This window comes from Oxyura jamaicensis, chromosome 2, assembly GCF_011077185.1.
Source record: "Oxyura jamaicensis isolate SHBP4307 breed ruddy duck chromosome 2, BPBGC_Ojam_1.0, whole genome shotgun sequence".
Taxonomy (NCBI): domain Eukaryota; kingdom Metazoa; phylum Chordata; class Aves; order Anseriformes; family Anatidae; genus Oxyura; species Oxyura jamaicensis.
The window spans coordinates 123,290,920-123,574,264 of NC_048894.1; the positions used below are offsets into that span (position 1 = coordinate 123,290,920).

The 283,345-nt window shown below is 37.7% G+C and overlaps 2 protein-coding genes across 4 annotated transcripts in view; both read left to right on the plus strand.

The window, feature by feature from the left end:
• The first annotated feature begins 5,927 nt into the window (after positions 1-5,927).
• Positions 5,928-182,158, plus strand: PREX2 (phosphatidylinositol-3,4,5-trisphosphate dependent Rac exchange factor 2). Of its 3 annotated transcripts, XM_035317544.1 has the most exons (41): positions 5,928-6,051; positions 6,148-6,346; positions 51,960-52,031; positions 52,106-52,228; positions 53,627-53,731; positions 56,112-56,213; positions 57,967-58,128; positions 67,419-67,552; positions 69,173-69,276; positions 76,357-76,506; positions 79,935-80,079; positions 81,635-81,735; positions 86,305-86,408; positions 87,411-87,460; positions 88,072-88,147; positions 88,738-88,810; positions 89,978-90,120; positions 90,274-90,366; positions 91,725-91,873; positions 94,212-94,297; positions 96,087-96,223; positions 98,895-99,012; positions 99,909-100,093; positions 101,239-101,400; positions 104,334-104,556; positions 104,860-105,067; positions 110,775-110,954; positions 113,739-113,833; positions 115,843-115,925; positions 116,270-116,360; positions 117,852-117,980; positions 128,455-128,496; positions 131,180-131,397; positions 134,642-134,744; positions 137,035-137,178; positions 141,875-141,989; positions 154,298-154,364; positions 156,382-156,572; positions 168,594-168,696; positions 174,748-174,815; positions 180,365-182,158. In XM_035317544.1, the coding sequence occupies exons 2-41, from the start codon at positions 6,206-6,208 to the stop codon at positions 180,408-180,410; spliced, it is 4,821 nt and encodes a 1,606-aa protein (XP_035173435.1). In that variant the 5' UTR covers positions 5,928-6,051; positions 6,148-6,205; the 3' UTR covers positions 180,411-182,158. The 3 variants fall into 3 exon arrangements, with proteins under 3 accessions (XP_035173435.1, XP_035173434.1, XP_035173436.1); XM_035317543.1 differs by having other exon boundaries at positions 5,932-6,346; XM_035317545.1 differs by lacking the exons at positions 5,928-6,051; positions 6,148-6,346 and adding an exon at positions 6,614-7,123.
• A 35,100-nt stretch (positions 182,159-217,258) lies between these two features.
• Positions 217,259-283,345, plus strand: part of C2H8orf34 (chromosome 2 C8orf34 homolog) — a gene marked incomplete at its 3' end in the record, with an annotated part of 188,417 nt that continues 122,330 nt past the window's right edge. The window contains exons 1-6 of the mRNA XM_035317217.1: positions 217,259-217,814; positions 253,233-253,380; positions 254,251-254,382; positions 263,633-263,761; positions 276,536-276,564; positions 283,111-283,280. Coding sequence (XP_035173108.1) covers positions 217,746-217,814; positions 253,233-253,380; positions 254,251-254,382; positions 263,633-263,761; positions 276,536-276,564; positions 283,111-283,280 — 677 coding nt within the window. The remainder of the gene's footprint in view (positions 217,815-253,232; positions 253,381-254,250; positions 254,383-263,632; positions 263,762-276,535; positions 276,565-283,110; positions 283,281-283,345) is intronic.

The following is a 283,345-nucleotide window of genomic DNA, read 5'->3' on the forward strand; positions in this document are numbered from 1 at the left end:
TTTTTTTTTTTTTTTTTTTTTTTTTTTTTTTTTTTTTTTGTCATGGGCCTTCAACTGATTGATGTTTGAGTCTCTGGTATTATGTATTATTATGACAAAGAGTATCACTTCACCCAGCAAGATACAAAAATTTTAAGACATTTTAAGGATATTTTAAGCTGAGTGAAAGAGGGCCTTCAATTGGTCTGCAAGCCATACGTACATATACATACTAGTGCTTAAGGCATAAAGGAATCCTGTGAAAGTCAGATACAGATGCATCGACCTATCTTATAGCTTGTACCAGCTGATGAATGTAATCTTGTTTCCATCTCCTACATGTTGCAGAATGCTTGGGCATATTCAGAATGGTGCCACCCCTAGTGCTGGAAACTTACGCATTACTTACTGTTCTCTGGTTAACTTTAAACAAAGAAACATATTATTGTACCTGGAGAACTCACTCTATCATCAGCTCCACTCTCACTTTGGTGGGAAGTTTTTAAGCACTACTTCTGTAAACAATAGTTCAAGGCTGTATTTCTGCCATGAGCAGCCCAACAAGGAGGAATTTTAAAATGTCTGTGATGCTTTGCTGTAACTGAAAAAAAAGGCTAACTTTTTTTTTTCTCATGAAAGCTCTTAATTACCTTTTTATTATTAGATTAGTTTTTTATTTATACCATAGAGTAAATCAAATATAAATTCGTTACTTTCCTTCGTATCAAGTTTTGCTTTACTGTCCATTTTCCCGAAATCCAAGAAGTGATTGAGTTATTTTTCTGTCAATTTCCATATGAAGCCTTGTTCCTCAGTCTCTGGTTGTTCTGTAGAGCTCCCATGACACAGAAAAGATCAAAAAGGTGTTTTAATCGATCAGTTATGGTTTATTTCCCATGAAGAATCCAGACTGATAAAAATCTGGCTAGCAACATAAAAGATCTTCTATACTCTTCAGTTTATTTATTCTCTTTCTCATTAAGGTTTGGATTTTTTTTTGAGATTGAGTAAACTGTATTCAGTTTATTTCAGCTTGCATGGTTTATAATTAATATTCTTTCAGTTTTATATTTATATTTCAGTTTTATATATATATTATATCTTTCAGTTTCAGCGTTAGAAGAGGTTGTTAAATGTCTAGTGTGACGAAGCTGTAATCAGATGTCCTCTTGAAACTTTTTGTCCCTAGCTGTCCATTCTGTCCTTCTGTGCAGGTACAACATACAGCGAGGTTTCAGTTAAAACAGCTTTCACCAGGGTGCACTAGGCTGGAGTTGAACTTAGTGGAGACCATCTTTGATTTGGCATTCTGGCTTCACCTAACATCAGATTCTTCCTGAACTAATGAGTTCCTTGAGGAGATCTTGCCGTGTTAGTTCACAATTCCATGATTCTATGTTCTTTTTTTAGTACCAATTTAAATTCAAAGGTGAATTTTGCGTCACTCCTACCTTGAGGTCCTGGAGACGTGCTGGCTTATGCTACATCTTCTTCTCAAGAAAAAGCATCTGTAGCGATCAGTTGCCATTATAAGATTTATGCAGTTTCTTGCTGCAGTATTTCTTAAAGGTACAATTGATTCACATAGGGAAAATCAAATACACCCCTTCAAGTGGATTGCCAGCACAAGTTTCCTTAAGAGTTAAGAGTTAAAAATCAGATTTGAATTATGCAGCAGTTCGTTATACGCTCAGGAAAACTGAATGTTAAGCTTGTGTTTGTTATGGATGTTTTCTGCGTCCCCTGTGCTGGATGGAATAAAATGGTTGAAAGCCTTGCATACAAATACGTACCATTAGTAGCAACTTGTGGAAAATCTGTGTGGTGAAGACCAGTGTATTTGTGCTTGGATTGTAGCAGTTTGGAGCTAAAAAGTCTGGTTTTGGGGGAGGACTAGCTGGTAGTCAGAATACTTGAAGAAATCTTTTGATTATATATATGAGCTCACGGTAAGCAAACTTACGGTGCTTGGGTTCATTTAAATACCCTTGTGGTTAAAGTACCTACATCGTCCTTCAAAAATACCATAAAGGAAGATTACAAAACTGATTATTTTGGTCCAGTATGTACAAATAATGACTTAATTTCAAAACCTGTGGCTGCAAAGATGCATTAGTATAAACTCTGTGGTGAATGAGAAGACAGCAGTGTGTCAAACTCAGTTCATAACAGTTTACAGCTAGTCTCTTAGACATTAACCTTTTCATTGCTTAGCACAGCATTAGAGCCACCTGTAAACAAACTTTTTATTCAGATGAACTTTTAAAATATTGCTTGTTAAGAGACCCATCCAAGAAATGCAATTAATTTGTGTGTATTTTTAATTCTGGTAAATTCTGGTAGTGTTAGGGGAAAATGGCTAATTTTAGCTTCAATGGCAATTGCTGCATTGCATGGACAGTTCAAGCAGGTTATAGTGGGAGAAGTTGCTACATTATCAAGATTACCAGGAGAAAAATAACCCCTTGTCTTCTACAAGGGGTGTAGAAATGGCTGGCTTGTATTAGACTGCCCCTCTTTTTCTGTTCTTCAGGAAAGCTAAGCTTGGAAAGAAAAGCCTTCTGTGCTGGTGAGCAGCCTGAAAAATAAGCAATCCCACCTATTGATACAGCTTCAGAAAGTTATTTCAGCTTTCTCTGAAGAGAAGACAATTTGAAGTTTCCAGCTGGAGTGGAGAATCCTTCTTTACAGCGCAGTGCTACAAGATAGGATACCCTGAAGAATGATTGATTTTATTCACCTGGGATCCTGCAACAGTCTTGCACTGATAGTCATAATTCAGTAGCAATACAGAACAAATACATGTGGCTTTCCCATGAAGAACACAAGTGCCATGGCTGATCATTGATGTTTAAGTATTGCAGTCTCTCGGGAACAAGGCTTTTATTATCTGGAAGCTTGTTCCTAGTCATCAGATACGACTGTGAAGGTGATTAAGGAACTGGAGCATCTTACATATGAGGAGAGGCTGAGAGATCTGGTACTGTTCAGCCTGGAGAAGAGCTTATGGACAATCTTATCAATGTATAGAAACATTTGATGAGATGGAATGAAGAAGGAGCCAGACTGTTCTCAGTAGTGCCTGCTGACAGGATGAGAGGTAATGAGCACAAATTAAAAAATGTGAAATTCTATTTGAATGCAAGAGGAGACGCTGTAGAACATTGGTCACACACTGGCACAGGGTGCCCAGAGTGGAGTCTCCATCTGTGGGGATACAAAAAACCAGGCTGGACAACTTGCCCTGGTGTAGGGGATGCTGCCTGAGCCGGGGGATTGGACTAGATGGTCTTGAGAGGTCCTGTCCACCCTCATTGAGTATGTGATTTTGTGAATAGGTCAAAAGTTGTATGGTGCCATATTTTTTCAAAAGGACTCTTTAAATAAATTAGAACTTGGGCCTCAAGTACCATTGGACCAAAATAATTCTTGTTGCATTCTGAAGAGATTGCAGTGTAGCATTGTCCAATGGGAAGAATCTGGCTTTGGCACTTTCTCCAAACCTGTGTCTTTCCCTGGGTCTTTGAATTGTACCTGTATTTAAGACAGGTAGTGCTAGCTGTTAGTCAGGTTCCCTGATAGATCACATAATATAATCATATAAACTTTTATTGCTGTTGTTGCTCAAGTACCTTTCTTTATTTTTTTATTTTTTATTTTTTATTTTTTTTTTCCTTCAGTTTTGGCATAGTAAAAATTACAATTGGAGCAATTCATCTTTTTCCTGAAACTAGGAGGAAAAGAGTAATTTGTCCTTGTCTTTAGTACTTCAGGCAAGTTGTCAGGAAAATTGGCTAAGCTTGCACGCATGTATGTTTTCCATAGATTGCATCTGGTACTTAAAACTACTTTCCCTGTCATTGCACACCTGTTGTGGGCTTTGCTGTGTTCAGTGGCTTTAAATGAGTCATAAAACTCTCTTCTGTATTGTCAGCAGTGCTTTTGCTGGCCCACATAGCTGGAGCTGCCTGCCTGAATTGTGAGGATTGCAGGAATGTAAATTGGGACAAGGATCACTTAGGCTTAACTGATCCTGGGAATGCGATGACAAATATTTGAAGGAAAGGAATTCTTACTGCTATGAGTGATGGAGAAGGAAAAGACACTATGCTGCTGCTCTGGTCTTTGCACGGAATGTCCAAAATCAGAAACTGTACTCCCAATGGAAAGAGATGGTGCTTGGTGATAGGAGATTAAATGAGTTTGAGGCATCTGGCTAGGATTGCCTGAGAAAGGGCACCTGCATGTGTTGAGGAGTGATAAAGTGGTGGCTTAGTGTCCTCCAGTAGTTTCAGATCTCTCTGATGGCTATCACTTGAGAAAACTGGCACCCATCATGGGGCTCAGTAGACACTTTTTTTTTTTTTTTTTTTTTTTTTTTTTGCATAGCCAGTATAGCATCAGCCTTTGTGGTGCTAGTGCAAGAAAGCCTGAAGCACTTCATCTTCTCCACATGTCCAGGGCATGTGAGACAGATGATTGGGACTTCAATTCGGCACCTCAGTGGTGGAGTCCGCCTGAGAAAGTGAGAAAGATCATCACCAGACAGGTTATCTGTTCTCCTGAGGAAAAAAACTTAAATATTTAGTGTGTTGGCTTTTTTGCCCCAGTCTGTTTTGAACCCATTAGTCCAGTTAAACCAGATTTGGCAGGGGACCAAGCTCCTCAACACCACAAAGATGTGATTTTCATGAAAATCAGTGGCTGGTTTTGGAATGAGAGTCCCACACTTGTGTCCCACTGAAGGAAGAGCTGCGCTCTGCTGTCAGTAGGCAAGCTTGCATGCGCATGATGGTTGAATAGGGTACATGTGGCAGTCACAGCAACTAGTGCTTCTTGCCTAGGTATCACGGGAAGGTGCTGTATGTGTTCGGAAAGGGGTACAGAACATAGGGAAATTGTACACACTGAAAGAAACAGGGTTTTTCATTTCAACTCTCAGAGGAACATCTTGTGAAAACTGTATTTACTATTTTCCAACAGAAGCATGAGGCAGACTGCTAGGGGATTTCTCATCATCAGAATACGAATGCCTTTCCCTACTCCGTCCCAGTAAGAACTCTTCCTGCTGCCTCAGCTTGCACCGTAGCAGCAGAAGAGTTTTACATTGCGTGGTTTCTATGTCATTCCTTCCCTTTAGGATGTTACAGTATAGAAGGATTACTTTGATATCAATCTTGAGCTTGAGCACCTGGGTTTTCTTTCCAGTCACAGAGCAAAGAGCTAGCCAGAGAAACCTTCAGCTTTCATCAGTGCTCTCAAAATTCACACGATAGCGTCCTGACATATTTCAGTATTCAAGAAAGCATTTCCTCTTGTACGGGGAAGCTATATACTTATCACTGACTGAAAAGGTTACTGCATTTCTGCTACTCTTTTAACGTGCAAATCTTCCAACGCAGACAGGGAAACCTTATAACCTAGGGATTTTAAAGGACTGTGTTCTAGTAAAGAAAACCAAACCAAAATGTACCACAGAGGAACTTTTCTGTACCTGTTGTAGAATATGCTGGTTGTATGGGCTCAGCACACAGACGTGCTTACTTCGGTCCTTGTTCAGATGAGTATCACAGCCTGTATTTGTGATACCCAGTTGCACATCGGTGTGTGTGTGACATACATCTCACGGGAAGGTGTGCAAGGGGAAGCTGCACTGGCTCTTTTGCTGGTGATCAGCACAAAACAACCCGCCAGCCGATTCCCTGGCCAGCTCGCCGGGACATTTTTATAATTCTTGCGCTGTGTTGTTGGAGATCTCCAATTAGCCTCCAACCGGAGCTCGCAGCTTGTGTGCGAAACAGGCAGCTGCTGGCACGCAATCTTCCCTGAAGTTGTTTCCTTTCCTTTTTCCTGAGATTTAGCGAAGGGGGGGAAGGGGTTGGAGTCACATGGATACAAAGCTTTTGATTAATGTCCAAGTCTGTGCTGCGGCGGCGGCTTTCCAACCTCCCAGCTCACAGGGCGAGCTGGGAACCAGTGACCGCTCGCTTCCTCAGGGCCGCGTCCCCTTCCTGACGGGAAAGCGGAGCCCGCTGGGGGGGCCGCTCGCCTCCGGACCTCGGCTGGAGCCGGGTGAGCCGGGGCAGAGGCTGCTCGGCGGCAGGGCACCCCTGCGGCTCCGGGCCCGCTATGTAACCCAGCGGGCTCTTTTGTTGTCCTTGTCCGCAGCGCCGGGCCGCTCACTCCTCAGCGGGGCCGCGGGCAGCGCTCCGCCGCGCCGCGCACCATGACGGAGGAGAGCAGAGGGGAAGGCAAGGGGGAGAGCGGGAAGGACTTGGAGAAGCAGCTTCGCCTCCGCGTCTGCGTCCTCAACGAGCTGCTCAAGACCGAGCGGGACTACGTGGGCACGCTGGAGTTCCTGGTGTCGGTGAGCGGCTCGGCACGGACCCCACCGAGCCGGGATACGAGGCTGGGGAAGGGGCGCCCTGCCCGGGGAGCCCGCCCGCAGAGTCCTGCTGGAGCAGGACGGGCAGCGGCCCCTCGGGCTGTTGGGATGGGCGGCACCCCCTGAAGGGCAGCGGGCTGGGGATGAGGAGCACTGAGGGGGGCTGGTGTGGGGGGACTGGGGCCACCTGCGGAAGTTGGGGCCACCTGGGAGGGCTGGGCTCAGCTGTGGGTGCTGGGGTCACCTGGGGAGGCTGACCCTGGCCGGAGCTCTGCTGCAGCGGGCGAGCTTCCATCCACACCTGACTGACACTGCGGGTGGGATTACCTGTGCCAGGTAACACCCTAATCCCTAATAAAAAAGGCAGGTGTGTGTGCTCTTTGGGAAAGCCAGAGGAATAGTTATGACTTAACACAGCTGTGCCGTGCTTTGTTTGCACAAGGTGTTGGTAGCATCACTCTAGGACCCTGATACGTGTGTCCAGCTCATCTGCTTGATTTTGCTGAGGATCTTTCACAGTAGCCCCCACGTATTTTTCTCTCCTCCCCTGTGCCATTGAAGAGGGGAAATCCTTCAAACTGCAAACTTCCTGCTTTGCTGCTTTGAGATCTGTGAACTTTCTGCTTATTATCATGAAAGAGGAAATTCTCAACTTGGCTGTGACAGGGAGAATAAAAACACAGAGACAGGAGTGAAATAAGATCTACAGAGTAGCTTATTTTCTCCATATGTTTATCCTCAGCAGAACCTTGAAAAATGGTAAATGGTCCAATGTGTTTTCTGTTTCTAAAATATATTTGATGTATACTTGAGAAGGTGGCTGCGCGATTGCCTTTTACTTTGTTCCTATTTAACAATCAAATTTTACTTACTGTAAAAGAAAATCTTAAGGGAATATGCTTCAATATTTCATCTTAAGCCCTGAATTTGGTGTATTTCAGATTCTTAGGTCTCTTCAGCAAGTTTAAAGAATTTGTAGTATCTTTAATTATGGACCCCACAGTTCCAGACATAACGGGTACTGATGTTCAAGCAGTAAGTGCACCTTCTGAAGAGCAGACTCTGTAAAGACTTCAAGTTGCATACAAGTAATGAATTCAGTAATTAGTCTTGCAGAATTTGGATTGAGATGATCTAAATAAATCACATGGAGAAAGGGAGGAGTGCTGGAGTTAAATGCCTGGTTCAAGGTCAAATTTTACATATTCATTAATGTTTGTGAACAATGTTCAAGTGATAGCTCAGAGATCTAAACCCTTTGCAGGGAAATGTCATGCTTTTTAACTGTGCCTTGTCGTTGGTTTGAGGAGACAACTTGGGAGCTTTCCCTTGGCCTGTCGCTAGGACTGCTGTTGAGAGTGGCTGTGGTGGTGGATTTTATGAGGGGGATGGCTCTGGGCTAGCGCCAGTGTGGAGACCCATCACATTTATTACATATCGTCATTGTGCTCGTTCCTGTGGCTACTTCTTGATCTGGAGGCTTCATCTTCTCATGGTGAGGTTGTCTTAGGGCATACTTAAGGCCCTACTTAGGGCTGGCTTCGTTTTGGATGAAAGGGAACTGGAAGATTTTCTCTTGAAACACATCTGTGTGGGGCAACAGTGTGGGGTCCCAGCACCGACCTTCTCTGTCCAAACCCCACCCTGTTTTGCAGGATTCCTTGTTAAACTAGAGACAGCCCAAGATGCTGAAGTTCCAATGAAAGTTAAGAATTTGGCTTCCAGGTCTCCCTGACACTGCCAGTCATTTTGGTAGAAACTGGGTTTCCTTTATGAATGGAAAGCTGAAGCCATTTGTAGTCTTTTTAACAGTTTACATGGAGTACATGCAATTTTCACTAAAGTTTATAGGAACAGGGTATTGACTTAGATGAATGAAACAAACTCTGGTTTCAGGATTAGAGCTTACATCTTTAGTGGAGTTACGGAATGCCGTATTTTATGATGTATGGTTCATTTGGAAAGGTACATTAGCATTTGTGTAGACAAGAGCTAACGTTTCACCAGTTTGGACTGAACCTTTCATCTTGTGTTCATGCCCCATTGTGGAAGCAGTTATATTAAGAGACAAAAATTCACGTTTCTTCCATCAGTCGTTCTTGTGTAGGACAGGGACAGTACCTAAGTGGGATTTGTGTGGAAGTACGATGTTCATTATATCATACCTACCTCTTTTTCTTGAGTACTTGGTGCACCTTGTGGAGTGAATTGATAGCATTCCCTACCCCTCTGGCTGAGGCAAAACTAAGTTATCGCAATGGGCAGTATGTAACATAAACAGGAGTGGAAGTGAAGTTCAAGCCTGATTTAACTGAGTGGTGGGAGGAGGAGACCCCTGTTGCTAATGTGATCATGTTAGGGAAATGGTGTTTTACCTGCTACAGCCTGTGGCTGGCTGGAGAATGAGATTATAAGGAGGATGTGACTTTGCCAGTGTGTATCTACACGGGAAATGCTTTGCTGGTTTTCCTGCATGGGAGCCATGCCTATTATGTGTTAGAATTATTTAGGTTCTTCACTTTATGTTGGAATTAAAGAGCAGCTCACCAAGGACAAATTTCTCACTAGTTATTTAAAGTGTTTTTGTTGTCCTGCTCCTCTGTGGCTCCTCTTTCTCCAATTATCATCAATGCGATGAGAAGTGGTTTGTGTATTCTGTCATAGCTCTACAAGGCTACTAAGTACAAAGCAGAATACTTAGTATGTTCATTATTTGATTAAATAGATGTACCTGAGTAGTCCTTCCCATGTGATTTCACTCCCCTCTTCTTCTTGCCTTTACACTGTATAAATTCAGTATATTGTTTTTAATCTGCTCTCATCACAGATCAAATCTGTGTGGAAAGGTCTGGTTGTGTTAATATTACTCTTTTGGATCTCCTGAATCTTCCAGTAATAAGCTATGGGAGCACGGTATGCTGAGACATTAATAACACAGAACAATAAAAATTTTGTGCCCATCTCAGTGAGGTGTGTAAATGTACAGGAGGTGGATAAACTTAAGTCCACCCGTAGTTGCAGCAATGTCAGAGGGAGTAGGCACAGGAAATTATGAAGAAAGGCTTGAACTTTTCCTTCTAACATTTCATTACAGCATTTGAAGTGTCATTGCAATACTAGAGTTTTTGTTCTTGTTGGCATTTAGCGTTTCTTAAAAGAATTAAATCTGCTGATAGAACTTGCCTAAGGAACTAAAATATTTCTGAAAATCATATCCACAGATGGAGTTCACTATGAGCTACAAAGTGACTTGAGGTTACTTTTACAAACTTGGTTCTTTTCTGGCTAAATTAGCTGTTGGGACTTTTCTGCTGCTGGGCCATACTTCTTGGGCGATCATGTCATCTTACAAGAAAGAAAGCTGTGTTTTCCAGTGGAATAGAAGCTGTATTTGCAGGGATAGAGGAGAATCTTTTTTCACCAAAATGTTCTTGCTAGAAGGAAGTGAAAGCAACAGTTGGTGAATATTTGATTTCTCTCTAAAATAATTATATGTTAACCAACCGAGTAACTGAAGAATTAATATTATGTTGAGTGTTCATGGTAAAGATTATATATATATATATATTTCTTTTGTGATTTATCAGTATATACCTTATTTATTTCATTCTTTCCAGGAAATGAAGAAGTGTATATATTTGATGTGTGCTGTGTAAACATAGTGAAAATTTCTTGTTTTGCTCTAGAAGTAGCATGATTAGCTAGTTAGGATAAAACTGAGTTAACTTTTCCAAGATTCTCATTGGTCCTGTATTTTACGCTGAGGAATACACTTGACTTTTTAATGAATGTTTAATTTTTCTTTTTTAATTAGCTTAATGTTTGCTTGCAAGGCTTCATTTGCTGGATAAATCAGGGTACTCATCTGAACTCTCAACGTACCAGTAGCAAAGAGACCAGTAAAACTGGGGGTAGTTAATAGTAAAGAGTTGTTAGAAGTTGGCTGGCTTAATTTGTCAATTTCTGACTTGGTTTAAGGCTTAGTTATGTTTGTGCTTCATGCCATTGGCCAGAAAAGGCAAGCCAAGCCATGAAGAGCTTTAGGAGGCAGGTACACTGCAGTGATACAGGCTAGATACAATAGTAGGTAAAAAAAAAAAAAAAAAAAAAAAAAAAAAAAAGTATTTAAGGAAAGAAATTTTATTTTGGTATAGAAATTGGACATGTAATAGATCTGCTGCATTTGGTACTTCAGGGGATAGCTGTGGAAGTAGAGTTTATTTTTATTTGACAGAGATTGTTTTTCTGCTGCAGTTTTGTGTTCTGACAAATTTGACATTGATGGGAATAGAAGCAGATGTTAGCACTCGCCTGAGCCTTCCAAAACCCCATGGCCGAAGCCGGGGCGAATTGTTAGATCCTGAGGCAGCTGGAAGGAAAAGACAGCCAGTTTATTATGTAGAATATAGTATGGTTTATATCTTCTGTGAATAAACATACATTTCTGCCGGTTAACTCTCAAATCCAAGTTCAGTTCCATTAGATTCTACTGTACCATCTTCTCCACTTGACTAAAGTAAAAAAAAAAGGGGGTTAGTTTGCTGTAAATGGGTGCTCTGTTAAGGGAAGCAGAATCCTTGCTTTTCAATGGACATAAAGAAATGTTTATAAGGTTTATCGCCCAACCTTCTCAGTGGCTGTGTGACTCCTCGGGTCCTGTATTTCCCTGCAACCCTGTGCCCTTCCTTTCTTTTGGCTCATTGTGATTGTTGAGCAGACTAATTAGTTGGACAAGTGATTAATTGAGACTCCAGGTAAATTGAGACTCCAGTCAAATTCAGTGTTACCGCTCCAGATCAGCAATAGATGATTTGTGTCCTAGATTGAAACTGCTCAAATGGTTATTCTGGATGATCCAATTAGATGTTGGACCTTTCATAGAAGAACTGTTTTTAAGCGAACTTTTATGGCTGTAGTCTGATACAGAAACGTGTGTGTCACTGTGTATGAATATATGTTACATAGGTTATTTATGTTATATATATCTCAATTACAGTCATGATTAGTGACTTCTTAATGGTTTGCATAATTACATTTGTAAAAGGGATTTAAATGAATGGAAGGGAAGGGTTTCAGCTGGCTGCATTTTTTGATAAGCTCCTGTGATTTCCTTTCTCTTCAGGAAGAGAAAAGCAACATTCTATGGCAACTTCATCATAAAAAGTCAAAAGGAAGTGCAAACACAATTACCATAGAAAGCCAATATCTTTTCCATTCACTTCCAATTTCTGCTGTTTTTAACTTGCTTAAGCATTACAAGAAAAAAAAAAAAAAAAGAATATGGTATTCTATTCTTATTTGGCTTGGTTGGCTATATCAATGGCACCACCTGTGGTCTTTATCAGAGTAAGGGTAACTGCTTAAAAGCTGTTTATTTCTTTGTAAACCCCATCCCCAACATCAAATGCTTGCTTTGTAGAGTGTGTTTGCAAGAAAAGATTATTTACATCTCTACTAGCTGAGCACAGGACCTTGCGCAGGCAAAATGGCAAAAGCCAGACATTTTAAAGAAAGATTTTCAAGCATGTGTCTTATCTTGTTCGGAAGTGTAGGGAATTATACAGCATTATCGATGGATATTTCATAGTTTTCAATGAATTTCCCCTTACTGCTCTCAGATATACTTAGACTGTATTTTGAAAAGCTGCTTTTTAAGGAAAAGTATATATTTATTTTTAATCTGTTTAGTGCAAAATGTAAATACAGGAAAGAGAAATCTTTGTTTCATAGCATTTAATAAACTCTTTTCTTTGTAAGACTTATTGTAAGATGTAGCATGCTGAAGAGGACAATATTTACACAATAAATATTTATAGTTACATATATCTGTATTTATAAATATCATTGTATTTGTAGTGTCCCATTTATTCCTTTGCTCTGTGTTGTATCTTAGTCCTTTTTCTCAATAAATGGCCCATGTATTTCACAAGATTGCAATGGGAGCTACTGAATTAGAAGAGACTGGAGGGACCATCCATTGATACATCCAGACTATGTTACTGTATGCTGCCTAATCCTTTTGAATGGTATCCTGTTTGGGGTGATTTCAAATATTTATGGAGACATATTTTTCAAACCTCTTCAGTAGCATTTTTTGTCACCATTTTAAAACAGCAAGTGCTTTGAAACTATGCATTCCAGAGTTAGTATTTTTTGGTAGGGTTAGCATGAAGAACAATTTTGTCAAAGCAGAGGGATTCCAAGTTAGTAACAGTATTACTGTTAGGATGGAGGAACTGAGAAGTTCTTCACATTGGAAACCAAAAGGAACTGTATTTTGGCCAAAATAAACAAATCCAAACTGGCTATAGTTGACCTAAGATACAGGTGGGGGCAGCTTGCCAGTCTGTGGAAGGCTATTAACCATATATATGACTGTATGTTAAGTATATGTCCCTGTTTGGAAGGGAATTGGGCTACCCATGAATGAGGTATAGATCTGAACAAGATAATTTAAATTAATAATTAGAATAATTTAGACTTTACCTTTGGATTTAAGGATATTAAATGAGTCTGCATACATATGTACTCATGGAAATTCTTTTTCAGGATTTTTGTTTAGCTATTTTTCTGGCTTTACTTTAATTCTAAAGTACATTAATATTTGTCCAGTTTTCTCTTTTGGACTGAGCAGGATTGTCACTGTCTTTGCTGAATAGATGGCTTGCATTGGTGTGAGACCCAAGAGAGTGCTCAGTGACAGGCTGCTCAGGAGGAATATAAAGCCATGCAGAAATGGAGACAGCAAAGTATGAGCTCAGCTGGTACTGAAATGAGAAGTGCGAAAGGATGCAGAAAGGACTTCAATGTACGTTGGTAGGAAAAGGAAGGCTAAGAAAATGTGTGACTACTGCTCACTGGGGAGAGAACTTTGTGAAAAGTGGACACAGAAAAGGCTGAGGTTGTCTGTGGTCTTTCTCCTGGAGTTTTCACTGATAAGGGTTTCCTGTATTTTTCTTGAAGCCCACTTGCAGATTTTGTGGGAATGTGCCGTTGCCTTCAGCAGAAGAAGGCACGGTTACAAAGTACTTAAGGAAAATGGATATACAGGAGACGAGACGGGATGCATCTGGGGGAGCTGGCTGATGTTATTGTGAGACCTTTTTTTCGTCTTTGAATCTCATCTTCAGTAATGTCCTGGTTGGTGTGATGGGAAGGCACACTTTTAGCAGTCAGAGGGACCTCAACAGGTTAGAGTAATGCAGTGGTAGGAGCTTCATGAAGTTCACTGAAAGCAAACGTAGAGCTCCTACAGCTGGAGTTGAATAACTCTATGAATCAGTATAGTCTGTGGGTTAGGAAGCAGCTTTAAAGAAGGGGCTCATGGAGTGCTTGTACAGAAGAACTTGAGCATGAGTACATCCTTGCAGTGCAGAAAGCAGTCAGCATCCTGGGTTGTTGCAGCAAAGTTGTTGCCATCAGGTCAAGTGAAGTGATTCTTTCTCCTGTATTCTGCAGTTGTGAGAACTTGGTGAGTCCAGTTTTGGTCTCCCTAGCTCCAGAAAGAATTGTGTCTACTGGAGCAAGTGCTGTGGAAGGCCAGCAAGGTGGTGAGGGGCCTGAGGCATACTGACTGCAAAGGGAGGCTGAGAGAATAAGGTTTCTTCTACCTTAGGAAGAGAAGTCACAGAGAATTTTTATTGCTGTCTGCAGCTCCCTGATGGGAGGATGTGGAGAAGACAGAGCCAAACTCCTCTCAGGGGTGCACAGTGGACAAAGGAGAGGCAATGGAAAATGTGAAATTCCAACCCAATGTGTGGAGAAAAATATCTTTTAATGTGAGGATAGTAAAACAGAGGAACAGGTTGCCCACAGCCTGCGGAATGTCTGTATTTTCTTCAAAGCTCATCTGGGCAAGACTGAGCAACCTGTCCTAGCTGACACTGCTTTGATAAGTGGTTGGGCTACATGACCTCTGGACATCTCTTCCAACTTACATGAATCCTTAATTTTGGATTATATTGGTGTGACAGGGAAAAAGACAGACTGTCCTGAAGTTTCAACTCTTCAGAAAATACATATATATATATTTTTTCTGGTTGGCACCTCTACTTTGTTTCCTCTGTCATCTGAAATTGCAGTGCAAATGGCCAGGCTACGCTGTTCAGCAAATATTCAAAATCAAAGAGAAAACTCAGATAATTTTCCCACTGTATTATGTATGTTCAGGGGACAGATAACCTGGCACTTCTGTAATATTTTCTGTTCGGAGATCTCTCAGTGCATTACTGTCATGCATAAATCAAATCTGAGTAGTTCTACAAATGGGAAACTTAGAGACAGAACCTGATTTTAGGTCCCAGAGGAAGTTTGTGGCAGAGCCAGAAATATAATCCGATGTCTTGATTCCCATTTCAGTACTCTGACTTCAAAACAGTCTTTTCCCTTTATATATAACTGAGGGTAGAATGGATGTCTGCTTAAAATGTCTGTGAAACTGCAAGGATAACTCCACAAAGTTAGCTTTAGTTTGTGCAAGCTTTACTGCTCCTGTAATTCTCTCATAGACTGTTCACAGCTCAAGTTATCCTCTTGTAGGGGCAGAACTGAGGTATTAGGGGTTGATGCTTATTTTCTCAATAAATAATTCTGGATCCTATGAAACCTCCTGATTCTCCCTTGTGCTTTTGGCAGCCCGGCTGCCAAGTCATCTGGCATGCATCATGAGCTTTCTGTGGTTTTCAAGTCTGAAGAACATGAGTGTAGTGTGTCAGAATGGGTAGAAGAAGCAGTAGTGGACAGAAGAGTAATAAGATACAGTAATGTGGCTTGCTTTATTTCCATGCCTGTGATACAGGCTCCCTGACAAACTGATAGTATCTTATATCTTGCTGGATGCAGCAGAGTAAATCATCCACCCCTTGACCCTCCAAGGGAAGTTTTATATGCATTCTCACTTCAAAACGAAATTTGGTTGTAGCTGATGCAATTTGCACCTGAAGTTCAAATTCATTATATGTATTGATGCATTTGCAATAAGGTTTTGACTGTTATAACAGCTAGAGAAAGTGACCAGTATCAATTGACAAGTGAATTTACATTAAATACAGCTTTTATATATATTACCCTATGAAATATACTGGTAGTTTTTCAGGCTCTCAAAACAGAATTCTTCCTAGAGAGAGGGATGGATATGTTCCTGCAAGTTGACTCAACAGTCCCAGTCTCCTTATGCCTAAATGAAACAGGATATGAGGTGCATATGATGGAGGAGCATTGGTGGAATGAGAGTGCTCTTAGACAAGTGTTGGAAAATAGCTTGTTGCCCCCCCAGGTAGCCACGTAATTAACGTGTTCTAGGTGATCTCAACAGGAATGTGGTAATGTACTGGGCAGCTGAGTTGCTAGGAGTGCATTTGGTGTCTTCTGTATATTTAAATATGGGTTTTTAAGAGCTCCATCAGGGATATAAATCAATATGAATAGTGTAGATTGGGCAAGAGCCATCGGTTGGCAGGCTGAATAGGAAAGGAGAAATAGGCTGCAAACGTGGAGAACATTTAGGGCAGGAAGAATTACACATTGCGTTTACGCAGTTAATCCATGCCATAACTGGTTAGGTGCGAGCTGGACCACTGGAAGCTTGCTGCACTTGGGCCTTCAGCTTTTTGATAGATACTAAGGATACTTTATTTGTATCGCTAAAAGCAATCAATAAGATATAACTGGGTAGCAGCTATTCAGAGCCTAAAGGTTGGCCAGGTCTAGCTGGCTGATGGGCAACAACTAGTGTCATACACTCCACAGTCTGAGAAACAGCTCTGAAGGTGACACTTGGATTATACACGTGGCTGTGACCTCCAGGTCCCCAGCTGAAATGGCTGAGGCATAATTTCAAGAACTGTAAGTCAAAAAGTTTAAACTTTCAGAGTTCTCTCAGTTGGGCTAGCATTGTGTTTACAGTTGTTATCCTTGTTGGAAATGTAAATATGTCTAGTTCTTTGAGAAGCTGAATTCTTCGCTGTACTAATTTCATGAAGTTGTGCTTTCAGAAAGCCTTCAGTGACCTGTATCTTGGGGCTTGTTCAGGAAGTTTGCTGGTAAGCAGCAAAGGGTGAGTTTGGAAGCCAAGTGTCTGTTTTCGAGTATCTTGTAATGGGCCCAAACTGGTGAAGTGGATGAGATGGCTGTATTTGTGTCCTCACTACTCCTCACCCCAAATCATGGCAGTTTAAAACATGATGAATGTGTATCAGAAACAAAGCTGTTTTTATACCATTACAAGCTAAAAATTCCAGATTGGGAAAAAAACATGATGAAAGTGGTGCAACCCCTGAAATAATTCATTAGTTTGTATGTTCTTCAAAAAAAGGTAGCATAGGATTTAGGAACTTCTATTTTATAGTATTGAAATAAGCTGGAAAGTACTAGATACAAAATGGGAGAATGGAAAGTACGATGTCTCTTCTTTGTCCTGTAATACACCTTTTCAGGATGTTCTCAGGTTCTTCTATAAACTTAATTGGCCGTGTGTTTACTTATTTATCCCTACTGTGACATTTTGGAAAGAACTGGGCACTAAAAGCCCAAAGCTATAAAGTTGAAATGATATACTGTATAACCAAGTGATTGATCTCTGGGATGCTATAAATTTCTGTAACAAGACTGGAAAATCACTTCATTTTATTGCTTAGTATGTGGTAAGTTACCTTACCCAAGGAATTTAAGCATATGGTGTATCCAGATGCCTACAAGAAATAATGTGTGATATGATGCTTTGAGATGTCCTTGGGCTCTGTAGCATGAGTGTGGTGACGGGGCTTTGTTTTAAAAGTCACAGAGCCACAGAGGCATTTGAGACTTAGATGAGAAAACAACTGAAGCTCTGCACTGTACAAGCGGTGCTTTCATTACAAAGATGCCAAAACCTTACATGGTAGAGGGTAGGGAAATAGTGGCACATACCTGTAGAGGTTTTTGTCATTTTAATAGTGACTTGTAAAATGGTCCTTGCTGATTAGTGCCTGTTTATTCTTCTGTTGCCTGTGGGAGAAATATATTTGCAGAAGCCATATAAAGCGTGAAGATGGTAAATACGTCCTGTTTCATAAAATGCCTTTGTAAAAATGGCCAGTCTAGTTTTTTGACACCGGTAACTTCTGACTATGATTCCCACAAAATAATTCCTTTTGCTCATATTAATTGTCTTACCTGAAAAATTCACTAACTTCTGTCAGCATTTATCTTGTTGAAAATCCAAGTGTGATAAATCCTCCTATACTTTTGATCATCTGTCAAAATCCTTTGGGATGAATTTCTTTGGTGTCAGTATCATTGATCTTCACCCTGGTTTTGTTCTTAATCTTTTGTGCAACAGTTTTGGGAGGGTAAGAATAAAATAGCCAAATGTGTGTAATAGATGATCAAGGTACTGAATTATCATTTGTCATGTACTGCAACATATTGAAGAATTCTAATTATCCTTTTTTTTTTTTTTTTTTTTTTTTTTTTTTTTTTCCAAAGTGTAGTTAGCACCTTACTTAGGCCCTGCTTTCCTCTCCTTATTTACGTTAAAGTATCAAAAGTAGTATTTTTAGAGACTGGGGATGATGCTTGAGGTATAGAAAAACACCTTTGAAACAAGTCAAGTATGTGATGAGATTTCCTCATAATGTAGTATTTGTGTTAGTAGAACAGATGTGACTGGCTTTTGCAGTGTTAAGATAGGTGCCACTCATGGTTCCATGAATTACCTGTGTTGCTGGATGGTTGAAGTGGCTAGCAGTAATACAGAAATGCAGCTGCTTGGACATCTTCATATACTGTTGTCAGCCTGAGGTGTGAAAACATTATCTCTGCATTTGGTTCTAGTGTGTTTATTTTCATTTATTTTATGTTGAAATACGGAGTTTCAATAATTATCAAGAGATAAGCGAGCATTTTGTAATTAAAAGGGGGTGAAGTGTGAGCTGTCTTTAGATAATCTCAAGTTGACAAGTAAAAGGTGTTTTCAAGATGATGTGACTGATTTAACAGTTTGAAAGTTACAATTCGTATATTCACAATGCTGCAAATAGTTCCCAGAAGTATCCATAGAAGGGTTGTATCTGCTGTTTTCTCTAAGTAGAACGATTCTTTTTCTAGTAAGATGTTGATCTTGTAGTTCAGTTGTACAATACAACAGGTAACTACCACTAAAAATAATACTAATGGATGGAAATTACAGAACAAATTGGATGTGATTGCCACATTTAAATGCATTGTAATACACCTAGAACGTTCTTTATGTGGGCAGAAGTAGGAGAGTTGAAGTCCTGATACGGATAACTTTATTTTTCGTTTACTTTAAGGTTATTCTTCATTCATTTATCTCTTTGACACTGCGTGAGATCCTGTTTATTAAGAATAATGCCTGGAAGTTGGCAGTTATATTCCGTATGAGTGTGTTAATTTCTTCCCATATGCTGTGAGGTTGCCCTCACAGGAAATAAAGGGACTTTTTCCCATGTTTAGTTATTCCAAACTGTTACAATAGTCAGACCGGACAGGAACAAAGGGAAGGAAAGTTTCCTGTTTTGTGGCTGTGCAGATATTGAAGAGTTCTTCAGTCCTGAGGAAGGTAAAGCTTTCTTCTTTCTGAGGATGAATGCAAAAAGAACTGTTTTTTGTTAGTTTATGAAGTTGCTGTGGTCTCTGTCAAAAAGCACTGGTACACCTTCTTAAATGTTTAACAGGCAATTTACTGCCCATTCTACCGCCCTGTTTATGTTTCAGCATTTATTTGCAATTAGAAATAGTAAATTTCAGAACAGATAGCTTCCAGTTCCCTTTGTATAAATGCTCAAGTAGATTGTGCTGTGGTTAAAATGCTTTTGCATAGTTGATGAAATAGTTATATTAAATAATCGTCATGCTTGTGTGACTACTATGAGCATGACTGACATCCTCAAAAGGGAAGCAGAGGAGACTATATAGGAGGCTTGGAATCTTTTCAGAATAGTAAAAAGAATTTGAACTGGAAAAAAAAAAAAAAAAAGGAAAAAAAAGCCTTGTTATTGTGTTCTTGGTGTGCTATGCCAGGACAAAAATCGGAAAGCTAGTGAATCCGTGACACAGCAAGTACAACAAAGACAATTTCATGTGAAAGTGAGGGTGAAGCACTGATACTGCTGTGTTTTTCCAAAGGTAGTGAAAGACAAATGATCTGATTACCAAAGAGCAGTGCAAAAGCCCTTGAAGTCAAGATTCAGCCTGATGAATAAGAATATGATATAAGAATATATACTAATGAATAAGTTTATAAGAGATTGCTTATCCTTAAATTTCCTATATGAATATTATGAAACACTACTGTAAGTTTGTATAAATGACCTTCAACCATGATTAAAGGTTTTTCTTTCTAGTTGGAATACATGAAAGAAAAGTTTGACAGGAGCTGTAATACCGGTACAATTAATCATTTTGTTCAATAGACCGAGTGAAGAAACCTTTCTAAGTTAAAAACATTTAAAAGTACAATTCTTTTTCATAGTAGTTTATAACCTGCTACAATATCATTTTTTATGTCAATAAGTTGACTAGTTAGTATTCAATCTTTGCAAATTCTTAACTTAGATTTTGTAATGCAGTTGTCAAATTAGGATATGTACAATCCAGTGAAATATAGGCTGTCCAGATTCATTTGTAGGACACTTCTTCACTGAGATGTGTTTTTGGTAGTAGAATCCCTTCAGACACTTTATTGGGTCTGAGTCAAAATTTTCAGGTGTATCATTAAAAAGGAATCATCTTTTATCTTCTGAAGCTTCTCCAGTTCTCTGTCAAACCTATTTTATATACAAATGCCACTTTACAACAGCTATCAACAGTGGTGTTACATAAAATACTCTTGTTTTCCTGCCCCTGACATTTAAGCTAATTTTATGTAGGTTACTGTACAGGATGCGTGAGTGAGCGTTGTTTCTCCTGGCAACTGCTGTATCATGAAAAATGAGGTTAATTTGTGCATCTTGTGAAAAATGTGTGCTGGAAATATACTGGATGAATTGGTTTTCATCTGTATTACCTTGAGTGCTGAAAACAAGGAATTTTTGCACTTGTAACTTTTACTAATAAAAAGGTGAATATCTAGACTTGGACAAAATGGTATTACAATATATATAAAAAAAGAAATATGACAGCCACTGCTAATACTATGCATTTTCATGTTATGCATCTTTGTACTGAAAAAAAATTGCCATACTACTTGTCAAGTATAATTTGATTTTTGACTGCAAGAATTGTTGGACGTAAAACAGGATTTTGGGAAAATGTTATTTTGTATCTAGACCATTCTTTGTATACAGTATTGCACATTTGCCTTAATGTCCAATAAAGGCCCTAAATGGGTATTCCATTCTGCTTCCTCTTCCTTTGCAGCCACCAAATAGCTCTGGGCTAATATAGTGCATCACCCTCTGACTAACCCTTTTAATTCTAACCCTTTTAATTCCTAATGGGATGAAACATTCATTGGACTCCATGGACTTCCAAAAGGAACTTACCAGTACATCACAGCACTGGTTATTGACCCTTTCTGGTTATTGACCCTTTTTCTGGTTATTGACCCTATATTCTTCCATCTATTCAAATTTTGTTATTTTTCTCTTGCAGAAGATGGTGTTGTTCTTAACAGATAACTGGACTTTAGAGATAGGTGCATCAAGTTTTATTTACCTATTTTTCTTTTGGAGGAGACAATATTGTTTTTGATAGACTTAACCGAGAGGTGCACTGCTCAGTGGCAGGAGGGCAGCAGTATGGATGAGGAGCAAGTTTTTGCATATCAAGTATTTCTATTGCAATACGAAATCTTTTAGAATTATTATTATTTTTTTTTTTTTCTGGTTAATGAAAAATGTAAATGCATGGCAAGCTTGCCACCAAATTCTAAACTTAATTCACTTCTAGGGTTTTGAGAGAAAATGAAGTATGAGAAGTTATATGAAGTTGCAGAGACAATCTTAGAATATTTTGGTCTCTATAAAGCCCCAGCTAGTACAATAAAAGCCAAGATTTTAGGACACTACTCTCTTCCTGAATTTTCGCAGAGATGTCTAACATGACTTGACCAAACTTCAGGTATTAAATTCTAAGCAGGGAATTTCTCAAGTGGAGATTTTTATCTGGGGCTAAGGCCATCCCACTGTGGAAATCATTCGGATTTTCTCAGCCTAGAAAAAAATAGAAATGTGAAAGAATGGAAAAATGGGAAGCAGGAAACAAACATTCATGCAGGTGATGGGACAGTGCCAGAAATCCATCTCCTCATGTAACGGGATCTTGTTTTTTTTAATGGGTCTGCACATCTGGCTCAGGAGCAGCTTTGTTGGCGCTGTTGCTTCTACATCTTGAGGGCAAAAGCCCTTTCAGTTGTACTTAGTATGTTTGAGTCTTCCTATGAATCTTCTACTGCTTTCCTAAAGATTAGAATATTTCAGGTTCTTACCAAAACGTGTTGATCCTGGCTTCCCCTTACAGTATTGCTGATTTAAAATGATAATGATCTCAAATAAGAGCATATTTTTATTTACAGAGCATAACAGTGAAAAAATAGAGTGCATACAGAATCAACAATCTTGCTTTTTTGGTATTAGAGAAATATCTGGATAGGCACACCTGTTTGTATTGCACAGGAAAACAAACTTTTCCCCAAATATTATGTGGGTTGGAAAGCTATGATGATTCATGATCAGAACTCACATATGATATATTAGTTTATCACTTTTTAAGTGTTACAGAAACAGACCACTAAGTCAAATTTTAAGTCTTCCATTTTATCCCTTGAAGCTGTCTATTATTTTATAATGCTGCTGGTTTGTATTCCTCTGACCTGCTATAAGTGACTGCTGTGCCTGTCAGGGTTTGCATGGGCTGCGTCCAGGTACAGAGAAAAAGTTAGTAGCCCATGTGAATTTTCTAGGTGATGATTAATATCATAGTAAAAATGGATAATTAACATAAAGTATTGCATAGCCTGGGGCTATGCCGAGGCTAAGACAAAGACCCAAGGAACCAGCTTGCTGGTTAATTTTCAGATTCTCTTCAGGTCCCCAGTGCTTCTGGGGGAAAATGAAAGCGGTTCATCTGACAGCACTCGTGCTACTCCCGGCTACTCACATGGGGACAGGACTTTTGCAGAACATTTCATCTGAAGCTTTGTGTGTAATTACACTAGATCATTTTCTTTCTCTTTTTTTTTTTTTTTTTTTTAAATGCTATTTTAATAACTACCATTCAGCACTTTGTCATTTTGCCTCAGGGAGATAGATACTGCTGCTCTTGCCCCACAGAGGCTCAGTTTTTCTTTTAATTAAAAAGTCTGTATCCAGTTTTTCCCTTAATGAGAAATAATGGCCTGAGTGATCAGTACTCTGATTCTGCAAGGCTGAAAATAAGTTTAGATTGCTCCTAATTTTTTGTAAGCAAACTGCTACACAATTAACTTATGAATTTGTACACTTGTACTTAGAAATGTCCCATTGACTGGAAATCACAAGAAAATAGTTACCTTGGATTTTGGGTTGGGGAAGGGTAACAGGTTGCTACCTAGGTGGCTAATGGGGGAAGACAAATTGCCTCAAAGACAAATTGAGAGCACCTTGAGGTGCATTTGGAGCACTTCAGAGGCCTTCTGTCTCTTTTTGTCATTCAGTTACCATACTGAGTTAAATACCCTTCCTATTGCTGACCAATAGGTTTTTCCTTTGTACGATCCATTGTTCTTTATTGGTGTTACTTCAGCAGCCAAGATTTCCATCAGATTTGTCTATAATTTTTTCATACTTCTATTTCCCTTGAAAATTGTTATTATGGTTAAGAATTCATTTATTCATATACCTTTTTTTCTTTCATCCTTTTCTGTGTCTCTAGTATGGATAAAAGATGACAGCTTTTATCACCTCTCTTTGGTAACCACAAAAGTGAATTCATTAAGTGAATAAAATACTTAAGTTCCCAGAAGAATATTTAATGTCTGTGTTTCCAAAGGCTTTCACAGGAGCTACTGTACGTACTTCTGCCTCAAACAAGGAGAAAGAAGTTAACATTATTCTGGAACTCTAATGTTATAATGGAAGCGCTTTGTCTTAGATTAAATAAATATTTACTTTGAAAGTCCAAATTTACAGTAGCCAAAAAGACTGTTAATGTGTATTGTAGATGTGTATTCTGATAATAGTGCTGGATAACATACTGAGGAAGCGTTCTCAAAATGCCACAGGTAGAAATTCTGAGATTTGCATCTTATTCCTGCTACATTCAGGCTTTGATCATTTGCAATGAGGAGAACTGAAACCATGCTGTTCCTGTCAGTGGTGCCACTTCTTTCTGTGGGTAGGTATTCTGATGACTGGCATCTGACATTGCTGCTCTATGAACCATAGGAAGAACCAGAGAAAGAGGCTGGTGAATGCTCTGGCAGCTGCCAGCGCTGCTGGTAACAAGTTGCAAAAGAAGAGACTTGAATGTCTGGGTTTTTATTTTCTTAGCTTGACCATTATAATTACGGGTAACTTTAAGTTTGAAGGTGCACATATGGACTACGAAGGTTTTCTACAATTTCCTGAATTTGTTTAGGAAAATAGCAGGAAGAGTGAATTTAGCTGTCTCCTGCAGATATGTCTGAAATATTGAATCTGTAGCTACTTCTAAGGTAGATTGGCTTGCCATAGTGCAAGAAAATATAAATGCGAAAAGCTGATTTGCCATCCTGTTGAGCAGGATAACTAGTTTGAGGGAATCTAACTGTTGATACTGCTAGGGAAAAGAGCAGCAGGCTTTGGAAACCTGACTGAGATGCTGTCGGCAACAGAAAAAGGAGAGGGCTGGTTAATTTGAAGGTACTATAGAGAAAACAGTGGGGAAATAGAAAACAGTGCTTCAGGGGTTCATAGTTTAAATACAAACCGATGCCGTATGCATGCTAGCAAAAGGTAGCTAGGTAGTGCTTCAGTAATTTTCAGTTTAAATAAGCAACTCTCATTTGAGACCTCGTGACATAGTATTTAAAGTTTTTAAAGTGAAAAGAGGTATTTAAAGATTTATACTTTATTAATTTATACTAGAGAGAAAACATGATGATGATGACGTTGTACAGCACACTGAGTGGTAACTTCATTCTGCGTGTTTTTAAGCACTTGGCACAAACGAGCTTATCTTTGTAGTTTCATGGCCAACTCAGTAAAGCACACAACGTTTGCTTTTAATCAACAGATTAGATGTAAGAATCGAGTTCAGTATGTGTCTGGTCAGGAAACTGGCACCTTCATATTTCATAAACCTTTATTAAACTTGAGGAGAGGGAGGCAAAGTGGCTGGGTTATTATCCTAACGTCAGAGACGTTTTCCCGTTGAGTGCAAATGCAGTCAGTTCGACCAAGTGAAAAGCTTGGAAGCACTTGGTGGAGGCTTGCTGGATGCCTGCGCTGTCGCTGCCCATAGTCTCCGTTTGCACTCGGTGTTCTTGGCACCCTGCACGCCGCTGCACTGATCCCGCTGTTTGTCTGCCATCTCTGTACAGCCGCAGAGCCTATTCCAGCCCACAGCCACCGTCCTCAGTGGGATTGTCCCAGCAGTTGCATCTCTGACAGCCCGGACCCCTCTGGTACCAAACCCGAAAGCAGGGTGGAGAAAGACTTTGTCCTGTACTTTCAGTGCCTCTTTTCCTACTCTCCAGAATGTGGGGTAGAGGAAAGGGATGCATCGCACTGGCTCAGAAGGGTGATTTAACTGCTCGGATGAAGCATTGTCAGGAGGAATAAACAGCATAAAGCAGACGGGTGATTTAAAGCAGGCTGGCTGGAGTGCGTGTTGGTAAATGCAGAGTCAGGGAAAAGAGTGAGAGCAGAAATCATCAGAACTAGGAGACCAGGATGGGTGATGGGTGTGGAAGCAGCGAGCAAGGGCAGGGGGATAGGTGAGAAATGCCAATAAACTGCAAGCAGAAATCGGTGTGTAAGAACACTTGACCGCACTCTGCTTAAAAAACTCAGACTGAAATTCCAGGTTCCTATGTTTTTTGCTCTTTGGCTATTTGGAAATAGTTGTGAAACACCAGGCAAGTGCAATTTCTTGCTCTGGTAAGCTCTGAGGACTACTTAATCTGCTATTATTACCAGCTAGTAGAGATTTCTGCTCTGAATGTGAAGACTAATGACTTATGCAGAGGAGAGTATTGGTTTACATGGCAGAATGTACGTTTTACAGTTTAAAAATATTTTAGAGCAGTTACTAGAAGTTAGCATACTTCTCTGCTCATGTACAGCGAGTTGGGCCGAGGCGGCAGAGCAAGATCAGTCTCTGTTGCAATGCCAGTTGCTTGTTTTTGCTGAAGTTCTGCTAACCCTGTTGCTCTTCCTCTTAGCTATTGTTCTCATCCTAGGAACAAGATTTTGTCTTCCCAGGATCTACTTGGTATTGTAGAAAAAGACATAGCCTGTGTAACAGTGTTGTGACACTGGAGAAATAAGGCCAGTCCTGCTCTCTCCTGTCAGCTGGCTGTGATGCTAATCCTCAGTCTGCCTCCTGCCACGACCAGCCCAGTTTTTGCAGCCACAAGGGAACAGCTGTTTTATTGAGGATCTGTTGTGTGACGAGGAATGGGAGAGATCACAGTAAAAGTCCATTGCTTTTACAATGCATCCTCTGATGTGAAACCTTCCTCTAAATACAGCTTTGAGTCCAGTTTTTGACAAAGCACCTCACCCTTGCTCTCCCATTTTTCCCATCGTTAGCTACGAGACGAAGAGGTACCTGGCTGGATGGAGAGACATGACTAGGGAAGCTACCTCTGGACTTGTACTGTACTGGTCCTGTGCTTGGAAGAGGTTTTTCGCATGTTGTGGAGAGCAGTAACCTTCCTTGTACCAGAAGGCAGAATATTTATTGACATTTTGGATTTATCTGTTGTGGTCTTCATATGCTACAGTTAAGTTAGTGTGGGGTTACTTGGTTCCACTAGAGTAAACTTTCTTAGGAAACGGGGATGCTTTTTTGAGTAGTTGAGCAAAGTAGTTTTTTATTGAAAATGACAAAAGCCCAGGGATTTAGTGTTATTAAGTGAAAGGATAATTGTGTAAATTCTTTGGGTAGATACATAAAAAGAACTGTTCTTCTGGAACAGGAAAACTTGGATGTTATACCAAGTAGTTTTTGAAAACTGAAGTGATAAACTTGAAGTGCAGGCTAGGAAGTTTAGTAAATCCATGTTTTAAATGAGAGAAAATAATGAATATGGTATTCTGTGCAACATGGAGATACTTCATAGTTGTACCGCTTTAAGTATGTCAATTCAAAATTGTTTTCAGGAGCCCCTTACTGAATTTGTTCTAAGTAGGAGTATTTTAGCATAGCTAAAGACTATAGGAGAGCTAAGCAAATACATGTCTGAAACAGACGTTGTGTGTGCTCTTTGAAATTTTTAATAGCCTCTTCTTGGAGCCTGGCTCGGCTCTTAAGTTAATTAAATGAATTACATGACATCAGCTGGTTCTTTTTCCAGATGCAGCAGTATCTTATATCTAAAATTTAGCTGGTTATGAACTTGGTTGTTTAAGTAGGGACTACATCTATTGCTAATTTTGAAACAAATGTAAATGCCATTAGCCTAAGTAAATTTTATATTATGTTGTATTGTCTGAATACTCAGATGGCTGTAGTGTTTTACTCAGAAACATGTGGTAGTTCTTACAGGTGAAGAGAAAAATAATGACTTTGCTGGTAGAGTAATTGTGCAGCAATAAAAGTTTCATGTTTGGTTGGTTTTTCTCCTCAATCAGTATGTCCTTGTACAAAGTGAAGGAAAACCTGTATGGGCAGCAGGGTACGGAGTCTCTGGGGTCAGCAGTAACTTAGGAAAAGTATGCAGCAAGGTCAAAGATCAGTTTAGGGGCCTATTTATCAAGTGAATGAGCCACAGGGGCTGCCTCACCATTGGTTCACAAGTTGATTTAGAAAACAGGAGTGAAAGCAGCAGGATGGAAAGCACAGCTGAGATCTCTCAAGCGAGCGCATTGATCGCCCTGAATGCCTTTCTGGGTCATGTTCGTTTCACGAGCAAACAGTTGATTCCCCAGTCTCCGTCGCAAAGGAAATGGTGATGGCCCCGGCCGGGGGGTGGAGGAGACATGGGGGAGGAGGGCATGTGGCTCATGCCGCTTCATTCACAAGCGCAAGGATGGCACCGGGCCCAGACTCTTCATAGAAGTCCTGCACAGCAGCTTTCAGTCGAAATTCATGCCGCTGATGAGATGCAAAAGTTTCTTTTCATTCATAGCAGCCAATTCGTTCCAGTGAGCAGCGAAACATAACATAAAGTATAGAAAACACGTCGAGCGGTTGCCAATTTCTAGGCAGATTAAAACCTTTTTTTTTTCTTTTTTCTTTTTTTTTTTTTTCTGTAGCTGAAGTATGCTTACCATGTAGATTTCCCTGATCATGCCTTGTTTTCAAAGTTAGACACAATAGCATAGTGAGCTCTAGTAAGCAGTTGGTATGCTTTGAAACTTTGCTGCCTAGCTAATTAATGGGATTTCGGTTTGGAGGATGGGCGGTGATGCTTGTGTTGTTGTCCTTGTTTTTGTGGAGACAAAAACTCCGTGGAGAATTCTGAATAAAGCCGTAATGATTGGTGTGATTGTGATCAGCTTGTGTTGTTTTTAACCTTGAAAACTATCCATACCTGTTTTCACGTGTAACGTTTTTGTGTGTCTCTAATTAGAATTGTATGATTCTTAATTTGTGGTGTTTTTTTTTTCTTTTCCAAGTTATGTTAATGGTTGAAAACTGCTAATTGGAACACTAAACTGTTTCCTGTAAGGACAATGAATGCTGTGGGGAGTTGAAAAATATCACAAGAAGCAGTACTACTTACTAGCTACTAAGGCTCTGAAGATGAAAGTAGTCTGTATGACTTAGAAAATGAATCTGCTTACCAGATCTTGAAATATGTGGAGCAAATCGTCTTCTCTGGTAATTTAACACTTGGGGTAGGGTTGAATAGGTCTGCAGCGCGATAAATGTAAGCAGAATTTTTCCCTATCGTTACTCAAATGCCTGAGTAACAGGCATTGTTTAGAGACTCTGCCTTTTTAGAGTTCTGTGGCTTGTTTAGCGTGGTCAGTGTGATGTATACAGTCAGGTTTTGGGTTAGTTTAGGTCTTAGCTGTTTTGTAAAATGAAATTACACAATTTAGAGTAGATGCATTTTTGTGTATGGAATGACCCTAGACCACAGCTTTGAGTATTTCTGTCCTGGCTGGTAGGCGAAGATCCTAAACTTCTTCCAAACAGCATGGTCAGAAACATCCAAGTAATACTGCAGCTATGAGTTTGGTGCATGAGAAAAAATTAAGTATTTCAAGGAATTAAGGATGATGATGAATCAGAATAAAAGATCTTAGTGATCTAAATTCATAGGATGAGCTGAGTACTGTGGTGCCCAATCGTTACTAGGTCTGAGCAGAACAAAAGGGCATTTGTTTGTTATTGCCATCTGAGGACATGCTTCTCTCCCTCTATTGCACGAAGCTGTCTGCAGTTTCTTATGATGGTTAAAAATGGAAGTCTTCAGAAATGAAATGTTTGTGGAGCTGTTTTGTTTAGTATTTAAATGAAGGCCACTGTGCTGAAGCACAATCGAATGGTATTTATATTATATTCACTCTATAGAAAAGACATTTGGGAAAAAAGGACCCCAAAATGTGTATGAAAACAAAATAGTGTCTGCAACAGTGCCCTGGATGATGATATTTCTGCCTTATTTTTCCAGTAGTAAGAAGTGTTCTTATTGTTGGTGGGACCCAATTAAAAATAATTACGCTCTGTCATTTTCCTTTCTGAGACACAATTTGGGCTGCAGTGTTTCTCCAGTCCCTCCACTGAAATTTAGGATATGAATTGGACAGGAGTTCTTGTTTTTCAGGTGTGATGCATTAAAGATGCCTCCAACACATTAACGTACTTGAAATGCAGTTCATTATACCTCACGTTCCATCAATCTTGAATTGAAGGTCAGAGATTTCAGCAATCACATACATTGTCTTGTGAAGCTCAGTGTGTCAGGAAAACTACTTGAATTCTTTATCCCTCTAAAGTCCAACAGGCAGCTGCAGAATGTCACCATTATTTGTACTTTCAAAAAATCCTGTCTCATAAAACCAGAGTTGAGGATTTTTTTTCTATTGCTTTCTTATGCATGGAGAATATTTTGTTCTTTTTCATTTATGTATACACGTGCAATGCAAAATAAAATTTACATATACAAATGTGAAGTAAAAGAAAACAGATTCTGATGCTACATTATTTTAGTGATGCTCCAAAAAGAAAAAAGAAAAAAAAAAAACAAACATTCTTAGAGCAGTGCACAGAGTAACTGGCCTCTTACCTGTACATTAGGAACAAACTTGACTATTCTCAGTATTTGTAAATATTTTCAATCTCTGAAATATCCATTCAGTGGAGCATCCAAGAAGTTGAGGGACAGAATATTTACTCTTGACATTGATATTGTGTTTCTTATTTTATAAAAGGAATACTGTAATTCACAAAATTCACCTTCAGTGCTTCTGCATGAAGCCTAGAGCTTTTCAAGGGTGCTCAAGAGCCTGAAGACAGTGTCCCACTGAAATTTAGTCTGCAGTAGAGATAAGATCCAATTAGGTGTCTGACATTCCAGCAGAAAGACTTTCAAGCATTTGTGGGCTATCTAAACAAAATTGTTAACAGATGACTCCAGTACAGAGGTCCCATGATCTTCGAGTAGGTGTAATTAGGAGTGCAGTCTGCTCCTGATCTTCGTGCTCTTTACATGCATCAAACTCAGTGGTCTGAGATACAGCCTTCATTGTAATGCTATTTCTAGGTAAACCGAAACACCAAAAGTCCCAACTATTTCTCTGTCGTCCTACTCCACAGCCCGAAAAATGCATGTGGAAACGGATACTACAGAATACTGTAATACTTCAACACTGAACATTTGTTTTGCTTCTGCAATGATTTCTAAAAAAGCCTCACGCAAGAAGTCATACTTCAAATGTTACACTTAAGTTATACTAAAATGCAATTCACTTGTGGAAGTCTATACTAAGATAGAGTCAGGATACCCAGATGAGCTTACATTTAGCATTTATTGTCCAGAACAAGGAGAGGATGATCACAGCTGAACTATTCAGTTCTTTCTGCTGGAAGTTGTTTTGAAACAAAAAATTTGGATACTTGCAATAATACTGACATCATAATTTTTAGCACTACATGTGCTTTCCTTGGGTTTATGTTGTCACAACAATCTTCTTTTTTTGTGTGTGTTAGGTGACACTTAAATCAGAGAGGTAAAACCTGGGAAAAGTTTTGAATCTTCAAATTCTAGCTATTTAAAGCAATGCACACAGGAAAATGTATTTCCAAAATAAAATGTTGGAATCAATTCAGCTAATTGAAAAAGACCTTGGAGAGAGGGATTTGTATTTTTATTTCAGGGATCAGTTCATGCTATAGTAAACGAAGGGAGTCCAAATTTATGGTTGAACTTAATCATCTTTGGAATTTGTTCCGTAGGCAGAATATTAACGTTTGTAAGTATTTATTTCCTGTGCTAATCTTTCTGTAACTTCTCTTACAGTTTTTTTTTTTTTTTTTTTTCTTGACTGAAAGTGCTTTTAAATACATGGCTCAGTGGATAAATTCCATCACATAGCTCCTTCAGTGATTCGTTTACTGTTCCGGGCTGGTGCAGCGTGCTTCCAGCTCTGAAATGTCTTGGTTTGTCTGTGCTTACTAATAGTCCGATGTTCATAAACAATTAACCGTACATACTGCAAATGTTGGCGATATTAGGAAGCAAGACGTTCACTGAGTAGACATTGATAAAAATGCTATTTAAAAATATGCAATTATAAATTCCTTTAGGTTTGAGGTGGTAACAATTTATGATGTTTTCTTTCCTTAGCTTGCAAGGCAGTATAAGTATGATAGTAATGAAAATTACTGTAATTACTAGCAAGCAGCAGTAACATGCCTTCAGCTCCTGTTCTGATTATGGCAATCACCCTGCTTGCTACCAAAAGATGTGGCAGGCAGAGATCAGTCTCTTCACAAAGAGGTCTTGCCAGCATTGGCCTCCTGTGTCAGCCAGTGGGCTCTACTGTAAAGGAGTACATGTGAGATCATGGCATATAGCAAAAGATTTCATTAGTATTGGAAGAAACTGGGACTATTAGTACTTGATAATGCTGGATGTGCTGCTCTGGGGAAAACCCAAAGCAGCTGCTGGTAGCTTCAGACTTTTAAGATCATCTCTGGTAAACTAACTACCATTTTAGTCAGGTTCTGGCTGGTTCTGGTCATCCCCGTTGACTGGTTTACAAGGGTCAGACGTCTTGCTTCTGTGAGGCAGACAGGCAGAATTCTCAAACACTGACCTTTTATAATGCAGATGAGGATGCAGCCATCATTTGACATTGCTCTGGGAAGTTCAGCTTTACACAGGTAAGAAGGCCGTTGGAAGCAAGTCCTTACCTTTGAGGAAATCCAATTTCATGCATTATTGATGTTTTGGAAGTGAAGCAGGAAAATGAAAAGTGAAAATCCACCATAGAGTTCCCCTGATCTTTACATAAAGGGTGGGACTGATATGATGCCTGGCTTCCAAGGCATCAAGTACATTATACCTGGGAGAAAAATTATTATCCTGGTTGCTTTCCTTTAGATTTACAGAATGTTTCTCTCTCCTATATCCATGTGTTGTACATAATCCACAGTGGTCTGTTGTCTGTATGACTGTGTCAGCACAAATTCGTGAAGGGCACACCATTCTGTGCACAGCTACCACGATTCGATGAAAGCAAGTAACTGCTAGTGTGGGTAGTGTTCATGACTATGACACCTCCTTTTCATAACTTTTTTTTTTTTTTTTTTTAATTGCAACTTCTTAGTAGTTATTGGTGGGAAAAAAGAAATCTATCCAAGTCAATGACAGGAGAATTGTCATGAGTCAAAAACTCCTAATTTCTAAAACAAAAAACTAAATATAAGAATTGATTTTAAAACTTTTGAGAAATACCTGTCTGAAATCTGTGATATTAATTTTCTGTCTCTTACACAGTTTAAAAAAGGATGAAGTAAGCAATTGCTAAGAAGTGGACTGACAAGTTTGGCATTTCAGACTTAATGTGGATTTTGTAATAACCACATACATAGAGAAAAGATACAACCGACTTAATTCTGATGCAAGAATTCAAGGATTTCCAAAATGGACTTCTTCCAACTTTTAATGTGTGTACACTTAAAGAAGTTTTAGAAGAAAGCTTCAAAGCTGTATGCTTCTAAAAAACTTGGGCACCAGTAGAAGTTCAACGTGTGCATCTGTTGTGGAATGCATTTGCTAAAAATACCCATCAAGGGTAGTAGGAGCGCTCTCAAGTTTTTAGCCCGATGTAAATTCCTGCACTGTGCACATTGTGATGAGTGTCTTCCATGTATGCACTAAGTGATGTGACTAGCATCTGTCATATGGTCTTTGCTCTTTCATCTTTCCTGCAGGGGAAAAAGCATGTGCAGCTGAGCATTTTGTTGCAGGAGGGTGGCTATGATTTTCTTGTTTAAATATTCTTGGTGCTATGTTTTCATTAAAGGAAGATGAAATCAGAGGGATGTGTTCCGCACTTGAAGCGGAAGGTGACCGAAACAGCGATGGGCCCTATTTCCTGTGGGAACATCAGGAAATGCTTCTTGTACAATCATTGCCTATGCTCTGACATACCTTTTTTTTCTTTTTAATGTATCTTTTTTTTTTTTTTAATGACCTAATTAGATGACTCTTACTCACAGGGAGCCGACTGGTGCTTAGGGAGCAGAAGTGGCCATCTTCACCCTTACACCAAAGTGTGCCAGTCTGCTGTACAGCCAGGTCCCAGTCTGTGTTTTCTCGAAGTTATGTTAAACTTGTGTGGGAAGGTGAATAGGCGTGGTGTTTCTAGTTTATTTTGCTGAAGAGTCGTGCCCGTGTTCTGCCCCACTTGAGTTATTAGGCTCTGAAGACTTCCTGTTGGGGTCCACTTACAGTTACGTAGGTCTGTTACGGGAATGCAGGCCTTAATAAGTATTCCAGTTAAACATAAGTGGACTTACTGAATTATGTGACTTTATTGCCCTCAACTTCAATTATCCTTTATGGAAATTAAGCCTTTATAATTGTATCTTTTCAGAACTCACTTTTCTTTACCAGAATGCCAACTGGTTATATATATGGAAGTTGTGCTTTGTTGCGCATGTGAGATAGCATCCCTTTTCTCTTCTAGTTTCTGCAGCTATGATGTGCAGAAGTTGTTATTTAATGCTGCAAGTGTTTGTGGCGTGCTTCTGTACCCCTGGATGAATGTGCCTTGGTACAGAGGCAAAATTATTGTTCTCCAACTATTGAGAAGCTTCCCCCTGCCCCCCCCTTTTTTTTTTAAAAAAAATAAAATAAAAGGAAAAGGAGGAGTGGGAGGAAGGGGAAAAAAAAAAAAAAAAGCCAGCAGTAACCACTGGGTAAGTACAATGTGCGAATCTACATTGTAGCACTTACTGAACACTTCCTGGGGTCCATTCAAAATGGAAACCACAGAGCTCTTTTCTGTTTGATGGACACCTTAGAACAGCTCCCCGAGCCCCCCTCTGGGCACTGCAGTATAGCAGAGCCCAGGAAAAGCATCTTGCAGCAAGCAGAACCTCAAGCTTAGCTCTCTGGGTTGTCAGCATGTTTCTGAAAGCGCCGTTTGTAACTGCTATGTGATTTAAGGATTTTTTTTTTTTTCCCCCACAGGAAATTCTCTTTTCCTTTTAAGATGTAACTTGGATATTTTGTAAGACTTAGTCCACAAGATTTAAGATTTAGACTTGAGATTTTTGTAAGACTTAGTCCACAACTCTACAGAACTGCAAAAATAATTGACTAATGCATTGAAGGAGATATGGGCACTAAAGCCCTGATGTTGCACCAGTGGCATTGATGGTGCTCTAGTTTAGCAGGGAGAGATTGTCCTTGACTTTGTCTCAGCCAGGGGTTAGCTACCAGCCTCTTACCTTTGAGGTCTCTGACCTAAGGCCTCTTTCAGAGGGGTGTTCCTCCAACATGCAAAAGAAGGTTGGAGTTCCTGCTTGCATCAGCACATCCTTACTGTTCTGGCTGCTTTCTCCTGCCTTTTTTATTTTTTTTCTCCTTTCTGAAGGAAGTTGAGTGAAATGCTCTTCAGGGCTTTGTTTTCACAGATCTTAGAAGAAAGTGATGGATGTTGTAAGTTCCTACAACCTGACTGTGTTGTGGTGGAGGAAAAAAGAGGCAAGAAGCAGCCAGTTGTTTCAAGTTAAATTAATACATTTAATCACGAATTACTCCTTTCCAAATTGCCACATTAAATTCTGTGGAAAAACAGTTATTATTGCCTCCCATTTATCTAACCAGCACATTTGCAAGCTTTGGAGACTTGAATCTGGTATGTTCAGCCCACAATAGTATAAACTAAAAAACTAAAACATTGCTGCTGGATTTTGCCCTGCCTAGGCTTTGACTGAAAGTTCATGTTTAAAGAATAAGTTTCAACAAGAGTGTCAATTGTTCCAAAAAAAATGCACAATAGTATACCCAATTAGCAAAATAGCTTGATCCTGAAGTTCTAACCCAGCACATACCTATCCAAATGTGTGGAATCGTATGAAAAGACTTTAAAACGTGCTATAAAATTTCTGTGGCCATCTAAAACAAATGAAAAAGCATTACCATTCTGTCCATACTTGATGGAGTACTGCAAGTAACAATATCCTGACAAAATCCAGCACTGACTTCATTTTTTGCCTAGAATAGCCTAGTTTAATATCATACATTTTGATGGAAAATACGTGCCTGAATTCTCTTTTTTATTTTTTTCCCTGAGGTCCGTCACATAGCATGAGAACTACAGAACTATACAGGTAGAAGATGTCATTCATTAGCAAGGCCAAACAAAGGAAGAAACCTTGTATCTGCAGTGTCAGCAATACCACTAAAATAAAATAAAATAATAATAATGTGCCAGGCTAGCCACTGTGTAAGGTGGCTTTGCTGGTGAGAAGTTACTCCACTTTGTAACCAATCTGATACTTCAGACTACGTAACAGAGGGTTTTATATTCGGATCCTAATGTCCCATGCATCAGCCTTTGCTTGTGCTCTCTGGACTATTTACTTCTTTAGAGAGCTCATTGAAACTGATTGTTTAGGTAGTGTTTATGCATTATACAGACTTAAAGGAATTCTAAGAAAGTGCTTAATCCTGAAACCAGTAATTCTTAACCCAGATAGTTGCTTTTCTGACATAGCCCAGGTCACTTTTAAATTGCTAGAAAGACTGTTGTTATTTCATACATAGAATGTGTTGATTTTATTCACCATGGCGGTGGATCTGATAGCAGCTGATGTATTTGACTTTGTATCTGTGAGTGTGATGACTCTTTGTAAAGCACTGTGGAGTGAGTCTTGTACTCATAATCTGAGGCATAATGAAAAGTCATCTTTTAGCAAAATCTGATTTTAGTTATTCATAAAGTGGTCGATAAATGAAACCTGTCAACTCGAGATAAACTTTGAAAATAGGTGACAAAATGTTGATCTTTTCTCAGTCATTTTTTCACTGAGATCAGTGACTTGGCATGTAGTACTTGTTGAAAAGCAGGAGATGGTTCATGGAAGAGAGGCAAAAGTGGATGGCCGTTGCTTCTCTGTCCTATCAAAGTTGTTGCAGTTTCTCACTCAATCCAATCAGAGGCAAGCAGCAAACCTGGAGAATTTTTCCCATGGTTGAAAATTAATCCATTGGCATTCGTGGAGATTGCAAAGCGCATGTATAGTATATACATAAGAGCTGGGAGGGTTGTGTCTGCTTGGCTTGTCTCCAGTGCCCAGGACACTCCAGAACAAGATACAAAATACATTGGTGCAGATTCTTACAGTATTGGGAATCATGAGATTGAGTGACCTGAAGAAACTGCTGGTGGTTTTCTTCTGGTGCCTGTGGGAGCTTTCACAGGAACATAACTCCCATTGGTGTAGTATGATGGGCTAAGTTCCTTCAGACTCGGTTACTTTAAATCATATGAATTCTACTACCTAATCTAAAAAAGTTTTAAATAATCCAGGACTTGGCAACCTACTTGCCTACACATCGCAGCAGATTCCCAGAGTGCTGAAATCCAGATCTTGGCTTCTGGAATTTTTCATGTGAAGAGGAGATATGACACAAACCCACACGTGCTGTGGGAGAAGCTGGCTGTGCTATTATGATATTCTTACCCATTTGAGGAATGGGGGCATGTTATGAAGTCTTTTCAGATCAATGCCCTGCTTTGGAAGAGAAAATAAATATACCGAGTGTTGTGAGGTATTTGCAGAATGGCTTAGTCCTGTTTTCTGGAACATAAATCATGTAGGTAGATACTTCTGTAAAGCAGTGCTAGTCACTGGTACCTGTGTACCCTCCAGCTGTGTGAAAGGCAGGTGCGTACCTTTGCTTGACTTCTTACTCAGATCTAGCCACTGATTTCACTTTAGCCCCTAAATCCTCTCTGCGTTTGCCTTGCAAGGTGTGCTGAGGTATTGAGCTGCTGGGGCACAGCTCAGCCAAGAGCAGCTCTGTCTTCACTGGGGCTTTGGCATCATCTTGGTCCACCTTTTCTGCACATGGAGACATCTCTTTTCTTTTTAATTTTTCTGTTAAGCTTGTTTATTGGACGGTGATCTGGTTGCTGTAAGTCAGCACGCCCTGAGTGTTGCCTGTTTCCGAGCACTTACCCTGTTTCAGAAGGATTAGGTGGTGGTGGGGCCTCCACCCTCTTTTGTTCCTTAGGTGAACTCTGATTTTTTCAAAATAGGCAGGAAATTATGCTCTTTTCCTCTGGTCTGTTTCTTTGGATGACAACGAAAAAGAAGTGTGATTGCTGTCTAAAAGGATAGTTGAAAAAACAATATCTGGATGTCACCCATCCCTTTGGAAAGCGAGACGGGCCTTGTGGTGCTTCCAGGAGGAGCTCTGTGTCTGTGAACTCCCTGCAGCTCACTGCATCTGGAAATTTCCACCCTGATGTATGACAGCTCTGTGCATGAAACCTTGCCAGATGGTCCTTAATACTGAAAGGAGGCATCTCTCAAAGTGTTTTCTGTTACAGTCAATGTTGTTTCTCTGCATTTCTCTATTATATGTGACCAGTATTCCTGTCCACTCAGGGTTTGGTAGGAGAGCTTGAGGATCATTGCCATGTTACCAAACTCCATTGGAATTTGATTTCTGTTCAGTCTTCTTAGACCTGAATGCCAAGTTTCTTTAGACAGGGTAAAATGTGATGTGCACTTACTTTTTAGATAGTGGCAGAGAGCACAGAAGGAACAAGGAAATGCTCCCTAAAATGAAATCACTTTTTCTGTCATGCTAGTTTGTGAGTTTGTGTTGTTTAGCTGATTTATCTTATTAATAAGGGAGCTCTGTTTTTTGCGATTACTGTGGTATATTGAAAATTGTTGCTTTTGACTTCATCATTGAGAGAAGGCTTACAGAATCACTGATAAGGATTTAATTTTTCTGTTTAGCTCTTGTGTGGTAGAGTTAGTGCCATTATACCAGACATCGCACAGAAGTTGTAGAAAACCATGTAACAGTTCCAGTTGTGTAGTGACCAGCACCCCGTGTTGGTCATCAAAGAGTTATCTTGCGGCAGAATAAGTTGAAATGATAGTGGCGATATGAGGGCTGAGTCTGTTCTGTGTTTGTGATTTTCTTGTGCAGATGATTTGTTGATGGTAATTCTGGAGAAGTACTGTATTAATACAAAGGAAATTCCATTAAAATAGTGTTAAAATAGAGCAAAAATACAAGACATCCATCAAATAGAGGCCTAATTGTGAACTTTAAATCTTTTTATTTGCGAGACCTGCAGTGGTTTTCTCTTTAAATGACACAGGAACAGATGAGCATCCTGTTATCTATATATTTGCACCGTATTTAATCAGTAAATATCCAGTATTTTTAGGATGCTTTTCACACAGGTGCTTTTTAGTTACCTTTCTCTAGCTAAACGTGCTCTTTCCCTCAGATTTGAGGGAAGATCTGAAGCTGTTTCTGCCCTACAGCACTTTGCAGCATCATTGGTGTGAGAAAGTTTATGGGCTGGGTAAGTTCTGGTGTACAGGCAGCGAAACACCAGGCCTTGCCTTGCTTGGAGGACATGAGTAGAAGGAATAGGAACGTGATATCAAAACACAACAACCAGCTTATAGTCAGCAAACAGGATGATAAACTTCCTGGAAGCTTGTAGTTTACCACTCCAGTTGATGTAACGATAACATGGTTTGTGCATTTTTGATCTCTATTTTTTAACAAGGACAACAAATACAACAGTAAATACCACTGAATGACCATTTACTCGCTGGAATTTATTTCATGACTAGTATACTTGTTTATTTTAGAGGTATATTTTTCTAGTTAGTTTAAGTCTCTAGCAAGCTTGAGAAGTCTAGACTAGCACGTAGTACATAATTCAGTTAAAAATATTTTAAGGATGTGAGCTGCTGTTGCTATGTAATTGGCAATACTATTTTAGGATGGAAGGTGAAGGTCAAATCTCTTGGGAGTGATGTTTTTTTCTTTTGTCTATAGAGATAGCATCCATTCTGTAAATCATTGCACTGCAGTCTTCACAGCAGAAGAGGCCAGAAAAATATTTTAAAACGAAACTCCAACACTTGCAAAAAAAACAACAACGATGACAAAAAACACAACACAAAAACACCATGGAAAGTTTCTAACTGTGGATTTGGCATCTTTTCCTCTGTACTTATCCCACTTTCTTTCAAATGCCACTGGAAAAATCAAAGTCTAGCAATTAGTAACTTTTTAACGGGCCGTTTGATGAAAGGAAGATTAAGCCTGAAAACCAAGCAATCTACTTTTATTTTTGCTTCCTTCTGGTGGGGTTTCAGCTTGTTAGGGTAGTGCCTGCTTCATTTGCGTGTGAAGTATTAATTCTTCCTCTGTGCTTGTGCTTCCTAATTCAAAGTGAACCTGTCTTTCCAGAAGTTTTGTTTCATTTTGCCTTCACTTTTGGTAAACTGGGAACGCTGCACGCCTGGATTCATGGAGAACATCCGGCCCTGGCCTCCCTGCTTCACTTGCCTGCCAGCCGCCTGTCCTTCCTCCAGGCAGGGCCGAAGGAAAGATGGAAAATGAAGAGCTCTCAAAGAGGGTCATGTATAGACCTGAAGGTGTTCAGATTTGCTCTTGGTGTCAGCTCTCCTCCCAAAGCTGTGTCCTATCTTTGGCTGTATTGCTCCTGTATTGCTCCTGAGGCTACTTCGCTTGTATTTTCAAAGCTGTCTCTGCCAGTACATTCATGCAGTGCCATGCCACGGATGGATCAGTTGTGTCTGAGATAGCCTTACCCTGCTCCTTAACAGGGGAAAATCGGTAGAGCAGCACCTTGCATGAGTCAAAAAATGTCCCCGTGGTCAGAGTGGCTTTTATTGCTCAGCAGACAGGCCTACACGTGGCTCGCTGGCTGGATTTTCAATGCCTTCAGACCCAGGGAAACCTAACTATAGTGGTCTGTTACGGATGTGGGGGAAACTTAAAGTGGCGTCATTTCCTCCCCCGCAGAGGAAGGAATGCAGGATTCAAAAGTATTGAAGATGCTGGAAAACAATGCTTCATATTTATTTACGGTTTCTTGATTTCCTCATCCCACTAGCACCATTGTTCCTTTGTGGTGTTCCTAGAAGTCTGATGTCTGAGGTTTTGAATATTTTAGACTCATTTCTTTATTTAGAGAATAGGCATTAAAAGCACCTTCCTCCCAAACTGATGAATGAAAGAAAAAAATAAAATCCCCATGTAGCTTTCCATATCCTTGGGTAACCTTGTGTGGAAAGACTCTGGGAGGCTCCAGTTTGTTTGTGTAATCGATGTGGGTGTCTTGGTAAGCTGCAGCGTGTCCCGGTATGAACAGCATGCAGCGCTGTCAAGCTCCGGCTGAGCGTTACCAGATGGCACTTGCCACCAGCATGCTCTGCCTTAACACTGCAGGTAGCTGGGTGAGGAGGGTGGTTTGTGTGATGCTGCAAAGCTGACGCCTTTTTCAAGCGAAGTAGCACTCTTACTGTCCCCGTGGACTGACTGGGAGTGGCAGTTTTTCTTCTACTTTTTGCAGACTTAATATCTAAAAAAATCCCCAAATCTTCCCTGCTTCAAGCGGAGGATGGTTGTAAGTCTTTGGATTATAGCCTAAAAAAATGAGGCTTTATTTCAGGAAAAGTTAATAACAAGCTCTCTCGTCTTAAGATCCCAGCATTCGAACAAACAATTGCATTAAAACAACTAAAATTATGCTGCAATCAGGTTTCTGTCTTCTGTTCCTTCATGAAAAATTAATGAAAGGGGAAAAAAAAGTCATGCATTCTTTGTGCTCCTGAAGAACACATGCTTCACAGACGGCTCAATGAAATTGTGCAATTACACTGGGAACTCGTCAAAACTGAAGACAGGCTGGAGACCTACATAAGACCTACAAAAGAGTCTGCACTTGAATAGGGAAAGGGGAAAAGAAACAGTGAGAGAAGGAAATCTGTGAGTAGGGAGGGGGGTATTTCTCCCCAGCATGCATGTAGAAGCATTATTTGACTCTAGAGCAATCCAGCTAATGTGGACAAATTCAAATGGGATGGCTTTATTCCTGAAGCTCTGTTTGAGACGTACCTTTTATTGATTCTCCTTTTTTTTTGTTGTAAAATTGTGTCTTTGGTGATCATTGTAACCTTCAAGAAATGAAACCTTTTTAATGGATGTAAACTGAGATTAGCATGTAAATATCCTGTGGTACAGTTAATGTTCAGCAGATGTTTAGATAGTAGCATAAAGAAAATAAGCCAGAGCTAAGCATTTTTTATCATGTTATTCTTTCAGATACTTATCAAGTCAATAAAGTAATAAAGGATGAAATATTTTCTGCATTTGCACAGTTGAAGCAATTCGTGAATCAAATATAAGCCAGAAAAGTATTAGTGATTGCATTTCCATGGAAATTACCTTATAACCATGCAAGCAAATGGAAATTGACAAGGCCAGTTCATTACAGGCAATAAGGGCATGTAACTATCATGTGTTTTTTTTGAAGCTGTGTGTAAAATGATAGTAATTTAAATTTTGGTATGGTTGTATTCTTGTTGGAATGGAGTTAAGACAACTAATGTTAACATCTAATCTTCAGAAGCCAGTAGTTTCCTCATTTATTGATTTTATTCTTTAAGTCCTGATATGAAGTTAAAAATTTGTCTTTGAAGACAGGTTGCAAGACTCCCATAGGTAGAATTGTGCTTTTTTCCTTGGATGATACAAGAATTGGTTTCGTTAAACGCTTGAAAATATTTGTTCAGAAATGTGAGTTTAAAGTCACAAATCGTGTAAGTATATGTGTACCACTGCTGTGTTTATTAAATAACTTTTTTTTTTTTTTTTCGTTTTCAGTAAAAGTAATTAAAATACTTCAAGTTTTTTAAAGTGAATGGAAAGCCCATTTCTTGCCACCAGGATATATTTGATGGAGCACCAATACTGGTTTTAATTTTATCTTTTAACTCTGCAGTTATATCCAGTGGATCAGAGTCCTGTTCTTTCACTGAATGTCATTGATTCCGGTGGGACCCCGATTCAGAAGTGCTGGGGATCTGTCCCTGCAAATCTGAGAGCTGGATCTGTGCCAGTATATAAAAATTAAAAAAACTCAGTTTACTGCTGCAGCCAGTTTACATATTTCAGAGTAGGCCAGTTGTTTGGTTTACTTTGTTCAGTCCGTGTCTACTCATGACCAAGAAAAAGAGGGTGAAATTGAGGCAAAATATTCAAAGAGGAGTAGAGTTTGCCAGCTTCTTACAGAAAAAAAGTACTGTGTTTCAGCCTTTTAAACTATTTTTTTTTTTCAGACCTTCATGCCTTAAGTAATTACCATAAGGAAATAATTGCTTTGGTCAGCCTTGCTGGAAATAATTGCTCTGGTCAGCCTTGTTTACCAGCTATTGTGAGTTCAGTGTTTGCTGCCCTGGGAAGAGTTCGTGTACCAGTGGGCAAGAAGATTCCACTGCCAATGAGAAATCCTTTCATTTGGTTTCATTTCCTGCATCTCACAAAAATGGTAAAGGTGCAAGTGCTGCATAAGCAGCAGAAGCAGTTAATGTAGCTTGCCTTTTGTAGACGAGGCATTTCCTCATTTGGGATGGAGGGACATTCATATGACAGTACTCCATTTTATTTAAAAATTTAAAGTGTTAAAACTAGAAGAGACAGCAGGAGCTTTGAGTTTAAACATATAGTAAAGATTTGAAGTTTTTTTTAATGTGTACAATAGGACTGTATTTGTCTAACAGTGACGTTTTCTACTGCGTGATCGTACAGCAAAAATAAGTATAATTCTCTCTCTCTATTTAATGTGTCAGTAGGCGTGAGTTGCTGTGCTCATTCAAATACCCACCATCGTCACATTAGTATCTTCAAAAGTAGCCTGTTTGTAAATTTACTGCAGGATACATTGTGGCTGAAACTGCTTTCTGACCTATTTACAAAGAGATCCTGCTGTCTGTTTAAATTCTCTTGTGAAGAAGTTTTCCACTGAAATTTGAAGAAGTTCTCCGTTTTATAAAAGGAAGGAAAAAATGGTTTAAAAGTGCAAAACCCTTTAATTTTACCAGGGTGGGCGTACAGGGCTTCTGCTTTCTTTATCTGCATGAATTCAAATATGCCCTTGAATATTTCCATCACAAATTAACTGCTTTACCTGTCTGCATAGAAGGAAGATTGCTGCTAAGATAATCTGCTCTCAGAATCATTCTGATCCAAAGTGTGGAGTATATAATCTCGGATGTCATATGGAGGATCACGTTCACTGAGATGCTTCAGCCACTTTGCTCATAGGGCCTATCATTGAAGCCTGCTTTAATGATGATTCTGGCTGCTTTGGCTTTTCTGATATATCACTTCTGTAATTCAAGTGATTTATAGTTAATGCTATGCATCTAAAGTCAGTGGAGAGGTTTGCAGGTTAGTATTTTCTTGGAGTTCCAATACACCTGTTTATTCTACATGTAGTTGTAAGGCTTTTTTTCATGATTTGCAGACAATTAAACACATGAATGAAGATACTTGAACATTGCTAGTGAAATAATTTCAAATGAATCTGGAAATACTAATGTTAATGTTCTTAAATAGTAACATTATTAGACTCGCATATTGTCATTAGTGAGCAGAGGTGTATTTGGGATGATTAAGTGTGAAATGACTTTAATTTTGTGTTGTATTTCTTGGGGGCTCACTCTCCACGATGCTTTTTTGTTTTGTTTTTTTTTTTCCCTAGATTTGTTGACAATAGTAAAGCCTTGCTTTTGGTCTGGGATTATTTGCTGTGCTTTCAAGGACTTTATGTGACTTACAGTTTGTATTATGCACTATTGTGTATGTTGCTAAGCTAACGGCTGAAATCTGTTCAGAAGCCAAAAGCATCTTAATTCTCTGTGCAATTGGTAATTTAAATGAATTCTGTTTTCTTATTGCTTCTTTTTTTTCTGTTTTTGTCTTGCCTTAAAGACAGAAGTGGTTTCACAATGCATTTAATTACCAGCCTCATCATAGGTCATACAGTCTTTGATTATGCCAGTTCGGAGTTTGTTATGTTTTTAGGAGAGGCCGGAGTACATACCATTATTGGGGAGTTTTTTGAAAATAAGACTATTGCCTTTCTAAGACTTGGAAGTACTACAAAGGATGGTTGCATGAAATAAGGCATTGTTGCATACGATCCTGTTAATTTTGTACCATTTGACCATGCTGGCACATATATGTGAATGATAAATGATAGGAGTTAGGGGTCTGTATCCCACATATAAGATGGGTTTCATTATGCAGGGAAGTGTTCTGATTTCCTCTGGTTAGAAAAAAAGTTTAAACTGGATGTATCTCCTCTTTCTTCTGTAGTCAGGAAGGTGCTTTTTATAAATACTGTCCTGAAGCTTCCCTGTAGGCTTTATGAAGAACTGAAATTGTTGTAGAAAACTGCTGTTTCACACTCTTCCTTGCATTGCATGTTTCTTGACCTAAGTCTGCAAACAGGGACTTGCAGCCAGACTTGACAATGAATATTGTTTGAGAAGACCGCTTTATTTATACAATGTTGGCAATAAAAGAATTGTAGAATTCTTCTAGAACTGTAGAATTTCCGCACACTCTAATTCCTAACTGGCATCTAACAACATTAAACAAATTCACAATTAAGGACTCAGCAATCCAGAATTAGAAGAAGTGTGTTATGTGTTGAAAGATGAGCATGTAATGGGTTTGGTGGGCTTCCATTATGATTGCCTGTCGTTAGTTTCAAGTCTTCTCAGTTTCTAGGTTAAAACGCTGCTTTTTAATTTAGCTGCTTGTCTTAATTATTACGGACTTAATAGTTGCTTTTTCTTGGTGCTGAATCTGTTCCTCTCCCTCATTCAGAGGCATTCAGAACTAAGCTTTAATTTTTAATTCTGAAAGCTGCTTCTGGTTTCTTTGTCATAATTTTTGATAAAGATTATGTTGTCAATTCTGGAGGTTATTTTTGAGTCAGAAAAGACTCAAACTAGTTTTCAAACATCTTTATGAACTTTGGAAAGATAAAGAAGGGAGAAGATTAGCAAAAAATGGCTTTTATGTCTTGTAGTATTTCATAATTTCTAACAATTCTACCTCAGATAGAAAATCTTAAAGACTCTTCCAAACGGATCATTTGTGACAAATGGATTTCTCATCTTGACCATTTTACACTTTCTGCAAGTAGTGAGTTGCTTTAAGCTAAAAGAAATATAATTCAATGTCTAGAATTTAGAAGTTGTCTCCAAAATATTGCTGGAATTGTTGACCTCTTCCTAACTGGTGTTCACCTACCAAAAAAAAATAAAAATTAAAAGAATCATAATTTTGGGATTAGAAGTTAAATTCACAATTAATTTTTTAGTTGATTATAATAAACAGACACGACTGCATAAACGGAGTAGGAAACAGATCTGTGAAGTATAAAGGTTTAAAATTTACAGATTCTTTTCTAATTATGATTGCAATTTAATAGGAACATACTGTTACTTTGAGACCTACAATTCTCTGGGGTTTCCTAGTTTTTTGTTTTGATTTGCTGGAAATGAACACAGCTGAATTCACAGAGATTTACCAATAAGAACTGAGTGTTCTGTAAATTCAGGAAACTACTAACTTTTATGAGAGGTAAACTTTGTAGACGTCATTTCTTTTCCATTCCTACTTGAGTATCACAAGATCAGTTGTATGATTATCAGTATGTTAGCCCCTTTGTAAAATCCACCAACAGGACAGTATAATGTATATCAAAGGGAATTCCTCACATGTGAACATTTTTCAATCCAGAATATCTTTTTTTTTTTTTTTTTTTTTCATCAGGAAATCTGCAAAATAAAGTAAAGATTAATCATATACTTCTCAAACACGCTGGAAACTATCATATACTTCTCAAACATGCTGGAAACTTTCTCTCTCTCTCTCTCTCTCTTTTTTTTTTTTCCCCTTCTCTTATTTAATGATGTCTCATCACTGCTTGACAAAGGTCCATTTGAATGACAGAGCCAAACTGTGAAGTCTCTGTCCATATGGACCCAGTGAAGTCTTTATCCATATGGACCCCTCTTGTTTAGTTATCTGTTGCAATACCAACAGTCTGCCCTCCCAAAAACTCAGTGATGCTAAGGCTGGAATCTAACCTATTTGCGTTTTTACTGGGATAAAGGCCCAGTTACCAAATACCCACATTGCATACATTTGCCAAAAATATTAGACTCTGCCTTATGCTCGGCTTGCAGATTGGGCATTCATCCTGTCTGCCAGTGTATGGCCTTTCTCTAAAGTTGTAGTTAAGCTGTGCTTTAATCAAGAAGAAAAATCAGATGATCTTCTAGCAGCTTTTTACATGTGGCTTCAGTTCATAACAGCATGTGTGAGCCAGCCTGATGTCCAGCCTCTGATCTGGCGATTCCCGTAGGCGTGTTCTGAGCTGCAAACATGTGAGTAACTCTATCACTATACATCAGACAAACTTGTACTGAACAGCGTGACCATAGCTAGTTCTCAGAAGACCACTTTCGAAAGATGAAGTTATTAGATTTCAGACGGGATTCTTGACATCTGGGAAGAAAAGGGAGCAGATATCTTTTGATTTGGTCCAGGAAAATGCTGCACTAAATCTTGTTGAGATTCAGTACAAGGAAGAGGGTGGAGATATCTGATGTCCGGGTTAGCTGAGGAGAACTGGACATGGACTGTAAATCTCATGTGTTCATCTGCTCTAGGGCTGAAGGGAAGGAGGGGATCAAAGCTGAATGCACGGTCATAGCTTGGAGAGGTGATTTTAAAGGTGAGGGAGATCAGCTGAGGGGGCATTTCCTTGTCAAGGGAGGAAACTGAGTTAGGAGTCTCAGTGGGTGTGAAAGGATGAAGAAGATGGGCAGCAAAAAGAAGTTGAAAAACGTCAGTGACAAGGGAGATACAGAAAAGGTGATCGAGATACAGGACAAGGTGAGGAAAGCTTTTCTTGCTCTTGGAAGAAATTTTCTGATGTGACAGAGAGCAACTTTAGCAGAAAGTCAAAAATTATATGTGAAAGAGAAAGATTACCTCAAAATGTGGCAGCGTATTCATCATGTATGACCTAGTTAGGAAGATCTGTGTTTCTTCAGTGCAATCACATTTGTGTGTGCGTATGTGCATATTTCTAAGAATTCGTGTTTACTTAAGGAAACAAGCCAGGGTTGCTCTTTCAGGCAGATTGATGCCCCTTTGGGTTGTATGAGTGGAGAAGGGAATAGTTTGGTCAGCTGTGGAAAGGAAATTAGCACTAGAGTGGGAAGTACTGCAGATGTGGTCCATCTATTCCTCTGTCTTTATAGGATCTGAAGCCAGCTTTGAAAGTAGCTGTAGGTACAAGGGGGAGAAACAGTTTATCTGACCTTGGCTGATGTTCCCTGCACTGCTTGTGATTCATCCAGTCCTGCAGGCAAGTTGGGAGAAACAGGTGGTGCCTCAGCTGGTGAATTACTGGAGAGAGAAGAAGAGTCTTTTGTTCGGCGGCCGCAGCCAGCCTGATGAGCTGTTGCCACTGTTTCTGGCACAGGTTAATGGGGAGAGGAGGGGAAATGCACATGGCGCTTGCCACAGCTGCTATTACTGCTGGAGTCTTCTCTACTGATTTTTTTTTGCTTGTTTTAAATTAATTAACTTATATATTTTTGTGGCAAAATCAAGCAAAAGTGCTTCAACAAAACCAGCGTGGTGTTCTTCTGGGGCCAGGAATCTGACACTCGAAGTGATGGGGCAAATACCACCTTGGTGTTTGTGAACTGAGTGAAGCATGATACGAAAATGCATTTGGCTGGTCAGCTATAATTACGTGCATTTCTCGTCCCAAGTATGGGTGTCAATGTTCTGCCTAGGATCACTCTGAATATTGTGAAAAAAGCAAAATATTTCCCACCATCCAGCATGCTTATAGGTATGTTAAGAACATAAAGATAAAACACAAGTATTTCAGCCTTGCGTTCCTGAATTTATGATGGGAAGCCAATTATCACAGACATGGCTAAATTGTAATATATGAACAGTTTCCTTGTTGTGGCTTTCTTTTAGGGCTTCTTCTTTGACAGTATGAAAAATAAAGTTTTATTCAGCTTCAGTGTACAAAACATCTTGCTAGCTTTATTCAGCAGGCTTCGATGTGGTAGATTGGGTGCTTCAGTTGGGCTGCTTTTCGTAAAGTAAAAATATGCAGGAAATGACCTTACTGAAAATATTTGTATATTTTTGCTGTCTGCCTTGTTTTATTTTTATGACAATATAAATTTAAGAATTATAACAATATTAAAAACAGTTTGAGGGAAAAGTGACTTTTTCTTTAATTCTTCCTCCATGTGGAAAAGAATATTTCTTCCTAGCCTGACAAAAGAAGAATGATTGCTCTTAGAAAAATAGTTTTATATTTTGTGACCCAGGTGCTCTGACATAATTTCAGGACTTAGTTTCTTATCTTTCAGGAAGGCAAAACCTCTTCATGCCCTGGGAATCTTATGCAAGCAGACTTCTTTGTCTTCCCTGATTCCATTCCAGATGTCAGGGAAGTCATTTGTGCTGTTGGCAGCTTCTTGCGCAAGCCGTAGCGGTGGTGCTTTTCATTTCTTTCAACAACACAGAGAGCAGCTATGGAGGAAAACAAAACAACGAAAAAACAACCACCCTAGTCTTATTTTGATAGGGCTAGAAACGAAATCCCCATAACAGGAACTCATTGTGCGGTCTGTATGCAACATGCTTCTTCACAAAATGGCAGCAGATCAATAGGCAGGCAAACACATCAGTGGTTGCTTGGTACAACGAAGAAATTCTTTTCTAATTTTTTGAGTTTGGGTTTTCAGTCTTTATGTGCTCTTACGTGTTATTCTCTCTGCTTGGTGTTGGGCTGAGACCTACACTAATGTTGACGAGTGTTGAAGTAAGCTCAGCAAGCTGTGCAGCGTGCTCCAGGAAACAAAGATGAGTCATGAGTTACTGGCGTGTGCATGATAAATGAAACTGCATTGTTTGAGATGATTTTTTTTCATAAGCATAGGGATCAAGTATTCCAGTTGCTACAGTTGTTGGGTCAGTCCAGGAGCTGTTTAGCTGTGTCCTTGCGATTTGTAATGCTTTGCTCCTTCATGTAACGTGGTGCTCAGTAATGAGTCTGGACATTGAGCAGCAGCTCCTGAGTGATGGCAGAACTTTAATGCTATCTCACAGGAGTTTCCGACTTTTTTCCATTTGTGCTTGATTCTTTAGTGAGTCATAAATTGGGTAAAATCTCCATTTTACTCTGCTTTATTTTTTTTTAACTGTGCTGTTTCAGTGCTTGCTACTGCATTATATAGAGCATCTTCAAAAGCTTCTATAATTTTATTTCTTCTCTGTTAGCTCAACAGCTGTCAACTCCTTAGTAGTTTCTGGGCATCACTGTATCTTTTCTTTTCATGTCTGTTATTTCTGTGCCGGGTTCCTCCTTTAAGCTGTGTCTGCAAATGGCCTGCTTTTTATTTGTTTACTGATCTCGAAGAACTGTTCCTGGCTGTCCTCGCTTAATGTTCAAATAATGCTGGAGTCCTTTGAGTAGTCATCTCTCTCTCAGACCCACTGTGTGTTCATGCAAGTTCAGAGGCACTTATTTTTCCATGGTCAGAGTGGACTGACTAACTTCCACTGACACAGTGGGCTTAAGGTTATTTTATACTGTAACAAAAGCAATTACTTCTCCATCCTCCTGCCTGATGAGAGCTGTCTGTGCTCCCTAGCAGAGTCCCAAAGCAGAGGTGCTGTGTGTCAGTGGTGTCTCTGCATTACAGGCACGGGGTTGGTATGGGCATTTGGCATCCAGGAAACATGGAGCAAAGCCAGAGGTTCAACAAGGCGTTGCATTACGGTTGATGACCGATGGATGGATGGATGGATGGATGGAGGTCTCCCTACCTGAACTGCCCTGAATTCTCTCTCACCACTGTTCTGGGAAAGGTGCAATAATGCACACAGCTTTGAGATCTGTGTGGTTTCCTAGTAGTTTCATGTAAGTGCTTGGAGAGATTCAGTGCTTTGTGAGACATAGTGTTAAAACTTTTTCAAGAAGCAAATATGCATTGATGGGAACAAGAGCTGGCAAATCTTTAGGAAAAACTAGCGTCGTGGCTATGCTACCCCTGCCATGTGAGGACAGCAACATAACATGTCAGCTTGCGACAAGTTGCTGGAAGGGCTAAAGTCCCCCTAGCCCTGCCTGCCCTGACCTGTGGCTGGGTTCTGCGAGAGCTTGGATTTTCCTGGATGCAGTTTCTGATAACCTCTGCAGATGAGAGGTCTGGGACAGTTCTGCTTGGACGAGTGAGGAATCTGTTTATTGCAGCTGATGTATACTCTTGTTGACCTCATGACTCTCAGCAAGTATCTTGAATCACTCAAGACTGCCTAATGCCCCAGCTCCCAGCTCGTTTTGTGTTTCACCTTCTTCAGCCAGCTGAATGCTCACCTTCCTTCAGGGTTATGGGAAATGAAGATCTTCTGGGATAACATAGGCTTTCACTATATGTGGGATTGTTTATGCGCTGTACAGGCAATACACGCAACAAATTTACCGTAACCATAGTGGGTATTCATAGCAAGGAAGGATATAAAGGGCTGTTGTCCACTAACAGTTAACGAATTAATGGCCTTTTTTAATATCAATAAAACATTAGAAAGAAAGCACAAATAGGAGAAAGAAGGATTTAATAAAGCTGAAGGTCTACATCACTGTAGAAAGTGATATGAAACATGCAATACGCTGGCAATAATCCAAACTTAATTCTGTTTATGTCTTGGATAACTAGATTTGTTTCGTCAGTAATAAAAATGTTCCCAGTTACATAGTCCTCTTCAGCAGAGAAAGGATCCCTGCTTGGGAATGAAAATATTTAAGTCCCAGAAGAGAGAAAAAAAGGCATGCTGTGATGGCTATCCTTCCACACAGGGGTTATTTATTGCCTCTTTTATGGAATTTGCACCATGCCAGAATTTAGATGAGTTCGTGTACAGTGTACAATGCACAGAGACTTGGAGCTAAACAGTTGTGAAAGACATGACATTTGTGCTCTCGAGGTGCCAATTTTTAATGACTGAAGAATATGTGTGCCTGTATGAAGGATTATCAGTGTAAGATTTTAGTCTGCAGTATGCACATATTTTCAGAATGTGCCTAAGTCTTTGCAATGGAATGAATTCATAAAAATTATTGATAGCTTTTGGACCTAGAATGTGATTTTTTTTCTTTTGGGATTGACTTACTGTACATCTTTTCTCGTTTCCAGTTCTTGAATGTGAAATATAACAGAACTTACTCTTCTTTAAAATTTCATTAGTGATATTACTTACTTCTTATTTGATCCCCAAGGGTGATTTTCTTGAGGAGGGGAGAGTGAACACTGTCATTAAGCAAAACCAGGTGCAGCTGACTGTGTTGTTTAAACCAATTTACTTTACAATAGATTTGATTATTAATGCATCAGAAATCTTACTTGTCATTACTATGGTAAAAGTTGCACTTCATAATTGTGTCTCCAGACTAATTTTAATTTTGAAATTAGAGGCTCATTTTGGCTTTTCTTGTAGTAAATTTGTAAAGTGCTAGGACTAGATTTTGAAAGTGACTCATTTTGCTCTTGCTTGATTGCAATATGAGTGCAGGGTGGAAGCTGTATTTGAGAGAACATTCAGTTTCTCAGCTTCATCAAGATTTCACTGTTTAACTCTTTCTGTACTCCATGTAGATAGGCTTTCTTTATCATGGTAGGATAACAGAGCTCCTAAATGCTTTATAAATAAAATACTTATTTCAGTTGCAGAGTTTAGTTGTGACTCTGTGTCCAAAGCGTAAGAAACAAGTTGTTTTGGGAAACAAGTTATAAGCATAAAATGCCAAAAGTTATTCAAGTATTCCTGAAATAACTGTTCCCCTATTTGTCTTGTTTTGTGCAGGCTTTCCTTCACCGAATGATCCAATGTGCTACAGCGAAAGTGGATAAAAATGTCACAGAAGAGACAGTTAAGGTTAGTCTCCTAATTGCAAATGTGTCTTATTTTGTATCTGTTGTTTTATTTATCTGTGTTTTATTCTTTTGCAGATGTTGTTTTCAAATATTGAAGATATTCTTGCAGTTCACAAAAACTTCCTGTCCCTCGTGGAGGAGTGCTTGCAGCCAGAACCGAGTGCGCAGCATGAAATTGGAACTTGCTTTCTTCATTATGTATGCTATCTTCTTTTACAGTCTTATTTCACTTTCACTTTTTTTTCTTCCTTTTCTGATTGTCTCTATTAATTACTATCATGATGATGAGGGTACATAGGTTTCATATAAACCTATCTTTAGGACCCTTGCGGCCAAGGAGTCAAAAGTATATTCTTAAAAGTAAGCTTGGCCTTAAATGTTTTGCCTGCCAGAAACTTGAACATTTCCTATGACTGCTTTTGGACAGTGAAAAGAATGACAAAGGTCTTGCACTTGCTGGGGCCTGCTCGATGAGAAACCACCTGAGAGCTGAGTGGTGCTGGCATGTGGGGCCATGGGAGAGGAAGGGGCCCGGTACTGGGGCACCGGTGTCTGGTGGTGGCCTGCAGGCGTGCTGCTGAGTTCTACAGCACCGTAACTGGCTGTGAGCGCCTGGTACCTGTGGGTGCCAAGGGCTGTCTCTTTCACCAGAGCTCTGCTTGGCATAAATTCCCAAGGGGTGATGGGTTCTAGAAGGAAACCTTGGCCTGGGCTGCCATGAAGCCCTGCAGTGTGGGTGAGGCCTGCTGCTGCCAGTATGTGAGATGCAGGTACCAGGAATTGGGGGATATGAAAAATGGAAGGAACTCATAGGCTTTTCTTACCTTCCAATTTGATTCAAAGTAAAAATGTGAATAATTAGCAAATAATTGCTTACATTGAGTAAAATATCTCCATAATTCTTAGCTGTCCAGTACCTTTCCAAGTATGTTTGCAAGTCCTTCAGTATAAAATACTACTTTTCCCTAGGGAGCAAAACAAGGTTGTCAATGTTTCAAAGCTCTGCAAAATCAGTGCAAGTTAGTTTGTTTTCACTGGTAGGCCTAACAAGAAGTTTGGATTTTCTTGTTACCTTGCTTAGAGTGTCCTTTGTTTGCTAAGTCTTTGTTTATTCATTGTGGAAGAAGAAAGTTATTAATAGTTAATGGTAACATTTTACAGAAATAGTTACATTTGTTCTTCACTCTGCAGAAGCATGGATGACATTTGCAAACAGGTGTTAGCCAGTAAAATAGGTAATGATGTCAGCAAATAAGATACTAATTGTGAATATTCTTCCTGTTCTATTTTTTTTCATCCCATGTTTTGGTAAACTCCAACCTCTGAAATTTTTCAAGAAATTCTCAATTGATGCTTCCAGACTGTTCAACTTCATAATTTTAATTAAAAACAGAAATGGAAAGTAGAAGAAAGGCTGGAGCTCAAATAATAAATGTAGGAGGAATAGCTGGCCTTCCAAAACGAAGATGATATTAGCTGTTCAGTTTCAAAAGTGTGCTTTCCATGTTTTTTTTTTTTTTTTTTTTTTTTTTTCTTTCTTTAATTAAAAAAATCCAAATGGCAACTGAAGAACAATCTATTTCTTTGTTTCTGCAGAAAGAGAAATTTCGTATCTATGATGAATACTGCAGTAACCACGAGAAGGCACAGAAAGTTCTGCTTGACCTTAACAAAATAAGAACAGTACGGACATTTCTTCTGGTAAATAAACTTTGGTATTTTTTGATTGGGCAGTGAATAGTTAGCAGTGTTGTCTCCACCATGTAACAACTATGAGCACACCTGCTTGTAGTGGGCAGTGGGAGTTTCAGCTGGGGGTGATGTTTTCAGAGGAGGGTTTATATACATCGAATTTTCACTGCTGCCCTTGGATCCATGCAGGTAGGTACCCTCAGATATGATATTGAAGTTCTGAATGATCAGATCTGATTATTGCATTTTGGGACTAAGAATGAACTTAAGCAAATGTCACTATCAGCAAAACATCACAAATATGGTTTAAAACATCACAAGCTTTATTTATTAATTTATTATTTTTCAGTGCACAGTAGGCTTTCACTACCATTGTTGACCGAGTTCTTGGTGAAATTGTCCTACTGCAGCTTACTACATTTTGGAAAGATACTGGTTCTGACTCCTTATCTGCATTAACTTGCAGCCAAATTAATGACGGTTGTGGGAATTTCCTCATTGTAGGGTTGTACTGGGTGACAAGGTGAAGCTCCACCTGCTTTTTTTTTACTGTCTCTTGTTAAGCAGTGTTCCATTCATAGTGAAAAACAGCTTCAAAGTTGTTCTTTCCTCAGCAGTTGACAAAATATCCCTCAATTTGCCCCAGACTTGAGGATGGGCACACACATTGTTCTTATTTTGGGAGCTTTGGGAGCAGTATGGCTGGACTTAAGAGAAAGGAATGAATGCTGACTACAGAGACAAAAAGCAAAATATTCTGGAGAAAGATTGCAAAGAGCTTGTTTTGTGATAAAGGAAGCCAATTATGCAGCTGTGGCAGTTCATGATACGTTGGTGTCATGTATTCCCAGGAGCAGGTATAGGGCTTCCATATCAGCTTTGTGTTCCTCATAGATTTGGGATGTGTCTGTAGAATAAGTGGCAGCAGTCTAACCTAGAGAACAGGAAGTTCTCTAGGTTGACTGTTCAATTTGAAAGCAAAATTGAAGCCTTCTAGCCAGACAGAACAGTCAAGGTCATTAGAGATGTGGTTATCTATAAATAGCTGGGAGTTGAAAGCAGACTTTTGAGCCTTTAAGTATAAAGACAAATATTACATAAACCTATAGCCCACATTGCCATTATCTTGTTCAAGTTAGTCATTTTTTAGTAAAGCTTTTGATTTGCAGGTGAAATGAGATCTTTTAGAATAAAGTATCCTTTAGGATAGGACAGAAAGTGATTGACTAGGAAGACAGAGCAGACATTGAAAGGTGAGAGTACAGACCCCCACAGCAGCACTGTGTATCGGGCATGTGCATTGTGCATTACATACTGAGCAGAGTGGCCAGGCACTTTTGTAGCCTCTGTTCCATCAACAACGTGTCTGCATCCAGATTTGTGGCCCGTGTCAAGATACCATCTGGCTGTGTTAAAATACTTTTGTTTATTGTTCTTGGTTTAGATGTCTTGATCTATGAAGCCTAATTCTATCTCATGCCATTGCATCACAATTCCTTCTCATCTCTTGATAAAATAGTTTCCATCATTACCATAGGTCTTTATGTACTTACACTTTAATTCCAGCAATTCCAAATATTTGCTGCGATGTCCCTTGCATACTTGGTTATCTCAAATAGCCCTTATTCTTTTATCTCTCTCAGCTGCTTTTTCATGGATGCTTCCACCCAGTATTTAATGTATTACTTGCTTTGATGGTTGGAAGTCTTGTCTAAACTCACATATTCTTTATTCCATGATTAAGTATATTTTATTCATTGCACAATATGTTTAAATATAGAAGTATGTAAACAGAAGACCTTTATTGTATTCAAATGACCTTGTTGAAACCAAGGTCAAACCATTTTTAATACCACTTTCTATCTCAAACAACATATGTAATGATCACTCTGAGTTCTTTGATGTTGTTGTTGTTATTGAAGTGTGAAAGTGTATTTTTAGCATTTATTTTATTGCCTTTTATTGTCAGCATTTAAATAAAAGGCAACTGTTAGTTGGATTGGATGAAGAAGGGGTACCTGCATCATGATGCCTGCATAATATTGTTGCAGTTTTCTTGTCATGGATGATCGTCAACATACCTGTCTGTGCATGTGTTCAAGTCTGTTCTTGTGAGAGTCTTGCAAACCTCTGTCATCACCTAGTTAACATAGATGCATGTAATCCATACGTAGGTTAGCTGTTTTTGCTGTGTGTGTATGCCCTTATCTTTATTTCTGGTAATTTTCAATGGCAACTGCTTATGTTATAGAAACTTGGTATCTGATGGGGATTAAAACCAGTAACAGACTCCTCTCTTGAACTCTTGCATAACTCATGATTTGAGAAAATGTAATTTTCTCAGTTTTTTTTTTTTTTTTAAATAATTTGTTGAACTTTTGCACTCTAGAATTGCATGCTCCTTGGAGGACGTAAGAACACAGATGTGCCATTGGAGGGTTATCTAGTAACGCCAATACAAAGAATATGCAAGTATCCTCTTCTTTTGAAGGTACTTAAGAGTTTTTTATCCAGGATTTCATAATCTCTATATACAACTGGTTACTAAGAATATTTCAGAACAGCTGGAGCAATCTCCCTATGTAATGAATAATCTCTATTGGATACTGGACCCAGACTTGCTCTCATTAAAGCTAGTGGCAACTCTTCTGACATCAGTATTAGAAGGACTAAGGTGTCTGGCTCAATTAAGATTATTAGCTCCCTTCTGCATCTAGTGGTGAGGTTGCCTCCAGATTGTTGAATGGAAGTGAGCCATTTAAGTGAGTTTAATGAGACTAGGTTTGACCATGTCCTTGCTTAAAATGCTTGGGATAGCAGTGCTTGTTGCCAACATGCTTTGCTGAATCTAATCTGCCATCAGCAAAGTGTAAATGAAAAATATTTATGAAGATGTTTTTAAAGAAACACTTCAGAGTAACAGTAAGATGCTGTATGCGGTTTAATGCATGTTTGCACGTTTATGCTTATCTTACTGTTATGGCATAAATAATGAAATATGTTAAATGTGCTAATAAGCATTACATATTCAAATCTCCAAGCTACTGAAATTTTCTAATGTTAGGAAATAAAATAATACAATAATCAGGAAAGTAAATATTTAAAATACATTTATGTGTAACAAATTTGAGTTTAATCTTGTTTATTGTTTCAAACAGAAACAAAAGCAAGAGCAGATTCTGCTTTAGAAGCTACTTGAAATATGATTGTTAGACTACATTTTTCACAGTGCATGCATGAGTTTAGATCAGAAACAATGCCAGTTATGAGGCATATGCATTTTATTGCACTGACATAAAAACATAAAAGTAAACATTTTAAAATAAAGTTTTTTTTTAAAAACAATCTAAAGGATACACTTGCAATGAGGTTTGAGTCATCCCACATACCTGTGGTTTTACAATCCACTTGGCCAATTAATTTTTTTTTAATATCCTATTTTTTGAATGGAGTATCTACAGACAAAGCAGGGGAAATTGACTAATGAATTACACTAGGGACAAATTGAAATGAAGATATTTTTGTACAAAAAAAATCAATACAGGGTGTAGTGGCAGTAGGGTTAAGGCTTCTTGCTAAGCCTCCAGAAAGAGTGTACCCTAGCCTGCATCGGGATATGCACTGAATGCTGCACTTAGTCAGTCCAGCTGTAAAAGTGGAGTTGGTAGTTTGAGATGGGAAATCTCCAGTGAATACTGGCAACTCTGCTTTTGGTTTTTGTTATCGGTGCTGTTACCAATAACTATCCAAAATCCAAAATCAGTGAGTCACCTAAGCTATTGTTCACTTCTATGGTGTATTGCAGTAGATTAAACAATAGACTGGGCTAAAGAAACTTTTTTACTTTTTTTTTTTTTGGTCCTAAGTTGCAGGAAAGGCAGGTGTTGATTTTGACGTCAGTAAACTAACATTTTTAATCAGAGTTGTTATCTTTGTTGTTGAACAATTCCATCCCATGGAGTATTAAAAACAATGAAGGTGAATATGAAGAAACATTGTTGGGGAAAGAAAAGTAGCAGAAATGCCAACTTTTTCCTAAGTAGTGATAATTTTTATTAATAGCAATTTATTTCTCTGAGTTTTAGTGTCGTAGTAGAACACAACACTGGAGGGTTTATTTACTTTTCCACATGGTAAAAGAGGTCTGTCCATGTTTTGATTTTGTATTCTAGTCAATTTAAGCCTCTTGTAATGTTCATTTAGAGATCAAAGACAAGTTGTTTTTTCTTTTAATGTCTAAACAGGAGTTACTGAAGCGGACTCCAAAGAAGCACAGTGACTATGCAGCACTAATGGAAGCCCTCCAGGCCATGAAAGCTGTCTGTTCCAACATAAATGAGGCCAAGAGACAAATGGAAAAATTGGAGTTTCTGGAAGAATGGCAGTCTCATGTTGAAGGATGGGAGGTAATGTCACAAGATGTGTTGCTTTGTATGAAGGAGGAAGTAACAATTTTCAACAAGCCTGCATTGCACTGTTTTTGTGATCCTGAGGTACTGTGAAATCCCCTCTTCTGTGAAATCACAGCTTTTATTTAGTATCTGTTCTCTAAATTAAGTGTTGCTCCATGACTGAGCACTGCTCTATTGCAGGCTTCCAGGAAAGATGGCAAATGTTCGTTTTTTTATTTGAAGTCTTGGTCGTTTACATCAACATATATACGTGCACATGTATACATTATATAAATCCCAATCTTAACTGCTGCTCTGATTCTACTGCTGTCAATACCTGCTTAAGAACATTTGTCTGGTAGAAAAATGTTTTGATTGTTGATCATTCTGTAAGAATCCCTATCTTTTGTCAGCTTGTACATAGACACTGTCAGCTTGTAGCTAGTCTCCATAGCTGAGCTAAGGTAAGATAAATGTGTTAAGCAGACTCTATGTAAGAGGTCTTGTTTTGTTTGGTTTTGTTTATTTTTAAATGGTTAGCAAATATTATGGCTTTAATATTTTATTTTTGCAAAGAGACAGTAAGTCTGCTCCTGAGTTAGACATCTTAATAGTAAAAAGAAGAGCCAGTCTTTCCCTTAAATATCAATGTGATCAAGTAGTTGTGGTGCCAAAATCTTCCTTTTGCATTATATTGAGTGCTATGATTATTTTCTGCAGAAATATAGATGCAGATACAGGTATTTCTTCAAGTTGCTTTGGGTGTTTTGTATCCAAAGTCTGACGTGCACAGATGGAGGTAAACACAAGTGAAGTGCCAGTAAAATAAATGCAGTGCTAACATTTTTTTTTTGGTCCTTTTTGAATAATATACTGTTGTGGTTTAACCCGGCTGGCAGCTAAACACCACACAGCCGTTCGTTCACCCTCCCCCCTCCCTCTCTGGGATGGGGGAGAGAAACGGGAAAGTGAAGCCTGTGGGTTGAGATAAAGACGGTTTATTAAGATAGAAAATAATAATGACAATAATAATAATATGTACAAACAAGTGATGCACAATGCAATTGCTCGTCACCCTCTGACCGATGCCCAGCCCAACCCTGAGCAGCCAGCCCCCCACCCCGGCTAGCCACCCCTAGATATTGTTCAGCATGACGTCAGATGGTATGGAATACCCCTTTGGCCAGTTTGGGTCAGCTGTCCTGGGTCTGTCCCCTCCCAGCTCTTGCTGCACCCCCAGCCTGCCCACTGGCAGGACAGAGCGAGAAGCTGAAAAGTCCTTGACTACTAGTGTAAGCATTGCTCTGCTGCAATTAAAACATCAGCATGTTATCAGCACTCTTCTCATCCTAATCCAAAACATAGCACCCCACCAGCTACTAGGAGGAAAAATAACTCTGTCCTAACTGAAGCCAGGACATATATGCAGGTTTTTTTTAGACTAATTTCAACATGGAAGTAGTTCTTTGCTTTTCTGAAAACTGTGCTCAGATGTTCTACTCCTTTTCCCAGGAGAGCTGCTTAACAAATAGGGGAAAGATTTTATCTTAGTAGTACCAAACACCAGGGGTGAGTTTTATCTTGCCTGAATTTGAGGCCTTTTCAAACAATAGAGAGGAACAGGCTATTTGGTGATAAGATCTACCTGACATACTTCTGAGCTGTACTTAGGCTGAGATGAGTTTCATCCTGGATGTCCCTCCACTGATAATGAGAGAACCTTATTGATTGGCATCTACATTTAGTCCAGTGAGTAACTCCATCTCCTAATGCCTCTGTATCTCTGTCCAGTCTGATAATCAACCTTCAGTTAATCACCCACACTGGTTACCTGCCAATCTTTAATAACTTGACTGCTGACTTCAAGACTGGTGACCAGTCTGAAGGCTGGCAAACTTTATAGTGAGAGGATCATGTGCTTCTCGTTGTAAAGTGAGGATTAATGCAATCTCCAAGGCTCTCCCCTCCAGTCCTGTGCAAATTCTGATGTGTATAGGCAATGACTCTGCTTTGTTGAAGGTTTGCTGTCTGGAAAAGATAGAAAAACTTATTGTTATTTTTTTAGCATGCTAGTCATATAGACTTAGATCTGATTTTTTGGCTATGTAGTGGGAAATGGCTTCATACATTGCAGAGGAAAGAAAGAGTTAGTGACACTGGTGGGACCCTGAATCAGAGGAGACTTTGAGATGGACCTGCCTGAACTTTAACTGACAGAGTTCCACAGGAAGTATAACAACAGAAAATAGAATATAGGCAAGAACAGTCAGCTGTTAATTAAGCATTCATAGTAATAGCGACAGCAGAGAGGAAAAAGAGTTTATACATAGCTCTGTTCCCTGCCTGCTGTTGCTAAAACTGTGGGTTTATGATGCTAAACTGTTTTCTCAGTGGCAGTAAACTTTGTACAGGACCTGCTGATCCCCCCTCAGAAACTTACTCTTCTGTTTCCCTGTTCTCTATCCTTGCACTCGAGGTTCCCAGTTTTACATTGTACACCTGCTTACACTTGCAGCTTCTTGAACTTACTCTGCCTAAGGTTGCCCTCTGCTTGTCCAGCAGAGGATTCAGTCTCCCCCTGCCTTCCAGAAGGGTTCAATGAAAAGCCACTATCTGAAAGGAGAATGAAAATTACTGTGAACAAAGAACTCCCTAAATACTGTCCATGATGCTTTCCTATCTGCTCCCTGTGTAATCTGATGATCTGTGGAACAAACCTTTCATTTATTGTTAATCGAGTAGTATGGGAAGATCTGATTCATTCTAAATATGGATTAAACAACTAATTTTACTTTAATCATTTTTTTTTTCGTGCTTCTTCAGTCCACTGTAGGATTTGAAATACATCTTATCCATCTTATGAAATCTTACAGTATTTTTCCTTTTCCTGTATGACAACATTTTCAAGAACTGCTCTTCCATTTCTGTAATTGGGGTAGGTATAATTTAGAGCAGAGAAATCTGCTTATGCCAGAACTCAGAGCATGGTAGTCTTGTTCTAGGACTGTTGATACAATACATTTCATGAAAATTTACTGTGCCTCAAGATAAGGAATCTTAGCAAGAACAAAACCTATAATTGCTGGTCTCTATTCAGGCAAACCTTTCTGCCTTTAGTTATAATCCTCAGTCTCAAAACAAGCCATTAAAGACAAATAATAAATGACACAGAGTGTATAGTCATGCCAAGATATTGTTTGCAGAATTTTTAAAAAGAAAGAACTCGGATAAAATAAAGCTTTAAATGTTATCATTGAGAAGTCTACTTGACCTAACACCTTCCAAAAGAAGCAAATATCTTAACAGCTGCTTGTTTAGACTACATAAAAATAAGTTTCTTTTATATAATTACATTGACCTTGCGGTCGTCAGCTATATCTTGGAAAGATTAGGGCATGTAAACATTAAAATGCATGTTGTTGCTTGTGCAACACCTTCATAGAGGAAGCAATAGCAAGTTAAATCCCTATGTTACTAATATTTTAAGGCAAGGGAAACTTGTTAAATAATCCTTATTGCCTATCAGGGATTTTATTCCTTCTGTTATTTTCAGATTTTCAATTAAGTCTTCTGCAGTGCTGCAGTGATTAAATTTTTCTACTCGCTTTCAGTGCCTTGAGTTTTATACATATGTCAAATACATCTTAATGAACACGCTCTAGTATAAAGTTACAGTATGATTAACCCAGTGCGTTATTAGTCATGTAACTTGGTTAAGAACTGACTGTTCTCAAAGTTCTAACCCTGAAAAGGGGATCCACTTTACTGCATTAGGCTTCTTCTAACTCCTTAAGAAGACATGCACTAGTAAACATGTATGCTGTTGAAGATATATTAACGGGCAAAGGAAGCAATATGGACAGAAGCATGCAAGACATAGACTTATTCTCTCTGCTCTGACTGTGTTCTGTGAACCATAACATAGTAATTTCCTTCCAGCATTGATTTTTTTCCCTACATTTTATTTTAGGATTTCACTTGTGCTTGAACTCTGAAATAGTGCCATTGTCTTAAAATAGTCTGTTTTCAGTAGAGTTATGTGGTGTTTATTGTAGCTGAGCTGATCAGGTTTGATGTTATCATATGGCAACCACAGGGTACCCAATCTGGCAAAATTGCCCTGATCTTAATATACGCATCTTTGAAATGGTAAGAATTCCAGAGCATTTGTGAGAGCTGACAATATTTTGAATGAATCCCAACAACAACTACAAAAAATCTCTGAAAGTGATGCATGAGAGTGGATTTAATTAAATAAACATCTGGTTTTCTGCATAGCCTAAAAATAAAGAGGCAAACTTGTTGGAGATTTCCTTCCAGAAGGAAATGCTTAGCACATTGCTTGGCCCCAACTAGAAGGAGGAAAGGGGGGGAAAGAAAAGACTATTTTTAGAATCTGATCAAAGCATGACTTGAATTCCTATACATAAGTGTCATAAAATGAAGCTTGCATTTGTTATGATAAAAATACAGATTCATGGAAAAATGGAACATCTGCTTCAAGTAAGAACATTTTGAGTATAATGACTTTCTTATTTAATTTCCTAAGTGGTTAAATTTATTGGCCTGAATTCAGAACTTGTGTAGGTGGCTGTCTCAGCTGGAGAATGGCGCAGCAGCTGAAGGAGCCTGTCAGTAAAATTTGCGTGGATGTTTCAGTGAGAGAAGAAAAAATAAAATTATTGCATTTGTTGTAAGCTGAAAACAGAACAACCCAGTTTGAGTCACAGGCCAACTTAATAACTGTAGCATCAAGTATTCCATCTCTTTCTATTCCACCATATCATCAAATGGTATTTTAATAGAGATTTCTGTTTTAAACTCCGGAATTTTCCCCTGTTTAGTTCTATGTCTCAAGCACACATTAAGGTACTGAAAAGTAAGTTAATATCTGAAGTTTATGACCTTTATCACTGTTAGAGTGGTGGCCACTGAATCAGTACACTCAGACCTCCATGTTTGACTGAAGTTTGCCCAAAATATGTGTAAGAGTAGTTTTTCTTACAACTGAAGTGAACAAATAACTGCTTTTGACTGCATGGTAATAAAGGACATTTTTTACTGTCTAAGATGGGTATTTAATGACATAAGGATGAAGGGGATTTTGTTTTCTCCCTCCAATGCATTTTAAATGTATTTATTTCGTGATAAGGACTGCTCTAAAGTTAGACATTTGGAGTCTTCAGTGACTCAGTAGGAAAGATGGAGGACAAACAAGACTAGATTCATGGTAGAAGTCTGCTTTTCAGGTCTTCTTTTTTTTTTTCAACTGAATTCATATGTTTTGTTGGAACATTTTTAGAAAAGGTTTGTTTCTACAGTAATATAATTATTGATTATTGTTGATTTTTTAAATTAACATATTACAAAAATGCTGGTTTCACTGAAAATATCCCATCAGCTATAATTGCAGGTACTTTAATTGTATAGAAACACGAGTTACAGTCTGGTAGCACTGACTTTTACATTTAGGTTAAGCAACTATATTGTCTTCACCTGCAAGCAGTGAGTATAAACGTATGTATTCATGAAAAGTTTAAAAAAGCAAATTACGTTTCAGATTCAAATGGCTTACGTTTGAGATTTCATGGTAGTTTGAGTTTAAGCGTTTAATGAAAACTCATTTGTCTCAGAAGGGTTTGGTAATATTTGTTCTAAAATATTGCTTGTAGGTATTGTAGTTCATTTTTAGCTGTGGAGTCAGTAGCCTCTCCTGCTTTTGGGACAAGAGTATTATCCTCTCATTTGTTATTGCAGCCTTGAACCTTCCCCATGATAAAGTCCTCATGCTGCTGGATTGATGAGTTATCCTAATGCTCTGGGTATAAACTGTAGCTTGGGCGTTCCTGCTGTAAACCCACGTTCAAAATGTGGATACATCCTCCATGAAAAAGTTCATATAGTTTTCATTCCTTCTTTGAACTGTATGGGATATGGTGGTCCTTCGTCCTGTCTGCTTCATCCTTCTTTGGGCTTTTTTTTGTCTCTTGGGGATCCAGTGGAGAGGGGTGCTTACCCCTCTTCCTCTTTTGACCCTTTCAGCTCCATGCCCATCCAAACTGTAGGAGCAAGTTGACCCTCACAGTGTTAAATACATAAGGCATGGTGGGGGGAGAAGAAGAAAAGATTTTTCGGCACTGGCAGTGTTATGTAGGACAGCCAGATGTGACTTCTGATCCTGTTATCTTACTCCCTTGGACTTCAGTAAATACAACAGCAATAACAAAATTCATTGGCCTGGGGCCATACCACCATGGGTTGTGATCTTGTCAGAAGGTATAGGATAAGTGAAGTTAACATTGTTGAGCGTTTGGAAGGGAGGTCTCCGAGGGAAAAAAAGTATCACTAGAATGATTTTTTCATCATCTAGCAGTTTGCTTTAGAAAAGGAGGAAAATGAAGAGGAAAACAATAGTAAAGGGTAGTAATGTGATACAGGTAATACTTGCTGTCATATGGCAATGTTGAACTTAAATAACAACTTAGGTAAATCTTAGGAATGTGAGTAACCTGAATTACATACATTTAACATATGTATAGAACATGGTATTTTAAGACATGATTCTGGCATGCTAGCAGAACTCGGTAGGACTGTTGGGAAAAGGTTATATTTTTCTACAGTGAAAATGATTTTTTTTTCAATAAAAAGAGATGAAATGATTTCATGAAATGCTTTCTATGAAAAAATACACCCTTTTGTTGAAAACTGAAACTGCTGAAACAATTTTGAAGCCTTAGGCTGAAATATTTGGTGTCCATAGAAAAATTTTAATTTTCCAGCAAAGCTGATTTTCTCTGTAAAAACAAGGAAACAAACAAAATCTTTTAAAAATCCAGCCTTTTAAAAATAAATGTCAACAAATTTTAAAAGCAGCATAACATTGATTACTCTTTTAATGTACAAAAGCTATGAAATGTAATGGAAAGAAACAACTTGTTTTTCTGTATTTGTCAGCAAGAATTAAGTTCAGTTCTAATTTATCCTTAATTTATATTATGGAGGTAAGGTGTTATATATATTACTGTATATTGCAGTGCTACAGTGTTTCAGTGTTTGGTTTCAAATAATACTGTAAATTAATATGCCAGCTTCTGGTGTTTATTCTGTCTTAGGAAGGGAAGTATGGCCTAGTGGCTATAGGTGACATTCATTTTTGCCTCATTTGATCCTAAATGGATACAGGAATGGTTAGTTAGCACTGATACTGAAGTTGTTTGATTTAGAGACCCGAAATACGTTCCACTGATATAGTTGTGCAATTTCTCTTATCATCTCTGTAAACAACCTGCTTTCCCCTTAGAGCAGAGTCTGAGCTATTGCTCAATATTGAGGACTGTGACATACAAAGGATGCATGGTAGGATGAAGAGCTGAGAGCAGAACCCATGATTGCTTCTTGGCTCTTAATTGAATACATTTTTCTTTGGGCTGCTGTGATTAGATCAAGAAGAGGAAGTAACTACAGCTATTGCAAGTAAAAGTTCTTCAGAATGTGTAGATGAAAGGAGAGCCCTGGCTTTTGCAGGTTTTGCAGGGTGAATGTTGACTGGCTGAAATTAGGATGCTCCTTAAGCCAGGGGTGTATGCATAATTATCAATAGGATCGCATGGCCTGACGTGTATAGAACAAGTACAGGTCTGTCCTACAGGACCATGGACTTGTATGGCATGCAACATGGATAAAAGCTGGGTGCTGCACTTGGGTGGTAACAACCTCTGCTGTGATACAGGCTTGGGGAAGGGTGGCTGGAAAGTTGCCTGGCAGAAAAGGACCAGGAACATGAACCAGCAGTGTGCTCAGGTGGCCAAGAAGGCCAATGGCATCCTGGCTCGTTCGAGAAATAGTGTGGCCAGCAGGACCAGGGAGGTGATTGTCCTCTGGCGTTCAAGTACTGTGTTCAGCTTTGAGCCCCTCACTACAGGAAAGATATTGAGTTGCTGCAGCGTGTTCGAAGAACAAAGCTGGTGAAGGGACTGGAAAATAAGACATATGAGGGTTGGCTGAGGGAACTAGGGATGTTCATCCTGGAGAAAAGGAGGCTGAGGATGGACCTCATAGCTTCCTACAACTACCTGAAAGGACGTTGCAGTGAGGTAGGTGTCAATCTATTTTCTCAGATGACAAGTGATAGGACACGAGGAAACGGCCTCAGGTTGCACCAGGGGAGTTTTAAATGGGGTATCAGGAAGAATTTCTTTACGAAAAGGGTGAAGAAACGCTTTGAACAGTCATTGGAACAGGCTGCCCAGGGAAGTGGTTGAGTTACTATCCCTGGGGGTATTTAAGAGATGTCTTGATGTGGTGCTTAGGGACATGGCTTAATTATGGACTTGATAGTGCAAGGTTGACAGTTGGACTTGCTGATCTTAATCAAGTCTTAATGGTCTTTTCCAACCTAAATGATTCAACGATTCTATCATTTTCAGAAATAGCAAAGTGCGCCTTGATTTCAAGGCAGGCTTCTTTGAGAGGTTCATTTGTCTTTATAAGGCATTGAAACGCTAGGAATTTGTCATAGAAATATTTTTGGGAAAATGTTATTCTTTGTTAAAGTTGCTTCTTTTTGATTAAGCTTGTTTGAAAATGCCTGCCTTGTTTTCACAATTAAAAAAACAAAACAAAACAAAAAAAAACACGATCTGCCTCAAGCAATAATGAGGCATGGGAAATTTCATTCCAAACATATGAAGATTAACAAAATTCTGATGTCTTCAGAGTATGTTAAGAAGTATGCTAGTCTTACTTGTAGATGCTGCTATTAACTTTTCCTGAATTTTAAACCTTACCTTTTTTTTTTTTTTTTTTTTTTGCTTGGATTCTGTCTAGCTCAATTTAGTATGGAAGTATACATACACTTAATGACATTCAAGTTTAGGGTTACCTCAGCTTCCAAATAAATCTTGACATAGATTATGTGTTTCAAAGCCTCATTTGCAGACTTTTCTTACTAAATATTAAAGTCACAAAGGATAAGACTTGTTTTATAAAGTTGGCCTGATTTATCATGATCTAGTGTACAGAAGTGACATAATTTGGAAACTTTAATGAGGAATCTTAAACACCCAATAAAGCAACAAACCCTTCTCCTAGTTAATTATGATACTAGGTGAATACAAAGCTGGTATTAAATGTTATTAAGTAAACATTCAAAATTATTATTTAGTTACAATATAAGAAATAACCATAAGTTTTAGTCTTGGTGTTTTCAGAGAATTGTGAGTTTGCGAAGAAATTTTGTCCTTTCTTGAAGAATCCTTCAGTTAACACAAAATAAAAATGATTGATCTTTTTCCCATTAATTTTAGGGGTCCAACATCACTGACACATGCACAGAAATGCTGCGAAGTGGACTACTTCTGAAAATCTCAGCAGGAAACATTCAAGAGCGGATATTTTTTCTGTTTGATAACCTTTTGGTCTACTGCAAAAAAAAGCATAGGTAAATGGTCTTTTTCTTAACAATATTTGAACAATACCAAAGTGTTTACTGTAGTTAATTGCAATATAAACTTAAGTATTTTCAGAGGAAACCCATCATCCAGTAAGTATTGCATTTAATTCAAACATTGGAAAAAATTGTAGGAATGCAGAAACCAAATGGTGAAATAGAGGGAGAAGGAATCTGTTTCATCAGACTTCCACAACAGGTACCATGTGGTGGTCTCACTCTCTTCTAGGAAGGGTAAACAGACTAAATTTTTAGTCAAACACATTAGGATGTGTTCCAGATTAGGAATAGTTTATGCTATTAAATCAGTCTCTAAAGTTTCAAGTGTTTCAAGCCTTTGTATTTCTAATCAGGGAGAAGAGCCAGAATGCTGCTTCTTTCTGCATTGCAGGGAGTAATTCTGTAGGTCAGCATCAACTTTCTGCAGTTAATGTTCATTCAGTGCTCTTATGCTTCTGAGGAATAAGGATTCTGTGTACAGGTGTCCCTTTTTAAACTGCTTGAGTTTCTTTCTTTCATCCAGAAACTGCTTTCAATAGCCACTGAATACACATATTGATAGATAGATCCTTAGATTCCTGGAAACATGATAGACCTTGGAAATGCTCTCTAATACTCCTGCCAAAATCAAATACATTTTCTGTAATTTTTAAACATCCTTTTGCTGCACAGTTGTATAAACATGGATCACTAAGCTTTGGTTTCATGGATACAAAGGTCTCTGGGATTATTGGATTTAACTCACTTTGGAGAGAAAAAATATACTGAACCTTTATACTTGCAATTTTTTAACATATTTTTCAGTTTTTGAATAAGAAGCTTATAATGTAATAGAGTTACTCATTAGACAGTAATGATTGAGAGGCAGGTCATTTTCTGAAGATTAGTATCTCTCTGGAGTGAGTAAAGGTCAGAACTCAGATGATCATTAATTCTCAGGAACTGACTTTTGTTTGAAATACGGTATTAATTATCATTATGGGCTGAAATGGACAGAAGATCATCTCTGGTTTATCTTACGTGAGAAAAGCTGCATAGGACTGGAAGTCTCAAAAGACCTTGACTGCCTCCAAAGATATCAGAAATTCATAAGTATAATTCTTGGTTAACTTTTATGTGCGGAAGGAAAAATGTGTTTATAGTTCTTCCTTGCATAAGTGCCACGTATGAGGCTAACATACATACATGTGTGGGGCAAGATTTACATCCAAAAGTGTTATTTCATTTTTTCAGTCATGCTAACCTTGTATTGAATTTCTTGATAAATATAAGGAGGCTAAACCAGCTAGGAGGACACGTCCTCCCACTGCATTATTTTGTCTTCAATGACAGAGTGTGGCATGTAAGTATCAAAGTGTTGGAACAGGACATTAAGAGTGAGGCTTTGCTGATAAACTCTTGTCATCTACCAGTTTGAAGCTTAGTCTTGCCAGAGTTGGGATGTTTGCTTTAGCATCAGCAGTGTCCCATTCGGGAATGGGACAATTCGATTAGACTTCTTATGAGTTGTGACCTTTACAGTTTCCTTTAGATGCTACATGTACAAGTAGCAATATGGAAACGTAACACAAAGTTGTGGGTGACTTGCTCATCTTCTCTTTCTCTTATCAGGCGATTGAAGAACAGCAAAGCATCTACTGACGGCCATCGTTACCTTTTTCGGGGCAGAATAAACACAGAAGTGATGGAAGTGGAGAATGTAGATGATGGAACAGGTGAGTGTATTTCTGCTGCTAATTTGCTAAAATAGTCTTTCAAGGTGATGAAATCAAATGAAGCTTCATGATTTCTTTGAGAAAGATCTTTTGAGAAAGAAAGGCTTCTAGTACTTAGAAATTATAAGATGCTACTTTAAAAGTGCAGTCTGCTGTTATCAAAACTCTGCTTCTGTGACACTTCAGTGCTTTCATACTTTACTAGCTGGACAGTCATAGATGACTGTTTTACACTAACATAAACAGAGTAATAAAATAAGGTGACATTTATTGCTCAACTGAAATTGTATATTTAACTTCACTTTACAGCATTACAGCACTGCTAGATAGGTTATCCCTAGGAATGTGATGTATTTGTACAAGCGGATGGGAAAGTTACCTCTGTTGGAATGAAACCTCAAACACTACAAATGCTGAAATTGTAGTAAAAATATTTAAGAAAAAGGAAGTTTTTCAAAATACCTGTAGGGATATAATCCATATGATTACTTGAAATTTTATTGACAAACATTAGAGAAATGAAAACCCCAAATACTTCTATAAATGTTACTTTTTATTTTATAAACTTGAGTTTTCTGAAACTTTTATTCCCCTGATTATTATTTCCTCATAATTAATAAAGAAAGCCTGAAATATTTGGGGCTGTTTAATGTAAAACAAAATGAAAAACAGTAAACTTGCGATGGTATTGCAAATATATGTCTGAAGGAAATTTCAGCAAGGTATCTATTACTTCTCCTGATTTTAAAACAGCATTAGATTTTCCCCATGTGTGGATCCCAAGCATTTTCCCTACTGTGGATCCCATGCATTTATGAATGTAACTTCTATTTAAAAATGAACCAAAATAACAAGTATTGTACAGCTTAAATAAGCTGTTTCAGTTCTTCACAGAAGTTAAATATTTCTTAAAAGTGAGGATTTTTTTTGGTAATTTTGTGTTTTTTTGTTTTCAAAATAGTTCACTTACTCTACTGTATAGAGAACAGTTTGAATATCATTCTTATTGCAACACTTATTTATTGGAAAGCTCTAATGTCTGTCTTCCATCTCTCCTTTGTCTTTCAACCTTTTGTCATGTTTTCTATGTTTTTATTATTTTTTGTATCTTTTGGTGATTTTTTCCCCTCTTTTGTTTATTTGCCTCTTTTCTCTTAATTGATGTCCAGAGCTGAAACTTTGTTGGTGCCAAGCAGAACAGAATAATTACAGAATAATTGGTGCTACACACAGATTGTCTATTAGTAATCCCACAATGGCTTAGTTTGGCTTTTTTTAAAAAAAAATACTTTGTGATCTAGTGTACCACCAGATACTTTTGTGCAGTACTGCTATCTATCCCATTATAGCCTATACTGTATTAGTATATATGGGTAGTTACTATTAATTACTTTCTTACCTCTTCTAAATTTTATTTTACTGAAGACCAACTCTTTCTGCAATTTCTTAAGAATTCAGAATTCATACTTTGTTCCCCAGAGTTCTTGCAACTCTCCTTGCTTTGGTTCCATAAACAAACCATTTGGTTTCTGGATAAAGCTACTGGAAAATGGTAAATATAAGGTATAGCAATTTGGGTCACACTTGATAGGTTTTCTTTGTTTTATAGAACAAATTTCACAGTAACTCTTTGACATCTGCTTGGACTATGTCCTTCAGCAGGCCAAATGGTTAGTAGAAATTTCTGTAAATGCACTATGTTGAATTTCATCAGGCCTCATTGACTTGAATATAATTTAGCCTGCTATTTCCATTTCCTAGTTTGTATTCCCTTCTAGTTGTTAGTCTTATTTGTGAGAAATATGAAACCTCAGTTAGCATTTTGCTTATGCAAAAAAGACAATTGAATATTTTGGCCTTTTATATCACCTATTATTTACTACCATCCATTTATTTTCCTTCATCGTCCTTGTATGCATATTAGAAATACAAGATAGTTTTCATGTTTCCATTATCTCATGACTTAGGTTTTCTGATTTTGATGCTATATGCGTATGGTCTTCTCTTAGACTTGGCAATAAGTATGTATTTCCACTTTTTGTATGTATTTGAATAAGTATAGTGTAGTATATATGTATAAGTATGTATTTTCCACTTTTTTCCATTCATGTTTGATTTCCAGATATCTTTTCTGGAAAAGAGATTTTCTTTGCAGTTTTCTATGGCTTTGAAAGTTCTTTTTCATAGGAAACCAATCAGCTGTCTCTTTACTTAAAATCTTGATGTTACTGTGGCCACAGAAGCTTATAGCAACCATCTTACTGATGAATATTCCAAGAACTTTATAGCATTTTCTTTTATTGTTTCCAATTCCACATATTGGCATGCCTTAAGTATTGTCTTTAGCAAATATTGCTTCCATCCTCCAAGCTTCACCTGTATTTCTCAAGTCTGCCGTAACTTTCTTCATTTGGTTGTTCTAGCTTTCCATTCCTTGATCTTGTTTATGTTGTCCATTTTTATTCCTGCCCATTCATCTTCATTCTCAATGAATCTCCAAGTAAAATTTAGCTGAACACAAATTATCTCCTTCTTTACTCTACACCAGTAGTCTAATTTCCTCCAGCAAAATGATATTTAGCAACCCTTCCCATTTCCTATAGCCTTGCAAACAATACTGAAGGCCTTCTTCCTTCCTTCCCACTTCCTCTCCTGCACCATATCAAATCTTGTCACTTTGATCTTTGCAACATTTCTAAAATCCACACTTTCCACACTTAAAAGACATGAATTCAATTTTTTATTATTATTTTGTTTTGTGTATTGTTCTCACCTCTTCTTCTTCCCCATCCCCAGGTTTCCTGCCTTCTCCTTTTCTGTTTGTGCAATATTCTAAAATAATATTTTATTGTAATTACTGCTGCTGCTTCTCTGCTTTCTGTGGTTCTTCTTGAAATATGGAAATATTTGAGTCATTTCACTGGTATGTGGCAGCCTTCTTTGCTTTTCTGGCATATGCCCATTTTTTTTAACCTGTTTTCCTTCCTTTTAGCCAGGAGTTCACTCTTCATACTTATATGCTGATACTTCTTTCACTCATATCATGATGCTCTTTTTTAACTTCTTTTGTCTTGGTTTCTGTACTGTTCTCATTTGGGGCACCCAGATGTCGTTTCTCATCCCCTGTAATCATTCACATTTGAACTGTAACCCAGTAATACTCTGCTGCATTCTTTTTGCCTTATTTCATTCCCAAGTGTAGCAAGCTGTTCTGAGCTTCATTCATGTTAGCTTTGCATGTGCTTTTTTGGTATTTTCCTCTCCTTAATTATCTATCATTTTCCGTAATTCTTAATTTAGAGTGCAAGCTCTTAGGGGCATAGTGCTTATATTTTCATAGCTATGTATGACCCTTTCTCATGTATTATTCATGGCGCTTTTGTAAGCATTAAAGTTGTTTACTGTAACTTTTGGGATCATCTGCTCTTTGGGTATAAGGAACCTTAGAGCTTCAGGGGTCTGGGTGACTGAGTATGTTTGCTGTCAGCATTGATAGATCTAGGAATGTAATCTTTGCAGTTAGTAAGTAAATGGGTAGAGATAGAAAAACAGATTTCCAGTGAGGTTTATTGTCCTGCTAATGACATGCATACAAAAATTAACAAAACTTTTTCTAAAAAGAAATATTTCTGCGATAGTATTAAGCTTTGGCTGAGCAGTAAAATTGGTGGAAACTTTTTTTTTTTTTTTTTTTTTTTCCAACATCATGAAGCATTCTGCTTTCCAATTGTATTGACTAAAGTGAATTGCATATTAATTACCAGGGCAGACTTTTTGTGTTCTTAAGCCAATGCAGCTATATTTTGCAATTATTAGAAAGGTGTATATGTTCTGGTATTGTTTGGTATTTTTTTCTTTATTCAGTTTTTTAAATTCAACTTTGAGAGAAAAATATATTTCTGAAGGCATTAACCAGCCATTAAATGAGTGTTATTTAGTTTATGAAGGCAAGCACTTGAGACTTAGGAAATACCAGGTTTATTGTATTTTCTACTATTTTAATTCTGTCCCCTGTTGTCTTGAAATGAAGCATGAAACAGAAAAAAAAAAACACAAAATAATAGTAACAACCACAGACTGCATTAAAAGATGTAAGGAAGAGGAAGGGAACTCAGATTATGCAGCAGTTATGTGCTTAATGTTCATGAGCATCAGTGCTCCTAAGAACGTAAAGTCTCTGAAACTTAGAAGTCCATCAATATGGAATTTTCTTTTTTCTTTTTTTCCTTTTTTTTTTTTTTTTTTTTTTTTTAAGGGAAGAAAAATATTCTATTTCATATGTCTGTAACAAATTGCTTGGTATGCATCCCTCAAAGCTTTGAGTCTTGAATTTTGAACATAGTGCAGTTCAAATTGCAAGCTTTAATGCATTACGGAATATCATTAGAAGATGATGTCATCTTTCGTCACCTCTTCTTGGGAAGTTAGAAGTTTGATGATCTGTTAAGCATGCTTGTTTAGGCTTTACATGGAACATAACGAAGTCTCATGCTCTTCTTTCTGCTCTAACCATCATGTCAGCTTTGCAAATCGTTCCCTTAGCCTGACTGGCAGATGTGATCGCCTTTTTGTGAAGAGTGTGTGTGTTTCCTGTGCAGCTGGCCCCTCAGAACATGCACACCTCCTGGCTGGCCGGCCAGCCAACACATGTGCACCTCTTGATCAGATTTTGTCCAATAGCCAGTCCAAAAACGGTATGAGTTTATATGGGATGGTAGCAGAATGCTGAAATGCTTAGCAGAAGATGACTGTGCCAGCAGTATCGGGGAGGATAAAATTTGCTGGCAGCTACCAGTTTTCATCCACCTTAACTCACTGCCATCTGTATAACATTCGGCAGTCTTAGCACCCAGCTAGGTGATCGGGCTTTTCAGAGAATTCAGAGTTGGTAACGGCACGAGAGAAACGTGTTATCACACTGTCAGTGCTCAGGGTCCTGCAGTTACAGAACTTTGGCAGCCAAGCGAGCTGCGTGTTTGAAACGTCATCTGTACACTGGGATATTTAAGTGGCTGGATGAATCGATTTTGCGGAAAACACTAAGTTAGCACCAAAATTCTGTCTAGAGTGAATTATCCATGTCTAAAGCCATGTGTGAGTCTGAGCTGTACTTTTTGACATGCTTCTTTTGCCACAATTTTAACTGCCACAGTTCTCCGCATTAGAGATCATAATATTTCCCTGCCAAACAAGGGTATTGTGGTGACAGATGCAGGGAAACAAAGACCACAGGAATTTTTTTTTATACATATTAACCTGCAACTTAAAAATGAGTAAACAAAAAGGCACAGCTAGTGCTTTATTGCCAGGTTTTTAAGTCCATGCATAAATAACACAGAGGGACCTTAATTTTCCTTCCTCCAGCAGCCCTCCTGCCTCTGATCTCCAGAAGGCTGCAGTCTGTCAGCTGACAGATTCTGTCTGAGGCTTCTTTCTTTTCACTGACTTTTTTGGTTTTCTGAGGGTGCATGAAGGATACGGTGGATAGTTTACACTTGCTTGCACTTATATTCTTGTGAGTATGAGAAAATTTTGTTGGTTTAGAAATCAGCCATCAGTCTCATGATTTTCTAGTAGTTCCTGACATTTCCCAGCTCACTGTAAAAAACTTGGCTGCTTTCCATCTAATTAAAATGCAGAGTTATTGAAAGGATACTAGCATGTCTGCTGAGATTTATGATAAATTGTAGCAGGCATTTTAGCAAGGGCTTCAGTTTCAGAAAATCCCATCTCATTATACAAAACAGGGCTGACTTATGAAGCTGTATTTACAAAGTAAAGAGGTCTGCAGCTATTACAGTAGTTCAGGGCTGGCCCCAGGACTTTCTTGCCTCATAATGAAAGTTTTTGGTGAGAGAATGCTGACCTTTTGATTTTTGTAATAATTTGTACAATAGTTGCTAGTTCTAGTTTTAATCTGTCTTTTATGCAAAAAAATGTATTTGCTTCATAGGCCATTTATGCCTCATGAATTTTCCCCCAGGAGTTGCATCTAATCCTATTGAAGGATATTCACACAGAGGTGTCAGTTTCAGAGAGGAAGTCTGCTTAGCTAATTTCTGAATAAGATTTACAGACTAGCATGTTAAATGTCATGTAAGTCAAGAAGGAGTAAAAAGCAGTAAATTGTCTGCTTTTTATAGCATAGCAGTTGACATACTAAGAGGTAGAAGTTCAAGATATTTTGTTTAAAGAAGTTTAAGTACATCAGCAGCAATTGTTACCTCTCTCCCACTATATGCACACTGAAATTAGGGTTGTTAGGAACATATTTCAAAAATTACACATTTGGTTATGCATATTTTTGAAGTCATAGTGTTTTTTTTTAAAATATTTCAGCTTGTGTAATCAGTAAGTGTATATATATTTCTTTGTTCATTCTTCGTTCAGAAAGCAAGTAAAAATACATCAAATATCAGTGAAAATATATCAAGTATTTATGACTTGCTTACTCTTCAAACCAAAATTGCATTTCCCCAACTGTATATTTAGTCCATTTATAAACTTAGTAGTAAATCATTCAATCAGCAGAGCAGCTCTGAATAATTTTTTGTACAAAAACCACAATGCTGTTTTTTATGGAATTCTTTATTTAGCACAAACAAAAGTGCTCTAAATACAGTGATCTGTTCTTTTAGGAGGACTCAGCTTGTTTTAGTACTGAATTTATACCTTCTTCCATAGAATCACTTAGGTTGGAAAAGACCTCTAAGATCATCAGGTTCAACCATGAACCTAGAACTGCTGAGTCTATCACTAAACCATGTCACTAAGCAGCACATCTACACATCTTATGAATACCTTCAGGGTGGATGGCTCCCATATGCCAGGCAATTCTCTTTCACATTATAAAAAACACATTAAGTTTACTAGAAGTAAAAAATACAGCTCATTAAGTTATAACAGTTCACAATCAGCACAGATAATTTTGCATTCTTTATATTTGTTCTGTTTTTCTTTCTGTTTTATTCTGTATTTCATGAGTTTTATGCATAATAGTAGAAGGAGTTCTTAAAAAAATATACTACCTATTTCTTTTTTAAGAGTTTTAGTTCTTTAAACCAATTTATCTATTCCCAGCTGACTATCACAGCAGTGGCCACACTGTCATTAATGGCTGGAAGATCCACAACACAGCAAAGAACAAATGGTTTGTGTGCATGGCAAAAACACCTGAAGAGAAGCAAGAATGGCTGGAAGCTATTTTGAAAGAGCGAGAGAGACGAAAAGGTAGGTTAATAAACTTCCTTGTGTTGCTGTGCCAGAAAGCCATGCTGTATTTTTATGTTGAGATATAAAGCAAAACAGCTGCTAGGCAAACTTGTGGTATCAGGTTCAGCTGAAGGTTTATGGATAACAGCTTGGAAAAAAATAAATCAAACTAGTACTGGGAAGGACATAATGACTTGAATTATGTGTGTTGGTAGTGAGTGTCATTTTGTAAATGGGAAGATGATTTCATCTACGATTTTGCAGCTTATCCTCAACCAGAAAATATTATCACAATTTTATTGAGGCCTGTGAAATGTTGTGGTTTGTGGTATATGAGGGTCTATCCTAAATGCCTTTTGGGGTCTGTATACGTTTTGTGAATGGAAAATTGAAGCACTGAAATAAACAGATTTTCTAAGTTTCTTCATGCAGATGAATCAACATGAAATGATACAGAATACACCCACAACCCCATCTTTGATCCATTCTTCCCTATTCAAGAAAGTAACAAATCACCATTGCAAAGAACGGTATTTTGAATCACTGAATTCAAGGAAGAATACTTGGCTGAAATATAATCCTGATCTCTAATGTGACCACAAATAACCTTGTGTATTGAAGGTGAACCCAGCACAAAATAGATGACGCATCATCATCTTCTGGAGCTAATTTCATTTGCAAGCTAAAATATCCTAATCAGTAAGGATGTATGGAGCCTCAGTATTGAAAGAAAATATGACCTTGTAGTCAGATCTGGGTTTCTGTTCCTGGTTTGTGTAGATTTCCTGTGTCCTGTTTCAGTAGCCATCGTATCATGCCTCTGTTGTAAATGGAGGATAACAATACTTTATTTGGTCTTTTAAAGTTGAATACTGGTTGTTTGTATAGCATCTGCTGTAGGACCAGAGTTTCAACCAGAATGTCTGAGCCCTGACTTATTAAGAGTGCCATCAAGAATTAATAGTGGAAAAGCTAAAATGATATCTTAGAGGTCTAAAAGCCCAACATTTTAGAATAAAAAATGAAAAACAATGTGCTAGAGATGATGTCAAACACAACAACAACAACAAACAGATTTCTCTGCTTCTGTTTAGGGCCTTGTCTGAGTCTGACTAAATAGATTTTTAACAAATCCCACTTCTCTTTGTTTAAGTTTTTTGATTTCCTTAGACACTTTGTATTTCTTACCTGAAGGTACCAAGAGTAAATAGGAGTCTTTGATGTTGCTGTATTCTTACTATTTCACACTCTACTGGTAGCAGAATTGTCTCTGACCTAAACCTTACCAAGCCTGAGGTCTGAGGTATCTTCTCATAGGCAAGCAATATCCTAGGATTTTGCATCTTATAATTTAGGGAATTTTTTAGCTCTTGGCGGTCACAAGGGATTTGCCACTGAGGAGACAACCATGAAAGAAACAGGAACAGGATAGAACAGAAGATTTGGTACACACTTAGACTCAGTTTGCAACACAGGATCTTAAAAAATATTTCTTTAATATCTCCATTACTGCATCAACTTATAATTTTATCCATCTCCTCCAGTACAGTGATTTTTTTCAAAACATCGTTATAAACAAAGCAGGATACATCAACTTAATTACAGGCAAGTTGCCAAATTACTCAGGAACCAAACAGATAACCTTTTTAGAATTCAAATATTGTATCTAAATGTAGCTATAAACAATTTCCTATTCACTGTGAACATAAAAATGCTTAAATTGTCTATTTACTTAATAAGATGTGGAGCCTGTTCATGCGTGCATTTATAGACAACTACACTGAAGTCTAAGTGACTGCACATGCGAGAACAGTGTTTTGTCTCCTTTTCAAGTGAGACACCAGCTAAATCAAAGGTACACACTTGCCAAATCTCCAGGGCTGTGAGTGAGTCTTGTTTGAGTGACTGCCCCCTTACTGCACGGTGTGGTAGGACTTGCCCACGCATTCCTTCACAGCGGTGCTGTGGACCCTACATCTCATGCAGAACCATGGATAGCAGTGATCACCAGACTAGATAAATAAAGAATGTGGATCATGGAAATGCAGCTTGAGTATGCCATGTAGCTAGGGCTTTCTGGACCATTCGTACTGGGATATTTGGAGATTCAACCTACCTAGGGAAGCTCAATCTATGCTGTTATTTGGAGTCCATAAAGCAGAAGCTGAACAGAAGGGAGAGGATGCCCCAGGTGAAATACTTTAACAGAAATTTCAGTGGTTATCAAGCCAAATTGGAAACTTTTTGCTAGGAAGTATTTCTTTCAGTCTAGGGGATTTCATGTAACCATCTGAGGCATTCAGAAGGTTAGAAATGTATTTAATTGGTGAACATTTTCAAGGCTGATGGTGCTGTGATGCTGATGCAAACAGTCAGTACAAATAAAAATATCAATGTCCTATAAGCTCCAAAAGAAGTATACTGGCTAGATTTTCTTTTCCTGGGAATAAGTCAGGTTTTATGTTTGTGTGGCATTACCACTAACCAGTTCCTGGGTAATGAAAGACACTTCTGTATCTGTGACCAATACCTTTGTTATCTTTTTCTTCTGCCATGTTACATTTTTTTTCTGGCTAATTTCTCAGAATTATAGAAATGGCAGACTACTACTACAGTTAAAATTTTAGAAATGTGCAAATCTAGAGAGAGAAGCTGAGAACATGTATATAAGACATTCCTGAAATGTGTGGTTCTATCCTGAATTAAGATGGTTTATAGAGAAAATACATGGCTTATGAAAGTCTGTGGTGTTCCCTGGGAGAACAAGCTTCTGTGAGTGGCCAGTATGATACATAATTCAACAAGAACTGGTTTTGATCATCTGTTATTCAGAAAATGTAATGATTTTCTTGAGAAGAGAAACAGGAAAAAATAAGAAAAAATGTTGAACCAACCCTCTCAATAGCTTTTGGTTGTTGAGAAAGTTCCAAAACAAATAAAAATCAAGTTGTGCATGGGATTTTGTGGAAAAGGCCTAAATCAGTCTTCTATGAAACTAAAAAATATGTAACACATAATTAGTTACAGTAAATTGAAAAACTGAAAAATGTTTGTGAAAAACACTTTTATCATCAGGTGATAAGAGTGAAAATATGGACCTTTTCTTTTAAATTTGTGAAGACAAGACTCCTCCTTTCTGAATGTTCATATACTGAAGTAATTGAAAATCCCAGCATTAGTATTTATTACTGCAGTATCAATGGTGATGTTGGTATAGGTGTACATTTTCAGTAACGACTTGACTTCACTGTGAGGAATTTATAGATATCGTTTGATTATGCCTTATGAAGGTTAGATGTTCATAGTTCTCGATTCTGAGCAAAATAATGGAAAAATCTCCTTTTACTTTTTTATATGTAGAATATTAGCATTACCTGTCCATTTTGGTGAAGATTTTGAACTATAATGACAGTATCACTTCATGAAATTTATTGTACTTTTGACAGGTTTAAAATTGGGCATGGAACAAGACACTTGGGTGATGATCTCTGAGCAAGGAGAAAGGCTATACAAAATGATGTGCAAACAAGGGAATCTCATCAAAGACAGGAAGAGGAAATTAACCACTTTCCCCAAGTGCTTTCTTGGAAGGTATTACATGCATTTTATAGCATGATTTTTAAGCAGCTAAAACACATTTTATATCTTCTTTGGGATCTTATGAAAACCACACTTTACGTGTAATGTCTGTTAGGATTATTTGCCTCCCAGAATTTAGCCAAAATGTAAATTGGTCTGCCTGAGATTTATGGTTATGTACTCAAATCCCAAACTAGCTTTTTAAAGGGCCAAGTCTGCAAAGGCATATTGAACATAGAAAAGGCAGCAAATAAAGTAGTTGAGATAAATAATTCCCAACTGTTTTGATGTATTTTAGAGTGCCAAATTTGCTTTAATCCATTTTAAAAATCTGTCTCTAAAACTGTTTCCTTTCTCCTCTTGTGTGAATATCAGGTATGGAGTTACGAAAGGCAGCTTATATGTTTAAAAATTAAACCCTATTATGAGGAGGATTTTTAAAATGTGAGGAGGAATTTTTAAAATTATGAGGAGGATTTTTAGAATGTTTTAAAAGCCACATACCTGTGGCTTAAGGAGACTGCATGCATGAGGAGAAAGCAATAGGTACCCTAATATTACATATGTTACAGAAAAGCAGTTTTGGGGGCAGAATATTTATCCCTTATTTCATCTGACTGTAAGGCAGCTTAGCATGGAGTATTTTCCTATAGTACAGTGACTGTTTTACACAAGCACATTGTGATGAATATCCTCACTGCTGTGTTCAAAAGAGGAAATGAAATAAGAGATATTCATGTACTGTCCAAAGTCATGTAGATGGTGATAGTTGATACGAGGATTAAGATTAATTAGTAAATTGTTGTTGAATCATCTCCTCAGAGGGGCTGTTGGAAGGAGGTAAAGAATACACTCATGGTATGGAGTTCTGTAAAACATTTAAACCGACTGTCAGAAGTTTGCTTTTCAGTGCTATCTTTGAAGTGGATCCTTCCAAAGAATGCTTTTGCTTGTCTCTGGGTCAACAGTTGAAACCAATTAATGTGGATGTTGCACTGCCTCACTACACTGCTATTTTGATTTGTAACAGACATGCAAATATTTTATGTACCATAAAATTGATGTCTCTGAACTGCATCAGATTTACTGTGAAATAAACTTGGTATTTCTTGGATGTGCGCTGTATGCTTTGTTTATGTGCTCAGGATGTCTCAGAAATAATAGGGCTACTGTTCTATCATGCTGCAATTACGGTCTGCCTTCAGAGCATATCTGCCCTGTGTAGGTGCAGTAGGTGTGCCTGGAATTTTCTTATATTTGACAGTCTGGTCAAATTTGTCTATTCTACTTTAGAAAATCATGGAAAACAAAGGAATATTCATCATGTGCCTAGATAAAACTTCTGAATAGAAAAGACATGTCAAGGGAAACCTCTATGTATTATATCTAAATAATAAAAAGTGGAGGTTATTTTTTTTAAAGATGATATGAAATTCTAAAGGTCATTTGGCTTAAGAAGCACTTACTAAGTAAGGAACCCTGCTAGGCTTGCTACTAAGAAGAAAATGTAGTAGATGTAGTGGCATGACATTTCAATTTTTCTTTTTCTGTATCTGTTTTAATTCAGTGAATTTGTGTCCTGGTTATTGGAAATTGGAGAGATACACAAATCCGAAGAAGGCGTTCATCTTGGCCAAGCTTTATTAGAGAATGGCATTATCCATCATGGTAAATATAATTAGTTTTAACTTACTTGTTTTCAAGGTAATTGTTGTAATTAGAGTGGACTTAATTTTGTTTGATAGAATGATGGTCTCATTAATGCAAGGCAGCTTGTTGAATCTGCATTATATTCTTACAGGGACCTTATGGGGCCCTTGCCCAAGCCTAGAAGATACTGGATAACCTCCATTGATATAACTAGATTAGATCTGTGCTGTTGGGATCACAACATTGCAAACAGGGACCTACAGAAACATTGCTAATCTGTCATGACTAAAAATGTATTTGAGGCGAAGAAAGGAGGGCAGATTTTTTTAAGGATTTAAGCCTTTTATTTAACCTAGGCCTTTTAGGGACACATGTTTGAATAAGAATTGTAGTTAGCGAAAAACTTTACAGCTGGCTGCTGATAAATATGCCTGATCCTCTGTTAGGAATTACAAGTTTAGCAGGTAAAACCAACCCAGAACACAGAAGTTTAAACATTTGAATTTTCAGGCCCTGTTTATCCCTGGTTTGTAGAGTTGCTAAAATTCAAATTTTTATGCTTAAATTTTCAGTCAACTGTCTATGCAAAGCTTATTCTGGAGAGAAGCGTCACTGAAATGGTTTAGTTTTTGAGCCAAAATTGTTTGATTTCTTGAAGTAATTTGAATTGGCAGCATTTTTCATTTCAAACCTTCTTACCACAACAGGTTCTTGTCTCCGTTCCTTTTAGAAGTTATAATCCAGCAGGACCATATAAGCAAACTGAAGAAGTTTCCACTTTGGAAGTCATGTTTGACTTAAATTATGTTCAGTAACTTTAAAAACAGTTAGTGAAAATGTTGTGAAGTTAGGTGCTGTTTACACCAGATCCAGGGTGAAAATTTAGATGGAATCATTGATAATTTACATTTTAACAGATAAATACTTCAACCAGTAATTAATTTAATACTTACTTTGTAAGTTCTTTGCCACCGTGTTTTCAGTGTCCTTGGCTGGAAAGAAGGTGGGAGTAACAGAGTGCCACTTGGCTGTGTGCATTTTGAACATACACAGAGTAGGAGGAAAAACATTAAAGTTATTCATCAGTAGTCATGTAGTCTTTAATGCTTTAATGTCAGAGTTTTCTTCAACCATCATTCAAATGTCAGATGCTATTATGTTTACTACACACACAGAATTGTTTTCAATGGAATGATTCTGTTGCCAAAGATTTTTCTCCTGATCTTGTAATTTACATCCCAAATACACTGATAAACTTTCTCAATACAGAGTTAAATGAATATTGTGTAATTTCATGAGATAAAAGGGTAATTATATTAGAGCATAGAAATTTGAGCCAGACATGCTACTTTGAATAGTGGATCCAGCTGTGGTTCAGTGAAAATAGAACTCTTAAAATAAAGTTGAATGAACCATCTGTTTTCATAGAGGGAGCAAGGGAGAAAGAAAGTTTGGCTGTTACTCACATTGCATATGCTGTAGGGGGCTTTGTTAGATTTAACATATTCTAGCATATGCTTCATTCTAGCCACGCCAGACCCACACTGTGATGGACATTGTTTTACTTCCTGGTGTGTGAACTCTTGAAAGTTTTTTTCTTTCCTTTTTTTTTGTTTCCTTGTTTTTTTCTTTTTCCAGTTTTGCAAAAGGAAAAAAACAGTTTATATGTTGCTATTGTAAAAAAAAATGGTGGCATTCTCTTATATCTGCAACAACTTACAATTGATCAGCCAATGTACTGAGATACTTTGTCTGGTCAATTGCTGATGACGGTTAGAGTTGGAAGCTTCCTCTCAAGGCAATAAGGAACTTTGTAGTTACAAAAATCAGGTGAATATCTGTTTATTTTAAATATCAGATGATTTTAAATAAATAGGTATTTATATGTTTGCGCAGTTTCCTGGATTGGTGTACCGATCTGAGTAAAAATTACCATGGCAGAAAAGTAAAAGTAAAGACCAGTTTTAACCTGATCAGTTCCCTTTTCTTAGTACGTGCCATATAAAATATTTATCTCCAAACAAAGTACAGTTAGATGGTTGGTAAACCATCTACAAACAAAACAAACACAAAACAACTTGGCGTTCCTTATTTTAGTAGTAATGAGCATTTTATCATATTTAAGTGTTTGAAACTATGGACTTGCAAATGTACTGCTCATACTAGCTGATACTAGTAGCTGATAGATGATCTACCCTTCCTCTTGAGCCAAATCACATCTGTATCATGGAACACTAGAACAACCCACCCCACCTTGTGCCCAATGAATAGTGATTTACAGCTTCCCTCGATATATTTAGTAGGTAACACAATGCAGTTGAGTCAGGAGCATCCTTGTTTGGTTTCCTTGCTTTCCAGAGTGCAGGATGTGCCAAGTCTGTGGGCCTGCTCCCACAGGTTTTGGAGTACTGTGTGTAAATAGGGGCTACAAAGAACACTACAAATGACTACAAACACTACAAAGTAATGTTCTTCAGAGTGCAGAGCCTGTTCTGTTCTTCATGGACATGCAAGAATGGAAAGGTGCTTTGAAGTCATGATTCCTTCCCTGTGCATCTCTGTAACAGTAAGGAACAGTTTGACCTTAAGCAATATGATCCTGGCAGTGTTTTTTTTTTTTTTTTTTTTTAATCTTCAATAGTTGCTATTTTTAAAAACTCTTAATGTACTTAATGTACATTGCTCTACTGGAATATATCTTTTCTCCAACAGTAACAAATTATTTTTAATTACAGAACTAGAAGGTATCTTTTATTCCTGAGTTAAATGGTCACAGTCCAGTAAAATCAATTTCAATACTTATGCTAGGCATTATATATGAGAATTTTGTAGTCTGTATCTGATGTACTGGGAGCTAATGATATGTAAAAGAGCTAAGGGGTCATTGTGGATAATCACCTCAGCACATACCATGAGTTCAAGGCAATCAGAGTAATGTCCTGGGCTTTACAATCAGTAGATATATCAAGTGCAGGTAGAGAAGTTATTTTCTTTTGCATGACACTGGTGAAAACACTGTATATATAATGTCCTGATTTTATGTCCATGTGTCAGATAATTGGTGGATATACTGAAGAGACTGACAGTGTGTGAAAAATGATGCAGTGATTAGAAAAGACACCTTACTACGCAAAGTTTGTGGTGCTCAACTACATTTTTGAAGAGAATAATGGATTGATATTGTAGGTATAGGAATAGATATATCCCTTCCTTGGTATAGGAGGGAATGAAGAATTACCTAACACTATCAGGCTTGTTACTCTGATGAACAAAGACATTAAAGAATCATAGAATCATTAGGGTTGGAAAAGATCTCTAAGGTCATCTAGTCCAACTGTCTACCTACCACCAATATTACCCACTAAACCATATCCCCACATCTACCCTTTTCTTAAACACCTCCAGGGATGGTGACTTCCCTGGGCAACCTGTTCCGATGCCTAACCACTCTTTCTGAGAAGGAATTTTTTCCTAATACCCAGCCTGAACCTCCCCTGGCACAACTTGAGGCCATTCCCTTTTGTCCTATCACTAGTTATATGCGAGAAGAGTCCAACCCCCAGCTCCCCATACCTTCCTTTCAGGTAGTTGTAGAGAGCAATAAGGTCTCCCCTGAGCCTCCTCTTCTCCAGGCTAAACCATCCCAGTTCCCTCAGCTGCTCCTCATAAGACTCGACTTATGATAGCCTCCTTTAATAGTAGATGCCATGCAAATTTCCTTTCAAATTAAAGCTTATGTTTTCAAGCAAAGCAATAATAAATACACCATCCCAGGATGGTGCCAGTGCTTCCTGCTGTCCTCAGCCATCAATTGAATCAGCTATTTTTCAGAAGGCCTTACTGTAGTCCTGTTTCCAGGAGAAGTTTTGTATCATATGATGTGACTTCTGATGAAATATTTGAAGTTGTGAGGTTGGTTGTTGAAATCTTTTGAAACTGCTGAATGGAAATCCACCTGCTAAGATCCTTTTTCATGGACCTTTGGTGACATGGATCGTGTATATTGACTTAACAGCCTCATGATGATTGCAAGTCTCTTGCACTGAAGACCTTCAGCTGGCTATATATAGAGGAAGACAGGCCTTCTTTGCTCTCAAGTGCAGGACTGTTAAGATGTGTTATGGGGGGTTCTTTATTGACTCATCTGAGATTGGCCTTAGCAAGAATTAAGACGGAATAATGTGGAACAATACATTGGTAATTGCAAAAGAAGCTGTCTTTTTGGCTATTTGATTGATAAACGTTGGAAACACACTGAGGATAAGAACACACCAGAATGCTCTAGGCTGTTCCAGGCTGTTTGTCATTCTTATTCTTTGCCCCATTACTTAAAATTTGTTGGTTTTCTGTGGGCTACTCATATGTTGTGAGAAATATTATCACCAGTGACATAAAGGAACTTAGGGCAGATGATTTAATCATGCTTTCTACCCTCCCTGTCTGAAATTTATCATGTAATGGACTGTTATTTGAAGGAATGACTTTGCAGTTATTTTTTGTCTATTTCTGTAGAAAGTGACCTGGCTATACTTGTGTTTTCTTTTTTTTTTTTCTTTTTTTTTTCTTTTCTTTTATTTTTTAATTTAGTTACAGATAAGCATCAATTCAAACCTGAACACATGCTGTACAGATTCCGATATGATGATGGAACATACTATCCAAGAAACGAGATGCAGGAAGTGATTTCTAAGGTACATAATGGAGCAGTTGCTATTATTAGGAAGAATGCACCAAAAATGGAGATCCTGCTTGAGAAATAAAGTAAAATATTGTGCTAGAACACGTAATACTCCCTCATGCTTGCCTGCCTCTATATTTATGTGACTCAAATTTAATTTTCCATTAGTAAGGGAAGATCTTGGCTTGTTGTTACATATTTTAAATATGGAATTAAAAAATGTATTTTAATTACTTAATGATTTCATATGTGGGATGCATTGCCTGTGTTTCTGGGTAATTCTGAAGCTGGCATTTCAATCCATTGCATTTTTCAATCCATTTTAATAAATTTGAACTTACATACAGATTTTTAAAAAAATCTACAAAATCAGAGTGTCTTGTATTAGTGACTTAACAAGGCAGTACATCAAGAGTCACATAGATATTTAAACATGGATGGTAGTATCCATCTATACTTCTAGGTGTAACACTCCTATTGAACAATATTGCCTTTAAACTCATCTCATGATTTTGACATAGAGAACTGCAGTATCTTGGATACAAAAAAAAAGTACTTATGCGTGTAATATTTATTTTTATTTTTTTTTTACTTTAATTGCTTGCTTTGTGTGTAGAGCACCAATCATTGATTCGGAAAACCTTAATGCATGGAAACATTACTTTATCTTTCAAGTTTGGGGTACTTTTTTTTTTTTCAAAATACTTATTATTTATTATTATTTTTTTATTTATAATAATAATAATTATTTTTAATTCTACCTTAAAGCTGATCCTTTTTGCATGTGTATCAGTTAAGATTGGTTAGAAATGGTTTATGTCTCATGATTTTTTTTGTCAATATGGTTACCTGGAAATAGTAAGTTTTGGCACATAAAGAAATTTGAATAGTTGTTTTGCTAGCTAAGTGAAACATCTAGCTTTTTTACTGTGTCCATTCCTCTCATGTTCTCTGGGGTGGGAATGTGTAACAACATTATAATCCACATAAGTAACCTCATCTTTCTCTTTTACAGGGTGTACGACTGTACTGTCGCCTTCACAGTCTCTTCACCCCAGTAATTAGGTGAGTCTAGTTGGGAATCTTGATAGACTCATTCAAGAGAAGTTACATTCTGAAGATACTGTTTGAATGTAGGAACCTAACCCACCTTTCTAAGATTGGTCTTGGGGGAGAAATCAAAAAAGATTGAAGGGCTATAAAGACAAAAAGTGTAACTGCATCATAAAATGAGTGCAAACTCAGTCCAAGATTATCTTTTTTTCCCAGACTTTTAGAGCCTTCTAGGTCCTGATAGATGTGCTTATATGCTTACTGTAGATATTAATATACTCTCTTCTTTACTAACTCAGTACTTACTGAGAGTAATCCATTACTCATTTGTAGAATCTCAGCTGCAAGAAGACAACTGTCTTTATGTTGCAGTGACAAAGTAAGATACGGTCAGCCTTCGCCTTTCAATCTACACTGGAAGGTTTGACTTGGCTTTACTCCAGAGGCAATTTCTGAACCATTACAAAATGCTCAATTCATGCTTGTACTAACTTGTATAGAAAATAAGTTTTTGTTGTTGTTGTTGTTTTGTTTGTTTTTTTTTTTTTGTTTATTTTTAATTTAGGCTCTTTTGACATTTTGCTTTATATATATATATACATATATATTTTTGTTTTGGACAGGGATAAAGATTATCACCTGAGAACCTACAAATCTGTAGTCATGGCTAACAAACTCATAGACTGGTTGATTGCACAGGCAAGTGTATACCTTTGGATTTATGTACTTTTCTAAATATTGCATTTAAATTATTATTTGAAAGGTAGTGATATTAGTGAGGTAGTGATATTAAGTGGAATAACATCCACTTTGTGTAAGAACACTGTGTGTGTGTGTGTATGCGCGTGCATGCATATTTGTGTGTAATCCTCTTAAACCAGTAAAGTAACAGAAATCAACTGTTAACAGCCATACTATTCATCCCTTTTGTGCTTATCTTCCTTATTTGCAATTGAACTTTAAATGTTTTAATGAGACTTAGCTTTGTAATTCAGCATGTAATATTGTTCAAGGCTTAAAATGAAATGGATAGGCTCTGAAAACTCTAAATTACTAACTAGAAGGATAAAAGTCAGTAACAATTTGCTGTTATAATTCGGTTTTATTTTAACCAAACCAGGAACAAGAACAGGGTAACTTGTTCATTCAGTCAACATGTACTAGCTTTATAAAACAGAAGTGAAAAATCTCAATACTTTTATACTTGCCCTGTGAGGTTACACCATTGTGAACAGAATCCATTTTACTTACATATTAACATATAAAGAAAATATGCTATGGTTTAACAGGGGGATTGCCGGACCAGAGAGGAAGCTATGATCTTCGGTGTAGCTCTTTGTGATAATGGGTTTATGCACCATGGTAAGTAAATACGTTATATACAAGGTATACATATCTTCTGTTTAATGCCATCTACATAGTAGGAAGGAAATACAGGCACTGTTAAAGATATTACAGAAGGTATAGGAAATTGGTTCATTATATCATTGGAGAAACCTATGCTACAATCTTGAAAAAGAAGAAGAAAAATATCTATTGTATACTCTGAAAAATATTTTCAGTCAATTTTAAAGTGTATACTGAGGGTTTCATCTTTTGAAGGATTTAGGGGTGGAATTTTGGTGAGCCACATTAAAAGAAAATTCTTAAGCAGGTAATAAATACATGCTTGCACAGGTGAGACTGAAGGTAGACCTTGAGGAAATATGTAGGAAAAAAAGGAATCATTTTTGGAGGAATGAATCAAGCATGACTTTAAATATGTGAAGTGGTAACAGCCAGAGAAAATGGACTAGAAAAATGAGAAAATAATAAAGACAGCAGAAAACAAAGAAGGGAGAGGACAGCAGAGATATGTGAAGTACCAAAAATGATGAGAACACAGTTGTATTTAATACCATCAGAGGGAAGATTTCAATGAAACGATTGAAGCAGTAGGTCATTTACTGAAATAAAGAAGAAATTATTTTCTCACAGCTTGTTTAGATAAGGAGGAAGAATTAACTTCTTCTCAGACAGTGTTCACTTTTGCCTTTGATTTTTGAACATACAAACTGGATCTGTCTGCTGTTCTAGTTGCTTCCACATCCCCAGCAAACCCATTTCTAATACTGAATGTGTCATACTTCGTTCATGCACTTGAAGAGTGCCAGAACTTGGTGGTGAGCATTTCCAGCAGCTGTCCAACAGAACTTTTCAAAATCATATTCTTAAATCAATTTTAGGAAGAAACCTTGTGCTTGGCATTTTCACTAATGCCAAGCACATTTCAGGCTAAGCTAGTCTTCCTAACCTTGGTGAAATCTAAATACTGTAGCTGAAAATAAACTTAGTGATACCTACCTATAATGGATCCAGAAAAAAGACAGTTGTTTATGTTAAAAATTAAGATTTCCCTAGCTTCACACACAAAGTAGTTTGCTAGCATTTAATTTGTACATGTTCAGTATTTTATGGTTCATTAAAAACTTGCTATTCAAGAATTCAATAGAAGAACAGGATTAATGTTTGTGTTTCTGTGTCATACAGTGTTAGAGAAAAGTGAATTTAAAGATGAACCACTGTTGTTCCGTTTTTATGCGGATGAAGAAATGGAAGGGTCAAATATGAAGCACAGACTGATGAAGCATGATTTGAAAGTAGTGGAAAATGTCATAGCTAAGTCATTATTGGTGAGTTAAACCAATATGTTTTGATGAGTAAAAACCAAATTGGTTGTAGTGACAGTAAATTGGCACTGTGTATTGTTTTTTTAATGGAGCTATATTTACTAAATGCCTTTCTGCACAGTCTTTTGAACAATTTTGAACAATTCTATTTTTCAGATTAAATCTAATGAAGGCACCTATGGTTTTGGTTTAGAAGATAGAAATAAGGTGCCAATTATTAAAGTGGTGGAGAAAGGATCAAATGCTGAGGTATTAAATATTATAAATTATATTCCTTCTTTTATTGACTTACTTGCAGGTGTATGATTTGTATATCAATTAAGAAAATGTATGATAGTAGGTGATAATACAATGATTTGAGAACTTTTCAAGTAAGCTGTGATTATTTTGCTGTTCTGTTTTGTTTTGTTTGTTTAAAATAGAGCTGTGACCATTAGCAACATTTATTTTCAGCAGAGGCAATTTGTTATGAGTTTTGAAAAAGTAGTGATTTTATTTTTATGCTTTTAAAAATATTCCAGTGATTAAGTTATTCGTGAATGGAATAAACATCCTTCAGTAGAATATGAAATGAATATAGAACAGTACTCTAGTCTGTAGGTTGCACTTGATATATTTCATAAGAAAGGATGTACCAAGCAATTCCAGAATTTAAAAATCTGAATAAATAAATCATAGCCTTTCAGTTTGTTAATATTGCTTTAGTTGCTCTTTGGGTAATTTAATATCGTTCTAGTGAACTGTATGGGAATATCTATACATGTAAATATACAGAAATAATCTCTTCTATGAGGGAGAAAAAATTGACCTGGATTTCAAGCCCATCAACATCTCCTTGTGGGATAAAAATTGTGATAAAAATATATATGACAGATCAGTAATACAATACAGCCACAGAACTATATCCAGTGCTATTTATCTATTGGCTTTGCATAATTCCATATGGTCTTTTTCAGCAGTCAGGTTCTGTCACGATTTCAGGTGGCACTAAGACTTAGCGTGTGCCCTGAGCAGTTCTGTGCACTCCTGCCATCCTAGCTGGGAATGGTTTCTTGTTACACCATAGTTTAAAGATTGTATTTAATTTGGTTGCCATACTCTTGGCTTGAAAGTATGGCCATAAAACTTTCAAGGATACTATTCGGTTTTGGAACTTAATAGCTATTCTATTACTAAAATACTCATCAGGTCCTTCCTTTTTCAAAAGAAGCATTAGCTCCTTTGGAAAATGACATGGGCAAATCAGGTAACATCACCATAATAATAATAATAATAATAATAAACCAACAACTGGATCAACAAAGGCTATTGTGTTAATAATTACAAGTGTTAACTAATATTGTAATACTTTCATGAAATCTTGACTGACACTAGGACTTGTCATTGGGTCTCTTCAGAATGAGAGTTTACACTACACTTGAGGTCACTATAGCCAATTCCAGAACCAATTTTTTGTGTCTTTTGAGTGTAGTTTGTGAAGGAAGCAGAAAGAATTTTCTGCAAGTGTGTGTGTCATTATTCCTATTGGGGTTGCATGCAAGCAGAAGAAAACATAATGTTGGTGGTTATAAAAGGCAAACATCTACACAACTGTTATTGTTTTCTAGATGGCAGGCTTGGAGGTTGGGAAAAAAATCTTTGCCATTAACGGTGACCTGGTTTTTCTGCGACCCTTTAGTGAAGTGGATTGCTTCCTGAAAACATGTTTAAACAGCAGAAAGCCCCTGCGGGTTCTTGTGAGCACTAAACCACGGGAGTAAGTTGTCATTCCTTTGGGGGAATTTTTAGAAACTACAATTGAAGCGAATTTAAAAAGACAAGTGGAACTTCAAACAGCACTACTGTAAAGTTATTTTAAATGCTTTGCCGAATCTCAATTTGTAATGTCAAGCAATTTGATCTGCTTTGATTTTGTTTTATTAAATTTGCCAGTCAGCAAAAACAAAACACAAGTGTTTTAGATCATCAGGTCTGCCATGTTAAGTACATGAAGAAACCGCAAGTGTAAATGAGGTTTCTTTGAATACATGGACAGTTTTGATCACTTATCTCTTACTTATGTTTATTAAACAAGTTCCTCTGTCTGGGGATTAGTTCCTGGTTTGGCAGAATTTGGACTTTGTGATCTAATGGGCCTCTTTGGTATGTGTGCTGGTTGTGTAAACAACAGTAGCAAGTAAACAACTCCAGATCTTTGTGTAACAGCTGTATTTCTACACAAAGTTTTGACCCCTGCAATCTGAGTAGAATTTTTGTTACGTAAAAGAAATACAAAGTGAGGCCTAATGCCTGGGTTCAGTAGATATCTTAACAAACATTGGTCTATCAGTAAAGTTGTTAATGGTTTCTGTGTAACAAAGAAAGAGAATAAGAAACAGCAGTCGGTAGAAATTCTGATCAAATTTAGCAGAGAAAGGAGGAACCCATCCTGTTGCCAGATAACAGAGAGAGAGAGAATCTTGGAAATGGTTCCACTTAAGCAGCAGAATAGAGATGTATTTCTCCTGTTAATAAGCAAAGATGACTTGAGAAATACAGTGGCAACCAGAATAGAGAAAAGAGCAAAGAAAGAAACGCGGCATAAAGTTGATCAACTGGACTGATAATACAAAAAAAAGAACAGCAACCAATCCAAACAGCAGCAAGAACACAGTAGGTGATAGTATTGTAGCAAACAGAAAAATAATATCCTAGCATTTCTTTAATGCAGATCTTGGATCAATTTCTGATCACTTTTTCTTCACAACTCACCAGTGAAGACGTGGGTGAATTTCAAGGATGACAGAGATTATCTAATGAACGAGAAGTTCAGAGGAGTTTAAGAACTTCTTTCCTGTACTGCCTGCATTTTCTCAGAAGCTGCTACTAGCACAACTGTGTTGGCTGAAGAGACAACTATTTTCTCATAAATTCTTAGCTGAAACTGCCAGTGATGTTCTGTTATAGTTTATTCATTAAGATGTTCACAATGCATTTTTGTACAAATCTGTACAAATTTATAGGCCGCAATGGGATTTGGGTCTCGTGTGCTTCTAGTTATCTCCAAATGCTAAACATTCTGTGTACCAGAAAAAAACTGAAAGTACAAGAAATGAAGCAATGATACTGTTCCAATCTATCTGTAAATTGAAATTATTACAGTTCAAATGTATTTTAAATTCACTTTTCACCATCAATTTGGATTTGTCTGCTTTTACACTAGCACATAGAGTCCAGTGCAAAGGTCCCTTAAATAATAATGGAACTGGCTCTGGAAGTAAAGACAGCAAAGTTAGGTCAGTGCAGTGTTATGCATGACCTAACCAGCTTTGAGAAGGGCTAATGCAGCTGTGTTGCTTTTTCTGGAACCTGACCTGACATCATGTTAGCTTACTTTGGGCAAGATCAGGGCTTCATTTTAAGGAGTAGATGTGAATTTGGATACCCAGAGCAGTGGTTTTGTTGGTTATGGTTGTCAGTATTTCATATTACTGTTGCACTTAGACCAAGCAAGAGCGTAACACAATGGGCTTAAAAGTTACATAAACAGTAGTATGCAAGTCTTTACAAAACTCACTGCTTTTCATAGCTGCTTAGAAAAGCTGCAGCCAAATATATATATATATATTTAAATAAAAATTAGCAAATTCTAACACAGATCTAGTCTCCACAGTGTTCTGCAGCTTGTGTGACAAGGCCTGTCACGATCTGTGATCCGCAGACTCTGTGCTCTTGCCTGATAGACTGTCTGCCTTCCCAGAGCTTTCAGCGTTGCTATTTTGTGACAACTTACCTGAATTGCAGTCTCTTCGGGAGGAATTTGAAAAATGCAGTGCTGCTTTGGTCTTAATTGGCATGCTGAAATTCCATGTGAAATAGTACTGCCTTCTTCTGGTTAGTTTCAGTATCTCCACTTGGTCTTAATTCTGATGTTCTGATGTAAGCTGTTCAAAGTATTGGGAATATGATGCTGAATCTCAAATTGTGAATTGACTGACAGTGTGAAGTTTTACACCCTGGTGTAACAAACACACTACTTATTGCTGTTCAATTTTATGCTAAATAACAATATGCTACCTTTTGCTGTGTTCATATTGGGTTTTTGCATTTACCAGGACAGTGAAGATTCCTGACTCTGCAGACGGACTTGGATTCCAAATTCGGGGCTTTGGCCCATCAGTTGTCCATGCTGTTGGTAGAGGTAAGTCAACACTAGTGGTCATTATACATTTCATATGTAAATGGCCTGGCTGAGCTCTAGTTAGCACGTAAGGTAAGTTAAGGCTGTGACTTCCTCACAGATCGAGGAATAGCTGACAGATGCAAAATTCCTTTCTCCAGTGAATGGGTGTTGGGAATTTCTTCCTGAAGGGTGATTTGTTAGGTCACCATGTAGTTCTGCAGTGTTCTGAAAACATTTGTCAGAAAGTATAGTTTTCACAGACCTTTTCAGTGGTGCTGGTGACATACTTTGTCACAGTAATTTCAGATCTCTCCTCTAAATACGGTTTTGTTTGTTTGTTTATTTTGTTTTTCTACTTCGTGATATCTTATTCAAATGCTTGCCATCCCTAACTTGATAAATTCTGGGTTGCTGCACTGGCGACAAAACTAGTTAAAACATTTTTGTTGCTGTTGCATGCAGTTAACGGTGAAGCCAGATACCACCATATTTCAGCTGTTGTGGGGCAGTTGTGTCCTGTCCCCTCCTCCTACCTTTGTAATTGAAGAATTTAAAATGAACTGATCTGCAAAGCAGACAGATTTGAACAGAGCTTGATAACTTTTTTTTTTTTGTTTTTTTCTTGGCTGTGGTGCCAGAAATTAGATTTTCGAGAGAAAGTCTAATAAACTAGACTGTTGAACTGATGTGATAATTATTTCTGCACCTGGATCTCAATTCAACTGCCTATCCTTATTCATTAAGCACATGCTTTATTCCAATTAGCTTCAATAATACGTAAATCTTGCTTGTGTGGCTTGCTAAACCTGAAAGATTGTAGGCATATGCTTAAATACTCTGCCAAATTGGAACCTTTTATTTTTTTATGAAGTGTAAAATTTCTGCCTTTTTTTTTTATTATTTTTTTTAGGTATTTAATAAGGCTTATTTTTGTTTTTAAATACACACTGTGGATTGCAATAGCTGGCAATGGTATCATTTACAAAGACTTTCTTTGGTTTTAGATTTAAAATGCAACTATTGTCTATTGTTTCAGTTTTTACATATTTTAAGCAAAACCAAAACCTGATAGTGCCTAAAATCAGGGAAACTTATTTTATATTGTTTAATACTGAAAAAATATATTGTTTGTTATTTCCTTGTCAGATATGCTCATCTGGAAGTCGTAACATGGTTTTCTTTTTGTAAGCCCTGCAAATTCAGTTTAGACTTTTCTAACAGTTGGCTTCTTCACCTCAGTGTTGCATTCTCTAAGCAATAGATTTTGACTTCACCAGTACCTCTGTAGCAATAGCCAAAGAGATATAAGGAGGTGAGTGTTCAGGTTATAGTCTAGCAGGCTGTCTTTCAGAAGAAGGCTTGAATCATACTGAAAAGACCTGGAGACAGCTGGTATTTTTATAGTAGCTTTTCAGTGGATAGAGGATTTTCTCAAGGTGGTTATTCTATTGTGGAAAGAAATTGCTGAAGCATGTATTTTATGTTGCATGTACAATATACATATATATTACTCAAGATTATTGTTGTTATTATTATTGTTCAAGGTGCTTAGATCTTCTACTCTGTTATCTTTGAATATTTAAATTAAAACTGTAAGGCACTCTGTTATAAATTAATTGGAAAAAGGATGAAAAAGATGTCCTTCGAAATGTCTTTGGAACTCTATTTTCTCGGAGTCCATCTGGCTTCAGAAGCACTCTGTGGTCAGAGGCTTTTGGGTTTTTGGACTGTAAGCTTTAAAGGAAGTGGTTAGGAAAGGAAGTCTGTCAACTATGTGATTTTTTTTTTTTTTTTTTTTTTTTAATAGGAACAGTGGCAGCTGCAGCTGGTCTCCACCCTGGCCAATGCATAATCAAAGTAAATGGAATTAATGTCAGCAAAGAGACTCATGCAAGTGTTATTGCTCATGTCACGGCATGCAGGAAGTATAGGCGTCCAATGCAGGTACATTTAACATCTCTTGCAGATTTTCTGCCTAAATATTTTTTTTTTTTTTTGGTAAAATGTTCTCTGCAACCAAAGTAAACAGTGTGGTGTGTATCTCTGTCCATGCACCTGTTGAGATTGAGTGTGATGAAGGGATAGGAATGGTGAATAAATGTGGAAGGAAGCCAGTTGATTTATAAAAGGCAAACATTCCTCAATATATTGCTGACGTTCAAGTTCTCTTTAATTTCTGCATTAGAAAAATCTAAGCTTATGGCTAAGTTCTTAATTTGGTATTTTTGAAGTCTTATTTCAAGTTTTTCTGCAGTTCTATGCAGAAAGCATTAAGAGGTATATTCTTATCATGATGGAGAGGGATTTACCCAGTTCACTGCCTGCTCATCAGCATGAGAATGTAATGCAAAAAGCTGATCCTCTTCCAGAATTTTGTAACACTTCAGCAAATAGAAAGCAGAGTGCACATATTTTGCCTATAAAAGTCTCTTCATGTTTCCATTGCATTCCGATCTTGGAAATCAACAAAAATTTAAGGGCTCAAAATTTCCCTTTTTTTTAATACAAGCATCCAAGTTTTGTTATCTTTCTCACTTTAGTTTAGGAGAAAATCTAAGGGCTTGCAAGATATAAATTGTAGGGCAGAAAACCAAAACCAGCTGGATTGTATAATGTAATCCTTCCAAGTTCCTGCAGATTTTTCATAAACTGTGAACTGGTATCATTAATTAACTTCACAGACTCTTCCAGTGCATGTTAATTGAGAAGAAAAATCCAATTAAAATCAGGAGTGAAATCCTTCTCTCATACCTACTGCATAGATATGAGATAAGAATTATAAGTAAGAATTAAAACTGTTATGCAAATACTGTCTTCATGAAAATGTCTGGATTTTTTTATTATTATTATTTATTTTAACTGTATTATGGAGTTGAAGTTGTTACATAATGTATCAAGATAGAGCTCACCTATTCTTTAAAGGAATACGGGCTCTGGTAAAGAAAGGGTACTCTATGTGCAAGTAATGGATGGAGTAAAAGATTAATTGTACATTATTATTTTTGAATTGTACCAGGCATGTTTTCTCTCTTTTCTAAGCATGGAGTTCTGTAGATGTAATCGACAACCAAAGAGGATTGATTGATGTTGGCTGGCATGAATGCCTTCACATGCAAATTTACTATTTCGGTTTTATTTCCATCCACTTGTGTAATATCTTGGAATACCTACCTGTTTTTCTTATACAGATTATTTATTTCAGTCTAAAAAATTAGCTAATCATGTTCAGCGAATCCCATATAACTAAATCCCCAGGTTGACAAGAATCTCTTAGAAAACCTACATTTAGGATGTAGTGCTATCAAATTGTGTGAGATAACTGTCTAGACTGATGGCAGTATTCCTACTGGTGTCAAGACAGCTAAAATTTCACTTCCTATTCAGAAATGTGGGTTTTTAATTATTTGTAAGATGACTATGGATTTCTCCTATTTTGTAAGTAATTAGCCTATCATTTAATTAACACAGATATTGCAGTCAGTCTCTCCTGTGGTTGACAATTGCATAATTGAAAGGGGATCTTTTTCTGTGTTCTGAATATTCCACTTCTCAGTGTGAGGAGTCTTCCTGTTTGCCTGGAGTATGAAGCTTAATTTCAGTTTGTTGCAATGGGAAGAACTGTGCAACTTCTGTTGGACCATGTCTGTATTCGTTGTCTTGTCTGGAAAAAAGAAAATTGAAAGCAGGTTTTGCTTTCTGATATTCCATGTAATTTCTTTGCAGTGATACTAATCATGATGTGACAGATTTATGCTTAGCGTGTCCCCTTGTAATGCATTTGGAGAATAGGGTTCCAAATCATATAGCATTATATCTTATGTTAGCTTTTGAATAAGTGACTTCCAGTTGAAGAAAGTGGTCTGTCTATTAGGCCATCTTAAGTTCAAATCATGAAGTAAGAGAGGATATGATGGATATATGTCTAAACAAGTGAGGGGGGAAAATGAGGTGTAAGGCTTACAGGTGGCTCCTTCATAGGCTGTATGACCAAGCCACCATGTCTGTCAGTCACATAAAATGCTGGACTTGCCTGAGATTCTGTCCTTTTGGCATGTTTTGCTAATCTGGGGGAAAATAAAGCAGATCTAATACAATAACTATCAAAAAGGCAAATACAAGTAATGAAGTCTGTAGTATATAAATTTGTTGCCAGTGACACATGGGTGATAGATTAGGTGGACATACTACATGTTCAGTTAGCATTGCATAATCTTTCCAGTCTTGTGGATACATAGCAGATTTAGCAAGACAAGAACTGTTGTCTTGATTTTTTCACAATTTCTTGTCTCAAATATTCTTCAATCTGCAGTTTGATTTGAAATGTCTTAGATTATTTTTGACAGAGACACAAAACTGATGGATGTCATACTGCCACAGATTTCCTACTGTCTCATGACAGTATACACTAAAAAAAAAAAAAGCTTCAGATGGTTTTAGCCAAAGCCAAAATTCTCTGTAATTTTAAAAATATTATTTTGAACTCAAAGCTCAGAAGGCTATAGATATGATATTCAGAGAATTAAAGCAACTATTGTGTGTTTGAGAGCAGTGAGATAAGTTGCTATCAATTGCACTTGTAAAAATTTTCTTATGTCTTTTTTTTTTTTTTTTTTAGCAAGATTCTATACAGTGGATTTACAACAGCATTGAAAGCGCACAGGAAGATCTTCAGAAAACAAATGCCAAGCCCTCTGGAGATGATGGAGGAGATGCCTTTGACTGCAAAGTAGAAGGTATGTGATGGCTTGTTTTGATTTGGTTGTTGCTCAGAATGTTGGTGTAAGTAGCAAGGAAAATATAGGCAGTGGTTTTGTTTTCAGAGATGAAATTGCAGACAGATAGGAGGTTGTGCTTTATGTAAGGATTTGTTTTTTATGTATTCTAAGGAGGTAATTTAAAATGCTGTTTCTTGAAAATTGTTACATTTCTCATTTCAAGAAAAAGCTTCTGTGAACACTTCAGGGAAAATGTTTTCAATTTTCATTCATACGATATGAAATCCTAGGAATTACCTGAATTATTTTCACCACTAGTAATCGTTTAAGGTTAAATTAGATGAGTTAGTGACTACTGCACGAGAAATACCAAATCAACTATCCTTCAGATTATTTTCAGGCAATTGACGTTTGGATAAATCTGGATTCATGTGCTTGTACAAAGATAATAATTAAAGAGGTGGTTAGCATGTGAACTGTATTTGTGTTCTCTGGGTAAATGGTGACATGGTGGTTTCATTTCTGACAATTTTCTTCTGGTTTATTTAGAATTTCTCATTTTTTGTATTTTTGTTGATACTGTATTTTACCTGTCTAGATTTTAAATGAAATTGAATTAGTCCCATTCAACAGCAACTGTTTCTAAAGAGAGACTGTTGTGACTTATCTGTTGATGCTTCTTAAGCAATTTTGTATTTTAGCATTCATAAATCCACTGGTGTTCTGATTTTAAATCACTCACCTGGTAGCTGGGTTTCGTGCTGTACATTTTCAAGTAGAATGGTTAGACCATACGTATTTCTAGTATGCTTGACTATGCCCCCCCCCCTTTTTAAAAAAAAAAAAAATAAAAAAAAATCAGTTTTCAGTGGCCAACCCTCCTCAACTGATTTGTATTACTTTCTTAATTCTAGAGGTGATTGACAAGTTTAATACTATGGCAATAATTGATGGGAAGAAAGATCACGTAAGCCTGACTGTTGACAATGTTCACCTGGAGTATGGAGTGGTTTACGAGTACGACAGCACAGCTGGAATAAAGTGCCATGTGTTAGAAAAAATGATTGAACCAAAGGGATTTTTCAGCTTGACTGCAAAGGTACTAAACAATCATATGTGTTAATTTTTACTTGGCTGAATACCAATGTAGCAACATCTTTCTTCTGCTTATTCTTGGGATTATATGTATTTCATTTAATATCTTGTAATTGGTCATCTTTATCCCTCTGACATTTTGAAGGATGATTGTGTACTCAGGAAGCAAAGTAAATTATGGTGTAGTTATAAATTGAGCTTCTAAACTGAACAAACATTACAGAAATTTAGTCTTCCATTCTTCCTACCTCTCCCCCTTTTTTCTTAATTATCAAATAAAGTTTCAAAGAAAGGCAAAGATTCAATGAAATGTCAAAACTTTGAAGGCAGGCTGTAGTTTCCAGATGTTATTTTATCCCATCAAAATTGTCTATGCAACATTTATTTTTTTTTTTTTTTTTTTTTAATTGTGGTTAATGGAATTAGCATCAATTTTTTTTTTTTTTTTTTTTTTTCTTGGTGTGCGTGTAGGTTTTAAAGTAAAATAAAGCTCTTCATGTATGGGAGGCAAACACTGGCAAAATCACAGATGAAGAAAAAAGCAAGTGCAACTTTAGAGTTTAAGTTTTTTTCTTGGTGAATATTTCCAAATGGTAAAACCTGGAGTTGTCATGAAAGTGCCATAGGCAGGGATGCCACCTACTAGATTGGGTTGCTCAAAGCCCCATCAAACCTGATCTTGAATACCTCCAGGGATCTTCAGTCTTTGCTGGCTGGTATAGCTTATTCTCTTCACTATTTCCTGTTTTATATATAAAGAATACGCAAAAGAGTAACACTCAGTTTTCTTGCATGCTTTTTCATATTTTTTTTTCAGTCTTTCTTTTCATCATATGTGTTGTTGTAAATACAGCAGATAATGAATTCCAGGTGAGCCATGTTGGTTACATGAGTAGGACATTAGTAGTGAATCCATTATCCAAGTGAAGGTACTTGTTATGGATATAACTTATGCCAGGGATAAATTTAAAGAAACCATCTTCAGGTTTCTTCCCAGGTTTCATTAATTTTTGTGAAGGAGCATTGCCTGTAATGTTAAAAAGCAACTGATTATCTGACTCTTCAGCTTTAATTATAGGAGATGATAAGTAAGGGATTATTTTAGTTATCTCATTTTGTAAAGTAATTATCTTGTTTTTGTTGTCTTAGATTCTGGAAGCACTGGCAAAAAGTGATGAGCATTTTGTGCAGAACTGCAACAGCCTCAATTCCTTAAATGAAGTGATCCCCACTGAGCTTCAAAGTAAATTCAGTGTCATTTGCAGTGAGAAAATTGAGCATATCTACCGAAGAATCTCTAGTTATAAAAAGGTATGACCAGCATGTCTTAAGCTGTGTGGTATTTGTCTTTTAAGGGAAAAATAGGCAAAAATGGTATAGTTTGAATCATTCAAAATGTTTATTGCTGTGGCAAAAATATGGCTGAAAGATTAGCTATGGTGAGGTGTGAATGCCCAAGCTAAGTAATTGCATAAATAGTTTTTAAACTGTGCTTTCTATCATCCCATTTTTAGATCCTGGGTAAATCATATCCTTTCTCATTTGCGATGTTCAGTTGTAGATACAAGCAGCTATGTATTTCCTGCAAAAGGTCTAGCATTCTTTTAAATGCTTTAGACCAATACTGTGAATTTGCTGATGTTAATCAAAAATGAAGCAATAACATCAAAATTAATTTTTCCTTCTTAATTCTATCTGAATTTTAAATACCAAATTGTTATCCTTTTATTCATCTTGTTTGCCCTTCAATTTGGTATGAGGTTTTCCAGCATGCCTATTAAAAGCTCTGTGACTTGTTACATTAACTTGTGTTAATAAAACTTTATAGCACAAAATAAGCAGAAAATTTTTGAGAAAATTTCTGAGATCCAAATTAAGGAGATAGAAATAAACAAATAACCTGAAGTATGGTCTCTAGTTACCCCCAGGGTATTTCCCTATAGTCGTTTAGCTAAGCAGGGCATAAATTAAACAAGAGAGGTTTAATGTAGAAGCTTCACACTGTCCTAAATGGGAAAGAGCAAATGATATGTATTTTTTTGTTTTCCGAAGGAAAAGGAAGGAAACCTGTAAGGATAATTCAGTAAGGCGTGAAAGCCAAAAAGCTGGTTTCCAGATACTTTACAGAGTGGTCTCTGCTAAGAAATGGAATAAACTCAGGAGCTGGGTCACAGAAGAAGACATTAATAGGACTCTGATAGTGCATTATTTAACATTCATGCTTTCAGTTGTTTGTGTGAACTGTAGACTTCTATGTTTACAAAACTGATTCAAAATCAACATGTCATTTTGAAAGCAAATTCCTTGGTTATAACATTAATAATAGCATATTTAGAGTTTGAGAAGTGTGAGGTATTTTATACCTTTCCTGTAAAAAAAAAAAAAAAAAAAAAAAAAAAAGAGAGAGAGAGAGAATAATGTACAGTCCCTTTACAGGGGACTAAGAGAGTAAATGAAATTTTATTGTGTTATTCTGGATATGAATTAAACAGCCACAGGGAAGTTTTCATTGTGTTTATGCTGTCTAGAAGCAGACATTGCTGATACAAACTGCACTTTTAAGCTTATTCGTTCAAAAATTAATAGTTTCACAGTTAGAGCTTCTAATGTCAATCAATAATGCAATGAATTGCAGGGATAGATACATTGTTTTCTTGGCAAGGTGAAGGTAACCATGGTTACGGAAGACTTTCAGAATGCCTGAGCCTGGTTTGGCTCCTGGTTTCACTGTGGAAGTTCGATTTCTATAAATAGAAACCCCATAGATTTATGCAGTTCCTACTATTAATATTATCAGAACATTTTTCTCATAATAAACTTGGAGTCCAGTGCCATGAGTCCCAGATGTTTCTCAACACATGTATGAAAAAAAAAAAATTTGGGCCTGACTTATGATCTGATTAAATCTTAGCCAGGCATTTGGTCTCTCTGGAGCAGGATGTGTGGGAGATTGAGATGTGAAATATGTACTGCTTGCAGGAACATTTTCATCGTTGAGTGTCCTTAGTGCCCTTCTTAACTATTTGTACATTCTTCAGCCTTTCAACAGTTCCATAATTGGATTTCTTCTAACCTTCCAGATCGTGTTCTAATATGAAGATTTGAATGTAATTTATCAATAAAGTGTTCATCAGACTAAAGTAATAGGACACCAAAATAAACAGAAATTTAAATCCCAGCAGAAAAATAATGTTATTACACAGGGGACATACCTTTGTTCAGCTGAAGTGTTAGCCAAAGCCTGACTAATTGAATTGATACTGCTATTTAGTAGGGAAGGGCCCTCTACAAGTTAACTTTGAAAAAAAAAAAAATGCATGAGCTATGCTTCATAACTGAGGTAGCATCAAAGATCTATGTGATATTCTGGTTTTTCTTTTTTTTTTTTTTCTCCTTGCCCTGTCACTGGGCACCGCTGAAAAGTGCCTGGCACTGTGCCCTCCCTTGGAGTAAATTGATGAGATCCCCCCTGATCCTTCTCTAGGCTGAGCAGTCCCAGATCTCTCAGCCTTTGCTCACAGCAGATTATGCAGTCCCTTCATTATCTTTGTGGTCCTTTGCTGGACTCTCTCCATTATGTCCAGGTCTTTCCTGTACTGGGAAGCCCAGAACTGGACGCAGTACTTCTCAGTGCCCACCAGTGCAGAGCAAGGGGGAAGGGCCACGTCCCTGAACCTGCTGGCAGTGCTCCTAGTGCAGCCCAGGATACCATCGGGGTACTTCACCCTTTCTGTATATGAAATTCATAATTTATAGCTTACAATTGCTGTAAGACATGTTGTAAGACAATATCTGTTTCTATTATAGTTTCAAGCTAAAATTTTAGAAATCCTTGCAAGACATTCACTTGAATTTGTCTGTGGCAGCAGATGTTTATAAATGTTACGTGAAGTGCAGCACTGGATCAGAGCAGTTCTAGACTTCCTCCCCAGGAACACTGTTAATATTTTATTATGTTCCAAGGAAAATAAATTCTATCTCCTTGTAACAAGGCTATTTACATTCATAAAAGGTACCATTTACTTAAATAAATAAAATTAAAAAAATCAACCCCCCCGAAATATAAAATGAAAAATATTTTATATTTTCTACATAGAAAAAGATGGAAATTATGATTTGGTCTTGACAGGATGACTGAAGTATTCTAAACATTTGTTTTCTAGTCACATACTCAAGTTTTGACAGGTAAGTGCTGATATATCAAAAGCTGCTAATCAAAATTTTATTTTCTTTCTCACATCTAGTTTTCAAGAGTATTAAAAAACAGAGCTTGGCCTACCTTCAAGCAAGCTAAGTCAAAGATTTCACCACTTCACAGCAGTGATTTCTGTCCGACCAATTGCCATATCAATGTGATGGAAGTGTCTTACCCTAAAACCTCAACTTCTGTTGGGAGTGCCTTTGGTGTACAGCTAGACAGCAGAAAACATTCTTCTCATGAAAAAGAAAATAAAAATACTGATCAAGGTAAGCCAGTTGAGAATAAAGGAACTAATTCTAGTACTTCTAGTACTATCCTCCTGTTTTCAAGACTTAGATTTGTTTTGAAACATAATAAGGGCTAGTCATAATTTCATACCAACTTTATATAGCTTGACTTAAATAGCTTGACTTTCATATGCAAAATAAAATGCAAAAATAAGTAATTACATGAATTTTCAAGCAGGAGTATTTCAAATTTTATTACATATTTGTAATACATATTACATAAACTTCAAAATTTATGTTTTAAGAAAAGGTATAAATGTAACTTCTTTATATTATTCCCAGGTAAACTGAATCCCATGGTTTATGTTCAACATACCATTACTACTATGGCTGCCCCTTCAGGACAGTCTCTTGGCCAGCAAGAAGGCCATGGTCTGAGGTACCTCTTAAAAGAAGAAGATTTAGAAACACAAGATGTCTATCAGAAATTGCTGTTCAAATTACAGACTGCACTGAAAGAGGTGGAAACATGTGTCTGTCAAATAGATGAGTAAGTGAATGTTACCATCTGGACTTGCCTTTAATTTTTCCATTGAAGATACAGATAAATCTGGGTTTTAATTTTTTTTTTTTAGTATGGGATTAATATTGACTACAGACAGAATTGTGATATAGCAAAATATTTAAGCGTAGCTAATTTTATATATTTTTTTCTTTGCTTTTTTCCAGTGTACCTGATTTTTTTTCCACATTAGTTATTAGTCCATTCTATAGAAAAGCTATTAATTTTGAGGTGAGAGAAATATCAGGTCCGTGTCATCTAAAATTTCACTAGGAATGGAAACAAAGGCCAGAGGTACAAAAATAGCTCCTACGTAACTCATCAGATACTGTTAAATAGTCCTGAAGATGAATTTATAGGCAAAGTATTTTTCATCCTTAGGAAGATTATTAATTTAACAGACATTTTTCAAAAACAAATGAAGGACTCTATGTCTAGAGGAAGCCACTCTTGAGTGATTAGGACACTTGGCTTGAATGTGGGACACCCAGAGTCACATCACAGTTTGTTCTAATTCAGGAGAAGGATTTTAAACTTACTTCTCCAGTTTTGAGCTAAGTGAGTTGACTGCTTGGGATGAGGATGAAGGAGGATAATAGGTGTTTCAGTTCTGAAAGATCCCTTATGTAAATGTCAGAAATTATTTCTTTTGAAAATATACATTACATACATTTTTGAGTTTAAAAGCTCATCTTTCATGACCTTTCATGAGTTTAGTCAAGTGGTATGTCATTGCTTCTGTTGTTTTGAGGACTGGTAAACAATTAGTCCTTTCATAGTTATTTCTGAGTAGGTGTTTTTATATATATATATATATATATTACTGTAGTAGTAATGTAATCGTTACACAGTAATAAGTAAGTATAATGTATTGCTATACTTTAATAGGAATGAAAGTAAGTATAGCCTGATTATTATTATTATTTTTAAGGAAAGAGTTGCTTTCTGTGCCTTTAAGTAGTTCTGCTAACTATCATGATGAAGTCAGTTAATTAAATTTAATGTGATTTCAGTGTTTGGGCGTACTGAAAAAATGACTGTCTACAAAACCTGTATTGTCACTGCTCCTCAGGGAAGTCAGTAGATATATATGGAAGTTCAGTCAGTATTTCAGGAAGCTCCAGTAACCAGTCCGTCACGCCTTTCCTTTCCACTCCCTTGAGCTAGTGATGTGAAAGCACATGAACTTATTAGCCTTTCCGTTGTACACATGTATATCTACAGACATACATATGTCTACAGACACTCATACATATTGTGTATACATGTATATCATGTATCTATATATATCCATTCTGTGAGTCACACAGTTGTGAAAGTAAACACAAGATTTCACGTTTTCTTCTTTCATAAAGTTCCAATACAGTGACCTTACAGTGAATGGAGCACGAATAAGGCACACAAAGTTATTTAGCAAATGTTACTTTTTACTATTTGTAAGATTAGCCTTTTCACGCTTTATTCCTCACAGACTTTGAGTGGACTGCTAGCATATAATTATTGTGGAGGAAAGCAGTTCCATACAGGCAACGGGATAGCCAAGGGACCTGCTTAAAAGTTCTGAACAGGAAAAAGGGAAGCCAGGACTATGGGTGTGAGCAGTTAAGCAGTACATAGTGTATTGTATCAGAATACACAGTTACAGCTAATAATTAACTTCTGAGAGAACTGTTGGGATTACTAACAACAAAAGATAGAGTAAGAGGGTAGAATAATGGAATAGCTGTGGTTTTAACTAGAAATATTAATACTTCAACAGCTAAGAGCATATGCTTAAACATACTGATCTGTGAACTTTACAAAGACTATAGAACATCTGTTTTCTCTTGCAACATGGACAACAATGAAATTAATGTCTTTATTTCCTGAATTGCCTATTATAAGCAATGCTCATTCCTATAGCTTTCTCAGAAAAGGAAATATGAATACGGTAGCACAAATCTAAATTTAAGTGATACAAATTGGGCTACTAACTGACTATTTTGTACCTTTCATAATAGTAGCATTGAGAAACTATTGCTCCTTCATGATACTAGATGTCTCTGCTCTGTGCTGAGGTCAGCAATGGGCTGTTTCTCAGCCCCCAAAATCTAGGTGTTTATTAGTGTTATCTGTCCAACCTCTCCTATATGTTAGTGAATGAAAGAGAACTGAAAAAGAAGTGTTTCACCCGAAGAGCAGGTCTGTAAGGGCTTGTGGATTATGGGAAGAGGATACGTAACAGAAGATTGCATACTGCTAGCATTATCTTCATAATAAAATCCATCATGGCTCCTTGAATAAGTACCGATGGAGAGAGAAAGAGAGGTACACACAAAAAGACATTTGTTCCCTTCCCACAGCCTCTCAAAGCTCTACTGACTCTTCATTCAAGCAGTTTAATAATATCACAGTATTTCTTTAGTACTGTTGCCAGATGCCCACCATTAACAGGAGGTGTTATGCAGGAATCAGTGCTTCTTCCGGTTGCTCTCTTATATGGTGACTTTGTTGTGTTGTTGGTTCACATGGACCTAGCATGCTCCCACAATCCCAGGTGTTTTTTTGAAAGATGTCCATTGGGAATACAAAATATGCTTGAACATTTTCCAATGTTTCCTCATTTTCCACTCAGGAAAGGTTGCATAGTTTTTTGTTACTGCATGTGGATATCTATTTTTAATGCATAGACAGTCCATAATGGGATTTAGTTTTTTTTCTGACATACTTTCAGAATTGTGTTGATTTGAGTTCCATACAAGATTACTTCCACATATGAAGATATTTTGGTGAAGTTTTAAATTTCTCCTTTTAATGGAAATTTTCTTCATTGTTAAAGGGGCTTTCTGGCTATTAGTTACTGCTCTTACACATGCTTCTCCTCTAAGATGTGTCTAAGATAATTTTGCTTGGGGTAGACCACCTCCAAAGAAAGTATGAAGTTCATATTTTATATTTAAAGAGAAGAAACACTCAGAAAATGAAAGTCTATTTAAGCATGATTAATCTGTTGGTTTTTTTGAGACTGGGTTTGGGTTTGTGTGTTTTAGGCTCCCTGAACTGGGTTTCTAAAAGCACTTCATTGACCTCAGGAACTACCAGCCCCAGAACTCTGTTATCCAGAGTTCCAGCTTTTGGTCATGGTAGTTCAGCAAAAAAAAAAAAAAAAAAAAAAATCCTCAGAAAAAGAGCTTGCCTGCTGGGAGAAAGTGAAAAGCTCCCTTAGGAAAAGCTCCAGCTACTTTCATCAGTCTTTTACTGAGATCTTGGCAGCAGTGACTAAACAGTCACATAAAAGAACAGGATATAATAGTCTGTCTGTGTCTTGACAAATAATTACTCAGGGAAAGATATTTTCACGAGCTGAAATTGCAATTCATAATGCTTGTTGTTTGTTTCTTACTCTCGATTACTTTCTTGCAACAACAAAATCCACAAGAAGTTACTAGAATGTATCTGCCCAAAGACCATTTTTGTTTTCCTAGAAGTGGATGATAAGGGGAACACAAGAAAAAAAGAGAAGCATATATTAATCCTTGTTCTTATCTCACCTCATCTTCCAATAGACAGTGCTACATGTTCTTCCTGGAATTGACCTTTTATTTTAAGGGCATGGCTAGAATGATCCACCATGAATTTATTTAATCCCTTTTTGAACCCTTGTTGTATTTTCATATTCAGAAAATTCTGTACTATTCAGTCTTACAACTATGAAGAACTGACACAAAATAGATCTCTCTAGTGGATGGGTAAATTTAAAATCCAGTAGAATTATGGGGTTTGTGTAGATAATCCATCTATGTTTTAGTTACAGTTCAGATCAGTACCTTTTGCTATATGTATTACAGAATGATAGAATGGCTTGGGTTGGAAGGGACCTCAAAGATCATCTACTTCCAGCCCCCCTGCCATAGGCAGGGATGCCACCCACTAGATCAGGGTGCCCAGGGCCCCATCCAGCCTGGCCTTGAACACCTCCAGGGATGGGGCATCCACAGCTTCTCTGGGCAACCTGTGCCAGTGCCTCACCACCCTCTGAGTGAAGAATTTCGTCCTAAGAAAGGAGATAATTTATCCTATGCAGGATAAATTGTTTGTTGTTAACTTGTAGCAAAAGCAAGCTATATAAGAGATTCTGTGATTCTGTTTCCCATCCTTGTTTCCTTCAAGTTAATGTCAAACTCTATGTTAACATCTATCATGCCATGATTTCAGTGAGACAGAGCTTGATATGCTGTTTGAGCTGTGTTCATTGCTACACATTAAACAAACAGCACTGTGGGGATAGTCTACCCTGCTGCATTTCCAAGGTGTATGATTTCTTAATTGCTTGCCCTGGCTTTGTGGGTAAGGAAACTGTCAAAACTGTTGTGGTTGAACACCATAGAAAATGTCCATGTTTGGAATGCAAAAAGTCACTGCTCTGAGTCCAGAAACTGAAGCTTTCAAGAACAGCTTAGAATCATGTTGTTTTCTGGTAGATTCTTTGTGAAAGTAGTGGAGAAAACAATAGCTTGTTAACTGGTGTAACTGTAGCTGAACAAAGTTAAGTAAATTGTCATTTTGTTAGGATTAAGAATAGGTGAGTTCCCCACCTTCCATAATGGATTGTGAGAAATTAGTGTAGAGGAAGGAACTCTGAATGCTACCTTTTAATAAAAATAAAGCAGCATTTTTATTCACAAAAATATGCATCTCCTGTAGTTTCAGAAGTAAAAATTTGTAACAAGATCAATGGTCTGAGTTTGCCAGTGTTGATCATTCTCACAACTCCTAAGTTAAAACCCTGCTACTGTGTTTAAGTACTTAACAGAAAAAAAAGCTTAAATCAATGTCTTCTGATTCCAGCAAAAATAATAATAAAATCAGAAAGTAGTTTTAGCAAGAAAAATGTTGCCATACAAATACTAGTTTGAAAATGTTATTCTAACAGTGTTGGAGTGATAGAAATTAAAGCAGAACTGTCTGTATTAGCTGTTATGAACTTGAAAGTAAATTAGAGCATCTCATTATCAGTATTAATTAGTCACTCAAGAATATGAACCTTTTGATTCCAATGTTTGTGCATATTCCAAATGTAGCAGTTTGTAATGTTCTCTCTTCTTGACTGGATGTCATTTTTGTGCTCTTCACATAAGCTTGTAGATTAATCATCAGTTTTACTAGGGAGAGTGGCTTAGACACTTTGAATGTGAGAAAATATACAGGTATGTTAGTAATGATTCTTAAAATGCCATAGTAAAATAGCTTGTGATGTAGGCTGTCTTATCTGCTACAGTATTAATTAAGAAAATAAATGTTTTTCACAGAGAAATATTTTCTTTGGCTTGTTTTCTTGATTTATGCTGACAAGTACATGGTTCACGCTTAAAAATAGTTCCTTTAATATAAAAATGTGACTCTAAGTATTCAAGACTAGGCTGTATTTCTTCCCCAGGTGGAATCTTGCCTTCATACAGGATTGAATATTTAGTAATGCTGATAGGTTTCATTGATTAAACTGTGATTGAATAAGCTGTTACAGTTTTCAGTAACAGAATGTTCTACTTTCTTTCCTCGTTTCAAATAGATATGGACTGAATTAAGGTACTCCCTTCACATATCTTAGAATAACATTTGAAGGATGTTGATGAGAAATAGCCTGTTGGTAGCTCACTTTTGAAAAATATTAAAATATCTTGATTTTTTTTTTTTTTTGTGTGTGTGTGTCTCACAGCCTTCTTTCTTCAATAACATATTCTCCCAAATCAGAACGTAAAACACCTGAGCCTTTAATACCAGCAGACAGTGATAATGAAAAGGGAGAAAGGAATGGGAAGAAAGTCTGTTTCAGTGTGACAGGTGATGAACAAGAAGATTCTGGTCATGATACCATCAGCAACAGGGATTCTTACAGGTAACTTTACTAATAATGTTTTTGTTCATCTGTCAACCAAGTCAAGCCTGTGGGTTTGTATACTGTCAAGTGACAATGAAGAATATCAGAATATAATGATTCTGACATTTCTAACAGAGGAATAACTGTTGTTATGTTGTAAGGTGTGTAAAATAAACTATTTTTTTGATCACAGTTTAGTTATTAGATCTCAGTATCCTTCACCTTAATAGGATATTGCAGCCACAGCTGTAAGGCTTTTCTTTAGATTACTCATTTTATAACATACAGAAATGGTTTCTGTTATGATGCTCCGCAACAATAAACCAAATACCTGCCATGGAAAGGTAGTTGCCTCAGCCACCGCTCTTGCTGATCTTAAGAAAAAAGAAAATTAATCTAATTCTCAACGTTTATTCATTATCTTCTTCCACTCAATATTGTAGCATCATCCCACGTCTAGAATTCATAATACATCACCTTTACTGTGAATTAAAATACAAAGAATTCTGAAAAGGAAGGAGTAATTATAGCAAGCATAGGTCTTTATAAACACCACCTTCTGATACTTAGAGAGAATTGGTTAATTACACTTGATATAAAATCTAAATTAAAATTTTAGCTGCAAGTAAAATAAGGCTTTATTATGTGTTTGTTATCATGGTTCATTATTATGCTTGGGAAGCAGAATCTCACTAGGGTCATAGTTTTTCTACAGAAGGCTGTGTTGCTGAGATCTTCTCTGTGTTGCTCTTTCATAAGCTAATATTTGATTACTGCAGCGTGGTTGATAGGAACTCTTTGTTAGAGTAGAAATAGAAATATAGATATAAATTCAAACAGAAATAAATGTAGAGGTAATTTGCACAGCTCAAGTCCATCTTATTCTAAGGATGGGGAAACCACAAGCAAAGTACAGTTGCATCTGAAGTATTCTTAGGGGTTTCTGCATGTCCAGGATACGTCTAACTCTAGTCTCCTGCACTTGCTTGAGTGGGCAGTACCACAGTTGGCAGTGAGTTTACATCTAGAGAAAGAAAGTGTGTGTTAGGATATGATAGCTATTTGTTTAGAATATTTTCTTTATCCTGATAGTAGTCACTTGTAGTCTACTCTGGCTATTTAGGAATGATAAAATCTATGAATTTGTGTGGAGAATAATTGCAAAACCTGTGAGTTTAGAACATTTGATAGAAAGAGATTGGATTTGTTTATTTGTTTAGGAACCACATCAGACAATACCTAAAATTTAGAGATCCCATTATGCCATTGTAACATTGTAAGAACTTGTAAGCTAATTTCAACTGTTAGAACGCCCTAATTCTGTGTTGTAGGGCCTCATTCTAAACCTTGCAGTACAACACAGTAAAAATGCAAAATGATGTAGCTAAGTAGTTACGTCTAATCTGTTTCTAATTTTCATGTGTTTTATTTTCTCATGCTTGGTACAATCCATTTTTAAATAACCTTCATCATCCCTTTGGAGACTTTAATATGTGAATAGACTTAGTTAGAAAACATTCTTAATATCCAGCCAGAAATTCTTAATACTCCTTGGGACTGTACACCCTCTGTTAGGAACATGCTGTTACTGATGTCTTTTCACCTATTTATTGGATCTGATTGTAATAATGTCATATTGCTTCAATTAAGCATTTTCTCCACTCACTTACCTAGCTGGCTACAAGGCCAAAATGTAAGTCAGTATGCCAAAACTAGTAAAAGATAACTTCTATTTTTTTTTTTTTTTAAAAAAAAAGTAGGGAATTAATGGATGCATGAATTACTGCAGCAATATATATATGTATACAGCTTGGTGTATAGTACACCCGATTGATAAAACCAGAAACAGATACGTAAATAATGCTTTAGGTACATTTATACATTATATTATGTTCACTAAGGTTTTAAAGACTCCCTCTGCTGGATAATTACCCTATAATTTCCTGCAGTGAAACTAAATGGTCTTCATGAATTGAATATATCATTCACTGTTGAAGAATTTGATTTCAAATGAAGGCCTCAGGGCCTCATTCAACCTGGTCTTGAACACCTCCAGGGATGGGGCATCCACTACCCCTCTGGGCATTTTTGAGAGGATTAGGTGAATGAATGTAATATCTACATCAGAGAAAATAGCAGAGAAACACATGAGTTTTAATCCCTGTATATACTTACTAGAGCAATATGAGTGAAATTTTGTATGCCTAAAAATTTGCACTGAAGTCACAGATGTAAATGTCTACACATCTTTCATAGAATGAACAGTTGTAAAAGATGGGATTATAGACTATATTTTGGCTGGCAGGGAAAAAGTAGTTTGTAGTTTGAGTTTGACGGATTTGAAATTGATTAAATCTGTTCTAAATCTGTTATGGATTGTAGTTTGCAAGTCATAAACCAGAGTACTTCATCATGTTGTATTAGTTATGGACTAGGAGTACAGTTTTTAAATGTGGAGTTACTAAACGGTTGGAGGCCACAGTTTTAAAAACTGTCACTCATGAAAGAAAATTTGGTTGTTTGAATTGAAAGTGTATATTTTCAGTCTGCAAGTACTTGTTCACATGCAAAGTGAAGGGAGGCAACTGAATCATCTGTTATGGAAACCTTACCCTCTGAGTCCTACCAGGATTGCAAATTATATGATAGCCTAAGTATAGGGATCTTTATTGTTGATAAACAATTGTAAAGACCATCTAATCATTAAAGTAAAAATTAGAAAAGGGAGAGAATGTCCATAACTTTGATATAAAGTCTGTGTAAAAGGACATGACTTTGTTTTGTTTTGTTTTGTTTTCCAAGTGATTGCAACAGCAACAGGAACTCCATTGCTTCCTTCACCAGCATTTGTAGCAGTCAATGCAGTTCTTACTTTCACAGTGATGAAATGGATTCAGGTATGTCTAGAAAAGTCAGCTATGAACCTGTCATCAGTTCCTTTAACTCAGTTTTATTCTTTTCATTTGCCTGGCAGTATTGTTGCTGCTTTTGTTTTAAAAATTGCTTCGTCCTTGGTAATAGAAGTGTATCATTTTGTTTCTGCCTAGCTAGTGCTGCACTTAAGAGTCCTTCTGTGAAAGACAGCCAACATTCCAGCATCTCTGTAAATAGACTGAATTAGTTAGAGCTCTTAGAGTGGCTGCTTTTAACCACTTTCATGCCCTGACCTTGACAGCGCGTTATGTTGCACAGAGTAAGGAGCATTTTAGGTGAGTCCAGAATGCTCTCCCAGCCTGTGTCAGTGCCCAGAATGCAGGATATGGCTGTGTATGTTTGTAGGAAGGAATGTGAGACCACATAGAAGCACATTCTTGTTTATGCCATGACAAATTTAATTTAAATAAATGCAGCTGCTAATAGGACTGAGATGGGATTTAACTGCATGGAGTACAAGGTAATATACTCAGGGACTAATAATAAAAATATTTGCTCCATGCTGGGAGTTTATCATTTGGGAATGATTTAGGAACAGAGAGAATAGGGCATATTAGCTGAATTTGAGCCACCACTGGGACTCGGCCATAAAGAAGGCTAATTTTTTTGCTGGTCACATCAATTTTCAATTGGGGTAGGAAAATATTAAGGACATTATCCAAGGTATCTGAGATACCTTTTGAATAATGTAGTTCTAGTCAGCTACTTCAAAGAATTGGAAAGAGTGGAGCAGACGCAGAGGAAAAGGATGAAGGACATAAAACAACTGTTAATAAAAGAGGAAACGCAAGGTCTTTAACTTAGGATATGAATGAGTTAATATGCAGTAATGCAACAAAAAGCTGAGGTACTGGGGTGCCTAAAAGAATATCTCTGTTAGCCAAGTCCAGATAACAGCGTTCACATTGATTAATTGTGCCACTCAGGGAAACTCCCACTGTCCCGATGACTGAATTTTCTCCTAGTTCCAAAGCTAGCCTGGCTAACTCCAGATCAGGGCTCTTTGGCACTGTGCTCCATCTGTTACAATTAAAATCCTGTGTATGGTTATAACTGCTGTCTGTAAGGACATCTAAAGGAGCTAAAAACAAACAAACAAACAAAAACCAAGGAGACAAAAGTGCTATTTAAGTGTTTCAGTGACATAAGAAAAATGAGTCTAGGCTGACCATGAATAAATTTGGGTTATAAATTATCAAGTGGCTATTTCTTATCTGTCACTGCAACAGCAAGGAGGAAAACCAGTTTTAAGCTCAATTTTTCACTGTTTTTGAAAAAGTTCAACTTGCATCACCTGTTGTCTGAGAGCGCAAGTGACTGAGGGCAGTGACCTAGGAGAGTCCTTCTCCTTTGTATTGTCTTGGGAAATAGTTTCCTCTGTACCACTTGTATCTAATACAAGATTTGGATACCGTGCTGTTGTTTTAATACCAAAATATCAGAGTGATTTCAATAGTAAGAACATTAAGATTGTGAAGTGTCGGTACAATCCCTATAAAAATTTCATGGTGAATGCATTTCAGGGACTTTGTGGTCTCATGTATTATTACAGTTTCACACTCCTCAGTTGTTCAGTCTGGTGGTTAGGGTGTTGTCCAGCACAGAAGAATCCTTGTTGTAGAATTGCTGAGGATGGAAGGGACCTCTTGAGAACATCAAATCTAATCCCCTGCTCAAGCAATAATCCAGAGCATGTTCCCCAGATCCATGTCCAGTTGGGTTTTGAATAAGAATTCTAAGAGCTACTTCTGTATTACCCATTGACTGCTTAATGCAAAATACATAGGGAGAACAGTTGTATGCTGTAGGATTCTGAATCTGTAGACTGTAGACTTGTGTTTCTGTCCCTAGAACCATGGTGGGTATAATCCTGAGTAAAAGTGTGTGTGCAAAGCAGATTATCCAAGCTATAAAGATTTTGGAAAATGTGCTGAGACTTCTAAACAATTTTTAATTTTAAAATATTTTTCAGGCGATGAGCTTCCCATAAGTGTTCGAATCTCTCATGATAAACAAGACAAGCTCCATAGCTGTTTGGAGCATCTTTTTGGTCAAGTATGAGAAGATTTTTCTTGGCTTTAATACTAATGTCCATGTTTGAGCTAAGATGTCTTTAGCAAATACTTTTTTTTTTTTTTTTTTTTTTTTTTTACTTTTGCTTTCCACTGTTTCTTGGGATGGTATGTATTTACTCCTTCTATTTCTGTTTTCTGTAAATTGTTCAAAATTTAAAATTAAATAGGCCCTTAGATTTATTAACATTATCTAGCCTTGAGCTTTAACTATAGCTATTAGGTAAGAAAGCATCCAAAATTGCTTTTTTCTAGTTCATGTTTCTTAAAGAATTGCAAAATTTTGCTGTAGAAAATATTTTTCTCACAGAACTTTAATCCCAACAGGTCGATTCAATTGTCAATCTTCTGAAAGGACCAGCTGTGGTGAGGGCCTTTGAACAGACAAAATACTTTACGCCAGGCCGAGGCCTACAAGGTAAAATTAATTCTATCATCAGAATCAAAAGGAAGCTTTAACAGTATACGGGTATGGCTATATGTTCCTTGAGCTGGGTGTTAAAAACTTGATTTTGCTTATTCATGCCATATTCTACAATAATCGTTTTTGATTTTTTTTGTCAAGTAGGTTGTATCCTTAGTGGAAAACTTGCACAACATATAAAAGAATGTCAGGTTTCTTGGAAAGTCAGCTTTAAACTGTAGACTCTGAACTGACTATAGAATTGCTGAGATTTTTGAAATAAGAAGCAGGATTTTTTTTTTCTTTGAAGGTGTTTTATTACATTTTTGTCTCAACTTATCAAGCAATTTACAATCTATTTTAATATTAATGCCTGTGTTTTAGTATTTTTGTAGGTATTTTATTTTTGAAGCTGATATATAAATAATTTGAAGATGTAAATGTATAGTCACAGTCATATTTATATCAAATATGTACTTATTAAGCATTACTGATTATTTAAGGAACTTTTGTATGTAATTTCAGATACTCTGCTAACACTTACATAGTTGCTAAGTCTAAGTGTATAAGTAAACAAATGGTGATAGCCGTAAAATCGTGATGAAAAATGCAAAGGACTTCTAGTGAACTGAGTTTTTTTAATATATAAAAAAAAGGTCAACAGGAGACAGACTGTATTAGTATACATAATTGTGTAGTAGGTTTTATTACAATTTTATTGAGTCTGCATATATATCTTTTGGCAAAGAAAACTAATTGTAGATGGCCAGAGGGTGGATCTTTGACTTTTACAGATCACCTAAATCCTGCTAAAGTCAACAGAACATAATTAGTGTACACAAATTACCTGGTTTTATGAAGCCTCAAGCCTCAGTGAGTTTGTGTGGAAGTCACTTCCTCTTCCTCTTTCCTCTTCTTCTCCCTCTTCTTTTCATTTTTTCATTTCCAATTTTGGGACCAATGAGAATGAACCTAGAACATTTGTGCTTGCTTACTTAAGTTTCTCATTTTTTCAGGTTAAGTACATGAAAAACTTACAGAATAAAATCTTAACCTTTCAGTGATTTAATAAATAATCAATTAGACACAAGCTATGGACAAGCTAAATGTTTTACTCCTGGTCTTTGCAATACGAGGAACACTTTGAGAGATTTGAGAGACTAGGTTAAGGAATAGTTAAATTTGTCTTAAGCAAAGTTTAATTTTCTGATTGGATTAATTTTGCTGACATTTGCCTCTAAAAGTTCTAGGCTCTCGCTTACTCCATGGAGACAGGCACCTTCTATCCTACGTACTTCTTTCAGAAAGAATCATGTTTGGGAACACTGCTCTCTCTCTCTCCTTTGATAAATTAGGGAGCTTAGACAATTGTTACACTTGTAACCCTACCTTTTAGAGTTAAAAAAGATGAAACCTATATGAGGTGTGAAAACATTTAGAAAGAGTCTTCCTGTGACTTCCTCAGGAAGTTTAAACAGAAAAAATATTATTTTTATCTTTGCATAGAGTTTCAGCAGGAAATGGAACCGAAGCTCAGTTGTCCAAAGAGGCTACGACTCCACATCAAACAAGACCCTTGGAACCTTCCCAGCAGTGTCCGCAGTCTTGCCCAGAATATCAGAAAATTTGTTGAAGGTTAGTAGGTACAACATGGCTGTAAACAAACAGTTTATGATAGAAAACCTGGGAAGAGGAAGGGGAAAGATAAAACTGCTTCATGTTGCTGCTAGGCAAGGTTTGCAGAACACAGTTCTGTCAATGGGAAACACCTGAATTTGAGGACTTACTTGTGTTCGTAGTAACGAGGTTAGTGGAGTACAGCTAAGCTGCTTGATGCTTACTCTGTAGACTTCAGATACTGAAGAGAAAATAGTCTCTCCTGACAAGTTAAACCAGATGAACCATATGTTGCATGTGCTGGGTTATTTCAGGTGCTGCTGAAATGTAGTGAGCTTGATTTATTTATCACAGAACCTCACAGAACAGATACACCAAAATGTGTCTTTCTTTCTTGAAGTTAAACACCTTTTTTTTTTGGTACTATCTTTAATGGAAAGATGAAGACTCTGCAGGACAACTTCTGTCCCATTTCCTGTTCTTATGTGTCATTGATCTGGAATCGTTATCCTTCTGAAATCATTCTCCTGCTGCCATGAAGACAAATCTCTTCCACTGATTTTCAGTCACTCATTCCATCACAACTGATGCCATATCTCTCTTCGTCCTCTAGCTCCTTCTCATCATTGTTTAATAGTTACTTAGTACTGTGCTTTTCCTCACCACCAAGTGACAGGGTGGGCTGGTGTTTCTGCTTTGTTCCTTGGCTTCATAAGAAAGTCTTCCTCCCCCCTTCCCCCCCCCCCCCCCCCCCGAATCTGTCTCACTCTTTCTCTCATGCTCTCTTGCTCTCGCACTCTCTTTCTCTTCCCCTTTCTTCCATAAGAAAGCTTTACTTCTTGTACTGTTTGATAGTGAAACAGAAATAATGAGCAAAATAATCTTTACAGAACTATTTGTACTAGGAGTCTATGTGGGAACAAAAACTTTAGCCTGTCAGGTTTAGTTTTAAATTGTTTCTCTATGGTTAGCTTTTTTCATTTGGCATTAATTTCATTTTAGCTTCATTCAAAGGCAGGACTTGCCTTTCATGAACCCATGCTGACTGGGCCTGGTCCCCCAGTGGTCCCGCATACATTGTGTGATTGCATTCAAGATGACCTGTTTCATCAACTTTCCTGACACCGAGGTCAGGCTGACAGGCCTGTGGTTCCCTGGGTCCTCCTTACGACCCTTCTTGTAGATGGGCATCATATTAGCAAGTCTCCAGTCATCCAGGAGCTCTCTGAATGACCATGACCGCTGATAGATGATGGAAAGCAGCACAGCAATCACATCCGCTAACTCCCTCAGCACCCTTGGGTGGATCCCATCTGGCCCCATGGACTTCTGACAGTCCAGGTGGAGCAGCAGGTCTCTAACTGTTTTTACTTGAACTGGGGGGTGGGGGGGGATGTTCTTCTGCACCCTGTCCCCGACTTCCAGGTCGGGAGGATGAGCACCCCAAGGATAAGTGGTCTGACTATTAAAGACAGATGCAAAGAAGGCATTAAGAAACTCAGCCTTTTCCTTATCCTCAATAGTCATGTTTCCCCCTGCATCCAGTGTAGTTAAGTTCCTACTGACTGGGAAAGGGGAAACATAAGCCCATTTCTTAAAAGAGAAAAAAAGGAAGAGCCAAGGAACTAAAGGTCAATCAGCCTTACCTCTGTGTCCAGCTAGATCATGGAGCAGATCCTTCTGGAAACTATGCTAAGGCACGTGGAATGGCTTTAAACTAAAAGAGGGTGGATATAGATTAGATATAAGGAAGAAATCAGAGGATGGTAAGGCACTGGCGCAGGTTGTCCAGAAAAGCTGTGGATGCCCATCCCTAGAGGTGTTCAAGGCCATAGAATCATAGAATCATAGAATATCCTGAGTTGGAAGGGACCCTTAAGGATCATCAAGTCCAACTCTTGACACCGCACAGGTCTACCCAAAAGTTCAGACCATGTGACTAAGTGCACAGTCCAATCTCTTCTTAAATTCAGACAGGCTCGGTGCAGTGACCACTTCCCTGGGGAGCCTGTTCCAGTGTGCAACCACCCTCTCTGTGAAGAACCCCCTCCTGACGTCCAGCCTAAATTTCCCCTGCCTCAGCTTAACCCCGTTCCCGCGGGTCCTGTCACTGGTGTTAATGGAGAAAAGGTCTCCTGCCTCTTGACAACCCCTTACGAGGAAGTTGTAGACTGCGATGAGGTCTCCCCTCAGCCTCCTCTTCTCCAGGCTGAACAGGCCCAGTGACCTCAGCCGTTCCTCGTACGTCTTCCCCTCCAGGCCTTTCACCATCTTCGTAGCCCTCCTCTGGACACTCTCCAACAGTTTCATGTCCTTTTTATACTGTGGTGCCCAGAACTGCACACAGTACTCGAGGTGAGGCCGCACCAGCGCAGAGTAGAGCGGGACAATCACCTCCCTTGACCTACTAGCGATGCCGTTCTTGATGCACCCCAGGATACGATTGGCCCTCCTGGCTGCCAGGGCACACTGCTGGCTCATATTCAACTTGCTGTCTACCACGACCCCCAGATCCCTCTCTTCTAGGCTGCTCTCCAGCGTCTCATCGCCCAGTCTGTACATGCAGCCAGGGTTTCCCCGTCCCAGGTGCAGGACCCGGCACTTGCTCTTATTGAACTTCATGCGGTTGGTGATCGCCCAGCTCTCCAACCTGTCCAGATCCCTCTGCAAGGCCTTTACGCCCTCATTTGAGTCCACAACTCCTCCAAGTTTGGTGTCATCAGCAAACTTGCTCAAAATACCCTCTATTCCTACATCCAGATCATTTATAAAAATATTGAAAAGTACCGGCCCTAAAATGGAGCCTTGAGGGACCCCACTGGTGACCGCCCGCCAGCCTGACGCAGCTCCATTTACCATAACCCTTTGGGCCCTGCCCGTTAGCCAATTGCTCACCCATCGTATGATGTTTTTATTTAGCTGTATGGTGGACATTTTGTCCAGTAGGATCCTATGGGAAACCATGTCAAAAGCCTTGCTGAAGTCCAAAAAAATCACATCAGCTGGTTTCCCTTGGTCCACCATACGGGTGATCTTATCATAAAAGGAAATCAGGTTAGTTAGGCAGGACCTACCCTTCACAAACCCATGCTGGCTGGGACCAATGACTGCTTTGTCCCCCAGGTGCGCCTCAATAAGTCCGAGAACCAACTTCTCCATGATTTTACCAGGCACTGACGTGAGACTGACAGGCCTGTAATTGCTAGGGTCTTCTTTCTGACCCTTCTTGAAAATTGGCACAACATTTGCCAGCTTCCAGTCTACTGGGACCTCTCCAAATTCCCAGGATCGTTGAAAAATAATTGATAGAGGTTCCGCGATGACATCCGCCAGCTCTTTCAGCACCCGGGGATGAATCCCATCCGGACCCATGGACTTGTAGGGATCCAGGTGGAGTAGCAAATCCCGCACACGTTCAGGGTCAGTTGGGAGTTTGTCATCCCCACCGTCCCGGTCCTCCAGCTCAGGGCACCCTGGGTCCCGAAGCCCATCATCGGCATTGAAGACAGAGGCAAAGAAGGCGTTAAGCGTCTCTGCTTTGCCTACGTCATCGTCTGTGAGGAGACCTTCCCTATCAAGGAGCGGCCCTATGTTTTCTTTAGTTCTCCTTTTTCCATTTACATATCTAAAAAAACCCTTTTTATTTTCTCTCACAGACACAGCCAGCTTCAACTCTAGCTGTGCTTTGGCCACTCGAACTTTCTCCCTACAAACACGAACAGCATCCCTGTATTCTTTCCATGACGCCTGGCCCTCCTTCCAGCAGCGAAACACTCTCTGTTTCCGCCTAATCTCCATTAGAATGTTCCTGGTCAGCCACGCCGGCTTCCTGCCCCGCCTGCCTGACTTGCGATATTGTGGAATTGCCTTATCTTGTGCTTCTAGGAGGCATCGCTTAAAGAGTGACCAGCACTAGTGGACATCGAGGCCTTCAAGAGCAGTTTCCCAGGGGACCTTACTGACTAGTTCCCTGAGCAGCCTGAAGTCCGCTTTCCCCATATCTAGGGATGAGGTTTTGGTGGCACTTTTCCTTCTGTCACCATAAATGTTGAACTCAACCACTTCATGGTCGCTATGACCGAGGCGGCCACCAATCACCACATCTCCCACCAGACCCTCTCTGTTTTCTAGCAACAGGTCTAGGAGGGCACCTTTCCTAGTTGGCTCCGTTAGCACCTGTACCAAGAAGTTATCATCTAGGTGCTTCATGAACCTCCTGGACTTGCTCGTGTCAGCCGTGTGGCACTCCCAGTTAACATCCGGCAAGTTGAAGTCCCCCATAAGGACAAGGGGAGTTAATCTCGAGGCCTCTCTTAGTTCTGTAAAGAATAATTTATCGGCGCTATCATCCTGGCCAGGCGGTCTGTAATAGACTCCCACAACTACATCCCCTTTATTCGTTCGTCCCTTGATCCTTACCCAGAGGCTCTCAACTTTGCCATCGCCAACCTGAAGTTCCACACAGTCCAGCCCCTGCTTCACATACATCGCCACCCCACCACCTCGCCTACCCTGCCTGTCCCTCCTGAAGAGCCTGTAACCATCTATCGCAACACCCCAGTCACAGGACTCATCCCACCAGGTTTCGCTTATGCCGATGATGTCGTAGTTGCGGGACTGGGCCAGGACTTCTAGCTCATCTATTTTATTCCTCATACTGCGTGCGTTTGTGTAAAAGCACTTCAGGTGCGTCTCCTTACACTCAGCACCTTGTGGATCTGACCAAAGGACCCCACTGGCACACAGCCCCTCTGATTCTAGCGTACCATCCCTTAGGTCTTCACCGGCTCGCCTGGTTTTAGCCCCTTCCCCCTTCGACTCTAGTTTAAAGCCCTATCTATCAGCCCTGCCAACTCCTGACCTAAGATCCTTACCCCTCTCCGAGAGAGGCGCATCCCATCCGGTGCCATCAGGCCCGGTGTAGCATAGACCTTCCCATGATCAAAGAAACCAAAATTCTGCTGGTCACACCAGTCTCGAAGCCACGAGTTTATGTGAACAGTACGTCTTTCAGCTTCGATCCCCCCTATCGGAAGGACAGAGGCAAACACCACCTGCGCCCCTGATCCTCTAAGTAGTCGCCCCAAATCCCTAAAGTCTCTTTTGATCGCCTTCGGACTTCTCGTTGCTACTTCATCGCTACCAGCCTGAAAGACCAGTAGCGGGTAGTAGTCAGTGGGCCGTACCAGGCGCTTGACTTTCTTGGCAAAGTCTCTCACCCGAGCCCCAGGGAGGCAACAGACTTCTCTGCGGGTTGGGTCCGGTCGGCATATCGGTCCCTCTGTCCCTTTCAGGAGGGAGCCCCCCATAACAATAGCCCTTCTTTCTTTTTTGAAGGATGATGTGGCAATGCGACGTGTAGGTCGCATTGTCTTAGGCGCCCCCTCCAACTGGGACGGGTGTTTGTCTACTTTGTCATTTAGATTGTCTTGCTCTAGTCCTTCATATCGATTATTTAAGGGTAGATGAGAAGGTGAGGTGGGCAGAGAGAGGGCTCGCCTACCACCCCGAATAGGCACCCGCCTCCATTCCCCCCCTTGATCTAGGTCTCCTCCCGCTGCCTGGCTGGGGGAGCGAACCTCCGTCTTCTGCGTAACAGGAGACGCCTGTGCCGTGGCAGTCTCGTGAGCCTGCCTCAGAGAGGGTAGAGCGCACCTCCACCAGTCAATTTCCCTCTCTGATTCCTTGATGCTCCTGAGCCTGTTCACCTCCTCCCAGAGCTCCGCTACCTGGCTGAGCAGTTCTTCAACCTGGGCACACCTCCCACAGGCATACCCACCACTGCTGTCAGAGACCGACAGAAGGCTGGGGCACACTCTGCAGCCCAGGACCTGGACGGCTGCGTGTTTCCCCGAGCCCTCCGTCTGAGTAGCCACACTGGTGACCGTGGCTGGAGATGCCTCACGAGATGCGGAGGCCACGGTTTTCTGCCTGGTCGATACCATGGTCAGGTTCCACGCAAGCAGGTTACAAGCACCGAAGGGAGAGGCAGCTGCAAAAGAGCGACGATGAGCCCCCCGCTTGCCCTGCCCGCGCGAACTGCCACGCCCTTCGACGTGCCACGCCCTGTTTGCCCGTCCTGTTCGCCGCCAGATTGGATGTTTGCCCGTCCTGTTCGCCAGGCCAGATTGGATGGAGCTTTGAGCAACCTGATCTAGTGGCAGGTGTCCCTGTCCCTGCCCTCCCCCTATCCCCCCCCCCCCTTTCTTTTTTTCTGTTAATAAATTACAGTAGCTAACTCTATTTGAACTGTTCTGCTTGTAAGTGATGGTGGTTCAGAGACCTGAACAGTAAAAGGCATTATTCATGTGCTGTTCAATGAGAACATGCAATCTGACTTACCTTCACTCATCACTGTGTCTTGGAATTTATCTGCCAATTTTAAATATTCTTGGCTCTCCCTTTCCATTCATGGCATCTAAGCATTTGTCAGAGATTTCCAACAACTGGCTTCTGTGCCATCTTCTTAACCAAATAAGCAGTTTTACATCTAAAGTTATCATCTGAAGCTGTTTATTCACCATTAAGTCTTCACAGTTTTTTGTTCTATTTTAGGTGTTGTGTTTTTTTCTTTGATTCCTATTCTACCCCCAAAGTGACATCACTAATAATTGTTCCTGAGAATCTAGAGGAATGTGGTACGCATCTTCACTATCATTTTGATCTACCTGTGGGACCAAGACTTGTGACAGAGAGAGATGTGATGGAGAGATACCTGAAAGCCAAGGTTCTTGTGGTTTCCCTGGCACAAATAGTGTGAAGGAGAAATAGGACAGTGGAAGTGAATAATTGCTTCTCAAGCCTTAGTTTACAAGGCATGTCTGGACAGGTATATTTAATTCAGTGTTGAAAAGATTCAGAGCAGAAACGCATCCCTCAGGCAGTTTTGGGAGACTTCTGTTATTTAAACAGGCTTCGGCTTGTATAAATTAAACTTGAGACAAAACCAGCAGCTGGATCTAACTAAAATCAGATGAGCACAAAGCATGATTAAAATGCTATAACAGCTAAGTTTTCCCTACATATCTGCACTTCTTGTTTTCTTCTTTTTACTTTTGCCGTTTTGTATTGTCCTCACATATGGTGAGGATACCTAGAAGAACCATGAGTACTGCCCTGAGCTGTTTCTAGCTGAAAGCCTAACACATGGTACAATGACTTACCTTCCTGTTTTCCTCCTTATTTGCCTGATGCAGAGAAAACAAAATATGTGCCCTAATTTGCTTGGTTGGGCTTATGACTCTCTTAGCAAGTTGATCAAAGTCTTGGAATATACAAAGCTGTTAGAAGAATTCTCATGATTTTTTTAATTATTATTTTTTATTTGTCCTAAGCAAAAGGCAATGTTTTAATAGTTGAGCAGATATATTTGTCTTTTACATCAGGTTCTATAGGAAGTAGGCAAATGAAACCACAGATGGAAATATGTTCACCATGGGAAAAAAATGTTGTGAATAAAATTTCCAGTATTTATATAAGTATTTACCCATTATTGATGAATGCTAAAATAAAGATGAATGCTCTCAATGAATGCATATCCTTATTGAAAACTGGACATTTTTATTTTCAAAAATATACTGCAGGCTATTGTAATTTTTTATTTACTCCTCTGTTGTCTTGCAGAATGGGTTGTATTAGATCAGACTGATTAGCAATTTAATGAAGAGGGAGACCTGGGAGCCCCGCAAAAATGAAATGTTTAATTCCTAGATTCTTAGATTCTTTTTATTTTCTTTGTTTAATAAGTATGAAGAAATGCAAAAACACAGAATGCCTGGAGGATGAGAGGATGATTGTTCTGAACTATCAGTTTTCTTTTTATTAGTATTGGAATTGTGAGAACAACAACAAAAAGCTATGAAGGTTTGTTTGCGCAATTAAAAAAAAAAAAAAAAAAGCCTTCCTTGGCAGTAGTTTAAAACATATGTGGAGATTGCTTTGTCTCATTTCATTTGTTCTACCATATCATTAGATAAAGAGAAGTTTACCATGGTTACAGTGAAAGTGAGCCCTAGAAGGCTAATCAAGATGATGGACTTGAAGAGTTCTCTGATGAAATAGTATACAGATTCTGGGAGGATTTATCTTCAGCTAAGTAGCTAAAGAAAAGATGAAAGTTATTTCTTGGTGTGAGTGGGCCTACTAGATTTTCAGACCAATAAAGATGAAGACAAGTTCTTGGCAGAGGCAGATGTTCAAGGATAGAGTGTTTGATTTTCTTGCAGGAGAAAGCAGTAGCCAGAGCAGGAATTCAGAACAGCTGATGAATAGAGAATAATGAATAGAGAATAAATAGATAATAAAGAATGATGTAGCTACAGGATTTTGAATGTATGTGAGATGTGTGATGAGAAACAGAAAGCACAGGAAGAAAAAATGAATGATGACTAAAGTAGGAACCAGGAAAATTAGCCAGACACGTGAAAAGAAAGAAAACCATCATAAAGAAAGCAAAATCACAATACGACGGTATAACAGCAGAAAGATGTAAGGAGAGCGAAGAGAAGGATAAATCTCTCTTGTTCCTTCTCCTTACTTCCCCTCCCCACCTTCCTAATATATATATATGGAGAGAAAATAATATTTTAGAGCAAGTCAAATTTATAGGCAGCAAACTTGATGAGGAAGTGCATTTGTTTTTCTAACACAATAATTTTAAGTTTCAACAGGAAATACTATGCATTTGAGAAATTCCACACTTATTTTAATTTAAATTATGAGTAAGGAGTGAAAGAGCCTTCAGTCATCAAAAACATCAGAAATGTATTTCAACTTAAATAATAAAATATGCAGTACAAATCTTAGTCTTTAGTCTTATTTCAAAAGTATCTTCAGATGTGAGAAACATAATAAAACTAAAATCTGTCCTTAGAGTGAAAAGTGTTACTGGGAAAAAACAGAGTATTGTGCTGGGGAAAAAAAAAGTACAAAAGAATACTTACGAATAAAAAAAGTTGAAAGCATTTTATAAAGCATATGATCTAAGGAGAAATTGCTAGAGAGTTATTTCCTTCCATATGCCATGTAGCAAGATGGGGTGAAAACTTCGGTAGCATTTGGAATTTATTTAAAAACAGATGATTGGCATCCAAGGTTCTCTTCTAACCCCAGGTATGTCTCTACTTATACAAAACCTAAAAATACTCTCTTGCCTGGGGGTATATTTTGAAATGGAGAAGACTTCTAGCAATGACAAAGGCAAGTTGCTGTGTCCTGTAATTTTCCCATAAGCAGGAAATCATTATTTATAGATACCTCAAATGCTTTTGAATTCAGAGATCTGACAAATCTCATATAAAACAAGCTGCAAGTAATAGCCTCAATGTGTCTAAATTCTTCAGATAGAAAATATATTTCCCTTTATTATATTTGGTTACTAAGCCAAATGTTTAGTCTCCAAGATCCCAAGTTATTAATCTCTAAGTTTTTCTCAAATGACAGAAGGCAAAGGCAAAGACTTTTCACCAGGCAATTTTAAAGAGTAACCATTAATTTTGGTTCTTGTATTCCATCATCTGAGACGTATGTAATGTTTCAAATTTTGAACCTAGTAGGTTAGTTTCAGTAGGAGACAAGACATTCCTAAACTGTCCTTTGGCCCACATACTCCACAACTCTTATATTCTTGGAATAGGACTATACAAAAAATTGGATGTGTGAAAGAAAGGCTGTCATGATGTGAAAGCATGAGAAGTAGTGGTGTGTTCCTACAAGCAGCTGCTGTAGAACAACTGATGTGCTGGAAGTTTGACACACTCTGAGGTTATGGCGGTTTTTTTATCTGCCTGTTCCTTACCGTGATGGTTTATACATTTGAATTTGTCCTCTGGTACCAGGCAGAGGGGAAGAATCACTTCATTCATCATGAAAACTTTGAGAAGGCAAAAGAAAAAAAAAAAAGAGGAGGGGGATATTTTACATATAATATGCTTTTTGTTTGTTTGTTTTTGTTTTGTTTTGTTCTCCTTTATTAAAACAGTGTAAAGACATATAAAGGCAATTTTTTAAAGCATAAATTAAAATGCGTGTTAAATCTGTACTTTTATTTTTTTCCCTGGATACTTTGGTATGCATGAACATGAGGATAACTGGACATTTTTAAGTATGGGACAAGGGTGGGGGGGAGGAAAGAATTGGGGTGATGTAGGAGTTGGTGAAAACAGGTCTTGTTTTACAAGGCTTTAAGGCTGGAGTTCTTCATATGTAGACATGCATTGGCCAGCTGGTATACATGTACTCTGAGGCAGCTGCTGCCTCTTCGTGGGTTTTTCTTACTGCTGGTGCTTTTGATAATTATAAATTTTATCAAGTCAAATGTAAAATCTAGTGAAGCTGAGATTCAATACTGTTTTGAAGGTATAAGTCAGGATGGCATACACAAAAACTTAGTGTGAAGCTGATTTTATACAAAAGAACTGCTAATGCATTATTATGTTGGTAAAAAACACTTTTAACCATGGTGACCTCAATATATTTTCTTTTTTTCTTTAAGAGGTGAAGGCACGGATACTCTTGGCACTTCTTGAGTATACAGGTAATTTTGCTTATTTTGGGAAGTGGGATTGAATTTTTGTTTTCTTTTATTCTGCTTTTTGTTTTAATTTGGCCAGAATAGAGAAAGGAGTAAAAACTCAAACATGATTATCCGATAATCAACAACTTTACCTCTGTATTGACAGTGAGGATTCCTGAAGGACACAACAATTCCAAAGACATTTACATTTAAAGCAAATGTTGTACTTTTTTAATGCAAAATGCCTTCTCTGGTTATTTACTTTGGATGATGGCAGATGAAGTAGCTGCCAAATCTCTGAATTTGTGCGGAGTACTTCTTCTGTCCTCCTTCTTCTGTAATCTTCCGTAATTACAATCTTTTCTTCCCATCTTCATACCCATCTATTTATTGCCTTGCCTTGCTTTTCTAACCCATTGCTTTCCTTTTATCCTTCTTGTGTTACCTAAAACAGCATAATTTAGTGCTAAATACTTTATTTAAATCCTATTTATTTATTTAAGTCCTATTTATTTTTAAGTCCTTGTTTTTTGGAAGGGGTCTGAGTATTCTGTGTATCACTTTACCATCACCTCATACAGCCTCAAATGCACAGAATATGCATGTGTCTGTAAAATAAATGTCACTAAATCTGTATTTAGAAAATAATATGTAATGTTATAGTTGAAGATTCTGTACATGTTTTTTAGATGGACGAATGACCAAGTAAGCAGTCATATTTCGCTGTAAAAGCTGGTTATTGTAACCATCTGACAGCACCATATGAATGTTATTTCGTGATTTTGTTATGACGCATAGCAACAATTTTATAAAAGAGAGAGTAATGTTTCTTTGTTGTCAAATTTCGTCCAGATTTTAAAAATATTTTAATAATTCCTCAGGATAGTTAATAAGTGGCATCACAAAATATCCCAGGCTTGATTTTTTTTTTTTTTCCCTTTAGGCTGTTTTCCCTATTTACATGATTTCTTAAGTTCTGTAATTTATTTTGTATAAAAATCTTTTTGTGAAAAAAGCCCAGAGTGCTCTTGTATGCAGTATCTGATGTTCAAGTAGTATTAGATGAGATTTGGAAATGAGGTGTCAGTGACAAAAGAGAACTGCCTCAGAAGCAGGCAATACAGAGGAAAGTACTGAAATCAGCTGCTGTTGGACAAACAGAGATAAAATTGAGCAAGGAAAGACAAAAGAATGCATTTTGGGCCCAAATCCCTGAGCACTGCTATGATATTGGAAAGATTGTGACCATGGGCCAGTGGGATTTCTGAAGCGGAAGGTGGGTGGAGTTTGTCAAGTGAAAATTCTGTCTGCACTGGATTCTGCATAACTTGAGAGACTGGAGACAGAGTGAAATTTTAATAATCAAAATAACAAGGAATGAATCACAGTATAGAGGCAGTAGCGATTAGACCATTTAAGAAAAATATTCTTGAGGTCGTGAGAGGCTGTCAAATGGAATAGCAAAAGAGTAATCAAAGTTATGAATAGTTTGAGAAAAGGTTTGAAGATCTCAGAAGGAAAATGAACAGAATAACTTTCAGAAATAATTGGTGTCCAAGAAAAACATAGTTTTAAAGTCATTATTAATTTTGTAAGTACAGGATTATTTTTACAGATTTACGCATCTAAAGTCTTCCTAGCCCCATATAAATGCGGTAAAGGAGCTAATCCTAGAGGCAAATAAATCTAAATTGAGGACAAAGGGACAAAGAGCTTAGGTTTTCAAAAGACCTCAATGTCATCCAGTCATGGATGACGTGACTGAGAAATGTTGTCTACCTGTACCATCTGTGATTGACATTTGCCTAACAGTTCATAATGATAAAAAAAAAACTTGGAGACCTTCAGAAATGGGGAGAAGTAGGAAGCACTGAATACTTTACACCAGGATTTTGTGCTTTATTGAGAACACGTTTCCTTTTCGAACTGTTTTGACCTTTAGCTAATCGGATGTCTATGCCCTCCAGAATAAATTGATAGGTTAGCTAGTCCCTATTTTAAATCTGTTGCTAATGGTTCCATAGACTTCTAGCTAGGGACCTGTCTTGGGCTTTCCTGACTCCATAAATCTGTACTGCTTCCTGGATATGTGTTGCTGCTCTGAGCTTACTCTGTAGATTTCATATTCATATATATGGTCTTTGGATAGATTGTGTTCTGCTAGCAACACTTCTACGTCCCTTGTCTGCAGTTTGTAGCAGGCAATCTTCATCTGCCCTACCCAGCTGGTAGCTGTAAAATTGGCCAGATGACAGAGTCATATTAAGAGATTCTGCCTGTCCTTGCTTTCTCGTCGGAGGTAAATGTTTTTGTGCCCAGCTCATTCTCACATTGCAGCAAAGAAATCTGAATCATATCTATCACCTTTTAATATCAAAAGTACATGGAATTGATGGCATATACGTTAAAATCTGAAGTATAAATATACATTGTTTATGAAGAAGTACTTTAAATTCCAGATTTTTAACCCATTTCTATATAATTTTAGAATTATAAAATAATTTTTGAAGTGGAAAATGGCAGTTTGGGTTGTAGAGTGCTATGTACTTGAATAACATTAAGCTGTAAACTTGTGATTTAGTTGGACTAAGAAACAAGTTATTTTAAAGTAAAGAAAAAATAATATCCCAGTTACTGTACTGTTAATTAATCTCCTGCTCCATCTCTGCTTTGCTTCTCCTCTTTTGGCTTTTACCCATCACAGATAGCGAGATACAACTGAGGCGAGACATGGTCTTCTGTCAAAGTCTAGTGGCCACAGTCTGTGCTTTTTCAGAGCAGCTAATGGTGGCCTTAAATGACATGTTTGACAACAACAAAGAATATGAAATGGAGACAATGGAAGCCAGCAGAAGGTGGTTGGAACAGATAGCTAGTGCGGGTGTTCTCCTTCATTTCCAGTCACTGCTGTCACCTAACCTGGTAAGAACCTTCACATAACATAACCCCCAGGCTGTTCATGGGGGAACAGCCCCTGTTTGTTCCCCAAACCAGGAGCGTGGTTAAACAGTCTTTGCTATAAATATGATTTTCTATGTCCTTTGTGCTTAGCTTGTTACTTAATTAGCTGCTATTTGGGAAGTTTGCAGTTCAGGTAATTACAGATATGGGAAATGTTTGTTTGTGGTATGGGAAATAAGTTATCCACAAATAGAGTATTGTATTTGTTCTTAGTTAGCAGATACTGATTCCCTACCATTATCATAGTTGTTCCCTAGGAGTGAATGTAGTATTAGGTGATAACCACAGTTTGACTCAGCAATAAGTAGCAATGCAGATAAAATAAAATACCTGATTTGGATACTTTTTCTATCACCCCTTCCCTCCAAAACAATCAGTCTGTAGTAAATGGAGGACTAGATATGCTAGTCTGCTTTTTTTATAGTCCACTAATCCCCAGCTATCCAAAGTGCCTCTTCAGCTGTTTAAGCAGCTTCTCACACTAGACTTGTTCCTGCCAACCTGAAGAACTGTAAAGCACTTTGCACGGTCTGCTCTGTGGCAATCTTCTCAAACTCTAGATTTGCTCAGTGAAATTAACTGACTTGTTATAATAGGCACAAGGTTTTCTTGTGCTAGTGTTCTTACTGCTGAGCTTTAAGACCATTTAATACCATGTTTGTGAACATTTCGTTTACTTGACTAAGCTTGGGAATGGGATCAAACATCACAAACAGGTGTCAGAATTTTGCATCTTACTGAACAGAAGCCCACTCAAATGACAAATTAAGTTCCTGCTATCAAAAGTTACCCTTCCTTGACTGTCTCAGCACGAAGTTGCTGATGAGTTGTCCTGATCAAATTTTAAAGCAGAAGAGATCAATAAAAATAAAGATATTTCTAAATCATTATCATAAAGTGTGTGGTATTGTTGGAGACCATTGTCATGAGATAGTGTGAACAGCAACCTCACCAGCAGTTGAGCTGCTAGCATGGGCCTGTGTGGGACAGGGTATGTCAGGACAAGGTGTGCAGCTTTAGAACAGCTCAAGTCAGGGCCTGTGAGAAACATGAGGGCTGTTTATCCACATGAGATGCATGTGAAGAAAGCACGGTCAGGGGATCTCCTACTCAGGTTGTCTCTTGCGTACTTAGTTGCACAATTCAGCACCAGACTGCTCTGGCTCTGGTGCTGGAGTCCTCAGAGTACAAGAGCAAATTAAATTGGTGCTCGTCTTATGTTTTAACATGCACTTAATTGTATTATCACGAGATAACTTTAGTGTTTACAACACTAAATACTTCTGTTTTTTTCTTTCAAAATTGTGGAGCCTTCCTTTGTAATGAAAACTCATGCTACTTAGCATGAATTGTAGGCTGAAACCAGCACTATCCATTGCTGGGTTAAAACAAACAAAACCCGCTAAGTTTAGTCTCTTCTGTATATGTATTTGCACAAGAATTCTGAATTAGTTCAGTGATAACTGTTCTTAATTAAGTGAAAAGTATTTAAAAGTGACTTTCTCAATACCTTCTCAGGACCATTTTGCTTACAAATGATCCACGTTATGTTAAACAAGGGCATTTGAAGGAAATCATAGAATCATAGAATATCCTGAGTTGGAAGGGACCCTTAAGGATCATCAAGTCCAACTCTTGACACCGCACAGGTCTACCCAAAAGTTCAGACCATGTGACTAAGTGCACAGTCCAATCTCTTCTTAAATTCAGACAGGCTCGGTGCAGTGACCACTTCCCTGGGGAGCCTGTTCCAGTGTGCAACCACCCTCTCTGTGAAGAACCCCCTCCTGATGTCAAGCCTAAATTTCCCCTGCCTCAGCTTAACCCCGTTCCCGCGGGTCCTGTCACTGGTGTTAATGGAGAAAAGGTCTCCTGTCTCTCGACACCCCCTTACGAGGAAGTTGTAGACTGTGATGAGGTCTCCTCTCAGCCTCCTCTTCTCCAGGCTGAACAGGCCCAGTGACCTCAGCCTCAGAAATCATACTCATTATGGCCAGAGTTCAGTAAAGAATGAACAGTTGTATAAAGATTTCCCATGTCACTGAATGGTTTTCAGACTATTCTGCTGATATAACATTGCTTTCACCAGAGAGAATTCATAAATTGAACCAGGAGACAAAATATTTCAAGCAGAGGTGCTTTTTCATAAATACAAGGGGGAATACTATTTCACTGTTTAGAGCAAAAACCATTTTGTTTTCTTTCTATAACTCAGTAAGCTGTAGTTCTCATTTTTTAGGCAGCTAGTTGATTATTCTTTGCCTTTCTACCATTTCACTTCTTAGAGGAGAAAAATATATGCCTCAGATATACACTTAGCTTAATGTAGCTAGGAGAGGGTTGTATAAAGAATAGTTACTTTAAGTGATTATTGATTTCTCCTGTAATTAACTGCATATTTAACTCAAGATAACCATCCTTGTAGATTACTATTTCTCTTTTTAAAGTTTGAGTATGCTGTCCTGAGAAGTTAGTAAGTTAGTAAAGTTAGTAAAAGTTAGTAAGTTAGTAAGTTAGTAAAAAGTCCTGAGGCTTTTTTGGTAGCTAAGGCTGGATATTCCATCTTTTTAGTTCAGGAGTACACAGAGTGAAGCACTGGTGCAAATCACAACATTGCAATATCTATACGCTTTATTTGCATCTAGGTTTTTGTAGGTGGAGGTACAAATCACTCTGAGTTGTACTCATTCTGAGCTACTGGTTCAGTTACTGATGCCTAGAGTGGACAAGAAGAACTTTTGTATGTTTTTGTTTTAATTAAACACTGAACTTAAGGCATTTTTAAAAGAAAATTGCTAAAAAGAGGAATTTGTTTTTCAAATTTGCACTGTGTTAAATTGCAAGCTAGGCCTGGTGACAAGGACAAGATGTTGAAGTCTGGCATCTTACATAAAGAATAGTTACAATATTGTTTGATTAAAAATCATTAGAAGTAGTGGTAGCTATAAATTACCTGTAAATTTATTATGTGAAATGATACAATTATTTTAATAATCTTGGACTAGTAATGAAAGGGAATGTGCCTATAGGCACAAATATAGTTATGTTATGTAGGAGTTAATTACATTATACAATGCATCAGTGAAATTTTGTGCAATGTTCTGTAGTTATTTTTTTTATATTTTCATATCCTGGTCTCTTTACTTCTGTTAGGGAAAACATCTGGTTGAATTAACATTCCATTTTTTTATTTTGCTTTTTTTAGGCCGACGAGCAAGCCATGCTAGAAGATACACTGGTTGCACTGTTTGACTTGGAAAAAGTTACTTTTTACTTCAGACAATCAGAGCCAGAACCAGTAGTTGCAAGTGAGTAATTATAATTAATATTTGGGTTTTACTGTTCAGAAACATTCTCTGTATTTCTAATATTTTTGTCTTCTAGAACATTACCTCCCATAGGAACTGTTCTATAATTTGGGATTATAGAGAATTTGCTCTCCTAATATTCCAAGATTTCCTGAAATGCAGCTAACATCAGCCATGATGTAGAATCATTATATGGTGATGTTAGCAACCAAGCAGGGAAAAGTGTCTGCTTAATTAAAGTTTCCATTGGGTTTCCGTGACTGCATAAGTCCCTGGAAGATCAAGTTGTTATTGAAGAGTTGCATATAAAAGAAGCTTGAAGGCCACAATAAGGAAATGCAACTGAGATAAGGTGGAGAAACATTTAAACCATTTCTTTTTAATATTACTCATCCCTTCTGAATGAAAAAAGTAGATCTTTGAAGAGTTCCTGAAGAAGAGATAGCAAACACTGTTAGGGTAGCTTTAATTGTGCAAGAAGGTTCCTCTGAGACCTGGTGGTGGAGACAGTCGGGGACATGAACTCTTCCAATGCTTGTCCAACTAGTAGGAAGGAACTGTCTTCACAGTCTGCTGTTTACACTATACCCTTCACTCTTTTCCAGCCACTCCTTTATTATATGTTTTCAGCCAGTAGAGATTTTTCTGCAGTGAATTTTGTGTAGTGAGAAAAAAACAAACACATTTTTTCTCAAGTCTCAGAACTCCCCTGGGAAGGGAGGAAAGCATGTCTGCTTAACATCAAGCTTTTCTAAAACAATTCCCTTGCTGGATCAAGACCACACATAAGAGTGCTTATGCAGTAAACAAGGCCAGAAGAAACAAAGCTCCTCCACAAAACTACTAGTTTGCCTGTGTTCTGGGGCATTCATAAGCACACCCATACTCATAGGGTGCTGGCAAATTTGCAAATGGAAGGCTGGTGGTCAGCTAGGAACTGGCCTATGTAAGACCATTTTTACTTATGTATAAGTGAAGTAAGGATTCTGTTCAGAGTGTTTGTTTCAAAGAGAAGCCCTGCCAAGCTGGATAACAACATGGAACTGGAGTTATGGGAGAGCTTCCTGATGGGGAGTTAACCATATACCCATGTCATAAACTGTTCAAATGGCTGTGTCTCCTGACTGAAGTGTCTGTGCTAAAATAGAGATAAATGGAAAGTCCGTGTGTTCTAGGATTGTGATAAATTCTCTGTTGCCTTTTGGCTGAAGTGCTGCTGCCACAATGATCCTTACTGTAGTTTCAGAAGACAAGGAATTTTCAATTACTTTTTTTTTTTCCATTTATGATTCCGTACAATGATTGCAAGAAAAATGTATTTTATTACCAAAAATAGTGAAAAATGTTCCTGTAAAATATTTTCAATTTAGGTACAAAGTAATTTATGCACACTATAAAAACTACATAAGATTATTAATGCAAATTGCTGAATGTTTTACTGTTTTCAACTTGGAGACTTATTCATGGAAATGATACTTAAACAGGAAGTATGGAAAAAGACATAAATTGAATAAAATGGACTTCCTCTGAGAGATTTAGCTAAATGTAAAATTTTCATCAACTTTTGCTAATGATCATTACACATTAAACACTTTGCATAATACGCAAAATGTATGCTGGGGATTCCCTGTAACTGCAAAATGATACTGTTAGTTGCACTGAACTCTGCAGAAATTGACGTATTATGACATTTAGTTTCTCAAAGTATAATGTAGTGCATTCTTACAGATTTTTATATTCTATCAAATTACAGTTGTTTTCTCTGTTGAGTCCAGATTTTAATAATGCTTTAATGAGCATGCTGGTGAGTACTGTATTTTAACTTGTGCTCTATCCCACACAAACATGAAGAGATGCTGACTCTGTGAAGAGGATAGTAGTATATGTCACAAAGACCTTATACATCATGCACCCCAGGAAGGCATATGAAATATGGCTCTAGCCATCCTTCCAGTGGTTTCAAACCATGTGCTGCACATAGATGTTTCTTCAGATTTACAGAGAAATCAATGTAGGATGTTGCCAGCTTACATTATTTGCTTAGTATTTTTGCTGTCATTGACAGGCGGGCAAAGATGACAGCCACTGATTTATGTTGTTTTTTTACCTTCTGAAAATGGATAGGCCAAAAGTGACTGCAGCAACACTGAGTAAAATGTAAAATACTGAACATACTCATTTTATGACTGGGGAGATTTTTATCTAATCATGTGAATTTTGGTTGCAACAGTTCATGGGAAAGGACATGTCATTGATTTTAATGAAATAGTAACACTGACTTTATTCTCAGATGTTCCAATCACATACCAAGCAGAAGGAAGCCGGCAAACTCTGAAGGTTTATTTCTACCTTGATAGTTACCATTTTGAACAGCTTCCTCAAAGACTGAAGAATGGAGGAGGGTTTAAAATCCACCCAGTACTTTTTTCACAAGGTAACTTGATTTGTTATTTTTGTCCAATTCTTTCAAATAGTACTTAAATTTCTAAAGCACTACTTACTCTAATTTAAATACTTTGTCACTATAAGCACATAATTGTATTTAAATGAGTTGTTTAATATGGGCATTTATTGAGAATTTAGAATTAAACTGAATTTAAGAAATGATGAGTTTTGTGGTGAAAAATAGGCATACAGATATGTGTTTCTAATTTTATACTTGTTGTATGATTCTAACACCAAAAAAATGAATGCTCTTTCATCAGTATTGTTTTGTGCTTTTGGTTATTAGTGGATGATAGTCAGATCATGAAACTTGCTTTTTGAAGTATTTTGTAATCCAGATACTGTAGTAACCTTTTCCTGTTACTTCAAATGTACAGATTAAATTGTTATCCCCTGAGAATTATGTTTCTTTAAAATGTAATGAAGACTTAAATAACTTTTCCAGGCTTTTGTAGTTATGAGACTGCAAACATTACTGAAGTGATGAATGGTGGCACTGATGCTCAGACTGTTCATAAATTGCAGGCAGCCTGCATTAGCTGCAGTGTCATTACAGTCATCACGAACATGGAATTTGATTCACTGAAATGGTAAATGCAAGGTGCTGACTGCCTTGAGCTGCCTTTCATTTCAGAAGGAGCTGACAGTACTCTGTAACTTGCAAAAGGCTTCCAGGGTCCACATGGAACAGCCAGAAGACATACAAATGAAGGTTTCAAGGAGGGTTGATAAGTTAGGAGGATGTAAAATCATGAACAGTAAGACACATGAAGAGATAACAGAACTTACTGTAAATCTAACCCACTTTTTTTTTTTTTTTTTTTTTTTTTTTTTTAAATAAGTTCCATGAAGCCTGACTTTTAAATAAACTAAAAAAGGACAGACTTCAGTGGATTTCTTTTCAAGGGACTGAGTTCAGTCATAGAGGGAAATGAGAACAATGAGCATCAGAAACATTTCTGGAAAGCAGACAGGCATATGGAAGAGAATAAAAAATACCTTGGTTCAGACAAAATCTTGGAAATATCTGTTCATTTAGATTCACATTAGTGGGACAGGATTCAGTGAGCTTGAGAATTTCTTCTGCAGATTTTTTTTCCTTTGTTTCTAGAGTGCCCAAAATATTTGTGTCCTAGTGTTAGAACCTTTGCAGTGAGCTAAAGCAAAAGGGCTAAGATTCTTTGAAGTGTCACATCTGTTTAATAATTTTCAGTAATGGGAAAGTCGTCTACTTTCTTTCTGATACCAAATTTCTTTAATTATCAACTGTCTTCCATCAAAATAGTCCATTAGAATCCAAGAATTATAAGTCCTGGATAAGAAGTTAAATCCTAGTGTTTAAATATATATATATATATATATATATATATATATATATATTTCCCTTACTAATGAATGAATTGAGATTATAGTTTTTACTTCATTCCTGTGAGGTTTGAATAAGCTGCCATCAGTAGATCCCCATGTTTAACTGAAATTTATTAGCTTTGAGTATAGAAATCTTCTGCAAGTTCCTCTGTGAAGTAAATTCTTGTTTTCCAAGCTTAACACAGTTAAGCTATTTTCTGCCTAAAAAATACAATGGTTTATGATGCTTTCAACTGAACATTTAGAAAATCGTGTTTATGGAATAGTTTGTCAATGGAACAAGCTAGTCTCTGTGTTGTTCTATTTTGTGTTGCATAGTTCCATGCCTGAAATTAAGCATGCCTATATATTTGCAGGATTGGGATTGTAGGCATTTTTATAGTTCTGAAGTGTTTATCTGGGCTATATTATGTATCTTTCCACTTGTAAGAATAGTTTTGTACAAACATATTCTTAAATCCATAGGTTCAAAAGGGTCCTGATTTACAGTATTGTGGTCTGAGAAAGTTGACAGCTCAGAATGCTCTATTTACTAATTAGAATTGTGATCTCAGCAATAAATAAGCTTAATTAAAAGATACTTTATTTAAAATTGAAATTTAATTTATTGAAAAATTCTCTGTAGTCTTTTAATAATATAAACTCTTTTTTATGTTTTAGTTTTTCATAGAATAATTGAATAATTCATGTTGAAAGAGACCTTGGGAGTTCTTGAGGTCCTGGAGGGCCTGATCACAGAAGGGTCAGCTGTGAGATCAGACCAGGTTGCTCAGGGTTTTTTCACGTAAGATCTCTAAACAAGAACAGAGATTGAGCAACTTGGGGAACATGTTCCTCTATTTGTGCTTGTCATGAAAAAATGTTTCCTTTCTATCCAGTTACAGCCTTTCTTTTTCCAATTTATGTCCATTTCCTCTTGTTCTGCAACCTTGCACCTTTGTAATGAGCTTGGCTCTGTCTTCTTGACCTCCTGTTAACTAAGTCTAGGTAGGTGGCAGGTGGGTCACTAAAGCCATCGATTACAGGCCAAACAAGCTGAGGTTCCCTAGCCTCTCCTCATAAGGTTCCAGGCCTTGACCATCTTGGTGACACTCTACGGAACCCTCTCCACTTGTTCAACAGCTTTCTTGTATCGTGGGGCCCAAAACTAGATGCAGTATTTGAGATGCTTTCTAATGAGTGTTAAGTAAAGTAAGGATAAGCACTTCTGTCAATCTACTGACTGTGCTTCTGTTAATACAACTCAGGATTCTCTTGGTCTTTTTTGCCAGGGCACACTGCAGGCTCATGTTGGGTTTGTTGACTCCCAGGTTCTTCTGAGGCTCCATGTTCCCAGATACAGGACTTGACATTTGTCTTGTTCTGTTTCACATTGTTCCTGTTGGGCAACTCCTCCAGCCTGTCTAGGTCCCCCTCTAGGTGGCCCTGCAATTGTGTATATACACTGCATCCCCCACTTTGGCTTCAGCTAAAAACTTGACAGAAGTGCACTTTGTCAGCTCCTCCAGATGAGTGATGAAGATACTGAACAATATAGATCATTATGGTATTCTGCTTGTTATGGCCCTCTTGGTGCAGACCATGTCCCATTACCTACTTTACTCTAAGCCTTCCCATCCATCCATTTTTTTTCCATTCATTTGTCTGTGCATCCAGACCATTGATTGAAGAATGCTGTAGAATGCATGTTTCAGTTTGTAAGGAAAGCTTGCCTTACAAGAGAGCTTTCTAATTATTATTAGCTAGAAATGCATGAAATCCTTAAAAAAATGGGAGAGTTACAGTGTACGCTATGCGATTCCCTGCCAGCAACCATGAGCATGGCCCCCATAGTGCTACTAGAAGCAGAACTGTGTGCCCCAGTCAGTCCTGAGAGATGACTGAGTTTATCACGCGGGTGATCTAACAGGATAAAATGAAGTTCATGCAGGTAAAACACGACGTACAGATAATCAGCTCTATGTGTGCACTAACATGGTATTAGAGAGTTCTGTGGATATTTCTGCATGGTTTGTTTTTGGTGTGATAGAGCTTCAAGGAAGTTAAGAAGTCTTTCTGTTGAAATCTAATATTTTTGCACAGAAGCAGAATTACAAGCTTTGAAAACACCGAAGGGGAGTGCAATTTGCATGTTCTTTCACACTGAATGAATTATTTATTAACTGGTCATATTAAGCAGTACAAGCAGAATTAATATTCTGTGTGCAGCTGAAGCTGTAAGACTGCAGAATGTTTCCATCGGAGATCTGCTTATTGTGTGCATTTTCTGATAGGGTGATGAATTCTTAGAATGAGTATGGATTTATAAAGAAGCAATGTTCCTAATTGTAAAATCTTTAATGCTCCTCCCCCAAAAATGCATATCACCAAGAGCCTGTGTTTTATGTTATGACAAGGTTAATCTCTTAACAAGCTCTTGTTATATGAAGATCTTGATTTTTGAGGTTCAAATTTGTTTGAGACTTTTCAAACATTTGATGTGGCTTAGCTAAAGAAAAGGTTGAACTTCCCCGAGTATCTAATTTAAAGGAGGAGTGTTTTTTTTTTTTTGTTTGTTTGTTTGTTTGTTTTAGTTTGAAAGGCTTTGTTGGTTGTGCCTTCCTTTTTTGCTCCTTTTAATTTCTGTGTAATGATCGTCGGAAAAGGACAGTGACCTATACTGGAGATCTTTTTTTGGTTCCTGAATTCCTGTAGCGATATCCATCCTTGCTTTTGTCAAGTGAATACAACAAAGATGGACGAGGAGTCCATCTATAGAGACATACCTGATCCCTGCAAAGGAGCTTATAGGGCATTTTTAGAGATCCAGATAAATTTGCTTTACTTAATCCAGAAGAAGGCATTCAGATTGTCAGTGGAAATATCTAGAGTTTGATGTGCTCTATATCCCCAAATCAGTCTTCATAAGAAATTTTTAGTCCTCCCTCCGTGAAAGTATCTGTACATTAATCCTTTCTTTCCTCTAATGCTTTTTTTTTTTTTTTTTTTTTTTTTTTTTTTTTTTTTTTCTCCCTGGTATATATATTAGAACTAAAAAACACATTTACATTCAAGGGGCAGGAGTACTTGAATTAGAGCAACAGAACTGATGCTCTAATTTTCAATGGAGCCAGAAATACAATTTTTGTTGTGAATGAAATCTTAAAGAGATCTGTATGAATTGGATGATATACAGAAACAGCTCAGCAATCCACAGGGATCACAGCTTCAAGGTTTAAAAGTAATGTAATGGTCTGTGAACAAAGCTACAAAGAATGCGAATACTAAATATTTAATACTTATTTTTCTCTTCTGTGTTCTTGTTTCTCTTTTCATAGCATTGGAAAGCATGGAAGGATATTACTACAGAGACAGTGTTTCAGTAGAAGAATTTCAAGCTCAGATAAATGCAGCATCACTAGAAAAAGTAAAGCAGTATAACCAGAAACTACGGTGGGTAATAAACCAACATTCCTGAGATTACCTTACCAAGTTCAGCTTTTTGACCCAGTTTCTATGATGCTTATTTAAACCAAAGTGTGTTGTATGGTGGTTGTTTTTGTTGCTTGATTGAAAAAGATCCAAGACTTGTGGTTCTGACTTTTTTGATTTCTGCACTGTTAAGATTACATTGAAAAAAGAAAAAAAAAAAAAAAGGTAAAATAATATTATTTCCTAAATCATTTTCCTGTGAAAGTTATAGCTGTAAATGCCTCAGAGTTGTCTTAATAATGCATTTAGTAACAGCAGTGTCTACCTCATCACAATTAATGTACCAGAATCTCTAAATATTATGATCTGATTTTTTTAGATCATATTTACGTGATTTCTACAGAACAGGACTTACAAAATAGTGCTGTTTTCCTCAAAGCTGAGGTTTGTTAAAAACAGCTAAATGGTTTGTTACCAGTACTAATGGGAATAATAACATTTCTGGGTACTTGCATCAGCTTCAGGTATGGATTACAGAGTGTGTACTTGCCAGTATATGTAACGATTATGCAGGTGTCTATCTTAGTAAATAATTAATTAAGAAGTTGCACATAAAAACAGAATTTCTGGTATACTAATCTATCAGTTAGGAAGTAAAATAATGACAGCGTGTACCTAGCCCACTCTTGCCCCTCATTGTATCTGTGGAAAACACTTGTTTAAATATACTTATATACACAAATTGAAGAAAAAAAGGTATAAGGGTAACATCACATCTTTTCACTTTTTAAATCCCTGAAGTGGATGGAAATAGTACCATTTGGCTAGACATGTTAAAAACAACAGAGAATAGGAGATAAAAAGAGCTGAAGGACAGCAAATAAAATGAAAGTGGAGGAAGGAGGATATTTACATATCCTGTCTAAATGTATCTAGGTGGGGACAAGCATACAAGTGGAAGTCTCAATATTATTTTTCCAATTCCTTTACCTGTTGATCTACGCCTGTCTTTGGGACATTTTCTTCATAGATCTTGCAAATATATTTCTCTAATATTTTATCAGAGCAGTGGACTTTCTAAATTCTGCTTTAATCCAAGCAATATTGTAGCAAAAATCATTTTAAAGCCAGTTGTATTCAGTGAGTACTTTCTTTGTTTCATCTGTGCCAGTGCAATTCTATCCTAATGGCAAATGTAGTATTTATTTATGTATTTATTTATTTATTCTGTTTTCCACTTTCTTTTGGTTAGTACTTAATGTTTAGAAAAAAAAAAAAAAAGGTTCCTTCTAAGTATTTATTTCACAAATTTTATATGACAATATGACAAATAGGTTTTAGAGAAAGCTTTGGTTATGGCAGTGTTTGGCGTAGATGAACTAGCATTGGAAAGAGTTTTCCCTCAGATGTGCAAGGCAAAACTTTTTTTTTTTTTTTTTTTTTTTTTTTTTTCTATGAATAGGTCTGATTTGGCCCCCATAAAAACCCTAAAATTCTTCTTGATACTGTTTCAGTGTTCCTTGACAATGTTTACCATCATGTGTTCTGGTTAGGACCTTCATTCATTCTGTGGATCTAATGAGATATAGCACTGGTATTTTGACTCACAGGTATGACCAGTTGCTGACCTCCAAGGCCTAGTTCTGCTAAAAGATACTATGAAAAAGTTAACATTCAACAAAAATTACCAATGGTAGCTCTGTCCAGTCTAAAGAATAGCAAAAATACGGATTTGTTCCAGCCTTCTAATGTCTGATGAGAACATTCAGTAATTGATCTCTGCATTTGTTTTCTGGTGAGCTCTACCAGTTTCTTAAATGAGGCACAAGCAGCTTCGGGAATTCACTGACATAATGTGAAGAGGAAAAACAGAAAAGCAGATGCTTTGTTCTTGTTCTGCCATTTGCTAGCCTGTGTAGGTGTTTGGACAGGAGAATCTAATAAAGTAACTACAGCAGCAAAAGCTATTAACATTTGGATAATTGCTCCAAAGAAAAACATAAAAGTGAAATTGACTACTCCCTGGAAACATACGCATATGCAGTTACACTGGATTAAACTCTTCATGTGGAAGAAATCCTCTATGTAGAATCACCTAATCAGTAATAAAATAAGTCATTCAAGACACAATCCATAAACCATTCTTTCTCTGTAGAAAAAGAATACATTGCTGCTTCTGAAATGATCATCTGATGACCATTTTATAATCTTTTCATTGATACAGCAGCAGAAAGCAAATGGGGAGCAACAACAGAGGAAAAAGTAGACTCGGTGGGAGAAGAGGAGGGAGTGGGAATGAAGCCACTGGCTGGTCATGACACTGCTACAGAATCATCCATTGATAAGAACTCTCAATGCAAGTTTAGCTTCTCTTATCACAGAAACATTTGAATAACAGTATTCTCATAATGTGAACCAGAGGAGACCATTTTGGTTATGTATGGTCCCACTGGCAATGAAATGTTAGCCTGACTTGTCATGGATTCAAGTGGGACAATAAAATTAATAAATGTGAAATACCCTTGCTTAGATAATTCTTAAATTGTAAGTCAAGACTTGTTAAGAATGAGTACATAAAACTTTTTTGAGGAGTGCCTTTTTTTTTTTGGGGGCCGGCTCCCCTCGCCCCCCCCCATTAATACTGATGAACACCTTAGAGTTCATTCATTATTTATTTGAATGAATTAAGAGATATATTAGTAGATTTACAATGGATTTCAAGGATAGCCTTTATCCTTCAAGTAAAAAAAAATCCTGAATCCTAGCTATTCTTGCAAAAATCATTAATTACTAAGGAATTGCGACCAGCTTTTCCACAGTATCAGAAGTGATATAATAAATCCAGGTGCAAAATTGTTGTCCTTGGCACTCTTTTGAGCAGTCATAACAACATCTCTTTGTGGTTCTTGCTTTGGGGCTTTTGAAAATACTACCTCAACTACAAAATATTAATTGTAAGATTATCATTTTTATGAAAATGCATGAAAGTTGAAAACCAGTTTTGGAATTTGATACATACAGAATGAAGAGAACTTTCTTCCATCTTCCGTAACTGACTTAAGCCTAGCTATTTGAATCTAATCAGTTATTTAGGGGAATTTTCATTCTAAGGGCAGCTAAGAGTTGAGTTTTTCTACTGTTCCTGAGGCAACATCCCTTGCCCCTGCAATATGTAGGAAGTCCTTTTTCTGAATATGTTATTTTAGAAACAAACCAGTTTATGAAATATCTGAAACTGCAGGGAAATTTTCAGCACCTGGCCCGTGATTATTCTTAATGGTGCTTGATTTCTTTTCCACAGTCAGCAATATTGCATTTATTTTTATAGTTCACCTTTTCTGCTTCTCTGACACTCATAAAGAAAAAAAGGTTATACTCAAATTGTATTTGCAAGTTACACTGATGCTGGTAAGTGCCAGCATTGTAAATTTAACCTTATTAAACTGTTTGATAATGGGGAAATATGCAGTACAACCAAGTAATTAAGTCAGCAAAGATTTTTAAAGATCTTTATTACTGTGTGTTTAATAGCTCTGCAGTTGTCTTCTAATTTAGAAGACCGGAAAGAACCTGTGCACCTGACCTGTACAGAGGCTGATGTTAACTGGCTATGTTGTGAATTCTCCTGCCTCCTCTTGCTTTCCTCAATCTTTCTCCTTTGCTATTCCCTGTCATTCAAATAGCATTTTTCCATCTTGAATAAGTCGTTTCACTTTTACAGATATGAGAGACCATTTTTCATCAGCAAGGAACAGTGAACAATGGTATTTGAATTCATAACTACAACAAATGCTGATAGGAATAACGATAATTCATGAATGTAATATAATTACATTGGTTGGGTTAAATCTTCTTTTGCACATCTTGAATCATACATGACTGTAAAAGCATGAGGGAAAACTTAATTTATCATTTTTGAAATATTACTCTTTTAAGAATTATTTAATTAAAATACATTATGTCCTATGAATATGATTTTTATATTTGGTAAAGGTCTCTTTTCTGCATGGTATGATTCATTATGGTATTTACTACTGCATTGCATAGAAATAAATCATATAGTCATTGCTAGGACCAAAAGTTTGGTTACAATGCAGACCTGTTAGAAGATGGGACAAACCTGACATAGAGGTCAGCTGAAGCCATAACTCAGCCAATCTTTGGACTGAGCAATGACTTTAAGATATAACCTTTAGTTGGACAGGAGAACTGTTTTTACCCTTGGAAGAATCAGGTTTTGGATTAGCTTCCTAGAGTAAGAAAGATGGTTTTAGAATGGACATTGATGAGTATAGGAATAAGAACTGAGGAAATGTTTGTTTGAGGTGTCAGGGGTTTGAGCTTGATGGCCTAGGATGGGCCTTCCAGTAGTAAGGAAGCTTGCTCTTCCAGTCTTTCCTTCTTCATAAATATTTGACATTTTTACCAAGCAGATCAGATTAATCTTTTCTTTCTCTGTAAATTATCTTTCTGAGAAAAATGTGGGTTGCTCCTTCAACATTCTATTAAAATGTACTTTTCCACAGGTACACTTGGTCAGCTTCTTAACTGGAAAAGTCCAGGAACATCTATTCTTAAGAGCTTTTTCTGGGCTTGGTCTGTGCACACGAGTGATGTGTATAAGAGATGGAAGGGATGCTGGGGGCACAGGTCATTCAGGGGGGTGCAGGGCCATGGCTATACCAAGTATGTTAGGTGGCTGCGGTATGCTGCACCGCATGCTGTTGATACCAAGAGCAAACCATAGTGGAATTTAGGTGCCTTATCACTGTACTCGTTTGGGTTCTGAACTGTCTATGCAGCTATTTTTTAGCTGATGAGAAATTAGTGCAATCATTGGCTGTTAGATTAATAGGCATGTTAATGTGTCTTTAGCGCCTATACTTACATTTAGATACCTAAACACTTTTAAAATTTGGTTCCCAATAATGTGGTGGCTTGAATTGGGAAGATGGAGAGAGAAATTATTAAGGGAATAGGTGAAGGTGAGGTTCTGCCTCCTTTTATTTTATCTTTTCTTATATCCCCAGCATGGCACTTTTGTGTGACATCGCTGACTATCTGATGACCCAGTTCTTCACTCCAGAGATAAGATCCTGCTGCAGGAAAGGCAGCTGAGGATTGCTATCCATCCTCACCACTGGTGTGGGTGATAATTGCCGCTGTGTAGTAATTAACTTGCCTGTGCATCAACAGACAAAAAAGGCCTGAAAAAAAGCATTCTTTCCTTCCTGCCTACCATTCTGTGTGATTTGGAACTATTATTTGAAGTCAGCTGTGTCCAGCATTATTGGCAGCTACTTTTGTGGCCTGCTGTACAGCCATAACAGAAGAAAAATTAAAGCAAGCAGTAAAGGGAAAAGACTTTTTTTTCTTCTTTCCTTTATCCTATGTTGCTGCTCCCTTTGATATCATTTTAGGAGGTAAATGCAAGTCTGTTATGCTAAGGAAGCAATTATAATCAGTGAATCTAATGACAAATGATTTAGCTAACTACCCTCATTACACTGAACATCTGATTACATTGAGCATAATATTTGTCATTTTAAAGTGTTTCATTTACAATCTAACTTCAAACGTTTTTTCTTTCTAAAGCCTCCTGTACCTGTTTTATGGCATAAGTTGCCTTCCAAGAATGATGGCAAATTTAATTTAATTCTTTATTCAGGGATATCTTGTTATAATCCAAGAGGTTTTAATACTGTTATTTTTTAATATTTTCTAAAGACAAGGAAACTATTTCTGCCCCTAGAATTTCTGTGAGCATGGAACAAAATATGTCTGTGGAATATAACTTCTTTGTATTTATATGCGCATGTATATGCGCTCAGCAGCTTCTCAAGCTGCAGGCTTCTTGGCAAGATGATGTTTTCTGTATCCTGTATAATTTAGTCAAGGCAGAAAATAGACGTGATGGCACTCATGGCTTCAGGCTGAACTAAAATTCTCTAATAGTTACTTTGGTAAAAATGACATAAAGGACATACCCACTTAGAGATAGTTAATTACAGTGAGAGAAAGGGGTTGTTTCTGGAAAAAGCTTACAGATCCTCAAGACCATGCTTGCATTATCACAAAGACAAGATCATATATCAAACCCTGTAAGTAATGCATTAAAGCCCATGGTAAAACGGGCAGATTTCTTCACCCCCATTTCCAGTGCAGAGCTTCTCCAAACCAAATTGCTCATGCAGTTAGGAAGCTTATGCTGTTTGTTGTCATCCCACTATTGTCCTTTGATTTTAGTTGTACTCTCCTTTCCCCCATGTTTATCTGCTTTGCTCATTTGCAATTTTCGTTATTGCCACCAAATTCAGAAAATAGTAACCTGAGCAGATTTACAGGTTTCAGAGAGTGATTCCATTAAAATATTCTCTTTTTAGTTTAGTGGGATATTTATGAAGGAGGTGAAATAGTATTTTCTGGTTTTTAATACCACATATTTGGTATGTTGCATTGTGTTTAATAATGCAACAGTAAAACTAGACTGCAATGCTATATACACTAATTTATCATGTAGTTTATATGACTATAAAAAGTGGAAATCTGATGCCTCTTAGAATTTTAAGATGTGGTTCTAAATGAACTAGATGTTTGTGGCTGAACTCTCTCTAAATGCAAAATCATTATGAAGGAAAGATTGAAAATTAAGCTTTCACTCTGAAGGACATAACAAGGAAATAATAGTTAAATTTGTCTCTTCACAAACATAATGAGAAACATTTTAGGTAGAACAGAAATTGAGATTCATTGCATCTAAGTGAAGCAAGACCAGAGTGAATAGAAAGATGCTGGACAAAGTAAATTAAATTGTCTTGCTGATCTAAAAGATATACCCAGCTGGCTTCAATTTAGATTTTTTTTTTAAGATTTTTAGATTTTTTTTTTCTCTTCCAGTTATATACTCTTTGAGTGAGTGTAAATTCATTGTATCTTCAGACCTTTTAAAAAATATGATCAGTATTTATTATACGTAATTACGTAATGTTCTGAAATGGAAAATTATGCATCTTGACAAATTATACTAAAAAACCTCAATGACCCATACACTGAGTCTTTGCTCACTGAGGTGGACATCTTGTTCATTGTTTTCTTCTTGTTCATCTTGTTTTCTTTATCCTCTGCAAGTGTAGAGAAAGTATATCTACAGTGATCTGAGGTGAAGCCTTTTCTTTCCCTTCTGGTTACTGATATGAGTCCAGTCCAAGCATACAGCTGTAATAGAAATGCTGACCATCCTATGACTATGTGTCATGTCATCATTTTAACAGTATATTCCATGTCTGGAATATCATGAGCCAATAAGGGGAAATATACTCTGTGATAGGCAAATGTGGAAGCAATTAGTTAGTACTACTGTGGTGAGTGTGGAATTGGCAGTTAGGATAATAATGGGAGAGGCAGAAAGGCAGCTGTAAGTGGTTTGTGGCCCAAGAAATTCCCTTTCACTTAGTAAAACAGGATGGTTTCAAGTGATCCAGGGGAGTAAACAGATGGCAGGAGGCTTGGCATACTGGGTTACCTAGGAAGGGTTTACACATCAAATATATGAATTACCCAAGGTAATTTCAGAGCCACACAGTGTTAAAATTTTCTGTTTTGTGTTACAGGTTGCATAGTAGTAGTTGTGAATGCAATAGTAGTAGTAGTTGTGAATGGTGACAATACCGCTATGTATGCTGTTTCAGAACTTAAAATTGTGAAACTGTTGTGAAGACTTTTTCTAGTAATTAAACGTTTCTCTAACCCCTAATAATACTGTGCGTAGGATTGTATCATTAAGATGTTAGGGTGAGAATCCCCCTTATGTCCATGATCTTATTTTATGATCAGACCAGAACCTCGTTACATTGCCCTTTTTGCTAAAATACATATTTTTCCAGGCATGTATAACACAGAAGGTGGGAAGTCTGATTGTTCATATGTGCAAACTCTGTGGATAACACAGTATGCTGAGACTTTAATTGGTAGAGTTATCTTAACGTATTATCTCTGTATGAAAACTATTCCCATCTTGTGCACCTAAATAGGGATAGAATATTACAGTTTTCTTTCTTCTGGACTTGTAGCATGAATAGAGATACAGAAATACTGCAAACTGGTGTAGAAACACTAGTAAAATTTAGAGGAATCATGCTGTGTTGAAGTAACTGTCAAGTTAAACAGTCTCCATGATTGCAAGGTATCAACTGTTGCAAGCTGAAAATTTGTAAAATATATTTTCAGATGCATGGTTTCAAGTAAATGGCTTAAAATCACTGCCTCTTTGTGTGGGTTTAGAGTGTAGTTATACTTGGTAATTTATCATTTATTGAGCTTTACCATTTATTAGAAAGAATATGTGACAATTGCCATTTGTTTGCTCTGGTGGCAGATTGTTTTCTGCAGTGGATATTTGATACAACAGAAACAGTTGAGTTTGGAAGCGTGTGTATATATGCGCACAAACACACGTATATATAAAAACAGATATGCTTCTAAATGTTTGAACACACATATATATGCAGGCTATACACCTAGATGCATCTACAGTTAACATTGAGATGACAGAATATAGTTTTTTTTAATTAAATAAATAGATTTTCTTAATTAAAGAAATATGTATGTATTTATGTATGTATTTATGTGCATATACAGAGAGATGTTAATTATGTCACAGACATGTATAGAGCTGAAGAAGAAAATTAATGGAAACTAATTCCAACACTCCCCAAATCTGCACATCTGTATTGATGTGTCCTTTGCTATGTTGTTGAGCATGCTTCTTGAATAACTTGTGAAGTAGCATTCAAAGATATTTTGGGGGATTGGACCCGATGAACTCTGTAGGTCCCTTCCAATGCCTAAAATTCTGTGATTCTGTGATATTTCCATCTTCCTTTTGAAGGCACTATGAATTTCTTTATATGTATGCCACAGTTAGGAAGGCAATATAAAAGACAATTCTTTGTTGTAAAAGCAGCAAAGCAGCCCAACTTGCCTTTATTTAATGCTATTTAATCCAATTATCTCCCCTCTGCCCCCAATTACTTCTTTGCTTTTCTTGCATTTAAAAATAAAGGATGATTGACAGATAGGATAACTCTATGGGCTTCCTAGAGCAACAGTCTGAGAGTAAGTCTAGAAACTTGGCTTCTCTTGAATTATTTGCATGTGCAGAGTTCTCACAAATGCATGTGTCAAATACAGTTGTCAAGCCTCCTTGGGCTTTTATTTTCAAGTTTTCAATTTTTCAAGCTTTTATGTGTCCAGATTATTTTTCTAGGCCGTCCTGTAAAATGCTTCACTAAGAAAAACATTGAAACTTCAGTATCTCCTTTGTGTGTTGGTTCCAGGAGAATTTCTGGGGGGGGGGGGGGGGGAGACAACAATCATTTTGTGATAGTGTTTTTCTTTTTGAACCCTAAGATGTTTAGTACCTCAATCCATAGCACGTTTTGCATGAGATATCTGTCTCTTTGATATTTTTACATAGGAAATGTCTTTAAAATTGGAACATAGCAACGATCCCGTTTTTCTAATGCCTATTTTTTGTTTGTTTTTACCTTTTTTTCTTTTTTTAAAAAAAGAAAGGCTTTTCTACTACAACTTAGAGAAATTGTAAGGCTTTTAGTAGCAAAACCAGCATCACAATTGCAGACAAAGAACTATGATTTCATTCTTGATCATTTCAAATGGATTAGAAAATATTGTCCAAATTGGGCACCATGCCAAGATTGCCATTAACTTTTCCCATAAAATATGATTAAGGACCTTACCAAGCATTTAGTAATTAAGTGAAGTGCTCTGGAAATTTATATGCTGTCCACAGTTTGTCATGTTCTGTAAAATACTGAAGACAGTTTTTATGAAAAGCAATAAAAATGAAGCACTTGAGAAACATCTGGGAGTGCTATCTGATTGTGTGGGGGGAATAGTTTCATTGGTAACAGTATATTTTGATATTTAAAATTAATGTTGTGCAAAGTTGATTTTTGTTTGTTCTTTAGGTTAATGAATAAATGACTGAATTAATATAGTAATCCCTATAATTGTATATCCTATTCTAGTGTCCGTGTTGCTTCATTTTGTACCCTGAGTTTATTATTTTCCATGTACTCCACTAATGTGTGTACTGCTCTGTATTTGGTTTTTGGTTTCATTTAATGCAGTTGAATTTGCTGAAGTAATAGCCCAAAGAGAACGGAAGTGCTGAACAGACTCTGAGTGAAGTACGTTTTCCTGCAGCATAGCAGGAAAAAACAGTAGAGGCTTTTAGTCTAATAATGCTCAGTGGATGGCAGGATGATGCTTTGGTTTTCAGCTTTGTTAACAAAGGAAAAGGTTGGCCTGTTGCTGCTGAGGTAGCTTTTATGTGCTGTGGCCATTCATAGTGATTTATGAGTAATTTTCACTGCAAACCTCTTTTCCTCCCAATAGTCTCCAGCTTCCTCTGACACAGAGTACATTCTGGATTGTGCACAGGCTTAATGGAATAACAGAACTAGATTAGTTTTCTTTCCTGTGCTTTGAAAGGGGATTAATTCATACCTTAAATCTAGGGGAAGATGCTTTTCAAAACTACAAAACTATGGGCAGCAAAATCTACTAGAACTGAAGGTGAATGGATTTTTTTTTTTTTTAATCAGTGCAGTTATTTCAGATCGTTGAATAGTTAAAGGCTATGCAAATTTGCAGTCTGCACCCCTATTTTGCAGATATGAAACCATGTGAATAACTTCACTCATGGATAAAATCATTTTCATTTTTTATTACAGTTAAAATTTGGTTACCACACTCCACGGGGCAGCTGGATTTCAGTTCCAGCCTGGGTCAAGACTTGGCTGTGACCTTTAGCCAGGTCTGCTCCTTGTGCACAGGCACTAGACGTGGTTCATACCTTGAGGTTTCCACCAGAAAATATATATTTTTTCCTAAAGGTTCCATATTCATTGTTTTTGGTTCTCTCTGTGTGTGTGCTTGTGTTTTATTTTTAACCATAGCCAGAACTGCTGCAGGGGTAGGTGTTGCATGATTCTCCCCGGAGGCTTCATCTAGTCAGGAGTCCCAGTTGATGTTTCTATTAGCAGCGGCCCCAGCAGTTTTAGGAGTTTTTTGACCAACAGAACGAGTCTTGAGGTCTTGTCACTGTGATATGTAAGATATCACTCTGCCTATTGAACATGTAATGTTAATTCATCAGTGGTGAGCAATTAATTTCCTTGTAAGGAAAACAGGTAAAATAAAAAGCCTCTAGGGTTTAAGAGTTAAAGAAGACAGGAGAAGAGCTCCATGCTTCCCATGCTTTAGCATTGTGAAAGCTCTTTCTCTCTGGTGTTAAAAAAAAGAACTTTTCCTGTTTTAGGAGAGAAGGATGGAAGCATGGAAGTCCTCTGTACAAAACATCAGCCACCATTGTCTTTTAAAACAGCGCAGGTAGCATTTGTCTATTTTATAGAAACTTTTAATGGTACTATTCATTGAAAAGTGAAAGGTTATAGAAGAAACTAGGGAAATGTGGGCTGAAAAGCTTTACTTCATAGTATATACATCTGATACAGTAAGAATGCGCTCTATATCACATTTGTGTTCTGTAGGTAAATTACATTTTTATTTAGCTTATCCTTTTGTACACCGATTCCTTTGCAAAGAAGTATGCAGAAATTGTATAGGAAGGCAGTTTGTTTTATTTTTTTATTTTTTAAATTTACACATGCATGCCTGAGTGCACATATTGCACCATTTTGCTTGTATGATGTATATTTACCACTTCCAGGGCTTTGTTGTTGTTTGTTTGTTTCTTTTTATATTGTGAGCTTGAATATATATTCCTCAGTGTCAGTACTATGTTTCATATTTGGGATTCTGTTCTGATATTATTGCAGATATATACAACTAATATTAAAAAGCCAAACCAAAACCAACAACAACAACATCAAAAAACCTTGTAGTGCAAGAGATTCATGCACTGTTTATATGTCAAGTTACCCCAAGTCACTATTAAAATCTAGACAGTTTCCACAAACCTTTCATTGATGATAAATGTTTTGGTGAAAATCACTTTCAGAACTAGTGTTTGTACTATCTAGGGATCAAAATTTTGCACTGTACTGTCTAAGGACAGAGGGAATACTTGTCTCCAGGACAAGAAAAATGTTCTTTGTTACTTTAAAGAAAGGATGTTAGTGCCTGTTTACCCTTGTATTTATTTTTGATCCTCTCTTATCATAGAATTAAAAAAAAAAAAAATCCAATCTTCGGATGATGTCTAAGAATAGTCACCTGCATACATTTTGTTTGGGAGTTTAAACAATTAACAGTCTTTGCATTATTTTGTTTGTTTTTCTCAGAGCATTCTACCTGGACAAGTCAAATCTGCCTTCAAATTCAACATCTAAAGCGGCTTACATAGATAAGGTAAATAAAAATGTTAAGTGCCTAATTAAGCTCTGTATGTTACACAGTTATTGTAGTCCTTTCCTGAGGTGTTCTTTATTCCATTCAAAAATGGAATTCAAAGCTACAGGGGCTTTGGATATAAGGAAAGAGGGAAGTCTCTTGAAACTTTCTGTTGCACCTCTCTTTTAGGAGTATGTGCTGCCATTTGGTTCTGTATCCGCAGGTGAAGGTGGAGGGCATCAGTGTGTCTCAGAAGGAGAACCATAGCTTTTCTTTTTCGTCACGTTGCCAGAGCAATGCAATCACACCAGGAGCATGCAGAGGGTTGGGTGAGGGGGGAGCAGATGCAGGCAGATTTTTTTTTGTTCCAAAAATTGGAATTGCTGTTAAAAATTAAATACTCTTTCAGCATCCTGCTCCGAAGGCTTCCTTCTGAACCTCCTCAATTCAGCTTTCTCCAAATACCTTCATCTTTCTTTAAACCTCTGTGACTGAGAGATCCCAGGGGCTATGAAAATTCATTTAATGCTCTCTCCTGTTGCTGGAGAGTTAATACCCCTACTGTAGACCACTAAGGAAAAATATAGAAATTCCTAAGGTCTTGTCTGTAGTGACTTAGAAGCAAAAGTGATTGAATTACTGTGTCTTGAGAAGTATAGTAATCATCAGCTGAGCTTCATGACAGACTAAAGTTTTATGACTGTATCATCTAGCACAATCATTAACGGACAGATAGCTCCTGTTTCTTGGCTCTGTGCTGGACCACTTGGAAGGGGAGGAAGACGTGCCTGTGCCTCTCCTTCCATAGTGAGTCAGGAAATGTAATTTTCTAAACAGTCACAGCTGCAACAGGATAAATTAGCTACATGTGGAGTGCTTGTTACCCCCAGACCTATGTATTTTAGTAAAAAGGCCAAGGGCGAGTTAAAAATCTTACAATCCAGAGGTATCCAAGGTAACTAATTTAACGTAGTGCATTTATTTTGCAGTTGGAGCAAGCTAAGAGTTAGTGCATGGTCTCAGTTTGTGGGGGTGACTTCTGTTATGTTCTTCATAGCTCTGCATTTGTAAATGGCACCAACTAAAATCAATTTAAATGGATGCAAGTTAAATCAATAGGAGGTAAACCAAGTTAAATCTGTTTGTGCCCAGACTTAAATATGCTGGTTGTTATAATTGATTTACTTGACCTGTATGCTTTTTTTGAGTGAAGTTACGTCCATAAATGGGCAAGTGAAGGTGATGTTTTCCTGCTTAGTTAAAGCCCTCTCTAGGGAATAAATCTCTTTTTCAAAAGACTTAACCTTTGGTTAATGGAGTTTTGCTGGAATCTCAAAGTGCTTCTGGAATAAAGATAAAGGGAATTTGGAATTGAGGGCTTTGCAAAACTATGTTTTGAACCTTTCCTTTACACAAAGCACTATGAGATGCTACTTGTCATTGCAAGTTTTCTCTTGAAGGCTCTTCGAGACCAGCCTTCTACTTGAAGCTGCCTTCTTTACTAGGTGGACCATTGATTTTCCATACAGTAATGTTGAGTTTTGTAGTATGTTTTGCTATTCCTGTTCATTTTACTTTTTCCATGTTGTTAGTCAGGGTTAGGAACCAGCTATTTGCATAAATAGAGGATAGTGTGTCTTAATTATTAGCTGATTGTCTCAGTGAGTCAATTAACCAGGCTTGGCATCCCTCCCGTATATGCATACGGTTGTAGGTTGTCTCTTTGTGGTTTCCCTTCTTTGGAAATACCATTAATTGAAATGGCACTGATGGATCTGTTCAGTTTAATGAAGTGAAAAATAGCTCTGTAGGCAGGACTGGGAATGAAAGTCAGTGACAGTAAGAATTTTAAGGTTTGAAAAAGTTGTCCTCAGCCATAACAGAAGACCGCGTGCTCTGTATGTATTACAGAATCTGGCTTTGGCTTTCCTAGCCAGCCCTGCTGTTCTAACCTGTATTTGTGAAGACCTACTCCTAAAGAGCGTTTCACATGTTCACAGTAGCAAATGTTTAAATTTCTCTTTCCTTTTTGCAGCTGATGAGGCCTCTCAATTGCTTGGATGAACTCTACCGACTCATAGGGTCCTTTATCCGATCCAAGCGCACCGCTGCCTGTGCATACACTGCTTGCAGTGCTTCTGGAGTTGGATTGCTATCGGTTTCTTCTGAACTCTGCAACAGGCTTGGAGCTTGTCACGTCATTATGTGCAACAGCGGAGTTCACCGGTATGGCAATTTATTTTCCTCCCTTTGTTTCAGTCAGTCATTCAGATATTGCAATTTGGAGTGTCTTTCCATATATGTGACTGAGTATCTAATACACTTTGAAGATCTATGGTGAAATTGTAGAACTATTTTTGCAGTGATAGGCAGAAATGAGCAGTGTGATTCTGTTTTGTGCAGTTGTGATGGATTGTTCCTTATTCAAGTCAGTAAAATACAGGAGTCTTAATTGCTAAGGCAGAAAAATGAATGTTTCCTAGGTGAATAACACACTGTATTAAATTCTTGATACAGACAAGAAATGCTGAAATTTGCATTTGCTTTGTATGCTGGGTAGAGCTTATTTCAAGGAAAAGATAAATGAGACAAAAGAGGTATGCATTTCTGCAGGTGTACCATACGATAATGAGAAGTTCTGTCTGTAGAACAGCTGGTGTGATTAACACAATACCAGAAAATGAACTGGACTGTAATCATCTGAGCTTTGTTGTCATCAACTCTGATATTTTAATAGACACGCACACACATATGTGTGTCTATATATATAAATAAAGAAGGCAGTAACGTCATTATTGAGCTCACTTGTATTTAATGATATTTATCAAAGGCAGCAGTGTTTATGTTCCAGTTGGACAAAATACAATTTTATGTACATTTCACCAAAAAAACAAAGACTGAACTGGAGAGGGGGAAAACAACAACATCAAAAACAAGTTATTACCAGAAATCTGATGCTAAATAACAACTCTTTTTATAAAATTTCCAAACTGTGGATTGCAGCTAGCAATATATTAAAAAATATCCCCCTTGGGAGTTGCTCTCCATCATCCTTGTGGGTCCCTTTCAAGTGGGGATATTCTGTGATGATATGACCTATCCGAATCCTTATTTTAGCAGACTTGTTTACCCATACGTTGTATTAAAATGAGCATTACTTTCCCCTAATTTTATCTAATGTTTTTTTCTTTAAAAGAGGCTTAGGGGAAAAAAAAAATACATTATAGCCACAATGCAGATTATCAGGCATGAAAACCAGGAAAAGCTCTGTATACAGCCAACACAAATTATATAAAACAGTGCTTGCCATTTCTCTTAGCAGAGTTTGCAACAGACTATTTGTATTACTCTTTATCATTGATACAAGTGAATGTAACGTGCTGTTTACTGTACTTGGCTTTAGGCAATTGCTAAATAAGACTACTATTTAACACTAGCCAATAGATGGGAATAGTGTATGGGAATACTAGACAAAGAAGCTGGGAATACTGTATGGAATAGATTGGCATGAAGTTGTCATTTCAGAAGCCTGTAAAGATAGCTTTTCTCTGGCTCTTTATCTTTGTTTAAGACAGCTTCACAAGAAGTTTTTTCTGATACATAGTCCCTCTACGTGTCAGAACTTGTGCTTCCTAAACTCATTTTTGCTTATAAACATTGTTCTGAGAGTGAACAAGATTTGATGTAGGGGTGTAGGAAATCAGCCTTTTGTAAGGCATACAAGAGAAAGCAATATTAGCTCTTAAGAATGAAAAAAAAAAAAATCATTAATACTTACACTGACCTCATGTCAGTTAGTTACCATGTTACCATTTCCTCAAAGCCCTGTGCTTTTAAGAACAGATTCCTTATTCCTGAGTACCCTTCTGAAGACTTCCCTTTATTGAATAAGAGAAATTTTACATGATCAGAAAAGACTTTGGGCTTGATTCTGCCATTTTGCATAAAACTGAGGAACCCTACCTCTGTTTTCTCTTGATTTCATGGGTTACATCCTGAACCTGCCAATATAGTCATGGCAAAAATTCTTACTATTTAAGAATAAAGTCAGAGCAATTTTTATAGCCTCAATAAAGTATTAACCTGCAGTGCATGGATCACAAATCATTCAGAATTATTTGGTGGCTGAATAACTGGTGGCATCCTTGATTTAAAAAATGAGCAATTCTTAGATGAGAAGGAATTATTCATGAGATTTCTGCTCAAAACTAGGGCTAATTCAAAGGTTAAAACTTTTAGATGTCTAGTTAAGTGTATTAAAAAAAAAAAATATTACAAAGCCAACACACATTGGATTTCAAGACACTATTACAAGCAATGGGAATGGAGTTTAAGTGTTCTACACGTGGGTTTCCATGTCAATGTTAAAGGGTTCAAGATCACCGTTTACATAAAGTAGATGTGGAAAACACTTTTCTGTAAAGCATGACTAGTTCTGCTTTACAGAAGAGTCTGCGCTTTTGTACAAGATACCATTAGTTCACTTGTGCAATAATACTGCCTTTGTGGCTGCCATCTGTTCAGAGGAAAAAACCATCAACTCTTGACATTATCACAGACATTTTAAGATAGGCTTTCCAGGAGAGAGGAATGTATTCCTCAAGATTTTATAGGTACTCAAAGAGTTTTTGCTTTGAATTTTTAAAAGTTCTGGAGAAAACTCATGTATTAAGAGACTGGAAGGGATTCTTATGCTTTTATTTGAAGTGATAGAAGTTGAAGAAGCTATTTTTTCTTTTCAAGAAATAACAGTTTCCTGAAATTACTGTTGTATATACAAACAGGATGGATGGAAAGGTCTTTCCTTAGCATTTGAAATCATATAACATCACATGCTGTTTTCTCTTTCTGGCCTCCCTAGGCCACATCTCTCCAGTCCAGTTCTAAATATCCTCTGCTTTTTGGCACTCTGAAATTGCCTTTGCCCAGTTAGAAAGCTTATTTTGTCTCCAACTTGCATGAATTTTGTTCCTGAAATTTTTGCTGCTAAATTGTGCTGTGTTTTTCTGAACCTACTCCCCTTGCTGCTGCTTCGTAGAGTGAAACTGTTTTGCAGCATCATGAAATCCTGTGAGGAGGACAAAAGGAAGAACAAAAAGCTGGATGCGATCCAGTCGCATAGGCACAGGAGATTTTGCCTGTTGCCTGCAGTCTGCAAGGCCCAATTCTTCTGCTTTTTTAATGGAATATTATTTAATCAGAGCAGATAATCATACAAAGTAAAGTTCTTTAAATTGTAAAACAATTTTTTAGAGTTTATGTTACTATTTTTTAGTAAGAGAGGATATATTTTTCTGGTTGTATTCAGCAATATATCTGGCCTTCTGTGTTCTTAGAAACTAAATGCTCTGAAGCTCTTGAATGCAACCAGTTGCAGAAATCCATGTTTTGTAGGCCCAAAGAGCTCACAGCTGACCGTTTTTAGCACTATGCTACAGGTATTAAATGAATTGAAAACTCTTATTATCTACTGATACCACTAGGCAAGCAGATGTTGGAAAGATGTGAATAGTGCTTGCAGGTTAACTTTGAAAGTACGTTCTTCATGTATCAGTCTTGACAGTTTAAAAGCAAAGAATAATGAACTCCTAGCAAGGTTTATTCCAAAAGAAAAATAAAAAACCCAACAAAACCTAATCTCTGCAGTTGGTCGCTAATGAAAGAAAATCTCTGAGTCTGTGGAAGAATTCAGGGTTCTCCGCTGGTCAGCATCTTTTGCTCTTGGGGATTGGGAACTGAGCAAACCATTCATCTGCCAGTTAACGTTATTTAATATATTTTAAACCTGAACTCCCTCACTCAATTTATCGGTCAGTTACTGAACTGATTGGAGAGTCTTTTCAGTGTTTTCCCAACTTAGGTGTCATGGATTGACAATGGGGATTGATGTCACCCTTCCTCTCCTAACTGGAAGCAAATCCCAGAAAGCTTGAAGGGAAGTACTAGGTAGCAGTCCCAGCGCAGAAGAGGCCAAACACTATGAAGCAGCAGCTTTGTCTGCTTTGACAGTGATTGCTGATCTCTGGATCAGCAGTTTCTTGGTTTCTGCCTTCTCTGTGATCCATATTAAATTGCTTTTCACACTGCACTAGGCTAAAACAGCTTGACAGAGTTCACATGTTCATCCCTGTATCCAAGATAATACTGGAGATTTTGAATTGCCAGTGATTGCTTTGCTTTGATTTTTATTATGTCAATATGTTTACCAATTTATATGAGAGTCTGAAATCCTGTATCTATTTCAGACAGCAGTTCTTTTCAAATATATTTCAATCACCAGATAAACAAGGATGAGAAAAAAATAAGTCCCTTTAACCTTTGCTGTCCAAAGTGATGTGAGTACTGCAGACTCCCTTTGGATTGTCATAAGTGTACATGCCTTGTTGATCAGCATCAGGAAGAGAACTCTAAATTAGTATAAGAAATCAATAGTTTGTATTTCTGTTTTGCCTTTTTTTTTTCATCCATAATTATATTTCTGTCTGCCAGTCAACTGCCACCCCATAAACAACACACTGCTTTCTTTACTTATATTCATTCTATTTGAAGTTATAATCACTCTGAACAAATGTAGGTGATGAAAGGCACTTTTAAATTTTATTGAATCATGATGCTAGCTCCTGCTTGAGGGAGAAGAGCAGACTGTAGTGCACAGACATGCCCTAGCCTCTTTCCATGCCAAAATGAAATTAGGTGCAGCAGCTGCAGAATAGAAACTATTCAGGGACCATAGGCCTTAAAGGCTCAAAGGAATCATTTAAAGCATCCAAATGAAACAAATCCCAAGCTTGTTTAAAATTTTGCATTTCCTGAAGGATTGAGAGAAGTCTTTTATAATCCTGATGAACCCCCAGAAAAATTGCTGTCTTATTTTCTTTTCTGAATTTTAATTTCCCCTACAGAAAGTATCTCCTTAGCGTTGCCATCCTTCAAGCGGTGGGGTTCTGGCTGGCAGGCACTCAGCTGAATGATGAGGCAGATTTTGCCAAGGGTTGATTATGCTGTCTCCTGCAGCTAACACAGATCCCGAAATCCAGCTAAACTGGCTCCATCTTCCACACAGTGAAGCAGAGTAACACCATAAGCTGTCCACTGTGGCTGGCTGCCTTTTTTAAAATCAGATAAAACAAGATGAAAAATAGGAACCCTGAACCCTGACTTTATATTGTAGACATTCTATGATAAGAATTCTTCTTTCTAGATTATTTCAGATTATTATTTTATTTTATTATTTTTTTTTTAGTAGGAATTTAGTTCTGAGCTTTAATTTAGTCTGTGCCAGGAAAAAAAAAAATCTACTTGAAGTTAGCAGATGTAACTCCTGAGCTCCACAGTAAGAAGGATTTCTGGGATCAATAGACTTTTAGGGGTCTGTCAGCATGAGCTGAGAAACGAATTCTTGCTTCTCTCCATCTTTTGCTTTTAGTCCTGCTAACTTTCCATTTAGTGAAGATTTTTTTTAATTGCAGTTTTATTATGTCTGTATGCAGTTAGTGTATGTTTTTGATACCTTGCCTACTAAAGCAAAAACAAATTTTTTGTTTTCCTGAAATTGTTTATGGTAGTATTTTATTCTGTGCTGGTTAATATTTGCAAACAGTTTGTGTAATCAATATGCAGAAATTTGTCTTAACATAATACAAACAAGACATTTAGCACAAATAAATTGTTTCTACAGTGATGATCATTTTATTCTGATCCATATATGCCTTTCATAGGAAACCTTATATGTTTTTGCTTTGTTCATCTCTAATATGTATGTGAAGGACTATAGTTATGGGCTCACTTACATATTTTAAATTCTGTTTAAAATGCAATCTGAAAATGCAGAGAAATGCAGTAAGAGAGATAAATGGATATAACTTGTTACTAATATGGATTACAATGTGTTCTTTTTTCTTTTTGGATTCCTTGTAATGTTATGGACCAGGATAGACATTTAACAACGGAGCTGATACACAACTCGATCACCTTGCTATGTAGAAGCATCCTCTTGCTCTCTTGCTCTTCAGTTCCTCTTACCTGCAATCCAGGTCTTTGGGAGAATCTTATTCTTCCATACAAAAACAATGTTACAGCAAAAGTTGAACAAATTGTCTAGAACCTTCAAAACTTAAACTTACTCAAAATCATCCAAGTCTTTTTTTTTTTTTTTTTTTTTTTTTAATTTTGAGGTGCAAGAGTTAACCGAATAACCCAAAATCTTACATGACAAGAAGTAAATTCCAGTTTTCCAGCAAGTTGTTTTACTTGCCTACTTATATAGGAAGAAGCCTTTAAAGCGAAAGATGTTCTGTACAGAACAAGAGATAATGGGTGAATTTTGGTTTTAATTTGTCTTTAGATGTGTTTTGTTTGTTTGTTTGGAATTATCACTAAGAATAAGCAACTGAAACAAAAGGAATGGGATACTTTGAATCTTTTGGAAATGCTGTTCTTTCATCAAACAAAAAAATAATTAATGGCATAATTGACCTCTTGCAACATTTTCAGATGATTAAAGGTAGCAAGACCTTAGATGAAGAGCGTTTCTGAAAAGATGTTCTGTGTAGATTTTTAAATCGGACAGATGTGTGGTGAAAAGTGCTTTTTTCATTATTCAGAAAGCTCTCTATCTTAAAAAAGGTAGAACAGTCTCATGTTACGCTTGGAAATGTACTATAAGATAGTGATCTCCCAAATAAACTACAGAAAGAGTCATCATTGCTTACTGCACGTTTCATGCTTCAGGATTAAGACTAATGTTGAATTTAATAAACCTGATTAAAACTATATTTGTAAACTACAAAAGAAGCCATTACCCAAGATTAGGTCTAAAACATGGCTGATGTATACTTACCTCCCAGGACTGATTCCTTGGCTTGATTAAGTCCATGTGATCTACTTCAGCAAGTCAAGACTTTGTTGATAGCTTGTGTTTGAAAATACCTGTTAGAGCTGCTTTTGATTATCTTCTTGTGGGATGGTGGGTGTATGCCCAGCAAGGGAGTTGGTATACATTTATTTTGAGGTTTGCACAACTGCTTAATCACAGCGGTGCCTCTCATGAAGTAACCTTGTGCATGCTGATGCTTAATAGCTAAGAGGCAGACATCCCTTTAATTATGAACTATTAATTTCTTTTTGGCATAGTAGTATTTTCTGCAGACAGTCACTTTTTGAAGCATTGTTTATTATTACTGAGCCATTGTATACGAAATATATTTATTCCATTATAAGGTAACGTCTTGCTATATGTTAGCAGAATATCAGAAGTTTTGGACAAACCTTCATTGGATGCGCTCAGTCCTAGCCTGATTTTGGAGTAGTGATCTATCCACACTGGGAACATCTCAGCTTAATTATAAGGTTCATAAAGGGACTGAACATAAGTCCTGAACTCCAGTAAAGTTTTATTGTAATTGTAAATCGCAATATTGTAGTTTATTGTACAGAACTTCATGCACATTTTATCTCTAATGCCTGTTGGCTGGCTGAACTTTCCTCTCCCTGTGAGGGGAAAAAATATATACATATATCTGTCCAGCAGAGTTTCAGTATATGGGCATAGAGAATGGAAACTTCAAATTTTGCCTGCATGGAGTCAGAGTCCCACAGTAACACCAGCTTAGAAATTGTAAGAGTCTTCAGCTAGACATATCTACAGATTTTATGCTTATTACTGATATTAGCATTTCCCTTCCTCTTTAGTTTATCATGGTCTATTTCCTTCTTTGGGTTCCTCATCAAAATTAGTATACATTACCTGGCCATCATTAATAATTATAGAGAATTATCCTTAAAATAATAGCTGCTCTATAAGCATTAATTTAAATGACAGCAGAAACAAGTCCATACTTAATAGTGTAACTGGCTTAAAAGGTAGTCAAATGTGGGTATAATTAGCTTATGATGTATAGAAACAAAATTAATTAAAAGTTTAACAATGACATTAAATTACATGTTGAGTAGGAGCTTTAAATTTTAATTAGACTAAGCACACATGCATCCTTTCCATATATATATTTTTTCTGTTCACATAGCCAGAGCATAATTCATTTTGACATCTCTGCTGTAACTGCTGTGGTAACTACTAAACCAGTTCATTTAACCTCATCCTTTCTGTTTAGGGCATTTTTCTGAGAGATGCTCTGATGCATCTTTGGATGTGGGATGGCTGGAATCCTAATTGAAACCTGGGAATGAATTGAATGATTGAGATTCTTTTCGCTCTGGTAACATAGATCTACACTTTGCTTGGTGGCAGCTCTGTAGGTAGTGTACATGAACTCAGAGTATTTTTCCTTTCAGGTGACATTAAATAAGCTGTCATGAAATAATCCATTTCTCAGAAATTTTCTGTTTTTTCTTTTATAACTCAGTTTTTCAGGGTATGTCTATCCAGTAGATTTGCTTTTATAAAAATCGCATCCCACAAACAAACAACCAAAAGAAAAAGTAAACAAAAAAATAACGAAAAAAAAAAAAACAACACTCCAAAACCACAAACGAATTCTTCTGCTGGGGACTATTGGTGATAGAAAACGATTTAACCTCTTTCATTCAGGATGGTCTGATACAGAAGATACTTGAAAGTTTGTGTGCAATCTTCAAATCAATATTACCATGACTGATGGGAGACAGGAGATAGCAGGCAGGGACTGGGAGCAGCTGCAGCCCCTTCTGTTCCCCCTTGGAAACCAAATGGGTGGAATGAGGAACTCTCAGCCCAGTTGTGCTGGAAAAGCCAAATGCTGTGAAGCTGCTGTGATCTGTCAAGGCAGGGAATTTGTGATTCTAACTGACGTGAATTCTGAGATAATGAATTTGGGTCTTTTGTTTTTTTTTTCTGATATAAAAGAAGGGATCAAGAGGGAAAGAGAGGGAGTGAAAACAAATTTTTATTTGTTTGCTGTGTAAATAGATATGGATTTGGAATTTATGCTTCCTGTAACAGAATGTTAGGAGAGCAGTGGAAGGGGTTACTTCTTTTTTTTTTTTTTTCTTTCCCCGATATTTTCCTTGTTTGGTTTGTCTGGACTGACCGCATCCAAATGACCAGATACTTTTGATGGTCAGAAGTGCTTCCAAATTGCTTTGTAAACTTTAATGCCATCTGCTTACTAGCTCTCAAAATGGGGGAGAAGGGTGAATTACTATATATTGTATTGCATGTATTTGCTGATAGTCCTTGATATTGAACCTTGCTCAGACTACCAGGACAGTCTTACCATATGAGGAATTCCCAGCTTTCTAATTTTTTCATAAAACTGTACAAATTGTATTGGTTTAAATTTACATTTGGTTAATCTCTGTGTGCTTGGCAGTCTCATTCCTGAGGTACTTCCAGTTATGACTTTTCCATCTTACCATCTGATGTTTTGTGTGTGGATTAGTTTCTTCTACAGCTGGTTTCCAGAACAGTTTGATTTGTGATAATGAATATGTAGTGACTCAAAAACTACACTTAAAAAGCTGGGAGAAAGCACCAGCATGTAAATGTTCGTCTACTCATGAGTCAGTTCAGCATAACCCCGTGGAAAGGTTTATAATCAGTTTTATAGGAGGACAATGTTTTATTGATTTGCTTTACAACTAAAACAAAGCTATTTCAGTGTTGTTTTTGTTATATTTTGAAAGTAGTATACTTATGTCATAGCTAGAGGACAAAAGCCATGCACAATCATGTTTATTTAAATTCTGGTTTTAGGGCTGCCATTCCTCAGACCTTTTACACGCTTCTGGGGAAACAAAATATATGTCTCTAATTAAATATTATAATGAAATGAAATTATGCCACTGGTCTTATTTTAACATTCTTACTTTTTAAAGTATGTTACAATGTTTTTAAAAGACACAGTGGATATATCTAAACAGCATTACTGTAGGACTTAGCCTTTAATATAAAATCTTTTATTAACGTTAACATTTTATAATAGTTAACATCATCATTGCTGTCACCTTAAGTGTCTTCACTGCTAATTTCTAACAACAAACACATTAATAATATTACCCTTAGAATTATTATTTTTGTGCCTTGAGGTGAGCTCTTCAATGTTTCGCAATAACTACAGTATAATCATGAAACACAGACTATCAGAGTAGCCTATTAAAGAAGTCTTCATTACACTAGTTTACTCTGTCCATGTTACTTCCACTTTGGTTATGTCTTTGCACACTTGGCAACCTTATTTCTGAATTGTGGTTGGCATTATCAAAAATATAGGTGGCTCATAATATCCATGATCAGTGGCCTTTTCTTCAGGTTTTGCATAGGGAACAGTTTGGCAGTCTTTTCCAATTATAAGATTAGTGTTTGTGTCTAATCCTTCAAGCTGACCTTCATTTGCAGGGTTCCTTTGTTAGTTTTGATTCATGCATGGAGATACGATTTTTCTGTTCTTTCAGTCTTTTGGGTTCCAGGAAGATGGGATTTATGGGAAAGTTGGCAATAACTGGTTGGTTGAAAGCTGTATTTTGAGCCTATTAACCTCCATTACACCTACAGAGAGACTTTTCCTGGCATAGATTACATCTGTCAAATTAGATTTCAGCTACTTTTGCTTTTTTCAGTTGTAAATAGGACAAAGCTTCCTTTGCAGCCTGTTCTTGAAGGTTAAATGTTTCAGATTTTGGTGGTGTAAGTATTGTGAGCATGTACTTCTTTATTTATGCAATACTTAACCTTTCAGAGACAAGATGAAAACATGACATGGATAATTTCTAGTCTAATGTTTAACTGTTACGCACCTTAATCAAACATATAACAGAAAAGATCAATAGACTTTTGCTCCATGTTAACTTTGGGGTCAATGTATACAAGAATCCAGGGAATAAAAATAATTTCATTACCAAAGAAACTCATTTAGCTTATACTTTTTTAACAAAAGGCTTTTAATAAAGATTAAGATCAAATTTAATACCTTTTGCACTAACCACTGTGAAACTTCTTACAGTTCATAAATTTGCTTATTGATATTTAGAACGTGTCAGGATGGTGGATTTTTTTTTCAGTGAGAAAATAAGTGCAGACACATTTTTCCTCCTACAGATCTTCTGCTCAGCAAAGCGAGTGTTTGATTGAAACATATTGTCTGATCTGTGTGCATAATATAAGCTATGCAGAATCTTTTGGTCAGGATTTTGCCAAAAGGCTGCTCAGAAGTATGTTTGAACCATGTGTTTTTATTATTTAATCTTGAAGTATGCAGCTTTAGTCAGGTTCTGCTGAGGTGGGATCATTTTCTATGCACCTCATATTTCTGCTCAAAGGGATTTGATTCTTGTTGTTTGGCTGTGAATAGAAAAATCATCAAGCTGCTTGTACAGAACACAGCCACTCTCAGCACTTGGATGGTAGCAGCCCTCAGATGTGTTGTGCTTTTCACAAAGCACCTGCCTGTTTCTACTCAATGTTGTTGTCTTTATCTTGAAGTCTTCTATAGCTTTGGTCTTGATTGTGTGAGAAGCTGCCTATCCTTCCTTGTTCTCACCATGACAACTGAAGGCAGTTGGCATGTCCAAAATGACTTTCTCTGCTCCTTCTTGTCTGCTGTAATGACAGGTTTTCCTACAGCAAAGATCTTTGGCTCTGAAAGTTTCCTGGTTGCTCTGACAAAGCAATTACAGTCTTTTCACTAGGATGTGGTACCAGGAGAGGTTTTTGTCCTCAAGTGTTTACTTGAAAAAGATGTCAAAGTAGGAGAGGACAATTTATTTGAAGGAATTCCGTTCTTTTCTTTTCTGAAAGTGTAAATATCTCTTTATTTAAACTGCACTGTAATAATGTGCCATGAGAATACCCAAGCTCAGTTCATGGCAACAGATCAGGACCATGACACCAAAGCTGGGGTCTGCAGTTGAGGTTGAGGGAATTTATGTGGAAGTCAGCTGGAAAGGGATTTCTACAGTTACAAATTTTTCTTCTATTTGGGTTGTCACTTGCTCACGTGCTTGCCAAGCCATAGTTGGCATTGTGGGTTTGTTTTATTTTTAATTTTTTTTAATAAACAAAAAAATGCAAATGCATTTGCTTGAAACTCAGCAGTAACACTATGCTCAAAATTTTTGCAATTAAGAAACTTTTTGTGTCCAGACTAATACTTGCAAGGTTTGAAGTGTTTGGGGGTACTAGCAGACAGGTCTACTGTGTTCTCTTTATTTATAACTTTTTAAAAAAGAAAACTACTCTTAAAGTATGTTAGTGTATGGCAGTTATTTCCAGGATACTATTCCTAGCAGACGGCTGACCTCAGTCTTCTGTTGCAGCTGCACCCTGAGCGTTACCCTGGAGCAGGCGATCATTCTGGCCCGGAGCCACGGGCTCCCACCTCGCTATATCATGCAAGCTACAGATGTCATGCGCAAACAGGTAAGGTGCTCTCTGTGGGTAATGTCTTGCTGTTTCCTAGAAAGCCTTGACCAAATAATTTTAACCCCCATCTTATTTTTATGTTACTGTCTGCGTGAGTTTTCTTAGCTTGGTATTTTTGCTGTGTTTTGATTTTGGTTCATTCTCTTCTTTTAATGTTGACTCAAAGGTTTTTTTGTTTTGTTTTGTTTTTTCATGATGGAACAGGCTGTTTTTAACCAGATGCTTGCTTTCTGTGCATGTGTAAATGGTTCATAATTTTTACAGGGTTATGATTTTACTCGATGTTTTTGTATAGTAACTGATATGGTATTCAGAGTAGTCTGAGAATCTTTATTTTAATAATTATCATCCATAAAAATAAGACCATTAGCTATCATTAATAAGAAATTACTTATTCTGAATGAAGGGGAAGGGCAGGAGGGAAGTGGAAAATAAATACTGCGGTTCTTAACTTTGCAGGCAAGGTTCTCAAGGATATTGTTTTTGTTTCAAATTGTGTATTTCATGTGTGTCATGAGAGAATATTAGGATTTAGAGGCTGTTGTGAACGAATAACCAGCTCAACACGAGCTCTTAGTGCAAAGGTATGACCAAAAAATGCTGGATTTAAAGGAAATACCAACTGCAAATGGGGAATACACTCTACCCTGTAATGGAACAACTCCTAGAATATCTTGTTATCAGATAAATGCTTTCAAAAGCATGATTGGAGTCTTGGAAAGAGTTCAGAGGAGGAGCATGAATGGTCCAGAGGTTGTTAGACAAGCCTTATGAAGTGAAGATTAAAGAGCTCAATCTATTCAGTTGATCAAAGAGAGGTTGAGTGGGTGGGGGCTTAATCAGTATGTGTGCATGTGGAACACATATCCCAGACTGTGGTAACTTTCAACTGTATGACAAAGGCATAACAAGACAGACGATGCAGAAGTCAAAGAGAGACAAATTCAACCTTGAATTAAAAGGAAAAAAAAAAAAAAAAAAAAAGATAATTTAATACCAGAGCAATTAATCACAGATAAAACAAGATTCATTATTTCTGGCTTTTAATTTGTATCTAGTTTCATTACTTTCATAAGTTCTGCTATATGTTCTGTGAAAAAATCACAGTTTAGTTATGGAAATGATTAAGCAAGTGTATGGTATTTCTAACTCACCATAGATAGAAAAATATGTATTCCTGGCCACATCTTTGGTTTGTTAAAGCAATCATGTAGATATTTCTATATTAGTTGAGATATAAATCTCAAGCCCTAGATCTTTGATCTTATTTGTAAGATCTGCTGGCTAACGTGGGTACATCTGAAAAATTAGACACATTCCTGTTTGTATCTGGTTTTCACTTTATTTAGTGCATAAACTAAGTTTCTGAAGTGAATAAATACCCACAAGGTTCTTGAGTCATGTAGGTCTGCTAGGAATTGTACCTTTAACTTGACATTAAAAGAAACTAATGCTGTACAAGGATAAACTTGCATTTATATGTTGATGTGTTTACCCCCGAAGTTCTAAACAAAAAGCAGGTTTGGGTATTTTACAATGAAAGAACCTGGACATAGAGTTGTGATTATGTCTGCCTGTGTTCTGTCAAACAGCACATTTTCAATGAACAGTTCTATAAAGTTTTCAGAAATGCTGATTCATTTGTAGGTATTCTGCAGTCTCTTAAATGGAAATGAAAGACAAGATTTAAGCAACTTGCTAATGGCTCAGAGCTGCTATAACTTTGACGTGCACAAAAAGAGATGTAGAAAAAAGCCTGTAGTGGGCCTACATTCTCTGAAGTAAAACAGCAGGTGATCAATAGCTGTTAAAGATACCAATATCTCAATACCACCCACAGACACTGTAAAAGTCTGCTGGTATATCAAGCCAGAATTTGTTCACACATCCTTCCTCTTGCAGGAAACTGCTATGGCATTTAATAGAGTAATAATCTTTTGTTGTAATTTTAAATCAGTCTTGGAGTTCTGTAGTAGAAATATAACCCTCCATTAAGTTCTAAATGTTTTGGAGTAATTCCAACAGCACTCCATTGTATTTTCTAGAAGCCTTTTCTGGATTTACTGCTTAAAGCATCTGTAGGATTTAGCTGTCTGGAGTGTAATGCAGGCCATAAAACCTGAAGGTGGAAAAAAGAAACAACAACAACAAAAAACTTCTTGGGGTTTGTTGTGGAACATCTCGGTAAAGACAATACATGTATCTTCTCCCTGTCTTAATGTGTATATATCTAGGAAAGACTTTTGATAGCCCATTTACATCCTGATTTATTTTTATTTTTATTTTTATTGTGTGTGTGTGTGTGTGGAATGAAGAGAGACTAACCAGAGGGGAGTACAAATGAAAGGACATCTATTCCATCTGATATTCTGGAGAAGCCGATAACGTTAGTTCCTAGCAGCATGAGCTTTCCACACAGGCATATTCTCTCTTCTAGAAAGTGATATGTTTTCCAATTTGGGGCACCAGTACTGAATAACTGGAGACACCCAATTGAATGGATGACCTCAAAAAGCGTGGTTTTCTTTTAAATTGAATGAGGTCGTGATCGTGTTTAACAAGACTTATAATAGCTCTGACTATTGGAACAATTTTCAAAGTAATTGCCCATGTCAGTTATAATTAGGTATTCACAAGCACCCGTTCTGCAAGAACTAAAGAAAAGAGACCAACTTATGAGCGTTGGTATGCGATTGGGTCTATGGGATGGTTGTAGTTAAGTGGCTTCCTCTTCTTCATTTGCTGATCCAGTCTAGATTGATATTAAAAATAAAAATTTCTACCAAACATTACAACCATCATTTAAAAACTTTATTTACTCATGTATGTGTATTCACATAAACACCCGTACCTATAAAATACTATATAAAGTACACTGACATAAGTGTGCCAAAAAGTGTCAAAGATGGAGGCCTAGAAAAGGAACTGCAGGAGGGCAGAGGGTTATGGGAAAGAAAGGTAACTAAAAAGCTGATGAGCAGAAAAGGCTAACAGAAATTGTGTTATCTTTTGAGTGAGGCATTTTTCCATGCCTCTCCAGATTACTTTCCTCAGAAGTATGATAATAGCACCGCATTTTGAGTAATTCTCATCAGAATGATGCTGATTTAGAGCTCTTTGAGTGGGCCATAAAGATAATCTATTTTCTTTATGTTACTGGTTTTTGCCATCCTTAAATTAGTGTGTAGCTTGAAAATAAACCTATTACTTTTTTTTTCTCATGGCAATAAGAATACTTGTTCCTATAAAAGAGTCCAGATTGATGGTAGCATTTCCCCAGAGCTAACAACATCTTTCACAAGTGCTCTGGCAGTACTGGTACACAGAGAAAAGCATTCCGCCACAAAACAGAACAGTCTTTTATACATACGTGAGACAAACAGCGTCAATATTTACATTATTATATGTACTAGAATAATAGAGGAGAACTATAAACTAGCAGTACATTGAAATAAAAATGGTATGATAGTGCTCAATAGAGACTAGGAGATGGCATGTAGGAAGTTGATAGCAATTATTGTTGGCTTTTCTTCAAAAGAAGTAAGAATCTGGTGGTTGTAAGGAAGGTCTGATTTGTACTCCTCCTAAGCCATAAATTACATGGTGGTATAAAGCTAGGCTCCTTTGTAAATCAACACATTTGATTTATTATGTGAACAAGATACTAAAATTAATTTATCTAGTGAGTGATGTAAGTAAAAATAGGCTTTTTTTTTTTTTTTTTTTTCTTAGAGGTAGTCACAGCACTGAAGTTCAGGATCTACTTGTGATTAATTTTGATAGTTTTCCCATCTATATGTATATTTTGGCTCTCAGTTATGTTAATCATATACCAATCACATCCACTGGCTGTCTGACGGAATTTTTTTTATTATGATAAAATTTTAAGTTATGGGACTGAGGAAAGGACACTGAAGGTGATGAGGGTCTGAACTCATCCTGTCCAACTTTTTAACCAACACTGGATCAGCTTTCCTTATGTAAAGTATTTGACCCTGACCTGCATGATATCCTTGTCTCTAAATTGGAGAAACATGGACTTGACAGGTGGACTGTTTGGTGAGCAAGGAATTGGCTGGATGGACACACTCAAAGAGTTGTGGTCGATGGCTCAATGTCCAAGTAGACATCAGTAACAAGTGGTGTTCTTCAGGGGTCAGTATTGGGACTGACGCTGTTAATATATTTATTGGTGACAGTGGGATTGGGTATGCCTCCAGCAAGTTTGCTGATGGCACTAAGCTGCATGGTGTGGTTGGAGGGAAGGGATGCCATCCAGAGGGACCTGGACAGTGCTTCCCAAGCCATCTATTCCAGTGTTTGTTTTTTTATCCTTTTTATTCTAATATCTTGGTGCCTCATTTAAGTATTGTTTTCTTCACTTACAATTTAAGCTTCCTCTTTTCTGTCCTGTATGCTGTTCTGTATGTTGTAAGCTCCCTCTTTAGCAGTAGACTTTCGGTATTTGATTGTCTTTTCCCTAGTAAACTATTACTCATCTAGATAGAAGAACAGCAGTTCATCTGACTTTCCTTTTCCTTTTCCTTTTCCTTTTCCTTTTCCTTTTCCTTTTCCTTTTCCTTTTTCTTCTTTTCGTTGTTGTTGTTGTTGTTGTGTTTTCTTATCTAATCATCCTCCCTAATCTCTACTAAAAACTCTTTTCAAGTTTTCATTAAAAATGAAAAGTGACTATGAAGAATTACAAAAGGATCTTACAGGACTTCTTGGTTGAGCAATAAAATAGATTAAAATCAGTGTACATAATTACTCAGTAGTGCACATGGTGAGGGAGACCCTAAACCCACATTCAAAATAATTGACTGTGAGCTGGCCATTACATCTCCTGGTCAAGACCTCGGGATATGATAGAAAACATCAGCTCAGTTCTCAGTAGCTATCTATAAAGCCAATAAGAAGTTACATTGGTTTAGGTGAGGATAGACAACAAAGTAGAAATTTAGAAATCTTACTATGGTGATCCTTCATTTTGAACTGTATGATGATCTAATCTCTTCCATAAGGATACATATACAATGGGAAAGGCTCAGAGAGGGTCAGAAAGAAATGATCAAAGGTTAACCTTGGTAGTTATAAATAGTTATAAACAAGGTAGACAAAATAATCTAAGATTGTTTGCCTTCATGAGTGAAGGAGGTTATGACAGAGGTCTAAAGAATATGTGGCATGGATATGGTAGATAGGGACTGACTATTGTCTTCTCCAGTACAGGATTAAAGGTGTCTAATGAAACTGACAGGTTGAAAACAGATGAAAATAGTAGTTCTTGACACAGCAAGCTAAGATTGTACTTAAGATGTGGATCTTCTTCCGCAAGAATGTTATATATGTGAAGTTACTCATGGATTCAAGATGAGATGGGAAAGAAATGATGGTATCACTGAAAATGTTTGAATATGTGCTCTTTGCTGAACAGAGAAAGTCTCCAGTGACTAATGGCTGAATTCCTGGGGAGTTTCTGGGGAAAGTCATATGTTTGCCTTGCTCTGTAGTCATGCACCTTTTGCCAGTGTTGGAGACAAGCTTACCGAGCTACGTGTAAAGCTACGAAAGTTACTTTTATATTCTGCCTTCAGTTTTGTAGGAACTACATGTGGCACATGTTAATTTATATAAATGCTGAGAGCCTACTTGTGCGTAACCAGACAGCCTTTTTCATCTTGTGTTTGATACTCCTATAAGAGTGAATTAGTGCCATCTCCATTACCTGGTTACCAGATCTTAGTCAAATGCAAGGTCTAGTTTTACTCTGCTAATACTCTATTGAATCAATGATTAGGACACATTTTTACATCATGTTACCAGTGCAGCTCAGTTTTGGATGGAAATTATTGGTTTCACGCATTTTGTTTGTATATATTTTTAAGTAATGACATAACCTGATTGTCACTTCCAAAGGGGAGAGTTATTCTGGGACATTGACAATATGTATTGATTTTCAATTGTTACATTCATCTAGAAAGTTCAGAAAACTTTCCAACTGCAATTAATGAAACTAACTTGTTACTTTTTTTTTTTTTTTTTCCACAGGGTGCAAGAGTACAAAACACAGCCAAGAATTTAGGAGTGAGGGATCGAACACCGCAATCTGTTCCAAGGTAACTGATTGTTTGTATCCTAGATCATGATCTAGTTTGTGCCAAATTCAGCTTCAAAGAGGACAGACAATAAGCATTTACTACATTGTGTAGTAAATTGTAAGATTTTGCTTTTAATGTACATAGTCAATTACATTCTCAGAGATACAATTTTAATTAAAGTAATTAGTTGCAGAAGTTTTGGCTATGTAGCATTTTGAAACCTGTGCCTTTTAGAAAAAAAAATGAAATCTTGTTCATGTTAATTATGAAAACACTGGGTTAAGTCCTTCATCATTTTTGATATTTAGTGGTTTTTGTGGAAATATTCAAACTAAATCCATTACACTATTTTAATGTAATGCTGTACTGCAATATCTCAGCAAAACCATGTTATAGGTCCTTTTAGAGATGATGTCATCTTTCTTTGTCACTTTCTGAAACATCCACAAGAATGAAAAATGTGTGTTCTATATTTATCCAGCTTTTTAATTCTGTGATAGATTGTAGGTATCTGAAATATTTCTTAACAAGCACTATACTTTCAAATGAAAATAACAACACAATGTTTTTAATTTTATCTTAGTGATTTTATTAATCTAATTTAAACGTTTTATTCTACCAATTTAAAACTTTTTTGTTGTTGACTAATGATAGCTCATTGAATGTACTAAACAGATACTTGGAATACGTTACAGACTCATTGGGGTACTAAAACGTCAGTAAGGAAACAGTGAATTAGTAATATCTTATACAGATAACCATGTGAATGAACGTATGTGCTATTCAAAGCCTCACAGAAAGACTGTCTTCTGGATTCTGACCAGCTGTACTTGGGAACTTTTTCTTCTCATGCACTTTGCTTCCCTTTTCTGAGGTGTCCCCATTTCTTCCAGTAGAGAATCAGACAACTGCTCATAATTTGTTTATAACAAGTAACTGCACATTGTGCCTTGACCGTGCTGGATCTGATTCTAGAAGGGGAGTGTACCTAAAGTGAAAGTGTACAAGGTATGAGTAAATCTGCATAGCAGCATTTGTTAGGGCATATATGCATCTTGCTTGCCCCATAAAGAATAGAGCAGATGGACTCCTTCAACTCCCTCTCACTTACAGCAGTGAGACAGAACCCAGCAGTTGAGGGGCTAAGTAGTCTTCTAGGAAATACTTCTTCACATTTTAGCTCCTGTGGTGGTTTTACTCAGCTGGGCAGCCGAGCTCCACCACAATCACTCTCTCACTCCCCTCCTCAAAGGGAAAGGGGTAGAAAATACAATACAAAGTGTTCAAGGGGAAAAATAAGCACAAGGAGATCACTCAACAGTTATTGTCATGGGCAACACAGACTTAACGTAGGGAGATTAGCTTGTTAGTAATAGGTAATAAATTTAATTAGAGTAATAACAAAAACAAAGAAAAACACAAAAACACCTCCCACCCATCCACCCTCTTCTATGTCCTGGGGCCTGCTCCTGTGTGAGCTCTCCATGGGCCGCAGCCTCCTCCAGGCCCCATCCACCTGCTCCACCAGGGGCTCCTCCACGGGCTGCAGCGTGGAGATCTGCTCCATGTGGGACCCACGGGCTGCAGGGGGACAGCCTGCTCCACCGGGGGCCTCTCCACAGCCCGCAGGGGAACTGCTGCTGCCTGCCTGGAGCACCTCCTGCTGTACTGGCCTTGGGGGCTGCAGGGCTGCTTCTTACTCCTCACTCTCCCATCTGCTCTTTCACTGCAGCTTTTTTCACTTTCTTATATCTGTTCTCACAGAGGCACAAACAACATCACTTACTGGCTTGGCTCTGGCCAGTGGCAAGTCCCTTTGGAGCCAGCTGAAACTGGCCCATATATAACATGGGGCAGCTGCTGGACTCTCCTCACAGAGGCCACCCCTGCAGCCCCCCGCCACTAAAACCTTGCCACGTAAACCCATTACAGCTGCTTTCTGAGAAGTATTTTGAGCCTCACATTTTTGTTTCCTATGTAGGACATTTAATAAACATTGAAGGAAATCTGATTCTCATATAAACTCTAAGAATTCAACTCTACCTATTTATTTACAGACTTCTTCCAAATAGATCCAATTTATATTTAACCCTCAGATAGGGTAGATGATCCGTATTTGTGATCCATGTTGAGAAAAGGAAAACATGTAATAGCAGTACAGGTTATCTTGGGCTTGAGTGACTGTAATTAACAGTGGCTAGAGAACAAACAAACCAGTAATATAATGGCTTATTCAAACAGGACTAATGCTCCACCTCCATGCAAACTGAAGGAAATACACCAAGGCAACCAGTCACACTGGCCACCAAATCTTCAGCAGTGACCATCAGTATTAATAAATACCAAGAACAATTCTAATGTTTGGCTTTGTCAGCAAATCATATTAGTACCAGTATCAGCACTCTTTGTCCATTTATGCCATTATAAAAAGTTCAGAAGTAGTTTCAACCAGCAAGCTCAATGCTGAAAAAGCGTTTGCAGCAATCTGCTGCCCAAAGACAGAGCTCTCCATCAAAATCTACAGGCATGTGGATGAAATAAGGTCCAACAAAAGTACTGATTCTAGAGCAAAACCATCAGCAATGAAGTCATTGACCTTACTGGCAGATGAGGGAATCCCTTTTCATGGTAGCAATTAGCTTGGAGGTAATCCAGGACCAAACCTGCCTGACCAACTGTCTTGCGCTGGGGAACCTAAGGCAGTAAAATAATATTTTATGCAGTAAAAGCTGCTTGAAGTCTTTTCTTTGAACAGTATGATTTTGGCCTTAATCAGACTCCTTCTTCATGACAAAATTCTGGAGAGAGTTCGCAAGTCAGGTCTCATTCTTTTCTCACCTATAAATGAGAAAGCATATATCAAGATACAGAGCTTTTTGTCATCAAGGGAAAATCTATGTTCTAAAAAAGGAAAAATAGAAGCAGTTGGCCATGAGACATTTATTGGCTTTGCATCAGTTGAGAAAAGATCACCTCTTTCCGGTTGATGCTCTCACAATATAGCAATAAAAAAAAAGTTGAAGGAAAATTATGAGATGGCTCCAAGAACACAGAACAGATGGATGCATCCAACTCACAAGTAAGCAATAACAGTGATGTCACAGGAATATCTCACTGGCCTCAGGACTTGTGGCATTTCATGTATTAATAGAGAGAGAAGTCAAATATGTCATAGAATAGAATATCATAGAATATCCTGAGTTGGAAGGGACCCTTAAGGATCATCAAGTCCAACTCTTATGTCAGAATAGTCATCAGCACAATAATACTGTGGTTCACAATTCTTTGATACTCTGGCTATAGGCTGGCCATTAAAGTCTGCTTCATTTCTTGACATTCTTCTCAGTTCTCTGCAGTTGCCAGTTTTCTCTCTTTTCTCAGCTGATCTGTTTGTATCATCTCAGACAGTTGCTCCATATATATTGACCCAGAACAGTCTGTTTGTGATCAATACCATCTTTAGGGATTTATGCATCATCATTGCTGGTTTGCTTCAGAATTCCCATCTGTTACCTGCTCTGAAGACAAGTGACCTTAATGATTACCACTTTAACCTGAAGAAGACACAGACCTTGGTACGTGAGGCTGAGCTTTTCTGCACACTGTTCCATAGAAATTAGATTTTGCAAAAACCTCATCAAGAGCTAACCCTGATGCAATTACTGACTTAGATAAGATTCTGACAGTCATTCTATCTGTCTTTTGATAGCTTTGAGTTTTACAACTTTATTACACTGGTAGAATCAAATAAATAAGCTTTATTTTACCTTTCTGCGTACCTGGCTGTATAAAGATCAGGGCATCTAATTTTCTCTCCGGTGTACAAATAGTAGAGATATGTGTATTGGCTTATATATATCTCCTAACAAATATATTGGCATCTGCACTAATACTTACGGTCGCATGACCTTAAATAACCATGTTCCTGAATCTGCCAGATGACAGTGGGGAAGAAGCCAAATATCTTCAGAACACATTATGGTGGAGATTTGAAATCAGGTCTGCAATTGCTGTCTGTCTGGCAGAACTGGTGCTCCTCATTCTTACGATCCAGAAAGCAGTACTGCTTGCTAATCGCTTCCAGTGAGACTTCAGAGAAAAGTTACATAGCCCACCACAGTGGTGTGTTGTCAGTGTCCCAAGGGTTTTAGCTTGCGTGGAAAGTGAAATCAGAGAACAGCAGCTATCCTGCCCTGCTTTTGCATAGCCACAAGATGCTTTATCTGACAAGATGTGTCTCGATATTGAAAAGGCTTGCAACCCTCAAAGGGCAGCCGTACAGACAGGGCTTCAAATACCTTCAGTGGCAGAGTGTCATGCCAAGAAAGCAGCGGCCCATTGATCTTGAATTGTTTGTGGAGCACAGCCACATGTCCAGGTTTTTGTTTTCTGTGTTGATTTGTAGTATGATTTTGAAATTACTGATTAGTTAAAATGTGGTCATATAAATTAATGTGATGTTTAGGTGGCAAATTTGCAAAATACACTTGGAAAACTCAGGTATGCCAAGCATCTTAAATATCTCTAGCTGCCAGGACAGTGGATGATTCATAACCCTGCTTGTAGCCAGACCTACCAAGCCTGTTATTTATTTTGTGTTAGTATTTCAATATCAGATTCTCTTCATGGTAAGTATTAATGCACATGCTGTGTCATTGTCTCTTCATTTTGGTTTCTTATGTTTTTTTTGCTTGTCACACCAAACTCAGCCTCCTTACATTGTTATTCCTTCAGTGATACGCCTTTGGCGATATTCCTGTCCATGAGGAAAATATATAATCTCCAATTGAGATCATGCCTACTGCTGGTTTTAATTGCTGTTATTATAGGGGAGATACTGTATGCTGGTTATACTTACAGACAGAGATGCCTCTTTTAACGAGCCTAAGATCAGAATGACTGCCATTTTCAGTATTCCTAACATAAGTATGGTATCTAACACTTGCTAATAACTAAGTCCATGCAAAGGGCTTTAATAGAAATTCAGAAGCCTTTATAAATGCAGTGGTAAGAGCTCAAAGTCTTCATGATGACATGTCGTGGGGCTGATAACTGTCTTGGGTTCTTGGACATCAAGACTGAATAACATCAGTTTTATAGGAAACTGTGTTAGACTGAGTTCAGATTCGATGCCAACACAACACCAAAGTGGAGGCAATTGCATTAACCATGCAGCTTTTCCAAATTGCAGACTCAGAGCAACAACTGGTAATTGGATTAGTGAAATTTAGCTTCCTTCTGAAAGGGGTCTTATGGTGCAGTATTATGAAAACTTGACTAAACTGGGATATCTTTATAAGATTACTTATAGATGTGTGTTTTAATAATACCACTGTCAATGTAAACTTCATGCTCATGAATAAGATTTTACTGGTTTTATAACAATGTTATTAAACTGAATTCGGTACATTTTGTTTTGCAGTTAAAAAAAAAAACAATAATAAGATTTAGTTTGTATTCCTTAAATTTACCTTCACATTCCTTACGCTTTCCTTCCTTTCCTTCCTTTTAATAATGACCAAGCTCCCAGAGTAACTTTTTTTTTTCTTTTTTTTTTTTTTTGTCAGATTATACAAGCTCTGCCAACCACCGCCACCAGTTGGAGAAGAATGAGGAAAGCAATCAAATAATGGCTTTTAGAACACTGGGACTGTGTGACCAAGTCTAACTGCACTATAGCAGTATGTGCCTGGGCCTTTGATAAATGAAATATATATATATATAAAGAACTTTACTCAGGATAAAAAAAGAAATACCCTATATATATGTTCTCTATTGGCATTACAAAACGACTTCCAAAAAGCATTTCTGGAATCTGTGCACTCCAGCCTTATGCTGGAGTCTTCCTTGGGAATTTTACACTGGAATCAGGTTCATTTTGATGTGTTTTTTTAGCCACACAATAGGCATACATAACCAGCAACTTCAAAACGAATGTCTTGTTCAGAGAGAATGGCTTCACTTGTATGCTACACGGGATATGTTCTTGTAGAAGGAATAAAAGCCTGGATAACCTAGGCTTGATAATGAGCATGCACTTCATATGGGGCTTTTTGCACTGATAATCCCTTTTTATTTTCCTGTCAACATCATAACTTCTGAGAACAATGACATTAATGTTTCAAGGATATAATGTAAGTGAGGTTGAAGGATTAAAACTCATCTCTGAACTGTGCCTAATGGCTACAGACTGACTGCATCTATGAACGTTTGCTTGTAATCACAGTTAACTCAGCCACGTCTTAAGTAGCCCATTGTCATATTCCTTTGGAGGAAGTACATGTATGGCATATGAGGTGACGTTTTACCCTTTTTCAGTTGCCATTATAATGACATTGAATTTCAGACTGTCTAGTGGATGTTTTACATTATCGTGCCTCTGCATTTCAGAGTTTTTCATAGCTTTGTATGTTCTTGTACAGTATTATACTAGCAAGTCTACACAGTGTGAGGATGAGACAGTCTTGTAATGTTTAACTGGAAATGTCCGTATTTTAAGTTGAAACATGGTTTGGGGTTTTGATGTCTTAGTCCACTATTTCCCTTCGTTTGGTGATATGATTCTGTATAGCATTTCAGTTCTTTCTTGTGGATTGGTCATAGTTGTTACAGATTTATTTTTGAAATTTGTACTGAGTACTGAGAGGGCCCATAAAAATATATATCTGCATTTGGCTGTTCTTTCAGCCCAAGTATTTTCAGAGGAAATGCCCCTAAATGAGGTTTCATGTGTGAACATATTAAAGCAAAAACTATATTCTGAAATAGTTTTACTTGTAGCAGTAGCTAGCTACACATTCCATTAGAGCAGGGCATTTACTGCCTGAGTAAAATGTATTTTTTGTACAACAGCCATCTGTAGTTATGCTATAGCAATCACTTCACAGCCAAATTTTTGCTTATTATCTAATTATTTATGAAAATTTCAAAAAATATATTAATCCACAATGAAGTGATGATTCAGCAGAAGATGTACTCTTGCAAAGAGTGTTCTTTACATAGGAAATCTAGGGGACTTGTAACTTTTCTCCAAAGGAGGAATTAGGGCTCTTACCTTTTTCAGTATTCTTAATGTTTTTACACAGACTTTAACTTTGCTAAGAAAATAAGTATTTTTATATATCCACAGAAATATATGTCTGCACATATATTTTAGCTTCAAGATGTGTATATGTAGTCATATATCATATGTAGTCATATCAATTACCGGTCCAACCATAAATATAGAATGTTTTCCTTAAACTGTGACAAAAACATGCAATAATGAACTCTTCAGTAACAATTTCTCCTATGTGCTTTGAAGTTCACGCTCTTTAGTATTTGATGGAAGCAGTGGGACTTTAATCTTTTTGTGCAGAAAGGAAAAAATGTAACTTAACCTTTCTGTCTAGGATGACCTAATGCATAAGAATGAGTCATGATTTATAGAATTGCTATTCCAGTCAGAATCTCATAGTTTTCAGTGTGTTTTATTCAGAGAGGCAGTATTGGCTAGGGTAACTCCTGCTCCAGGCAGAAGTGCCAAAAATGTTTCAGTTTCTGCTTGTTCAGACATCAGAAGTACACAGAAGCCATAACCTGCTGATGCCGAGGATGGTGCCACAGACCACATGCGATGGTGGTGTGGTCTGAACTGTGGTGTCATTCACTGCTGTGAGCTCAGATCTTGATGTGAGATTTGCCCACATGAATATTTCATATTATTTTATTTCTTTACTATGAGGCAAGTGAGCTCTTGGCTGAATAGAGCTACTAATCCTGTATAGTAAGACAAATTACACAGCCTAGAGGACAAAAGCTGCTGCATGCACACGTTACTGTAATTGGCCATATCACTTTTTTTATTGCATTGACAATTGTACAAATACAAATATGCCAAAACAGTCTCCTGTATAACATGGCAATTGTCTACTTTGTTTTGCTCTTTAAAGTTGGAGGTAATTGACATTGGGAGCTACTGAGGGACAAATAGTTATGAGCCAGTCCCTGGACCAGATTCTTCACCTATTGATTTGTGAGTGTGCATCAGACAGAAATCTTGGCCTCTAATAACATTGGATGGACATATAAGAAGCTCATTCATAAATTGTAAATATACATACGTTCATGACTACAGCTACTTCTCCTGTTTGGTAACAAGGTGGTAATAAGGTGTATATATTCCTTATGCAATGTGCAGAATAAAAAAAAAAAAAAAAAAAAAAAAGACAAAAAAAAAACAATTCTCCACACAGTATGTTTATCCTTTCATAAACTCTTAGAGATGACAGGAAGAGATGACGAAGAGTGATGATTTACAAGAACTGTAACACCCATAGCTTGTGAAATATTTATTTACTGCAACAGATTATGCAGCCCATTTTTATGAGAATGTGTTGCACAGGTTTGGTTTAGGGAAAGCATTCTGTATGTAATTTTTACTTTTTCATCCAAGACAAGTGTAATTCTTTTGGGAATAAATTCAAGGATGAATCTGGGAATAAATTCAAGGATGTTAGCATATGTTACCGAATGCTGACTGCTGTAATTCTGGGTAGTCTGTAGGAGATTTAATAACTAGAAAGGACCAAGTAACATTTAAGTTGCCATAGGGTTCATGCTTGAAGAAAATTGACATTTTAATTTTAAAGTAGGGTCTCTATCTTTGGCCTACTTTTGTAAGCATTATAAGCATTATCACTAAATAATAGGATGCTAAACTTTTTTTTTTTTTTTAAGAAATTAGTATTGATTCAGTCTTGTTCCCAAAATTATGTATTTTATAATGCTTATCATCTCTGTAGATTGTAAATAAATATAATATATATATTCCAGTTTCTAAATGTCAAACTTTTGTTGTTGTTTAGGAATCCACTTTAAAATAAATATTCTTTAAAGTTTCAGTTGAAGCAATCACCTAATTGTATGTCCACTGAGAAAGTCGCTGTCTTCTGTGCCTTCTTGGATAGGTTTTCCTGGGTTTTAGCAAATGCATCAAGTTTTGAGGTTGTTTCTTTGTTTGTTTGTTTTTAATGAAGTCAGCAATTATCAGAATTGCTATTCTACTGTTTTTGGAGGCAAGAAAATAAACGTAAGTTGACGAGAATTTATAGTAACCGTACTTCATCTATTAGAACACCCTAATGGGGGGAAAAAATCAACCCAGTTTCATTTATCTGCTTTTAGCCAGAGAAACTCATAAGCAAATAGTGTTTTTCTTTGTTTGTTTATTTTGCTATATTAATTCATTGTCAGTGTAATATATATGTTTAAGACAATTGCTTGAATGTGAGTATACAAATCATGATTAAGCATGATGCTCAAGAAAGGAAAGTATATTTCATTTATTTTCATTTAAATAGTGAAATCAGTAACTTTAGCATATATACATATTGATCCTGTACTTCTTATTTACATCTACTTCATGGGTATGTCTGCCAGCGTTGCACGCATATTTTGCACCATTATTGTTTAATGTTGGGAAAACCAGAGAGTTTCTCAAGTTGATGCATTGCTATATGTATTTTATCTCTGTAACTGTTGATAAGTGCAGGTAGTGCTTTTCTAATTATACTCCAGCAATACACTGGCATTGGTAAACTAGATGCACAGTACATACCTGTCTCAGGATACCTGGATTTTTCATCATTCATACCATACCATTCATACCATGATTTTTCATCATCATCGTATCAAACAATACTGAACTCATATTTTTGTATGCTGACAGTTGTTTTGTTGTTGGGTTTATATATGTATATATATATACACACACACACTCTGTATATATCCATTGAGTTTTCCTAAAGAAAATGCATTATTAGAAATGTTTCCTTTTTCTTGCTAAAAGATGTTGTCTTGTTATGTATGTGTAAATGAATATACAGCATGCAGAGTCATGCAGATGTTAACACCCATGGGAAATTTCAGATTGTCCAGAGGCCAGTTTCTTCTACTTGTTTCTTCTCCAGACACATCTCCATGTCAGAAATCCTCTGTGGCTAGAGTGGAACTACTTCAAAAGTAACTTCTGCTTCAGTTTGGAAGTTCAATGGAGTGTTCAAGCAACTGTGACATTTTTGCAAAATACTTCGATGGGGACTTCTTTGGGAACATCCACAACATTTTTTTTTTTTTCTGTGTATGTCCTGTTTGTACAATGGGTCAGATTTTGAAAACTAAGCAGCCTTATTAACTTTTTAACACCTTGTAAATAGTGTACGTATTTGGTTATACTTGTGTTAGACAAAAACAAAAGAAAACAAAAAACTTAAATTTTGCATTGAGTATTGCACATGTTTCTTCAAACAGAGAATATATTATTTGTAACGTCTCAACAAGCACAAGAGAGCATTATTGCTTTGAAATATTAAATGTAAGTACATCCATACACAGAATCTCTCAGTGAACTTATGTTTGAAAACAGTCAAACTAGCAGCTCTTATGGGTAGTTGAATTTGTTGGAAGTAACCTTGGAATTTAAATATCCTTGAAACATGGATTTAAATTACTTTTTGCTGTTCTGTAAAGTGCCTATGTAGCATACTTTGAGTCAATTGCTAAATTGATTATGGGTTAAACTAATATTGTGTACTTTTAGATCTTTATTTTTTAGTCTACATTTATTTTTTTAGTCTACATATTAAAGACTGGAATGGTAGCAATGTATTACAAAATGTCAAATGGCAATAAAACTATTCATAATATGGCCACTGCAAATTTCTTTATTTCTAAGCAAGTAAAAAGTTTGTTTGTTTGTCTGTTTTTGGTGGTCTTTAACCCCTTTGGTGTGACTGCTCTTGGAATTCTGCAGGAGAACAGAAATCAAACCTCTAGAAATATATGTTCATAACAACAACACAGGCCTAATCAAGGTTCACTGCTGACAACTGAAGTGTATTATATGTCCCTGTGGAGAGCTGAAGCCTCCAGGGGCCGTAGTCCCTGGCTTTGGGGAGCTGTATTTTGTGAAGGCTGAGAGAAGGGAGACAGGCATGAAAAATGTTTTTCTGGCCCAGTGGTTCCAGTAAGATCCAAAGCAGCCACGGCTTCTGGGATTCACGTGTGTCGTGGTTTAACCTGTCAGGGAGCTCAGCACCACACAGCTCTTTGCCCCCCCTGCCCCCAGTGGGAGGGGAAGAGAACTGAAAAAGGTGAAGGTGTGAGAACTCAGGGTTGAGATGAAGACAGTTTAATAGGAAAGGTGAAGACAGTTTAATAGGAAAGGAGGGAGGAATAAAGGGAGGAAGGTCATGGTGCCAACACAATTGCTCCCTACCAGCCAACAACTGCCCAGTCATTCCCTGAGCAATGGCAGCCCCCTGACAACTGCCCCCACTTTTATTGTTCTCCATATTCTGTCAGATGGTGTGGGATGTTCCTTTGGTCACTGGGTCGCCTGTCCTGGCTGTTTCTCCTGGTGCAACCCCCTCTTCCTCCCTGGCAGGGCAGCACAAGAAGCTGAAAAGTCCTTGGCTCAGTGTAAGCACTGCTCTGCAACAAATAAAACATCGGTGTGTCAACGTTATACCCATCCTAAGTCCAAAACACAGCACCATTCCAGCTACTAGGAAGAAAAATAACTCTGTCCCAGCCCAAACCAAGACAACATGTCTGAGGACTGAAATTGTCACCATCTGTTTATGGCTGTGCACAAGGATAACCTGACAGGCATATCACAGAGTGTTGCCCTCCCTATGCTAATTAAACACTTACAAATGATTGATCCTTTGGATGGATTGGGAACTAGCTCCTAGCTACTATTAAGATCCTGGGGAGAGGTTAGGCTTCAAAATATAAGAATACTTAGCACAGAAGAAAAAAAAATATTTCCCATATACTCTGTGGGGGATGGAAGCACAGGATGTCACAGAAATATTAAGAAGCAGAAATTACCAGATGATTTCAAATATGGCCTGCTTTTCTTCTGTCTTATATGAGTTTTTTTGTTTGTTTTCAGTGCTCTTCATTGCTGTGTCTACACCTGCCACCATGTGTACATCAGAAATAAAATCCAATCATAAATTATGTTCTTGATCAGTGCATGGGAATAACTAAGACAGATACCAGTTACGCCAGGGTAGCACTTGGGTATCCAGTACTTTCTCAGATTTCATGTGAGAGTATTGTTATCATGAGGTGAAAGTCTTTGAAATATCTGCAAAGGAACTTGCTACACTTCCATGTCAGAGGTCTGATGAGGCACAGTGTGAGTCTACAATTCAAACAAAGATAATGCATCTTTGCATCACTTCAAAATACTTTTCAGCTAATCTTTGAAAGTTATTTCCTTTTAAATGTTACTCATAAACTCACTTTTACTATGTATTTAATTGTTATTAGAGTGGGAGTATTCTTGTGTCCCATTATGTCATGCACAAACAGGATTATGCATGCACTTTGCTTATACTAACGAGGTGGAATTGCTAACGATTACTTCATTCTTACTTGTAGAAATCTTGATTCTCTAAAACTTCTTTCTCAGATACTGTTCCCCCCTCCCCCCATTTCTACATACAGTTCCTTGGAATATCCTTGAAACCTGCACTATGAGTAGCCTTATCTCTAGTCTCATCTGATGTTTCTGGGTGGACCCCACACCCGATTCAATATTTCACCTTGTCTGACAGGCCCTGGGCTGTTGTCAGAGCCTGTCATCACCCTGGCCCTGCCCAGGCTGGCTGTCATGCTGTGGTCACCCCCAGCTCCTGGCTTCTTCTCCCCTGGGGAGCAGCTCTGGTCTTGCTGCTCCCAGAGAAGAACATCCACCGCTGGTACAGGCTCTGCCACAGTTGGCATCCTACTGCAGATTTATAGATTAGAGTGGTGCTGGAGGCCCATTCCAAAAAAATGCCCATTTCTAGTCACAAGACTGGTGGGACGCCTCTTCCACTGATTTTAGTATTGGGCCTAAGAGTACTAGCATCCAAAAATGATCTACAGCACAAATTTGGTGAAAAGATTTGAAAATGCCTCTCTAGAACCTGACAGGACAGAACAGGAAAGATTAGTGGCTGAGAAGTAATGCAAGATAGATAAATGCAGTATCAATCAATAGAGGCATGAAACCTCCTGAATATTCAGCTTCAGTTTTTCCCAAGTATTTAGTGTTTTTAAACTACTACATCCTTTACAGAAAACTCCATGTGAATTCTTACAATCATGACTTACAGCCAGAATTTTTTACAGAAAAACCTACATTTTAGCTAGTCAGGTTTTGTTCTTGTTGCTTAGATTTCTTTATTGGAGAAGGAGGGATTTTCCTTGTGAAATGGGCTATTTAACATCTGGGATAAATAATTGGTGTATTTCCTTGTGAAGCATAACAGCCTCTAAAAGTAGGAGGAAATTGTGCTGTATATATTCTGGGAGCATAATCAAATATAAGGAACATGAATAGCTTTTGATTCTGCTTTCATTTAAATGAATAACCAAATGTTCATCGACTACAAAGAATGAATCCATAATACTTGGACTATTATGCCAGAACCTGACTAGCTTGAATGCTTGTCAACGTGTTTAGATCACCTAATTAATGAAACTATTCATGTCTCAATACAGAAAGCTTGACTGGAAATGAGAAGCAGACCACATGTAATCAATGTTTCTTTGTCATCAACCAGCCTTACAGTGGGTCTGATTAAACAAATACAAATGAACATCAGTATTGTATTAACTGAAGTCATTGCATCATCACAAAAGTTAATGACAGTATTACCCAGATTGAGAGAGAAATTATGTCTGATTTTGATCAGTACTGCTTCCTTGTACTGTAGTACTTTTCAGGATATGCTGAATAGTTGAATACGGAATAGTTGAATTCAATTTCAAGACAAGTGAAGCTTGAATGGATGTTTAGCAATATACTAGATGCTGTTCAGAAATAGGGGAATATGTAAAGTTTTTATATATTAAGAAATAAGGTAGGTGTTTGGAATTTTGACAGCACACCCTGGAAAACTGGTAGCTTGGGAAACACAGGGAAATAAGTATAATCGTGCCAATTTTAACGTACATTCATGGGCCCAATGCAGACAAAACAGACAGTAGGCTTTCATTTCTGGACTAGTTCCCATGAAAAAGCATTAATATTTGAAACTGTATTATGGGACTAAAAGACATTGTTTGGTTGCTCATCACACAACAGTCATGAGGAGAAAGAGAATCTCTTGCAGTCTTAACAATTATCTTTAAAGAACCACAAATTCCATATCTAATCATAGGTCCTATTTTTATTTTTAACATGAGAAATAACCAGTATCAGCAAAAAAACAATGTGTTAAATGGGAGTCTACGACTTTTTCCTATATATATATATATATATATTTTCCCCCTTTCATTTACTAAACTCATTTGTTCATGCCAGGTGAGGTGCCCATCAGAGGAACAGCAGAAGTTATGAGTCCAGTCACATCGATGTTCTGGGCATGTTGTGCTTTCAGAATCTCTCTTGAAGGTTATAGTTCACATGGAGCTTCCTCTACATGCACTTGGCCTCCTGGTGACCAGTCACACAGAGGAGGACCATGAAGATGCAGAAGTGACCAAAATGCTGTTTGTGAAAAACCTAGTAAAAATGCACACTGTTTCTGTTGGAATTTAGCTATGATCTAAATGTTCATAGAAAAAAAAAAAAAAAAAAAAAAAAAAAAAAAAAAAAAAGTTGGTTGTGGAAGTAGCATATCAGATTGCTGATGGTTATATATCTAATTGCTAGAAAAATAGAAACAGACCTTCTGTACCAGTTAGAATAAAAGTGGAGCAACTGCTTATATTGTATTTTAGGGTGGTAATAATAATAATAATAAAAAGTGGAAATTCCTAGTTGGTCCCTAGGTAGCCTTAATATTTGCTTTAGGACAGATTAGATTAAAAGAATGAGGATTTATCCCTGATTACAATCAGAGTGTCAGTAAAGTTCAAAACAGTACAATAAATTCTACAAATAGAAAACTTGATCTAAATAGCGGAACTCATTCTACAGGTCATCCACTCTCCAAGTCCTATTTCCCTATTTCCAAACACCAATAATCCCTGTGAATGTAACTCACAGAAGACTCAGTAGGGAGGCCAAAGAATAAAACTGCATGGAAAATGGACTCTGCTCATGTTCAAAGGAAAGAAAATCACAGGTTCCAAAGGCTTTTCAAATGCGCCGAGCCACAACCATTTTCTGTTTCATGCAGCATTGGTCTGATGTATTTCACTGAGCAAGTCTGCTGGTGCAGTGCAGAAATTCAAGTTGTGCCAGATTGTTTTAAAGTTGTGATACACAGAAGCAGGTCTGCTCTGAATGAGGTGGGATGAAATGGAAGAAATGTGATTTCTACATTTGTTAAACTTGCTCTTTGGATCACATCCAGGACTATTCAAATAGGCAGCACTGGAAAATAAGACTTTTTGTCAATCTGAGTCTAAATGGTCAGTCTGCTGAAAAATATTCTGCTATCTGCATCATGAAGTGACAGTGTGTAGTGTTTCAGCGACTGGATAGTGGCAGGAAGATGTGGGAGGACAGATCAGAGATGATGCCAAGGTTCCTGTGCCTTTTACCCCTGGTAGCTCAGCTCATTGTGTGTAGCTTCAGCAGGAGGGATAGGGAACTGTTCCTCTTCTAGAGCATAGCCAGGCCACTGGGGTGGCCTTGGGATAGCCACATCCAACTGTTTACAGGCAGAGGAGAATCCAATGTTTAGTCTGGACTAAAAATTTTCAATTGCCAGGCCAAAAACCCTTAAGAAGAATTGATATCCCTTCAGCATATGGCCCAGTCTTGTGTGTGTTCATTGTTATAAATTATGTTATAAATGTGTTCACCTGAGACCAAGCATGCTTTGTTTCCAGATTCTGGAGTGACACAGTTGAGAGTTAGGCACCAAGCTATTTCCCTATCTCCCCTAGGCATCTCCCCCACAGCACAGCTACAGTCACTTAAGATGCGTTTAGCCAGAAGGGAGGCATCGGGAGGGCTTAGGCAGATTTATGAGCCATTTTGCATAACATCTTTGGGCTTTACCATTGATGTACCTTTGATCTTCTCAATGATTTACCTCATTGATGTTACCTCTGATCTTCTTCCACAAAGACGGTCAGAGGGCTGGAGCACCTCTCCTGTGAAGAAAGGCTAAGAGAGTTGGGGAAGTTCAGCCTGGAGAAGACAAGGCTCCGGGTGACCTCATTGCAGCTTTTCAATACTTAAAGGGGGCTTATAAAACAGATGGAGAGCAACTTTTTCCTTGGGCAGATAGTGATAGGACAAGGGGGGTTGGTTTTAAAATAAAAGAGGGGAGATTTAGAATAGATGCTGGGAGGAAATTCTTCACTCAGAGGTTGGTGAGGTACTGGAACAGGCTGCCCAGATAAGTCGTGGATGCCCCATCCCTGGAGGTCTTCAAGGCCAGGTTAGATGGGGCCATGAGCAACCTGATGGAAGGTGTCCCTGCCCATGGCAGGGGGGTTGGAACTAGGTCATCCTTAATGTCTCTTCCAACCCAAGCTGTTCTATGATTCTATGATTCTATGTCCTGGTATAGGTACTGAGTTCATCATTATCTAATATAGTGAAATCGCAAACTCAGGCATATATTTCAAAAGTGACTCAGGGTCGTTGGGTTTTTAGAATCCATGTATTTAACAGGGGTTAAGATCTGGATCAACAGAATTATTCCAGCTTTGGAGTTAAATTCTGATGTGCAACCTGGCTTCGGTTCATTTAGTCACTGTTGGCAAAAAATGCTAAATGTCTAGGTATATTGATCACTTCTGAAAATAGAACTAATGCTCCCATTTCCTTAGCCAGCTCTGTTAATTTTACAATGAATACCCAAGTTCTTCTGACATGCACATCTGAAATCCTTTTTATTGGACACTTGTAAAAACAGATCTTTGTAAATCAATGTCACTGAAGGGTGAGAGACATTGGGATACCTAATCATGAAGACAACCACTTTTTATGCTTTCTAAAGCCCAGTCCAAATTATTCCCATGACAGTTAGGCATCAAAATGCTTTAGTAAATCCCCAAAAGCTATCTGCACCATTTGTAATGAGGTAGCTTTAAAAGGCTCATCTAGACACAGGTAAAATATAAGATGAAGAAGATAATTTTTACAGTGTGATAAACTTTCTTCAGAACAGAAATGAAATAAGCATTCTTAAAAAAAAATAAAAAAAAAAAAAAAGATTTGTCCTTTATGATTTTCCAGTCATACTCACATGAAGCTCCAGTATTTAATATTATCAAAGCAAGAGCCTTTCACTTGCAGTTCAATTCACTATTTGTCTAATTTGTCTTGAGTCACTGCTGTAGAGAGACCTTTCCCTGTAACTGCCAGTTCCAGTGCATGGCAAGTTATATTTAAATCCTTGCTGGGAAAATGATCAGTTATTCAGAAATCCCGGCTTTTATTCTGAGCTTCCTCTTCTCTCACCTTCTTTCCAAATGTCCTTAAATATAAAAATGTCTCAGCTAAACACCTAATGACAGGCTCTCTGTCTGGCTCCCACCAACAGCTAACCTCATGATTTGTGTTTGTCCCACCAAGGATTCCCAGGTACCTCAGCTATCCAAAGATATACGTATGTATATATATATTGTGCATAATTTGGAAGGTCAGGACTTGAGTAAATCAGTGTTGAAACAGTACAGATAAGACTAATCTCCAACAAGTATTCCTAAAGAAACTGACAGGCACCATAATAACCTTAAAGTATCACTATCATATCTCAGTCATCATATTTGTGCTGTTGTTCAGCCCTTTAGATATTACATTGTTCTAATATCCATATGGAAAGGTTATATACAGCTTGTCTGCCCTGCTGCAGGATTGTAACTAAGTAAGGAAAGAAGGACATTTCGTGACCATGGTGAGGAATTAAGAACTCCAGGATCAGCTTCCAATCACAGATGTGCACTTACTAAAGGTACTGAATAGAATCTTTTTGTTTTTCTGTAAAATGTGAACAATACTATACCTTCAACCTTTAAGGTCCTTCCTTTTCTATTCTCTCTTTCTCAATATGAGAGGATGCAACTGCTGCTTACAAGCATCTGTATTATCCAAGTTTTTGATCCTCTTAATGCCATTTAACCTCTATAGTCAAAGTATTTGCACCTGTAAAATTCCACAGTCATCTGTCTGCTTTTTTTTTGGCATCTCCAAAACTGAGGAAGTAGTTAACTACCTATTAAATAATTTAACTTTGTGGGAAAAACAAAGTAGATATTCTCCCACATGTCTTATGAGCAGGAGTTTTCATAGAATGTCAGATCAGAGCTCACACAGCCTTGGGAGTGAGGTGGTATAGCCAGCCAATGGACAGGCGGTCGACTACTTGTGTTTATTATGTGACTAGTAGTAAAGCACTACATAGAGTTATGTGGAAGTGGTAGAGGAAGATCCATGTCTGGAATTTCTGGAGAGTGGATGCCTTTTCAGAAGCACTATCTGAGTGAGTTGGGTGCATTGAGTGATTCAGTTCTTCCAGCAGAGGCTTCCATGAACAGCTGAACCGTAATTATTTCACCACATTGCTATAAATGATTCCTATAATAAGGGCTTACATAGACAAGACAAGCCCAGTCAGGCCCTTGTCAATACTGTTCAGGCTAACTATTAGGATGGTACTTATTCTAAACCTATCAAAAGAGAAGCTATGCAATTTGCTGAGTCTATAATCATGCTGGTGATAATTAGCTCTGCTTTGCCCTAACCGTTAAAACAAATGGGTCATTTGCAACAAAATACGTTCCATGATACTTCTGTATTCTGTCAACATAGTGAGCAAGACAAGTGAGGTTTTACACCAGTGTATTATTTAGCATGTCCTCATACTCTGGACATACATAACATTTTTTTTTTTTTCTTCCAAGTGCCTCCAAATTGCCTAAATTAGTGAGAGAGGAGAGAGCAGCTAAGAACAGGGAGATAAGTAAGCTGATAAGATGAGTAAGCTCTATAGAAAGAGGCAATGCTTAAACCAAGTAACATTAATGACAAAACCTCTTTTTGGCCTCAGGTGGCTTTGAAGGAGCCTTCATTTGAATGGGAAGATGCAGATGAAGCTCTCATACTTTTACAGATGAAACTAAAAGGATGATCAGAATGCTAATATAAAATTTTTCAAACTTGAGATCTCAGAGCAGGTAGGGGCTTGATGACGGAAAGAAACATAGAACATTGTATATTCAGGAAAAACAGATTCTAATACATGACATACATTACTGTTATATGGATGAAAAACAGTTATGGAAAAATTGGAACAACTGATTCCCTTTCCATATATCCATAGATTTGAAAATGTTTTGGATTGCATTCAGGGCATTTTTCCCTTTTCTTCATGAAATTTTCTCATGTAACTTTGATATAACTTTGTTGTCTTACTATGACTTGGGCTGAGTAAATTGTATAAATTGAAATTAGTAATCCTCCAAAGAAAGATATTGAGGTTTTGGCTTTTTATATTGCTAAGAGGCTGTATTAAACTTACATCATTTCTATAGTGTTGTCAATGCTGAAGGGGTTTCTGGGAACAGGCGTACCCCATACAATCGTAGGAGAAGAAAACGTGTGTGGGAATTATCTACCATTTTCTGTTGCCGGAGAATATTTTGTAGAGTCCTTGAGGATGATCAATGTGCAGAAACATCTTCCAGGCTCAGATGGCCAAGCTGATGGAATTGGCATTTAAATTTGACTGAACCTTAAAGTGCATAATAGCTTTAATTTGTTTGGAAAAAAAAAAATCTCTATGGTGTGTACATGTAACAAAATATTCTTTCTACTTTTTAGATACTTAGAGAGCTTTAGATACTGCTGCTTGTGTGTATAAAAGTTGTGAATTTTTTTTTTTTTTTTAGAAAAAAAAATCATTAATGCATTAGTTACCTCTTAGTTATGTGCAGAATTTCTGATTTATTTATTTATTTATTTTAAATACAGAGACTCTAGTCACAAGTTAAAATAAGGGAAATACATCATGACCAGCATTGAGGGAAAGAACGTTATTTTTACCTCAGCCTTAAGCACTGGGGCAATTTATCAAGAGAGTCTGTGAAATCCACTCTTGTCCTTAAAGATTTTCAGTGATCATCAGGAGAACTCCCTGAATAATCTGATCTACCTTTGAGCTTAGCATGGCTTTCAGGTCTCCTTTGACCTAAATTACTTTGACTGATGAATCAATCAACTACCAGCTGAACGTCTCAACCACCAGCATGCTGACCGCAGGCTGGCTGCCAGCTGATCAGCACAAATAAGGGCTGTAGGCTCCCTAGGCTTCCTGAAGGTGTTGGGTGCTGTGAGCCACATCCTTGCCTGCTTCTGGACAGACTGCTTAGTCATGTCAGGAGTACAGAGCCATGTGTCTTCACCAGAGGACATTGACCTTCTGGACAAAAATTTCCTCTTTATGAGGGAGCCTGGCTAGAACAGTCCAAGTCCAGTGGTCTGACACTTGAACTGTTTGTTGAAATATTTCCTTTGTGCGCTGCCAGCTTCAGTCACCATGTTTTGTGCTGAGTTGACTATGTACTATCTATTGACTATCAGTGCTTCATGTTTTGTCGTCCTGGAGGGTAAGGAAAGCCAGATGTACTTCAACTGGTATACGCCGCTATTGAGCAGAAGCAAGAGCAACAACAGCAGATAGTAATTACTGCTGAACTCAAGCAGAAGTGGATAGCTCTGACCGTGTCTACTGCATGATGTTACAAAAGAGACCTCTGTGCAGGTATGAATAGATGCAAGGTAAGTGCAATCCTGCCAAGCTGCAATCCAAGTGCTCTGCAGTGTGGAAGTCAGTGTGCTCAAGAAAACACTAGTCTTGAATTTGACCTTGAAATAATGGCCAGTAGTAATTATGGCAAGGTCCTCTCCTTTTTAAGGATCTCAGAGATAATGGAGGCACATATTTATTGTTCTTTACATTCAAAGAACATGATTATATAACACTTTGCTGATTATAACTATTCACTTCAAATGTCTGTTGGGCATATCAATAATTTCATTAGACTATTGGGTGAAAGGCAAAGAAATACAAATGCTTCATCATTTCTAGATAAAACTCTTCTAAGACGCAAAACAGTAGAAGGGTGAATGCCATCTTGAAATTAATAACATGTTTTCAGCCATTCTCAAGTAACCCCGGACACCTGCACGGGAGTTGAAATTTCATTTCCTGTAGTGAAATGAGCTAGAAAAAAAAAACATTAGAAAGAGTAAATGTGGGAGGAACAAGAAGTCCTAGACTGCTAACTACATTAAACTGCCAGCAGACAGTCACTGAAAGTGAACTATGAATATGACATGATTTTCTGACTAAGAAGTCAGAATATCTATACTATAATTAAAAATAAATAAATCCAAGAACATATAAAGGAAAAGTTGTGACTTATGTTTTAAGCTTTAGGTTCTAGATGTGAGATGGAGAACTGAGTGCTAAAATAGAGCTTTAAAAAAGATAATATATGCATATAAATATAAAAAGGGGAAATATTTGGTTTTCTTTGCTGCCAATAAAAACAGTGAATGGGATCCCTCAAAGGAATTATAATGCAGAGATTGAAATCTGGCTAAAATATAGCCTCCCCTCGAGGACTGGAAGACTCTGCTTCCTCCCTTTTTGGAATGGTCTTGGTTACCTATTGAAAAATTAATAACAGAATGCAGAGATAGCTATGATAAAGGATACATGCTTTTATCCTTGCAGTGTAGCAAGTGGTGACAGCACAACGATTCAATGAGATTCACAGAGCCAAGAATCATTAGAGAAAGAAAAATCAGAGTGAATTTGTGCTTTCTATGATGAAACTTTTTTTTTTTTTTCCCCTCAACTAGACCTGAGTTTCATATATATGTTGAAAGCTGCTACAGAGGATAATTTTTTTTCCCTTCCATGTCTTTTATGTGAGAGATCTCAAATACTAGGTAAAAAACAAGTGAAATTTAGGAAATGCTTTCTGTCATAATGTGAAGAGCTGGAATAGAAGTGTGTAGTCTCTCACACTGAAGGTCTTTAAGAATATATTTGACAAATCTATGTCACAAGTGACATAGACGTAGTTGATTTTTGCCTTTTGACTACAGGATAGCATAAAAGACTTATTTAAATCCTTTCTGTCCCTATTTTTCAATGTTTCAATGACGTTTTAGTATGAACCTGAGCTTGCCCTGACCCACAGGCTGATAATGAAAAACAGCCAATGTTCATTTTACATCACTTGTGGTTTTACGCATCTGCTGGCACCAACAGAAAATAGTTCTTCCTTTAGTTTGAATGTTCAAAGTCACATTTTGGAACTGATAGTATCTGGTCAATTAGAAGAAACATAAAACTACTTCAAAAGCAACCATTACCATAAAAATATCTATTTTAGACTTGAGATAAGTTGCTTTGTGACAATGTAAAGTTATGCAAAACAGAAATTAAGCATGAAGGTGCCCACTTTCAGCTGGTACAAATCAAAATTACTGAGATCAATTAAACCATTGCTGTTTGCTCCAAAGGGTTATCTACTCATAAGCACTTAACTCTACAATTGGGTGTGTGTTAGAGAAGTAAAAATTGTTGGCTGCCATGGATCTGGGGAAGATTCTTATTATCCTACCCACTTTCCAGGACTTTGAATAAATTGGTTAGTATGAAATGTATAAATCTAAGATGTAGATTAAAACAGAAATATGGGAGGTCTACCTGTGGGGGGAAAAAAAATGGAATCAGGACCAAAAGGAATTGGAAAAGATATTGGTATCCTGCACTCTATAGCAAACATTAATGGTTGTTACACCCAAGCCTAGTCTCTGGAATATCCACAGCTTCCAACAGTAGTTTGTTATTTATTCAAGGCACATGTAACCAGACATATAATCTTGTACATCCTTACTTCTTTTCCTCCATTGCTTGGGCATTAATATATATGTCTATGTGTATATACTATGTGTGTGCATGTATGCATATATATAAATGTTCTCTTTGCTTGTATTTGCCCTTGCTTTCCAAATCATCTGCCTCTGTGAACTGATCTCGTGTTTCCTGAGCAGCAGATCACTCAGGTCCTTTTGACTCTAAGTTCATGAAATGATTAAGTGAATAATAAAAAAGTAAAGTGAAGCAGATGCCTAAGTACTTTTAGGAACATGGTCTCATCTGTCTCTAGCCACCTAAATTTAAATGTCTAACTATTGATTCTAACTGATCTTATAGTTTCTATGACTTCTATTATAGCAAGGCTAACCTAAATGCCTATATGCTCCTACTGTTCCCTTATTAGATACTGGGAAAACTTACATAGTACATCTTCAGTCTCTGCAGATTGTCAATGAATTTCAGTAAGCAATGTCTACCTGTGTGCCTTAATGATTTGTCCCTCTTTGTCTAGGAGTTTATAGCCATGCTGAATTCTTAAGTAAATCTCTATCTGACCAATAAAATTTGTTCCTGTCTTAATCACAATTTATAAGTACTGACTTTTCCCTCTCATCTACGTATATTTAGGATTTTACTATGTTCTGTGACTCTTGTTTTTATTTATTTAGTTGTTTTTATTTTTCTAAGCATTACTTGCCCTCAAGATGCAGCATTTGTTTGGCTTGGCTATGTAGTAAACCAAAAAAACAAAATCTAACTGTCATTAAAAGCATTAGTTCTGTTAAAACTTATCATATGTGTACATTTATATGTTATAAGTGCTTTTGATGCAAGCAAAGCATTATCTCAAAAGATTTTAACAAATTTTAAATTAACCTATATACACATTAAAAGAAACGCATAAATGCTCATTGAAGTTAGGGAATATAAGTAGATTTTTTTCATAATATACTGACTTTTGTGTTACAATCCTCCAAACAAAGGAAAAAAACCTGTGTTTTTTAAGGCCAGTTTTAGCTGGTGAAAAATAAATAAATAAAATTCTAAGTGAAAGAAAGACAGCAAAAAGGTCCAGAGATTACAGCAGTTCAGAAACCTTCAGTGAAATAGAAAATTTAAGTCATTACAGAAATGGATAGGAGAACTGAGGATTTTGGGGGTGGGGGGTGGGGGGGAAAGTGGCCTCCCTGTTCTTCTCTTTCATTGCTTTTTAGGTTCTGGAACTAACTTTCTTGTGTACAAAGCAGACTTGAGGGGTTATTTTTCAGTGTTTGAGCCTGATAGCCAGTACTTCTGGTATGTGGTTAAAAGGGAGATCTTAGTAAATCTTTGGAACGAATTCTGCTACTCTTATTCATTTCATATAGCATCTCTCTCAACAATTATTTTGGATCTCTGTGGGACTGGAAAGGTTTATTACATTTGTTAAAGACTGATATTAATTGGAAAAAAAATCTTCTGAGGAAGGAAAATGTAGTCAGGAACTGGAATCCACTTTTTATCTCACAAGTAATTTCTGCAACAATCTAGTGTCCTCTAGCTCATCTGGTGTTAAATTGTACCAGATGAATTGTCAAGTTGCAAATCAATAATTTAACCTACAATAGCCTCTCTTTGTATTTTGGAAGAGCATCCAAACCTGGTGCAGCCTGACCTGAATTAGTTTGGATGAGCTGATGAGATTACAGAACAATGATTACTACTGTTCATTTCTGCCATAGTTTTTTTTTTAAAAAAAAGAGTGAATAGAATGATCATATTATACAAAGGAGAGCCATAAGGACTTGCTAATTACATGTATTAATTAAATATTAAAATATGCATAATTATCTAACAAGGTTAAATAAGGTACTCATTTGGAGTAGGAAAGTTTGATGAATTGTTGGTATAGCTGTTTACTGTGAAGATGGAAGTTCATACCTACTGCCAGCTGGAGAGAGAGAAGAGGGAAAATAGGGCAGAGAGCAGATTTTTATCCAGTGATAATGACACCTGTGAAAGGCAAGTACTATCCTCAATGCTGCTTAGTTTCTTCCACACTTTGTCTACCTATAAACATCTTTATGGATAGACAAAAAAGGTTATTGCCTTTTAATAAAGGTGTATTGCATTAAAAGTCTTGCATTTTTAAACTTTCTCTAACTGAAGCTTTAAAGTTTTTTTTTTTTGTTTTGCTTTGCTTCGTTTTGCATATTTCTATTGCAAGTATTTGCTATATTAACTTATATGATAGGCTAAAACTGTGAGGTATGTATAATGATTACATACCTCTTTGTAATGTATGAAGTTCTAACATGCAACTTTTTTATTTTATTATATAAGGAGCAATGAGTATACCAGAGATCTTTACTACCACCCAGTGCATTATTACTTCATTAGAAGAGTTCTAATATGCTAGACTTTCTGAACTGGAATAGAGAACGCCTTGTCAACTGCTGGTAAAAATTTTTATGGAGAAGCTCTTCTTTTACCTCATAACTGAAAGGCTAGATGCCTGATAGTCTTGTGGCCTATTCTGATGCAAAATAGGAAAGACGGCTTGGATTGGAAGGGACATTAAAGATCACGTGGTTCCAACCTCCCTGCCATAGGCAGGGATGCCACCCACTCAGTTGGGTAGCCCAGGGCCCCATCCAACCTGGCCTTTACCACTTCCAGGGACTGGGCATCCACAGCTTCTCTGGGCAACTCTTTCTGTCCCTCACCATCCTCTGAGTGAAGAATTTCCTCTCTACATCTAATCTAAATCTCCCCTATTTTATAGAATCATAGAATCATAGAATATCCTGAGTTGGAAGGGACCCTTAAGGATCATCAAGTCCAACTCTCGACACCGCACAGGTCTACCCAAAAGTTCAGATCATGTGCCTAAGTTCACAGTCCAATCTCTTCTTAAATTCAGACAGGCTCGGTGCAGTGACCACTTCCCTGGGGAGCCTGTTCCAGTGTGCAACCACCCTCTCTGTGAAGAACCCCCTCCTGACGTCCAGCCTAAATTTCCCCTGCCTCAGCTTAACCCCGTTCCCGCGGGTCCTGTCACTAGTGTTAATGGAGAAAAGGTCTCCTGCCTCTTGACAACCCCTTACGAGGAAGTTGTAGACTGCGATGAGGTCTCCCCTCAGCCTCCTCTTCTCCAGGCTGAACAGGCCCAGTGACCTCAGCCGTTCCTTGTACATCTTCCCCTCCAGGCCTTTCACCATCTTCGTAGCCCTCCTCTGGACACTCTCCAACAGTTTCATGTCCTTTTTATACTGTGGTGCCCAGAACTGCACACAGTACTCGAGGTGAGGCCGCACCAGCGCAGAGTAGAGCGGGACAATCACCTCCCTTGACCTACTAGCGATGCCGTTCTTGATGCACCCCAGGATACGATTGGCCCTCCTGGCTGCCAGGGCACACTGCTGGCTCATATTCAACTTGCTGTCTACCACGACCCCCAGATCCCTCTCTTCTAGGCTGCTCTCCAGCGTCTCATCGCCCAGTCTGTACATGCAGCCAGGGTTTCCCCGTCCCAGGTGCAGGACCCGGCACTTGCTCTTATTGAACTTCATGCGGTTGGTGATCGCCCAACTCTCCAACCTATCCAGATCCCTCTGCAAGGCCTTTACGCCCTCATTTGAGTCCACAACTCCTCCAAGTTTGGTGTCATCAGCAAACTTGCTCAAAATACCCTCTATTCCTACATCCAGATCATTTATAAAAATATTGAAAAGTACCGGCCCTAAAATGGAGCCTTGAGGGACCCCACTGGTGACCGCCTGCCAGCCTGACGCAGCTCCATTCACCATAACCCTTTGGGCCCTGCCCGTTAGCCAATTGCTCACCCATCGTATGATGTTTTTATTTAGCTGTATGGTGGACATTTTGTCCAGTAGGATCCTATGGGAAACCGTGTCAAAAGCCTTGCTGAAGTCCAAAAAAATCACATCAGCTGGTTTCCCTTGGTCCACCATACGGGTGATCTTATCATAAAAGGAAATCAGGTTAGTTAGGCAGGACCTACCCTTCACAAACCCATGCTGGCTGGGACCAATGACTGCTTTGTCCCCCAGGTGCGCCTCAATAAGTCCGAGAACCAACTTCTCCATGATTTTACCAGGCACTGACGTGAGACTGACAGGCCTGTAATTGCTAGGGTCTTCTTTCTGACCCTTCTTGAAAATTGGCACAACATTTGCCAGCTTCCAGTCTACTGGGACCTCTCCAAATTCCCAGGATCGTTGAAAAATAATTGATAGAGGGTCCGCGATGACATCCGCCAGCTCTTTCAGCACCCGGGGATGAATCCCATCCGGACCCATGGACTTGTAGGGATCCAGGTGGAGTAGCAAATCCCGCACACGTTCAGGGTCAGTTGGGAGTTTGTCATCCCCACCGTCCCGGTCCTCCAGCTCAGGGCACCCTGGGTCCCGAAGCCCATCATTGGCATTGAAGACAGAGGCAAAGAAGGCGTTAAGCGTCTCTGCTTTGCCTACGTCATTGTCTGTGAGGAGACCTTCCCTATCAAGGAGCGGCCCTATGTTTTCTTTAGTTCTCCTTTTTCCATTTACATATCTAAAAAAACCCTTTTTATTTTCTCTCACAGACACAGCCAGCTTCAACTCTAGCTGTGCTTTGGCCACTCGAACTTTCTCCCTACAAACACGAACAGCATCCCTGTATTCTTTCCATGATGCCTGGCCCTCCTTCCAGTAGCGAAACACTCTCTGTTTCCGCCTAATCTCCATTAGAATGTTCCTGGTCAGCCACGCCGGCTTCCTGCCCCGCCTGCCTGACTTGCGATATTTTGGAATTGCCTTATCTTGTGCTTCTAGGAGGCATCGCTTAAAGAGTGACCAGCACTGGTGGACATCGAGGCCTTCAAGAGCAGTTTCCCAGGGGACCTTACTGACTAGTTCCCTGAGCAGCCTGAAGTCCGCTTTCCCCATATCTAGGGATGAGGTTTTGGTGGCGCTTTTCCTTCTGTCACCATAAATGTTGAACTCAACCACTTCATGGTCGCTATGACCGAGGCGGCCACCAATCACCACATCTCCCACCAGACCCTCTCTGTTTTCTAGCAACAGGTCTAGGAGGGCACCTTTCCTAGTTGGCTCCGTTAGCACCTGTACCAAGAAGTTATCATCTAGGTGCTTCATGAACCTCCTGGACTTGCTCGTGTCAGCCGTGTGGCACTCCCAGTTAACGTCTGGCAAGTTGAAGTCCCCCATAAGGACAAGGGGAGTTAATCTCGAGGCCTCTCTTAGTTCTGTAAAGAATAATTTATCGGCGCTATCATCCTGGCCAGGCGGTCTGTAATAGACTCCCACAACTACATCCCCTTTATTCGTTCGTCCCTTGATCCTTACCCAGAGGCTCTCAACTTTGCCATCGCCAACCTGAAGTTCCACACAGTCCAGCCCCTGCTTCACATACATCGCCACCCCACCACCTCGCCTACCCTGCCTGTCCCTCCTGAAGAGCCTGTAACCATCTATCGCAACACCCCAGTCACAGGACTCATCCCACCAGGTTTCGCTTATGCCGATGATGTCGTAGTTGCGGGACTGGGCCAGGACTTCTAGCTCATCTATTTTATTCCTCATACTGTGTGCGTTTGTGTAAAAGCACTTCAGGTGCGTCTCCTTACACTCAGCACCTTGTGGATCTGACCAAAGGACCCCACTGGCACACAGCCCCTCTGATTCTAGCGTACCATCCCTTAGGTCTTCACCGGCTCGCCTGGTTTTAGCCCCTTCCCCCTTCGACTCTAGTTTAAAGCCCTATCTATCAGCCCTGCCAACTCCTGACCTAAGATCCTTACCCCTCTCCAAGAGAGGCGCATCCCATCCGGTGCCATCAGGCCCGGTGTAGCATAGACCTTCCCATGATCAAAGAAACCAAAATTCTGCCGGTCACACCAGTCTCGAAGCCACGAGTTTATGTGAACAGTACGTCTTTCAGCTTCGATCCCCCCTATCGGAAGGACAGAGGCAAACACCACCTGCGCCCCTGATCCTCTAAGTAGTCGCCCCAAATCCCTAAAGTCTCTTTTGATCGCCTTCGGACTTCTCGTTGCTACTTCATTGCTACCAGCCTGAAAGACCAGTAGCGGGTAGTAGTCAGTGGGCCGTACCAGGCGCTTGACTTTCTTGGCAAAGTCTCTCACCCGAGCCCCAGGGAGGCAACAGACTTCTCTGCGGGTTGGGTCCGGTCGGCATATCGGTCCCTCTGTCCCTTTCAGGAGGGAGCCCCCCATAACAATAGCCCTTCTTTCTTTTTTGAAGGATGATGTGGCAATGCGACGTGTAGGTCGCATTGTCTTAGGCGCCCCCTCCAACTGGGACGGGTGTTTGTCTACTTTGTCATTTAGATTGTCTTGCTCTAGTCCTTCATATCGATTATTTAAGGGTAGATGAGAAGGTGAGGTGGGCAGTTTATAGTTTGGGCAGTTTATGAGGTGGGCAGTTTATAGTTTATAGGTGGCAGTTTTTAGTTTAAAACCATTCCCCCTTGTCCTATCACTATCTGTCTGAACAAAAAGTTGCTCTCCATCTTTTTTATAAGCCCCTTTTAAGTATTTAAAAGCTGCTATGTGGTCTCCCTAGGCTGAACATTCCTTACTCTGTCTTTCTTCATAGGAGAGGTGCTCCAGCCCTCTGAACAACTCTTCTTGCAGCATGTGTTTTGTACAGACCTTGTCTGATTTTACCACAACCACTCACTTCCTAATGTTCTGTGAACTCATATTTTTTTTTTTGTTCTGCTTGGCATGCTCCTTGGACTACATCCAAAATGGTCTCTCATCTTATTGTTCAGTAGGCCATGTGAGAAAACACATCTGATGTTACTCCACAGCTCATCACCACCACTATATTCCACATACATTTTCTTAGTCAAACTAGAATTTTTATTTCATTTACTCCACAAATCTAATTGAATTTCTGTAGGACTGGTGAACTAATCCAGGTGACTTTAATGTCCATGCAAATACACAGGCATAACTTTTCTTGCTTTTGTGGATCACTGCTAGTAGTAGTCTGTTAATTCATGGTGGCAAATCTTGTTCTCTGTGATAGTTGAGGTGTAAAGAAACAACCTTGTTTGTTCTTCCCCAAGCTCCACATGAACTTGGAGGTCTTTATGTGCCCATTAGTAAGTTTATCCTCCAGTCTAGGCTGGACACTGATGGCTGTATTTATCTTCAGTCTCCTTACTTGCATTCTATGTGAGTGTAGGGGTGGGCTTATTTGAAGCCTGTTGAAAGAAAGGGTGTCTAGTGGGTCTGAAGTATTTCCTTTATTCCATCCTGTTGTGGTGTATCATTTTGAAATAATGCTCTGATTCCTTCGTCCCATCCCTACGCCCCAAACTTTGCTGGCAGTATTGCTTTCTCTGGGGCAATTTTACTCCATCACCACCCTTGCTTCCACTTTATCCTTTACCTTAGGGTTTGAGGGCAGAATTTCATATGCAGAACATAATGTCTTAATCCAGTATTTTTGATGTATATAAGCTTCTCTTTCAACAGCCTTGTAATTATATTATATTCTCATAAAATAAGCTACAATTATAGTCAATTTCCTGATTTAGCTACTGCCCAGACCAATTGCATTATATTTGTCTTTAAACATATTGTATACATTTGCATTTCTGATATGTTGTTTTTTCAAACTTCTTAAATGTGTACTGAAACTAAATTACACTGTTCTGTACTTGTAAGAAAAATGTTTTCCTGTAGTATTTCCATTTCCGTTCTTTGTCCATGTGATGCTTTTTATGGGCGTCTAAAACTACTTAAAAACACTTCAAGATGCACTAAAAATGTTTTAAAAATAATTCTCAGGTGGCAGTTTCTTTCCTGCTCTTCTGAGGTAACCTCCTCATGGGATATAAGAGTGATTTTGATTTTTCTCCTTCAGAAACAAGAACCAGATTATTTTGAAATATTTTGGGTTTCTTAATTTAGTAAATGAAAATTTGAAGAGGATGTCCATACACTTGCCAGCTTTGGACTGGAATGTAATGGTTTAAGGTGCTGATTATAGTGGATTGGAGATTTGTATTTGAAACATCACTTCATCCATATGATAGTGTAGTGGGTTTATGTGGCAAGGTTTTGGTAGCAGGGGGCCATAGGGGTGGCTTCTGTGAGAAGGACCTAGAAGCTGCCCCATGTTTGGTAAGGGCCCCACTGCCGACCAGAACTGAGCCAATAAGTGATGTTGTTTGCGCCTCTGTGATATTTAAGACAGGAAAAAAAAAGCACTGCGCCACACAGCAGCTGGGAGAGTGAGAGGAGTGAGGAACAGCCTTGCAGGCACCAAGGTCACTGAAGAAGGAGGGGGAGAGGTGCTCCAGGCGCTGGAGCAGAAGTCCCCTGCGGCCTGTGGTGAGGACCATGGTGAAGCAGGATGTCCCCCTGCAGCCTATGGAGTACCACGGTGGAGCAGGGTTCCACACTGCAGCCCGTGGAGGGGACCACGGTGGAGCAGGTGGCCCCGCACCGACGGAGACTGCGGCCTGTGGAAGACCCCTGCCGGAGCAGATTCCGGGCCGGACCTGCAGCCCGTGGAGAGGAGCCCACGCAGGAGCAGGTGACCTGGCAGGAGCTGCTGCCCATGGGGGACCCAGGTTGGAGCAGTTTGCTCCCGAGGGATGGACCCCGTGGTACAGACCCATATCTGGAGCAGTTCTTGAAGAGCTGCTGCCTGTGGGAAGCCCACACTGGATCAGTTCAGCAAAGACTGCATCCCGTGGGAGGGACCCCACAGCACAGGGGACGAGAGTGACCGAGAAGGAGCGGCAGAGAAGAATTTCTATAGACTGACCATAATCCCCATTCCCCTGTTCCCCTGCGCTGCTCAGGGGGAGGAGGTGGAAGAGGGGGGATGGGGGGGGAAGGTGCTTTTGGTTTCTTTCCTTTGTTTCTCACTTCTCTAGCTCGTTCGTAATAGGCAATAAATCTTACTATCTCCCTATGCTGAGTCTGTTTTGCCCATCACAATAATTACTGCGCGATCTCCTTGTACTTATCTCAACCCTTGAGCCCCTTTCATCGTATTTTCTCCCTGTTCCTCTTTGAGGAGGGGGAGTGAGAGAGCGGTTGTAGTGGAGCTCGGTCGTTCACCCGAGCAAAACCATCACAATGAGAAATCCTACGAGACTCAAAGGTTAGTTTCTTATTGATAACCTACTTTTAAAGTAAGGAGAAAACATAGAGCTCACTTTGTCACAAAAAGACACAATTTGTTAACTACTTAGACTGATGTATATACTACTTGAATTTCTGTTAAAATTCAATGCAGTAGAGAACAGCTCATCAACTTGGACCAGCCAGACATAAATCTATAAAGAAAATATATTTGTATCATTGCTGTAGGGCATAATGACACAAACAGGTGGCAATTAGTAAACCAAATTGAAGCAAAAATTTTGTTACGATGCTAGCACACAAATGATTTGAATAAATATTCCAAATATTCCCATAAATGAGGCAGAATATCAACTTTTCACCATTGCAGACTATGGATGAGCTAGGAAAGGGCACCAACGCTGCATAAGAGCACTGACTGAGACAGAAAAAATCTTGTCAAGAATGGTGGGGGAAAGGAGGCTTGAAAAATGTTGAAAACCAGTGCAACTTCACACTCAGTGCTGATGTGAATGGAGTTTGATGAAGGGAGTACTGCAATGAAGTCTTTCTTTCTACAGAGCTGGTGTTGGACAACAACAATTTTTTCTCCTTCCTAAGGCACTTGAGTAGAAAGAGTAAAATGGTGATTTCTTGAAGCAAGATCTTACCAATGGTGGAGACAGAAGACAAAATGCTGAGATACCATTTTTTAATGTTTTAAGTTGTATTGAACTTGGTTACCTTCTTTATAATTGAACTGAAATATCAGATTTGCAGCCTCTAGCAAAAGTATTCTTACTTCATGTTTCAGCAAAAACAGATGAGGGGGTCAAAACACACCCAAAATGAACAAAAACTGAGATTTCTATCCTTAGAACACATTTTCACCTGACGTGAGGGTAGTAAGTATAGATCTGGGGATAAATAAAAAAAAAAATCAGTGGGCAGAATACTTCAATTATGCTGAAGAAAGGGACAAAGAAAAACGTGGCATCTAAGAGGCCTTTTCAGTGCAGAGTAGGACAAGAGAGATGTTATTTGTTGTAATGAACATCTGGATTGTTCTGTATGACATACATAGAGAGAACAAAACCCAGTGTCTTTGTTCTCTTTTTTTCCCCTACTCATATTGAATTTGCAGAGCATCCTTACTAATAAACAGTCAAGAAAATGTACTTACCTACTTTAATAGATAATGTGCTCATCTATTTTGAATACCTTTTTTTAAGGAATCATGAATGATAAATAAGAAGTGGAATAAGGGGGAAAGAAATGGGAAAAGCCCTCGAGGGAATGGGGAATTGGGTTCCTGAATGGGCTTATGGATTAATTATTTGGGAGAATGTTTACAACTGACTTGATTCCCAATAATTCAGTGATTCTCCAAAACTTTCAAAATGTTTTAAAAAACAGTGTATTTTATCTAAAGCTCAATAATAGCAACTTGTATACATGCTCACAGTCTGTTGGAGATAACAGACAATGCTGTTATCTTTCTTGTATTTTCTCCATTTTGAACAGACTGTTCATTCAAGCATCTTTTCTCAAGTGCAGCATGTTGCTACTTAAGAAAAAAGGCTGCACCAACCAATCTGGCAATCAATTTATATCTGTTATTTGAAATATAACTTTTCAAAATTCTTTTCAAAGCTTTGGGCTTTCTGTTCTGTTTACCCTTTATAAGTAAATGGTATGTGAACCCAAAACTGATCCCACTAAAGTTAACGGTATAGGTTCAGTCTTACAGGTATGATCCAAAAACTCTTGGAATTTTCTTGTCTCTTCTTAGGCATAAGTAGAAAAATGTGTTTAATTTGGTATTTTGGCAAAGCTGACAGCATAAAATAGTATAAGGAGCTTGATGGTTATCATTTTCTAATGAACCCTCACACCTGGTCTGTGACCCTTTCCAGATCCTCCAGAGAACTAATCTGTTGTACACTGCATGACCCTAGCATTTTGCTCACTCCTACTGTTCTTGTTAGTTTTGTAGATACTTGCATAATTTCCTCCTTTAATAGTTTTCCAACCCTTTATTTTCTTATGTTTCTCTCAATGTTCTGTTTTTGTTTCGTTTGCTTCCATGCCATAGTTCAGATGTCATCAAAAAGTCCTCATGTAAATGCACAATTGTGAGTACCCCATTTCTTTTAAAAAAAATCTTTCTCTCCTACAGCATTAGCCAAACAAGCCTTAAAAGCCAGACAAATGTAAAAAAAAAAAATCCTATGCTCATCTTTGATAATGTATTGAAGCCTATGAATTACAGCTTTTAAGCCATGTATTAATGCTTACCTAACAATTAGAAAATAGTTCTGGTTGCAAAGAAAGCCACTATGCTGAATTTCTATACTGCATTATCAAAAATACTCTATAATTTTACATGCGTCATTTGGCACAGACAGTTCCCACAGAACAAACCATTCATGACTCAGTCCACAAATCCAACTGGAATAGACCAACTGGGGCCCGATTCATGCAAACACTCTACTAACAAGATTTAAAGGTCAGCCAACAATTACTAAAATATTAAAATCTTGACTCCTAGAACACTTGAAAATACAATTAATTTTAATTGAAGTGTTGTTCATAAGCACTGAATTAGTGTTTCTATAATATGCATGGCCTATATTTGCATGCTTTATTCATTTGAGGGAAAGTGGGTACCCACCCATATATTATATTTTTAAACATAGTTTGGAATTTACATCTCCTGATAAGACAATGACTGTACCTAATATATTTCTGTAAAATAGATAATACATTCCTCTATTTGCATGAAAAAAAGTTTCCAGCAAAATAACCAGCCACTTCTTTTCATTAAAAAAAAAAAAAAACTCAGGCACATAGGTAACCTAGTCTCCAAATAAGCCTTTCAATTTTGCTAGAGAAGATAATCCTTTATTTCAAAATTGTTTAGGACAATGAAGCTTATGAAATGTAAATTGCTTTATCAAGTGCTGGAAAATTAATCCTACATTTTAAAATGTTATTAGGGATGTTATGTTGCTAATCACAAGGCAAGCTTTTCCCTCTGTTTTGGGATGAGAGACAAATTCAATTACCTTTTTGCTAATTGTCTGATGTATGTTCTTATTGTAATGCATATTCTTTTAAATGCTCAAAGTTCATAACTGCCAGGGGAGACAGCTGTATGGCTAAGATTTGGTGTATCAAGTGGGAAATGCAACTCATTATCAAGGCAGCAGTGTATGAAGACCTGCACTCATGTTGCTTTAGAAAAATCAGTTAAAACTTTGTAAAATTAGACAGTTGCAGAATAGCAGAAATCTCAGTCTCTCTTTCCAATTAAGCAAATCAGCCATGATGATGTCACCTTGTGTCCAGTATTTTCCATGAGAAGTAAACCCAAGGGTACGGATCCTCAGCCAAGAATTTTCCCCCTTTAGAAAGAATCAGATGTGTGTGTGATGGCTGCAACACTGCCAAGGGCAAGCATTCAATGGCACATTCAGTCCAAGGTCCTTGTCCTCCTCTTCAAGGGCTGTAATGGGCATTGGCATTAATATTTCAAGGACTTCCTCTAATTTCACATCCCTGCAAGCATTAGCAGTAATCACCTAAGGATGAGATATTATTACAGAACGGTTGCTAAGCTTCCTACTACAGGAAATTAAGATGGGATCATTGCTAGCCTCCCTCTCACTAAAAAGCAAGTCGTATCTCTTTTAGATTTTTTGCGTGAAGATAGCAATCTTTAGGTTAGTAAATTTTCAAATTTTAAGCTCCTGTCCCTGGGTATTGTCTTCAAATCCAGCTCCATTAAGCCTGGAAAAGAAGATACAGCAGTGTTGCCAAATCATATATTCCTTACCATTACTCCTTTTTATGTTTAGTGCCTTTTTTTTTTTTTTTTTTTTTTTTTTTCTGCCTTTAGATCCTGCAGTCAAATGGCTACAACAGAATCTTTGCTTTCACTGAAAAAAAAAAAAAAAAAAAAAGTTCCTAGATATCACGGCTTTGTGTCAGGGAGTGGGAAACAGAAAGAGGGGTGGCCCAAAGCCCTTGAAACTGTGAAATATAAAGGTTTAAAGTTTATTGTAAGATCTCCCTTCATGATTGTGGCTTAGACTTTTTTTTTAATGTTGGAAGCTGGCATTTCTGGTATGCTCACTGAGCATAATCCTGTTCATTCTTAGCTATGTTCTGGTAACAAAAAGTATATAGAAAACAATTGCCTGTGCTCTTTAGGGATTCCTGATGAATGAGGAGAATCCTTGACTAGCATAAACGTGTATGGTGAAGAACAGAGGAGTCCAAGTTGTATAAAAAAGCTAATTCAAGCACCTGAAAACTAGTTGTCTTAACCTTCCTCTGTCTCAATTTGCTTCTGCACTGGTACACCCTTTAACAGCTTTACTTATGAGTCTTACCTGCTTTCAACAGCTTGCTGAAGTGCTGTACCTCTGACAGGATGCTAAGGCTTAGCAGCACTCCTTGCTGTGACTGTTCTCTGCTGCTGTCCCTCTTCCCCAGTACCTCCCCCCCAACGTACCATTGAAAAGGTCATCATCTGGCAAACCACCTGAAGTGTGTCTATCTTTAAGCAAGACAACCTGATTTACGTGCTTCAAAAGCTAAAAAAATAATATCGTGAAATGCTTGTGGTTCAGAGCAAACATGATGTTACCACCACAAGTAATTAGGGTAGTTAGCACTACAAGCATTTCTAATAATAATGCAGTGACTATACAAATATACTCCAGGTTTATGGACCCTTAAGTAAGCCCTACTGAGTACAACATGCATGCGCGAATGGAAGCTGACACGAAGCAGAGTGCTGCCGCAGGTGCAGCACTTGTTCGTGGACACGCCTGGGCTCCTGCCGGCACAGCAGTGAGCGGTGTAACCCACGGCAGCACAGTGTGACTCTTTATTCCCCTCTAGTGGCTGGTTTGCACAACATGAGGGTTACCAGTCACCGGCCGAAGAAAGGGATCAGACTCTGGGGACAGCAGTACATGCCAAAAGATTTCACTTTTAGTCCTCGCTGTCATCCATCCACGCTACCAGAATGGCAACAGTGCAGAGAGAGATGCTCCTGTGGCGTGCCTGATAGAGCCATGGAGCAGAAGACCATATTTTTAAGAACTGTATTTTACACTCTTAGTCACTAACATTTAATTACATTATTCTTTGTATCCCTCTGGAAGGAAGAGGACTGTAACTGTCAGCTGGTGTTATAAATCTTTTAATTAATTATTTGAGTCCCTGAGTGTTAGCGTTGCTGAATATGGATCTGGCCTATCCATTTTTATGATGAGAGCTCTGCTTAGCAGGCTGCTTTGTTGTTGTAAGCTGGCTTCCTTACAGTGCCTGCCCATAGTCTTCTGCACTTGAACTGTGAGATCTTGGAGCAGATCTGTCCTTGGAACACATTTAACATTTTGGCATCCCTGCCCATGTCGGGGGCCCATGGTGGGGGGCATGTAACAAGATGATCTCTAAAGTCCCTTCCAACCCAAAGCATTCTATGCTTCACGTATACAGTCGGGTCCTGCTGTATGGTTTGTGTTCATATACGCAGGGCTACTATTCCTTTTACTAATGTGTTATGATTATGTGTAGCCAACCAGAAGGAAAGCAATTATAAACATGCTAGAAATGGATACAAGTGGCAATCATGACTTGAAACTATAATAATTTCTACTAATGGATGTATTAGTAATAGGATGTTAACTATTTTTTTTGAAGTTTAGATACGTTTGTCTCTAAATAGAGTGAGAGAAGAGTGTTCCTAAACAAGCGATTGGAAGCAGGAAGGTGAACATAAAGAATGAAAAGAAATTACACAATACATCTGAGACTAAGAGGAATCAAAGAGATAGACACTCATCCTCCTAAAGCACAGTGTGGGCTTATGAATCTGGGATTTTCTAGTGGTTTGTTCTTATCCCTATTGAGAGCCTCAGAATAATGCAAGCAAGTTCCCAAGGGTTCCAGTCCTGCAGGGAGTAGGAATGTTTTATTGCAGAGGCTGAGTGTATGTTGCCAAGATCACAATATGTAATGGACAAAATATCCAACACTTAGAGAAGTTTAATGCTCTGGGAGAGTGATGAAGCAAAGGAAACCTTGTTTTTACAATGAGCCTGAGTCCAGCCCAGATTTTGAAGTTGTATGGCTCTTATCTTGCAGTGAATATATAAACATAGGATGGACATTCAAGGTTGTATAAACTCAAGCTGATAGGGATAGGGATAGTTCAGTAGGGATATTACCCTTTACTGAACAGGTTTAAACAAATGCACCAAACAAGATTAGGTATACAAAATCATTAGCACGACCCTTCTAGTGATGTTATTCCCAGTTCTGTCTGTTAACTTGATGTGGGATAAAAGGCAAATTGGATATTACAGTACAACAAAGATGCTTCAATTTCTTTTGACAACATACTATCTAAGCATATCCATTTTTAGGGGAATAACTAAATAAAAAGCTAGATGGCAGCTTTCTAGGTCAGGAACTGCTAGACCTCCATTATTTTAAACAGCTTGAAGCACAGCAATATTTAGCCAGTGTGTGTGTACGCTGTTTTAGAAATTTTTTACAACAAGGGTATGTAAAGTTCCAAGGCTGTGCTTTAGCAATAAAAAATAATGACTCGTGTAAAAGGTGCGGGAACTGAGGGATTTTTATTTTCCTGAAGGTAATTTCAGCTTCATATTTTAAACACAAACATACTGTAAGAGCTATATTTAGTCAGCTGTTGACTAATGGCTCTCTTTCCTCTTCATGAAGTAGATAATGACTTTGCACAGAATATCAAACTCAATAGAAGCAGAACACAGAAATTGAAGAACTCTTTGTTACAAAGTTATTACATTCAAAGAAAACTTTGATAAAGCTTTCAATATGTCAAGAAAATATGACCAGGTTTTTGAGGAGCACTGTATCTTTTAATGTGCCTGCTAGTTGTTTTCTTTTTTATCAATTGTTTTTGAAAGCTTTGTTAAGGAATTTCCAGTGACAGTTTTGATAGTTGAAGCATTAAAAACACAGGGAACTACAAAGCCATGTAAAGGTCTGTAATAAACTCATATATTGCTACTATAACTTTCTCTTAGATATTAATGTATCTTGCACTTCGGATGCCATCTTAAAAAATAATCTTCCTACAGGGCACACAGATCAAATTTTAGCCAGCAGAAAGAAAATTGTTGACTTGGCAATGGGTATCTGTGACCCACAGAGTACCTTTAGAGACAGCCAAGTCATTAGTTTCTTTTTCTTTTAGGCAGTGTCAGCTCTGACTCTCCTGAAACATAACTTTATTTTAGGTAAAGCCTGGGCATTTTAACTCCAATGGGTACCGCAAGTGCCCACAACTTTGAAAATTTATTGCTCTGTGCTTGAACTGCAGAAATCTTATTCCTGAAAAATGGATGACATGACTGGAATTACATAGAATACTATGGAATTACTTAATGGAACCCTACTCTACTTGAACTAAACATATCAAAACAAAAAGAACCTACCAAAACATGTCAATGTGACTACACTTTACTTCCTTTGGTGAACGAAGGGAATGATGAGAAAACAACCAAAATATGATAGTTAATATGCCTGGATCTCAGATATTATAGGCGCAGCCAAAGGATGAAAACTGAAAAGAGTCATCACAAGCATCTTAAAATTACACACATACCAATTTTTTATATCTTGTATTTTTAACTTTGTGTGGTACATATGATTTGAAATTGAGACATCTTTCACTTTTCGATGCCTGTGTGCAAATTTCTGCAGTCATTTTTGTTCCTACAGTTCAGTCCAGTTTTACATAGATGTCTATACTCTTCTTTACACCCAAATACATTCCTATGAATAAATGTTGTTTGGCTTTAACGAATATCTACAAAATGAAACAAGGATCATAGGATAGCACAATACAGAGACTATATTCCACAACTGGGCTGTAAAGTAATTGAGTGTTCAGTTGCTCATGCAAAAAAGATTGTTGAGAGCTGATTGGGACATTATAAATTTATATGAATTTTAATCCAGGAGGTTGTTGTTTTTTAAAAAATCTGATGCTTCAATATTAAAATGAAAGTTCATATTTAAAAGACCTGTGTTAATATCTATTTTAAAATAAACTAAGAAGACAAAAGGGGCATACCCTGACTCTTGTGTTTATGTGAATCATGGACATTTATTGATAGCTTAGTGTGGCATATCTTAAGTCTACCACCAGTTTTAACGCTCTCTTTGAAAAAGAGTAAAAAATGCTAACAGTGAAGTTTCTTCTCCTACCCTGTCATGTCACTGAGCCTGTGCTCTCTGCAGGAGATACCTGTACTCCCATACTTCCGCACTCAGAACTTTCTGTTAGGGAGCTGCAGGAGACCACCTACAAGAGAACAGTAACATGAAACGCTTGGTAAAGAACTGCCTAACTGAAGTGTCTAATCCATATCAAAGGATAACATCTCAGATAAGTGTTATGGGAAAACGTGGAGTTGTGGGGTGTGTCTGTTTGGAAAGCTAATTCTGCATTTTGCTTTAGAAGACTTCGTATGACAGCAGGATTGTTAGTGTGTCTCCCAAGACACCTGGAAAGTCTGGATTATATGTTCAAGAGATGGTTTAAAGAGGGAAAATATCTAGGGTAATAAAATTACAAAAAAAAAATTACAAACGGTATCAGAAAGATCCACCATCTTTGGAGATGGTCAAAAGCCTTCTGGATAGGTATAAGTGATTAGCTCTGGATGGCCCTGCTTCAGCACAGGGTGTGGACCATAAGATCTCCAGAGGTCCCTTTCAGCCTCAGCTATTCTGTGATTCTATGAAAAAGAAAAAAAACATTGAAATGAACAACAACAACAAAACAACTGAAGTTTTAACACTGAGATCTTGGGTTCTATCTAATTGCACAACATGCAACTGTAGACAGTTAAGCTGTCTTTAAAATCTCCTTTATTAAGTCCTTTTTCCTACTTGTATTGCTGACAGTCTCGTTTCTTTTTTTTTTTTTTTTTTAATTTCTCTTATTGGCCTCTGTAGAGTTTGCGGGTCCTGGTGCGGTCAGGTCTCAGCAGGTCCAGAAGCACTGCTGCTTTGAAAAGTCAGACTGTGTAGGGCTGTGGAAACATATGTTCTCATTTTTGGATTGTGGGAGGGAGGCATCATTTTGCAAAGTGGGAGACTTTTATCTATTGGAGCAGTGTGGGTTATGGTGAGACTTGTGAAATTTTACAAACATCCTCATCTGATGGGAATCATTAGAGCCATTATAGAAAACCTGCATCACTGGCAATTACCCTTATGATTGTATGATCCTCATTAGACTGATTAAACTTGCTTAGCACCAGCCAAGCTAGCTGTACTTTAGTGGAGACAATATGCTAAAACTTTGAGCTGATATGAATTTTAGAAGACTTGCTAACAGCAGATTAGAAATCCAAATACAAAAAGGGCAATCCTTCCTAGGACAAAAACTCTGCCTGACTGGGATGAATAGTGAAACTGAGCGTGTTCCAGCAAAGCCGTTAAAGGATTCTTCAAGCTTTTGCTTATGTTACAGGGTATGCAGCAAACTGTCTATATAACAGACTTACACCTGACCTCCTTCTAGGTAGAGGCACAAGTTTTAGGTCAGTTAAGAGGTCTTTGAAGACAAACAGCCGTCAATGTGGGAGCAGAACTCATGATCTTTTGACTCCTGACAAAATTCATCCTTCTTTAACAATTTCTGAATCAGGAGAGGCTTGTGCTCTTGTGTTCGCAGAGCACAGCTTGACTGGGAGCGGACAGCCGGATTCAGCAGACGTGCCGAATCATTTCAATTCAGCAGACATACCTCCAGTACATGGGCATTCTTCAAAGCTGTGTTGAGCTTTTAAAAAATTATCATGAAAATGTAAGATATGCCTTTTTTTTTTTTTTTTTTTTTAATGAAAAACAGGTGAATGCTGGTACAGCAGAAACTGTTACTGCAGGAAGGAAGTGTCAAATCCTGAGAAGAGTATTTCTCTTTGTTCTTCTCTAAAGAGAAATAATAAAAACACAAAAAGCTGTTTAAGGCCCTGCTTGTTGAAAAGGTGGGGGAACTAATTACTTCAAGTGGAGAAAGAATAAATCCTGATGTAGCCGTTAACTCACTGCTCTGTGAAGCCAGCTAGGAATTTCTCATTTACTCCACTGGCCCTTGGCTACGGGAGAGAACTCGACGTGACCCGCGACCAGCGAGCGAGCATCCATCGAGGTACCTGAGCTATTTTATTAAGATGCTCGCAGCCGCTAATTGGGAGAAAGGTAGCGTTTTATGGTTGAAACACAATAGAAATAAATAAATAATAATAATAATAATAAAGCAGGAAAAGCGCTGGCTATCCCCCTGCAAGCCCACCGCCCTCTCTGAGGTAGCCCAAGTTTGGGCGCAGCGCTCAGACCCCTCAGGGCCGAACTTCGAGCCAGGGGAGCGGGCAGGGCATGGCTGGGCTGGGCAGGGCAGGGCAGCCCCCGCCTCCCGCCCCCCTTTTGTCGCCGGAGCCCGGCCGTTACCGGGCGCCCCACGGCCGCGGCGCTCCCCGTAGCCCCCGGCCGCTGGCTGAGGGAGCGGCGCTGTGGCGAGGGCGGCAGCTCCAGCCGCGTCTGTGCCCGTAACCAAGGCGCTGCCAGGCGGGCACACGCGCACACACGCGCACACCCTTCACATACACACAGCTCGGGGGCCGCCTTTGCAGCTCGTCCCCTCCCTGCACCATGCTCCGCTCCAGGCAGCGCCTGCCCGCGGCTCCCTGAGGGGGCTGAGCCCGCCGCCCGCCGCCGCCTCCAGCCCAGCGGAGCGGGCGGCTGGCTCCCGGCTGCCTCCCCCCTGCTGCCGGTTAGCGGAGTTAGCCCCGGCCCCGGGACTTCGGGCAGCCCTTGGGCGGCGGGGGGAGCGAGCCGGGAGCAGCCGGAGAGAACGCAGCCGCTGCCGCCGCCGGGGGAGAGGAGCTCCAGCTCCCGCCTCCGGAGCTCTTGATGGCGTCTCACCAGCAGACCAGGATCCAAGCCTACCTGGAGAAGAACAAGATCGGTCCCCTCTTCGAGGTGAGGCGGGCTCCCCCCGGCCCCCTGCCCTGCCCTGCCCTGCTCCGCGCCGTGCCCCCGCGCCCCTCCGCCGCGCCCCGCAGCCCGGCTCCCCGCCGTGTGCCGGGGCAGGTGCCGCTCCCAGCCCAGCCCGGGGACGCGGCCGGGAGGGAGAGAGCCGGAGGGCTGCTGGCCGGGGAGCCCGCCCTCGGGACTCGGCTGTCCTACAAAAACTCTGTGGCCGGAGGCTCTTCGGGCGGTTTTATCCGCAGGCGTAGGCTTGGGAACCTTCCCTCTGCTCCAGGTTTTGCTTGGTGTTACGGAGAGGCATCCGCTTGGATTTGGAGATGCACAGATGTGCATATTTTATGATTTCTGTGCATGAGCTGTGAATACTTGGAATTTAAAAGGGTACTAGAGCAATCATGCCTATTGCCATTTCATCGTCCTGTTTCTCATACAATTTTTAATCTGAACGCACATACATTATTCTACTCTGGCAGTGTTAGCCCGAGACATGAGTCTCCCTTTCTTGCCATTGAACTTGCTCTCAGTTAAGCTCACTACATATGAGATCTCTTTTATTCTGCTTTATAGGTACTGAGAGTATAGCGCGGTGGCTATCTTGTCATCAGTACAAGCTTTGGGTAGCCTTTGTCAGCCTGAATAACAGAGGGTGAATTATTTTATTAACCGTTTGCTGATGGTCAGTTTTTATATTTTGCATGGACTGAGGCTGGTACAACAGATTACATTGGTTCAGTGTCAGAGGTGTTCAATGTTTTCATTTTGCAATGAATAAAATCCTATTTGATCGAACTGTAACTGGGTACTAGGGAACAGTTGGTGGTTTTTCTAGCCTGTGAAGTCACAGAAACTGAAACATTTGGTGCACTTCAATTTCTGAACAAAAGCCTGTTCCAGTCAAGGCAGTTGCTAGGTCTGTGTAGGTAACTGACTCCTGCTTCTTTTGGTGGGAGTTAAGTGCCTCGTGGTTGTTGAGGAGTTGGGCCTTGACAGCTGTCACTTTCTTCTAAATTTTCATTAGCTAACACATTGTTTTACACATTAAAATTCAGATGACTTGACGTCAGTTTTTCATGTTTCAACCTAGTTTCTCAGTAGTGTACGACACTAATTTCTATTGTGGTAATAGTACGATGCTTTAGCTATCAATGGCAGAGAAAAAAAACGAAGAAGTTGTGTTTGTTATAGCTTTTCATACATTGCAAAATACTTCCCTCGTCGCTATGATATAGGGATTTCATTGTGGTTGAAAGAGTCTGTGGAAAGCTGTTCACATCCCTTAAACCTTGCAGACCATCCACAGATTGTTAGTGTGCTACTGGGCAACAGGAAGCGATTTTTTGGGTCTAAGTGGATTTTGCATACACGAATACTAACTAGGGAGTGGATACAAGGCTGTAGCATTCACGTAGCTGTTGAAGGTTACTATAGTCCATAACACCAAGAAGAAAATGATCATAATTCTCGTCTCTCTCACTTCCTTATTATCCATTTAAGATCTACTTGTCTTATTTCATTTTGGTGATTTACTTTTTATTCTCATCAGTTTTTGAAGATCTACAGCCTGTGCTTGATCTTGTCTTCCACTTACTGAGGGCTTTGTGTTTTTGAAGTTGACAGGAATGGATCAAAAGCTACACATAGGGTCAAGCTTATGCTCTATATTAGTATTTCCATTATATATGCATTACGGTGTAACAAGAATACCATGTGCTCACAGTTGGCACATCAGTTTTTCATGTCTGTAAAAGTTCTGATATGTTGAGAGACCTATGTTAATCTTTCATTCAGAAGCAGTTACATTTTCTTACACCACTTGTGTTTTTGATGCTAATTAATCACCAGTTGTCATAGATGACAGCCATTTTTTATTTTTTATTTTTTTTTTTTTTCCCCAGTGAGTACTAATTTTCTAATACCAAGACAGAACAGAGTAGACATGGATTCAATTTTCTGCTGTGTTATTTGCTAGGCAGGTTGTGACTGTAATTGCTCAATATATGCTTCAAGCCAACATTTTAGGGAGCACATACAGTAACATTGTGAAATTGAGGGCAATCACAGGAAAGAAGAAAACAGAGAGGGAACATGGAGGCTTTTTGAGGCAAAGGCAGAGATGGCAGTGCGTAATCAGATCATATTGCATACCTGCAGAAATGAACGGGCAGGGATTAGGAGGATTTAACACCACAGATGATGCAGACAATTCTGCACAGTGAGCTGATGGCTGGAGTACTAGGTGGCTTTCTAGTGATGAGGGGTAATTCCCGTGCATTACAGTCAAGGGTGGTGCATGCAATTAGTTGCCAGTCGGTCATTCTGTTCCAGTTGCTTGTGCTTCTTCTGATAGTGTATCTTCTCTCTTTTCTGGCTGGTGTTTTTGGCCTCCTCTTACCAACCTAAGGGCTTTATGTACTTCGTTAACCAGCAGTATCTATCTAAGAACATCTGTTCTTTTGGACTTCATCTTTTTTCACCTTTAGCTCATGCTGTATATGCAGATGAGTACACTTTTATTTCTTCACTAAATTTTTGTATGATTTGACACTTGAATTATCTCGCTGTGAAAGTGTTCATAAGTACTGGCATGTGAGGTGCAAGAAGACTATAGGCCCTCCTTTTGTTAAAAAAAAAGTTGTTTCTATCTCTATAAAGAAAGGTGGGAGTAACCTTCTGGAGAAAGAATTAATGAGCAGAGGCTGACTCAGCAGGCATCAGTCTCCTGCTGACTACCAGAACCTGTTAACAGATAGTAGGAAGTCCTATCCAGTCAGCTATGAATGGTAACACACACATTCACTTGACTCCAAGCATTTTTACTAGTTAAATTCTTATTTATGGCTTAAAGGTGGGAAGGAATGTGGGTGGGAACTAGTGTGTACATCTGAGACAGTGTCAATTCTAGGACTTAAGACAGATTGCAAAACAATTTACATACTTCAGCCCCATCTCCCTCTGTTGATTGTAGGTCCTGAAATATTTTTTTTTCAGAATTGCTACTTAGCTGCCACTTCATTTTACAGGTGCTGAATGTTTTTTGCAGGAAAAATCCCCATGAACCTATAGGTCAACTTCTAAAATACCCAGGCCATGCAGGTGTTATTAGTACTGGCAGTAAGCTTTTAAGCTAACCCTCTAAATTATGTCAGATTCTGTCAGGTTTCAGGAACTGATTTATCTACCCTGTTGTGTATGTTTTCTTCTTTTTGTTGTTCTTTTTTTTGCCACTTTGAAAGTTTAGACATCTGTAAGAGTTTATTGGCATCTGGGAACACTGTGGTCAGACACCTAGTTTAGATTTGAGGAATGCCCTTTAGAAACCCCTCTCTTCTGTGATTTTTGTGGCAACACTTAGCATAGCACTACCTGGTTTTATTTATTTATTTTCTATTTGAGTCTTGGAATGTAAAAGAATTCTAAATCTGAATTGTTTCCATGATGAAGATTCACTGTTGTTTTTTTTCATCATTCTAAAATGTGAACAGGAGGTATGTGCCTAAAATTGGCTGGGACAGAGTATTCAGAATCTGCACCCACTCATTTCTGTCTGAGTGAAGTATTGACCCACTTTGCATTTCAAGCATCCAATCCAACAAATTCTTTTCTTGTGCTAATAATCTCAATGAATAATTGTAATGCCTGTGAGTATCTATACATTTAGACTTCTGTGCAACTGTGTCTCTTCACATTCAGTTGTGTTCTCATTTGGGCAACCTGACAGTTAGTTTCTATGAATTTGAAAGCTGGATCAGCACTCTTAAGAACAGCGTGCAATAAATCTTCAAGAGCTCCGAGATAAATTTAGTGTTTGGGAATATTCTTATTTATAGAACTGCAGCTAAAAAGAATCAAGCAGGTACACTGTTATGAAAACCAGGAAACTGTAATTTGAGCTATGAAAAGCCAAAATAACTTCTCAAAATACACATATCTAAGGATTTTTCTTAAAGTTATGTGGGCTTAGAACTATAACTTTTATTCTGAACAGCGTAAAGACTGTGTTCACATGATCACACTTACCTTGTTTTTTTTTAGCAGACAAAATTCCTGAATCCATTACAATAGGAAACGTTTTTTCCCTAAATGCTATTATTGTATATTGTCCACTGACTTCTATTATTTAAATAAAGTAGCTATGCTTCTAGTTTAAACTTAAGCCTTAACATATCCTAGCGCACCTGTTTGGTGAATTACACCTCACAGTACCAAGTTATTTTTTAAGGTACAGTATCTGTGATGTGAACGATAGGGATGCTTTCACACAGTTCTTTTCTTTTGAGCTTGCTCAAATTATCTTTTATTTTATGTTGTTGTTATGCTTAATTGGTTAGATTCTGTCCCTAGTATGGAAGAGTCTGTATTCTGGATGATGTGAATTTATCCAGAGAAGCATTCAATTTGAGGAATTTAGATGAAGCTTTTGAAAGACCAAGTTTTTTAGCACCTAGACATGATGAGCATAATTTGAAGTACTACCTGGTTATCTAGTGGCATTGTTTCAGCCCAGCAGTCCCTCCATCTTTCAAAGGAGCTAATATTAGCTGTTTTTCAAATGACGTGTGGAAGCTAGCAGTGGTCTGGAAATGCCTCAGTGTTACCCATGTTGGGGCTGGGGGATTGTAGGTGAATTTTAATTACTTTTTCTTGTTGTTGTCTGCTACAGTAGGATTTTGTGGTAGCCTTGATGTGCTCTGAAGTAAAAGAAAGGGGAATGAAAGTCAAATGGAAAAAATGACACAGAGATATCCCTTGTTTTTCAGAGTGTTTGCTATGCCTTCAACTAGTTGTCTTAGTAAAGTTGTCTTTAAGGGAAAACAAGTGAAAAACCATAATGCAAATGATAAACAGACCCTTTTCCATTAAAAAACTGTTCTATGACCTATAACTTTTCTTTTTTTTTTTTTTTCTTGGATTTTGTGACCATTAAGGTGTAACAGGGTTTAAGAAAAGATGTCCTCCCTGCATGAGGTGATATGTTTTGGTCCTTCTACCTGACTAGCTGATCTCATAGCATTTGAAAGAACTTACATTTATGTGATGTCTGTACCTTTGGTTTAAAAATATTTTAAGTAGATAGTGAAAGAGGTCACAGATACAGGTGTGGTCACAAACATACACAATAATCACATAAGCCTTGTTTCCAAAAACATTACTTTACAAAAAGGGAAATAGAAGCTCTCTTAATTGCTTTAAAAAATTCTTTTGGACACAAGATACACAAATAAATCATTAATAAATTATTTTATCTGATTTAAAAAATTAAATCAGAGTTAAATTCTTTGCCCAACAGTAAAAATCAAATGTGAAGACTTGTATCTAAAATATGAAATTATAAAATGAAGGAATTGTAATAGTTTCATTTTGATATGTTAACTTTTAATGTTTTTAATCCCGTAACATGATAATTACTTTTTTCTGTAGATGAGGCGCAGAAGGCATAACTATCTAGGAATAAGAAATAAAAATAAAATAGCTGGGAAAATGAGGAATAGTTCTCAATTGAGTTGCTCGCCATCAAGTACCCGTGGAGCCTGGCTAAGGTCTAGAGCTAGTAGATGTTCCTGTTTAAAATAAAATAAAATGAGTCTAATATCTGTGCTCTAGGACATGCAAGGGAACAATTATAGGTTTGGATTTTTGTCTGGCAGTCTCTATAGTAATGAGCCAGCCTGGATCAAAATAAGCCTATTATAACTACTCTTTTTTTCTTTGCTTTTTATTACATTATGAAGTCTCTTCCAAGTTTTGGATGATATTTAGTGCTTGGTGTTAATTAAACCTGAAGTAAGCTCTTCAACTGTTTTGATTCTTTTGATTAATCTAATCTCTTGGTACAAAGGACAAATGTAAATGTCAAATATTAAATAAAGAACTTTAATGGCCTTAACTCAGACTTTATTTCTAATGTACTTTTTGTAGTTACTGACTTAGGCTTTTCCAAGTGTGCTAGATGCTATCCATACCAGAGAGTGAGCACTGTCAGCATTCTGGCTGCTTTGGAGCTTCTGAGGGGGAGTACAATTCTAAAAGGGTTGGGCAGCCAGTACCTGAGACTGAACTCCTACTACACATGATATGCCCCTTCACTTTATGGAGCAAGTGGGTTTCTTAGTGAGCTTCTTTATTTTGACATTGACTAAACAGACACACCTAGAAGGATGCCTGCTGTTAGTGCTTGCTTCTTAAAAAAAAAAAGAAAGTGTTACTTTTTAAACTGGAGCATTAAAATAATTGAGTTGGGAACATAATATTCAAGAGCATTTTAACATCATGTTCTTTTACAGCTTGGCTCTAATTTTGAAGGTCTAATCAGCACTCTGTCTTTTTTCAATGTCTTTTCTTCCCACTCAGTCCTTCCCATTTTCTGTCTTGTTTATATCCACATCCTTTCACTGAATGTCCAGTCCTCCAGCAGCTAAATGTGTTTTTGTTTGTTTGTTTGTTTGTTTTTTCTCATTATCTCCTCTCTTCTGCAGTTTTGTCTCGTTATGTTCTAACCTGCATTTCCATTCTGAAATTCCCCCTGTACACCCTGTTTCCTTTTACCTTTTGGTTTTGCAGACACAAAAAAAGCAATAATAATAATAATAAAAGAGACTGATGATTTGTTATTGTGATTTGTTTTGATTTTCTTTAATTTTTATTTTTAACTTTTTTTTTTTTTTGAAAAGTTTATGTTCTTTTGTATGAGTAAGAGATGTACTTTATCTCTGGATAAAGGGATGTGACTTCAGGCATTTATATGTTCATCCGCTCATGGAACAAAGACTACGCAAACCTCTTATTGTCTGTAATATTCAGATAAAAATGAGGTTATCTACTGTTATTTTCTATTCTCATTCTTGTACAGATGCACACTTTTCTTATTCTCCTAGCTGTGAAATGTGAGAGATATCTTCTCTGCTAAGAGATGATGCTTTTCCATCTGAAACCAAGAGAAACAGTTAGAACCTAGCTGGAAGCAAAATCTTTGAAATAGAGCTGTGGTAGGAAAATGTTGTTCTCTTGATGAAGGCATTGTACTGCTTGAGCAATCAGTGAAGGTTGTGAAAAGCAGCTCTCATTTGACAGGAGGAACAAAAATTTAATTCTGGGATGTAGGTAAGTATGTGTTTCAGGTGATTGTGCTCTTTATGTCTTTACCAACACCACACAAGCATCCATATCTACTCTCAGTATAGAGGGTAATACCCTTTTAAGAAGCTTTCAACAGACACATTTTTGATGGCCTTAACTTTTGTGTCAGGTACCCTATGCCATGCTGTGTTAATTTCTCTTCTGGCTACTCCTTTTCATGGAATAGCTATTTTTAGTTCCATCCATAAGTGTTCAGGGAGAGTCCTTAGGCTGAAGTTACAATGTCCCTCTTGTTTTGTTCTTCTGTTATTTTGAGCACTTTTCTTTCCTTATTCATATAAAATTCAAGTATCACATTTGAATTAAACATACAGTTTCCAGTGAAACACCTGTTTTAAAGGTAACTTCAAATAGCAGTGTGAGAAAATGTGCTACACTTACAGGAAATGCCCATACAAAATGAAGAACATATGAAGTTGCTTTTCCTTAAGTAGAAGACTTTTATGTCAGTCACCTCTTGCAAAATTCCTGTCCATACAGAGAGTGGAAATTGCTACCTTCTTGTGTACTTATACGAAGGATTCTTCCTCTCTCTGCTTTTTGCCAGCTCTCCGCAAAATTCAATGAGTAAAATCACTCTATTCACACACCAGATTTCTCTATAGTAGCTGGAACAATAAGCTTATCAAGCTCTTTTGTTCGCTTCTGGAGTAGCTGGTTTCTGGGACAAGAATCATGAGAGTTTAGGTCTTTTCATCTGTGAGTCTTTTTAATTAGATCTTTCCTCCCATTTGTACTTGCTTTACTCTTGTAGTTTCACACTCAGAGCCACAGGTTCAGAGGCTGATCTAATTGCCAGCTGGTGCAGGTCCTGTGTCTTCAGCCCTGGATGCCCAGTCCTGCTGCTCTCACCAGTATGAGCACTGGTGGTTGTCTGATTCTACAGCTGTCCTGTCTGGGAAGCTGAAATGGAAGAAAATGAAGTCTGCAAAGTGAAAAGGGTTCTGTTGGTTTAGCCTGGTGGCTCAGCCTGTGGGCTGATGAGGAGCACACTGATGGCTCAGGGGAGAAAATGTGCGTGGCCAGAGAATGAGGGCAAAGAGGAGCGCAGCTCCCTTCCTCTGCAGCAGGAAGCTGTGATGTGCATAAGTGATCTCTGTATCACTCCCTGAGTTTAAGTAACTGCTCACTCCTTTGTACCATGAGCTTATGTGCTTAAGTTAGCTCCATATTGCTGTTGACTTTTCAAGGTGCAATTCCTCATAGGTGAGGAGAATGTCACAGATCCCAGCCCAGTCCCATCTGTGAAGGAGCAGCAGAGGAAGCTGAATAATTAGGGAAGATGGCATAACGAACTAGGAGGAAATGTGCATGTTTTGCAGTGTCTGACTCAGACTTTTAGTACTCAATCTTAGCAATAGTGCTTGGGTATAGATTTGCCAGGGAGTTAAAGGTGTCTTTAGCACTTATATTATCATGGGCTGCTGTGCCACAAACTCCTTCATCAAGATTGCATTGCAGTCCGGTGGAAGAGTAAACTGGTGATTGTGGAGGATTCTCTGGTCAGATATCTATCTCAAAGAAATTTGGAACGATCCTTTAAGGTCCTTAAGTTCTCTTCTGTACTTCCTAAGTATTTTAAAGATTCTTTTCTTTACTGTTCTACTCGGAACAAAGTAGAGATGCCCAGGAATACACAAACTGAGGACAAGGACACAGTTTGCAGATGCAGAAATCCCTCTGGGTCTGCGATCATGAAGCATCATCCATAACTGCTCTGAGGATGAACTCTGTTCAGGACTAACCTTGGAGAGAATGCAGGCTGCAACGTACTGAGTGTCTTGTTCAGACATGTACTTTTGCATGATCTAGAGCCCCCAGAAAAAAAAAAAAAAAAAAAGAATCATATTTCAGACCTCTTCCTAAGTGTGCCCTGGTTCAGAATAATATCTGTAGATAATAATGCCTGTAGTCTAAGAAGCATAAAGACGGTGAAGCTATTTGGAGGTGAAGGCTGAATGGAGACTTACCAATATGGAACAAAGGAGAGATGCACAAGGAGAAGACTAAATTACTGGAGCATCAGATTAAACCAAGATTTCTTTTTCTGTGAGGCAAGAGTAGCTGAAAGAACAAGATAGCAGCGATGAAAAAGGAACAAAGGTAAATAAGAAACTCAGGGTATTTTCTCCCATGTTTTCCTATGGTAATAGAGGAAAGATTAGAAGAATGAAGTTGTCAAAAATGAAGATCCACTTAACATTTGCTTAAACACCGAAGAACTTAAGAAAAGAGTCAGGAGACGAAATAAAAGCACCCAGTAGGCAGGGTATTGAAATGGTGTTCCATTATCTGACTTCTGTTCCTGCCTGTGCAACTGTTGTCCTGCTGCATTGCTCACATGTATTTATTCTGTGCTTGTGTTTCCCCTTCCTTTATCTGTCTTGTTTATCTGCTTGAAGACTGCAAACTCCTCTGGTTCCTACAGGTCTCACTTGGTTTAGGAGCTCTCACAGAAGGGCTCTGAGCTCGTATGGCCCTTGTGCTTCCTGTTCTTTCTTTGTACTGCCTCAGTGCCTGACAGTGCTATTAATCCCATTAATTGGTTCCATATTTTTTTTTTTTAAATTTGATTTTTTCTCCCCTCTCCCCTTCTTCGTGTGGCCCTTCAGAGCACTGAGAAGTCTTAAGGCTGCAGCACAGGCCACGTGAACACACCCTGTTCCCACAGGGAGCTCTGCTGTAGCCACCAAGGCTCTGATTCACAGGAGTAAGGCCTTCACTCATAACCAGGCAGAGGTAGTCTAACATTAAATCAACAGCAATCAAATCATCAGGAAGCTTTAATTGGACAATCACTGTCAGGGCTGGGAAGTTACTTGCTGTGTCAGAAACAAACAAAAACATACATGAGTGATTTGCATTGCATGCATTGTTTTCTAAATAAAAAGCATTGGAGAATGAGATTAATAATGCTTTGGCTGTTATTAAAAATAGCTCTGCAACCCAAAAACTTAGCATGTCTTCTAAAATTACCCAGATCTCAGCTTCTAGAAATGAAGTGATTCTTACTTGCCTAAACCATTGTGCTTTTGATGGTAGAAGTATTTGATGTGAAATGATGGACTAACTGCAGTTAAAGGTACAACTCAGTTATGTTCCCTTAAAAATTACCTTTGCTACCAGCTGAAAGTTCTCAGTCATAAGTACAGTAATACTTACTTAAATATACAATAATAACATCTTGATTCTCTAGCTTTCATATAAAACATAGTGCTCTAGTCTTTTGTTTCAAAACCTAACCCAGAGGACAGCTCATGGATGCAGCAGTTAGTGTCGTGGGTAGGTTAGTGAGGGCATGCTGACTAGATTGCCTGTGACAGTTTGCAGGAAGGAGATATTTGAGGCGCAAATGACAATTTTTGGAAATATACTAGTTTTGTTTCTATGCTGCAGTTACCTTGTTTGAGCCAGATGGTTATTTTAATAAACTGATCCATATAATTTAATTATTAGAGCTCATGATTTCTGATGACTTCTTTTAATACTGTTATTTTTCCTTTTTACTTCCATCTTTTTCTTGTGAAAATATTTAGTCATTAACTTACATTTTTATTACACAGAGCCCTATATTCATAATTTTTCTTTTTTTTTCATGCTTATGCTTTGCATAATATAAAAATGGCTTTATTTTTGTGTTCATATATGTAACTTACAGGTTAAATAACTGACTGAAAACTACATCCTGATTATGTAAGCTGATATTTATTTAGCTGTCCCCATTATCTCAGGCCTACTTTATTTGTGGGCATGATATGATAAGTGTCAGCTTTAAGCCTCTGCAGCCAATGCACAATGCACTTGGTCCTCCCAGAGGCAAAACAGAAGTATCTAACATCCCCTTATTTCAGGGACTCTTCAGTTCAGTATTGACATAGTTTTCAGCTGCTCTTGAAAGCTAGTGTGAGGAAGATTTTCTGCATTACGTACATCAGTCAAGAGTCCATAAAGACTAGAGTATTCCAGTAACTTTTTGGTGGAACAAATCAGGAGCAATCCATGAGACACATCTTGAAGGTAAAACTATATACATATGTCAGCTTTTTTTTTTTTTTTTTTTTTTTTTTTTTCCCAGTAGCATTGTATATGAATCTGGACTTGAATGATCTAATTTTCAGCCATAAGTTCTGGTGTTACACTGAGAAGTACAAAATAAAAAGATCCAATAATACGATTAACAGTAGTTGGGTCACTTATACTTTGGCTTATGTCTTCATATATGTTTCCATATGTGTCCTTAGAATGCAAGGTATGCTATGCTAAATTCCTTCCTAATGCTATGATGTTGGGCAGATGTGTGCAGATCATAGAATCATAGACCATCCCGAGTTGGAAGGGACCCACAAGGATCATCGAGTCCAACTCCTGGCACCACACAGGTCTACCCAAAAATTCAGACCATATGACTAAGTGCACAGTCCTAACACTTGTTAAACTCCGACAGGCTTGGTGCCATGATTACGTCCCTGGGGAGCCTGTTCCAGTGCGTGACAGTGAACAACTTCCTGATATCCAGCCTGAACCTCCCCTGTTACAGCTTGACACCATTCCTGTGGGTCTTACCACAGGTCACTAAAGAGAATAGATTGGTGCCTGCCCCTCCTCTCCCCCTCATGAGGAGACTGCAATGTAGACTGCAATGAACTCTCCCTTCAGCCTCCTCTTTTCCAGGCTGAACAGGCCCAGTGACCTCAGCCGCTCCTCATATGTCTTCCCCTCTAGGCCCTTCACCATCTTAGTAGCCCTCCTCCGGACACTCTCCAACCCTTTCACATCCTTTTTGCACTGTGGTGCCCAGAACTGCATGTAGTACTCGAGGTGAAGCTGTACCAGCGCAAAGCAGAGTGGGACAATCCCTTTCCCCTACTGATGAGCAATGCCATGCTTGATGCACCCCATGATATGGTTGGCCCTCCTGGCTGCCAGGGCACACTGCTGGCTCATATTCAGCTTGCTGTCAACCAAAACCCCCAGATCCCTCTCTGCAGGGCTGCTCTCCAGTGTCTCGTCACCCAGTCTGTACATGCAGCCAGTGTTGCCCCTTCCCAGGTGCAGGACAGAGCACTTGATCTGATAGTGTAAAATTTAGAGCCATGGTTTTTGGAAGATAGTGATTGACAGCAACATGCAAGTTAAAGCAGACTAGAAATGTGTTATTCTTTTGTTGTTGTTGAAAAGCACAGATCCTTTAAACCTTTAAGTTTAATAAATTGAAATGTATTGCTAAAGCCACCTGCAGTGTTTTTGCGATGAGTTGACTTTGAACTATACTTACTTGGCTGACCGGCTTGATATTTTTGTTGTCTCTGTAAGCTCCTACAAGCTATCTTTGTGGTTTGACTATAGAGAACAAAATGATGTATCGTTTGTGGAAAACATAGGCCATCGAGATCAATGACATTTATTCTGTCCTCCCTCTTCATGGTTCTCTTTTGCATTGACCAGTAGTGGTTCAAGCTCAAGACCATCCATATAAAATTAAATCAGTGCATAGGAATGCAAACGAAGTAGTAGTGCATTTTCAGAAGTAGTGTTAAGAATGTTTAATACTTCTGGTTATAAAATTGGGCACTGCTGTCAGCTAAAGCTAGATTATTGCTTTAGAATTGAGTAAGTCCATGAGAATAGACTGTCACACCTGCATTACTACATTTTCCTAGAGATGAACTACTAAATTAGATGAACTATTAAAATAAATTTTAAAAAAGACTATTCCCAGAAGAGTATTTGGTCAAAATGTGGACTGGGAATAGATGGGCATTTAGTCATGACCAACAAATTCCTTTACCTTTTTTTATGTCATGTTACCATTTGTGTTCAGCTGTAATTAAGTCCTAGGCATTTTGAAGCTTTTTCTGATTCAAAAAAATAAAAAATAAAAAACAATAACTGGAAGCATTTTGAATTTAAGACATTATTAATGATAGCTATTCTCCTGTAAAAGTGCTTGAATGTTTTTTCCATATCTACTTTTAAAGTGTTTTTGTTTAATATTTGAGCATATAAAAATTGCCATATTATTACAGAAAATGGGATCTGATAATAATAAGGGCCATTATAATAATCAAAATGTCCTTTTAGCATCTTTTTGCTATATCCTTATTGGAACACTCACTTTGTTTCTTCTGGTGTTCTGCAACATCAAAATAATTGTGTGACCCAGGCTCATTTAAAGTGTTTCCAAATTTCAGTAGTACTTCATTATAGTGCTAAAATCCAAATCTGGTAATAGTAACAGGCCTATTGATTGATGCAACATTGAAGAACGTGGACTTTGTTTAGATGCCTGGTAAAATTCAACAGTTTATTAAAGAGAGCTCTGCAAGTTTTAGACAATCCATAATTATTTCCTCAGTTGAATTCAGAATTGTTTATTGATGTATATCAATAATATTGATGTTTTATATATATATTTGTGGGAAAAGGGAACACTATATGTGCTTCCTACCAGATGGTTGATTTTTTCATTTAAGCCAGTATTTGAGAGTTATTTTTATATTTTATACAAAAGCTGTTCAAATAATGATATTCAAGTTGAAAGGGAAGCTGTGTGAGTTTTATGGAATGCGTTTTAAGAGTATGAGATTACTGTGATTTATATCAAATGAATCACAAGTTTATGCAAGCAATTATAAACCTTTCAAGTATGGTGTTTTGTGTTTTTTTTTTGTTTGTTTGTTGTTGGTTGCTTTTTTATTTATTTTTTTAACTCTGAAGCATAGTCTTTTAACAAAAGAAATGAGATTTGCAAAAGAAAAACAACAAGAAATTTATCTAAATAAGAAATGAAGAGGGCAGAACCCAGTTACGTGCCACTATAGTTCAGTGACAGGTACAGCCCTTGCCTTTAGCAGAGCCTGCACCAACCCTGCAGCTGTATAGCTGAGTGCAGTTGGCATTGGACCATCTCCTCTGTTACATGTGTGCTTGGCTGTAATCCACTGTATCCAACATCTATTGTATATCGTCAACGCCGTTAGATATTTTCCTGTGCAGGGTACAGCAGACACGCTGTTCTTTCACTTCAGTTAATCAGTTCTCTTTTACTGAAGAGAGTGGCTGTTTTCTGTGGCCATGTTCTCTGGGCACGATTGTAGGGCATCCAGCCTGGGAGGAGGAGGAAGTGTTTGAGGCATGTCCTCCAGTGCCTCTTTCTATGCAGAAGCTGTGTGGGGATCTGGTCTTCCAATGCATGGTCCTTCAGAGGAAGAGACTTTGTAATACAATGAGTCGGGAAGGCATGGGAGTAGGGTAAGAGGCTTGTCTCTTCTGATAGTGATCAGATCTCTCTCTGATTTGTAACACCACCTGTGTAAATGCAATTGTATGCTGGTTAGAGGTATTTTCTGGCACTGTGATTCCAGTAGCTAAACCTGGGTGGGAAAAAACAACAACAACAACAAAGTAAAATAAATGTTATTCCTGGTTACAAGGTGATGTGACTATGTTTTTGCATAGGGAATTGTTTGGGTGCAAAAATAAATTGAGTAATGCACTGTCCTGATAAAAGAATTTAAAATGAATCTTTGATATTACATCCTCCAGGATTAGAATAAAGCGCAGTATTTTTTAAATAAACAAAGCTAAATGTTCTGTGGATAACAGGATTGTTCTTAATATGACTACTGAGTTATGCCTGCCAATTGCTGTCTTTCAATGCCTTCAAGGAATTTGGTGATATTTTTTTTGCTGGGTGTATTTCAAGATGTGCAAAAGGAAGGTAATAGGCTATCCTTCCTATATGTAGTTCAATCCATATCAGCTGAAAAACTCTATTATCTTTATATCGTATTTTCATCTGCTGGCTGCAGCAAGGGAAAGGTACCGTACAGTGCTAGAAATAGTCCAGACACATTGCAAATGAGAACTCCTGGTAGATGAGGTAAGCAAATAAATGCATAGAGGGGATCTGAGAAGAATGGTTGGAGCATGTCTTTTCAGAAGGTAAGCTGTGTACTTCTTTGCAAGCATAGATTTTACTTCACTTTGTAGATTTTACTGAGCAGGCAGTTAGCTCACTAGTTGTCTCAGTAGGCTCCATATTCTCCAGGGTTCAATCCTCAGACGTGCCAGGTGTATTTTTATTCAAACCTTGACGCTAAAGGGTCCTGCTTCTCAGGGGAGACCCCGGCAGCAGCTTGAGGATTGTTCCACAAGCTTGGGCCATTTGCACAGACAGAGGCAATGCCTGTACCTTCTCAGGGCTCAGGCAGAGCAATGAATCTGGTAGTGCTAGCAGCAAACAGCCCGGGAACCTCAGAAGGTGGCTGGAGACATGTGGCCCGTGGTAGCTCTGTGATAACCTTTCCTTCTCCTGGTTCTGCACTTCTCACATCTGATTCTTCTTGTTCATGTTGTAGTCTAAACAGTAATACTTCTAGCCTGCACTGTTTAGGTCAAAATTGACACCCGTGTCTTTTTTTCCTGTGTACCTGATATTCAGTTTGTTTTTTAGTTTGACTCTGATGGGTTATTCATTCTCAGAGGTTTCTCGGCTTTGAGCAGCAGAAGTGTCTATTTTAATTTAACTTGAAATGAAAAGATTATCCATGAAGCCAAAGCATGTTAGAAATGTCTGAATTTTGAAAGCAATATTAAGAAAAATAATTAAAAAAAATAAGGTAGTTTCTCTGTCTTCTTTCTCACAAAGGGGGGAAGTTATATAAGTAATTTTTACTTAACTGGTGGATGGTAAAAATGCACATGGAAGCAATCACAGGCAGATTTTACTTCCAACTGGACTGGAATCACTAATGTGTCTTCCCAGTTGGGCCTGAAGTCGAATATAGGTGCACCAATATCATAACAGTTGCCAGTACCATATGCTAGCATGTAATTGTGGTGGTTTTACATGATGTTAATACATGAAATGATAGAAGACTCCCTAAACTGTAGTTAAAAAAAAAAAAAAAGGTAAATATTGATTTTTTTGGTTAGTTATCCTAGTTATTTAGGTACTTATTCTTGTATTATAAATTCATGTATTTATTATCAAACTTTATTATTATATCTTCGTGCTGATGGCTTCTGCATGGCAAAAGATTACTGTGTTCTTGCATTTGAAGAAACTAAATCTCTCCATTCTGATTTCATTGTGGGTTTTGCAATTTTTTTCACTGGAAAGTACGAATGTGTATTTAATTAGACAAAATTGTCAACTACACCAAACTGAATACATTTAAAATTACTACTAGTGTAAAAGTATTACTTAGAAATTATAGTAGTAAAGAAGGAGATTTTTATATTTGTGATGAGCACAGAGTATGAGCTGTGTAGAACCAAACACACGAGGTGGTGTGTTCCCAAAGGCACTTGAGAGCTATTGGGTATCTGTGTTCAAATAGTCTTCAGTGGCTTTCCTGATTACTCTGGTTAAGATACTGTGTATCTTGTGTTACCTGAAGAAGGCAAATCAGGGTAGCCTTTCCTGTAGCTGGGAAAAAGGATACAAGTAGCTTTAAATCGATCAAGTAAATGTTTATATGTGAAATATCCTTTTGTATTTTAACATACCGTATTAAAACTATTCAGATCACTTTAAGGAGTTCTAGCCACACTTGCAGTATATACATTCTACAGATATAAAAGAACCCTTTGTATTTTGTTGTGGTGAAAATTAATATCCCAATTTTTCTATGGCAACAAATTCTGACCTTTCTAGTTCAGAAATCTCTGTTGTATTGGTGCATAATAAATATTTAGTTCTATTCAAAAAGCTGATTACAAAATTGGTACAAAGTCTTATGGGACCAAGTCAGCCTCTCACAGGTAAATAATAGGAAATTAATATGCATATCTGCATAGATAGTCATCTTTTCAAAATGCATGAATAAAATGTGTGATTAGACTATTACCAACAATTATTTAGCTGCTTTGCTAGAGAAAAATCTGTAAATGACATAATTTAAATTCTAAACATCTGTTAACTTCATTACTTGAGTAAATATAGGGTTAACTTTGACAGCTAAAGTCAGGATAATTAAATCTGTGTTAGAACTTCCCTATTTAGTCCTCTGGTGAGTCCTGTCTTCAATTTTGTATGACTGTAATTGCTGGCTATTATTTGAACTTCCCTATGAACAGTTTAAATTATTTTTTGGGGGGGTCAAGATTTAAAAAAAAATGTAATCATTGTAATACATAGAATTAATACAGAATATTTAAAAACTTTGGCTACATAACTGGAAAGTAAAATTTATTTAAACATCATCTCATGTTTATCTTTCTATACAGCTTGAGTAAATGTGATGTTGTTGTAACACAATGTTCCTTGTATCCTTTTTCCATGGGAGAAGTAATATTGATTTGCCTTTTACAGATAAAGCAAGATATACTGTCCCTTGTTCCAAAAGCTATCTGAACAGTGTCTGCTAATGGGCACCTGATGGCTGTGAATATTTATTTTTCTGCCATCATAGGCTCATCTGTCTGCTGCTTCATAATGTCCATTATCCAATGGTTTATATATTATGTGTTACTTGCATGGGCTGGTGAAAGTGTGGAAGACATTGAAGTGGCAGTTTGCAGAGGCAAACTTCATATTCTGGAACGATCAGGCCAAGGCTTCATTGAAAATAAGGTTTTAATGTCTGAATGAGATTTTGCATGTGTGACACTAACTTTGGCTTTAGTGCATTTCTAAGGGATTAATGTTGGGCACACAGTAGGCATGGTCAGAGAACACCAACTCTGTCAGACCTCAGGAGATATGAATCTCCACAGCTGTTTACATCTAAGGACTCTATTACATGGACAGAAGATCCCACAGTGGCCTTACAGAATCAATATTCTAAATTATTTTTGAGTCATTACTCTTTAAGTGTGAAACTTTAAACATGTTAAGTGTGTTTCATACATCTTTAAAAATGATGAAGTTTTATATTTGATAGGTCTGTAACTTTGAGAAGCTCAAGCTAATCTATATGAATCCAATCCTATTCAAACCTGAAATACAATGTCACTATCACCTCTCCCTGCAGCTGGGGCTGCTTGCCACAATTTTGTATGCAGCCAAGATACAAATTTTGTTCATATTAATCTAAAGCTCTTAGGTACTTTCATCCTGTAACTTCATGCAGTCTAACACTGTCTATTCCCAGTTGTTATTTTTATTAGACTTCAGGGCATTCTGCCCCAGGTATCCTACTGTATTTGTGTGTAAAAGCACCATCCAAAGCCTTAACTAGGAAAGCAAAGAACCTGTTTACCCAGGGTTTGTGTTTTTATATTGATTTTTAATTTTTATTATTACTATTTTTTTAATTATTTTTAGAGCACTCCATCTTTTCTAGAAGATCAGGAACTGTCTTTCTTAAAAAGAAGCACAGATCAAAGTTTGCTTTTTAAATTTAAAATATGGTTAGAAGAAGTAACAACAGAGTCCTTCTGTTGTTCGCTTGCTCAGAGACTGTGAGATCCTGTGCTCAGTGTCCTGTTCAGCCTGCAGGGATTAGACACACCTCCCACCTCCTTGCAGAGCAGTGTCAGCAGGCTTGTAGTATGGTTATTTAGGCAGCTACCTTAAAACAGCAATCTTGCATTGTGATCACTTCCCCATGATTGGCTTTGTTTGATCCTGAAGTGTTTGGATTAAAAAAAAAATGTGTTCCTAAAGTGTATCAGATTACAAAGGTTCACTTACGGTTTCTGTACTTGGGGTACTGTCATGTCAAACTGATGGTATGAATATTATGGAGATTATCAAGATGCAATTTTAGTTTGGGGTAACTAAATTTCCCTGAACTTTCAGTTAATATGTTGAAGTCTTTTATTGGCCCATAATGTCCCCAGTACATTCCCCTGTACATGCATAAGCCTGCAAGCCTTTAAATTATTGTTTGAAATCCAATAATAAAAGCTTTAATTTTAAATGGTTGAACTGAAAATTAAAAAGATTCACTCACTCTCTTTTGTAATAAGCCATGCTCAAAAAAAATTATTAAAAAAATCCATTAGATTAAAATCATCCATTTGATTGTGCTTATACTTCAGAATTAAATTTATTTTAAGGACCTTGATTAAATAAAGTAGATATGTCAGTGGATAGATACATTATTTCTAATTTTAAATTTATGGCCACTGTATGATTCTGGTATCTTAGTTTAATGAGTAATTTCAGAATACTTTATATAGCAAGTCACTACCTAAATACTGCTATGCAAGTGACTTGATTTCAATTTCAGTCCAAACCATGAATTGGGTCACAGCCTCAAAATGGCCCAAAAGGTCTGAAATTGTATGCTGAAATTTGTACTTGGGCATTTTAATAATACTAGGATTTCTTTTTTTACTCTTGCAAATTTATGGAACCCCAGAATGGCTGACGTTGGATGGGGCTTCTGGAGGCCATCTGGTCCAACCCCTCTGCTCATGCAGGGCCACCCATAACAGGTTGCCCAGGACCATGTCATGGCTTTTGAAGATCTCCAAGGAAGGAGACTTCACAACGTCTCTGGGCAACCTGGGCCGGTGCTTGGTCACTTGCACAGTAAGGAAGTGCTTCTTGATGTTTAGATGGAACTTCTTGCTTTCCAGATTGTACCAATTGTCTCTTGTGCTGTCACTGGGCGCCACTGGAAAGAGTCTGTCTTCTTTACATTTCCCCTTCATGTATTTATAGACATTGATGAGATCACCCCTGAGCCTCCTTTTCTTCAGGCTGAATAGTCCCAGCTTCCTTAGCCTCTCACAGGGGAGATGCTCCAGTTCCTTGATCATTTTGATAGCCCTCTGCTGGCCTCTCTCTGCTGGATGGCCAAGGTACTCACCTGGGATTCTGATAAGTGCGCCCAGAGCTCACCCCCTAATCTTGAGTGCACTTTTCTTCTCTTTTGCTGTATGGATGACTACAAAACAGTTTTCAGTGGGAAATTCCTCTAGTGGTATGCACCCTTAATGTACTTGCAGTAATTTCCTCAGGAAACTGTTGTTTTGGAAGAGAGTGGAAAAGCTCTGCTCATTATTGCTGGTGTTCTGCTTTGGGTGCTATGGTTTTGCATATGGTTAGTAGTTTTTAAAAATATAATTTATTTTTTTTTAAGTAGGAAAATGATTTTAAGCAAATTTTCTAACATTAACAGATGACATGTAAATGTCATAAATGTCCTGTTGTCACTTTTTCTTCACTCCAGTACTGCTGTCTTCAGAGGACATTGAGTAAAATATCAGGCCTTTGTAATGTGACTAGTCATCACCAGTTGTTTTTTTTTACACAGCTAGCAAAATTTTGACAAGCTTTTAAAGTGATGAAATATGAAGTGAAGAAAATTTAGCTTGTTCATTTTGCATGTCAATATTTCATGTATATGAAGAGCCATTTTGTTATGTGTAAATGTTTTTAACTTGACTTGTTTACATGGAAAATTCATGGACTATGCACATTTGTAACTTGAAGATACATCACAGCCTGTAATATCAAATTTGTGTTAAAGTAATTTTACAGCAAATAAGTCTTCTACAAACAGAATGAATTACGCTTTTATGTTTTAGGTAGAATTTGGAGTTTGTATTATGAATACATTAATTAATATATGAATTACGATTTACCTCAGTTGTCCAGTCATTACAATTCTAATGAATGCATTCACTTGAATAAATGCAAAACACTGGAATATCTATTTTACTTTTTTATTTTTTTCCACATGTACCCATAATGATAATAATAAAAGAGTATATTCAGTTTTTCCAGCTCTGCATATTTTGCCGCGGTAAGTATGTATTTTTTTTCTGCATTAAAACAAGAAATCCTTTTCCTCTAACAATTTTTTTTATTGTGTTTAAGCTCTGTATTTGTTATCTATTTCAGATTGCTTTGAGATATTTCACTGATTGGTTTCTGAGTTAGCCTGACACTTTCTTTCTTAGGAAAATTCCATACTGTGAAATTAAGCAATGCTGAAACTCTTGGTGTTAGAAAAGAGTCTTTACTTAGGCTATGAATTTATTTTGGATGTGGCTGAGCTTTTCAGAAGTTGACTTTTATCTTCTTTTTGCTTCTGTTGTTAACAGCATTTTCACTGTTGACTTAAATGAGAATTTCACTGGACCTCTAAAGCAATGACTCGATCACAAGTGTATTCAATTTGTGTTGCCACTAAGCACTTAGTGATTTTCTACAAAACCATAATCTTATTATTCAGTTGTATATGCTGCGTGTGTACAATAGACAAAAGTGTAGAAAGTAGTAGACAGCCATATGAAATGGGGGAGAGTGGAGCACAGCAAAAGTCTATCAAACTTGTAGCTCTTAGAAGTTCTGTCCAAATGGATTGGACATTACCTTCTGTGAGGCTGTGCTGCCTTTAGGGGAACAAAACCCAGCGCACAACTTTCAGGTAATAGTGGAGTAAAGAAAGTAGGGGTACCTGGGTTGTTGCTTCTGCCCTATAGGTAGGCCTGTTCTTTGCTGGTTGTGATGCAGCTTCAGGCTATGGATGGAATGGGTGTGTTCCTTGCAAGGAATTTTAGGTAGTACTTTCACCAGCTTTTAGACAAAACATCACGTTGTCCAACTTTGGATTTAGGTGCTTCTTCTGCCAGAAAATTTAAGAGTAACTGTGTTGAAAACTGGGACTTTAAGTAGTGTGAAATTGGGACTCTTAATTTCTAGACCAAGTTTATTAATATCGTATTTCTGATATTGTGCATAGATATTATGAGACACTTACTGGAAAAAATATAAAATCTTGTCCTGCATAGTAATTTTCTTTAAGCACTGATGAATTGATCAGATTAGTTCCCCTAAATTGTGAAAATAAGAACCAGAAAAAAAAAAAAAAAAAACACAACCCACAATATGAGAACTGATAAATGGCAACATGTATGTCTGGTAAGTTTTTCTTTTAATTTATCAGCAGCATATCTAATGTGTGATCTAATTTTGAAACATATACTTACATTTTTAAACTTTACTGGGATAATTGATACAGCCTAAAACAAAAAAACAAAACATCAAAAACATAAAAGCACATGACAGGGGTGGTAGTTGCTGCATACATTATGAAAATATATATTGACCAAGTCATCCAGAAATAATTGTTAGCAATCTGCAAAATGTTTGTATACATAAATTGTAAAAAAGACCTAAAGGTGTTGGTGTTTTTTTTTTTTTTTTTTGATAGGCTTCTGGAAGGAAAGAAATGCTTAATTTTTTTTTCAGTCACACAACAGTGATCTGATTATCACGGCATTTTAAGCAGACACATGGCTTTATAATTATTTACTTCTGATGCATCAAAACTACCTACGCTTAAGTCCTTTTCTGAGTCATTATTTATTTATTTATTTATTTTTCCCAAATAGAACCTTTTCCTTCTAATCTCCAACTATAAGCCCTTAATAACCATTACTGTAGTGGTACTATACTGGGTCTGGCTGGCATGGAGTCGATTTTCTTCACAGCGTTCCATATGGTGCTGTGTTTTAGATTTGTGACTAAAATTGTTATCAGTAACACCCCACCAATGTTTTAGCTATTGCCTAACAGTGCTTGCACAGCATCAAGGTCTTCTCTGTTTCTTGCTCTGACTCCTCAGAGAGCAAGCTGGGATGGGCAAGAGATTGGGAAATGACACTGCCAGAACAGCTGACCTGAGCTGACCAAACAGATATTCGATACTGTGTAATGTCATGCTCAGCAGTAAAAAACGGGGGATTATTTTGTTTCAAACTGGTCATGGCTTGGGCATTGCCTGGGCATCAGTCTGCTTGTGGGAAGTGGTGGGTGATTGCCTTTGCAGGTGCCCACCCAGGGAGGGGATGACCCCAGCCATTTTCATAATATCTCAGTGGGATCAAAATACCTATTTGGGTTGTTTAGTCTGGAGGAGTCTCAGGAGAGACCTTATTGCTCTCTACAGCTACCTAAAGGAAGTTGTGGGGAGCTGGGGGTCAACCTCACAGATAACCAGTCATAGGACTAGAGGGAATGGCCTCAAGTTGCGCCTGGGGAAGTTCAGGTTGGAAATTAGGAGAAATTTCTTCTCAGAAAGAGCAGTCAGCCATTGGAACAGGTTGCCCAGGGAGGTGGTGAAGTTACTGTCCCTGGAGGTGTTTAAGGAAAGGTTGGATGTGGTGCTTAAGGACATGGTTTAGTGGGTGATATTGGTGGTAGGGGGACAGTTGGACCATCTGATCTTGGGGGTCTTTTTCAACCCTAATGATTCTGTGATTCACTTATTATGTATTTGTTTGTTTGTTTTCTTTCTTCATTTCTCCATGGAAGTTTTCTCCATCTTGACCCACATTTTTTTCCTGCTTTTGCTCTTCCTGTTCTCTCCCCCATTCTGCAGGGGGCAGGAGTTTGTGACCAGCTGGTGGGTGCTTAGCAGCCATGAAAATATCTACCATCTACCTTTAATTTCCAGTATAACCCTCCCTCAAAAAAAAAAAAAAAAAAAAAAAAAAAGTGTCTATTAGTCTATTCCAGGTATGTAGAAACTGTCAATGAAACTTAAACTGGAAATATGATGCGATTTTTTTTTTAACACTTACAGTAATGAATCATTGAACACTGAGGAACGAATGGCTTCACCTTAGACCTTGAAACTGAAAAAAGATTACTTCAGCTGATCAGAAAAAGATCAGCTATAACTTGTTGAGCTAGGCTTTAGGAAAGACAGGAATGCACAGTCAGAGTTGTCTTAGGGCTGTAATTTAAGGAAATCAGTTTACGTTGTAATACTCTTTCTTAGCCCTTGTCCTTTTGATTTACATCCTACAAACCTTTCAGAAGACCAGTATTCATTCTCTTGGTTGAACAGTGAAGTGCTTTGTCTTCAGGATAGAATTACACTTGAGGGAAACCTTGGTGTTTCTACTTCAATATGAACTACCCTTGCTTGATAAATCCTTACTGAGTCCAGATAATGATATAGGAAGAATGGTTCCACAACTGTGAGATTGTTATGCAGAGATAGAGGACTGCTGAAAGAAGTGGCAGCTATCATGGAAAATAGTTGTGATTTGAAAAGCAAGGGAGGAAAAGTGATACTGCTGACCTGCTTGGCATATGTGAGAGATAGCATGTTCTTGTCCTTTTGTTCTACTACCATTAAGTAGTTAATGTTTTAGAGTAACTTAGTACCAGTGTCCTCCCTTTTGACAGCATTCTTGTCTGAAATGATTGAAAGGAAGAAAGGAAAACTTTCATCAATAAAGCCAAAGAGCAAAGGTGTTTGAAGCTATGTTGTGAATTCAAAGTGATATAATGAATTAGGGTCAAAGATATCTGAAATATCGAAAATAAGATGTGAGGAAGAAACCCTCAAAGGAAAAATACAGCAAGAGATTCAGGTAGATATTAGAAAAGAATAATTCAATTGGAAGGGACCTTCAAAGCTAATGTAGTCCAACTGCCTGACCTCTTCAGGGTTAAGGAAAAGTTAAATCATTTTATTGAGGGCATTGTCCAAATCTCTCTTGAACACCGACAGGCATGAGGCATCAACTAACTCTCTAGGAAGCCTGTTCCAGTGTCTGACCATCCTTGTGGTAAAGAAATTTTTCATAAAGTCCAGTCTGAACCTCTCCTGATACAGTTTTGTGCTGTTCCTGCATGTTCTGTCATCAGTTACCAAGGAGAATAGGCCGGTGCCTCCCTCTCTGCTTCCTCTCAGGAATGTGCAGAGAGCAGTGAGGTTGCCTCTCAGCCTTCTTTTCTCTAGACCAGGCAATCCAAGTATCCTCAGCCTCTCCTCACAGGACATGCCTTCCAGTCCTTTTACCAGCTTTGTTTCTATCCTCTGGGTGCTTTCAAGTACCTGCATGAAATAATCGAGGTGAGACTGCAGCAACACTAAATATAACAGGAGAATCACTGCTTTGACCATCTATCTGTGCTGTGTTTAATGCACCCCAAAATCGAGTTTGCCCTCTTGGCTTCCAGGGCATGCTGCTGGCTCATGTTGAGCCTGCTGTTGACCAGTACCTACACATCCCTTTCTGCTGAGCTGCTCTCCAGCTACTTATCTCCCAGTCTTTACCTGTTGTCCTGGTTTCAGTTAGGACAGTTATTTTTCCTCCTAGTAGCTGGTAGGGTGCTATGTTTTGGATTAGGATGAGAAGAGTGCTGATAACATGCTGATGTTTTAATTGCTGGAGAGCAATGCTTACACTATGCCAAGGACTTTTCAGCTCCTCGCTCTGTCCTGCCAGCGGGCAGGCTGGGGGTGCAGCAAAAGCTGGGAGGGGATAAACCCAGAACAGCTGACCCAAACTGGCCAAAGGGGTATTCCATACCATCTGACGTCATGCTAAACAATATATGGGGTGGCTAACCGGGCTGGGGGGGGCCGGCTGCTCGGGGTTGGGCTGGGCATCGGTCAGCGGGTGGTGAGCAATTGCATTGTGCATCACTTGTTTGTACATATTATTATTATTATCATTATTATTTTCTATCTTAATAAACTGCCTTTATCTCAACCCACAGGCTTCACTTTCCCGTTTCTCTCCCCCATCCCAGAGAGGGAGGGGGGAGGGTGAGCGAACGGCTGTGTGGTGTTTAGCTGCCAGCCGGGTTAAACCACAACACCTGTGTCCAGCATTGCTCCATCACAGGTGCAGAACCTGGTGTTTTCCCTTGCCATTCATACCTTTCCTTCATGCCATTGCTGATTGCCCAGTGTTCCAGTATATTTACATCCATTTGCAAGGCCTCTTTTCCCCCCAGGTAGTCAACAGCACCTCCCAGTTTAGTATCATCAGCAAACTTGCTGAGGATGCACTCCAGTTCTGCATCCAGATCAATAAAAATGTTGAAAGGGACTGACCCTAGAATTTACGCCTGAGGAACACCATTGGTGACCATCCACCAGCCAGATGTGTCTCCATTTCCTACAATGCTTTGAGCTCTAACATTGAGCCAATTCATCACCCAGTGCAGTGTGAACCTGTTTATCTCGCAGTTGGACATGTCCAGCAGGGTGCCATGAGGGCAAAGGCCCTCATCAAAGGCCTTACTGAAATCCACAAGGATTATGTCCACTGCCTTCTGTTCATCCACCATGTGGATGACCTTATGACAGAAGATCAAATTACAAAGGCAGGATGGGCCCACATTGATTATGTCTGCTAATAGCTTTGTTCTTTAAGTGCTTTTCAATAGCACCCAGGACAATCTTCTTCATAACTTTTACAGGGACTGAGGTTAGAGTAATAGGTCTGTAATTTCCTGGATCTTCTCTCTTGCCCTTCTTGTAGGTGGATATAGTGTTGGCTAGCTTCCAGTCAACAGGGACCTGCCGACTCCAATGACTTTTGGTAAACTGTTGAGAGGGGTCTATCTGTGACATCCACTAATTCCTTCAGCACTCTGGAGTGAATACCCTCTGACCCCATGGACTTGTTGAATGTTGAGCTATACAACTGTTCCCTTACAATTCCAGTGACCACAGATGGAAAGTCACTGCTCCCCCAGTTATGATACTCCAACTCTGAAGTCCAGGAAGCCCAATACCTGTAATTACTAACAAATACTGAGGAGAAAAAAAAAAAAAAAAAAAAAAAAAAGACATTAAGTGCCCACGCCTTTCTCCTTACTTGTTAGGTGACCATCTGCTCCAAGTATTAGCCCAGGTTTTCTTGTGGACCTGCTGTTGCTGTTGATCTACTTGAAAAAAGTTTTTTTGTTGTTGTCCAAAACCACAGAGGCAAGTGTCAACTAAATTGGACTTTGAATTTTCTTGTTTTCTCCCTGCGTATGCAAACTGCAGCTCTGTACTCTCCCTGTCAAGTGAGACCTTGCTTCCAGAGCTCATATATTTTCTTCTGCCCTACTTCTAGGCAGAGTTCCCTATTCAGCTTGTCCAGTCTTTTGCCTTACTTTCTTGACATGCAGTACAGTGGGATTTCCTGCTCCTGAGCTTTTAAATGGTGAATTTTGAAAAGTGGCTAGCTCTCATGGATCCATAAATCCTTTAGAGCTGATCCCCAGGGGACACTGCTAACTAGTTCCCTGAGAAGCTTAAAGTCTGCTCACCTAAGGTCCAGGGTGGCAACCCTGCTGACCTTTTGTCTCCTTACACCAAAAATTTTGAACTCGACTAATTCATGATCAGTGTGGTCAAGGCAGCCACCTACCGTCACCTCTCCCACAAGCCATTCCCTGTTCTCAAACAACAGATCCAGGAGGGCTCCTTCCTAGTTGCCTCACTCAGTGCTTGTAATGGGAAGTTGCCTTAAGAATTTCCCAGCCTTACTTGCTGTGGCAGTATGGTATTCCTAGTTTATGTCTGGGAAGTTGAAGCCTTCCTGAAGAACGAAGGCAACTAATCCTAATATTTCCCTCACTTGCCTATGGAATAGCTCATCTGTGCCATTGTCCTGGTTGGGTGGTTGATATTAGACACTCAATACAACGTCTGCTTTGCAATCCATCCCCATAATCCTCACCCAGAGGCTCCTTACTGCATCACCCTAATGGCCATGGCTGTACAGTCTAATCACTCCCTTATGTACAGCACAACAGCTCCACCTCACCTGCCCTCCACTCCAGTTGTGGGTTTCGTCTCACCAAGTCTTGCTAATATCAGTGATGTTGTAGCTCTGGGAAGGTACCAATGCTTCCAGTTCATCCCATTTGTTCCTCATACTGTGTGCATTGGGATGCAAGCATTTCTGATGTGTTCATGAACCCACAGCGCTCCCTGGAGTGGCACAGTTGCCCTTATCCTTGCCATCCTCACGCAATGCTGCACCATCACTTGGCATATCCTTGGTGTTCATAGTGTTCTCTTCCAAATTTGCTCATATTTTAAAGCCATCTCCATCAGTCTCACCAGGTTAGGGACCCAGAAACATTCCCCCCATGGGTATGTGAGAAACAAAGTTGTGTTTTTGCAGTAGAGAATTATTTTTCTTTATTACAAGGTAGTTGTGTAGTCATAATAAGGAGAAATGCTAAGTAGATAAGTGGACAGTAGAAGACCTCACTGTTCCAAAATAAGGCAGAAGCTTGAGGAAAAGAGGATGAGCAGTGTGAGAACAGTAAAACAAAGATCACAAGTTCTCAAAGCATAAGAAAGGAGAAATTAAAGGGTTGAAAAAAAAAAGAAAAATTGTACATATATGGTATAGAGGAGCGTCAAGTAGCTTGTGAACCGGTAGTACTCAGCCAATGAGGAAACAGGGGAGGTGATCAGGCGTCGGGTAATAGGGAATAAAAGGTTATGATTTGTTCACTGAAATGCACTCCTGGTTGACAGGATGCCCACCATTGCAATCACGAATAAAATAGCTTCACAGAAGATCCCATCTGAAGAAAATTATTTGAGATTTTTCTCACAGATACAGGTGGATCCTGTCAGGCCCCAGCAAATCTCTTGTATTGAATATTCTTCCATGATGATAAAACCCAAAGTTCTAGTGTAGGCACCTGTCTTGGAGCCAGGCATTGATGACCTGGGCTCACCTGTTTCTTTCCCAGTCTCTCCCCATTACTGGGGATATTGAGGAAAACACTACCTGTGCTCCTGAGTCCTTTAGTTGTCTTCCCAGGGTCCCAGAATTTCTTTTGATAGGTCTCAGACTTCCTGTAGCTATGTCATTGGCACTCATTTGAAAGAGAAGTTGGACCTGATGATCTCTTGAGGTCCCTTCCAACCTCTACAATTCTGTGATTCTGTGATTTGCCTCCAGGACTTTAGATATTTATAAACATTGATCAGATCACCTCTCAGTCTTCTCCAGGCCAAACAGACCTGGGTCTGTCAGCCTTTCTTCATACCAGAGGTGCTCCAGGCCCTTAATCATCTTTGTGACCCTCCTTGGACTCTCTCTAGAAGATCCCTATCTTTCTGAATTAGGAGCTCTGAACTGGATGTAGTACTCCAGATGTAGCCTCACCAGGGCAGAGTAGAACAGGAATGCACTCCAAGATGCCATTGGCCTTCTTGGCTACAAGGGTACACTGCTGGCTCATGGCCAACCTGTTGTCCACCAGGACCCCTGGGTCCTCTGCAGAGTTCCTCTCTTCTTAGAACTTGGCAACCGCTGCTGAGGTTACTGCACAAGCTATAAACCTGCATGGTGGAGTTTGATAAACTATTATGAGATTACTCAGTGGAACTTTGAAATTGTCCACCAGACCTCATACATGCAAAAGGTTTTTGTTTCTGGATGTTTAAGATCAGTGATGCATATTTTATCAACTGCTATGTGCATGAGTTGGATTTATGTTAGGGCTAGTTCATCCAACTGAGGGAATTGATTATGTGGTTTGCAGAGTTTGTAGTGGATGGAATATGTTGCATCCATTCTGTTCTCTGGAGGCTCCCTAAGTGTATGGTTAGTAGCATAGCTCGAGGAACTGATCTTTTGTCATAGAACTGGTAAAGATAATTAATAGATGAATATTTAAGGAGGATTTTTTTACTTATTCAGTGAAGTGTTGTTTTTTTTTTTTTTTTTCAAAATCTGTCATTGTGCAAACCAAAAGTTTAACATTTTTTTATATTGATTTGAGCTATGAAAAGATCAGCTTGAGACTTAGAATAATAGTATTCTAAGTCTGAAAATGTTACCGTACTATGGCTTTCCTTAACAGTTCCACCTCTGGGGGAATTTTGTTTGCATCAGTACTCTGAGGACTGTGATATCAGCTTTGTACTTTCTCTTTAGTTGTATTTCCAAAGTAATTTCTTTGTGGAGTGTGTGCCATGATATGTAATGCCAATTCTGAATTCATCTGCACAGCTAGGGCTGAAATGGATGGTGTTGAGGCTTTGAGTAAAGAAAGAGGTGGTTGGTTTTGGTTGGAATTTTGTAGTCAGTTCCAGGTAAATGTCTGAATATTTTTTGCAAACAGGCTGAATGGTACTACTAATCTTAGAGGGCTTTCCTCTCAACTGTTCTTCTCTTTCTATTAGTTTGAAACAAGTATGGTACAGGGACATGAACCATATTTATGCAGGGATTTGCTTTGTGTTGAATAATTTATTTCATAGGTGATAATTTCATGAGTGTTTAAAATATGTTGAAGTCCATTTTTAATATATTCCATAAGTTTTTGTTTGATTGATTGTTTGGTTTTGTTTTTAAGTCTGAATTGCTCAAGAAGGTTTAAGATCTGGCTATTTTCTGAAAGAAGGAAGCTGGTATTTTTCCTTTATTTCTATAGAACATAATCTTTTGTGGTAGAAGCAATGATGTTTACCTTTCCATTCTCACTTAAGAATTGCGAAAATTTAATTTTACCCCTTGGTTGCTTTTTAAAAATTTATTGGGTTATTACTGTACAAATCAGAAAGGGGTTCTAGAGAACAAATGTGTCAATCACTTGTACTGTCTATTAAAATTACCTTCCTTACACATATTTTCACTCAGTTTTTTATCTTCTTTTTTCACTTACAGCCTGCCATGAAGTGATTACCAAGGCTAAGTTTATACATCTGCATGTCTTCTAAATGTCTAAGCTCCATTGTGGTCAATGGATAAATAGTCAATACAGTCAATAGAGACTGGAGAGGAATTCTTTTTATCCTAATCAGACATACACTGCCTAGTCAACTGAGCAGCTTTCTAGGTTCCCTTGACTTCATTAACTAACATCTGTGTGAAGGCTACCCTATTTAATTGTTTTAATTTTGAACTGAATCTCACCTAAACCTTGAAGATCAAGCTAAGCCACCTAGTCTCTTTATTTGATCAGGAGAGGGACAGACGTCTTTCAAGGGCAATTCACTCTGACTGCTTTAAACATCTGATTTAAACCATGAAGTAAGAACACGGTACAGCCAAAATCTGTGCATGCTGTTCTGTAGGCTGTAGATATCTATATAGATAAAAGCAAAACCTGTAATTGTTGTGTAGTTACTGTTATCAATTACAGCGTAAGATAGAATGTCTCTTAATTACCTTAATAACCTGGTAGGTGCATTTAGACATAGCTAATTAGAGCCTTCTTGTAATTTGGCCTATGATTAATAGACTGCGAAGACTGTTTTGTTTGTATTAAATGCATGGACAGTCACAGGGAAATTAAAATTTGAGCCTGCAGTGAATAACTAATAGAGGACCTCAGGACAGCACACATTAGTGAACAATTATTCTCTTTATAAAGAGTTAATATATTAAGTCACTACTTTGGACCCTCACCCTCCCCGCCGCCCCTCCCCCAAGATCTTTTGCAGCCTTTTTTAATATGTGCATGAATCTCTGTCTTGGAAATGTCTATAACTTTTTAAAAGTCTAGCATATAAAGTTTAGTAAAATTAATTAATGCAAAAGTATATGAATGTAACATTACAGAAGAAAGTATACATAACTCATTTTATTTTTGATTAGTACAGTACAAGTTAACATCCTTGGAAAAGTTGACTGCCAGTGTTTCTGGAGCTTGTATCACCTTTCTGCCAATTCTTCCTGTTCTGGTCAGGGCAGAACTTGATTTGGGGCAGTACAGTGGGGAAGCAGAAGAAATTAATGTCTTCACCCTAGTGCTATAGTCTGTAGTAATCTTGCAGTTCTATTTCACCTCTTGAGATCATGTGTGATGGACAGTTCATCTGGAATCAGGGAGACCCAATATGCCATTAATTTGTATTAATTGTCATGAGATTTACTGTATATAGAAAAACATGTTGTAAAGGTAGACAAAAGTGTTTTTTGTTTGTTTGTTTTTTAATAGGTGAAATTGGGAAAAAGTAAATAATGTAAAAATTTGGGCTAGAAAGGCGAAAAATGTAATATTTTTAGACATGTAAAAACATCTTGTGTTTCTTTTTTTATGCATAATTGAAACTTATCTGTTGATTTTTTCATAAGAAATGAATCCCAGCTTTAATTATCTTGTGCCATTTTTATTCTGCTGTTAATGCAGAGGCGGCTTCATTGAGAATGTTGGTCTGTTTTCTTTTTTTGTGTATGTGTGAGAACTTATCTACTTAGCACATTGTGAGTCATATCAGACTGCTGCTAACCAGAAAGGAATTTTATTTTTGTAACTTGTTGTACACTTTAGTTTTTCTATTTAATAACTTCACTTTTGTCATCTTTTTTGAACTATTTTAAACTTGTAAGAGTGTATTTAGAGTACCATGGAGTACATATATCCTGCTGTCTGTTAAGATGTCATCTAAGCAACAGAGAGCATCAAATGAACTTCAGATAATTTGAATGGAAGCTTAAGACAGTTTCCCTTTTAATAGGGAATGATGGTAAAATAAGACTTCCCCTAATGTAGGCATTCCTAAACTATAATATACACTTCATTGGAGGTGAAATGAGGTTTTTACTTAAAATGTGAGCTGAGTGCTAAGTACAGCCTGTGTGTAATTTTTCCTCCCTGCCGTGTTTTAGCCAAGCAACAGGCAAATAACATATTTCCTTGTAATTGCCTGCTTGCTATGGATGGCAAGAGTATTATCTTTCCACTTGTCACAAGCTTGGAGAGCATAGCTTGAGGCTTGAGTGAATGGAGCTAGGTCCTTTGATGCCACATAAATAAGTGATGTTGTTATTTATTTATTTATTTATTTTGTCTGTTTGTTTTTTGAACTGTATACTGTTTCCATTTTATGAAGATTCTTTATAAAGAAGGAACATAATTTCTTTTTTTCTCTCTTTTTTTTTTTTTTTTTAATTTTCTTTCAGGTGTACAGTATTGACACAATTTATTTGTTACTTACTCCAAATAGATAAAAATAGCCTATATCTATCGGTCTTATAAAGGTTTTTTTAATTGCTGTCACAGAGTGTAATTGATTAACTGATGATGCTGTGGGGTAACAAAGACCTCTAGATCACTCTGATCCTATTATCAAAATTTCAACAGAAAGTAAAGTAATCCTTTTCAATAGGAGCATAGAAGCTGATTGCACAACACCTTTGAATAGCTTTTTTTTAAAAACAAAACAAAACAAAACAAAACTTTGTGCAGTTACGTTCTTCAGTTTCACTGCTGTATCTCAGTATAAGGTAAAGAACCCTTTAATCAGTTCTATTGTATTAGGTCTGTTTCTTTTAATTAAAGACCATTTCTTACTATATATGACAAGTAAGTCAATAATAATAATAAAGTAATATTGGTTCTATATTGACATTTGGGCATCTCCATATTATCTTTTCTAGAGCTACATTAATTCTGTAGTGTATTATTAACATTGCCAGCCATTCATCGCTTAAAAAATTAATAGTATCAATGCATGTCTCTCAGTTCTTATCATCTTGTTTTTATTAATCTAAGACAGAAAAATTATATTTTCAGGCCACGATTCAAATAAATGATTTAAATTACAAGTCATCTGTTACAGAATGACACTTTTCCTTTTGTAATAGAATCCTCTGCAGTGGAATTCCTGCTGCTATGGTGGCCCATTACAAGCACAAGATTACATCTTTCCACTTGTCGCTAATTTTGCATTTTGGCAGAGAAAAAAAAAAAAAGGTTTGCTGTTAGAGTGTTGCTAAGCAATCAAAAGATGAATTACTTAAACTTCTGGATTTTTCCTGTATGATATATATCAGAGGGTTTCTCCTACCTTAGTGAGAGATAGTCTAGCTGAAGTTATACCTTTTTAGGTTCCCTGTAGATAGTTGTCAAAAATCAAATCACAGATGATCCTCATTTAATGTTTTTAGGATGAGATATTTTCTCCTTTTTGTTTTCTGAAATCTGATTTCTCTTTCTGAAATGGAAAGCTTGTTTCTGTTTAATTTTTCACTTATACCTAATTCTTTATACCACTACTTGAGTAAAAAGTATAGAAAGTCTTGACATGTAACTTAGTGCGTCTTGCAAGTACTGCATGCTGTTACTCATCTTTTACTGTTTTTTTTTGTTTTGTTTTGTTTTGTTTTGTTTTTTTAGAATAGAATAGAATAATTAGTTGGAAGGTACCTGCAACGATCATCAAGTCCACCTGCCTGATCACTTCAGGGCTAATCAAAAGTTAAAGCATATTATTGAGGTATTATCCAAATACCTCTTGAACAATGACAGACATTTTTGTTATGCTCACTCTTAACTGTCTTCTTCCAACACAACTAACTGATGGTAATACCAAGTAACTCCTATTATTTCAAAAATTGTTAATTAAATGTTAGTGCACGGAAATGATGAAGAGTGAAACTTAAGTCTGTGGAAGTTCTGGTAAGATTTATGCTTGCAGATAGCTTAGAGAATCATAGAATGGTTTGTGTTGGATGGGACCCTTAAAGATCATCTGTCCATGGGTAGGGACATCTTCTACTGGATCAGGTTGCTCATAGCCCTTTCCAACCTCACTTTGAGCTCTTCAGATGATGGGACATCCAGAGCTTCTCTGGACAAGCTGTTCCAGTATGGTAATGCTGGATAACTTGAGTGTTTTGCTCTTGATAACTTGAGCGTTAACAACTTTGTTGTTGTTTTATTATTTTTTTTTTCATGATTTTGTTGTACATTGCTGTAATTTATTGACTTCAGTGGAGGTGTTTTTTTTTTTTTTTCTTTCTTTCTTTCTCCTGTGGAACTATGTGTATTTCAGGGTCACCTCCCACATTAGTCATTGATTTCCACTCAGAACACATGCTGAGCACAGAGCCGCATCTTCCTTCTAAATTCCTAATTTGTGTTTCATGTGTAGGGAGCCAGGAAGAATTTGAGCAACAAATCAAGACTGTTTCTCTTTCTGCAACCCTGTGAGGCCAGCAGTAAGGAAGTATCAGCAGTAATGAAATACCATCACATAGGGTGGCAATGGTTTCCTGCCTATGTTGGTTTTGTATCCATGTGTGCACCAATGTAATAAAGTATTTGATTGTGCCTATACAGTAAAGTGTTTAGAAGACTTCTTTTAAAAGATAGCTGTCTGAGTTTGATCAGACCTTGAAGTTCACAGTTATGAATGTGTATTCACTATTTCATGTCTGTGTGAAATAAAAAATGGATCAACCCTCCTGATACACCAACTTTCATGCAGAAGAAACTTACCTATGTGGGTCAGAGAAGAGCTACTCACTGCTCTGAAAATGTTCTTGTTCTGAATGGTTGAATGAACAGGTTGTTCTGGGTAAATTCTGGCAGGTAGCACTGGTTACACTATTTACACTAATTACACTATTTTGTGTAATTTTTTGTATAAATTATACCAAGTAAATGTATGTACAAGCTAAGATAATTTCAGATGTGATCAATTCATCGGGCAAAGCTAGCATTAGTTTGAGAAGATGGATGTTACCAGCTGTTTTCTTAAAACCTGCAAACAGTCTTTTCCTTTATTAATGGTCCTCTACTTTGGTAAATATAAGGTTAGGTACAATATTCCATTAATTTTTCATTTTTGTCTAAATTTTCTAAAGGAGTTGATGACAAAGCTGATAACGGAGACACCTGACCAGCCAATCCCATTTCTAATTGAGCATCTTCAGTCCAAACAAGGGAACCGCAGTCAGCTTCAGAGAACGTTGTCTGGCTCTGCTGCCCTTTGGGCAGAGAGTGAAACATCAGGTATGTTCTGAATGCTGGAAAGGCATAGTCTCCACTATAGTTTTCCCATACTTTTCCTGTATTATTTCTTGGATTTACATGTTCATACTGAGGAGGTGTTACTCTGTGGTTTTGGGCATGTACAATAAATCCTGCTTGTCCAGTAGATACTGAATTAATTTCATGTGCATAGGCTGAGCTCATATAGCCAGCAGTATACGTATCATGAACATGGATGTGAAAAATAGCTTCTATTGAGCTTTACTCTTTTTTCCTTTTTTTTTTTTTTTTACTACCCACATTTTCAACAAGCTATTATTGCAGCACTTAAGATGCTATCACTATGTTGTGAACTCCACTGTGAATAATTTATGATTGTAGATCTTCAGAAGCATTAAAAACAAATCCAAAATAATATTCACTGTGATTCTAAAGTAGAAATTTTAACTTTGATATTCTGGTACAAGCTCTTCTTAGAAGTTTGGGTTTGTATCTAAAAATTGACTGATGATCTGTTTCAGACTGTAATAGATCTCCAACAGTTGTTTATAGTCAATTGCTTGACAAATTAACTTTTACTTATATATAATTTAAAGTTTTAAGCATAGGCAGTCAAATGTTACAGAATAAACAGAGGTTAAAGACTTCTTCCTAACAAAAAATAAGATGTGTTGTTAGGTGAAAAACATTAATGAATTTCTTAATTTTGGTGTTTAGGAAAATGAAGAAATAGAAGAAATACATGAAGTTTATCATGTGCAAAAAGAGTGCAAAAAGAGCTGACTTCAATTTGCATTGATAAGACTAGAATTTTCTGGATTAATTGTTAATGAAGTATTTCAAAAATGACCCTAAAAATATTATAATTGCCTGATATTATTCTTTTAACAGAAAATAAAGGGACAAGGAGAGATTTCAGAAGTTATGATAAACCCTGGCAGGTAAATGCAAAGAAGCCTAAAAAGTCAAAGAGTGACCTTGCCGTATCCAACATCTCTCCACCGTCACCAGAGTCCAAGTCATGTAAGCCTCACTACATTATTTTATGCATATTTCGAAACCCATAGTCTGTTTTTCTTTTTTTCTGTTGAATTAGGCTTAAAATGTGAAGCGAACTGTAAGCAGTTGAAATGACTAGATACACACATTAGAAGAGTTCAAGCCTTGCTTTAATTTCATTTGCATTATGAATTTTTAATAATACCCTATGTGGTCATCTCTAGATAGAAAAGAACTCTAGATAGATAGATATAGAAGACAGAAAAATATCTGGGTGTCATGCAGAAGTTTGTGTTCAGATACCAGTTTTGATCCGTTGTGTTAATTTGCACTGCCATTTTGGATATGTTCTGTTTATACTGATCCTAATAACAGCTTTTTTTTTTGTGGGTTAGGCAGTGCAAAACCATGACTTACAAACAGATACCATTCAAGATATGGGGGCAGTGTCAGCAGAACACGTATAACTGTACTGAGAGTTGCTAAATGTATGCTGAAAGAAAAGGCAGTTGAGAAATTGAATGACTAAAGGGAATAATGTCAATTACCTGTAAAATAGAAGCAGTAAAAGTAGAGGCAACAAGCCTTAATGAAATACAGTGGTTTCTGTATTTCTGGCTATTAAAGAAATGTAGTTTTTAAGCTTGAGGATTTTTACAAAAAATAAAATATATATATTGTACATGTAAGCATGTATAAGCGTACAGCATTTGTATACATGTAAACATTGTATACATTTGTAACCATGTAAGTATACAATATTTGCTATCCAAAATAAATTTAGAAATTATATTGTATTGTTTTGTATTCTAGCTAACTTTTTAAAGTTTTTGTTTATAATAGCCACACCTTTTAAATAACTTTGAGTGTAAGAAGGTGGACTAGGTGAGAACAGTATGCAATGGAAAGCTTTCTGTTTTTCCTATAAAAAGCAAGATGGGGAAGTCCAGACATCAGTGGAATCAATGGAAAATCTCAGCAGGTCAAAATCAGGTGTAAACAGGAACATTCATAGAAGTGGACAGTCACTCATAATCTACAGTATTTTCTGGGTAACAGCAATTTACAGAAACAATGGCCAAGAGTGGTGTGAGTTACTCCTGTGATCATACTTTATGTTCTTCTCTTCCCTCCCAGTGCTTATGCTTCAGACTCAGTGGTGTGAGTCAAGTAACTTCCATACCATTTCCCAAAGTCCAGTTGGAATCCTAGCACTTCTGACATGCTTAGGGGACCAGTACTGAGACCAATACTGTTTAAAAGTCTTTATTAATACCCTGGACAATGAGATAGCATGTTCTCTTAGAACGCTTGCAGATGAGACCAAATCGTGGGAAGCAGTTGGTGTTCTGGGTGGCAGGTTGTACTTGGTCTGGCTGGGATGTTAACTTTCCCTGCAGCAGCCCATACAATGCTGCGCTCTGCACTTGTAGCTAGAACAGCAGTGGTATCACACCCGTGTTGTGTCTGCTGCTGAGCAGTGCTGGCACAGCATCAGGACTCTCTCTAACCTTCCTAGGGTGTAGGCAAAAAAGTGAGAAAGAAACATCACCAGGGCAGCTGACCTAACCCAACCAAAGGGATATTCCATACCATATGATGTCACACTCAGCAATAAAAGGTGGAAAAAGGAAGAAGAGGGGAGGGGTGGGCTCTCGTTGCGAAAACGTCTGTCCTCCTCCCGAACACCGGCTACGTGCGTTGAGGCCCTGCTTCAAGGACGTGGTCAAGCATCGCTCATTTGTGGGAAATAGAGAGTAATTTCTTTGTGGTGAATGGAGTCAAATCCAGTTGGAGGCCGGTCACCAGTGGAGCCCCCCAGGGCTCGGTACTGGGACCAGTCCTCTTTAACATCTTCATCGATGATCTGGACGAGGGGATTGAGTGCACCCTCAGCAAGTTTGCAGACAACACCAAGTTAGGTGCATGTGTCGATCTGCTCGAGGGTAGGAAGGCTCTGCAGGAGGATCTGGATAGGCTGGACCGATGGGCCGAGGTCAACTGTAAAGTTCAACAAGGCCAAGTGCCGGGTCCTGCACCTGGGGCCCAAAAACCCCAAACAGAGCTACGGGCTGGGAGATGTGTGGTTAGAAAGCTGCCTGTCAGAGAAGGACCTGGGAGTATTGGTTGACAGTCAGCTGAATATGAGCCAGCAGTGTGCTCAGGAGGCCAAGAAGGCCAACAGCATCCTGGCTTGCATAAGAAACAGTGTGGCCAGCAGGTCCAGGAAAGTGATTGTCCCCCTGTACTCAGCTCTGGTGAGGCCGCGCCTCGAGTACTGCGTTCAGTTTTGGGCCCCTCGCTACAAGGACATGGAGATGCTCGAGCGAGTCCAGAGAAGGGCAACGAAGCTGGTGAAGGGTCTGGAGAACAAGTCTTACAAGGAGCGGCTGAAGGAGCTGGGACTGGTTAGCCTGGAGAAGAGGAGGCTCAGGGGTGACCTTATTGCACTCTACAGGTACCTCAAGGGAGGCTGTAGCGAGGTGGGGGTTGGTCTATTCTCCCACGTGCCTGGTGACAGGACGAGGGGGAATGGGCTAAACTTGCGCCAGGGGAGGTTTAGGTTGGATATTAGGAAGAACTTCTTTCCTGAAAGGGTTGTTAGTCACTGGAATAGGCTACCCAGGGAGGTGGTTGAGTCACCATCCCTGGAGGTCTTTAAAAGACGTTTAGATGTAGAGCTTACGGATATGGTTTAGTGGAAGATTTGTTAGCATTAGGTAGGAGGTTAGACTCAGTGATCTTGGAGGTCTCTTCCAACCTAGACTATTCTGTGATTCTGTGGTTCTTTCCTCTGCACTTCCACATAGCCTTTACTTGTTTTTTTTTGCTATTCCCTTTCCCTCTTCCCCTTTCCCTTTTTTCCCTTTAGTTGAATTGTTTATTAATAATAATATTTCCTTAAAATATTTTTTTTCTCTTTAATTAAATTATCCTTATCTCAACCCGTGAGTTGTTCTTTCCTTTACATGTTCCCCTCCTCATCTGAGGAGGGGGAGTGAGAGAGTGGTTGTGGTATTCAGCTGTCTAGCACGGTAAAACCACCACACAGGGCTACTATTCAGAAAGGACCTCAGCAGGCTGAGAAGTAGGCTGAGAGATGCATCATGCTGTTCAGTACAGGCAAATGCAAAATCTTGGATGGAAAAGCCTTGTGCAATAGTATAAACTGAGGTCTGAATGGCTAAAAATAGCTTTGCAGAAAAGGACCTGGGGTGCTGGTGAACAAGAACTTAAATACAAAACATCTGTGGCCATGTGCTCTTGCAGCACTGAAGGTAAGCTGCATATTGGGCTGCATTAGCAAGTGTAGCCAGCAGTGCTTGATGCTTTTGAGATGGCATCTGGAGTACGTCACACTAGGCTCTGGAACAAGTCCAGCAGAGGTGCACCAAGATGATTAGTAGTCTAGAGCACATGAATTGCAAGGAAAAGCTGAATGAAATTGGTTTATCCGTTCGGAAGAATGCTAAGGAGAAAGGTCATTGTCATCTCCAACTGTCACATTGGAGGGTGTACAGAAGACATACCAAATTCTTCTTGAAGGTGTGCAGTGAAAGAGGCAACAAATATGACATGGTCTGATTTTTGGGTGGTCCTGTGCACAGTGAGGAGCTGGCTCGATGATCTTTGTGGGTCCCTTCTAACTCAGGATATTCTATGATTTTAGAAATCCTTTCCTCCTAACTGTCCTCTGATTCCATGCTTTCCTGTTTATACCCTTTCCCTTTTTAATCCATAGCACTGTTGTAAACCTTGTGTACTTGTGTTATTGTCACAAAATGCTCACCCTTGCAAATATCTCTATTCAAATTTTGAAAATACATTAAGCACATAATCATTTTTAATGTGTATTTAAACTACATCTTTTTAATTGCGATCACAGCACTGTGCCTTTTTGTCGTATCTTGCTTCTCTTATTTTCTGCCAACAATTAAATTAATACTGACCTTTTTGCTGGGTTTACACCATAATCAGTGGCCCTTTCAGCCACTCAGATCAGTGGAAAGCAATCATGTTCAGCAGCAATTCATTACTCCGTCCAGACTTGCACAACATATTCTATCTGGTTTGTGCCTTCAGTTTGTGCCTCAAAACATTTTTGAGATTCAGTGTAAGTTGTTCCCAAAATCTCTTCAAAGAGGTGGTAAGGACTCTACCTAAGACATGGAATATTTGGGGTCTGCTGAGAGCTAAAGATTTATTCCCAGATTTGTGTAAAATAAACAACCCCCCCCCCCAAACTCTCACCACATTTCCTACAAGCACACTCCTGATAACCTAAAAAGCCCCCCAAAGCTGCCAAAACAAAACCAAAATTTAATGGAATCCATCAGTTGTAAGAGGTTCTGTTGCAGAACTTTGTCTAAGGACTGTCTTGTTCAAATGATCCTGAACTTTAAAGTTTATTCAGGGCTAAGAACCCTCAGTTCATAGGAATCTTTGAAAACACCAGGAGAATTGATTTATTTAATTAGTAAATATGTTTACCTTCAGCAAAGCGGATGTTGACTGCAGTGTGCATGTTATTCCTGCACAGATCTCTCTTTCTTATGCATTCAATTTTTTTAATGCAAAGATTCCTCCAGTTTCTCCTTCTGACTGTTATGATCTCAGTTGCACCTGAAACAAACAAACAGGAAAGGCTGGTGTCTTAGGGATTTGAGTATATGTTTGTAAAAGCATGTTTAAGCTTCTACTGTTGTATGGCGAGGGAAGAGTCCTGAGGCTAGGGCTCATAGTGTGTGTGTGTTTAATTAAATGTTCGGATGATGACATTCTTTTTTGAAGAATAATAAATATTAAACTTTTAAGTAATTTGTGAAACAGAGTTGCTTCCCATCAAGCTACTCTTAGGTAAATTAGGTTGATCTCTTTACCACTTTCATATTGAATCAGATCACAGATCATTCCTTCACTCTGCTTCAGTTCACCATTCTTTTTCGAGGTTTCCATATCCCATTTACAGTGTTGTATGTTTCTAATTGCCTGTGGTCTGTCTAGTACTGTAGGCCATCATTCACTTAGCCTTTTAATATCCAGTTACTGTGTAAACCAGTTTTATCTGAATGTTTTTACAAGATTTAAATACCTGGGTAATTTTACGATCAATAATAACACCTATATTTTTGTTCTTGGGATGTAAGGTAGCCATACAATGTATTAGTGAAATGTAGCACCTAGTCTAAGGACTTTTCTCCTACAATGAGCAGGTATGTGCTTGAGTAAGTGGTCTCTTGCCATATGATAGGAATGAATTTTCCATGAACCTACTGCTGGAGGATTTAATGAGTAATTGGTCTGATTCTGTCTGCAAATTAGGTTTTGAAAAGACAAGTATATGCAGATGAAAACAATACTGATCTTGTACTACTATCCATTAGAAAGTAATGGTCAGGTGATTTGTGACAGAATTCATAGCAAATCTGACATGATTTTGAGGAATGAGTGAGTATAAAAAGAACAAAGAGGAAGGTTGGAATTTAATGAATGGATTTTACTAAATGTGAAGAGAGATACAGATGATAATGATATATGATGGATTTCATACAGAAGATGATCATGTATGGCGCGTGTGCAGAGAAGGACTGCGAAGCTTCTGAATGGCCTGGAACACAAGTCTTATGAGGAGCGGCTGAGGGAACTGTTTTTTTTTTAGTCTGGAGAAGAGAAGGCTCAGAGGAGACATTATTGCTCTCTACAGCTACCTGAAAGGAAGTTGTGGGGAGATGGGGATCGGCGTCTTCACATATAACTAGCAATAGGACAAGAGGGAATGGCCTGAAGTTGTACCAGGGGAGGTTCAGGTTGCAAGTTAGGAGACATTTCTACTCAGAAAGAGCAGTCAGGCATTGGAATGGTTGCCCAGGGAGGTGGTGGCATCACTGTCCCTGGGGAGGATGTTTAAGGAAAGGTTAGACGTGGTACTTAGGGACATGGTTTAGTGGGTGATATTGGTGGTTGGGGGACAGTTGGACCATCTGATCTTGGAGGTCTTTTCCAACCTTAATGATTCTATGATTTCAAAAGATATCAAGGAAGGGTCGTATAGCGTTTATACAGTTCTGCATACTTCACATAAAGCCATTTACTTTAAATTACCAGAATTTAGTATCCATTCATTACTTGGATGACTAGGTAAGTAAAAAGAACTATGTCTTCTAGAAGTAGTAAAAGTTTCAGTCGGATCTAATTCTGCATTTCTTCCCCCTCAGTTTTGGTTCAACAGAGTAAGTGTTGAAACAGAAGTGTTCCATGACAGCATATCTGTTTTGATACATTTTCACCGAAATACAAAATGGTTCACTGAAACACAGACTGTACTGACCAACAAGCAGAGCAAATTTCTACTAGGCTTTCTACTAGGCTTTTGAATACTTTCCCACCATCCATCCCAGTGAGATGCAGGACAGTTCAAGCTTCTGGTGTTTGTGGAACATTTCCCTGTAAGTAGGGACCCGACCATCATCTCTTGGGCAAGTTACCCTACTTTCCAAGGATAAAGTAATGAAACTCTCATGTTCCTCATGCATGTTGGTTCATATATGAAACAATTGCTAATCCTAGAAGCTCCACAGCTGTTGAGTGTAACTGCTTGTTTCATTCAGCATCTGTCATGGGTCCCATGACAAATTTTATTTTGAAATTATATGGTTTCTCAAAAAAAATTATCCTTTGGTATTTCAAAAAATGTCATTTTTTTTCAAATTTTATGAATTTTTGATATTTATGATATTTATATTTGATATTTATGATAACATATTCCAACTTGTTAAAATTTTCTGCAGCTTGGAAGCTCTAAGCTTTGGCTATATTCGTACATGGTTTTACTGTATGAAATTATTTTCTGCTTTTATTTTGGTGGTGCTGTGAAGCTTCTGTACTATGGTGAGTTCAGTGAAGTGTTGTACACAGAAAGAAAATTCTGTCAAACTGGTAGTAAGTAGGTTAGTAAGTGATGGTATAGAATATATTGTTTGTACAATGAAGGGAGAAGGTGAGATTGCTGAAAAAGTAGGTAATAAAAACACATGATCTCAGTATGAAACTAAAGTGAATAAAATTAGAATAAATCTAGATTTTCTTTGCTAGTTTATTAAATATTTGTATATAGAGTTAGAAGTTTGAAAAGTTTAGAAAAATACTAAAAGGAACATTTTGTTTTCTGTAAATAAGAAAAAGCATGAGAAATACTGAAATTGTGCTGTTTAGTTGAAATTAGTTATGAATGGAGAGAAGTTTTGGTCATACAGAAAATTTCATAACTTCTAATGAATGTTGTGCTTCCTAAAACAAGGAATTACCTAAAATAAGGTAAATCATCGGCTTTTGAAAGTAATAACAAAAATTCTAAAGCTGTCCGTCTGAGTAGAGGCCAGTCACCACCCAAATATGTTAAGGTCTCTTTTTGTTCACTAGATACCACCACTGTTTGTTATTGCCAGTCCTCAGAAAGAAATACATGGCATCTTTTTTGAAGACAAAGCAGAAACAGGCTTACATTTTCACTCCAATTTCCCTTCTCCTTTCTGAGGCTTCCTGTGTCTCTTTCATCTCTTTTTCGTGTATGTACTTTTTAAAACCTCCTTTGTCTTCTGTTTTTGAGAATGTCTGTAATTGCAGTCTAATATATTCACATTCCTAATTCTTACTAAGGTTCCTAAGTAGGTGTTATAGAATAAACGCTGGGTTATCAGACTCTGTATAGATGTCCAGTTTATTGATAATTTGGTGTATGTCTACAGTAAAGGAAATCACATTTTTCTATTTTCTGTTCTATTCTATTCTATTCTATTCTTTGTGACAGAAAGACTTAAACATAATATTGTCCTATTTGCTTATCTGGCTATTGAATGAACTTCATCTTTCTGTTTTGGGGTTGATCCACAGTGGAACAGATTCCGTATTTGCACATAGGGCAGTCAGGAATAAGGCAGACTTCAATAGCAGCACTTATTTAACATATTTTGCAATAGCTACCAGAACTCAAAGTCTGAGAGTAATTTCCCCATGTCATCATAAAAGTACTTTGAAATTACAAATGATCATAAGATTCCACTTTTTGTTGTTGTTATTGTTGTTGTTGCAGTATTACAGTAGTCTGCAAGTTTCTTCTTAGTGTTTAATGAAAATGAAGTTTGTAGGCATAGATTGGTTGACAGCTATCAAAATTGAAAATGAAAATTTCAAAGCTGAACAGAAGATATTGGGCATATCTTTGTAGGTTTTGTTTTTGAAGGTATTTTTAGATGAGTAGTGATCAACCACAGATAAATGCAGCTTTTTTTTTTTTTTTTTTTTCTTCCCTGTTGGGAATGTAGACAAAACATCATAATCTTCATGGCAGCCTGTGCATTTCTCAGTGTGGTAATGCTGTGCTTGAAGACAACTCAACAATTTCATTTGGTTGAGAAGGCAGTAGTTCCAGACTTAGCATTATTTTATGTTTTAATTTCTTAAAATTGTTAAAATGCTCACACTGGTCAGTGCAACTCCGAGTACTGTGAGTCCGAAACACCTCATGGAAATCTTCTTTTTCTCAGCTATTGTAGGTGAGGTTAGCTCAGCAGTTGAGAAACTTATTTTAAAATTGAGTCAAAGATTTTGGCAATAGGTAACATGTAGAAGACTGAGCTCAGGACTGCACTTCCCAAAGACTGTGTTTATTTACTGTCAGAATAAAGACCATACAGCTTGAGTAATAGCAATATGTTTTGATGTTTTGTTTCACTGTTTTTATGGACTGTGCTAGCCACATTTTATGATTTTATTTATTTTTATTTTTATTTTCATGTTGGTTAGAAAGCTTTATGTAAAATGTTTTTTTTTTCTTTTTGAAAAAAAAAAAAAGACTAGTAAAGCCAAAAAAAGTACTGTTCATTTTTGTAATTTTTCCTTATTGACCTCTAAGACATATATTTTTATTCTGATGTGGTTGAAGCACCTTCATATACTACATGTAAAGTCATTTTTATGTTACTGCATTACTTTTATTATTTTTAATTGTTAGCATTAATTATTCCTGTTTGCTGATTAATTCAGCCATAATAATCATCCTGAGTATGCATTTGTTCATGTTTTCATTTTTATTTCACATTGACCAAAGAAAATATTTCCAGCTGTTAAAATAGGATAATTAAGCAATTTCCACTCAAGATTCTTGAGCTTGTAAACACATTGTGCAGCTTTTTTTTTTTTTTTTTTTTTTTTTTTTCTGCTGTAGGAGTATGAACTACCAAATCTAAACTTCATGTATATATCTGTGTATATTTAGTGCCAAGGTCAATAGAGCATCCTAAATGGGATTGGAGGACAAAACCGGAGAACCATGATTTTGATGAGCTAAATCATATTCTTCAAGAGAGCAAAAAACTTGGAAAAGCCCTTGAGAATCTGTCTCGCAGTAAGTTGATTGATTTTAGTTTTTTAATGTAACCATGCAGCCTGAATTGTAATCTGGAAGTATATATCAAGAAGGTGGTCTTCCATTCAATTAAGAGTAAGTTCATTGACATCTGCAGTTAGATTCTGGTTGAGGAGGTTCACAGAATGTCTGAGGCAATTTAGCAGCTTGCATGCTGACTGAAACTACTTCCCCTGCACCTCCTTTTTTTCTTGCACTGGTTTTCTGCCAGCTTAGTGAGATGAATTAGCTCATAAAGAAATCAAACACAAGAACCTGGTGTAAGGAAAATGGCGGTAACATGCAGCAGTGAGACTGCTCTTTTGGGTGTTAACAGGTAGGTTTGTCAAACCTTAACCTCATTGATGGAGATCAGACTTGCTACTGAAAAGCAATTAGGTATTTTATATCCTTGATCCCAATTAATTTCTTACAGTTTTCAAAAGCAATTCAGATAATTTAAAGCATGTTAAATAAATACTCTGAAATTTGGTAACCAGTTATAAAAAGAATTTCAAGGTTTATCCCTTAAGAGACATAGTGAAACAGGAGCAGTGTTTAAGTGAAACAGGAGCAGTGTTTAAAAATAGTGTTCTCACGTAAGGAATAGCTCTGAGATATGTTGTTAGTCTGAAGTATGTTGATGAGAGCAAACACTACTAACAACTATCAAAGTGTGAAAAGTACTCAGCCATGGAACATGAAAACTGAGTATGATGTGGTCTATGAGCCAGGATATGGGAGACATTTGAATGACAAATATTTAATTTCTCCTCTCATTAAATATTATTCCCGGCACTTCTTGATTCAATGAAGAAATTTCAGATGGTGACATCAGAAAAAAAGCTGAATGAAGAATGGAAGATCTATTTTGTTAAGTATTTTGAGATTTGATGTTTTTCTGAGTCAGGTCAAAAACCCAAAACTAGTTTGCCCAAATTCCCTCTCTCCCAAATGTTTTAGGTTGATCACATGAATTATACTCTGAAAAATTTTTGTGTTACTTATAGTAGTATAGTACAGGTCTCATTTCAAATATATTTCTCATAAACTGGTCTATCTGCCTTTTCTCCTCTAAGGAGCTGAAACAACTCCTGACTGGATCTCTGGTTTGCAGCCCCAGCATTGCCTGACAGTATTACTGTGACATGTGTGAGTTTGTCATTGTCAAGCCTTTCTCCTTGTAACCAGGCTTAACACAGATTCAGAAGCAACTTTTTTCTTTTCCTTTTTTTTTTTTTTTCTTTTTTTTTCTTTTTTTTTCAGTTTCAGAGAGAGTTAGTTATTCATTGTCTGGAAATACAAAGCAAACAGAGGTGAGAGTTCAGTAATAAAGACCTAAATCCGCTCTTCAGTCCTACATCTTTTCTGTCCTTGTGAATATTATGTAGGTTCCACTGAGCTCCCACATTCTTATACTTAAAATACAGTTTGCAGCATTCTGTGCCTCTTCTTGACAAAGAGTTTTCTAATGGGAGTGCAAAACCATTGCAGCTCTTCTGAGTCCTATGCTTGGACTGAACATGAAAATACCTGGTAAATGTAGTTGGAGTCAGGTTTCTGTAGATTTATGTCGCAAATGATACATTCTTTGCTATTTCTTGCTAATACTTGATGTTTTCTGGTGATTTGTCAAGATAATACAGAATTTTACTCCTATCCTCCAGTCTTTTAATTCACTTGCAACGTGATGTAACGTTCACTTTCATGAATGTGCTTTCTATTTCTTCATCCAGATCATTAATGGAAATATTGTCAGACCTCTTCATGATTCCATTTCAGATCTGACAACCAGCCCTTGAAAGCTACTCAGTAAGTGCATTTTTCCCACCAGATGTTTATCTACCTAGCAGTGATTTCACCTAGAATGTATTTCTCTAATTTGACTATCACCTAGGACAGTAGACAAAGTCTTATAATACCTTAAGAATTTTACATCTACTTCTTCCTCTTATCCACCAAGCAAGTTTTCAAGTTGAGAAAGCAATTAGACTGATACGATATTATTTGTTCTTGGTAACTTCACGTCAGCTGGTTCTTATCACCTTTCCTATCCATTAGATATCTATAAACAATTTATTTAACAATTTTGTCAAATATTTTTGCTGCTGTCAGATTTAAGGCGGCTGGATAGTAATTCCCCATGTCTTCTATTTTCTTTTCTAAAGAAGGATGGGGTATTTACCCTTTTCTATCCTCCATTCATGATAGACAGTTGCTAATGGTTCCAAGGTTTCTTCAACTAGTTTGTTAGGTGCTTTAGAGTGAATTTCACAAGATTCTGCCAACTTGAGTGTATCTAAATGATCAGAATATCTTTCAGCTTTCTCTCATCTGGCTTGTAATTTTCCCATCTTCAAATCACTAGCATTAAGCATCTGGCCACAATTAATCTTTTTTCCTTTTTTTTTTTTTTTTTTTTTTTTTTTTTGGAAAGACTGAAGCAGTGAAGCTATTGAACATTGAGATTTCCTTGTATCATACATTGTTTATTTCCCTTCTCTATGATGTAGCAGTTCTGTATTTTACTTTATCCTCCTCTCCTAGTGTGTTTATAGTATCTTATCTTGTTCCTTTTTGTTCTTTGATAGTTGTTACTCATTTTCACTTTAGCCTTTTTGGTTGTATCATTTAAACATTTTGTCAGGTTAATTCTAAACTGTGTGTCCCTGTTTCCAGTCTTTGTACTCCTTTTCAGATAATTTCAGGAAATAAATCTGTTCTCTGCTGTGATTTTTTCCATATTAGGATGATATAAAATAAAAATAAAATAAAAATTCAAACTGAAATATATGAAAAGTTTGGAAAAAGGAAGAGGTATAATTTTGAAAATAAATCTAATCTTATTATTATCTTATTATCTTATATCCAGAGGGAATAGAGTTTGCACATAGCAAATATTGTGGAGGGATTCAACAAAGGGACATGTCCAGGGCTTTGAAAGTCAGACATGAAAAACTCATTCTATGCTAGATCCAATGATTTCTTATGGTGAATTTTACAAAAACAACGACAACGTCCCACAGCTATCTTCGCCTGTGTTACTACTTGCTTTTGGCATATAAGTCATTGCTTTTGATTCTGCAGGCATGTCAAATCTATAAGTCCAGTGCTACATTCGATACTAATAATGTTTCCAAGCAGTATGTGACAGGCAGTGGGCTCAACAAATGGATCCCAACATACTATCCATGGCTCTTTACAGCACATTTCATTTTTCAGTATTTTAACAGGGAAGAATGCCATATAATGTTGGGCATTTGAAATTAAATGATTTTTCCATTAAGTCCTGAAATTCATTTCCATTTTCAAAGATAAAGATATGCTTTGGATCTTGTACTGAGTTTCTAGGACTCCACAGACTTCATTGCCTGCTGTGCGGATGACACAGCCTTTGTTAATTAAACTCTAGTTTCTATTGCTTCATCTACTGCTAGATCTCAGCTTTGAAAGAAACCCGTGCACCTCACACAAAATTAAAACTGTCTGAAAGCTTTGGAGGGTGAGACTCAGACAGTCAGATGTCTCATCTCTCCTATGTTCAATATGTTTGTATTTGCAATCATCTTCCCAAGTACCATCAAGACAATATGTAAGCAATTCTGTACTCCGGTTGATCCAAGAAAATAAGAGACTTCACACTAAATGCTAAAGATATCTTGAGTATTGAGAGACCTGAGAAGAATAGTGCCATAATAACGGTCTAAGTGTATTGGAGCTTGGTGAGTCAAATATACCATTTTCTAGAGGTCAACCCATGTCAAGAACGTGGGTTTCATTTGCTTCTCCAATCACCTATGTGTCATTGAAGTGTATTTTGAACTATCAAGTCAATTATTTTGGAGACGCTTTAGTTTATGAAACGACAGGAATATGCTGCATTTTCCTTATACGTTTCATTTATTTTGATTAAGAGGCCACTCTTTTTTATTGCCATACTTCTTCCTTTGCTGATACTAAATAAGAAGTGTCATGCTGTTTCACATGTATGCTCTTCTATTTCCAATTCTGGCCTGTTTTCTTTTTAAAAAGAGTTAAAATCTCCTGCATAGCTGAGGATCTTTCTCATAAATAGACCTGTCTTAATCCCCAGTCTAAGGTTGGAAAGATGCATAAGAAAAGATGGAAAATGGTGAATTATGAATGTTATGAGTGGGGGGAAATAAGGACTAAATCAGCAAGAGTTTACTTCAAAGTAGGCATGAAGTCCAAGTGCTTTGTGAGCATCTTTGCGTCTTTTATATAAACAACCAAGGACTTGAGTGCATATTGGACATTTCCATTTACATACACATGGTAACAGCATTTCATGGCATTTAATGTATTCTACTGTGAGATGGGTATGTTCTCATAATTACACATAGACTTTTAACAGAGTTAACCAATGGTTTGTTAGTAATGTTTGGATTCTTGTTGAATCCAGGTGTATACCACAAATTAGGAGGGAAGAAACAAACTTACGCTTTGAATTCAATTGGTGTTCTAAGGTCAGAAGAAAGGTAGTAAATTAACATTAACCAAAACTATTTGGGAATCCATCCAACTCAGTCTGAGGGAACCCCAGCAAAAATGGTATCTAGCTATAGCCAAAAGACAAAAAATTATATTCTGTATTTCTTAGTTTGGAAGGGGAGTAATCAACAATGAATTAGTACATTAGAAAGCCCCCAACAATCTAGTGGGAAATATTGTTGCAAGAGGACCATAAAGAATTGTAGAATCACTGAATGGCTGAGGTTGGAAGGGACCTCTGGAGGTCATCTGGTCCAACCCCCTGCTCAAGCAGGCCTGCCTAGAGCTAGCTTACCAGGACCACATCTAGATGCCTTCTGAGTATCTCTAAGAATGAAAGAGCTCTGAATCCCTCCAGGGCATCTCAGACTGTTACTTATAATGTAAGAGAATCAGCTGCTGTTTATATATAGCCTAAGAAAGACAAGTGCGATCTTATGGGGAGGAAGATAAGCAACAAGAGGAAAACGCTCATAATAACGGTACAATTAGTTCAAAAAAAAAAAAAAGATCTGAATATGTTAGCAAACTACTAAAATATGTTCTGTTTATGGATGAACCTGTGAGTACGTGGGATGTGAGAAGATGGATATACACCATGAACTATTTCAGTGTGTTTAGCAGTCTCTGAAACACATTAGGATGGGTTTTCACTAGTAAGATTCTACACTATAGGAAGTTATTAATGATTTACAGACTGCTTATGGAAGATGTACTTTAATGGAATGCCACTAACAGTTATCAGAGACCTCTACAATTTCCCATTGAAACTAGATATTTCTGATGATGATACAACTATGAATGCAGCTTGCATGGCATCTTACTAGACTTTTATCAGTCACATCTTACAGGTGGCATTGTTTTAAGACTTAATACTTTATTTATTTATTTATTTATCAGTCATGCATAGCTGTTGGTCTGAAATACACTTTAATCTATAAAATGACTTACACAGTCAGTTGAGAATCTAGCCATAAATATGTTCTCTTAATTGAACCACAAAGCTAGTCATCAGTATTCTGTAGAGGCTTTTTTCTTTCTTCTGTTCAGTCTGAACTTTAAAATCATGTTATCCTTGTGTGAGATCAATGTTTGTGATTTATTTTGAGATCGACATTTTTAGATAAGCTCAATCAAACCTTTAAGAAAGATAATTTTATCTCAGTACTGCAGCTGTTATCCAATACTTCTTTTGCTTATAAAATCCGTTTGCTTTTAGTGTGATATATGAGTAATAATACAAAATAATGATATTTTCTGAGATTGAAACAGGAAGAATGTGAACATAATTATTTCTATTCAATTATAAAGTAGGGCTTATATGGCATGGAGATCACCGTGACTTCAGTTATAAGTATCTTTCTACCTACAGATGTTAAATTTTTAATTACCTTTGTTGAGGTATTTGCCATTCTGATCCAATGTACTCTAAGCTTCAGGAATAGAGTCTCTTCCTGCGCTATAGTGCCTTTTCTGGAACACTACTTGGTTTGGTAAAAAATCCCCTAATGCAATTGTGGAACTGGGACTTGTGTGGCTGCCATTTCAGATGTGTTACTTTCTAATCCTTAGATAAAGGTGGTTGGCATTCATGGGCTAGTAGGAAGGTGGGCTCTATCCTTGGCTACTGGCTGTTTTGGGCTACCCACTTTAACTAACCTACTGCAGTATACACCTTTCTCTGATTATTCTCTTCTGATGTGACCTCAGTTTAGAAAAGTGTCTGGGACATAATATTTTATACTTTCTTTGTATTTCGTTTGTTTGCCTGATTCATTACTCTCTAAACCTAATCCTGAAATTTGTGTTCTCCATTGGAGCCATTCAGAAATTTGTATATAATAATGCTGCATGCCTGAAGCACAAATTCTTTTTCTGGGGATTTAATTATTATTAATTTTTTAAGTTGCCATTGGGAAGAGAGTTTAAATTCATCCTTCCTAGATGATGACTGTACTAATTTATAGTGTGCTGCTTTGCTAGTATTTGGTGCCTTTTAGGTGACCCTGTTTTCCTTTTTCATGTGTGGCTAGATGTTGAAAGGCATATTGTCCTAACTCAATATGGATACACCTGGAGAAATTTTATGCATAGTTGCTTAATAATATAGTGATATATGGTATAACTGGCAACAAAATATCACGGAATTATTACTGGAGGAAATAGGGCTCATTTTGAAAGCTGTAAAACGACTCATTGTATGTAAATAATATAAGAATGTCAATTATGTCAGTCAATGGCAAATCTATATCTATTATAATGTTCCGACATAGAACTGTCTGAGCTGGTTTGGTTCCTGTGTACATTTTGCAAATCATGGGGAAATGTTTTGTTTGCTGCAACCAGAGCAACCGTTTCCTGTCCATTGTAATCTAAGGATGCTGTGAAATAGGAAATCTCAGTTTACCTTGTGTTCACTACTTGATGCAAACAGGCACAGGAGCTAGTAATTAGTAATTTGCTATCCTGCCAATAGCAGTATGGGAACTGTCTGGTGCGTGAAGTTTTGCTGTGGGAAACGAAAGTACAGCTGAGATGACCTGACCCACCAGCAAGGGAACATATGTTTCTCCTGATTTGCTTTGAATGGGAGTTAACTGCTGGTCAGTTCATATATGATGATACATATTCCCGTGTTCATGCTCAAAGCTGCAGTATTAATAATGGTAGAATAATAATGGAGTTTGTTACAGAACCTGTAATGCACTAAGACTTTGACAGTCCAGCCATCCACAAGTTCCCTGGTCTAGAGCAATCATAAGAACGAGTTTTCTAAAGTTAGTCAGGATTGCCTTAGGAGGTCTTAGTTCCAAACTCTGTATGTCAAAACCAGAATGCTTTGTTTGCTATGTAGGAAAACTGGCTGTTGGGAGCTCTGTGGCCATCTTCTGGATGTTTAGGAAAATGCATAAACTATTTGTAACTCCCATTGTGCAGAATGATGGTATTCTAACATAAATTAAAGTAGTAACATTTTATTTTCTTTTGACTAGGAATGCATTATGCATTTGGAAAATACACGTCTTTAAAAAAAAAAAAAAAAACAAAACAAACAAAAAAAAAACAACCTCAGATTATTTTTATTGTGTTATTTCTTCCTGTAGTTATTTAAGGAGCACAAATAAAAGTAAAAATGGTAGATGTCTTTGAAGTTTCACAACTTTTTTTCTCATTGGAATAACTGTTCTATAGTTTCAGGTATGTATAGAATATGAAGATATTGCAAGATTTTGAGATAGTATAAAGCTTCTCAGAAATAATATAGCAGGCAGGTAATTTAAGACTTGCCATTTCAAAAAGACCAGAACTCATACTGCTGTTTTGAAAATGATATTTATATTATTGAACTTTGAGCATCAAAGTCTTAAAATCACTTTCCAAAGAGGAATAATACCACAGAGTGGAGAGAGATTGGAGAGGTACTTCATTAGTTGTATTTGTTACAGGGGAGCAGCAGCAAATGAAACTGTTCTGCTAAGAACTGCATATGAAAGAGCTAGGCATTTTTAAGGTTCATAGACTTATTAACAATGTGTTTTGTGTTTTCTTTTGTTTTCTTTTGTTTTCGAAAGAAAGTTAATTCCTAATGAACTAGAAATTAAGCAGGATGTCCCAGGCAGAAGGTCTTTATTGTGGAAGATACTCTTTATAAACTGAATATATATATATTTCATTATAACATGGTGCAAATACATATTGGGAGGTGGCGTTTTCATCAAAGAAAGTGCTTTAATGTTCACTTTCATTTCTCCATTCTTACTGTTCTGCTGTTTCAAAATTGCCATAGGGGTAGAAGATTGGGAACAGAAATCTAAGGTACTTGTGAAAGAGCAAAGAATAGTTTTGTATGTGTATGGTCAATTTAATAAACCATGTTTGTTTTTGTTGCTGTTTTTTGGTTTTATTAGTTTTTTGTTTGTTTGTTTTTTTAAAGACATGATAATCAACCAGTCTAATATTTTAGGTACAAAAACGAACCAAACAAAAAAAAACATATAAGCTGCAAGGTTAATACAATGCGATATGCTTTGGGGGAATCTGCTTAATGCGGGTGTGATAATACTAATTAAAATAGAACGTTGCATTGTTATATTGCATTGGCTTGTAGATGTGTTTCCGTTAATCGTATTATGCCAGAGCTTTCTTGCAATCAGAAGGTACTTTGTTCTTCCAATTCTTTTCAAAAACTATGCTATTGACAAGATGAAAGTGTTACAATTGAGACTGGCTGTGCCAGCATGAACAGCCCCACTCCAGATTTGGTACTCATCGGAGATGGCAATAGTTGTGGCTGTGGAGCATTTCTGAAGGACTTCAGACCAATTACTTTGTTGTTCCAGCACCCTCATAGCATAGAGTCATTACATTCAAAAGTAGAAACAAGTGCCCTGAATCTGTCTGTATAATTCACCGGACAGCCAAGTGGGCTATGTCCTTGTGAAGCCTGATCAAAATTCAACACCCTTAATTAATTACCAAAGGGAGAAATTTTACAGACATAAAATTGGCAGACAGATAGCTAACTAATTCCCACTGTAAACCTTGCCTGTGAACCTAAGCTGATGGTGGCAAACAAAGCTCTCACCCCTTTAATCAGAGCACTGCACTTTTTCTTTGCAAAAAGTAAGAATGGTGGGACTATTGTGTAGTTGTCAATCATAGTATGATATAAAACTATTGCAAACGTTGTCTGTGAGAAACAGCTGCTCTGAGAGAAAGGGTAAAGTACACTCCTTTATTTCTGAAGGATTTGCCTTTGACATCATAAGACTTTCCCCAACAAAGGAAGAAGAACTTTTTTCAACAATCCCCTTCTTATCCACTGCTCAGTCGGTGGCTTGAGGCAGAGCAATGATGAAGCAGCCCCAAAACTTCTATTCTCTACATTCAGCATCATGCAGAGTCAGGCTTTAAATGCTTTAAACTGAAGGAAGTCAGAAATAATTGTTCCTAGTAACTTATATTCTAACAACGCTATTGGATTCAAGCTTGAACAAACTTGGTTTGCCAGTTTCTCTGGTATTAGAGTTTTTTGGTGATTTGGATTAAGTTGTGATGAGAAATGGCCTCTTCTCATGGAACACACTGACCCTTTGTCTCCAGCATACTGTGATATTTACAATAACATTTTCCTATTTAGAATATATAAAAAAGCATTTTTCCTCTTTTCAATTGCATGAAAGCTACATAGAAACAATGGAAATAACTATACAAGGTACAGAGAGCATAACCATTTATTTGTTGTCAGATATACAAAATAAAGTGGAAAGAGTTTTGTTTGCAAAAATCTGATCTCAAGATATTAGTAATTATGGGAATCAAAGATAGCAACCATTGTTACCATTGTTTTGTAGGAATTAATGTTTTTTGAAGTTGTCACTGTACTGCTTGAAAAGATTGTAATTGATAATAATCTATATGACTACCAAAAAGCTACAGAATCACAGAGTCATCTCAAGGGTGTGCTAAGAGTTATGAGAATAATAGAAATCCTAAATACTGTTGTATGGTAATTATGAATATCAATTTCTCTAGTTGCTTTCTCAAGGATTCTAGATTAAACTGTTTCCCTTTTTAATGTTGTGGTAGTATATACAATGAGATTAATTCTGTGTTTCATCCTCAGGTTATATTCTTTTTTTTTTTTACAGTCATTACAGGTTTTTACTTGAAGAACCACAGTGTGAAAACTGGAGCCTGTATTATTCCACATGCACCCAAAAAATCACCTCACTCTTACAATTTTCTGTCTGCTGCACACAGGATGAGTGCTTCTCCTCAATTTCAGCAATGACATTTTGTTAGTTTGGCAACTACAAAAGAAAATTTGTAAGAGTGGGCATACACTTATGCAGTAAAATCTTGGGGAAAAATGAGCAGCATTTATAAACTCACCTCTTATGGCTTAATTTATCACCGTCTCCGCTAATTTAGTTGTTTTACCAGTAATTACTACAGTTTTGTTAATATTAATGGGGCTTAAACCATAACAAAGATCTTTAGGACTGGCAGCATGGTAAATCCTACCTCCAGAAAAAGCCCCATGCCAAGATTACTGCAACAAGCTCTTTATGAAATTTCTTCCTTAGAATCCTTTTTCTTTTCTCTTGATTCCACATCAAAGAGAGAGAGAAAAAGGTTTTTCTGGTTTGGTTCTGTGATTGCAAAGATAAGTTTTCTAAACTTTTAAAATCTTATTGTCGTAAGATGTCCTCAGATACTGCTATACATCTACACATTTATCTGAGAAATATATTTAGTTTTGCTATCAAGCTACTGCTTGCTATTTAGAAGAGAGGAAACTTGAGGCATTCTGGTAAGTTGAATTACTGAGCTTACTCTCCTCTAAATTCAGAGTAAATTATGGGGAAATGGTGGGACTTTTGCAGAAAAGCAGTGTAATAAAAGCACTCCTTCAAACTCTGGATGTTTCCCACTTTATATGTTTACATGTAGCAGTCAGAGAATCTAATAGCTATTTTTGGTTGGGGCATATAGTCGTGCATGCAGTTTTTTTCCAATTTGTCATTCAGTACTTCCAGTAATGATCTTTGATTAGCAAGATAGGCAGTAGAATAGTGAAAGCATTTGTAATTTTTTTTTTTGGAATGGAGTCTTGCAAATGACATGGTTACCATTTGTAGTTTCCTTTGCCATACATGAAAATAAATATACATAATCAGTAAGTCAGCCCAGGGAAAAATTGCTCCTGTTTATTCATAGTTTAAATTCTAGCAGCTGTTCTATGTTCCATAATGAACCTGCTTCTTTTCTGGGTTTACTCCCAGGTTTCAAAGACCAATTCACAGAGCATCGTCTGTGAAAGCACATGAAAAGGAGACCAACCTCTAATTTGAGGAAATAAATCAAAACAAAATGAACTGTCTTAAAATTATAGGAACTTGCTGAGGAGTTTGTATGTTTGGAGAAAGCATTGTGGTTGTAAAATGAATTGACTGTGGTTGGGCAAAATAAGCCAAATGCGATGGGAAACTTGTTGATGGAAATCAAGTTTTCAGGGCTGATATAAAGAGAATTTTGAATTACATTTTTTTTGCTACCTCCAAGGAAATAGTTATCTGCTCTTTAGTAAGTGCCCATACAGCTTTGGGGTTTGAAAAAAATAGATTTCATAACACATTAAAGTTCTCTTGAATGGTTCAGGTTGGTGTAACCTGCTGATTATACTGTATGGACATTAGTGTAGTGTCTAGCCTAAGTAAAAAACTTGAGTTCTTAAAACATACAAATAGCTGTGAGGGATGGATTCTTTAGAAAGAATAATTCTGTTCAGCTGAAACCACATATTTTGCAATATCACCAGTTGTATTCCTTAAAAGATGTCTTGATTACTCGATATGAATTAGAAAACAACTTTCAAGTACATATTCTTTTTAAGCGTGGGTACTTACTTCTTTATGTTGACCACCTGGAGATGCTTTTCTTTGGTTTTTGAATGGAAGTTCTATGCTGCTAATCTTTCTTATTAAACCTCACGGGAACCTGGGAAATGCTTTGCTTTCAATAAATCAGAATTTTCAATATGATAGTATTAAATGTGTGATCAGTTGATCTCACCATGTGATGTGACTGAGACATGTAGATATGTCATAAATTCTGAGACCAGCTGTGCATATCTAATGTGCTACAGGACAGTCATAGTTAAAAGAGTTTTGTGACATGATGAAAGCAAACACAGGAAAGGCTCAGGCAGAAAGGCAAGAGTCATAAAGGCAATACTTAAGTTGTTGTTTAGAGGATTTAGAAAAACTGTTTTGCATTGGATTGTGAAATTTTATGAGATTTTACTCTCTTTAAGTTCCTTTGGTTTTCATAGAAACATATTTATGTTGAACCATGGAAGAAGAGAGAAGGGTCATGCCCCTTTGCCGCTGTAATTGTATCATAATACTATGCATTCTGCTCAGGCTGAGATTTGCATGATAATGTGCCCATATTTAAATACTAAATTGATGTTTTAATTTTAGAAAGCAGGTAGAAGTATACTTAAGCTTTACCAGCACTTCTACTGTATCCATTTCCATAGTTTTTTGATAATTCATTTTGATAACATTGCAGCTGAAGAAAGTTAAGAGCATATTGTTTCTAGGCGATTTCACTAAAGCAGCAAAATATAATACATTGTGTGGTAGAGAGGAATATGGAAACTTTTCAGAGTAAACTTCTTTATTTACTGCAGTGAAATACATTTCTAGAAAGGATGTTTCTAATTTTTTACTTTTTTAATTATTTTTTTTTCAGGCATTGCTATTTCTGATGAACTTGATAAGGTAAGATTTACTGTATGCCTGATGAACAGGCAGCTGATTGTGATAAGTTTAGGCAATGAGAACTACATATGCCTGTCCTGGTACACACTCTTCAGTTCTTTTGGGTTCAGAGGAAGTTTGGGTATGGAAAGCTATATGGGTAAGTACTGCATATGTTGATGCATTAAGAGCTTGATCCAGGATGGGCTGTCAGTTATGGGAAGAAAAATCTCACTGAGATTTAAGAGACTCTTAATGAGGCCATGAAAATGCTTTTGATCTTAATGCCATTTTTGCTTAATATCTGATGTGTTACTTTAATTATGTTCTTTTGGAAATGTTAAGTTTTGAGTATCTTTAATTCACGAAGTCATATCATTGGTGGCTTTCTCGTTGTCAGATATGATTTGAGAAAATATTTAGGAACATTTTCTGATCTGATCAGGAATTCACAGGCCATAAAGAGCAGTCTTCAGTTTCTTGCTGAATGCTCCATACAATAATCTCTTCTGTTTAGACTATTTTGATATGCTACATAGTGTGCCTGAATTTAATTTTAACTGTAATGAACTCTATGCTGAAAGAGCAATCCAAATAATTTATCAATTATCCAAAGGAAACAGAACACTTTTTCCTTTCCTATTCTCACCACTGGACAGCAGTACATGAACAGTGCCGAGAATAATAGGTTGTGTTCTTGGTGTCAGAAACCATTACTGTCAGGGAGATAAGATCAAAAAACATATAAAGCATAGGAATATTTCCTGATATAAGATACAATTTTTATATTGTCTTCTTCTTCTCTTGGTAAGATGAGAGTACAATCCTATTTGGCACAAATGCATATAAAATACCTCCACTTGATTCTGTGGGAAGGGCCAGTGAGACAACATTGATCACTGTTACCATGCAGTCATGTACATGTGAAGCTGCCATTTCAAAACCATGGCTTTTTTTTTTTCTTTTATCACTTTGGCCTTTATCTTACCCTATCTCATTGCTCACATTAAAAATATAAATGGAATCTAAGTTGTCCTTCCTACCATTACCTAAACTGTGCTCAGAAGTGGTGAAAAAAACATCTAGCAAAGCCTTTCCATTACAACCCTTTTATTTAAGAGTACTAACAGAGAAGTCGTATTAATTTAGCTTTGTTGAAAGAAATATGAAAAGCTGCTTTGAGAGAGTGGGGTATGGGGCAGGACATCTTGGACTAGAGCCTGCTACTTCTCCACTTATAAAGAGAAATTTATGTTGGGTTTGTTTTTTTTCCGATATGATAGATTATTTCTCAAAAAAGTGTGGAGGTTGAGGTGGGGAACATAATTGGTAGATTTCTTCAGGATGTACTCTGAGCGAAGAGTTAATTTTCCTTTCATCACCATATAATTTACTGTTTATAATTTAAAATTGGAAATATTTTTTTGTATAAAACTTGATATAATGTTGCATGCAGTGAATGGTATACACTGCCTGACCTTTACAACAACTTTACAATATTGCATCTGCTTTAACATCTGTTTCTGATGAGGACAGGTAATGTGAATGCTCTTGAAATCAAAAATTACTTGGAAAATAAAAAAAATCAAATACAAAACTCTTAACATACTTCCTTTGTGCAGCCCTGTTCAACTGGCTTACAGGATAGATGTACTGAAAATACATACTTTCTGTCTCCATGGGCTTAAGTGAACTTCAGTACTCTTGTTTTGCCCCTTAAGGATTTTTAATGGACATAAAGGCTACACCTGTATGAAGAAATTAAACATGGCAAGGACCATTCTGTGAAAGGAAGCAGCCCAGGTTCATGTTGTTAAGCCCTCTGTCCTACAACAGGGCAGCTACATACAGCCTGCCCCCTAGGACATACTAATTCCCAAAAGTTTCTTTTGACCTGTTTGTAAGAGTGTTATTTGGCTTGGGCCAGAAACAACCAAGGACTGCCTGATAATGGTTTCACAGTATTTAGTTTGATTTCAACTGAGCATGTTCCTATGCAATGTTTATATTTTGGGTATAAATGTAAGCAAGTTCATTGTAATTTACTTCCCAGAAATACATGCTGATCCTACAGCTTCCTTATCTGGGCTGCAGCAGCAAGGAATCTTTTTTAAAAACGACATTCATATCTGGGTTTTGGATTAATCATTTAACTTTTCAGGTGCATGTGGTAGGTTCCAAACTTGGTATTGGATTCTTTTATACTGTTTGTTGGCATTAGTTAGACATCATGAGAGGCATAAAATTAAACATCATAATAAATTATTTTATATGCTTTTCCTTACTTTATTTTTCTGGCAGTTGCGAGCATCCTTGCCAACTGGGATAGAGCCCATAATCCTGTTCTTTAATCTGTGGTTTAGATTATGAACCAAGAGAAAACAGAGAAAGTGTATGTTTATCTTTGTTAACATTTCATCATATATTTTTGTAAAAAAATAATTTCATTCTGGCTGCAGTAACCTTTAGCCACTTTTGTCAGGTGAGTACTTGATCAATATCTCTGGATGATGTAACTCCTCCTCCAAGTAATTCAGTTAATTTGTTTGTTGCTTAGTTACCCAAGCATTTGAATTTGGAAAACTAGTTTGCTCTGAATTGCAATCACTGTTCTGGAAGGACATTTCATTTAAATAGACTCTTGTCAAATACCTGCTATTATTACCTTTGTGCCAGTACTCAGGGTTTTAGACCAAGATAAAGGTAGAGAAAGCATGGACAGACTTAGTCAGTCTTTCAGTTACATCAGAAGCTTTCAGTTTGACAGAGTCTAATAAAATTGCACAAAAAATCCCTAAGACTACTGCATTTAAACTAGATTTATTGTATAGATTTCCTCCTTCTTCATTTCATTTATTTCAGATTTGCAGTTTGGTTTCATTTCTCTTGATGATTCAGCCCACTTCTCAATCTAGGCTGGGGAAGCTGTAAAATCAGCAACTGACACTGCAAGTACAGTGTGTAAGGATAGAAAATGAGAAGGGATGTCTTGTGACTCATAGATTTTAAGGCTAAAGTGCAGAGTTAATATGATACAAATTTCTGAATCAACTCACCTTCTTTGCTGCTGAACAGAAACAATGCATGAAAAGGTGCATTTTTAAAGATCCTCATAAATGTCAAGAATTTTCTGTAAACATAAAGAAATTGAGCTAGAATTTTACCCTTTCTGTGAAATTCTAACTTGGTTAAAAATTCTGGAGAAAAACATTGAGTTCACTCTGAGTTTCAGGGTTTCCTCTAAGTCTGTAAGGACTCTAGAAGACCCTACTTGTCTGTACATCGCATAGTAAATTGTAGTATATGTTGCATTGTAACATGTCTGCATTGTAAGATACATTGAGGTAAAATATAGCCAGGATGCTACAGTGCATATTTCATGCAGTATTTTTCAAATTTGTATACTTGTTCCCATTTCAGCAATATTTCTGAGACAGACAATGGAAAATAAGGACTCACACCCTTTACTTCTTGCCAGTCAGAGACTGATTAAAATAATGACATTATAAAACTATTTAAAAGGGTATAAGGGAAGGTTTATTCATCTTCTGGCTTTTAATTCTCTAAAACCTTTGCAAATGTTTTCCAAGAGTTATTCCTTTATTTTTTTATTATTTTTTTCTGTGTTGTGTCTAGGGTATGCTTTCTCCTAATGAGTAGTATTAATACAAATAGTACAGCTTATGTTTAACAGCTATTCTACATCATAAAAAAAAAAAAAAGCCTGCTCACACCAAAGTTTTCCTCACTGTGGAGGTTTTCTCAAAATCCATATAGGCAATTAGGAATACAGAGCTTATAAATTTATGCTTAAGCAAATAGGTATACAGATACTGATATGCTCCCTCATAGGGGCTGCATATTGCAACCACGTCTAAAGTCAATGTGAGGTGAGACTTAGCTGTTCCCCTTATCCTCATAAAGTTTCCACATAAAGTAAGCTTGAGACTGTCAAGTTGGTAGCCACTGATAGGGATGCTAGGTGGATGACACTGGACAGAACCATAAAACAATGGTGCACACCAATGTCTCTATCGATCTCTTTATTTATGGGGGAATAAAAATTAGAAATCGGTTAAGATTCTAAGGTTTATTAAAGAAAAAAAAAGAATAAAAACTTGACTGGGAACAGAATGCTTCATCTAAATTGATTAAAGCTTTTGAAATAAGGTGCCAAATAAATGCCTTAGTGTTCTCAATAGAGCTGTCTCTGATTTCCCATTTTCTGTTTTCACTGTGGTCGCTTATGTAGTTGAAAGGAGGAAAATAAATTAGGTCACTGAAACTGTGGTGCACTAATTAACAAGATTCAAAAATGGAAGCAAGGTAATAAAGTGAGGCAAAGCATGACTATGTAATGTAAATTACATTTCTGTTAAGCAGAGTATGAAAGTACTACTTTAATCCATGAAATGTCTAGAGAAGAAATCAGCATAACAAGGACAGACACCACATTCACGGTTTACTTATTCATATGCTAGTGGTGCAGTGTACAGAGTCTGGAAAAAGTTGCAGTACTGAAAAAAAGCAGATTTTTAGCTGCTCTTCCTTTCTTGCTTAGGTAACTGAGAACTTTTGACGAGATTGATACTGCCAGTTGTTGCAGAGTTAAACTAGCAGTGACCTTTTTTTTTTGATTCGTTATTAGAAATTATCCAAGGGAGAACGGGAAGAGAGAAAATGGTTAGAGTAACAGAAAGAAACTTCAGAAGGGACCAAATACTTCTTACTTAAAGAAACTAGTGTAGACACCTTGTGTAATGAAGGCATTGTGTGCAGTGAAGTAATTTTTCCTAGCTCATAGGCATATGGTGGTAGTCACACCTGTTACAGGTTATATTTGTCAAGTGACCCGAGGCCACCATCTACATTATCCGGCTATGACACAGCACCAGACAGATACATAAAATATATAATAAGAACATTAAAAATATATATTTAATAAGAACATAAAAAAAAAGACATCAGTGTTTAGATGTCCGAAAACCTCTGAAGTCATGGTGTTTTTCTCAGATTTCTGTATTGGCTGTGTTTAATTTTCAGAGGTCATACCTTGCAGAAAATAGGCATAGTGTGAAAAATAAATTCAGTCAATTAATGGAAAACTCTGGACAGATTAGTATAGAGAGTGGAGTGTGCACTCCACACACACAATGCAAATTGCAGAAAACAAAATAACAGTAGTGAGTGAGTCAAATCCAGGGGCTATTTTGTATTTGGCTCTGTCAGATGGAAGCTTTTGGAATTTGGCTGAGCAAAATTACAACATCTAGCCAGAATGGGATAGGTACATTTGTGTGAAAGCAGTCTGCACGGTTTTTTGGTTTACTTTGTATAATTTCAGTAAAGACCTCTACTTCAGATAGGGCTTTTACCATATCTGTATCAATTAATAGGAGACTTTAAAAGGGTTGTTTTCAGGAAGATAGGAAAATATGGTTGCTAAGCTAACTAATCACTGTACTGTAGTTTTTCTAGATGCTTCTTGTTTGGGAAGTGTTGTTTTATGGCAGGAATATTTACTGAGATAATGATCTAAGTAACACACCAAAGGATTTGTTTTCCTATTTCTTTCTGTCTTTAGAAGATAGGAATAGTCTATATCTCTCCTAATTAGGAATACTGTATTTGAAATGTCTTTGCTATACTACAAGAGTTTATTAAAGCAAAATTAGTATTTAATTAATATTTCTGCTCCATTATTTCATTATGTCTATTTTTTTGTATCTATTCTCTATGCTTTCTTTTTTTTTCTTAGTTTGATTGCACTGTTGTACTTGACCCTTTCTCAACAACCTTTCTCATAACACTGAAAAAAGAAATACTCACCACTTCACAACAGTTTTCGCATACAATTTTTAGGGAAAATTTGTTTTCCTTATTCTATATTAGTAATATAAATTCAAAGCAAATCACCACTATTGTTTTGAGTATTTCAGTTGCATTTTGCTTGCTTCTAGTAATCCTCTTCCGCTATCTTCTTCCAGTAAGTGGTTAAAAATATGAGTACTAGTTTCAGAAATGCGTTTTATTAAAATGTTAATACCATTTTCAGAATTGAAGGATACATTATGTAAATCCCAGCAGGGTTATTTTTAAAATGCCAAATGCAGATGTATTTATCAGTTTTGCATTTATACATCATGCAAATAAGAGAGATGCTATTAATCTACAACAGTCTTTTGGTTGGGATGTTCATTATGCAAGTGACCTCATCTGTTGCTTAGCATAACTGACACCATTTGGGTTCTAAGAGTTGTGCATTTATTAAAAATATGTAATTTTTCAATATGAATTGACAAATACCATATTTCTCCAGTTAATATTGAAAAGCAAGGAGAGGTTTGAGGCACCAGGATGGGCAATTTTTTCTTGGAAATTATTTAACATAAATCTTTTCATTAGTCTATGATTCTTTCTGGATGTTACTTTGTCCTCTGACATTTTAATATATTGCTATATTTATTTATTTATTTAATGAATAGTATTATTTTCTGTATTCTTTTCCTCTTTACACGTCCAGCTGAAAACAAGTAGTACAGTTTATTTTTTTTTTTTTCTCTTCAGGACACAACAGGTTTTAATACCCCCCTTCTCAGACCTCGTGTGATTGGAGAATGGATTGGTCGTGAAGAGAATGATGCAGATCCACTAGCTGCTGAGATGCTGCAGCCACCAATACCAAGAAGTAAAAATGAGCAGTGGGACAGTGAGGATAGCAGCAGTCCTGGTGGAAGGTGGGAAGCCCACCCCTTTCCTCTTCTTCCTTTTTCCACCTTTTATTGCTGAGTGTGACATCATA

What these genes read in the sequence shown, in the direction of transcription:
- PREX2 (XM_035317544.1), top strand. Translation starts at nt 6,206, where the DNA reads ATGACGGAGGAGAGCAGAGGGGAAGGCAAGGGGGAGAGCGGGAAGGAC. An exon ending in CTCTTCACCCCAGTAATTAG is followed by an intron (nt 87,461 to 88,071) that starts GTGAGTCTAGTT and finishes TGTTTTGGACAG; the next exon opens with GGATAAAGATTATCACCTGA. An exon ending in CAGATGTCATGCGCAAACAG is followed by an intron (nt 168,697 to 174,747) that starts GTAAGGTGCTCT and finishes TTTTTTCCACAG; the next exon opens with GGTGCAAGAGTACAAAACAC.